The 288358-nt window shown below is 41.1% G+C and overlaps 1 protein-coding gene across 2 annotated transcripts; it reads right to left on the bottom strand.

Annotated features, from left to right (window-relative positions):
* Window positions 1-32148: 32148 nt before the first annotated feature.
* On the bottom strand, window positions 32149-207877 carry LOC134212628 (chorion transcription factor Cf2-like). 2 transcript variants are annotated; one of them, XM_062690642.1, is made up of 2 exons: window positions 206327-207877; window positions 32149-34217 (listed from the first exon to the last, which is right to left on the bottom strand). In XM_062690642.1, exon 2 carries the CDS (start codon window positions 34169-34171, stop codon window positions 32621-32623), a length of 1551 nt encoding a protein of 516 aa, XP_062546626.1. In that variant the 5' UTR covers window positions 34172-34217; window positions 206327-207877; the 3' UTR covers window positions 32149-32620. The 2 variants fall into 2 exon arrangements, with proteins under 2 accessions (XP_062546626.1, XP_062546625.1); XM_062690641.1 differs by lacking the exon at window positions 206327-207877 and adding an exon at window positions 125489-125811.
* Between the last annotated feature and the right edge of the window lie 80481 nt (window positions 207878-288358).

Raw genomic sequence — 288358 nt, forward strand, 5'->3', positions numbered from 1 at the left:
ATCTACGACACTCCAAACTATCCTTGAATACAGATCCTAATATTAAAATCGATCAACACGAAGATCTCCGATGCCCTTACTATTGTTATGAGTTGGAATAGCTCCAAGGTACCTCGTAACACCATTACAGACACACCACAGGTTTCGATTAATATCTACGACACTCCAAAGCATCTTTGAGTACAGATCTCAATGTTCAAATCGATCAACATGAAGATCTTTGATGTCTCAACTATTTTTATGAGTTGGAATAGCTCCAAAGTACCTCATAACACCATTACAGACACACACAGTGGCGTAGCCACGGGGGTGGTTTTGGACATAAAACCCCCCCCAGAGACCAAATTTTCAGAAGAAAAAAAAATTTCGAACCTTCTCGAAATTTAAAAACGTTCAGAAACACCCCCCAGACCAATTTTCTGGCTACGCCACTGGACACACAACAAACTTCGCTCGACATTCACGACACTCCAAACTATCCTTGAGTACAGATCTTAATATTAAAATCGATTTTTATGAGTCGGAATAGCTCCAAGGTACCTCGACACACCACAGAATTCGATCAATACCTACGACACTCCAAACCATCCTTGAGTACAGATCTTAATATTCAAATCGATCAACATGAACATCTTTGATGTCCTTACTAGTTTTATGAGTTGGAATAGCTCCACGGGCTTCATTATACAATTGCAGACAAACTACAGAATTCGTTCGACATCTGCGACACTCCAAACTATCTTTGAGTACAGATCTTAATATTCAAATCGATCAACATGAAGATCTTCGATGTCCTTACTAGTTTTATGTGTATGAATAGCTCCAAGGTACCTCGTAACACCATTACAGTCACACCACAGATTTCGATCAATATCTACGACTCTCCAAACTATCCTTGAGTTTCAAATCGATCAACATGAAGATCTTCGATGTCCTCACTAGTTTCATGAGTTGGAATAGCTCCAAGGTACCTCGTAACATCATTACAGACATGCCACAGAATTCGATCAATATCTACGACACTCCAAACCATCCTTGAGTACAGATCTTAATGTTCAAATCGAGCAACATAAAGATCTCTGATGTCTCAACTTTTTTTATGAGTTGGAATAGCTCCACGGGACTTCGTTACATCATTACAGACAAACTACAGAATTTGTTCGACATCTACGACACTCCAAAGTATCCTTGAATACAGATCCTTATATTAAAATCGATCAACACGAAGATCTCCGATGTCCTTACTATTGTTATGAGTTGGAATAGCTCCAAGGTACCTCGTAACACCATTACAGACACACCACAGGTTTCGATCAATATCTACGACACTCAAAAGCATCTTTGAGTACAGATCCTAATGTCAAAATCGATCAACATGAAGATCTTTGATGTCTTAACTATTTTTATGAGTTGGGATAGCTCCAAAGTACCTCATAACACCATTACAGACACACAACATACTTTGCTCGACATCTACGGCACTCGATCACCATGAAGATCTTCGATGTCCTTACTAGTTTTATGTGTAGGAATAGCTCCAAGGTACCTCGTAACACCATTACAGTCACACCACAGATTTCGATCAATATCTACGACTCTCCAAACTATCCTTGAGTACAGATCTTAATATTAAAATCGATCAACATGAAGATCTTCGATGTCCTCACTAGTTTCATGAGTTGGAATAGCTCCAAGGTACCTTGTAACATCATTACAGACATGCCACAGAATTCGATCAATATCTACGACACTCCAAACCATCCTTGAGTACAGATCCTAATATTCAAATTGATCAACATGAAGATCCTCGATATCCCTACTAGTTTTATGAGTTGGAATAGCTCCACAAGACTTCAAAACACCATTACAGACACATTAGAGAATTTGTTCAATATCTACGAAACTCCAAACTGTCCTTGAGTACAGATACTAATATTCAAAACGATCAACATAAAAATCTTCGATGTCTCAACTATTTTTATGAGTTGGAGTAGCTCATTTATGGTATCGTAGATATTGGGGCGCTCCTTAGCCGTGCGGTAAGCCTTGACTACAAAGCAAGACCATGCTGAGGGTGGCTGAATTCGATTCCCGGTGCCGGTCTAGGCCATTTTCGGATTGGAAATTGTCTCGACTTCCCTGGGCATAAAAGATCGTCGTGTTAGCCTCATAATATACGAATGCAAAATTAGTAACCTGGCTTAGAAACCTCGCAGTTAATATCTGTGAAAGTGCTTAATGAACACTAAGCTGCGAGGCGGCTCTGTCCTAGTGTGGGGATGGAATGCCAATAAGGAGAAGAAGAAGAAGATATTTTGGAAATGTTATGATTTATATATGCTGGTGTAATGATGTCCCGTGGGGCTTCACCAACTAACACACAAGCTCAGAAACCTATGAATAACTCTGTTGGTCTTGTAGACTTCTAATATCTGAGCTCAAGAATGCTTTGTAGTATCGTGGATATTCTGGGTATGTTGTATTAGGTATATACTGGTGTAATGATGTCAAATGGGACTTCATCAACTAACACACAAGCTCGGAAACCTATGAATCACTCTGTTGGTCTTGCAGACCTCCAATATCTGTTATCTGAGAATGTTGTGATTTGTGTATGCTGGTGTAATGATGTCCCGTGGGTTTGCTCCAACTATCACACAAGCTCAGGACCCTATGAATCACTCCGTTGGTGTTGTAGACCTTCAATATCTGAACTCAAGAATAGTTTGGAGTACCGTATCTATCCAGGGAATGTTGAATTTCTAATTATTGATGTAATGATGTCCCGTGGGGCTTCTCCAATTAACACACAAGCTCGAGAATTTATTAATCACTCTTGTAGACCTCCAATATCTAAACTCAAGAATGATTTGGAGTACCGCAGGAACTCTGAGAATATTGTGATTTGTGTATACTGGTGTAATGATGTCCCGTGGGGTTGCTCCAACTATCACACAAGCTCAGAACCCTATGAATCACTCTGTTGGTGTTGTAGACCTCCAATATCTGAACTCAAGAATGGTTTGGAGTACCGTAGCTATTCTGGGAATGTTGAATTTCTTATATACTGATGTAATGATGTCCCGTGGGGCTTCTCCAACTAACACACAAGCTCGGAAACCTATAAATCACTCTGTTGGTCTTGTAGACCTCCAATATCTGAACTCAAGAATGGTTTGGAGTACTATAGCTATTCTAGGAATTACTAAATTAATGATTTCGTGTGTGTTACTTCTACGTGAAGTTAAACGATTTACAATGATATGGAAATGCTAATATCATCTTCCAAACTTGGACGTACATGTTCATGATAGCATTAGAGGCGAAAGTATAGAATTGATAGTTCCGTTAGGATACAGCAGGCATGAAGAATGTTTTTATAGAAGTCGATTTGAAAGCGAGCGGAGGCAATATTTGTGATGGCACATATCACACGACCTTCCTTCTGCCAAGCTCCCGTATGAAGGGGAGGAAGAATATCAGTGTGGATATTCTTCCTTCAAGTTTGAAGATGAAGATATATTCCATATCATTATTCTAGGAATGTTGATTTTTTTAAATACTGGTGTAATGATGTCCCATGGGGTTGCTCCAACTAACACACAAGCTCAGGAACCTATCAATCACTCTGTTGGTCTTGTAGACCTGCGAGATCTAAACTCAAGAAGAGTTTGCAGTACCGTTGATATTCTGGTAACACTGCAATTAGATAAAATAGTTTAATTATGTCTCAAGTACTATTGCCAACTTCATATTAGGATTGAGGCCCCGTAAAACACTTTGTTGTTTATGTAGATCATCAAGTTCTGTACTCAAGAAAATTCCCCCCATATTTCTACTTTTTTATGGTTTGCATCCGTTTTTGAAGCAGTATGTCCAAAATTTTTGTTGAAATACGACGAAAAAAAATCCGTGTTGAATCGGTTAAACAACTGGGCTGCAATATGGTGGGTTGACATCAAGGAAGGAGCGCCCAACAGTCCCACAAGTTCCTATCTCACGCTTCCACAAGTCGTCCGATGACAAAAGACCGCCAGCTAGGGTTGTGTACTTAGTTGGTAGTGCAGCCTGGGCACTGCTGTCCTTCTGACATCAGCGTCTGTTCACCAGGAGGTGCAGCTCAAACGGCGTCTGCCTTGTACCCAGCGGCTGAATAACGAAATGCTGTATCGCGTCAGCTATACCTAAATTGGCAGCCCCACTAGCACGATGTAGGTAACGCGGTCCCGGTAAGGTAGCTTACTGAAGCCTTTCAAATATCACGAAAAATAGCGATAGAAGAAAAAGAGAACGTTATTTTTGACAACCGTCACGGCAACGAAATAAGGACTATTATTGGAAACTCGGTACCTAGAATATCAGGACGCTAAATGAACCTGGACGAGTGAGCCTTCTGGCTCGTGAACTGCAGAAGGCTGGAGTGAACGTGGCTACTATTCAAAAAGTCCGATGGCCTAGATCCGGAGAACGTGAATTCCGAGCCGTGGACCCCACGACCAACACTGCATTCAAGTATAGCATCTATCACAGCGGCGGCGGAAAAGCAGATCATGCAGTTGGTTTCGTAGTGATGGGCAAGCAGATGAAGCGAGTGATGCGGTGGAAACCCATTAGCGAACGAATCTGTGTGTTGAGGATACGGGGCAAATTCTTCAATTACAGCCTAATCAACGTTTACACACCGACAAACGATAAATCCGTCGACGCGAAGGACACGTTTTATGAATATCTTGATAAAGCCTATGTAGAGTGCCCAAAGCATGACGTGAAAATTGTTATCAGAGACGTCGGTAGAGAGGACTTTTTCCGTCCTATAATTGGTAGGGAGAGCCTTCACTCCGCCACCAATGACAACGGCCTACGGCTAATAAATTTCGCTGCTGCCAGAGGGATAGCCATTAGTAGCACCTGCTTTCCACGAAAGAATAGTCGTAAGCACACCTGGAGACACCCAAATGGTTAAACTTGCAACTATATAGAGCATGTTCTGGTCGATGGGCGCCATTTCTGGGATGTTATCGATGTGCGGACATTCAGAGGTCTGAACATTGACTCTGATCACTATCTCGTTGTCAGTAAAATTCGATCACGGTTGTCAACTGTATCGAACGACAGATCACAGCGAACGATGCGTTACAATATCCATCCATCGACGAACGGATAAGTGCAATCAATGTTAGCGACAACATCAACGATCTATGGGAGTCGATCCATGGAGCGGTGAGCACAACAGCACGAGAAGTGGTGGGCACTGCCAGAGGCGACCCAGGACTGGTTGGTTTGATGTGGAGTGTCAGAGAGTGACAAACGAGAAGAACGTTGCCAGAAGCCGCATGTTGGTGTTGGGTACCCGATCAAATAGAGATCGGTACAAGGAAGCAAGAGCAGGCGAAAAACGAACCACCCGCAGGAAGAAGAAAGAGTATGAAGTACAAATCGACATTGTTGTTTCAAAAGGGCGAAAGTCGCAAACGTAAACATTGACTTCTTCTGCTGATTTCAGGAACAATAGAGACTTCTGGCGGTATTTTCCACTTGCGTTCGATAGAAGGCGCGGAGCGCCACCAGTTCCAAATGGTTGATAGCTGGGAGCAGTCCTAGTTGTTGAGGAATTTGCAGGAAAAGGCATTGTTTACGTTTGCGACATGAAACGTTTGCCCTTATGAAACAAACGTGTCGAAGTGTTCGATCAGTTGAAGCCTAACAGTGCAGCGGTTGTGCGCCTCTCGGAGGTAATAAATGATCAGTTAAAGTCACACAGTTGTTCTTATTCGTCGTCTGGAGCCTGAGGAAAAGAAATCACAACGAGGGTCGTCCCACCCTGGACGAAACAACAAGTGATTAGCGAGGCGCAGGAAAAAATGAAGCAGAATGATATGCGGAGGTTTTATGAGACTGTCAATGGCGTGCAGAGAAAGACAGCGCCATCTCCCGTCATGTGCAACGACCAACAAGAGAATTTGCTGACAGATAAAACCGAAGTGGCTACCAGGTGGAAGCAACACTTCGAGACTTTGTTGAATAGTGGAAGTGATGGTGCATCGGTGAACAGAATAAATATTAGCGACGATGGACAAGCTGTGGAGTCGCCTACACTAGATGAGGTTAAAAAAGCTATTAAAGAGCTTAGTGATGAACCTAATATTATAATTAAAAAATCACTCTAATAAAGACTTTTAAAAAATATATTAAAGAGCTGAAAACAATAAGGCTGCGAGGAAGGACCAGCTCCCGGTTAAACTTCTCAAACATGGCAGTGAGCAGTTTTATGAAGTTCTGCACTTTATTATGTCGAAAATATGGGAAGACGAGGAATTGCCTGCTAGCTGGTTGGAAACGGCACAGACAGAGTGTACCATTTACCGTGGAATAACCCTCCTTAATTCGGCTTACAAAATTATGTCCCGTATTCTGTTCAACGGATTGAGGCCGCTTGAAGAGTCCTTCGTCGGGAATTCCAAGCAGGTTTTCGTGAGGGCCGATCAAATGTTTACCCTGAGACAAATCTTTGATAAATTCCGGGTCACAACTTGCAGACACATCATCTGTTTATTGATTTCAACTCGGCGTACGATTCAGTGAAACGGAATGAATTATGGCAAATTATGCTTGAACATGGTTTTCCGGCGAAACTGATACAGCTGATTCGTATAACGTAGGATGAATCGAAATCAAGTGTAAGGGATGCGGATGAAATATCGACATGATTTGTTACCATATATTGATTAAAGCAGAGTAATGCACTATCGAATCTACTGTTCAAGTTATCGAGGGAGCGATTAGGAGAGCTGGTGTGCAAAAAAGCGGCACCATTATCACAAGATCGCATATGCTCCTGGGATTTGCGGACGATATCGATATTATCGGAATTGATTGCCGTGCCGTTGAAGAGGTCTTTGTGCCTTTTAAGGGGGAGACAGTAACGATTGGACTCACGAACAATACCAGAAAAACGAAGTACATGGTCGCTGGCAATTAACGTGGGTTCATTAGTGATGGTGGTAGCGAAATGGTGCTGGATGGTGAAAAATTTGAAGTGGTAGAAGAATTTGTGTATCTTGGAACATAAGTGACGAGCGATAATGATGTTACCTGCAAGGGGAAAAGGCGTATTGAAGCTGCAAATATGGCTTATTACGGACTTCGTAACCAGCTTAAGTCCCGTAGTATGCTAACGAAGACAAAATTCGCGCTGTATACTACTACGGCCATGAAACATGGACATTGAAGGAGTGTTTGAGTGCAAGGTGCTGCGGACAATACTCGGCGGTAAACAGGAGAACGTTTTCTGGCGGCGTCACATGAATCACGAATTGTACCAGGTGTATAAAGGGCTAGATATTATTAAGCTTATACAACACAGCATACTACGGTGGGCTGGACACGTTGTTCGTATGCCAGAAGAACGTCAAGCAAAGATAATATTTAGTAGAGACCGGGAAGAGGCCGCAGGCTTCGTGGAAGGCCGCGTACACCATGGCTTTTTGCAGTTGAAGAGGACCTGAGGGCGCTCAATGTTCAGGGCGACTGAAAGCGATTGGCCCAGGATCGAGTCCAGTTGAGAAGGATACTCCATTCGGCGTAGGTTCATCGAAGACCTTTAGCCCATCAAGTATCAAGTAAGTATATTATACAGCTACTATATTATGAATTCCTTGCGGTTCTCTAATGAGCGTAGTTGACTTGCTATAACAATAGATATTAACTGCTTCGCAAGATAGTGTTGAACAAATAGAAATACGTTGTTGGTGGAGTTGTTTATTTTCCATATTTTTATTTTCCAAAATGTCGAACAATGAAATGATTCTCAGCAAGGCACGCAATTGTGGTTTAATATTAAATCCTGCCATCACTGCTCGTCATTATTCCTTACAATGCCCATGAAGGATACCTGAACCAAGGCTGATTGCACTGGTAAGACGATTGGTATAAATTTAAATTTTAAAACAATTACCTTCGAGCTGCATATTTTTTCATTCACTGAGTAAGATCGTTTTTGGTGGGAGAAGTTCTGTGGGTGATATCGCTCTTGTAAATAACATGATTCCTGCCGGTGAGATGGATGCTGTTTCTTCTTATTTCTTCCAGCTGAAGATGTATGAAATTTCTTGCTTGGAATACTCACAATGAGAAGCAGCAGGAGATGTTATTGGGCACTTGCTTGAGCCGGAAATAAATAGCAAAGGCGATCAAATAATTTGAACACATTCAACTACCGCTATGGATGATTGAACCTAAACCTTCTTCAACTGAAGCTTTCCAAAGCTTTGCCTACATAGCGCTCCACAGGAAACCCCACCATATTCAAAACCGGCCAGCCTAAGGGATACTCAGTCCGGATGCCTGAGATGCGTTGTTTCCGTTTTTCGTTTTTGTTTTCCACCCATGCCATCTCATATTCCATGTTGCATGTAGACAGGTAAGCCCGAGAGTAGCCGCCGCCGCCGGGAGATGAAAATCACGCACTTTAGTTTTTGTGCTCCTCCGCAGCACCAATCGCCGTCGTACGGCGAAGCGACCATGCCACCGACGCGATATTCGATGTACGGTTGCAGGTTGCGCAGTGCAGTGGGCGAGCCTCGGGCGATGTTCGTATTAATATGATATTAAATACAAGCCGAACATTGCAGCAACGGCTACTTTTCTGGATGTCCGTGCAGCTACCACCACAAGGCAAGTACATCAGCCGAATAACATAACTAGGGTTGCCGTTTCAGGACAATCGGTACCAAAAATTCCGGTTTGTTGTTATTCAAAAACTATACAAACGCGAGTTATTTAATTGGGAAATGAATTCGTTTTAATTCTCAATGCAAGGTGCTGAAACTTAAACACATTCGCAACGCAACCATAAAAAATCCATTCAAAAGGTATGAATCTAACTTAAGACCTCTCAAGCTTAAATGAAATTTTATTTGTTAATCCTAAAAACTCAAATTGAACAAATTTAAAAAAAGGAGAAAGGTCATCAAGGCTAAATAAGAAGTAATTGAACACCAAACCACCCTCCTCTAGACGTTATGCTGACCACACCCAAAAAACAAATCTGACAATTATTGAATAAAAGCTTTTTATACAGATATTGTATTTAAATAATTCACATCTGTAAGATTTCAATACAACAATTATTGTATTAAAGTCTTCCGAAATAGTATATGTCAAATTATTATACAGTTTCTGTAAGGTTGTTATGCAGAATTGTATTAAAATCTGCCATCCGCTGGTTGAGTGTATCAATCTAAATTGTACTCTTAATTAACCCAGGCTTTGATATTGTTTAATCTTATTTAATTTTTCGGCTATTTTTATAGTAAATTGTTTTGTTGTTGGAGCTGTGGTTTTCAATACCGCTATTCTGGTTCTTTTCCATTAAGTACGGTACTTGAAACCCTAAACGCAACACCATGTCGGTAGAGAGCATCTTGTAAAATACGTTCATCCTTTTCCGATGTCTCACCCTTATCGAACAGAACTTACATTTAGGTTATACGAATAGGTTTCGTGCTTCATTTTAAGTGTTTCTTTCTCCTATGACGCCTCGGACTGAATAACCACGGTGGTCATTGCAGCATTCTCAACTAATTACTATTTCACTCAAACATCTCAACTCATTTGGGAGTAATGCAAATCGAGATAATATCTAACAAAAATGTGGAAAACTCGACGCTTGTTGCAACTGCTAAAATGCTGTTGCCTCCGAAGTCATTTAATAAATTACCCAACGTAATCATCCGGGAAACCGCACACGGCAGCACATTTCCCTTGGGCTTCCACTACTGAAACGGGGCGGAAAGCAGCGTGTAACGATGGATCATTCGGAGAGATATCTACCACACTTGCTGCTGCAACTGCTGTTGCATTTCATCTGTGCTTCGCAGAAAACATGTAGTGCCATTGCAGTCAATGTGGCGTGGGAGGCAGTTCTGTCCTCCTGTCTGGCCAGAGGTTGCTTCGCTAAAATGTGTGCCTCGGCCTTGCTCACACACTAGACGTTGTTGCAACACCCTCTCAGCATTGGCGATCGTTCGCTTTCGCTATAGGTACACACTGCGTGTGTAAAATTCTCTGGCCAGGAAAGACCGAGGCAGAAGTAAACGCAATCGCCATCGGCTACGAATCAATGTAACGCAACTGATAATAAATGACTCCTAAATCAGTGCTCGAACATGGATTTGTGTGCAAACAGTGCATGCGTCTTGTGGCCGTTTTTAATTCAATGCAACTTGTGGCAAACGTATGACTCGTGGCGATTTCCAGCTCTTTGCATTCGATGTTTGGAAAAGGTATCAAAACGTAACCCTTTATCTGTAGATTTATTGAGTGTACTAACATTTACGTGAATGTGAGTAAAGCGAATGAAGGATAGCACTAAGATTTAAGATCAGGATGTTTTGCGATCAACATGTTTGAAACACATTCAAAACATGCGAAATAAATCTCATTAGATTCTATTGACGTGATTATTTTAGAATGGTGGTAAGAGAGTTTTTAAGTATGACGAAGAGTATAACCGAAATTGAGAGCGGGCTTGGTAGTCATATGGCTACTGCTTCTGCCTCATACGCAGGAGGTCATGGGTTCAATCCCAGGTCCGTTCCATTCTCCTACTTTGTATCTTTCTCTATATTTCTCATGTTCTAGCATTCGCTAGAACTGGAAATGGACTTCCATACCGTTTCCATCTCAATTCCTATACCTTCAACTTGAATATTCTAACAGTAATCTGCTAGAATTGGAAATGAACTATAAAGCGCGTTTCTTTTAGAAATTCCATCAGTTGCTTTCTCCTATCTATCACATTTGCAGCTCGTTAACCAAGACGGACCTCTGCCTCTCGAACCTAACCCAAAAATTCCAACAAATTCCGCATGAACTCGTGGCAAGTGCAGAGGTATATTCGGCTTGCAGTGGGCGAGTGATTGCATAATTATTTCCTCCCCTTCCCTACATTGACTTGCATTCTGAGGTGGCAGGCGCCAGTATGACGTAACAAATGAGATCACCAGTACTTGTACATTGAAGATGCGTGCTAGTCCCAAGCAAACATCTGTTGGTTCCCTGTGCAAGAACAGCTGATCTGGTCCTAATGGAGTAGCAACTACGAGCAGTCAATCAAGCTCAAGCTTAAGCTCACGACGAAGAGTATAACCGAATTTTATCGTAAGCTATCGACAATAATGAAATCGCATAGAAGCTGGAAAAGAAAGCAGAGGGTCACTGCAATTTTACCCAACCACCATGGAATGGCTTTCTTATTAGCTTGGTGTTTACCATACCAAGGCAGATAAAACAGGGAACTGAAGTTTTGCGAATTACCGTGGATAATCAAATTTCGGACACACTCAAACTTCGGACGCTTCAATTCGTATGGGAAATTTTCTGAAATATTTCAACGAAATGTTTTGTCAAGCTAGATCGGAAGGCCTGATAGTTTTAGCTTGTTTTAGTATAATTACATTCTAATAAGTCATGTTAAAACAATGCCACTTAATAATTAAAAGACTGTCTGAGCTGTGCAGTGAGAATTGTTTTCAATTATTTATTCTTCCCGGTACTGTGTAATCATGTGTCCGAAGTTTGAATCTTTTTCTGAGGTTTGAATCAAACAGAAGCCTGACATTTTCATAAATTGCAAACATTTTTCGCAATATCTTGCATATATTAAATACGTATTTCAAAGACAAATATTATACTTAGTGAATGCAATGGTGATTTAAAATGTGAGTAAACAGGATGATTATATATCAGAAAGTGTCCGAAGTTTGAGTTTGCACGGTATCAACAGTTAGCACTGAAGAATTTCGACGTACTGCTTCGATTACCAACGATGACACGTCTTTGACAGTTGATTCAAAAGTATAAGATTGCAAAATGTCGTTCCTTTTCGCGTGAATAGCATCTAGGTTACTTCGACCTGGCAGCCAGAGTACCGGTACTACAAGTGTCAAACCGATGACCAACATGAACCAAACATGCACTAGAACATGATGTATACATTATGGCCAATTGAAGCTTGTTGAAGCATAATTTGGCAAAATAATTTAAATGACTACAGCGCCACTAGTGTTCTAGTACTTATGCTTCTATTTCTTTGAACGATTGTGAAGGTTGACAGCAGCAATATTATATGCAATGTGAAAGCGTATGAAGAGCAACAAAAATAGTGACTTCTATCCTTGCTTCTATCTATATATTTTCTAGAAAATGTACTGAATATCGCATTAGCTGTTGTTTTTTTTAGCTTCCACTCTATTAGCTGTACCCTAGCATCACTCATGTTCCACATATGTTACTGCAACTCATATGTGACCAGATTCAGTTACAGTCAAGTTGCTGCAACCATTTTTACCTGAATTGAGATACTCGGGTAGTAGGGCGCTGTAGTCATTCAATCCCTCTTATTAGTGAATCTTTACTCTATACGAAGAGCACAGAGAAACAGACGTCTCACTCAACACATGTTCCATCGTTCACCTTTTTAACGGTGAATTCATTTTTTTGTAGGTGGTCAATCGGCCACTGATGGCGCTTCCATCAATTTTGCTTGTGTTTGACGTTTACGCACTAGCACCATCTGGTTGCGGCTTGTTCACATACAGCGAGCTTAGAATTGGGGGATACTGACTTTGTGGCGATGATTTTGATTGCATTTTGTTGTAAGTGAGACGTCTGTTTCTCTGTGCGAAGAGGCTCCCAAATACCGTGAGTGATTATTATTTTCATGGGGTATTCGTCTCGAAAAAATGAATTTGATTTTTTTCAATATAAGTGTGGTTCACCCTAATCTGTAACAAACCCTGGATGGAGAAAATTCTTCATATGTCATATGGAATATATTTGTCGCACACATATTTTTTGCAATTTAGCATCCCAAATATATGCAATTTGTATCCACACATATACTCAATAACTGCATATTAGAGACCACACATACATTTTATTTGATTATAGATTCTATTTGTACTTCGCGTGGAGAGTGGTTATGTGTTAAATGTGTTAAATTGGATTTTGGCCAATGAAAATGTCTGGATTTTTTGCATTGTGGGTTTGCGGATATTGCTTTAGCCGGATGGAACTTCAGCCATTTACAGACGAAACATTTTGAACATTTTTCTGAAAAATCCAAAGCTTAACTCCTCTACCACCATCTTGCGAGCATGTTACACGAAACAATGTTTCGCATGACATTGTCACCAGAATTCACTGAAGTGAAATATCATTAGGAAATATCAAGGATTACGACGCTAGCGCCTCTAGTTGTGAAACGCGCAATCAATCGAATTCAAATTTGTCGTTGGAGTCATCGTAGTTTCTCTAGTGTCACGTCTGTTTGTCTGTGGCTCAGCGATATAGGTAAGTTCCAGCAATTCTAGTGCCCACATACGACTGAAGCAACTAGAAGAATTGAAGGCGCTTGATGATCGCCATCTACTGCACAACAAGCCGAACGGGAGGGTGTCTATTTGGCCGAAAATCATCCATTGGAGGCTCAAATTCAGTCGGATAGAGAGCTTAGGGGAAGCATGTTAAGCTTTAGGATCCAGCATAGCGTCAGGAGTCGTAGCAATTATAGAAGTGAGATTCGAAAAAACGATCCAATGAAACCGTTCCAGCATGCTCGTTTACCAGCCCAAGCTGCATCTGAACCCGGTCCTTCTGTGGTAGTTCAGGAAATTGTTAATGCTCCTCCATTAACAGTACACAATACTCTGCCTCAAACGACTGGTGGACCAGCTGGCTCAGTGGTCCCCAGCAAACTATCTCAAGCTGGTGCTGTAGGTTATAGTGCTGCAATCCGTGTATCTGCTCAAATAAATCCAGTTTCGCATCAGTCTACGATCCCCTAAGATCTTCAGGAACAATATCCATCGTATCCGACGGAACGACAGCATTCACCGATATTTCAATCATGTCAGGAGGAGTCAGCTTTACCAAGTGTTCAACAGACGCTCCCGGGTCAAGTGTCGAGCTTGCATCCGGTATACAACATGGAAAGCATCTTGAGTGCGCAGCAGTTGGCTGCACGCTAAGTGGCATTTTCTCGAGTGGCAGATGTTTATAAACGCATACCGGTCCACTACGGATTACTACGGATCTCAGATATTCTAACACTTCCTGCGGCAATTCCGGAGATAATCGAAACACTACGGGATGAATGTGCTCGACCAGAACAGTTAGTTTACTGTCTGCTAGTAAAGATACGACATGCTCCGTCGCCCAATGACTTTCGGCAGAGAAGTGAGGAATTTGATTACCTACATCAAAGAAGCGAACTTGCAAGACCATCTTTCTAATCCCATGTTATTGTCGGAGATAAGTAGTATGAAAGCATCCATCAAGCCTTCGACTAGAATGGGGACATCACACGCAGAAACTTTCCCAGGTATCACTGAAGGCGTTTAGCGAATACATTACCTCCATCAAATCGGCTGGTGGTACTAGGAAAAGGTACTAGCCCTGCAAATGCTAAAAAGGAGTACCCTACCAAAACCGAAATAACCCTCAAACCTTTCCTGGCTTGCAACAAGAATAGTCACAAACTTCGGAACTGTGAGAAATTCGCTGCTTTTAGTGTGCATCAGAAGAGTCGTTTATTCGAGTTGAATATATATCAACATTGCCTGGGTATCCATGGTAAATGAGCCGACGACTGCATACACATAAGTTGCTGTATACACCGAACCCCAAACCAAAGGGTACTATACCTCAACCAGGATCGTCAGGTTTATTTCAACGTATTGTTCTCGTCAAATCGGCGTACTCTCCAAAGTGCTTCCAGTCATTTTCCAATTTATGGAAGGCCTATCTTCACCTTCTACTTCTGGGACGGTGGATCGAATCTAGCGTTGGTGCAGAAAAAGACATCACAGGGGAGCGAGGATTGAACGGGAATGTTAGTTCGCAATGCATTCAATAAACGGGAAGGGTCGACGGCGGCCCAGGTTACACGATTTCGGAGATGCAAATAGTTTTTAATCTGGGCCTAGCACAGCAAAGCTAAGCCCTTAAAGGCGCAAGGCGATTTTTTTAGAAATCGTCGAAAGTATTTTTAGCGTAAACTACCATTAAAATTATTAACTTTAAACGTATTTTCGGTTTGTTGTTTTAAAACAACATTGCGCATTTAAGGGTTAAATTACGAGGAACTCTGCAAGCAATTTCCCTCATTTGAGAACTTCCCATACGAAGCTTTTCCAATGCACTGCCTCGAATACTTCGGAAGTGGAGTAAAAGCAAAGCAGCCTACTGGTCGCGTGATGTTTAGCTGTAATGGGGATGCTGTAATGGGGATGAAACGCTCCACAGTCTTGTAAATGATTATTTTGCTGTGGAATCCTCCGGAGCGAGACTTATTTTGCTTTTGGAGTCACCTGAAGATCAACGTACTAAACAGATGTTAGAACAGTTTTCAAAACGAACCGATTACGGAAGTCAGAAAATCGTTGAGCGATGAATATCTAGAGCGCGGTTATGTGCACGAAGCCACGGAAAGTGAGTGAAAATTGCGATCCATATCGGATCTGGTATCTTTCCTTGGGCATTGTGCAAACCCACACAAACCAGGGAAAGTACGCATTGTTTGGGATGCAACAGCATGGGTAGGTATCTCTCAACTTAAAGCTACTGACGGGATAGTTCTGCTGAATCCACTGCTAAAAGTATTATGTGGACTCCGTGAACGACAGTACGTAGCGGTAATTCTACCAAATTTTGGTAAAGCAAAGTGATCGACAATCTCAAAGATACCTGTTTCGATTGAGTCCGGAACAAAAACCAACTGGTTACGTTATGGACGTAGTTATCTGCGGGGCATCATTCTCTCTATACCTGGCGCAACATATGAAGAACACCAATGCGAAGGAGCAAAGCTCAATCCACTTAGTATTTGGCTGTTTCTTTCCAATTACTGCGACACCACTGGTGGCCGTACCAAGAAGTAAAATACATCACATCGTTGCGGAAGGTTTGTTTAATTTATGGTGAAAGTTTCATCAGTATTGATGTTCACGTTCAAAAGTTATCGAAAATGGAACGCGAGAGATGGGAACAAATTTTGCACACTCACGTTGGAAATCCAACATGGTCAGGAGGAATGATTTCAAAGTACCGTCAACTGGGGGGAAGATGATCATTTTTAAGACAAAACATGCAATAACAATGTGTGTTTACATTTTAAATCGAAACAAATATTTTCCAAACATGTACTGCTATACGTTGCAATAATCAACAACTTTAGTTTTCTGATATGCTTTCGCATGTATTAAAATAAATTAAAATATCACACATTTTTTGAGTAATCTGGTTTTGGGGTGAAGTTGATCAAGACAGCTCTACTAAAATCATTATGACCTAGTAGTCAAAATACACTAGGTTATTTGTATGAATGTTGAATTTACTACGTAAAGAAGTCTACGAAGTCAATATTTGAAACGAAAATAGCGTCATTTATGACTATCTCTCTCTTTCTTCCACAAAATACTTTTTCATGATTATAATCGAAAAACTCGGATTTCTACCTAGCGGTAACATGACTTGAACGGAGAATATTGTTAACTACCGTTTCATAAAAAAAATTGGCACTTTTGACTGACACATCAAATGATCATCTTCACCTCAATGATCATCTTCCCCCCAGTTGACGGTATCTAAAATTACCGAAATTGACTGTAAAAACTGTCAAACGTTATCGGGAAACACTATTGCTGGATCGCGTGAAACAAAACAATCGTAGAAGTGGAACATACGACCAGAAACTACAAGTGAAAGTCTGCAGAGCAGTTCGGAACCATTTTGGGATTTCCTTGCGTGATTTAGCGAAAAGGTTCACTGCGCCGTACAGCACAGTTCAAATAATCTGTCGGCGTGAAGGTTTCAGGTCGTATCATTTCAGTAAGCGTCCCAACAGGACCCTGAAACAGACCCTGGTTGCCAAACATCGCGCAAGAATGCTGGTCGAGTAAGTTCTGACGAAATACAATTGATGTATTTTGATGGGCGATGAAATTAATATTAATTGATTTTTGCCATACATTCAATTACATGGCTGTCCGGTGTTACTTTGGCCTAACTTAACAAGCTGCCATTACAGACGAGATGTAATGGAATGGTATGAACCAGAGGACCGACATCCATTTTTTTTACTATGGATTCTGACAGGTTTGCCTGTTTGTTCTTTTGTGGGGGATAAATTTATCCCCCAGTGTCAAATTACCCCAATACTGATTTATTCTGCAATAATATGTGCGCGAATTCAGAATGTTTATGTTTTTACAGGAGAATATGATGCAAAACGCCCAAACCACTCAATAATGCAACATGATACAATCATAAGAAAATAGAGAAAAAATTTAACAAACTATAAATTAAAACTATTTTACACTCGATTCCATGTTTCAAACTTTAGAATGTTCAACTTATTTGCTCAATAATTCAGAATGCTACTTGCACACGGTACTGTCTATGCCTTTGTTCGTTTTATATCATTTTCACCGTCGGAATTGTTTATGTTGCATTCGCAGTGCACTCGTATTAGTGACTCAGAAAAGATGTGACAAAGATGGCGTAGCTTGTCATCCCCGTGGTATGAACCGAATTATAATGACGATATTGAAAAAACTATCAACCCACCAAAATGCCCAAATTTTCGTCCCAACGAAAAATATTAGGCAATTATCATAGGGAAACTTGAGAAATGGTGCAAAACAATCAGAAAACCATCTTAGGTACATGGAGAAATGGTGTGAAAAAATGGCTGATTAAGATGACCGTTCTACTGTGCAAAAAATAACGAGTGGTATTGAGAGAAAAGTCCGAGAATTCATCCGAAAAGCCAATGAATAATTTTTCGATAGTTTTTCCTTCGAAGTTTACTAAATAAATTCCCTGTATAATAAAACCTGAAGCACTTTTTTATGTGCTTTTTTGGCAAAGAAATATTTAATTTCGTGTGGCCAAATACTAAATGGATCAAGCTTTACGGGGACGTTTATCCAGAAGCAGCATTGGCGATCTCCAAGGAGATTTTTCGATGGGTCGGGGTAAACGTCAACGCTTTTCAGTGGAGAAGTATACTGTTACAGAACGTGTCGTGCGACCCCAAGAACGATTTATTCAAACCACACAGTTTCGTGAAAATCTCAAGTCTTTACTATCCGATCATGTCGTTTCCACCAAAAGGCAAATTTTGAGGGTAGTTATGATTCATTTTGATCCACTGGGGATGGTAGTCATGTACACAGTACATGGGAAAATACTAATCCAGGACTTTTGGAGATCTAGAGTTCTATGGGACGATCCTATTGCGGAAGAAGATTGTGGGGCCTGGCAGCGATGGGTGAAATTGATTCCAAATCTGGCGGAGGTGCGAATGCCGAGGTGTTACTTCCCGAACTATAGCTCACGCAGTCTAGCCACCCTGGAGCTCCATGTTTGCGTACATGCTAATTTGTTGGGCTAGGGGAAGGGGGAGAGGGAATATGCCCTAGCAAAAAACACTGCTTTATTGTCTTATTTGTAACGCTATTCATGGGTATTTTTACATTATGTAGGTTAAGTTAGGGGCCCTCCTTAGCCGTGCGGTAACACGCTCGGCTACAAAGCAAGACCATGCTGAGGGTGGCTGGGCTCGATTCCCGGTGCCGGTCTAGACAATTTTCGGATTGGAAATTATCTCGACTTCCCTGGGCATAAAAGTATGATCGTGTTAGCCTCATGGTATACGAATGCAAAAATGGTAACCCGGCTTAGAAACCTCGCAGTTAATAACTGTGGAAGTGCTTAATGAACACTAAGCTGCGAGGCGGCTCTGTCCCAGTGTGGGGATGTAATGCCAATAAGAAGAAGAAGAAGAAGGTTAAGTTAGTTAAGCCCACAGTTGAGTGGGCTTCGTGGCCGTGCGGTTAGCGACGTCAATCGTCTAGACGCATGTGCTGTGGAATTCGGGTTCGATTCCCACCCCGGTAAGGAGAGAACTTTTCGTAAAGCGTAGAGCGTTTTGGGGCCTCTTCCCCTACATTGTTGTTAGTGATGCAATTATGCTCTACCGCAAAAAAAAATGGCGGCAGAAACTCCGCGTTTGGTGGGTGACGATATGTTTTTGATTTTTGTTGTTTTATTTTCAAAGCCTATGCCTACAAAGGCATACTGTCAAACCTCTGAACAGGATAAGATAAATTATTTCTAAATTAATTACCTTTAAGGTCACTCCTTACGGAATCCAAGTTTGAAAGTGCTTGCGTTTTCGGGAGCACACTATTCGATACGGAAGCAACACACAACTGTCATTTTTATTATTTCACGCATGCTGCGACGCAGCAAAGCTAAATCAATATGGGAGGGTGGTAGCAATGGTAATGGAACAAATACCTTTGGTGAGACTGGGTAGACTTGATCCCCTTTTCTAATTTCCGATGTATCACAGCCAAAAAATAAATAAACATACGCGATTTCCACCCAGACTCTCTAAGAAATATAGTATTCAACTTTACTGATGTATGACAGTCCTTAAATTATTGTTGTTATTGATACACAATCGATTTTTTAGAGTGCTGTCAAAAATCTACTTTTAAAATATTCAGAGGAAATTGATCCCTCTCTAAGAACTTGCTTTGATAAAATTAGAAAGGCGCCCTCAGATTTTTTAAATATTTTTCCTTCAAAATACGCGCAATTTTCGAATTGCTGTGCGTATACATGAACGATTTTTGTTATTGAATTCGACAGCACATGTTATTTTTAAATTTGGGGAGACTTAATCCTCTTTCTATGATATCTACCCAATAAATAATGTTTCCTGTCAACCCTTCATCAAATCTGTCAAATCTACAAAAAATCAGAAGCCTGAGAACAGATTTATATTTTTTTAATTTTTTTCGCCAAATTTTTGTTAGGATGACTAATGGGGGATCAAATGTCCCCATATTGAGGCAATAACTTCAAAACCAAATATCCTAAAGCTTTGATGGAATGTTGACATTTTCATCAGTACAAATCATAAGGCACATTTATGGCTATGTGCTGTGAAAAAACGAAAGCATTTGGTCATTGTTATGAAAAGTTATTCAAATTTTGCGTGATCAATAAAAAAATCTTTAGGAAGGTCAAAACATACAAATCGCCCTGCAGAATAAATAAGATTGTCAATCCAAAAAATAAGTCACGACATAAAGTTCATTTGTCTAGAGGATCTATACTAAAAAATACGCTAGAACAAAACTACTTTAGTTCTCGATAAAACAGGGGGTGATCAAGTCTCCCCGGGGATCAAGTCTACCCACCTTCCACTACATATTGTGATCAGACGACAATAATAATAAGTGACCAAGCGTCTCCATATTTCTGTACATATACCACGTGGTTAGAAACGAGTAACATGTTTCTTATCATGATAACGGTCTGCGACTTGCGACATTCGCTGATGCTAGACGAATGCCAATCAGCTGTACTTATTTCGCAAGACCATACATAAAAGTACCTGGCAATACTCCCAGATAGATCACGTGCTAAACGACGGACGGCATTTCAAACATGTGACGTTCTCAGATGTACATCTGTAACATGAATTTAAACCTTGTAGTTGCGAAAAAAAAAACCGCTCGACTATCCTGCAGATTTACAAAATAGTTCGTTATAATACCTAATGACGGTGAACAGTATCGCTTGAAGAGTAGCTACATGCAATGTTTCATTTATGCTTCCATACTAACGGCGACAGAACCCTAATCGCCAAGATCAGGCGACTTCAACAGTTTAGGAGCCGTTCAGAAACCACGTGGTCACACGTGACCGATTAGACCGATTTCCGACGCTGACAGCATCAAACGGTGCATAAGGTTGATTGCCGATGACCAAAGTCTAAATGAAATTGCCTCCAAGTTGATGGGACGTCCCACTTGTTTTTGATTACTCATTACCATCGCGTTTGAATGTGAATGTGATATTAGCAACTGGAAACCGCAAACTCAACAATTAAGTAAATTCGTAAATATTTATTAGTGTATTATTTCCGCTATTCTGTGTTTTTGTTTTGTCCCGGGGTTTCTCACCCCCATAACGCACAATCCAACGAACATGGTTTCCCATTTCTGTCCTCGGTCATCAAATTAATGTACACCTGTAAAGTGAATATAATAACGTTCCTATTCAGTTAATTCAATGCATTTTGCTGTACTTAATATTTTCCTTCATATCAGAGCTGTAATTGTGTTGATTGTATATAAGAAGAGAGAGAAAAATATCTTCATTCAATATTGTTTACATTTGTTTTTGTATAGCCTACCTATCTGAGAACCGCTATGCCAGTTGTGGTCGCCACCGCAAATAGTTTGCTTCTTGATCGGTTCTTGAATATAGTTATGGTTTCAATAGTTTAACCCCTTTACATAGGGAGTTTTGCATTTTTTTTTTGTAAAACTTGCGTTGAAGAAAATGTTTCCTTTCGTAAAATTGGACTAACGTTTTATTGTAGGTATTTTGTTATTACTTTTTTTTCAATTTAACTATAAAGAGGAAAAGTGAAAAAGTTGAAAAAAGTTGATTGACTTTTTTGGTTTTTAACTTTTAATAAATGCAGCTTTTAAAGTTTATTAAGATATTTTTTGGGTTTTTTGTTGGTATATTTTATCGGAAAGTGTGAATAAGAATTAATGACTTATAGAAAAATATTTATTCCATAATTCATAAGTATTTTGTTATCTAGCTTCAAAAGCGTTCGAATTGGAAATGTTTTATAACCTTTCGTAGAGCTAGCTTTGTAATTATTAATTCATAAAATTTGTTTAACTTTGAATCGATTGCTCTCCGATACGGTCGGTATGTATGGCACATTGGAAGCGTTTATCTGCTTGAAACAAAATTTAATTTAACGAAATAATAACCAAATGCAAACGTCATTGGATCAAAGTTGTTTAATTTTTCTAGCATTTTTAACTACTTACAATAAGGCACTTAATGAAAAATGTAGAAAACATTTTGCAACGGAACGGAACGCGCATTTGCTGCTGCTCGTAGTGATGGTTGATCAACTCTGCTCGACGAATAGAGAAAAACAAAGAGGAAAGCAAACGAATGATACCAAATAGGGGGAAACGGAAAATGTGAAATTATAAGATAAAATGAACAAAAAATAAACGAATTTTTATTTAAAACATTTTTTCTTTATTTGCCAAAATTTCCTTTTGTTTTTGTACTGTAAAAAAACGAAACATTTTTCACATTCGATGTTTAAAAATTATTAAAAAATGGTTTTACAAAAATTAACTTAACAATAAATAAGTAAAAGTAAACTTATAAAATAGCTGAAATACATAATTTTCGCTTGGGTGTCATAATTTAATAAGTGTATGTCTCATTCGAATTGTTTACAACAAGTGTTTATTCCCTCGCTAATTTATTTCTTGCCACTGAAAGAAAACAATTTTACTTGAACTTTTTACAATAAAGTCCAACACTCTAGAACGAAATAGTACAGACATGGGTTGGTGTTTATAAAACTTAGAAATTAATCAATTACACAATAAAATGAGCAAATTCTCGGGATTTTTACGCTAGGCAATAAATAGGACTTTACAGTAACATTAGCGGCTTTCTTTCAATTTTTTTATCAGCTGATAAAATAGGAAACAAATAAATAAAGATAATAGGAAAGATAAAACTTAAAACAAGACGCTTTTTTTTCTTTTTCGACAAGGATGACAAACTTAACGAGCCTCAACAGTTTTAGCTAAAGATGAATCCTATTCAACGATGAAATCATTCGGTTTGAAGCATCCCCGCGAGAACACATATTCAGAATTATTGGTTGCACCGCGTTATCTCTGGAAGAGTCCCTGACCAAAACATGAGTTTGTCTTTCGAAAGATTGCTTAAAATATATTAAAAAAAACTCACACTCGTTCACTCTTCAGATGTCTCTTTCTCTCGTTGCGTTTAAGGTACGTGACAAAATTGTTCGAGAATCGATACAGATTTCTTAAGAACTAAAACTTTTTTTTACACCAGTACCACAGTACGCGGAAATCTTCCTGTTTCAATTTGAAAATTAACCTAACAATGCTTTCCTAACTAATATGTACTCGAGTTTAGAAATACAACCGTAGTGCCGATCACACGCGCTGGCAAGAAGAAAATCATATTACAGTTAGCACTAAAGTAAGATTTTAAAGTGTTTCACCATACTAAACTTATTAAATGCCCTCAGAATCAAAATAGCCGACATCGGTGCGATGACGGTGCGTTCGTGTCCGTTTGAGTTTGTTCCGGTGTGTTTGTGTGAGTGAACGCAAACAATAGAAGAAAAGTCATAGTTTTTTTTGTTTCGCTTCAAAGCTCTTATTTATGAGATCTCATTTATTTATTGATAGTACAAAATGTTTGCTTGCTTCGTGTTTCTGCGTGTTGTTTTACATCCCGCACAGAGATACTTACAAAATGCGACGTTATTGCATCTCTAATGGAGGATTGTTCGAAGGTAGGTCCTTTAAGGTAGATTTAAGCTAACTTCTTGATCGCTCTCTGCAGGCTTGCGGATGATTGCTGTGTCTGTATTTGAGTGTTTGTGTGTGTGCTACTATTTATTGTTTTGAAATGGATTTTAAAAGATTAGCTCTAGATTAATATAAACTCTTTATGCTTCTCATTTGTTCGCTTGACTTTAATTTTCTCTAACGGTAAATTTGGCACATTATTTATTAGAATTGCGTAATCGTTCGCTTGCACGTTTTACTCGCGCTTCTACATGAGGGAGCATGGTCTTACATGTCGCGTTTTTGAGTGTTTTCTTAGTAATAGCTCTCGCTGGCTAGGATTTGTCAATGGATCGAAGGACTGGATGTAGTTTGGGTTGGAAAGTTGATGACAAAAGGTCGACAATCACCTGTAGTTATGCAATTTCTTTTGTGACGTGTTTAAAGCCATAATAAAACCAATTGGCTGATTGTTTCTGTGAATTACAAACCATAGCCTACGATCCATTGCTGTACAACCGAAAGTAGCGATTTGCATGTAAAAAACGTATATGCGACGATTTGCGAAGGTTTGTTTTAAAGATAAAAACACAGAACTTCGACACTTGATTCACAAGTCATCGCATATTATTTGCACCGTATACCAAATGATACCTGCTCGGGAGGTAATAATTAATGAATCGGAAGTAGGAAGTTTCGTTTTTGTTGGAAGCTTCCACGTGGTAGCAGTGGAACGGCCACTTTAAGATGGCTCTTTGCTGTCTTTAAAACTGTTTGCCTCCAACAAGAGCAAAAGACGAGTTGAATCCGAATAGGGCTGAACGCCTTTATACAAAAAGCGTTTTTGAAACGATGCCAATCGGTAGGAGATGAGGACGAAAACGACGACAGCAGCGTTGCAAATGGCAGCCAGTTGGAAGGAAGTCGTGCTAGATTGCATTAGAGTAATGATGTAGCGTTTCCTGACAGGGAAAGAGAGGTATTCTATGCTACGCAATGATTTGATTAAGTGGGGTTTTCGGAGGCGACGGATAATTTTGGAAGTGCAGATTTCGTCAGACCTGAGCCAAGACAATTTAGGGGTAATTGCAGTTGCCTTATTTCTTTCTGCGTCGGCTAAATAACGCTAAGTTCTGCTTATCATGCGATACAGAATCTTTCTAATAATAAGACTTATTCATACAAGATCGATGTTTGATACCTTTCAAAATTGAGCAGTAGAAATACGCGTATTTGTCAAGATGCAAATAAACTGCTGAAACTAAAAGAAAATGGCCTTCATGGTGCTTCATGGGTCAAGATCTCTGGTTTTATATAAAAGTTTTTACATGTTGTTAATATCGATTCATTAGGTCGCGAAAAAAAATTTCTACGGTTGCTGCGATACTTTTAAGCTGCATTGCAACGATGATTCTTTTTCTTTACAAATCACAAACTTCTGCAAAGTCGAATGTGGTAAAAATTCGCCCTTCGTAAATAAATCCCTTAGTTTATCAGAAATATTACTTTAGAATCGATTCTATTTATCTCAGTTCCGAAAGCATCCCATAACTCCATCAATGAAGCAGCAAGCCATCCAGATTGTAATGCATTTCCAGCCCAAAAATCCATCCCATCTTACCAACGCTCTTAGACCCGGCGAAAATAGCATGGTCAGGTTGGTGGCACCAGCCGCAATCTGCATTGCACCCGGGGTTGCAGTATAAAATTTGAGTATGTGTATGCTCTTTAAAATAATATAGTTTACACAGTTCCAGTTTCAGTACCGCCACCATAGCGAGTGCCAAGTCCTGGTCAGGAGTCCCTTACCATACTTGGGGTGGAAAGAGTAAAAGCCACCCCCTCCTGAATGTCCTCTCGGAGCTCGAATCCGGCTAACAGTAGGCACCTCCAAATGCACCCCGCATCGTGCTGAGCGAAGCGAAATCCAAGGGGCCCGTGGTCCATTTCGTGGCGGTGTCCGGAGGGAGTGAAATATGAGCCTAGGCTGCCCTGACTGGTAGAGAGGCAAAAGCTATACCCTTCTGGCAAGGAGCAAGTGCATAAAGCTCGGCTTTCACACTGCACCACTACTGACTGGAAAGCATTACTGAGCTGCACACGGATGGACGTCGTCGTCGTCGTCGGTGTGGCGTCACTGCGTTTCAACGTTTTGGGGTACGGAGCTGTAGGAGGCTGCCGTGCAGGGGCAGTCAGTGGGAGCCAGTTAGTAAAAGTTTTTCCCCCACGTGGAGCCTCCCAGTCCGAACCGAAACTTGAGGGAGCTTGAGGAATGGCTTAGAATAGAGAGGACGGACGGACGGTGGTCGTAATTACTTTTGCCAGTAGAATGGCGCACGCAGTGATGTACGGGTTTTTCGGTAAATTGTAGGATTTTTTGGAGGCCACCAACGTCGGGGAGCAGGTTCCGATGCTTGGTTGGTCGGTATGCAGCGCTGGAGTCTGTTGTCTGCCAAGTTTGGCCAAAACGGCACTGGCGAGCGTGTGTTTGTTTATAGTTTGGGCTTTTTGAAGAGACAGTGTGGCGGATGCATTCGTTAGGCTTGCGATGCAAAGTATGTATTAATTCCCTGGGTTTGTCAGTTGGATAAATTAGAAAAGTATTGAGAAGGAAGGAGAACTGAAATGAGTATGCTGACAATTATCAGTTCCCATTCAATGATTGGTGGCAAAAGTACTCTTTCAGTAGGGTAAAGGAACGTAGATCAGCTTTTGTTTTTCATGCAACGCGTGTTTGATGCCATCAGAATATCGCAAACAAGCATTTTTATTAAATAATTTTGATCGGCTGTGGTTTATTATGAATAATTTATGAGCCCCATGTCAAGTTTATATGGAAAATATTCGGCCTCGCAGTCTTGGAGGGAATTGAAAACAATGTTTTTAATCTTTTTCCGACGTTTCGGTCCATTTTGAGCCATTTTCAAGGGGTCGATTTGCTAAAGTTTCTTTGTCAAATATGTTTCTGTGTAACGTGAATCAACTCACATGACATTGCACGTTACACATAAACATATTTGACGAAGAAACTTTAACAAATCGACTCCTTGAAAAAGGCCCTTAATGGACCGAAACGTCGGGGAAAGATTAAAAACATAGTTTTCAATTCCCTCCAAGGCTGCGAAGCCGAATATTTTTCAAATAAATTTAATACTACAGTCGAGCGAAAAAAAATACCTGTCAAGCATTTTATTATACTTTTCGACAAGAAATTACGGGTTTTATTATCGTATTTACATGATTCATAGCTGTGAAACAAACTAAAAATTTGAAAATAAAAATAAATCACTTACTAATTGATCACCCAAAAATTCACCAGAGGGTGATAAAATCGGGATATTACTGTATCGACCTGAGTACTGCAAACAGTTTTAAATGTATCAAGAACCACATAAAAATAGTAGGGGAAATGACGGCTTTGGCAGGTTTTGTTTTATTATTGGCAAGGGTTTTTTTTATGACTGACTATACTCAAATTTGGCCTAAACATTCTTTGCATATCAAAGAATATTGTGGCCAAATTTCATAAAATTTGGTCTACAAAAACCCCCCTCACAATAATAGAACAAAACCTGCCAAAGCCGTCTTTCCCCCTATCAACTCTTATAAAAATGATTGAAATAAATCTTCACATGAGTTGCATTCGTTTGAAGCAATATATTTATTTTGTTAAATAATCAGTTTTTCCGCCGAAAAATTGAAACATTTTGAAAGGGCATCAGTTGTTGTACAGTTTACAAAACGGTAATCGTCGAAGCCCGATTCGATTTTGGAGTCAAATTTGAAAGAGAGAATCAGAAGAAGCAATTATCACCACTGGGAAATACATTTGGTTTTTCTTTAAAATCAATTTATTTGATCGAAGTGCTGATCATTTAATGATGCAAACTAATCCAATTATCACAAGCGGCGACGTTTGCCCAAATTCCCTAGAATTGATCGGACAAATAGTTTCAAGAAAAACTTTGCATATTTAGTTTCCAATTTATAAATTTCTCTGTAAGCATTCAATCTTGCAAACGATAAAAAAAAGAAGATTGAAACTTCGATTTATCGAATCGGATAGCAGGTGCATACGAATCATAATCTTTGATATGTAGAGGTCGGCTAAGGCAACCTATTAACGTGTTGGATTTGCATTATGGACGAATTCTATGAACTCTACTTTGAACAATACTTTGAATTGAGAGATAATTAGCCGTTTCAAAGTTTAGTGGTATTTACTCCGTTTTGGAACGCGTATCGTGATGAAATGAACTCAAAATAGGCGAAATTATATCCGACCCAAAACTTTGAAACGGTTATTAATCTCTGCATTCAAATTATTGTTTTAATCCCTGCTGTGCGAAGCAGAAACTTTTTAGGCTGAAAACGGCTTGGCAGAAAATTCCATTTGGCCGAAAACGACATATACAGAAAAAATAAAGAACCTAAAAAAAGTTTAAAGAACTCAACTTTGAGTACGAAGTTCAAATGTTTTACTCAAAAGTAAGTAGTTTTCTCACTTCCTCTCATGAATGATATTATAAACAAAGAGAGCTGCATCGACCCAACGTGTGCTCTTCAGTGGAAGAAGCCAAATTTGAGTTATTTTCACCATAGTCTCGGGTTAGTGAAAATAACATAAATTTGAGTTGGTGAAACTTCATAGTGGATGAAAATTCAACACGGGAGTAAAGGCAAAGTACTCACCGGATTTTTTCGCATTTAACTTAATTTTGGCTTCTTCCACGCAAGGGCGGATTTGAGTGGAAGGAACCATAAAGTAAGTTGTTTCGCGGTTCCGTGTACGGCCAAAAGGGACGTACAAACTAACTGGTCGTTTGAGAGAAGGGACATTTGGCCGAAAAAGTGGTTTGGCAGTAAGGGCCATTTGGTGGAAAATGTAACCGTAAATGTGGACATATGGCCAACACTGAGTGACAAATAACGAAAAGTGAGGAATGAGAAGGGCAAAATAAGAGTTGATAATTGAGACATCTTACTTCCCACTTTTCTTATCTCACCACTCATTTCCTCTAATAAAATTTCTTACTTTTCATTTCTTATTTTTTATTTCACACAGTAACCACCTTTCAAGAGGCTAAAAAAACCCTTTTTTAGGTTCGTAAACCCCCTTTCAAGTGGCTCGGAAATTTCATTTTGAGGGCCTCGGAATTATTCATTCGAGAAGCTTAAAAGCCTACTTTCAAAAAGCTCAGAAACGTCATTTCAAGATGCCCAAATCCTCAAGAGGCTTGGAAGCCTCCTTTTAAGAGGCTCAGAAACCTCCGTTCGAGGAGCTCAGAATTCTTTCAGCCTACCCCCACGAGTGGCTCGGAAGCCTCTTTTCAAAAGGGTCGGAAGCCCAGTTTAAGAGACTCGGAAGCGCCCTTTCCAAGAGGGTTGGAATCCGCCTTTCTAGAGCCCATTTTCAAGATGCTCGGAAACTTCCTTTCAAGTGGCTCGGAATTCTTTTTTCAAGAAGCTTGGAAGCTTACTTTAAAAAGGTTCAGAAACGTCATTTCAAGGTGCTCAAAGGTCTCTTTTCAATAGGTTCGAAAGCACTCTTTCAAGATAATCCTATGAGCTACGTTTATTAAAATAGGGGGTACCTCAAATAATACAAAAACAAAAAGGGGTATCTTTTAAGAAAAAGGTTGAGAACCGCTGCTCTAATGGGAAGAAATGAGTTGCGGAATGGAGAAGCCGCCACTGCTTTTGTTTTAATTTGAGTTCTGACATTTGAGCGAGCAAAATGAACTTTTGTTCGAGTGAATACCCCACTCAAATGTCAAAATTCATTAGGCGAGTGATTTGATGAGCCCCTGCCGCTCAAACTTGCTCGGGCTGTTCACAAATTACGTAACACAGAATTGGGCAAGTAAGTAAGTAAGTGCAACACTTTTTGTATGGATGATTTTGTTTGTATGTACCATTTGAACTGGCCTCCTACAGCATTACAACTACAACTTCCATTTTGTTTCAAAACGACTCGAAATAGGTTTATTTTTGCTGAATGGACGGCAATACAAGTAACTATTGAAGTATGTAGCTAAATGAAGACAACCACGAGCGTCTTCATTATTATTTAGTTGAAAAATAACATCCGCAGCTGGCGTTACCAACTGGATTTGCTTCACTTATTAAAGCATAATTACTACGAAATTGCAGGCATGGTTGCAAATCTCTCCGAGGAACTGAATTGGAAAACCGAATCTAACGATAGACGATAGACCTTACGACCCTTGAGAAAGGTCAGAACCAATCGGCCGAAATGTCGCGAATGTATACAAATAATCGTTCATTAGACTGAGAAAGCCAAAATGTTATTTTTTTTTGCCGGGATCTTGGTAACGATAACCAATGAACTTGACCGAAATAAAAGGTAAAACTATTACTGAGATTCGTGGAAGAAATTGTCGACAATGTGGTGTTTTAGGCAGCGTTAAAAGAAAATCATATCTCATGCGCGATTATAATCAAGCGCGAGTAAAATCCCACCAGGCTGATGACCCAGCGAATCGTTTATGATTCAACTTGCGTTTTAGGATGTTTAACGAACAAATGACACAACCGAATGTCAAATCAGGTTTCCCGCTTAAAATTTTGTGTCGGTAATCAATGAGACCGAATAATTTGACTGGAGATTACTAATTATTTAGCTCTTTCACCCTATTTCAACCTTCCATTTTCGTGACGCATCGGAAACATGCAAGCGTGTTCCCACTCAGCTCACGTGACCCTGGTGGCACTTTCCACAGTTTTCCTTCCCACCCACATTGCATTGGCGCACGCAAAAGTACCCCCACGACAGGATTCAACAGGAGGGCAAAACCTCGCTGGAATACCTTCCGTTGGTCCTGCATTAAAAAAAATGAAAACTAGTGCAAATGCGCCATTACAAAAGCTCTGACAGGCTGCCAAATGACGACAAAGCCCGCCGCCACCCTGCCACCTTATTACAGCTTTGTACTGTGGGCGGGGGTGGCCGGAAATGGAGAATTTTTCTACCGCAATGTGAGCACCAGGCTGCGGCAAAGGAACATTGGCCGGAGTTCGTGCTGTTGGATGAGAAGAATGATTAAGCCTGGACGGGGAAAGGATGATCCGAAGAAAGGAAAACTACCACGGATAATAAAACTAAAGCAAGCATAGAGCTCTTACCGGACGGGGGAGAACAACATTACAGTTCATTCAGCAGGGAAGCACAACTATGCTACTGTAAGTACGGCATTACAGTATGCAGTCGCTGATTTTTAATAAATGCCCTGCCGTCTTCAGCAAATTGAAAACAATTTGACACAAGCGCACGATTGCCAGATTGTTTTAAATTAGTTATATGAGTTTGGTTTGCTTGGAATTCTACAACCATTGAGGGATTTGTTTGTAGTTTTCGTACAAATTTTCTGAACATCAGAATTTTTTTCTGAATCTACACAAAATCTTTACAATATATCATCTGTATTAATTAACTTTTGATCATTAGTCTCCCTAATAAAGATACAAAAAAAAACTTTTGATCATGGTCTCGGTTACTTTTGGAATATGCACAGCCGTACTTTTAGTAATCGTATTGTTTATCGGAATTAATTTCAAAGTACCATTTCGTTTCTAAAATACAGAAAATAATTTGCTGAGAATCAGCTGAAAACGTCGGACTTTCCGCAAATCAGTTCTGAATATAACTGGTGGTTGCGAAATTGGTCAAGCTTTAGTTAACAAATTTTACCAATTATCAGATAAACACTGTAGAGCGGTTAGCAAGGAGGCAACAAGTCCCGCCACCCGTTCCTCAATTCCCTGCCGGCTTTAATATTCAATTTGCATGATTGAAAATTTAAATTAAGATCATGCAGCAGTTTTTTGCCCCTTTGTCTTGGCCGGCTGGTCCTTTGGCCGCTTGGCTGGCTGGTCGCGTTCATTTTCCTCATTCCCATATACTGACTTTTATCGCACTGTCTCGCTCTCGCTCTCCCACTACTATGCTGGACGGAGATAATTATCATAAATATATAGCCCCTTTGTGGCAGCGGTTTCACAACTTGACTAGTGTGCTCCTACTTCCTATCGGGTGGCCGGGAGCCGGATCCGATGGAAAGGATCCGAACCCGGTAACTGACGGTGCGGTGCTACTTCGGTTTATACTTGTGATGGTTGAAGCAATTGTAACGAGTATTTAGCACATGGTGTGTAATGACGAAATCAACTGGAAGTGCTGTCGGGAAGGAGGATGTCGGAAGGTTGGGTTTCTCGTTGGAGGAGGATACTCCGTTGCTACGTCGGGTCCATGGGGCTCGGGGAGATAGGGTAGATCGAATGTGCTTGTTGTTGTTCCTTTTTCTTTATCTACGGTAAAATGTGTTCTGCTCTAGTTTTGTGTAGTTGTTCGTACTCACAATAAGGCACACTGTTCAAGGCGTACTTTTGGGTTTTTGTTGTTGTTGTTTCAGTGTTTTGGTTTTGAATGTGTGTTAGACTATTTCTCGGTTCTACCTCTAGAGATGTCACTATTGGAATTTCTACATCGTGTTTTCGTGGAAAGGGGAATGTTCTGGAAACTAGAAATCACTAATTACACGCGTGACAGGCTTTGCTTTGGAAGCGAATCGCATGTCACGCTTGAAATCTGGGGTCTATCTATGAAATCACAAGACTAGAGAGAGGGACATGGGGGGTTTGCAACGGTATTAAATGAGCAAATGAAATATAGAACGCGATCAACGAAAGCACGATCTTGTTTAATTACGGTCTAAAGATGTTCTATTCTAGATTTATGTTTTTCTTAAATTCACAACCTTTGAGATTACTTCTTGTTTTGCTGTTATGTTCCACAACTTCAAACAACAGGGGGAACAGGGAAAAGATTTAATCCTAATTGCTTTTGTTTAAAACTCCTACAATTTTCTGGGAATGAATTCGGGAATAGTTCAAATTTCTTAGAATACACATCATGAATAGATTTCTTTTAAAAAAGGATATTCTAAACCTACTAACACAACAAGAGTTTTGCAAACCGAAACACAACTACTAATGAAGAAGAGTATAAGAAAAAACGGCTAGGAAACTAGGAATGCTAGGGAAAGGGCGAAGTTTAACATCGAAAACTCTTGGTTTTCTCTTTCCCTTGGCCTGTCTGTCCACCGAAGGGTGTTTATGTGTGTGTGTATCGCACGTATCTAGGATTCAGTCTTTGTTTCGATTACGTAGCTACCCGGACTGGTGGCGAAGGCCGACTCCTTTTTGATGGCCCGAGCGCTGGCACCCGAGCTGAGGCTGACCACCGGCAACATCAGCGGTTTGTGGTCCATGGAGGCGGGGCTCCCGGACGGGGACCCACTGGAGCTGCCGCTGCGTTGCGCGTCGTAGCGGGTGTGCGTTCGCATGTGGCGCGTGATCATGTCCCGCCGGCAGGCAGCGTACGGACATTGCGGACATTTGTACGGTTTCTCGCCGGTGTGCGTCCGCTGGTGCGTCGACAGATGATCCGAACGGGAGAAGATCTGTCCACAGACCTTGCAGGAGTAGGGTTTTACCCCGGTGTGCAGACGCATGTGGCGCGTTAGCATGTCCGATCGGGCGAACGATCGCTGGCAGACCTCACAGATGTAGGACTTGGTGATGTCCGTTGAGTTGGAGCGGCTTTTATGCCGGGATGCCATGTGTTTGGCTAAGCGGTCCTGTAGGGAGAACAGCTGACCGCAAACGGGGCACATGTAGGCAACGTCCGAACCAGGAGGCATCTCTTCAACCACAGGAGACACGTTGAGGTTGTAGCAGGCAGCTGCGGACTTTTTGGTGTTGTTGGATGCGACGTCTCCTTTGACGATCGATGGCAGCGGTTGAGGGGGCGGAGTGAAGGTCAACTTCGGTTCCTGCTTGATCACAGAGTCTAGACTAGGCGAGCTGTGTAACATTGTCGGTGACGTTTTCATGGATAGATCTAGCGGAAATTCTTGAGGTTCCTGAGGTTCGGCTGGCGCCGTTGGAGTTTCCGGTAGTTTCTGAGGCAACGGTTGCAGATCAGAGTCGGAGTGACTCCGTTGTCGGGCAATCTCCTGATACAGGAGTTTGGTTTGCGGGAAATAGTTGAAGAATGCCAGCGGGTTCATGTACTGTAGCTGCTTATAGAGGTACTGTGACGGTTCCTGCTTGATTTGAAGCTGATTCATGTTGTTCTCGTCCGATTCGTTCAGACGCAGAGGACTTACGCTAATTCGAGGGCTAGCAGAGTATGGGAACACGTCTTCGACGGAATCTTCGGTACTGGAGCGGGACTCCGAGCGTTTCATTTTAAAGCTATTTTCACCGACATTGTTGTTGTTGTGGTTCACAGCCGAGCCATTGTGGTGCAGCTTGTCCAGCACGGCGGACAGTCGCTTCCGCTTGTGTTTCTTCTGCTCTGAGCGGAACAGATTGTGGTTGGCCGCCGCGGGTAGATTATTGTTGTTCTCCAGGCTCGAAGGCGAAGGCTGCTGGCTCTGGTGTTGATGCTGTTGCTGCTGCAGGTGTTGTTGCTGGTAGCGCTGATGAAGCTGCTGCAGATGTTCCAGCTGTAGGAATGTACTGCTACCGAGGGGAATGCCACCGCCACCTCCGCCGCCGCCACCAACGCCACCACCGGTACTGCCATGGTGGTGGTGATGATGGGCCGGGTGGTGCGAGTGAGGATGCTGACGACCCGTCTGGATGTGCCCCATTGGGTCATAGCTGCCATCCGCCATAGTCATTAGGTCAGTTATTCTGTTACTGGCCGAAGCGACGGAATAGGGAATTCTGAAAAGAAACGAAAAAGAGAAAAATTAGAGGATTTCTGTATTGAATTGAAATTTTAAAAGCATTTTATTAGATTGCGTAGTCGTGGCACACAATCGGCATTTTTTTTTCCAAATTGGAGCAAATGAAACATAATCGATTAGGCTTCAAAAGTTCGCCTCTTTTGATATGCGTGATCGGCTTAGTTTGCCGAGTCGCCACAGAATCAATTATCCGCAATCGAGTCCAAACAATACAGTTAATACCTTGTCTCGCATAAGAATGTCCCGATAAGTGGCGTACACACCGCCGACGCTTGCGACGACATGCAACGTGTTGCCGTTTGTAATCCTATCAGAGTCATATCTTTTCTCACTTAATTAGTGTCCGGGTAAGTCCACGTTTTATGGCCTCCCGCGAGCTCATTTATTTCCAATCAGAGCAAGTCGGCTGGTCGGTCGACCATCTTCCCAATTAAAGCCGCGGTCGCCGAACCGATGCGATGTCGCCGTTCGCTAGTCGCAGCTAGATATCTTAATTATTTAAATTCCCATAATTAAAATATTGCCCTAATTCTCTAATTTATTGATCTCCCGGTTGAAGGAACGCAGTTCGATGAATACGATGTGGTTTCTGAACCTGGAAACACGGGCTTGAACCAATCTCCTGCTTATTCGAAGGTGTCCGTAATGCGCCGGTTCCCGAAAAACGAAGATAATTTTCATACTGATTGGATTTCGATCGTGATCCCATGACCGGGCTGGCCTTTTGACTACAAAAATCCAAATTGATTACCGCCGTGATCGCTTTTATTGCCATTATTGAGTTGCTGCGCCGAGCCAGTGACCACTCGACTCGTGACTTACCCTCATCGGTTAACAGGTGCGTATTGTTGCCACATGGGGACTCAGTTTATTTTATTCGATTTTTAATTCCCTTTTCGGGCGGATTGATTGGTTCCGAAAGGGTCCGTTCAAATAAAGCTGCATCCCGCACCGAAGTGAATTGGACAAAGGCAATAATAATTATTATAATATGAATCAAATGAATTGATTATTATTATCGCTATCAGCGGCCGTCCAGGGGGTGAGCTGTTCCCACCGTCACTCAATTTTCTCTGATGGGTCGGGTGCGGAGAAACCGGTTCAGCAGCGGTGGCGTTGGGTTATTTTTTGGGACGCTGGCTGATTGAGACCCTCTTGTGCGAGGGTCCGTGGATATGAATAGAAGAGCGATTTAATCATGCGAACGTGTGCAGCTAATCCAATCTCGCGAGGATGCTGGAAGGTGCTGACGACACAGGCGTAGCGGTTCTACGGCAGCAGCAGCAGCACCGGCGGTCATTAAATGTGCGTCAGGTGGCTCCAAGCTGTTGGCCCCACGGGAGATGAACGAGGTCTCCTCGCCACCCCTTTCAGCAGTTTTCGCTCACTTGGCTTACAAACCAAGCCGCTTCGTAGCGTTGCGCTTGGATTGAATGACGTTAATTGTTGGTACAGTAAGCGCGTCAATAAAATCCGGTATGATTCCGAAATCGCCCGTCGTCGTCGTCGTCGCTATCGTCATCGCATCGTGGGACCCAGACCCAAAGCACCGAGTGAATGACCACCATCGACCAACATTCGCGGTGTTGCGGTGTGATGATGGCGTCGGTGATGATCGGTGGTGATCATCAGCGAAAGAGGAAAAAAATGAAGTCCGGCCGAGATGAGGATCGACACTTGACTTGAGCTGGAGGAGCGATCAATTGAATGATTTTTGGCCCCTGGTTTACAACAGCGCCATAAGATCTCGCCGGAGTCCGATGGGGGAATTCGAGTTGAACGTGATTGTTTAACAGCCGTCGGAGAAGAAGGGTTCACTCTTGAAGCACAACTGTTATGTAGATCATGATCGCGCGGACGGCTACTGCCTGCAAATTGGTGATATGACTCGAGACTGGGGAATTGGGCACAATTGGCGTGGGAATTGCTTTCTAGCGATGTCGTTTTTTTTTCGGGATGAGAAGAATATGGGATATTTTTGTGGCGTTACGACGGTTTACGATCATTGCAGTAATTACCTCAGACGTTTATATCTGTATAGGGAAACCGTTCCATTTTTCTACTCCCATTATCACCCATCTCCAAACAAATCAATAAAGCAATAATTGGAACCGTTTTTCAACTAACATGCATGCTCACTTCTTTTGTTTTCTATAGGATAAGTATGGAAGCGAAGCAATAAAGATCCGTAACAGTTATCCTAATTAGTATTGGAAAAATCACAATCGAACGTTAATCAGCCCACACGCGAGAAAACTTTGGTGTTATTCATTGTTTTCATATGCAACAATATAAATTGTTCTCTCCGAAAAAACACAATTCATTGTAGTAACAATGGAGAACACAAAAGATCCTGCGATAAATTAATCAGATGAATGAATTCATGATGTTTTAGGAAAAAAATCGGCGTGATCCTAATTTCCTAGGAGATGGCAAGTTAGCCAAACCTGTATTAGATTTCAAACCTTTTTACATGTTCTAGCGATACAATAAGAAGGACAAGTTATTTAACTTCAATCTATAGAAGAACGACAAGTTGATGTTGTTAAAGTAAACACAATAAAATTATTAATACTTTTTTAGGTTAACGTGTTTCTGTTTACGTGAATTTTCATAACTGAAATAATCACCAGTAGATTGAAGGCTTATTTACTAAACTGCATCATAATATTGAGGAATGTGTTTAGCATCAATTGCACTGTCAAGGAAATATAAAACCCTACTCACGCTCGAACCTGTAGCGCCTAAGCGAAATTTGCCCCGCGTCACAAGCAATAAAACTACTATAATTTCGTGATCGTCGGCCCATCGAGTGCATTCTCATTAGTGCTAATCAAATTTTCTGCTTGCTAGACACGAGTATTAATTAAAATATCCTCCACCGAACCGTGGCGGACGGGCCATAAATCAGGTTTCCCCACCCACCCACTCTGGGCAACCGGCCCAGCAACTAGCATCGAAATCCATCGTAGTGCCAAAAACTGCGCGAAAGCAATAAAATTTAAAATATATCGTCCTTAACATTCAACTTTGCCTGTCAACAGAACTTTAGCTCGTTTTTCTCCCCCACCTCACCGCCATCGACGACCACTACGGCAGTGAGATGATCGTCTTCGACTACTTTTCCAGCGGGGACGACAATAAAAATAAAAAGACCTATTTGATGGTACCGACCAACCAACCAACCAATTGATGGTACTGGGTAGGGAAGGAGAACACACTGCCGTTAATTTCCCGCAGTTTTCCCGCCCGCTAAACACTGAGACTGGCCGATGCGTTCCTCCCGATCGTCGCCGCCCACTTATAAGTAGATGCGATGACTAAAGAACTGAAATTAGTTTTCGCAACTTTCACTTCCTTCATTCGTCGGCTGCTGTTCAGTCAGTCGGCGGGATGGATGGGTGCTGGTTGCTCAGAAATAAATCAAAATGCAAATGGTCCCCCAGGAATGATAAATCGCAGTCACGACCTCCCCCCTACACTCTTCAGTAGGATCGCATTGGGCGGGTGGTGGTGCCGACGGTGTCGGTCGAGTGGCCAAAAATTGCTGCTGCTTTCGTACTGAATCGACAAAGCACACACACGCATTGTCCGATGGTGATAAGTTTTTATTTGGTTGGCTTTTCCTGTTCAGCTTTCCAACTGTTCTGGGAATGGGATTGGCTTCTGCGAACTATGGTGAAGTCGTGTACGCTTTTTTTTTATGGTATATGACTTGTTTCGCTTAGAGACTTTTTTTTCCTAACAGCGCGAAATAAAAAGAAACTTGGCTCGGTATCAAATGTGATAGAAAGAAAAAATCCTTTTTTTTTGGGTGGATGCAGAAAGTTCACTGGGGACGATTGTTATAATGCAATAATGACCGAACAAGTGTGCAATTTGGTCGTGGCATGGCAGCAATCTTTTGACTTTTCATCTTTGTCTAAAGTGGGTGGCGACTAAGCTACTATTTGTTTGTTGGCGATAAAAATGTTGAATTATCTTGAATCTAAAACATTATTACAGATGCTTTTTGTTCCTAGCAATTGTTTTGTTTCTGGTAACAGTTTTATTAGCATTTAAAAGACATTTAGCAGCAGCTGATTCGAACTGAAATCTCTGCAAATGACTTTTATGTTTGAGAAAAGGTCACAAGGCGTGTTAAATCCTAGAAGAATATATTTTGACAGGATGAAAATACTTTCAAGTTTCGCAACAATCTTTCAATAGTTGCAATTTTCATAAGCATTTTCAACTTAATAAACAGGAAATCTCATAAATATTGATAATATTTAAATTGTGGATGTGTTGCGTTGCAGTAAATCTAATGAGGTGACAAAATGCCTTTTGACAATCAGCTCTTAGAGAAAAACGCATCAAACGTCCGCGACTTTCTTTCTGGTGCCAGCAATGTGTTTAGCTAGTGGAGACGCATGGTGTGTCAAAGTCTGATGTGTAAAAGTGTGATCCGATACGAGAAACGTTGTCTGCGGCGTTTGTCGTAATGTTCTCAGTTGCCAAGAGGATTCCCTTTATTCGGTGGAAACGAGAGTTGGCGTGGGAATTGTTCAGCCCGTACGGACTTCTATAAAAAAATCTTCAATTTTCTTCCAAAATTATTCAAAATTTCTTCGTTAAATTCTTCCAAACTTCCTTATGAAATTGTTCTGCACTTTCTTGGAAAATTATTCTGAATTTCCTCTGAACTTCTTCAGAAGACTTTTTTTAATTTCCTTGGAAAATTCCTCCGAATTTCCTTGGGAAATTCCTCCGAATTTCCTTGGGAAATTCCTCCAAATTTTCTTGGGAAATTCCTCCGAATTTTCTTGGGAAATTCCTCCGAATTTCCTTGGGAAATTCCTCCGAATTTCCTTGGGAAATTCCTCTGAATTTCCTTGGGAAATTCCTCCGAATTTCCTTGGGAAATTCCTCCGAATTTCCTTGAAAAATTCCACCGAATTTCCTTGGAAAATTCCTCCGAATTTCCTTGGGAAATTCCTCCGAATTTCCTTGGGAAACTCCTCCGAATTTCCTTGGGAAATTCCTCCAAATTTCCTTGGGAAACTCCTCCAAATTTCCTTGGGAAATTCCTCCGAATTTTCTTGGGAAATTCCTCCGAATTTTCTTGGGAAATTCCTCCGAATTTTCTTGGGAAATTCCTCCGAATTTTCTTGGGAAATTCCTCCGAATTTCCTTGGGAAATTCCTCCGAATTTCCTTGGAATTCTCCAATTCCTTGAAAATTCCTTCGAATTTCCTTGGAAATTCCTCCGAATTGCCGTGGGAAATTCCTCCGAATTTCCTTGGGAAATTCCTCCGAATTTCCTGGGAAATTCCTCCGAATTTCCCTGGGAAATTCCTCCGAATTTCCCTTGGAAATTCCTCCGAATTTCCCTTGGAAATTCCTCCGAATTTCCCTTGGAAATTCCTCCGAATTTCCCTTGGAAATTCCTCCGAATTTCCCTTGGAAATTCCTCCGAATTTCCCTTGGAAATTCCTCCGAATTTCCCTGGGAAATTCCTCCAAATTTCCATGGGAAATTCCTCCGAATTTCCCTGGGAAACTCCTCCGAATTTCCTTGGGAAATTCCTCCGAATTTCTTGGGAAAGTCTTCGGAATTTCCTTGGGAAATTCTCTGAATTTCCTTGGGAAATTCCATCGAATTTCCTTGGGAAATTCCTCCGAATTTCCTTGGGAAATTCCCCCGAATTTCCTTGGGAAATTCCCCCGAATTTCCTTGGGAATTCCCCCCGCACTTCCTTGGGAACTCCCCCCCAACTTCCTTGGGAAATGCCCCCGAATTTCCTTGGGAAATTCCCCCGAATTTCCTTGGGAAATTCTCCGAATTTCTTTGGGAAATTCCTCCGAATTTCCTTGGGAATTCCTCCGAATTTCCTTTGGGAAATTCCCACGAATTTCCTGTGGAAATTCTCCCGAGTTTCCTTTGGATATTCCCCCGAATTCCCTCGGGAAATTCCCCCGAATTTCCTTGGGAAATTTCCCAGAATTTCCTGGAAATTCCTTCGAATTTCCTTGGGAAATTCCTTCGAATTTCCTTGGGAAATTCCTTCGAATTTCCTTGGGAAATTCCTTCGAATTTCCTTGGGAAATTCCTTCGAATTTCCTTGGGAAATTCCTTCGAATTTCCTTGGGAAATTCCTCCGAATTTTTTTTGGGAAATTCCTCCGAATTTTTTTTGGGAAATTCCTCCGAATTTTTTTTGGGAAATTCCTCCGAATTTCCTTGGGAAATTCCTCCGAATTTCCTTGGGAAATTCCTCCGAATTTCCTTGGGAAATTCCTTCCGAATTCCTTGGGAAATTCCTTCGAATTTCCTTGGAAAATTCTTCCGATTTCCTTGGGAAATTCCTCCGAATTTCCTTGGAAATTCCTTCGAATTTCTTTGGGAAATTCTTCGAATTTCCTTGGGAAATTCCTCGAATTTCCTTGGGAAATTCTCGAATTTCCTTGGAAATTCCTCCGAATTTCCATGGGAAATCCTTCGAATTTCCATGGGAAATTCCTTCGAATTTCCTTGGGAAATTCCTTCGAATTTCCATGGAAATTCCTTCGAATTTCCATGGAAATTCGAATTTCCTTGGGAAATTCCTGCAATTTCCTTGGGAAATTCCTGAATTTCCATGGAAATTCTTCGAATTTCCTTGGAAAATTCCTTCGAATTTCCTTGGGAAATTCCTCCAATTTATGGAAATTCTCCGAATTTCCTTGGAAATTCCTCCGAATTTCCATGGGAAATTCTTCCGAATTTCCATGGAAATTCTCCGATTTCCTTGGAAATTCCTCCGAATTTCATGGAAATTCTTCGAATTTCATGGAAATTCCTCCGAATTTTCTTGGGAAATTCCTCCGAATTTTCTTGGGAAATTCCTCCGAATTTCCTTGGAAAATTCCTCCGAATTTCCTTGGGAAATTCCTTCGAATTTCCTTGGGAAATTTCTTCGAATTTCTATGGGAAATTCAAATTTCCTTGAGAAATTCCTTCGAATTTTCTTGGGAAACTCCTCAAAATTTCCTTGAAAATTCCTCTGAATTTCCTTGGAGAACTCATAAAAATTTCCTTGGGAAATTTTTCCGAATTTCCTTGTGAAATTCCTCCGAATTTACTTGGGAAATTCCTCCAAATTTCCTTGAAAATTCCTCCGAATTTCCTTGGGAAATTCCTCCGAATTTCCTTGGGAAATTCCTCCGAATTTCCTTGGGAAATTCCTCCGAATTTCCTTGGGAAATTCCTCCAAATTTCCTTGGGAAATTCCTCCGAATTTCCTTGGGAAATTCCTCCGAATTTCCTTGGGAAATTCCTCCGAATTTCCTTGGAAATTCTTCAATTCTTTGGGAAGTTCCCCCGAATTTCTTGGGAAATTCTCCGAATTCCTTGGGAAATTCCTCGAATTTCCTTGGGAAATTCCTTCGAATTTCCTTGGGAAATTCCTCCGAATCTCTTTGGGAAATTCCCCCGAATTCCATGAATCCTTCCGAATTTCCATGGGAAATTCCTCAATTCCTTGGGAAATTCCTCCGAATTTCCATGGGAAATTCCTCCGAATTCCTTGGAAATTCTCGAATTTCCATGGAAATTCCTCCGAATTTCCTTGGAAATTCCTTCGAATTTCCTTGGAAATTCTTCGAATTCCATGGGAAATTCCTCCGAATTTCCGTGGGAAATTCCTGCAAATTTCCTTGGGAAATTCTTCCGAATTTCCTTGGGAAATTCTTCCGAATTTCCTTGGGAAATTCCTCAGTATTTACTTGAGAAATTCCTCCGAATTTCCTTGGGAAATTCCTCCGAATTTCCTTTGGAAATTCCTCCGAATTTCCTTGGGAAATTCCTCAGAATTTTCTTGGGGAATTCTTCTGAATTTTCTTGGGGAATTCTTCTGAATTTCCTTGAGAAATTCTCCCGAATTTGCCCTGTGATATTCTTCCAAATTTCTTTGGGAAATTCTTCCGTATCCCTCCGAATTTCCTTGGGAAGTTCTTCCGAATTTCCTTGGGAAGTTCTTCCGAATTTCCTTGGGAAATTCTTCCGAATTTCCTTGGAAAATTCTTCCGAACTTCCTTGGGAAATTCTTCCGAATTTCCTTGGGAAATTCTTCCGAATTTCCTTGGGAAATTCTTCCGAATTGCCTTGGGAAATTTGAGAAATTCTTCCGAATTCCCTTGGGAAATTCTTCCGAATTTCCTTGGGAAATTCTTCCGAATTTCTTTGGGAAGTTATTTCGAATTTCCTTGGGAAATTCTTCCGAATTTCCGAATTTCTTCCAAATTTCCTTGGGAAATTCTTCCGAATTTCCTTGGGGAATTCTTCCGAATTTCCTTGGGAAATGCTTCCGAATTTCCATGGGAAATTCTTCCGATTTTCCATGGGAAATTTTTCCGAATTTTCTTGGGAAATTCGAAGGAAATACTCCACATTTCTTTGGGAAATTCCTCCGAATTCTCTTGGAAAATTCCTCTGAATCTCCTCGGAAAATTCTTTCAAACTTCCTCCGAAAGTTTTCGCGATTTTTTTTGGAAAATTCTTCCGAATTTCCTTGGGAAATTTCTGCAAATTTCATAAGGAAATCATTCTTTAAAAAATCTGGATTTTCTTCAATTTATTTACTCTTCTTTGTCGAATTTATTGAGTAAAAAGGTAATTCTTCCGAATTGTTTGTGCAATTTGTAGATTCAAATGAAATAAATTTATAAACGATTGACGAGTTGTGAAATTCATCTGAGTGAACGTCGATTGATCGCACGGTCGTAGAATGGATAGTTTCTTCCTAGTTTGTGATGCAATTTTCAAAATAGAATCAAATAAATTTAATAACTAATTGATAATGACGGATTGCGAACTACCTTTGACTGAACATTGTGTGACTGCTCGGCCGTAAAATGGATAGTTTCCAATCTCATGGAAAGCAAACCTTTCCACTCGATTAGTCGCAACGTAATCCTTCCATCAATCAGTCATGCCTTCAACCGTCTGACGACGCCCATCAAAATGGATGCTGCTGCAGGCTGCTGACTTTCAGTTCTTTCACCTGTCAGAGCCAACAGCGCGTTGCTACACCCGCTTCCCAAAAGCTTGCACGCACATTCCCAATCTCATCATCACTGGTCAATTTACCCTCGGGGAGTTTCCACTCTTCCCCGCCGTCCCAAACCCACTCGTCATCGTTAACCATTCGCAACCCGTCATCATCGTGATATGATTATTTACGAATGTTTAAGTCAAATATTATCATAAGAAGCTTTATTATGTTAATATCGCTCTTTCTATCTATCTTGCTGTGTCTGCTCCTTCTTTCGGTCTTCGTACTCCTTGATTTCCCATTATTGCTGCGGTTTCGCGCTCATTACACTTGACTGCGCGGCGGCATTCGCTTCTGTTGGCATTCACCCTCCCCCGAAAATATGACCGACCGACAAGCTTTTGTTTCTCAGCAAACCACCACCGCCGCCGCCGCCGTCCAGCAACCACCGGTTCAAGGAATAATGGAAGAAGCGAAGGAAAAAGTGCTTTAATCTTGCATCTCCGATGTTCCGAATTTAAATAAATTCATCCAAGCCAAGCGGGTGGATCGGGGTGGTTCAAAGGCTTTCGTTCGACCAGGCGGCATCGTCGTCGTAGCGCGATGTTGACTTCGTGGTGTTGCTGTTGCTGTTGTTGTTTGCATGATTGGGCTCGAAACAGGTACGATGCTGGGGTTGAAGTTGAGAGCTGATATAAATTGGGAGTTGTCCAACTTCATCATGGCATCGATATGGACATCGTCAGAGTCATATCGATTAGAACAGTGATAACAAATATTCTAATGCAGAGCAGTTCGCTGAAGTCGATTGAAAAAAATATTCGTCTCTATTCAGAATAAATTGTTATGTTTCACAAACTTATTTCATCTGACAGAGCTTGACAAGATACTAATTTTTCCAACAAGCACATAAACTTGCACCAGCCAGTTCATCAACCCAGTCGATTGATGAAAGATACCACAGGAAAAATTACAATGCGTCGCGACGTCCATGATTTATGTATCGTCGCATCATAATGAACCACTACTGCTGCTAAACTGAAGGACGAGATCCGCAACTAACGCGCAAAAAAAATAAAATAAAAAGACCAGCAGCATCGGACGACCATGAATCATATGCAACCGGGTTACTACTCGATACGACGGCAAACACTGGTAGCGCTTCATCGCCACCCAAACCACTCACTAACTGCAACCGAAGCGACACAGCATAGAACAGAGCGTAACACCCAGCGTCAGTGTGCTCAGTGCCAGTGGTTGGGGATGATGAAGTTACGGTGAGAAAAACCTGCAGCATCATCATGCGACCACCATCGTCCGCCGTCGTCGGTGGCAGTTGTTCCAAACTCCAATGCTCCACCAACTCTAGTGTCTCGATAGGTCTAGATTGGAAATCATAATTAGCTACCACTTTTCACACAGCACACCAGCAGGCAGTCGCCGGTAATCGCTTTCGTCTACCTTAGATCCTAGCCAGATGAGGGCGCGGCGATCCGGCGATGGTGATGACGATAGTGTGGCATACTCCGGTGTGCAATCCTGCTATTTGTCTTACCAAGAGCCTCTCTTGCGCAAAAAGCAGCAGCGGCCGCAGCTATATTGATACCGATATCGATGCAGTTCCTGCGCTAACAGTCGCTGGAAGTCTATCATTATGCTGCACATCGTTTCGTCATTATTCATTCAAGATTCCCGCGTCCGATGATGAGCGCGCGGCGGCTCAGGTACGGGGGGACGGTTGGACGGACGGTGGTCAGAATGAAAACCGGAGTCAATTCCCATCATCATCTGCGCCGTCGACGTCGTGAACGGAAGCAGCCGGGAGCGTTCGCATCCATCACCATCACCATTCGGGCAGGCGCATCCCGGGACCCAAGATGATAACCTGATGAATGACGGCCGAATACACGCACAATTCGTCCCCATCGCATGTGGTCAGAGAAGTCAAGAACCAAGGATTCTCGGATGCGTCGGCGAATCGGGCGGCGGGGGAGAGCACGAGAGCCGTGCTGCCATGTTTATAAATGTGTTATTATAGCTTGACCGGACTGCAACGGCAGAACAGACTTCTGTGCCGAAGGGGGGAATAACAACCGGGCATCGTAAAAGTCAAACACATGCGTGGACGGATGCAAGTAATTATCATCTGCCCGGTCGGACCGGATTGTTTGTGGAAACAACGAGATTTCGGCTGACATCTTCTAGTAGGAGGTTGTTAGAATACGTAAATACACCGAGCCGGTTCGGAAGGACTGCGTTGGACGAGCTCTCGGGCCTTCGATCCATGAGAAACCAAACCACCAGATCTTATTATCTTGCTACGCTCTCTGCGCTCCTTTCATTCGTTCGCAGCCAGAAAACACCCCCAGGCCATCATCTTCATCAGCAGGCAGCGAACGGCAGCCATCCAACATCTGCAGAAGCATTTTATGAAAAAATATCTTTATAGTTAATAACATTCTCAAAGACCGCAGACCGAAGTGAGGGGGAGCCTCCCACTTCCATCATTCCATCTCGCTCGCAGGAGCCCACCCGAAGTGACTGTGCGCGACGAGGGAGGGCACTCGCAAAAAAATCGAAAATTGCTTGGACCAAGGAGGAGGGCTGACTCCTTCGGTGGAGCATCAAGCACCAGACAAAAAGTGGGCAGATAACAACCCAAGAGAACCGCACTCTTGAGAGTCGGCCACCGAAAAAAAATACCATCGCTTCGACAGCGACCGACAACAACGGCAGAAGTGAACCAGCCAAAGGCCTTGGTGGGAACGTGCGAGGTGAGTGGGCGAGAAATCAGCTCCTTTTTATCTGTACACGTCGTAGTCGTCGTCGTCGTCGCAGCAGTGCATGTAAATTGCATACAGGAGGAGGCGGAGATCCTTCGGCTGGATGAATGGATCAATGATTGTAGAATGCGAATGGTGCGGGTACCTTCGCCGGTTGGAAGGAAGGGATGAAGAATTAACTTATGCTGTTTCGGTTTTTTGTTCTCCTGCCCATACTCGGTATGTAAGTAAGTATTCGCCTCCCAGATAATGGAACCTTGTACACTGATAGTGGGGGTATTGAGCCATCGCGATCCGTCAAGCATGCCGGAGACCTGCGAAATGCGCGATTTTGTAAAGAAGCATATTCGGTTTTTCTTGTGAATAAATGTTATGCATTTTTCTAAAAATAGTTTCACGTTGGTAAGGACCTGCACATTTCCAATAATGGCTGCGACAATATTTTTCAATAATGAGGTTTCCAAGCATGGTTTGAACAAGTTTAACAGAAGATAAAATTGATAATCAGCTTTCTATTAAAGCAATGCATTGCCAGAGAGATCAATGTATCAAATGGAAGTCATTCCAGTCAATAATAGAGATGTAAAAATAATAATTCTGTCAGAATTCTATCCTCAAAAATCGCGGTTTGTCAAATCTGATCCGTTTTTAATTCGTGACGGCAAAAGATTCATTGAAAGAGCTGTAATATCATAACTTGTTTTGGCTCTGATAATGTGTGTTGAAGTTATGACTTTCAGTCTGTCCGTATGAAACACGGGGTGTTGTGTTTTCATACGATGTTTTAGACACATCGTTTGACCGAACGCCATTTAGCCAAATGCCGTTTGGCGGACCGGGTCGGTTTGACCGGTTTGGCCGAATAGTTAGAAAAAAAAATAAGATTGCGAGTAGTGAAAAATGAGTAATGAGAGTGAGTAGTGAGAATCACATAAAGAGCACATCGAGAAGTGAAGAATGAGACAATATTAACATCTCATAAGAAGTAGGAAGCGAAGTGAAATAAGAAATAAAAGTGAGAAGTGAAATGTGAGAAATGACTAGAGAGAAATGGTAAGTGAAAAGCGAGAAGTGAGAAGAAATGAAAAGAGTGAAATGCGAAGAGAGAAGTTAGAAATGATTAGTGAGAAGTAAGAAATGAGAAGGGAGGATTGCGAAGTGCGAAGTGAGAAGTGAAAAGTGAATAGTAAGAAGTAAGCAAGTGAGAAGTGACAAAGAAAAAGTGTGAAGTGAAAAAAAGTAGTGAGAAGCTAGAAGTGTGAAGTGAGTAGTAAGTAATGAAAAGTGAGAAGGGACAAGTGAACAGTGCGAAGCGAGAAGTGAATGGTGAGAAATGAAAAGTGAGAAATGAAAAGTAAGAAAATAAAAGCAAGAAAAGAGAAGTGAAAACTGGGAAGAAGGAAGTGCGAAGTGAGAAGTGACAAGTGAGATGTGAGCTTGTTTTTTAATACTGGATTTTTTTTCGAATTTTATCGACATTAGTCGAAGGTCCTATCACTATCGAGTAAGGGAGAGTTCACTGTACTATTGTTCCGAGAAATTCTTTTGAATTACTCGGAGATTTGTGTCCAAAACAAGTGATGAACTTTGTTAAAAACTTAAAAATCACTCTAACAAAGTTAAAAAAAAATTGTGTCCAAAAGACTCTTTGAGAAATTCAATGTAATTTCGGGAACGTATGCGTTTGTTTTGTTCTATTTTCTTGATGGAGTTTTTGTGCATTCCGTGCATTTCTGTAGCTCTGAGTGAAATTTTTGTGAAAGTAATGTTTTTGAAAAAGTAAAGTTAAAAATATGTATTTCTAGGTAAAAAAGATTTGTCTAAAATTTTGCAGCTGTTTTTTTTTAATTTGATGAAAAAGATGATTTCAATTTCTGGAATAAAAGAATCATCTGAATTCCGCATTAAAATTTGTCAGTAGAATTCGTCTGGTTTTCTAAAATGAACTCATTGGAACTTTTGAATTCCTTGAACTTTTGAAAGTAATTCGTATGCTTTTCTTTAAAGAATTTGAATTAATTCTTAAAAAGTAATCATTTGAACTTCTTCATGGCATTCATTTGATTTAACAAATAGGATATGTCCAAGTATCAGCTAATATTTTGTGTCGATTTCATGTCAATTTCATTCCTAAAAGGATTTTGAAGACAGGCCTGAACTTCTAGAAGAAAAAACATCTGAATACTAAAAAAACATGCGATGTCCTAAACTTAAAACAAAATCGAGGTAGGGCCGTTTCGCCATTTGCCAATAGCATCTTTGAGAAATATGTTAGGCCGAAACTCTTCTGTTCGGAAGACATTTGGTCGAAAGCGGCTGAACATTTTGTTCGGCCGATAGGTTCGTTTGACCGAAAAAGTCATTTGGCCAAACAGGTCATACGGCTAAAATGCTACTTGCCGGAAATGGTCATCCGGCAGAATGGGCATTCGGCCGACAATGTCATTTGGGTGAACAGGTCAAATGGCCGAGAATTTTATTTATTGGAACTAATACGACCGTAAATGTCGTTTGCCCTGCAAGACGTCATTTGGCCGAACAATAACCACATTTTTGCATATTCAAATAAATAATTGTGACCGTGAAAAAAATTCGATCAAACATGTTGTTTCACAGAATATGCCATTTTAGATTTCGCCGAACATGTTGTTTGGTCGAAAAAACTATCTAGTCGATTCGATCATATAAAAACAAACACAATACAAAACAAATGATGCAAAAATCATAGAAATTAGATCTTAACTGAAAGTGTTGTATGCATTGTACAGATGGCTTTAAAATATGTTTTTATATCCTCGTGTTGCGATTTCAATGTGCTGAAAATAATGACACACATTTTGTACATTTCATTTTTGGCTTAATCTAATTTCTTAATTATTACTTTTTGACTTTTTGCTTTTCAATCCTCTCTTCTTACTTCTTACTTTCATTTCTTTTTATCATTTCTCATTATCACTTCTCATGTCTTATAGTGAGAAAGTGAGAAATAAATTGAGATGTCTCACATATCACCTCGTACTGTTCACAGAGAGAATGACAAATGAAAATTCTCACACCTCTTACTTCCCATGCTTCATATGTAACTTCTCATTATTCATTGCGTGAGAAATGAAAAGCACTGAGTCTCACTTCGCACTCCTAATGTCTTATTCGACACTTCTCATCATTTACTTTACACTTTTCACTGTGAGGAGATGAAATGAGAAGTGAGAAATGAGGCGTCATACTTACACACCTTATTTCTCACTTATTATTCTAACTTCTCACTGTGAAAAGTGTTAATAAGTTAATAAGAAGTGAGAAATGAGATGTCTCACTTTTAATTGCTCACTTCTAAGTACTGATTTCGCACTTCTCATTCCTTGCATCTTACTTTTCACAGTGAAAATGAGAAGTAAGACGTGTGAAATGGGAAGTGAGAAATGAGAATGAAAAAGTTAGAAGTGAGACGTAAAACCCATGTCACTTCGCTTTATGAGACATAAGAAGTGACAAATGAGAAATGAGTAGTGAGAGTTCACAATTCTCATATTGACTTCTTATTTCTCATTTTTACTTTAGAATGTGAGAAGTAAGCGAGAACAAGCGAGAAAAGAGACGTCTCACTTATTACTTCTCATTTCTCCCAGTGAAAAGTGATAAATTAGAATTGAGAAATACGATATAAGAAGCAGAAAGAAATGAGAAGTGAAAAGTTTAAAATGAGAAATAAGAAGTGAGAAGAAAGGATGGAGAAGTCAGAAGTGAAAAGGGAAAGTGTTCAAAGTGAGTAATAAGAAGAGATGTTGTCAAAGAAAAATAAGTCAAATTTTTATCATCATATTTTATACACTAGAATACACCAGCTAATCGGCTAAATGATATTTTCGATCGAACATACGTTCGGCTTCATCTGAAATGGCAAATCCTGTCAAACGACCTGTCTGGTCAAATGTTTTTCATTGTGCTTTCATTTATTTGGCCTGTTCAGGCAAACGACCTGGTATATCAGCCAAAAAACATTTTATATCATATAGCTCATCAATCAAATTACATTTAAATACAAATGACCTATCTGACGACTTTTTCGACCAAACGACCTTTTTGGCCAGACGACCAGTTTCGGACGAATGACCAAATGATATTTGTAGCCAAGTAACCCTTTCGGCCAGAAAATCACACTGACTTGTTCGGGTGACAGCTTCTTTGTCCAAATCTGTTATTTGGCCCACCGAAATATTCGGGCAACTAGTTTTCGGTTTAAGGTGAGTTACGGCGGCGTCCAAAAATGGCAGGCACAATGGCCGTGCTATCCCTCACCTCGCGTTTTTGCTCGCACAAATGTAAATATTTAGGCGGTTAGCACATCTGTGAACCATTTTTTCGTGTATGCTGCAAGTGAGCAAAGGTGAAAAACTACTTTCCGCTTTTGCCTGTCGTTTACTTTTCGAGTTATGTGCCCTTTAAAGCGCTATGTCGATTTTTAATTGGACTTTAACGCGATTCACCTTAACATTCAATTTAGTCAAATGGAATTCATCTTCATGCCTTTCAGTCAAGCGGCAATCGGCTACATGGCTTCTCCCTGGACAGTTCTAAATAAAAAAAATAGTTGATAAGAATAATTTTTTAATCTTAAAACAAAATAACAATCATTGAAACACGAACTGTAAAAGCAGATGCTATAATAAGGAAAAACAAAAATATCATTTAGGATGTTCCAAAACCTGAATTTATTTTGCGTGGAGTCCTCTTCAAACAATATTTAGATCGGCGCATGGGTCTAATGTTAGTTATAAAATGATGTTGGGTGCCAAATTCAGGTTCTTCGCTGAATTCATTACCAGCCGCTCACCCCGAATGTTGTACATTTCCAAGGGGCCGTACACATATTACGTAAGCACTTATGGGGCGAGGGGCATTTTCTTACACACCATATAAATAAAAAATCTTTTGTATGAAAAAAATCTTACATGGGGAGAGGGGGTGTCGAAAAACCCAGAAAAAATGCTTACGTAATATGTGTACGACCCCCAACGTAACTCAAACTGCTATACACGGTGTGAAACGAGTCGGAAATGAAGAATTGTGAGTACAGTGAGAAGCACAGTTCAAATGGCGATGTCAATGAATCTTCTGTGCAACAACGAAGGCCCGCGAATACCACGTCAGTTCAATTGCGCGGGATCCAACCCGCAACCACGATGAGAAAAACCAAAACATTTAGCCAACAGCATCAAACCGTGACAAAGAAAACCGAGTTCTTCGGAATTCAGAATTCCTTTCTTCCTTTCCTGAAATACAACGGCGCAGCCCAACTTTTTTTTGCCGTTTTTCCCATTTGGATGCTGATGGTGCGTCGAGAAACGCACGCAAAAAGTGAAAGAGGAACTTCAGCATTGCTCGGCTCTGCTGGCGCGACTCCCGCTGAGGAATTTCACTCTGGAAAAACTGTCGTCAGGCGCGACGGCGATTCTCGCGAGAGCTGCTCAAAAACCTGGTCCTGCAAGACAACAACACATCGCCGTCGGAACAAAGAACCCCGTGTTGCCGAAGGTTCAAACTCCCGCAATTTTTAGGAGATTGAACCGTGATTCACACATGTCTTCAGCACTTGTCCCCGCTCGGAAGCGACATTTGGACATTAATCTAAGTCTGCACATCTGATCTCGTCAGGCAGTACATGATGTGTTCGTGTAGCCGCGTTGCGCCCCCTCTCGTCTGCCGGTGGTAGATGGAATCTACTTTTGCAACATGTCTTCTCGCCAGGTCCCACCGACGACGGCAACGATGACGACGACGACGACGACGTAAATTGAATCTAGCATATATACTAATTGCACTTGCCACATTAATAATCTCATCTCGTCATTAATTAATTCCGAAAGCAGAACCAACCCAACCATTCCACGCGCGCGCGGGGAGCCAACCGCCGCCAGAAGGTAACTTGTCCGTGGATACAGGAGCTGCAGCAGCAGCGTGGATCCTTCTGCTCCTTCTGCGGGGCACGCTGCGCTGCTGGTCGGTTCGGCCCGTACCGAGAGAGCCCCCGCCTAATCTAAATTGCCATCAATTGTCAAGATGTTTTAACGCTCGGGCAAATTCTATTATTAACGGATTAATTCCGTCGCAATCCGTAGCAGTCGCGTGCTCGGGGGGCTCGCGGGATGGGAGTTCTGGTCCCCATCGGAATGGGGCGCCCCGAGTTACGGTCGGTGGGGGCGAGTCGAGTATATAGGAGTAGTGCGTGATGTGGCTCTCCTAACTAAGCGCTGATGTTCGATAATACTTTGTTGCGGCCGGTCGTCGTCTGACACGCTGACGTTGGCGTTGGCTGGTGAGCGTTTCGGTTATCAGATTTAATTACCGGATTGTAGGAGCGGACCGTAACGACCTTTTGTGATAGAAACTTAAAATGTGTTGCGCAAGGGGAAAGGGGATGGGTGCGGCAGAAAAAGTGTGGCATGAGTGCGTTGATTTTGTTTTGAATGAGGTGCACCACCAGAGACGTTTTAAGATGATTGAAATCGTAGTCAGAGGTTTAAAATGTTAATACTTAGTTCTTTTAACAGTTGTTCTTGTTTGTCATATTTTTTTTAGTCTATGTTGTTATAGATTAAACAATACCTCGCAACGATAAACGACATGTAATATTTTTTTTAGTCAATGTTGTTATAGATTAAACAATACCTCGCAACGATAAACGACTACGGAGAAGTACTTTCATAGTTATGATGGTAGCACAAACGAAATCTTTCATAGAAAAAGGTTCCTAGAATAAAAAAAAACATCGAGTTGAATCATGCCGTAGTATACAACAATGGATCGTCAGAATAGAATTTCTACGTTTTTGCTTTGTTCGTTGTTTGATTCGCTTGACTTATTTGTTTATTCGGATCATTTGATTTGCTTAACCAGTTGGTTCGTTCAGAGCGTTTGGGACTTGCTTGGTCAGTCAAAATAGAATAGAATTGAAATTTGTTTTTTTGATTGTTTTCTCATGTCTTTGAGTTAAACTATGATCACTTCATTTAGTAGCTTTATTGGCAAACTCGTTGTTCTGCTCGTTCGTTTGGTAGGGCAAGTTGGGTTTGAGTTCATTTAAGTTTTACGGCTCGTTTTCTTTTTGCTTAAATAGCGTAAGCACGTTAAAGGCTCCCCCAAATCTAAGCGATTTCATCGCCGCGACGGCGACAACTAGTCGACGCGATTCTATCGTTAGGTCGCTGCAGGCAACGTTCTATTTACACTTCCAAACCAACGGCGACAGAATCGCTGTCGCCAAGCGATAGAATCGCGTCACGACTGTCGCGTCGCGTGTGTTTGGGGGAACCTTAAACTTGTTAGATGCATTTAATATGTTTATCTTGTTGGACGAGTCAAAACACACATAATTTGTCAAACGTTGAGCGGAATGTATTCACGGGTATATAAAATGAATTCCTTTCCATCTATACAGTAAAAATAACATTAAAATTGTTCGCTATGTAAATATTCGATCACATATTCTTCTATTAAATAACCTTTGCTATCATCAAACTTATTATTGTGTGGAATCTTGTTTCAAGTTCCCCAGTAAATTCCAACCTGAATTTTTTTAACAGGGTGCACCAGTCTACACAAGTTTGAGGAGATACATCTAAACAACCACAGTATCTGCCATACCCTAGTAACATTTTGGTTTTATGCTGGTTTTATAACACTCTTGTAGAGTAAATTATGGTCTTCAAGAGCGTTATAAAACTTAAAATGTTACTTGGGTAATTACATCAAACTATGCTCTGTACGTGTTTAGTTCTAGTTAGGCTCAGTTTAGTTCTAGCTGATTAAAATAAACTAAAACAATCCAAAATAACTGTAACGTGGTCACTAAATCCATTTATCTATTATGTATTTATGTGCCATAAATTAGTTACCTACATACCAAAATCTAAATTCCAAATCTCTGCCGATGTCGAGAATATTCTGAGATTTGCACAGCTGAATGTTCGTCTTCATGTTTAAATGGGACCTCAGCAACCAAATGCCGAATATCAACTGAACAAAATTCAAACATTATCAACCGGGATCGGCGAATGAAAGTGTTTAAATCCGATGCGCACTTATAAGGCATCAACAATTATTGCTAGGTACATAAAGCAGGAATAGATTCTTTCAGTTTTTTTTCTAAAAATAAAACATGTACAAGCACCATTGCAAAATAGCGAAATTTATAAAAACAAAAAAATATGCAAAATCATCCGCACTTGTGCTAATAATTATGCCAAATATCCGATATGTCAAACGGAATTTATGCCAAATGACCGCCAAATGGCGTTAGTCCAAATGACTTTATGCCAAATAACATACTCCCGTGAAAAATATAGGAATGAAAAGACATTACGTTGAAGAAACCGCCAGATTGAAAATGCTCTACATTAGCTAAAAAGGGATTGCATACGAATGAGCATTATGACCGCACATTTCGTAGTTGCTGATTGACTGGAACTTGCGAAATTTTTCAGAGAACTAAATGAATGTGGCTTTGGGTTCTGCGTGCTTTCTAATACGAAAGTGCTTTTTAATATGAAAGTGCTTTCTAATACTAGTCCAATCTAATAGGAAACATGATCGGTCGCGTACTATTTAATTTGTTCATAGCAGAACGAAATCACTCGAGTCTCAAAAATGTTTCGCGTCCTATTCGAAACACGAACAACCGTGTACTCTTATTTGAAGCACGCCCGATCGCGCACTAATTTATTTACTCAACGGTTGCACAATGCAGAATAATAGACCCGGATTTCACATGCGTCACATTTAAAACAAATTCAATCGCGCACTAATTTATTCACTTGCCGACCGTACAAAGCAGAACTAAGATTTCGTGAATGTTTTGCGTCCTGTATGAACCACGTCCCAACCCGCACTAATTTATTTGCTCCCCGACTGCAGAAAGAAGAACCAAGATTTCGCAAATGATCTGCGTCTTATTAGAAACACGTCCGATCTCCATTAATTCGGCAGTCCTTACTTTCTACCGTTAAATATGCAAACGATCCAAAAAAATGAAAAACGATCCTTAAAAAACATATGAATGTTCCAAAAAACGCAATCTGGGGCCCTCCTTAGCCGTGCGGTAAGACGCGCGGCTACAAAGCAAGACCATGCTGAGGGTGGCTGGGTTCGATTCCCAGTGCCGGTCTAGGCAATTTTCGGATTGGAAATTGTCTCGACTTCCCTGGGCATAAAAGTATCATCGTGCTAACCTCATGATATACGAATGCAAAAATGGTAACCTGGCTTAGAAACCTCGCAGTTAATAACTGTGGAAGTGCTTAATGAACACTAAGCTGCGAGGCGGCTCTGTCCCAGTGTGGGATGTAATGCCAAAAAAAAAGAAATTTGCGCATTATTTTTTCGTGATGACGATCAATAACTTCAATAATATGATCCATAACGCTTGGGAAGAAGGCCAATAAAACTATTTTAATTGATGCACAAAACTTTCAAAATCTATGGATCATATGACTAAAATTATGGATCATATTTCTGAAATTATGGATCATATGAACAAAATTATGCTTCAAAGGACAAACATTATGGATCATATGACCAAAATTATGGATCCGACCAAAATCATAGATCATTTTATTGAAATTATGGATAAAAAAAGCGCAAATTTGAAGTTTCATGAATCAAAATATAGTGGTTATGGATTGTGAAATTATTCTATATGGGTGCTCCCGAACTATTCTTTGGATTTTTGGTAAGCATATGCGGTATTTCGAAAAATTTCGTTTCAGGTGGTTCGAAACGAAATTCCGCGGAATTTCGCGGAATTTGAGCATGGCGAAATCTGATTTCTTGATTTCGTTTCGTTTCGTAAAATTACAAAAATTTCGCTAGAAAAAACTAGCTTCTAACGAAATTTAACGGAATTTCGCGGAATTTCGAAACAAATTTAAACTTAAACCATACTTTATATTATAAAAATTTTGGCTGCGCCGCTGAACATAATCATAAAGTTGTTTTCAAAACTTTAGATTATACAATATTCATATTAACGCTTACTACATAACCTCATTCTTAGTCGACAAATTCGTATGTAGTTTTCTTCTATATGAATGCGAAAACGATCATGTGGATGCTGGTCATGCAGCTAGTCCGGTAGAACGCGAAGTGAAAAAAAAATGTACCTCGCGTAGCAGAAATTTGTTTAACCAGTGTGCAATCGATCGTGTTGATGCTGATCACGCCAACTAGTGTGGGAGAACCTGAAGTGATAAAACTTATGTCTGCATGGAAGAGCACAAAATTATTTAGTGCGGGATCGATCGTGTTGTAGAAGATTATTAAACGAAACACATTGATCTTGCGTTTGTCTACTTGTTTTGAAATAACTTCGTTATACATATTTTGTCGCTTACCATAGGGGTTTCACACGAATTACCTTCTCATTTAACCAACGATTCCTGTCCCGTAGCGCTCACGGAGATGCAGAGCATTCCTTGGTCTTGTATAACAATGAGTGTTTAACCTTTTTTTTTCTCCTAATCCTAAATTGACTATAAGCACGTGACCAGCATCATTATTGGTCATGAATTGGAAACACCGAAGCAAGTATACAATAAGAATAACTTTTTTGTATCCCAAGAATATTATTTAATTGGTGAGCTGTGCATGTTTGCTGTTTTTGGCCAATCATGATTAGCTTAACCACGATGTGTACAGTTAATCAAGCTTAATAAGCTGTTCTTTGACTATTTGCACAATATGTAAGCAGAGCCATGTAGCGGACTACTAGCGCCCTTGGCAGAAATCATGATTTGGCGCCCCTCTTTTGATTATAAAAATGGGAAAATTTAACAACAATTTTACAATTTGAAATACATCAACAGTAAAATTAGAAGGTTTAGTGGTTTAAAGATGTTTTAAACGTCATTCAATACTGTGAAGAGAACAAGAACTTTTGTTCCTGAAGTTCATTTGAATTGCAGAATGTCCATCTAAGATTTGTTTCCATTTGGTGATACTTTTTTTTGTTGGATTATTTCACAAGTTATTTAAGCGACCTTCCAGAGCCGTGCTGGAAGTTCATTAAAATGTTAAGGTTTTTTTCAGAGCCTACGCACTGCTGCGTCTAGTTGGGTCAATAAAATACAGCTCTGAAATGCGTCGGTCGATTATCGGAATCGTTATCGGACTATTCGCGTCAAGGAAAATCCAATTTTGGAGTGGGTCTGACGGTGTTTTGAAACCACTTCTGGACCTAACAGAGTTAATAAAATTTCACTCTGGGGTGAGATGGTTGAAGGTCAGAGTTTCTACCGGATCTAGTCGAATCAGGGAAAACCATTTTTTGGAGTGGGTTTGTTGGTGGCCGGGAGTTGCCATTGAACCTATTTGGATCAAGTAAATGTAACTTTGGACCACTGAACCCAGTTAGCAAATTAAATAAAAAATAATTGTACGGTGTAAAATTGGTTGGTGGTCGAAATCGCCAACGGATCTGTTTGGATCAAGCAAATTTAACTCAGGACTGTGTCTGTCGATAGTTTGAAGTCACTTCCTGTACATATTTGTGTTGATAAAAGTCAACTATGCAGTGGGTTGTTCAATGGTCGGAATTGCCGTCCACCTCAGGACCAATATACATTTGATTATAATAAGAAGAAATGGTGAAAAAAATTAAAAACGGGAAATTTACCTGAACTATAAATTACACAAAAATTCAGACCACTACTTCCGGATATAAGAACAAAAGGCACTTCAAAATGTTGTCAATCGGTTTATTATGAATGTAACCTTTTGAAGATATCCACTTAAAAAAGCTAAATAAATTCAAACCAATAAATTTGAGTGTGAATTGTCCTTTTATTAGTTAATTAAGTTATTTATTTATCTCATATATCATTCATTGTATAGTGTCCTACAGGGTTACCCAATAATCGGACCACAATACAATAAAGCTAAGCAAAACTGCTAGTTTCGGATAATCCTTTTGAATTGCGAAAGCTCCATAAAAATGTCCACTTCGTTGTAGCCCTCGTTGTAAGTACTGGCATAAACGAGAAAGAGCAGCTTTTTCCCAGGTTTGTCCTTCACAGAAAAATGCGAAAACTAATTAACGCGTAAAAAATTTAGACGTGGAAAATTATACTATTTTGGGCGGACATGGATCTTTTCTAGCAAGTTCGCCCTAAATGTATGCAATTTCTATAGCGTTATGTAAATTCCTATAGCATAAATCAAAAAAACTGACATAATGGAATGGAAATCGCATACATTCAGGCGATAATATCGTTTAAATTTATGTGCATTACTTTTCGTGTAAATTTCAACAACTTTTTCTATCTGTGTACTAGTACATAATGTAAAAACAATTTGATAAAAATTCCGCGGAAAAAAAAATTTAAATTTCGTTTCGTTTCGAAAAATTTCGAATTAAATGAACCTTGATTTCGTATCGTTTCGAAGTATCGAAAGAAATCTTCTTTTCGTTTCGTTTCGATCCGAATCAACATAGACATTTTAAATTTCGTTTCGTTTCGTTTCGTTAGGAAAAAGTGTGTTATCGCATACCCTTAATTTTTGGTAGCGTTTTACGAAACAATTAGGTGTTATTTACGAATCGTTTTTATTTTTTATGGATCATTCTTTATTATTCATATCTAAAAGTATGTTTTGTCCAATAATTCATTTACTCGTCGATTGCACAAGGTAGAATCAAAATTTTGCGAATGAAACACTATTTGAAACACGTTAAACACGTTCGACCGCGGGAGACGAGCCAGCCTCGGGCTGAAAGTCTCCTTAATAAAGACATAAAAAAACGTTCGACCGCGTACTTCTCTACATGAGCAAAAGGAGGTGGGTTAAAATTTGGCAAGGTCAGTCAAAAAAAAATTAAACTGCATAGACTAAAGCAATGGTGCCGTTAGATGTAAATGTCAAACATTGGTGAAGAATCCCGATGCCAACATATGGCGGCTTATCCGGCTGTCTACGTTCGGTAATGGTGGCCTTTTCTTCTTCGTTTGGCTTTTTGAAAGCCTATTCCGGCACGGAAGCTAGTCCGGGCAGAACACGGAGTGACACAAAAAAAATCTGCTTTTTTGAGAAGATTGATTAGTGCGCGATTGATCGAGTTACTACTTGGTATGGAAGCCAGAAGCCAGGAAGATGGAAGCCAGTCCGAGAAGATCGCGGAGTGAATAAAAGGATTTCTGCTTATTTGAGCCGAATTAATAGTGCGCGATTAATCGTGCTATTACATGATTGATGGTGTTATTGCTTGATACGAAAGCAAGTCCAGGATGAACATGGAACGAAGATTCTACTTCGTTGAGCATCCATCGTGTACGGAAGTCATTTCTGGAAGAACGCAGATCGAAAAAAATATCTGCTCAGTTGAGAAGATTGATTAGTGCGCGATCGATCGTGATATCGTTTGGTACAAAAGCCAGCCCATGAAGAAGCGAAGTAAAAAAAATGTTTAGTGGTTTGATATGTGCATGATGGGTCGTATTATCGCTTTGTATGAATTGATCGTGAAGCAACATTTCTGATTCGTTGAGCATCGATCGTGTACAGAAGTCATTTCGGGAAGAACGCAGATCGAAACAAATATCTGCTTCGTTGTGAAGATTAATTGGTGCGTGATTGATCGTGATATCGTTTGGTACAAAAGCCAGTCCGGAAAGAAGCGAAGTACTAAAAAAATTTAGCAGTTTGATATGTGCGCCATGGGTCGTATTATCGCTTGGTACGAAAGCCAGTCCACGAAGAACGCGGAGTAAGAAAATGACTTTAGGGTCATTTGGCTGAATGCCGTTTGGCCGAATGTCGTTGGCCGAATGCCTTTTGGCCGAAAGGTTCATTTGGCCGCAAGACATTTGGCCGAATGCCGTTTGGCCGAATAGTTGAAATACCTTTCCTTACGAAGTGAGAAGTGGGTAGTGAGAACCAAGAAGGAAGAAAGAAAGAGGAATAATTAAGAAGAAAGAAAACGAAAAACGAAGAAGTAAGAAGGATGGAGGAAGAAAGAAGAAGGAAAAATGAGGAAGGAACAAGGGTGAAGGAAGAGGTAAGAGAGAAGAAGGACGAAGAAAGAAGGAAGAAGGAAAAGGGAGAATGAAGAAGGAAGAAGGGAGAAGGAATAATAGAGAAGGAATAATAGAGAAGAATTAAGGGAGAAGGACGAAGGAAGAAGGAAGAAGGAAAAAGAAGTAAGGGAAAAGGAAGAAGGAAGAATGAAGAAGGAAGAAGGAGGAAGGAAGAAGGAAGACGGAAGAAGGAAGAAGGAAGAAGGAAGAAGGAAGAAGGAAGAAGAAAGAAGGCAGAAAAAAAAGGAAGAAGAAAAAGGAAGAAAGAAGAAGGAAGACGGAAGAATGAAGAAGAAAGAAGGAAGAAGGAAGAAGAAAGAAGAAACAAGAAAGAAGGAAGAGGGAATTAGACAGAAGGAAGAAGGAAGAAGGAAAAAGAAAGAAGGAAAAAGAAAGAAGTAAAAAAAGGAATAAGAAGAAAAGAAGGAAGAAAGAAGAAAAAAAGGAAGAAAGTAAAAAGAAAGAAGGAACAGAAACGAAGGAAAAAGGAATAAGAAAGAAAGAAGAAGGGAGATGGAAGAAGGAAGAAAGAAAAAGGAAGAAGGCAGAAAGAAGAAGGAATAAGGAAATGAAAAGAAGAAGGGATAAAGAAGAAGGGATAAAGAAGAAGGAAGAAGGAAAAAAGAAGGAGGAAGAAGAAGAAAAAAGGAAGAAGGAAGAAGGGAGGAGGAAGAAAGAAGAAGGAAGATAGAGGATGGAAAAAAGAAGGAAAAAGGAATAAGGTGGAAGAAATAAGGAAAAAGAAGAAGAAAGAAGAAGGAAGTAGGAAGAAGCACCATTCGTAAAACTGAGGTCAATTTTTTAACTTTTCGGCCAAACGACCCGTTCGGCCAAATGGCGTTCTGCCAAACGGCATTCAGCCAAATCACCTGACACCGAAAATGATATCTGATTTATGTATGATCGTACTGATTGCGCACTGCAAGCTTGATACCGAAGCCAGTTCAGGAAGAACATGGAGTGAAAGTGAAAAAATCTATTTGTGCTTGGATGAGCAGAATGATTTAAGTGCTATTGCTTGGTATGGCAGCGCGGAGTAAAAAATAATTGTGCAGTCGAAGTGCAAATAGATTAGCGCGAATTTGACTGTTCAGCAGGGATTATGTCCAACTTGGACATATTCTACATTTAAAAAAAATATATATTGAGGCTGTACACTAATTGAACAAGGGTTTTTTTAGGTCTTTGAACCTCCCCCTCCCATGTAAGATTCTTTTTATACACCTTGTTTTTTTATTCATATGGAGTGTTTGGCATTTTCTAATTCTAGAAAAAAGATTGATAAGTGAAAGATGATCCTCAACATAAACAACTTAGAAAGATTTTCCTTTGGCCCGAAAAACGCTTGCTTTGATCTCATTGAAACGGGAAGTCGAGACCCTGGACAACACAGATCGTGTTACCGTTTAGTCCGTTGATTCGAAAAAAATCGAAGTGCTTTAAATTTGTAGTGAAACGAAGTAGTACGCGACAAATCAAATGTTGCTACTTGTCCTGCCCAGAGCTTAAAATATTAAACGTCATGAAGCTATTTCAGTTCGATTTTTGAGAAACATCGACATTGTCAAACTACTACTTCATCGACACATTAATTCGACTGTCACTGAGAGTGCTTACTCTGTGAAGAAAAAAACATAATTAGCCTTAATTATGTTGACGTTTACCGCTGAAAGTGCCTCATGGTTAAAAATTGGACTCAGTTCTGTGTGATACATTATTTTTTTCATTTGAAACGTGTTCGGATGTGAAATAATTTATCAATTTGTTCAAACTATTCAATAATAAATATTCAACTGAATATTGACAGTTCAGATGCAGAGCCGATTATGAAACTGTCTGGAAGTGAGCGGACAAGTAAAGAAATGTTATCTTCACCAAAAATTTCGATTGTTTAATCAACATAAAAGTTCAATTTTTTTCTGCTAATAGTGACATATAGGCTCAGTGACAGTGGAATGAATGATTCGATGTAGTATTTAGTCGTCTGACTATGTCATTCTATGTAGTTGAAGTAGCTTCAAAGATTCGACTTGGTAATACCGTGGCTTTACAAACAAGGCTAGATAGCGGCCTATGGATGTGCCGAAATTTATTTTTCTCTGTATTTTGCGACCCTGCTAGTTAAATACTACAATTATTTGAATGCTATTTACAAAATATTTATAGTCAGCTTTCGAATTATAATAACAACATTGCTGTTAGAGAAAGAGATCGTCATTATGTCTCGGGTTGTTTCCAACAGTTTATCCTTAACATTGATAAATTGAATAAAAACCGCAAAAATCTTTAATTTAGAAAACAATGAGAGTTGCCAAACATCCTAATTAATACTAATTACTAATTTTTTTCCAGTTAAATTTTGTCAAATCATCCTCAAACTATTCGCAGGAACAAAAAGTACCCCACCACGTAGGTATTATCCAATCCAATTATTCCGAATGGTCGATATCAGATTGGTTTTTGAATCGCCCTCCGCTCCGAACGCTCCCCCCTCAGTAGTGCAGCAGGGTTGTGCACCTAACGGGAGTTGGTCGCGCTTGTTTTATGGTGTGCTGCCTCTGCGGCTGCAGTTGAGTAAGTCGTAATCATTGATTGTTCGTATATGATTATTGTCGCCGCGCTCCCATCATCGGCATCCATCTCTATAAAGTGCGACAACAACTCAACGGCTGTGCACACGGCCGCCGTCGTCGGTCAGCTCCAGTCCATCAGCAGCTGCCCCGGGCGCCATCCACCTCGTTACGGCACCGCGCCAGCGACGTCGTTGCGCATCTGGTGTAAATTATTCATCAATTGATTGATATCGATATTCGAATGTGTTGTATGCTAATAATAAAATTTATTGAAAATAAAATCACAAACGACTCTCGCTGCTCGTTTTGTGGCCCGTTGCCGCGATGCCGATGTCGACGATGATGGTTTGTCCGTTTTGCGGCGATATTACTACGGTCGTTCGGTTCGGTATAGACATCATCTGGTGAGCCCCTGGAACGACTGGAGGCGACAACGACGACGACGACGACCGTCAAGAAAGTGAATCGAAATGGCAGAGGAGATGCTTTTGCTGATGCGATGATGGGCAAAGAGGGTTACGATCTATCTTAAAGGAGCGGGAGCGAAAGGCGTAGTGCTGGGAAGTGAGGATTAAATGCGACAATAGCTTGGTCACGCCGGTACTGCTGGTGCTGGATGCAGGGCTGGACTAAGTGACACGTGTTATTTGAACAAAAATGCACAAGAAACCAATAGACTCACGTCAATGAGATTAGATGGTGGCTTGTACAAGGATTGCCAATTTATTCCGATAAGCCAATCCCTAGGGGATCAATAAGTATCGATTGCTTTTGTGAATAACTTTCACTCCAAGCGGCATCGACCTTTGTTAGTAGCATATTTTTAATCATAAAATAACCCAATTTTCGAACACATTAGTAACATATTGCTTCACAAATCAATTGGAACAGCAGCATTTAATTGTTTTCCTGATAATTATCAAAAAGAATCCGCATTCCGAACAGATGCAATTATTTCGGTGGTCTGTTTCGACCCTGGCCCCCTTGGATGCTGTCGTCATTTGGCTCCCTCTCTGCGGTACGTGCTGGAGGCCTTCCCAGGGGGTGCAGAGCAAACCCAGGAGAACAAGTGCGGCGGCGGTAGGAATTCCTCTACTCCCATGCGGCAGGGCAGGCAGCCAGCAGCAGCAGCAGTTGGGCGATTGGGTTTGGTTTTGGTTTTGGTTGGTCTGCTTGTGAGTGAGAGCCGGTACGTGGTGGTGGTGGCGTGCCAAGGAGTAGCCCCAACACCAGCAGCAACAACAACATTACCAACAAAAAGATAAAAGGAAGCGAAGGAAGCTCCGAGTTCACACACAAAAAGCAAGGGGAGACAAAAAGTAAAGCAAGCAGCAGTAACAACCAGCAGCAGCAGCAGTAGCATAAAAATTGCAGCAGCGCATTGCAGACAATATGATGGGTGAGATGATGTAGAATCCTGCTCGGGCCATGCCTGCTCGAGCGAGAGGTGGGGAATCGGGAGGCACCCGAAGTTGGGAGCAAAAATAATATAAAACATAAAATGATAAATAAAAATATTTAAGAAGCCAGCCAGCTCCACAGCAGCAGTAGGTGGAATAACGGAGGCCGAGCTGGGACACTGAGGAAGGGCCCTGGAGCCAAGTAAGTGGCAGAATAGTGGTTGAGTACAACAGGGAGCTGCTGCTGTGATGGCATTGGATAAAAGTTTAGTTGGCTTTTTTCGGGGGGCTTTTCGGTTCCAAGTTGCCGCCGTCGCCGCCTGATACTTGGGACCCGGGGACGCCTTGATTCTTGTGGTGGCCTTTATTATTTGCGCCCGAATCGAGTCGCCTTTCAGCTTCCTCGTTTTTCTTTCACGGTAACCTTCAATTTGCTAATGGTAAATTGAGATCAAAACTTTCCGATCTCGGGTCTTTTGAATTCTTTCCTCAACATGAGAAGGAGCCAAGCAGACGATTAAGTTGGTGATTTGTTTTGGAAGGTTGTGAAACAATTCATTTACACTTGTTTCCCTGGGATTACATGAATATGATACTCCCATTAAGCTAAATGTGCAGAAAAGTCGTTTTTACAATTATGAAAACAAAGTTAAAATGGGGATGTTTGTATAGCTACCCAAATGGTTAGAGCTAAGTTTCATCTGAGAACTGATTTTGATAACTAAATTCATGGCATCTGACGAAATTATCATTGCTATTTCAAATATCTAATGCCAAACAAGATTTTCTCATCTCAATATGACAAACAAACAAGCTCATCGTCATCTTGGACTCTGTATTAAAAGAAGGATGTGAGAAGGCAATTTAATTCTTCCATCTCCTCCGTGCCACCCCCGCTCCAGATTTATTGGATTCTGATCAACCAACTTTAACAACCCAATCGACTTCCATTCGAATAGCTGTAGAGAAGGTGCCAGTTGAAGGCAACCAGCTACACCTGAGCTTAGATTCCGATCACCGAACCGCCGATCAGATGATGTTTTATTGGTGCGGGGACTAGATAATTATAACAATCGTCTCTCTTGGATCTCACTTTCCGCGAGATGCCGTCGCATCCGTTCGTTGGTTGCGTTGTCGTCTTCATTGGCATACCTGCCCGGCTTCAACCCTCTATCGCGAGCAATCATCATCGCTGTCATTACCGCGGGCAAGTGCTTCTTCATAGTGCGAAAGGCGAAGCGGGGGTTCAACTCAACTGCAACGATCCGTGAAGGTGGAGGCGGCAATGTTGTTTTTGTTCGTGTTTATGCTCTGCCATAATCACTATCATCCGATTCCGGGAGGTTGTGTGCGGTTTTGTTCGCCCCGAGAAGGAAGTTTTGATCATCAGCAGCACTCAGCGCTAACCATTTGAGGGGGCAGACTTTCGCAGGAAGGGCATTACCGATGATAGTGGTAGCGACTGAGTGAAAAACGTTAACGAGAAGTACAACCATGTCGTCGCCGCTGCCGTTCGTCTCGGTTTTGGTTTGTTCTATCCGGAGTAAACATCAGCGGAAGAATATCCCGCAGAGTGCGATTTTTGTGCGGAAAGCACCAGCATAAATCTGTAACACCAACAAAACACCTAACGAGTTTTTGGTTAGCGTCAGCCACAAAAAACGGATGGTGGGAGGGACAAACTGAAGACTGGCTAGTTCAAGAAAAGTAACCATCCTGAACTGAATAAATTTGTAGAGATGTCTGAATTAGCTATATAAAGAATATTTGGAAGAATTATCAAAATTAAATCATAAACTCATGTAGGATTAAGAAAATTATTTTGAGCTTTTTAGTGGAATGTTTTCACCTGTCATAAGACGTATCTGTCAAGATACAATTATGTGGTGGAATTCAATGGGATTGTATAAACTCGTCTTATGACAGGTCATGTAGGATTGTTTTACATCTATTGTTGAATATGAAGTAGAGCTAGTTTGAAGTGCAATGTTTACATGTGCATAATTTTGTCACATTCTGTCAAGCGTCAAGAGATGGCTTCCAAGCAACAAGCGGTCCTACACAGGGGACACTATATTTTGGTCGGATCTGTCGACGTGCCATTTCGCAATACCGGTGATGGAGTGATACGAAGTCAATGATATTGTTTTTGTGCCACTTGCCAGAGTTTCCTCTAATAGAAAAATTCTGAATGAATATGAAAAGCAAGCTCCGGAAAACAGAGAAGGTATTCAAAAACGACAAGGATTTGAAGAAAGATAGGATGAAAGTGTATAAAAATGATGGCGCAAGTGTTCCACAGAAAAAATGTGTATAAAAATGATGGCGCAAGTGTTCCACACGTAGTTTTCATTTCTGCAGCTCGGCGAAATTCCGCACAGCCGTGCGCCAGCGAAATAAAAAACTGATATCCTGCCAAAAACGATATTTTTTAGCAGATTTTCAGCAACTTTGACAGAAAAAATGAAAAACCTCAAAGAGTAGTTAACGTAACATTTGAATCGCCCCTAGGTATTTAGATTTTTTTTTAAACATGTCCAAGTTTTTGAGAAAAAAACGTAAAGCGTATAAAATTCACCAAAAAAAACACATCTCCATGGACATTTAGAATTAGTTTCTTCCAAAGAGGTTTTTGCCTTTCTCGTATTTATTTCTGTAATTATCGTAAAACAGATCCAGGGGCGCCGATTAGCCCAGTTTTGAGATACGTCAACAGTAGAAGTAAAAGAAAGTAACAAACGCAGTCCCCATTTTGAAGAAATTACCAGAGGAAGCTATAAAGCATTTTTGCAAAAATGTTATGATTTTTTAAAGGAGTTTGTGGCTTAATGCTCTATATGAGTTTTTACTGCTTCAGAACGTGCGTGGTCCAAGAACGGTTATGCAGGGACGGACGTCCGTGTTGTGTACCAGAAGCAATGTATTAGCCTTTCTCGTACAACAAACTGTAGTGATATACCATTTCGAGTAAAAAATTGTAGGAGGCTCGTACACACTCAGTTTTTATTACTGTAGCTCGGCAAAATCAGCACAGTCATCTACTCAGCAAACTGAAGAACTGATATTTCACAAAAAAAAAAGACTTTTGTCAGCTGATTTTCAGTAAACTATTTGTTTATTGAGTTTATTTTGTTTATTTTTTTTTTGAGTTTCAGTTACATCGAAAAAAATCTAGGCAAAAATATGTTTGATGGAAGCTCGACTGTGCAAATCTCCGAAAGTTCCGAAAATCGATAGAAAATAAGTGCGTTATATATCAATCGACTCAGCTCGACGAACTGAGCAAATGTCCCAAACAAGGTTGGTGTACGAGGAAGCAGAAGAGTCGTTTGGCCGTAAGTCATTCGGCCGAAGGCCATTTGACCGAATAACACGCTAGGTCAAAAGTATTCTGGCTGAATTCCATTTAGCCGAATTGAACGTTTGGTCGAGATGGTTATTGGGCCGATTGGTACAATGAGCCATTGGCCGAAAATTTAATTTGACAGAACAGGTCATATGACCGCAAATGTCGCTTGGCCGAACTAGTTATATGGCCGAATGTGGCTTTTGGCCGAACAATAGTAAATGTGAAGTGTGAAGCGACTTATGAAAACTGAGAAGTGAGAAGAAGAAAAAGTCAAACATTAATAGTGAGAAGGGAGGACTTCTCACTTTATTATTTCTCCCTGTAAAACTTCTAACTTCTCACATCTCATTTTTCTCTTTTTATATCTCCCTTGTGATTTCCTTCTTATCTCTCACTCCTCACATTGAGAAATGAAAATGAGAAAAAGCAAGAGAGAAGTGAGAGCAGAGAATTGAAATGTGAGAAGTAAGAATGGAGACATCTCATTCGTCATTTGAACCGGTGCCAGCGAAAGTGATATATAAACCATTTTTGTCAATTTTGAGTTTTTTACACCAACGGCTTCCATTTACTAAGATCTAGTAAAGGAATGACGAAAAAGTGGTTTTTGACAACTAAATCAAGATCAGCACATTTTAATTTGCCATAAAAAGTGAAGAAAATTCGGCAACATGGATGAATTTTAAGATGGTTTACTGTCGTTTTGAATGATTTCATAAATGTACATGTACCACTCTTAATTAGTGAAACATGTGCATTTTTTTTATTTATCTATTGGAATGTAGGTTTGTCCACCCTTGACCAAGTCTTCCTTAAAAACTATAAAATCAATATAACATGAATCATTGCAATTGACTACTGTAATATAGTCTTAAACTACTCTTTGTCATCTCGGACGCCATATCTGAAGAAATAACGTTTTGTAAACTGTCAAACTCCCTCATAATGCTAATCGCGGGCTCGTGCATCAGGTAGTGATTGAGCAAGCCACAGAGCTCTTGATAGCATAGCATTTCATCTCTTGTCCACGGAAGATTCCGAAAAGCGAACCTTACAAACTTTTTTTTTGACACCTTCCAGTTGCTGAATTTGACCAGCGTATTGTGGTCTCCAGACAACACTGGCATATTTCAGTTTTGACCTCACGAGTCTAACGTACACAGCCAGTATTGCATGCGGATCGTCCAGAACCCTTCCAAACCTTCTCAATAAAGCAAACAGGTGCAGGCCTTTCTGTTCAATCCGGGTCATATGCTCGTTGAACATGGAAGCACGATCAAGAGCCACTTCAAGATCACAAACGATTTCCACTCTTGGCAGAGCTTCTTTCTCATAATGGTATAATGGAAAATTAGCGACTGTTTTTTTTTCTTGTAAAGGTCATCTTTTGGTAGCCTCGACACTAAGCCCATTCTTTCTGCAAAATCTTCCAAAGTGTTGGATATAGGTCTGTAGAAGTACAGAATTTTGTACACATTTGATTGCCATAAATATTTTGACATCGTCGGCGTAGATCAAGACGAAAAAATGTGGCACATAGTTTGGCAAGTCGTTCATCACCGTCACAAACAGAAGTGGCCCTAGATGACATCCCTGTGGGACACCTGAGCTGACATTGAATATCGACGACTCGTTGCCGTTCACTTTTACGTATTGAACTCCTGATTCCAGTTTCCAGCCATTCGAAAACCGACCCTAGCAGCACACGTGTTCCACATAGGTTAGTGCAACTTATATGTGACTGGATTCAGTCATAATTAAGTTGCTGCAACCATTTTTGTCTGACTTGTGCTGCTCGGGGAGCCTCCTATGCCAGCTCTCAGAATGCTTTCAATGTCGACCATGTCAAACACTTTACTCATGTCAGTATAAATGCAATCAACGTGAAATCCTTGCGAAATGTAATCAGTTACGATGGAGCAGAATTCACAGAGGTTCGTTATGACGGACTTTTCTGTCAGGAAACTATGTTGGGTAGTTGATAAGGACTGTATTGAAAATAAGTTATCCACTTTTAAAGTGTTACTACTCAGAAACTTATGAAGGTATTGGTTTGTTTTACCCTGCATTCGATGTATTCATATGTTAAGTTTCAAATCAAAATTTGTTTGTTTGTTGTGAATTTGTTGTTTCCTATGTATCTAAAATTGAAAGCGATATTGAAATTCGAGTTTTGGATACATGGCTCCTAAGAAGGGGAACCAGATGGATAATTTAACCAAGCGTTTCGCTATCCCCCCTCAAAGGTAAAAATTCATATTCAACAAACTTGGGTAATATTACACGCTAACCTGTCGGAAAAAGGAAGAAAATCAAAATAAAAAGACCGGAATTCGGACCAGAAAGTAATCATTTTTTAAAACGAGGAAATTTTATGCCGTTTTGTGACCAGGAAAAAAAAAAACTTAAATAAATGTTGGAATAGTGCAATATTTTTTCAGTATTATATTTTTTCATAAATCTTGACAAACAAAATTAACATATATTGCTAAACCGTCTAAGACGAATTAAGTACTGTCATTTAATTCCACCAGTTAATTTTCGTTATCTTTGCAGATACGTATTTCCACCACAACTGTGTGGTCGTCTTCAGTCTTGTTGACTCGACTAATATTACACGCTAACGAGTCGAGTCAAGTACAAGACACTGAAGACGACCACACAGTTGAGGTCGAAATACGTATCTGCAAAGATAACGAAAATTAACTGGTGGAATTAAATGGACAGTACTTAATTCGTCTTAGACGGTTGAATACATTCCACTAAAAGAGCTAATATATTTTTCTGATATATTGCTAGACAAATTTTATTTTTTTTATTTAAATTCATCCGATTTTATTCTAATAAAGCAATTTGGATAACTTATTTTCGATAAAGTCTTTATGTTTGTTCGAAAAGTTTGGTATACATTAGACTTTGAACCTTTCTTATAGATTGGAGTCACAGATGAAATCTTCCACAGAGCAGGGTAATACCCATTGGAAAGCGAAGAATTGAACAGCATGTGCAATGGATTGATCAGAACATCTTTCAGCGAATTGTTTCAATAAACATACTACCTTTAGGCACATCAGTCATGACATGTTGGTGCAGTTGAGTTGGAGAAAATTGAAAATTTGAATTTATTATTCGAAGATTTTAGGAAAATGCGAATCCTGAAAAATTTACTCAATGTAGCATGTACCACTTTCGCTGGCACCGGTTCATTTCTCACTTTCCACTTTGCATTGCTCATTCTTCACAGTGAGAACTCTGTGAGAGTCTCTCTTATTATGTAGAATGAGAAGTCACAAGTGAGAAGTAAGTAGTGAAATGTGAGCATGCAAATGTAAGACATCTAATTTCTCACTTCTCAGCAAATGACTTTATGTCGGCCAAATGGCCTTTTTTCCAAACAGTATTTCTGGCAAAATGACCTAAACGGCTGTTTAGGCCAAATGACCTGTTCGACCAAACGACGTTATCGGCCAAATGGCTTTCGGCCTAATGGTTTGTTCAGCTAAATATTCTGCCAAACAACTTTCGGCCTAGTTGCCTTCGGCTGAATTATCATTTGTTTCTACGAATATAACTTTCAATTAAAGAGAGTTGAAATTATTTTATTCGAAAACTTTTGTAAATGCATGTCAAGAAGTGAACTCTGTGTTTCGTCTACGGTTTTTTCCGTGACAAACGACTATTTTCTTCATGCCGAAATATATCATGTAGCGAAAATGTTTTGTTATTTTATTTATTTGTTTGAAAAACATGATTTTAGTAAAATTGGTAAAACTTGAGATAAAACGGTATAACATATCCCCAATTTTTGACATAATGAAGAATATTAATTTATCTTTCAAATGCCGTGTAAACATATTTTTGGTCTGCCCTAACTGGAGATATCAACTCATGAAAAAATGTAATTTTGACAGAAAAACGATTATAAAGCTTTTGATCGGAAAAAGATATTGAGCATATTTACCCATCAAACACGTTGCATTTTCGAGCTCTAAAAGTCACCTGAAGACGACTTTTTCGAGAAATCTAAAACAAAAAAATTAGATCAAAAATACTGTTTTTTGAGGTACACTAATCCAATTAGGTAAAATTGTTCTAAATCAGCCAACTTATGAGCTACAGAAAAGTTTTTTTAGCAAAATTGATTAGAAAAAGCTACGCTACAACTTTGTAGAACAAAATATGTCAATATTCCAAGAAATAAAAAAAATATATTTTTTTTTTATATGATGGGCCACCCAATTTTTTGGTAAAACCATAATGATGGCCTTACTATTTCGAACAATTTTGAAGAACAACAGTTTTTTCTAAAAATATAGTTTTGGCGTAAAATTCATCTTTCCGCGTAAATCTGTATCCTGGACCATAGTGCAGTCATCTAAGCTATAGAAGTCAGATACAGTCACGGCTGAATCCTTTTACAAAAGAAAAATACTTCGATTTTTTGACGCAACAATATTAAGAGAAAAGAAATGCAATTTTTAATTTCATTTTTCGACGCGCCTTGTTAGTTGAAAAATATTTGAACGAAGTACTACTCCTAAACTGCTAGTGGAATCATGGCTGGCCTTGTTGCGGCCATGTTTGAATTCCGAAAAGTTGTTTATTAAAACCAATTAACCGGTCAAAGACTGAAATTGTAGAAAAACTTATCGTAATGTACAGATATGTAGTTGAATACCTTGATAAAATGTTTTGTAGACGCGATGCTTACCTGGAAATAGATAAAAGAAATTAATATTAGCATGCTTTATGATACAAACTGTTAGAATCGTAGATATTAATAGTCATGGAAAAGATTCAGGTAATTTCTAAAAGAGATTTTCTAAAAATTCCGACATACCTAATAGAGATTATGTTTTTCAGAATAACTTCAAAACCGTTAATTGAAACGAAGCTTTTAAAAAACCGCTCGTAAAAATGTGTAAATCTGCGCAAATCTGTAATCCGCGTTGAAAGCTCTTTTACTTACACTCCCGGCCAAAAGTTTGGGTTCACCCTCGAAAAATATAGGCAAAAGTTTTTGGCCGTATTTTCGCCGTCTTACATCCGATTTCGGGTATTGTTAGCTCAATACAAAGAATATGAGTAGATCTTGCATCGTAGGTATTTTTAACTAATAATTTTCTTTTGTCTCTTTGTGCTAAAATATGACATTAGGATACACATTTTTCTTATTTTATAGATTTTTGTTTATAGATTTTTTCGTCGAAATTTAATCAATGAATCAATGCAAGATGATTAAAATTGGGTTCCGTTCCACTTTTTATTTCGAAATGTTGTGGGCTCACATAATTTTACAACATAAATATGTTGGAAAATTATGTGGATTTTTCTCAAAATTGAGCCCACAAAATTTCGAAATAAAAAGTGGAACGGAAACCAATTTTAATCATCTTTGAGATGCATTGATGAAATTTCGACGAAAAAATCTTGTTTTATTTTTAAAAATCAAAATGCTTACTCAAGTGCATGGCATGGCCAAAAGTTTGGTTTCATCCACTATATGACAAACCGGTCATTAAAATTGGGTTCCGTTTCACTTTTTCTTTCGAAATTTTGTGGGCTAAATTTTGAGAAAAATCAACATATTTTTACCACATAAATTTCAGAAAAATGTGTATCTTAATATCATATTTTAGCAGATAAAAAAATGAAAATTGTTAGTTCAAAATACCTACGATGCGAGATCTACTCATATTCTTTGTATTGAGCTAACAATACCCGAAATCGGATGTAAGACGGCGAAAATACAGCCAAAAACTTTTTCTCTATATTTTTCGAGGGTGAACCGAAACTTTTGGCCGGGAGTGTACTTGCGATTATGGCGATGTTTCTTCTTATTGTTCCTTCTATTGTTAATTGCTTGTTGCTGGACTCGAGTAAAATGATCGCAACGATTCATTCTACCGATGTAATTAATTCCATTAAGTTCCTATTGATGAAGAGTCCTGAGCTTGTCGAAAAAGTGTCCCTGTCCAAAATATAAATTTCACCCTATGTAGCTAGTAACCACTCAAACAACAACTACAACCGCCCTGTAATGTAACTTCGGTGATGTCGCGCTTGCAATTCCGCCGAACCAACACTCGACACGATGCGGTGCCCCTGCGGCCACACCAGAAAAGAGAGAATTCCATCGCTCGCACGCAGACCACGTCGCCCGCCCGCCCGGCTGGCCGCGCAAGATGCAACCGAAGAAAGAGAATTGAAGAGCTAAAACAGGTGCATCGGTACAAATTATGTTTTATTACGACGGTCGACCGACGATGCTGCTGATGTTGATCTGGCTGCGCACCACACCGGCATCAGAAGCATTGCAGCGGCCGGCGGAGAAACGGAAGGCGACTATCCCCGTGTGGAGACGGAGGACGCGCCACCGCGTCACGTCGCGTCGTTGCCGCTGCGGGTTGTAATATGTTTAAGCACAAAAAGATGAACCCAGTCCCTGGTCGGTCGACGGTGCTGTAGCTTTTTGTATCTATAGTCAGTCAGTTAATCAGTTGTTGTTGTTGCTGCTGCTGCCGTTGTCAACGACGTAGACTGCGAAGGAGGTTCGGGTTGTTGTTTTCTCTCGCGCTGCTCCGCACACTCCGGTTCTGGGTGCGGCGGTAGTCCTCAGTTGTAGTGCACTTCGGTAGAGGGCGTCGTGTCGCGGTGGAAAACATGTAGAATAAATTATGCATAGCCAGGTTTGATATTGAAGTAATTATAGTCGGTTGGGGGTGCGGCGGGTGGATCGTGTTTTGATTGAGCAAACTGCCTGGCGGACCAGGCGCGGGGAGTTAGAAGATTGGACCAGGGGGAGCCTTTAACGAGGACATTGTCCTAAAATTAGCGCGATTTTGGCGCAGCAGACGATTGCGAAGGAACTGTCAACTTGTTTTGAAAAGTGCACATGGGATGAACCGAGGATTATGGTTGCTTGACGGCGGACGGTGTTTGGTGGGACACAATGAGTCATCGGATCAGGCAAATCTGCGCGCAATTGGCGAGGATTATAAATGTCATCTCATCGTAGCGGACGGCATGATTAAGGGTATTCCGAAGGGGGTGGGGTGTTGTCTAGCCTAGGATTTTGAAAAGTGACAAACGGTACTTCAGTTGGAATGGCCCTTGGCTTGGCTGAACGGGTCGTGGATTTCATTATTATTAATAGAACTTAATTAATTTATATCTGCGGATCGGTCGTTTGATCTGCCTGCATGGAACGGATTTGGCGGGATGAGAAGTGTCTAGCCGTCGTGGGTCTAGGGGTCGACCACCGCATGGGGTGACAAGTCCAAATAGAACACTAATCGTGCATTGGAATAATTGGCGAAATTCCGTGCGTTTGTTGCTCTCAAAATAGACCGCCTCCGACTTCGACGAAGTCATTGAACTATTCTTACCAGGGCGAAGCAGTCGGCTGCCTCGTCGCATGCACACTGGATGTAACATGGTTATGTGGAGATATGTGCGCGAATGCCAAACCAGCGGAGGCGAGAAAAACTGTCTAAAATTAACCATTATCGGGAGAGAACGATTAAGGCCAATAAATCTAATAGAGTCTCATTAATCTTTCGAACGGCTGACTCTTTCAGCAGCGTTCAGGACAGTAGCAAAAGATTTATTCCCATTTTGCCACCGAATGTCGTTGTCGTCGGCGGCGGCGTTGTCTAGAATGCTCAATTCCTTATAAGGAATGTGACCATACGAGCGTTAGGGTGACCAGACTTAGATTCGTTTCATAAGTCTCGTGAATCAGATCACTAAAAGCATACAGGTAGAAGATTCTGTAGAAATTGTTGCAACCACTCTGATGTTAAATCGATTACAACTGGTCGCGAATGAACAAACTGGCGACCCTATCATTCCACCGTGACCGTTCAAACGTAAACAAATAGCTGTCATTTCTTTGAGTAGCCTCTTTTTTCCCGCGGCGACGCAACGACGACCCGAAGGAGTCACCCAACATACAGCCTAATCCGAATTCCCATTCATAGAACTCGGCCGCGACAACCTTTGCCAATAGCATAGCCGAATAGCTGCTGCGGGCTGCGGCGGGCAAGCATCTCACATGTTCACCACGCGAAGGAGACCTCTAAACTTCCAATAAATTAACATCGAAAGCAGCAGCTCGGCGAACTTGTGCACTCTCGATTGCATTGTAGCGGCGGCTGCGATTCAGTCGGACCTGCGGGATGACAACTGTCACAGGGAGGATTGGCCGTGCGATGACGACGCGGCGGGGGCACGACTTGGATTGCCTTGTCCCTGCAGCCGCTTTGGGTCCTATGGGGGTTGTGCATGTGCCGCGCACCGGGGAGACAACAAATAAAGTGCACGTTAAGAAGTTTCGTCGACTTCAAGAGTAGGGCATCCGACTGACGCGGGGGTGTGTGGGGCGTCGCTCTGTTCACCGAGAGTGCGGTTCAAGGTTTCACGGCTTCGTCTGCTGTAGGCTTCTTGGTTGCTCCAGGTGGGTATGGCAAAGGGGAAACTAGTGGATGTAGTTGTTTGCAGTTGCTCGCTGCTGCAGTATTGCATGAATGCAAATTTATATTATTGTCTCTAGCTTCTTTGGTTTTACATCGTTCGACCGGGACGGGATGGGATCGTTCGGTGTAATGTATTTGCTCGAGGAGCTGGATAGTGGGTGAGATCGGTTGTGGCACTTGACGAACAGTTATGCCCACCAATGAAGGGGTCGTCTCGAAGGGATGGGTGTTTGAGCGCGCACGAGCGAAACGGGTCGAGCACTTGTTCACTTAAGCATAAGAGATTTAAGTGTTGTGAGCCTGACAGGGTATAAATATTACGATGGGGGAGGAGTACTTTATAAACGAGCAAGAAATTCATATCCAAATCTATAGGAATTTAAGTCAACAATACGAATGATTGTTTAAGAACAGTTGTGAGTTAAATAATTATGCTTATACGTCATCTAGATTCAATTCAGTTGGTATTAATAAATCAAAATTATTTAACTTAATCTCGATTTGTGCCAGTTTTTGTCGTGAAAACTTTTCATATCGCTATTTTTTCCTCGAAACGTCTACAGAGTAAAGGAACCGCTAAGCGCCCTCCATCGAGCTAATCGGCGAAATCATCGTTAACCTTCGCTGGAGATCAGCATCTGCATATAAAATTGTATGCTCACATTTTCGAGTTCCATTGGAACCTCATCATCCAAAATTCCCGACACGGTATTGCTCCTTCAATGTTTTCGGAAGACCATACTACTGCCGCTATCGCCCACGGCAGTGAACCATCAAGCGCCGCGACTGCCTGAGATAATTATCCTACCGTTTTGTTTGATGATGACGGCATAGCAGCGACTCAGCCGCCCGTGCGCAACTTGGAGCTTCTCGAGCACAATAATTAATGCCGCTCGAAAGGTCATCGCAAGTGTGGGTACGAAATATAGGAGCATTAATCTTTCTTCAAAATTTCTCCGCCTCGCCTTAGAAGGAAGGCAAACGCTAGTCCTACTTACCGAGCCCGATAAATTACCCCCGCATGTGGGTACACACTACTGTTCACTTGATTCCTAATTAACTTGTACTCAATGTGCGCCGGCTTTAGCTGATTCTAAGTTGGCCGCACCATCCGTAATCACGCGAAATGCCTAGCGGCGTGACCCAACTGACGAGGCACTCACTCCACCTAGCCTGATGGACAACAGCGCGTAACGCAAACAAACACGGATACTCCTCTAGAAGACCGTCCGCCCGCCCCATCTTCGCGAAACCGAAATAAACAAAGCCCCACGACTGCACGATAACACAGCGCCCAACTTGACTTATTGCTATCAATAATTAATCAAAATGTGAACTTAATTACAAGTGCGGCGCTACCAGCTTGTAATCGCGCACCATTCATTGAGCGCTGTGAGTGATTGAACCTGCTTCAAACGACCTATCAACTACCACCACAACAACCGTCAATTGTTTGCATCTCTCACATCAAATCGCGGCAAACAATCATAATTCATGCATGAGAAGGCGAACACGAACCAATAGCCCAACAACTTCGTATGGAGGAACAAAGCCTCAGGAGAGAGCGCGAGCGAGAACAGGCAACCTTCGCGCGGGTGCTCCTCCCTCGATCTCCAATCAATCACGTTCCGAACTTGACAAATGATCGCAAGTCCGTTCTATTGTGAATGGGTTGCTGCTGCTGGTGAGTGAGTGTCTTCCTGTTGGTTTCGCCGAGTGAAAATAGAAATTATCGACTCAAAAGAGGTGATTAATTTGGCTATCCGTCAGTGTTACATCGCCCATCGTCCGTCAGTCTTGGAGGCCCTCAGGTGAATTGGTAGCAGCCCGCGGATTGCGGAGTGCGCGGACTGGAAGAAAGAGCAGGATTAGCGGGTTTATTACAGCGCTAATTTGAATTAAGCCCCTTCTTTTGAAATTGCTTGCCAGGTGCCGATGGTGATTGACTGCCTTTTGGAAAGGTTTTTAGCCAACAACGTCTGGCTCGGTTTAGTCAGCAGCAGCCAGCAGCAGTAGAAGCGGGTGCATGTATTTCTCACGAATTGTCCGCTTCAAGGGATGATGCTCCAAGTTCCCATAAATCAATCTGTCGAGAGTGGTGGCCGCGCGCGGAATGGCGTTGGTGTCGTAACTGTAAACAGGTCGCACGATGCCGTTTTTCGTCTTGCCCTTCCTTGCCGGTGTGCATTCAGTTTGCACATTTGTATTTAATTAAGGCAATTTTATTGAGCACTTGATTGGGACACAGCACAGGTGTGGAGGCCAGCCAAGCATCGGAATTGATTTTTTTACAGGTACCCATGGTTATGATGATTGCAATTGAATGAAACAGTTGGTGGACCTCCCACCGAATGCAATTGTTAGGATTACAATTGTTCCAGCTCATGTGGGTCTGAATGGATATTATTAGCACATCGTTTGGTGGAGTAGAAGTAACTAGCATTTATTCTAACGAGCACGAAAACGAGCTCTACGGTCACATTGACAGGGAACGCTCCCAACTCTAGCGATGCGCATTAAGTGCCTTTTGCTTGTAGTTCGGGTAATGATCAAAAAGAAGTCGGAACTGGGCTTGTCGAAAGCTGCACCCATCGAAACCACCCTGTTCAAGTCATTCAAGAATATTATTTTCTATATGAATTGTTAATGTTACTTTACCTCAAAATCGAGTTTAGTCGAGCTTTGATTTGAACGCATAAAAATATTTTTCTTCGATTGTCATTGGATATCCGGATCTTAGTACATCGATATATCTGAAGGTTTATCCATGTGATGATCAAAGATTGATTTTTTTAGGGCCTTACTTAAGATTCTAAGTTAATCATTATGAGAGCTTACCGTTGACAAATGTGCGTATTTTCTGATACTCCTTTCCAGCTTTTTGTGATTGTACTGCTGTGAAAACAAAGCTAATAAAACAATATTACCTTCCCTAATGATCTATTCAGTACACCATGACCAACTATTAATGGTCAAGTCCTACAGCGTCTCACCCACTGCAAAATACACTCATAAGGAAGTAAGGTAAACCGGTAATTGATCGAACATGCTGTGAACATACGCAGGTTGCATGGGCAAACAAAACGGTCTCATCACGGCGAGGTGTTGAAAAATTTGTGCTTTGTTGGCAAAACACCCAGCACGCACGCATTTCGCCGCCACCCGCTATGTCCGATGGTAAACTGATCAACACGATGCGGGATGCGATCATGTAAACACGAATTGTCCGTTTCAATTACGTTTAGGTGTGTTATACATAATTAGCGGATGGAATCCACTGTTAACCGAGAGCTTCCTCCCATTTATTTTTACAAATTTGGCGCCCAATTTGAACGCCAAAATGGAACAAACACCCACCCACCACGACCAATGGAAAATTGCTCCAGATAATTTATGAACATTTTATGCACCATGAAATTTTTAATATCCACCCTCCTGGAAGATCGATGTGGGCACATGAGCTACGCAGCCGATGGATGGTTCCCGATAATTCGTTTCGGTCGATTATGTGGAGCAACAAAAAGCCCCCCAAAAAAAACAACCGCCCTCGCCGCCACCGACACCGAACAATAAACTTGCTCGCCAGAGAGATTCGTTTTGGGGCTCGGAATAATTTCGGCCTGCAAAGAAAATCTATCCGAGCTTCGGGCGGCGGCGGCGGCTAGATGAGCCTCGAGCTTCGCTAATAGAGGAAATCATTAAGTTTGGGGAAGAGATAAATAATTCGAAGCCGCACCAGTGCCGAGCCAAATGGGTAAATGAGCCGCTGCGCTGCTGCGAGGGGTGGGCTCAGGTGAGGTGGACATGGCGAGTGTGGAATAGTAGGTGGGCTGTAAAAAAAACGGTCATCGTTTGATGCGCGGAACGTACATATGCTGGGATTGGAGTTGGTCTTCTTGGCGCAAAGTTACCTGGAAAAGGGACACAAAGCGTTGATCTTAATCAGTGAACGGGGAACTGGCGAGATAATTAAGCGTTGGATAGTGGTTTCCAGCATTCTAGGAAGCACCAAGGTTAGTGTGGGAATATCGTCTTTATGTTTCTGTTCCTAACTGGTTGGGTTTTGGAAATCATGAACTTGAATGTTACTGTTTTAAGTCATACGTTAGTCGAACTATTGAAATACTAATTCACCGACACCTTCATCGGTTAAATTTGCAGCACATCATAGAATCACCATTCACCATTGCCTTTTGATTGGTAACGGTTTCACTTCATCAAACGTCGCGAAACGTCAAGGACGGATCGATGTCGTGGATCTAATAAATGCACCTCTTCTAGAGATGATAGAACGGGGTTTAATACATATGTGAAATAGGCACCGCACAATTCGCTGACTACTCAGCACGAGAGAGACCTTCCGGAGGTTAAGTCCATCTGTCGCTTTTGTCCGCACGTAAACGACGACGACGACGGAGTGATTCAAGGATCCATTCCTATTAGTTTTTTTGTTGTTCGCAGCAGCATCCATTGTTGGACACTCTTAGGGTGGAATGGTAAATGCCGGCCCTCTCAGTAGCTGAATTTTATTCTTGCTGTAAATAGTCAAATGAATTCCACATGTATAACCCTGTTTCCCTGCATGCCAATTATTAAATAAAACTTTCGAATTGCAATTTTGTTGAAATGTGACTCAACTTTTTCCGATGGAATTTGAAAAATAGATAAAATGTTTATTCTCTTCAAAATGTGATTAAATCTCGGTAGATAGAGGTCCCACTACAGACCAATGTATCCTTCATACGATGCTTCTGTTGATGATGACGATGGACGGTGTCGGGTTGGGCATCACCGTGCACGACGTGTCATTAATGAACTTACAAATAATTAAAATTTAAGGCCAGTTTGCATCACAGCGCAGCTTAAGGATGCAGCTGAGAGGAGGCGTCGAAAAACAAGATTGCATGGCTGTAACCGGGATTGTTACCATTGAAGGGGCTTTCATAGTGGAATATTTTTCAATTTATTCAAAAAATAAAAAAAAAATATTCACAGTTATTCTAAGAAAATACCAATAAGCCTTACAACAAAGTTCTTCGAATATATAGAGGGTTGATTTCATTTGATGTTAATCGAATAGTTCTATCACGATTTTTTTTTCCGATTGTGGTTCGAAATGTTTCTCCAATAATTGCTTCATGAAAGATATTTCCAGGAATGTTTCGAAAAAAAATTCTTGCTATTTTCTTTTGGCGATAATCTGACGGGTCGTTTGACCGAAAGTCATTGAGAAGTAAGAAGTAAGAATTAGATGTGAGAAATGAGAAGTGTGATGTGAGACGTATCCCTTTTCATGTCTCACTCCTCATTCTTATTGCTGACTTCTCACTGTGAACAATGAGAAGTGACAAATAAGGAGTAAGAAGTGAGGCATCTCTCTTCTCGCATCACACTCCTCATTGATAATTTCACATTCTCACTATGAAAAGTGTGTAGCGCGAAGTGAGAAAAGAGAAATAAGAGAGATCTCGTTTCTAACTTCTCACTCTTCTTTTCTCAGCTCTCACCATGCTGAGTGTGAAGTGAGAAGTGTGAAATGATTTCTCACTTCTCACTTTGTACTCCACAAGCGAAATGTTAAAAAATGTGTAAGTATAAGAACGTGGGACCCTCCTTAGTCGTGCGGTGATATGCGCGGCTACAAAGCAAGACCATTCTGAGGGTGGCTGAGTTCGATTCCCGGTGCGGTCTACTCTGTGTTCCATCTACCATCTCATAGAAAAATTGATCCTGTTATAAATATTGTTTGTGCATATCAATCTTTTGTATTAATGGTCTACAACAAGCACAAAGAATCTTCGAAAATTAGTAATTTGTAAAGAGTTATAAAATCAATTCAATCAAAGTTAATTGCCTATTTCCGGGGATTAAACCACCCGACTTCAACCCGATCGCAGATCGAAACCTGTCTGATATTCGTTTCGAACTAGAGCTCAAACATCTTTAGCCGCTTTAGGGCTTTCCCGTTCGCCTCTTGAATCATTGCTTACAAGACATGGGTTATTGTGAACAATGTATCAAAATTCTGACTTGTGGTTGATCAGCGGCATCATTAAAAGTCTCCGAGAGGCCTACTAAAGTACATATCGGTGAAGATTTGTCGATGCTTTTCTTTTATTTTCTGTTGGCTCTTTTGGAAGTTTATCTCCAAGACTCCGGAAGAAAAAGTTCAGTTTTCTTCACCAGCAAGTCGAATCATCAATTTTTTTCTCAGCCGAAATGGAGGCTTGAAGCACCTGTTGATATTGGCCTTCTGAATCCTGGTGCCTTACGACTCCCGGTCTTCAAACATATCGATCGAGGTGGCCTTTCCCTCGGTGGCGTTGAAATAGTGGCTGGATTCAAATTTGAACTGCTGAAAGAAACAGGACTGAGGACTCTGACATCGATCAGCCACTTCAGGGCGTTATTGCCTGCCCTTGCCCTAATCATCGATTGCAAAAGTAATTTTGAAAACTGTTAACCAGATTCTAGTAATAACTAGTCGACCCGGCAGTCGTTGTCCTGCATAGTAAGTGAAAACGTGCCTTAGTTTTTCACGATTTTCTTAGCTTTACCCTGGTTTTCACATGAGAGAATGACCGTCGGAGATTATAACCAACAGGTTTGCTGAAAAAATGTAGAAAATCCATCCGGCCGTTTTCTGGTTATGCGGATACGAACACAGACCAACTCATTTTTATTATATAGATCAGTGGTTCTCAACCTTTTTGAGAGGTACCCCTTCGAACTTTTGCATTAATTGAGGTACCCCTTCTCGAGAGTAGGCTATTGAAAAAATAATTCCGAGTCCTTTGAAGGGAAGCTCCTTTCAGCTTTCGAATCCCATTAAAGTAGGCTTTCGCGCATCTCGATAAGAGGCTTCTAAGCCTCTTGAAGGCGGTTTTCGAGACACTTAAACGGAGGCTTCCTTTGCATCTTGAAGGGACGCTTCTAAGCCTCTTAAAAGAAGGATTCCGAGCTTCTTGAAGTAAGGTTTCCGAGCCCCTTGAAATGAGGCTTCCGAACCACCTGAAAGTAGACTTACGACCCTCTTGTAAGCAGGATTCCGAGCTTCTTAAAAAGAGGCTTACGAGCCTCTTGAAAGGAGGCTTCCGAGCATCTTGGAAGGAGTCTCCCGAGCCTCTCGAAAGGAGGCTTTTGAGCCTCTTGAAAGGAGGCTTTTGAGCCTCTTGAAAGGAGGCTTTTGAGCCTCTTGGAAGGAGGCTTCCGAGCCTCTTGGAAGGAGGCTTCCGAGCCTCTTGGAAGGAGGCTTCCGAGCCTCTTGGAAGGAGGCTTCCGAGCCTCTTGGAAGGAGGCTTCCGAGCCTCTTGGAATGAGGCTTCCGAGCCTCTTGGAAGGAGGCTTTCGAGCCTCTTGGAAGGAGGCTTTCGAGCCTCTTGGAAGGAGGCTTTCGAGCCTCTTGGAAGGAGGCTTCTGAGCCTCTTGGAAGGAGGCTTCCGAGCCTCTTGGAAGGAGGCTTCCGAGCCTCTTGGAAGGAGGCTTCTAAGCCTCCTGAAGGGAGCCTTCCGAGCCTCTTGGAAAAAGGCTTCAGATCCTCTTGAAAGAAGGCTTCCGAGCACCTTGAAAAGAGGCTTCCGAGCACCTTGAAAGGAGGCTTCCGAGCACCTTGAAAGGAGGCTTCCGAGCCTCTTGGAAGGAGGCTTCCGAGCCTCTTGAAAAAGGGCTTCTGCGCCTCTTGAGAGAAGGCCTCCGAGCCTCTTGAAAGGAGACTTTCGAGTCTCTTGAAAGGAGGCTTCGAGCCTCTTGAAAGGAGGTTTCTGAGCTTCTTGAAAGGAGGCTTCCGAGCCTCTTGGAAGGAGGCTTCCGAGCCTATTGGAAGGAGGCTTCCGAGCCTCTTGGAAGGAGGCTTCCGAATCCCATTATAGGAGGCTTCTGCGCCTCTTGATAAGAGGCTTCTAAGCCTCTTGAAGGCGGTTTTCGACACACTTAAACGGAGGCTTCCTTTGCATCTTGAAGGGATGCTTCTAAACCTCTTAAAAGAAGGATTCCGAACTTCTTGAAGCGAGGTTTCCGAGCCTCTTGAAATGAGGCTTCCGAACCACCTGAAAGTAGACTTACGACCCTGTTGTAAGCAGGATTCCGAGCTTCTTAAAAAGAGGCTTACGAGCCTCTTGAAAGGAGGCTTCCGAGCCTCTTGGAAGGAGGCTTCCGAGCCTCCTGAAAGGAGTCTCCCGAGCCTCTTGAAAGGAGGCTTTTGAGCCTCTTGAAAGGAGGCTTCCGAGCCTCTTGGAAGGAGGCTTCCGAGCCTCTTTAAGGGAGGCTTTCGAGCCTTTTGGAAGGAGGCTTCCGAGCCTCCTGAAGGGAGCCTTCCGAGCCTCTTGGAAAAAGGCATCATATCCTCTTGAAAGGAGGCTTTTGAGCCTCTTAAAAGGAGGCTTCCGAGCACCTTGAAAGGAGGCTTCCGAGCCTCTTGAAAAAAGGCTTCTGCGCCTCTTAAGAGAAGGCCTCCGAGCCTCTTGAAAGGAAGCTTCGAGCCTCTTGAAACGAGGTTTCTGAGCCTCTTGAAAGGAAGCTTACGAGCCTCTTGGAAGGAGGCTTCCGAGCCTCTTGGAAGGAGGCTTCCGAGCCTCTTGGAAGAAGGCTACTGCTACTAAGGATATATATATTCCTTATCTTTCTTCCTTGTTGAAACTAATCGATATTTTTTGGAAAATATGCATTTTTCTGAGTTGGCCATAAAAAGGCACTAAGGTAGCCAAACCCAATACACTTCCCTTACTGGATAAAAGAGTTTAGCTTGGTACAATTGTTTGAAGTGAAGAAACCCGAATACGAAGTAAGTTGAAGTCGTACAAAAAGGTGATAACCTAAAATCGCTATGATAAACAAAACAAATCGACCAAAACATGATCGCGGAAGCTGTACACGATAATGTAGACGAAATTACGCAAAGGCGAACATTGAACATGAAAAGCTTCCTGGGCAGGGATTTTAGGCAGCAACCTAAAGAGGAAAAGAGGCAGACATTTGCAAACCCGTCAAAGTTAATCTGGTGTAGCAGATCATCCGTTCCTGTGCCTAGAACAGCAGCATTTACTTTGTGACCGGAGCCATCAACCAGAAAATCGGTTTGAGTGAGTTGTTCCGTTCTATTTTCACCAGAATTGGCTTCTGTTGTTACGGGAAAGAATCCATGGAGTGGTCCGACGTGAACAACGTGCAGATTAAAGACACTATAAACAAAGACGCAAAATTTGATCCTTAGCATAGCATAGCATAGTTACGGTGTACTTCGTAGATTGGACACTAGTGATACTCATGTTATTTCTTTTGAAATCCTTATTCAGATTGCTATCAGAAATCAAGGTGGGTGTGGTCCTTGATTCCAGTCTTAAACAAAAATAACAAAAGCATGAAGATTACTACTCCTGGCCACGCCCATCTTCACCTTAACTTGGGAGTGGAAGGAAGTGTTGGTGTAGTACTTACTTAACGAGAGGCCCCCGACTCAGCGACATCCTCATAAGTACCACAGAGTTGGATATTGGGAAAGGTATTCGTTGGGTCAGGATTTGCCTGTAGCTGACAATGTGACCGTGGTAGATCTTACACCGTAACACACCACGCAAAGGTGTCTACCCAGCATTACGGGGATAAACAAAGACGCAAAATTTGATCCTTGAACAAAATAATCAACCGACAACTCTAAATGCGCAACACTGGTGATGTAGAATACATTTTTGAAATTGATCTAAATAATTTTCGTGATCTAAAAAAATTGAATTTGGATCGAGTTCATCAAGTTAAATTAGGTTGCTATGTTACTATAAACAAGTAATGTTCATTTTCAATCAATTTGTTGGGAATGATTAGCTTAAATTGATCAAAAAAAGCAAAAAATAATATTTTAAACAGATTTAAAAATAAAATAGCACTTACCAAATGTTACGCGCAATTTTTGACAGGTCCCTTGCTCAATTGGATTGAATTGACATTAAATTTGGAATCCTAAACGGCACATTTCCTGTCTTTGATTACAATATCCTGAGTGCAGATGAAGTTCAAGGATATGGATCCTTCAAACACATTAGAGCGATTTTCAATGAAAAAAAAAAAAACAAAAAATATCAGACCATGGTCAAGCGTAGCCCAAAACAAAACAGTTCAACTCAAACTCTGCGTTCTGCGTTCTACGGTGAGAAATGTTATAGTTATAGTTAAAAAAATTTCGTTCAGCATTTAATAGAATCCTTTAGTGCACTAAAACACCTGGATTTCAAGAAAAATATCGAATCTATAAAGAATTCTGCTGTTTCCACTAAGTAATAAATTTTATTATACTTCGTTTCTGAAACTTCCCACGACACCATGATACGCTCCTGAAACGTAGTAGATACAATGGGTCTACAATGTTACAGAAAATTTGGATTTTTGTTGCATCGCATTATTCTTAGTGCTATAACCATGAAATGCAAAGTTTGTGTGAATTACTTCATAAAGCCCAAATAAATTTCCTTCGTGGTCAACCATAACACAGTGCTTTATAGTTTTTAGCAAAGATTCTTCGAATATTGAAGAAACTAGAGCACTGGTCAGGGATTCCTATACCGAATGAAATGTTACTTATAAGCAGTTTTTGCAGTTTCAGGTGAACATTTTGACAAGTCTTTTAATCTATATTGACTTAATGACGTTTGACCCCCCATGCTTACCGTTTTAGGAACGCCAGTGATAAATGAATGTTCACTGGTCGACCTCAGGACGAGCAGACAATGGAAAGGAACACAGGCAGGCAGGGCGCGCACAGTTGCAACCTCCTTTCCAATGATCGTCAAGGCGAGAGAGGCTGGCTACCATATTTGCACAGTAGCAGTAGTTTCAGCAGCAACAGCAGGAACGGAACGCTTTTCACAAAGCGTACCCACCTGCCGACAGTCAGTGAGATGGCAACTTGTCGCGTGCACTCGGCCGCTGAGGTGAAGAGCTGCCGCGTAACCTAGCTGCATATTGCTGTTTGTTGTCTATCAATGATGTATGTGCATGATCGCTCTTCAGCGAGTGAGTGGGCGCCCCCGGGGTGGAGGATCTGCCCCCGGGGGGAGAGCTGCTCCAAACAGCATTGACAAATCAGTTACTTCTCAAGGAGCCGTGGAGAACGTCGTGTGGCATTGAATAAACCCTGCATCGAATGCATCGAAAGGGGGAGGAGAGAAGCTAATTGTTTGAACAAAAGTCCGTTCCATTATCGGCGAGTGCATTCCTGCGGTTACGACGATCGCGGAAAGATGCTGCACTGTTAAGGAATTCGATTTCCATTAGCTTCACCGTTCAGTGCGTCGTCTTCGTCGTCGATTAGTTTGCTGATGACGTAGCGACTGCTGAAACTGCGCAGCTGCCCTGAGGTAGTCCGTCGACACAAACCGCCTCTACGAATTCAACAACATGGCACCCCGTGTGCTGAGTACGATGCGGCGATGGTAGGCAAATTGCCAGGGGTGTGGCCAAAAACAGCTACATGCATTCACGGCATTGGTTTGAGAAATGATAACGACTTATCAAATTGTAAACATTCCGAACTACGCGATTAACCTCTCTTTCTTGTTGTGCCGGAGAAGTCAAACGCAAGCGAAATGGCGCCCTCGGGAGAAATATGCGCCTGTGGCTTTCCGCGCATCAATGTTGCACCTCATCTAAAGTCTTTGTTCGGGAAATCGCCGACTCGGCGAGGCTCATCCAAACGGCTAATCTATTCCAACTGTAGCGTGGAGGAGAGGTTCTCAGGGTGTAACCCGGCTACTCAATCAATGTAATTACCATATCTTTTATAATCACACCTCGTTCGGTGATTGGCTGCGGTGTGTGGCTGTGACGGTGGTCCAAATTGGCGCGAGATACGAGACCATCTCGCGTACATCCCATCCAAACCACCCACTGCTAAGCGGCGCGGTTTAATCCAAGCGATTCAACACCGTAAGATCATCTCCTGCTTGCTGGTCGATCGGTGCTGGTTGGTCGCTAGCAGATCAGATGCGATGGAAGAGGAAAACGGCCAACAGCCGTGTGCAATTTTCACCAGCTAATCATCGTGTTATTCCGTGCTACCGAAGCGCGGACCTTGGGTAGGAAGGGCGACTCTAATGCTAGGTTTTGAACCTTCCGCATCGTGGCGTGGCTCCGCAGAGTGGATCTTGGCGTTGGCGCTTAGACGAGGGGCAATGAAGCGATATTTATCAATTTTTTTTTCACGCGCCTGCTACCGGGGAATAGAAAAGAGACCTCTCTGTTGTCCGCGGTAGCTGCCTACCGCGGTTTACTTCACGATCAAGTCGCGCATTTGCGGAAGCATCACGTTGGACCTCGCCGCTTTCCGTCCACTAGTCGAGGCGGAGGTGATGGCGGTTGTAAATTAATTCGCATTAAATAACCAATAATTGTTTGCCTTTTTTGAAATGGTGAAGTGGTGGCGTTGTCATTGGCTGCAGTTGTCAGAATCAGGCGTTGTCGCTGGTAGGGAATTTATTATCGATTGCAGTGCAACCATTGTGATGTCAATTCCGAATCGATGAGACAAAAACCGTCGTGAGTGGTTAGTCATGGAAAGCATGATTTTAGGAAAAAATTTAAAGGCCCTAGAAATGAAAAATGAATGCTTTATACTAATAAAATAAAAACCACTGATTGCAAATTTCAGAAAACTTGGTTTGGATTATTAATCGTTTGATTAATCAACAATCATATTCAACAAATGTACTTAATATTTAGAACACATATTCGTCTTCGACGCTTAACAGCAAAAACTAGAACTGCAAATCGTCGCATAACTCGCTCTTGCGTTCTAAAAACGACTCGCGCAAGACAAATGGCTCACCGACGATCTTTAATTGTTTCAAATCGCTCACGTCACCATAATTGCGTCTGACACCTGTGTGACAGATGTGATTACGACCGGCTCGTCGTCCATCCGTTCTGCTGGCCAAACCAATGGATGGGTCTCGAACCAGGTGGCGCTTCCCACAGTTATCCCCGGACCAGACGGACCGAACAACGAGCGGACAACGCGATTCGGTACGGTGGCGGGTTCACATGGTTTAGTTAGACAGTCTTTAGTACTTTTCCAGTGACACCCGACGATTACCGTCGTCGTCGTCATCGTCGTTGTTGTCGCCGTCACCGTCGTCGTGGTTTCTTCCCAGATAAACGGCGAACGTGGTCACATGCACTGCGCTCACAAATTCACCACCAGCGCAATGCAGTATACACAAATAGTAGGGAAGTAGAGGGTGGTCACGCAAGGCAATGATTTATGACTCCATGCTGTCGACCCGCAAGAAAGGGAGGAACTGCAGCAGCGAAAATCTGGACATGCTGGCTGCTGCTCCTGCTGCTGTAAGTTTGTATCGGCCTTAGCGGACAATTATATTTACTACATTCCCCGGATGATTGATTGTTTGCGAAATTGAAGCGAACGATGGAAATGGACGACCACCGAGCATCAGGTACCGTAGTCAATTGCCCGCGGGTAATCATGGCACTTAACACAGAAAATGGTTACCCAAGTCTTTTGTTGGTGCCTAATAGACGATCATCAGTACAGTAAGGACCTTCTTCTGGCGATGGAAGACTTGTGATGCAAGCTCCTTCGAAAAGCATGGGTTTTCAAATTCGTGAGAGAAATCAAGTGTCGTTGCGCAGGATTTTAGGAAAAATTTACCGGAAGATATTGATCAACTGGGTGGTGCTAAGCTGTTCAAACAATGCCCCCTGGTGGAGCGAAATCTTCACACTTCAACTTTACGTCAGCAGCCATGGCATCTGTAGTTTAAAAAGTACTGTTACACAAGTCTGGGGTTCCCTCAAACTCTGGCCGACCGATGAGAGGAGCCAACACCCGGCAAATTGGTGTGAAATTCAAAGTGCTTTCCTCCTGGTGCAAGATTACCTAAGGTCTAATGGTACTCGAAGAGGCACGAAGAGCAGCAGCCAGCGAAGTGGCATGTGGTTCAAATGGCTTTCCCTTTTTTCTCGATCCAATTTTTCAATCTCTCGATCAACTACCGGTGGCGCCCCCCCTCTGGCAAGCGGCGAATGATGCCGAATAAATCTCATCATCTTCGCTCCTCCGGGGCTCCGAAATAGTTTGGATTCGAGACATCAGTCACTTTTGCGGTGATTTCGTTGTGCTCGTTTGCGGGTTATAACGATTACGAAATGGAAGTGCCGCCGCACCGTGCGCGGAAGATCCAAGTGATATGGTCGAAAAAGTAGCAACCACCCGTTAATCGGTGCTGGGGAATTGATGTTGCTATAATTTTTTCCTCAAATAGCCATTGTCAATTATTTCTAGTTGTGTATTTGCTAGTTTCAAACAATCATCTGACAGCTGGCACCCGGCAGGGGGCTCTGTTAATTGAACGTTCAATAACAATTACGGAAACAATTTTTGACGCACTTATTTTTTCTTGAGATGATTCAAATAATTACTGATTTTATAAAAGTGGATGAATGAGCTCTTGTTTCCATAATTAGTTTTAAATATACTTAAAAATTGTAATGCGTGGGAAAAAATCGTGCGGACCGTAATCTAAAATAGATTACTCTTCATTAAATCGAAGTCTATGGTTTGACGAGCTTTAACTTTAACTTTAAAATATTAAAATTGAAAAATTTAAAAATCTAAAAATTTAAAAATTTAAAAATTTAAAAGTTTAAAAATTTAAAAAATTTAAAATCTAAAAATTAAAAAATGTATAAATTTAAAAATTTAAAAATCTAAAATTTTCAAAATTTAAACATTTAAAAATTTAAAAATTTAAAAATTTTAAAACTTAAAAATTTAAAAATTTTAAAATTTTAAAATTTAAAAATTTAAAAATTTAAAAATTTAAAAATTTAAAAATTTAAAAATTTAAAAATTTAAAAATTTAAAAATTTAAAAATTTAAAATTTAAAATTTAAAATTTAAAAATTTAAAATTAAAAAATCGAAAAATTTAAACAATTTAAAGATAAAAAAATAAAATCTTAAATGTTAAGAATTAAAAAATTTAAAAATTTTAAATTTAAAAATTTAAAAATTTTAAAATCTAGAAATTTAAAAATTTAAAAATTTAAAAATTTAAAGATTTAAAAATTTAAAAATTCAAAGATTTAAAAATTTAAAAATTGTAAATTAAAAAATAAAAAATTTAAAAATTTAAAATTTTTAAAATTTTAAAATTTAGAGATTTAAGAATTCAAAACTTTAAAGATTTAAAAATTCAAAACTTTAAAGATTTAAAAATTTAAAAATTTAAGATTAAAAATTTAAAAATTGATTTAAAAATTTTATCAATTTAAAAAATTAAAAATTAAAAATTTAAAATTCAAAATTCGAAATTAAAAATTAAAAAATTAAGAATTAAAAATTTAAAATTGAAAATTATAAATTAAAAATTGAAAATTAAAAATTTAAAAATTTAAAAATTTAAAAATTTAAAAATTTAAAAATTTAAAATTTAAAAATTTTAAAATTTTAAAATTTAAAAATTTAAAATCTAAAAATTTAAAAAAAAAAATGTAAAAATTTAAAAATTTAAAAAGTTTAGAATTTTAAAATTTTTAAACTTAAAAAATTAAAAAAATAAAATAAAAATATAAAAAAAAATATGACCTCAAAATTTAAAAATTTAAAAACCCAAAAATTTAAAAATTTAAAAATTTAAGAATTTAAAAAATTTTAAGTTTAAAAATTTTAATAAAATTTTAAAATTTTTAAGACACAAAAATTTAAAAAAAATTTAAATATAAAAATTTAAAAATTTAAAAATTTAAAAATTTAAAAATTAAAAATTAAAAATTTAAAAATTTTAAAATTTAAAAAATTAAAAATTTTAAAATTTTAAAATCTAAAAATTTAAAAATTTAAAAATTTAAAAATTTAAAAATTTAAAAATTTAAAAATTTAAAAATTTAAAAATTTAAAAATTCAAAAAATTCAAAAATTTAAAAATTTTAAAATTCAAAAATTTATAGATAAATTTTAAAGGTCAGGATTTGAAAATTTATAGATGAAAAAATTTAAAAATTCAAAAAATTAGAAATTTAAAAATTTTAAGTAGGGGGAAAGACGGCTGATCGCATGTTCATGATCGTCCAAGTTTGGAAGATGATATTAGCATTTCCATATCATTGTAAATCGTTTAACCTCACGTAGAAGTAACACACACGAAATCATTAATTTAGTGTACTACCCTTGGTGGGGGCATCCATCAATTCAGCTGTTATTGGTCGACGGTACAGCAGCAGTGCCTTTCTCTGCTTTGTTCTCTCCGAGGCAGCCAAGTTGGTTGCGACGAGACGGACGCAATGAGAAAACAGAACTGTACAATAAAAATCCTATTCGACTAAATGCTGATGTCATATTAGAAATTTGGAGACAGTACTCGTCGATAGCAAATCCTTCCGCACTCGATGGCATATGAGCAAGTCAAACCACCTTCCTTTTGCCAGTGGAGATATATCAGCTTCCACACTGATATTCTTCCCTCCCCCTTCATACGGGAGCTTGGCAGAAGGAAGGTCGTGCGATATGCGCCATCACAAATATTGCCCTCCGCTCGCTTTCAAATCGACTTCTATAAAAACATTCTTCATGCCTGCCGTATCCTAACGGAACTATCAATTCTATACTTTCGCCTCTAATGCTATCATGAACATGTACGTCCAAGTTTGGAAGATGATATTAGCATTTCCATATCATTGTAAATCGTTTAACTTCACGTAGAAGTAACACACACGAAATCATTAATTTAATGCAAAGAATGTTTAGGCCAAATTTGAGCATAATCAGTCATGAAAAATCCCCCTGACAAAATTAGAACAAAACCTGCCAAAGCCGTCATTTCCCCTAATTAAAAATTTAAAAATAAAAATATTAAAAAAATAAAATATTTAAAATCTAATAATTTAAAAAGTTTAAATTTTAGAAATTCAAATTTATAATTTAAAAATTCAAATTTTTATCATTTTTTAAAAATTGATAAATTTGAGTATTGGAAAAATCCCTTATTAACGTGTTAATAGATTAAAACAAATTAAACTTAAATTTAGAGATGGGAAGTGAAAATTGCGAAATTGCTAGAAGGTAAAGTGAAGAAGTGAGAAGTAATAAAAGACGCGGAGCGAAGAGTAAGAAGTGAGAAAAACTAGTTAGTGTCAAAATAAAGGTAAGAAACGAGATATGGTTCTAATGATCAGTTCCCACTTCTCATATATGTTATCAATAGTAGTAGAATAGTAGAATTTATAAGTGATAAGTGAATAGAGAATAGTGAGAAACGAAAACGAGAAGTAAGAATACGTGGAGAAATGAGAAATGAGAAATGAGGTATGAAACCTGAGCAACACACATGTTGTAGAGTAGTTGCAGTAACTCATATTTGAGTTGCTTTACAATCAAAAACTTTTTTCTCGTTTTCCACTAATTCAAGCTACGCCAAATAATTTTTGTTCTAGCATTTTTTTCAAAGATGATTCCTTCCTAGTGAAATCCTTGAGAAAAAGTTGGGGGCGGGAAAGGGTTAATGAATAAAATAGTTACTTTTTTAACGCAAACTCTGAAGGTTCAATATATGCATCCATGACGTCCCTTTTTCCACACACCTTCCGATTTTCTTCCTTTTCGAAATCAAATGACTTGATAAACAGGCCGGTGCGGCACCTGTTTCGTGCAATTGGCGATAATAACGCCGACCAAAACACTGTTAAACGGAGTCGAATGTGTGCCACGGCGCACTTTACAGCGTGGTCCTTATTCCCTTCCTTGCATCCGCACCATTCCGAAGCACAATAGGCACAAGCGAATGCCGCCGCCGCTGCTTGGTTTTAACGACGAGGTTTAACCCGTCGAGGCCCTGTTTCGAACGTAACTAGCCGAGGGTCGTAAAAGATATGCGTGCGAACATCCGTAGGCCCTCCTGTACAAGCGATCCAGCCATTCAGCCAGCGAGCGCACACCCACAAACCTTGAAAGACCGCGCGAGGTGGGGTTCGCTTCGCCCATCCAGCGAAAATATGACCACCGGGGCAATAAATAACGTAGGTGTTTGCGTTTAATAAATTCATACCTCTAATTTAACAAGTAGTTATATATTTTTAATTATATTTAATATCGCATGACCAGGTGCAGTAAACGTGTCATGGGCATAATTCTTCGTACGTTTTTATTTTTTCGCTACCCTCGTTCCCTTTGCGACCCAATGACGACTTCGACGACGACGACGACGCCCAACTAGTGGGACTTATCGCATCTGCTTCCTAGCTGCTGACCACGGCGTGAAGGTGGGGGCACAGCAGCGCAAAATAGCACGCACACACGACAACACGCGGCGGCGGCGGCGACCGGTGGCTGTTGCAAACCGAAGGCCAAAGGAATTCCCGACCCGACCCGACTCTCCTCCATCATCCTGCATACATATTTCACGATTGGCAGTGGCCGCATTGTTGCGTGGTATGTGGCTGCCACTGCGAGCAACTCGTCGCGAATCCTGCCAGCCCAGACCATGGCTTGGCCGCATCTACCCGAGCTTCGTCAGGTGCTCTGAGCCTTGGATTGCTGCCTGAGTAGAAACAAAATTCCACAAGTTAATCAATTCCCCTTCAGATGTAAAGGGACTGTGAAGATGGTTGCGTGCAATTGTTGCTTTGAGCCGGAGGCGACTTCGTCATCCAAAGGGTCTGTCAGAAGTCAGAGGGGCCACACAAATCTATCAAATTGTCGCTACTCCTCTCAGTTCCAGCATCAACCAACGTAAAGTTGCGTGTTGCGTTACCGGGCTTCACCGACTTGATCCATTTTGACGGCTGACCACCGTGCCAACGAAATGCAATTAACTGCTCCGGGGGGAAATTTCCGAGATGAATGAATGAACTCTCCGGTCTCTGGATGATGGTTTGTTGGCCGATCTGTACACACCCGCAGAGCGACGAATGGCCGCGGCGCGGGAAAATTAGCTGCCTCAATCAGAGCAACAGCAGCCACCACATCCCGGGGGCTTTTGTTACCTACGCTCTCTTTTGCACCCGCGCTGGATTCTGTGTTCCGTGACACCCGCACGGTTCCATCCAGCTGTGGCGGTGGCCTGGCCGGTCGGTAATATATGAACTTCTTTAACGCTTTTGACTGGCGAGCAGCGGCAGCACCATCACCAAACAATCAACCACCGGCCGTCCGCCGTTGCGTTGCAGCAAAACGCGAACAAATGATCTGGGCCTGCTGCGGAAGCACCGCCGGTTTCGACAGAAGTCGTGCTGGTAAAAGTGGCCATAAAACCACAAACACACTGACGTCCAACATGCACACACGCGCACCGACACCCGCTACGTATCGGAACAGTAACAACAGCAATAACAATAAAGATAATGATTCGGATCGGGCGGATATGTCTTTTGCGGTTATCCGAAAAATATGGATTCGGCGGAACCGGTGCGGTGTATCCAGTGGAGTTGGGTTACCTTTTTTTTTTGCTTTGCTTGCGGGCGTCATTTATCATAATGCTCTGCCGGCAATTAGGTGGTTGATGATCGAATCGATTCATTGACGGTTGATGGCGTTGTTATGCGAAATCAGGTTAGAGGTTGGTAGCATTGGGCGCCACGCTGCATGTTGGGAATTTAGATTTGACCTTTGTTGTTTCTGTCAAATTAGTCGCTATCAAAATATGATATCAAAATTTAATCGAAGGGGCACCTTTTTTGTTTTGACAATATACGAAAAAGGTCATTCGGGTGGCACAGAGTTAACGAACAGTGCATTTTGTTTCTTGTCCCTCCGTTCGAACCGTATTAAATCTACTCACGGCTGATGCATCTTGACTGAAGGTTTCATTATGGCTGACCTTAACGCCAAAATTATCAATCAATCCACTCAGGGTCGCATCGCCGTGCATCACCGCAGGCATCGCGATCGTTCGTTCGTTCGCCGTAGCGATCAGGATTCGATTCGGCCTACCGGTTCAACAAGGAACTCTTCACCACGCTCTGTTTCGTGAGCAAAGTGGTGGAGACTTGCCACATTGGACCGTTCGTTAAAACCCCATCAAGAAACGATCGATACCGGCAGAGGGGGCGGTTCTTTTGAGTGCACCGTGCCGATTTTGCTGGCGCATTTTACGGATTTCCCCTGCGCATGACGCGCACACAAACGTTTATGCACAGCTCTTGCGTCGGATGTGGTGAAATCAATTCGCAAACAGTTGTTTTTGTTGTTGGATCGATTGAATAATCGATCGCGATCGTCGTCGACGATGATGCAGCATCATCACGGTGATGGCTTGTGAGGCCCACCGACGGCTGTGGCGACTTACCTGTAAAGCAGAGAGAGTTAAAATTTAAAAATTTAGTTAGAAATTTAGTCAAAAAGGAATTGAACCGTGGCGATCGTCTCGATCGAAATGAAAATGATTGAAAGGCAACGCATTACAGTTTTGACAAGTTTAGCAAATCAAATCGCGATGCGGCATTGACGACCGACAGCGGCCGGCTAGTTTCACCACCTTGTTTGTGGTTACCTAAAATGATCTATCTGCCCGGTGTGTATGCGAAGAATGAGCCAACCGACGTCGATGATCGATGGAGAGATGATGGCGTAGTCGGAGCGCCAGAGACGGGCAGAGGAAACAACAGGTTGAATCGGTTGGGGGCCTGATCGGCTTGGCCAAACACTAATGAATTGGGTCAAGATCTTGAATGTGATCCACGGAGATTTCCACATGATCATAGTAGCATAGGGTGCCCCAAAATTGGCAGTGTTTGAACGAAAGTGCTCAACTAAATTCCTTCAGGAGGAACACCAGAATAAAGGCTTATCTTGATCACGGATGTTGTTCCCATTTGTTTTAAGGGGCGATTTGAAAAGGAATGCACGCGAGTAATAAAGTGATTTCACAACTAATTAGTAATAATTGATATTTGAATGTCGTGTCGCTAAATTTAACCATTTTAAATTAAAAAGGGTTTGTAAATGTTGTAAAGTAAATGTTGAGCGAAACTCATTAGTTTGACAGGAAAATTTATTTTCAAGAAAATCACATCCATCAATTATATTTTTTATTCAAGAGCCGATCATCACATTATTTCCAGTATATTATTATTTTCCTCAACACCCTAACGCTGGTTCAAACCTGTGCCTACTGTCGAATAAGATCGAGCAAAAATCTGTGTTTACTAATAGCTCAACGGGGCTGATGCTGGTCGGTTGGTAGCAGCAGGGCAGTCCACAGTCAGGGGGTGGTGACGTGTGGCTTTTTTGCCCCGATTTGGAGATGTAGAAACAAAACGAAACCGGCGAAGAGAATAGTGCTGCGGGGGTTGGTACGGAGTGGTTGTTAATTTGAGGTTAGTGTCGACGTTTGATTGGAATTTGATCGAATGCGAGTGATGGGGCAGCAGGAAAAAAAAAAAAGAATGAGCGAGGCGAAAAAGGTGGCAGTTCGCTACGGTTGTGTTTATCGCTGATTTATCCTCGATAATGATAGTTATTTAGCGGATTTCTGTTGGAACTCTCATGGTGTGCATTTGTGATTCATACAGTGAGGGCTCGTTATTTTTTTGGCTTTCGAAAGTAATTTATAATAAAATTGGATTCGATGATCACAGATTGGTGTAGCAAATATTAATCTAGTTCAATAGGATATTATCTACCAGAATTTTTAGAACGGAGACATGTTTGTTGAGATTCTGTTCAGTACTTGTCATAAGACGAGTTCATACAATCACATTGAATTCCACCACTTAATTGTATCTTGACAGACGTATTTCGACCTCAACAGAAAGGCCGTCTTCAGTGTCTTGTACTTGAATCGACTTAAGTGGTGGAATTCAATGGGATTGTATAAACTCGTCTTATGACAAGTGAAGACATTCCACTAAAAAGCTCAAAATAATTTTATTATCTGTTCAGTAGTTTTCCAATGCATTGCATTGCAATGTATTCATCCTATTTCAGAAAACCGCATTGTGAATGTATTGTTATGTGGAGTTGTTTTCCATTGAACCAAAGCAGGAGAGGCATTAGGAAAAAGGAGGGCGCTTGGAATGACCTCAGGTCCAACCTAGGGACCTTCCATAGACAACATTCTAATTAACTTTCCGGTCCTGGATCAATCATGCGATCCCGCCACTCTTGTGAACGGCAAGCGTGCTTTTTCAAAAGTTTTGTATATTTTACAACGGCGCGAGTCCCGGAAGGTTGGGAAGGATATTCTTCAAGATTAATATTAGGACTAACCTTGATTAAAGGAAACACTTAGAACTAACAGTTCAAAATTGGAATAAAGTTTCCAACGAAAGTTCGTCGATGAAAGGAACACAGATGAGTCGAGCTTTAGTGTAGTCAGTCATTCAGTTGGGATTCGGTTGTTCAGTTGGGATCCGGATGTCAATTGGTGGTTGTAAACGGGAACTGGCGAAAGCATGATGTAAATTTAATACGCTGCCGGAGGTTGATGCCCTCCAAGCTGCCTTCGTTTAAACTTGTGACTAAAGTTTATAAGGGGACTTAGAACCCGGCTTAGGGTTCCTGGACTGTCCTGTCTAGGCAATCGGTTAAGCGCGGGAGGGAGGGGGTAGTTGTGACTTATAACCTTGGAACAATCTAAGGAAGCTCAGTCCGCCACGTATTTTGGCGGAGTTCAGCTTGGAAAGTTCATGAAGAAATTTTGCTTTAATATCCCCCAACCTTTAGGAAGCAAATGGGAGCATTAAAGACTGTATCGTCAGAGACTGCGTCCTCAACGTTAGCGAGAATTTCATAAGCATAACTGGGGCCTGAAATTTGCGGCATAGGCACCAATAATGTTCCACAGAGTTGTGGACACCGCAGATTTGGTGACTTGTATATTCATCAGGTTAACAAGGTCTGTCCCAGCACAATTAGGCCCTTTCTATTTTTCAAAGTTGCGTGGTGGTGGATGTTCTTCAGTTCGATTTCTAATCATCTCGCAATGTTTGAACAATCTATGTTTCGACATCTCCCAGAGGGCCGGAAGACACAAAGCGCTGTCCCCGATGTCCAACGCCAGCAAGGAGGACTGCCAGATATTCCACATTGCCAGGATCCAAGCAAATTACGTGTTTGGGAGCTTGAAAGTAAGGATACTTTGATTCAGGGGTGTTCAAACATCTCGTTTTGAAGTGCAGAAATAACGCTGACAAAAATTGTGAAGGATACCAACTCCACGGCATTGACCCATAAGGACTGTTCATTAAAGTAAGTTGACACCTTTTTATGAATGGTTTAAAGTTAAAACTTAACGAAAAATTCGTAATTTTCGCTCTGTTTGTAAAAAAAATTGTTTACTTTTGCAGCACACCTAAATAATTTGGAAAAACCTTAGAAATTCCGAACGATAAATCGGATCAGTTTATTTTCTCGCAGATTAATTCTGCACAAATGGTACAGTGCATTTTGATGGACGACGAGATATGCGTCAAATTGGACACCAGTACACTTCCAGGGCCACATTTTTTCAACGCTGAACAGAGGACAGATGTGCCTGATGACGTGCGATGTATCCGAACCGAAAAAAACGGGGAAAATGTTGTGGTATGGCTAGCAATTTGCTCCTGTGACTCCGTATTTCATAAACAACGGTGAAAATTGAAGAAAGTAATGTATCAAAAAACGACTTCTAACCATCTACCGAAAGCATACGGATCCTTTATTGTTTTGGCCGAATCTGGCATCGGCTCACTACGTTTCTGCTACGTTGGAGATGCTGAAGAAGGAAAAAGTCGATTTTGTCGAAAAATGCCTAAATCCATCAAACTGCCCTGAACTGCGTCCTATCGAAAAATACTGGGCAATAATTACGCGGCATCTTAAGGTAGATGGGAGTGAAGCAAGCTCTGTTGACTGCTTTAAGAGAATTTGGTCTGCGACACAATTAAAAGTTACGGAAGAAGTTGTGCAGAATCTAATGGGAGCTGTCAAGAGAAAAGTCCGAGCATTCTTCAGAAAAGCGAAGTAAATAATAAAATCACGTGAATTCGTTCATATGCATGTTGATTGTCATTTATATAAAGCAATTTTATGAATTTATTCCAAAATAAACATGTTCCTTTGAAAAACAGGTGTCCACTTTCTTTAATGAACAGTCCTTACGTATACCTGTGTTTGTGGGGTATCGGGCATTAGACCGAATGGCCATTAGACCAAATGCGATGTGAGAAATGAGGAGTGAGAAGTCAGTTCATTCTTTTTCCTCTTACTTCTCTCTTGCTTTTATCTTTCTTCCTTCATCCTTCTTGCTTTTTCATCATTATTTTTCGGTTTTTTATCCTTCTTCTTCATTTTCCATTTGCATGTTTAATTTTCCATTCTATCCTTTTCTTTACTTTTTCTTTCTTTGTTTTTCTTTCATTTTTTTCATTCTCCATTCTTCCTTCTCCCTTCTTCTTTCTTTTTCCTTCTACCTGTCTTCTTCTATCTTCTTTCTCTGGCCTTCTTTCTTCCTTCTGCTTGCTTTATTTTTTCCTTCTTCTTTCTTATCTTTTTATTCTAATTTATTTCTACTACCTTCTTTTTCCCTTTTCTCCTTCTTCCTTTTCCCTTCTTATTTCTTCCTCTTTCTTTCTTCTTTTTTTTCTTCTTCTTTCTTCTAACGGGATTGGTTATCATATGGCTACAGCTTCTGTCTCATACGCAGGATATCGGGGATTCAATCCCAGGCACGTTCCATAAAAAAATGATATTTACTGTCATTGTGAGCTAAGCTTCCTTCTTCCTTTATCCTTCTTCTTTTTTTCCTTCTCCCTTATTACTTCTCCTTTCTTCCTTCTTTTTTCTGAAATTTTCTTCCTACTTGCATCTTCCGTTTTTATTTCCTCTTTTTTCTTACTTACATCTTTTTTCTTCGTATGTCCTTCTTTCTTTTCATTCTTCCTATCTCTTCCTTATTTCTGTCTTTTTCCTCCTACCCTACCTTCTTATTTCTCACTACCCGCTTTCTCATTTTTCACTTCTCGTTTCTCGTTTCTCACTTCTCATTTACCACTTCTACCATCTCACTTCTCATTTTTCACTCCTCATTTCTTACTTCTCATTTCTCACTCCTCATTTCTTACTTCTCATTGCTTACTTCTCAATGTTCACTTCTCACTTGTCATTCGGTCTAACGAACATTCGGCCTAAAGACCGTTCGGCCGAAAGACCGTTTGACCTAAAAACCGTTTGGCCTAAAGACCGTTCGGCCTAGAGACCGTTCGGCCTAGAGACCAATCGGCCTGAATACCGTTCGGCCTAGAGACCGTTCGGCCTAGAGACCGTTCGGCCTAAATACCGTTTGGCCTAAAGACCGTTCTGCCCAAAGACCGTTCGGCCATGAGACCGTTCGGCCTAAAGACCGTTTGGCCTAAAAATCGTTCGGCCTAAAGACCGTTCAGGCTAAAGACCGTTCGGCCTAAAGACCTAAAGACCCCGTTCGTCACACTTTTTGTATTTAAACTCTAAAATTTCCAGTCGTCACGCTACTCGGAACATACTTTATGGATGTGCCCTAAAATCTATATTTAAACTTACACGGAATCGCGAAACAACTCACTTTATGGTTCTTTTCACTCAAATCCGCCCTTGCGTGGAAGAAGCCAAAAATAAGTAAAATGCGAAAAAACCCAGAGAGTACTTTGCCTTTACTCCCGTGTTGAATTTTCACCCACTATGAAGTTTCACCAACTCACCAACTCAAATTTATTCACTCACCCGAGACTATGGGGAAAACAACTCAAATTTGGCTGCTTCCTCGGAACAACACCCGTTAGGTCGATGCAGCTCTCTTTGTTTATAATATCATTCATGAGAGGGTGTGAGAAAACTACCTAATATTGAATTAAAACTTTGAACTTCGTACTCAAAGTTGGGTTCTTTAAACTTTTTTTTTCCGTGTAGGCCACCGACCTTCTAAGACTCACCGTTGTCACAGTGCGGAAGTTGTTGATATTGTCTGTAAAGAAGTGTCAGTTGGTTGCAAGCTCCATGCCAGTGGATCTGTGCTACTAGGAGGAGACCAACGTCGACCATCGACTGCAAAATTCGGTCCCCTTGGATAAGGAAAGGGATTCTGTGCTCTACAAAAGTGGCTTTATTGGGGCGGTTTTGCAGCAGATAACCGTCACCTCACAATAGCAAAAAGGCAAGATGCCTGGCTCAGGACAGGCAGACTCGGCTGGATGGCAGCAACCAGAAGCGTCTCAAACGACACGTCTGAAACGAGATGATTAACTCCACGGAAATGCGGCAGGAATGGGAGGATCCGGACGACGGATACTTCAAGTACCTTGACTGTCTTCTTGTTACGGATGGGATGTTCTCCCAACTTGATACTGGGTTCGGACAGCTGATGTCTCCATTTGATAAAACAGCTATATTTTAATCTGCTTGCCAAAAACGGTTTACTAACCATGACATAATTTACGACACCTAGACCCGTCTAAAGATAGAAGCTAATAAATCTTCGTTCGTTCCGTCAATCCTGCTTCTGAATTTTGATCACTAACTTGTTATGGCTTTGATTTATTCGAAAAATTCCGTCGAAATCTGACATAAACCCAATGACTATATCGTCGAAGATGGTAGCTTTACTTTCACCTATTGAATCCATCATCCGCCCAAAAATCCCACTACAACATCGCAGACATTTGACCCACGATCGTTCATCACACTTTATAACGGGGCAAATAAAAATTCTTCAACCGACATAAAACCCGATGTTTTATTGCATAAGTCTTTAGCAACCTGTCAGATGACTCACTTAAGAGTCCAAATCATAAATATCGATAGATCATAATCCAGTATATGAGCCGGAGCGCAATAATAATGACACCCATAACCTCAAAAAGCTTGAAGTTGGTATGTGGGGGTGGCAAAGCCATACCAAGGGAAGGGACAAGGGTGTCCCTCACCTGGACCATCTTATGTGGAAAAAGACCATAAAAGCATACAAATGAACAGAGTCTCCCACAACCGGTCCACGCCAGATTCCACGTTACGAACAAACACGTCGAGGTTCCGTTTGTCCGATTATCCATCTTCCATTGGTCGCGGTCACCGTCGTCCAAGTGGACGTTCCAAATCGTAAAAATCCAAACATCACAATACGTTGATGCCGTGGGACCCCGGCTGGCCTTCGATGGACTGATATGCGCGATCGCACTCTCTGGGATGACAAATATTCACCTGTTGCTGTCTCTGGCCGCTCTGCTAGGGCTCAGAAGCGAGGGAGATCTAACGGACACAATAGATTAATCAAGCCTACAGCGGACGGCTCTACGACGCGGGTCTTTAGCTAGGCGCATGCCTACAGCCATTAGGCAAAGCGATCGAGCGGTCCACCCGCTTCGTGTAATGGTGACCCAAGAAACGCACATAAATTAAATACCTATGTAATTATCAAGCGGACGGAGACACGCAGATCGACAAAGACAAAGCCAGTGCTGGAAGGAGAACATCGGAGAAGACGAGAGAATCCAGTCAAATCTCCGATGATTATCCGAAACATAAATTTTTATTAAAACGCAATAAATATGCTAATTCAACTATCGAGCCGCGACGTTCCTCTCGACAGGAATGGGAGCGAGAGCGCCTACAAATACATTCATGTGCAGTGAGCGGGAGAGAAAACTTGAAGAGAGCGAGCGTAAAGCAGCACGCGAAACAAAACGAAACAACAATAAACAAGCCGCCCCCGCTACGATGCGCCGACCCTTTTGTTGAAGTGATCGTGTCGAAGATCAGGACCTCTATCTACGAACAATGGGCACTGAAACGACGGGTGGCGACGAAGAGCCACATGTTTTCCCCATTTGAACAAGTACACATTCCGTTCGGTTCAAAGCGCTGCGCAACGCCGGGGTGTGCACCTGCGATAATCATCAGCGTTGCTGCGCGGACGTCTTAAGAAGTCCGACTGAAATCGCATCGTCATGCGTCATGTGCTTGCAGGTTGCGAGCTCACACCCACACACCTTGACCTCTGCGCACAGCGCATCAGCATTTACTCTCGGAATCGATCAATGATCAGTTAAAAAGTCGACTTTTAAATTCCAATCATTGTAATCAGTATTTCGAAAATACCGGTGAGTTAATCAGCAATAAACGAAGTTCCGAGTATTCCTGAATCGAGCCGAAGTGCGATCGCTTTTAAACAAAGCACAAAATACACACATCCACGTCTGCCTTGCTTGGGGTCCAATCATAATCGAAACAGGTTCGCTGCTGCTGCTTGTCCGTTCAGTGCGGGTGGATGACAACGGGAAACCCAACAGAAATCCACCGGTGCTCGTTTACCTGTCGGTCTACCCCACATATCTAGCGAGCATTAATGTATAGAAACTACAAAAACCGCGTGCGAGCGCTGAGTGGGAAAGAAAAACCAAAATCAACAAAACGTCTATCTTCATAATGACTATTTTTTTGGGCTTTGGACACGAAGCCGATCCGATGGAAGTAGGAGGAGGACTCCGATCGAACGAGAAGAAGAATCCTTCGGCGCGGCATCTGAATGTTATCGAATAATAATATATTAATTTTTCGGCGCAGAACTCCGGACCCCACTTGCTGTGATGCCTCCTGACCAGTTGTATCGTAAAACGAAACCGAAGAGAAGGGGTTGCCTCTTTTTTTTCCAACAAGTTCATTTCGTTTCCCATCCCAATTCGTTATGGCCTAGGCCACCTTCACATCACTCGTTGGCGATAGAGCATCGTTCGTTCGGTGCGAAGGAGTAGAACCGTTTGAGGTTGACCAGTTCCCACCATCGGCAGCATCAGCTGTACGTAGTGACATGCCAGTGTCAGTCAGTGGCACGTCGTTTGGAACCTCGTTCAGCTTTGGGATTTCTGGCCATAAAGTTAAATAAACGATTGATAAAGGTTGGTTGACGAGCAAACGAGATATAAACAGCTCACCGCAACACGACGATGATGGTTTTAAAGTTTTTTTTGATGGATAAGGTCATGTTCGATTTGGGGGTTACGCTTCTGTTCTATTTGAACGCCTATCCGTATTCAATCAATCAAGAACTGTTTGGCTACGAACTTTTACCGTTTGTAAAATCCGTTGAGATCCAAACTGACAAAATTCATGTAACTAGATTCTTCATAAATTTCGAACTGTGATGGAAAACCGTCATAAAAAGCTTAGCAAGAACAAAGAAACCGATACGAGTAAAAATATGAAATGCCCTTTAGAAATTTGAGTAGCCCAAAATAAATTACGACCAACAACAACAGTCACACAATGTGGCATCTGACAACTGACGCATATGCAGAAGGCACCAGATGTTAGCTCGTAATTCTCGTAGCTCGCAAAACATAACTGCACGCCGTACTGCTCCATCGCATACCTGCACTGCTGTGATCTCGCTAGGCCGCCCGCCAAGCCGAGCGAGCCGGTCTAGTCAACATGACGACGCACTTGAGGTGCCGTAGGTACTGCTTTAACCTGTACAGGGCACAAGTGCATACACTCGCTCCGTCACGTCACGTCGTTGGACGTCTTCGAGGGTGGCTCGCAGTTTGAATTCCACTATTATTTAGTCCTATGGAGCCCATTTCAATATGCGTGAACACCGTCTCCTCCTTCCATGACCGTGCGTAGTGTTAACCTTTGATCGTTGGAAATCTATACAAGGTCGTTCAAATCGAATGCCGGTCCCCCTCCTCTGCAGTCTTCCACGCACAAACACGGCACTATTCTACTGCCATTACCCCGCGCACCCCTCTAACACGCACACCAAATATGGACCTCAACAAGCAGTGCTGATCCTGAGGAATGCTGATGGTGATACTACTTTTGTATATCTGTGCGTTTTTTCTTGCTCCAGGCTCTTTACAGATTTGGCTACGCGCTACATATCCATTTCCATGCAATAAGCCACAAAGCAAGTATGGGCTCCCCGCCCTGCTGTCGCGCTACTTCTTCTTCTTCTCCTTCGGTGGACGGACGGCTAGGGCCAAGTTAGTCCATATATCATTTTGCCATAAGCCACGCATCATCTCGTAAGAGCGGCAGCAACCACACCGTCTCCGAACCAGTTCTAGTGGGTGGCCCACGTCGTCGAGACGGGCGACTGAGCCGTAACAGTTTGTAATTCTTTTATCACCAGTTATCCGCAGAGACCAGGGATGCCAGATGAGAGGGAATTTGAATTGTTGTAATCGAATTTTTTAAAAGAATAATATTTTGTGTCTTTTGGAATAGGGGAACGGTTCGCCACTTCATCTCATAGCTCCTTTTTCCATCCCATCAAAAACAAAGCAATGGAAAGGAATTTGGTTTGTTTATGATTTTTGTGATTTTTTTCAGCAGTGTACACGCATGTTGACAAAAATAAGCGACGAATTTGGTGACGTATTTCATTGTTTAGCGATGAGATGGATATATATACAGTGAGATGGAGATCGGAACAGTTCCCCTAATTGATTTTTGTTAATCAAAGAAGAAATCAGTTTCCCACCGTTTGCGAAGCTCCCAATCGTGCCTAATGCATCATTTTGTTTTCAAGGTTCATCTTCAAGCTGCATCCAAAAGTTAGAATTTTAATGGTACACTCTTGTACTTTGTTTAGTGCTTGTCTTCCTACTCCAATGCTATTGATAATCATTCATAAGAATTGACAAGAACAGATATCCGTTGACATTGATGAGAAAGTTACACAGAAATTTCTGCAGACCACAAATACAACGATTTAAAAAAAAGTCCCCAATGAAAGTATAACGCAGATGCAAAATACGTAGATTTCTTGAATGTTAAAATGAATTTCATTTTCTACAAAGTACCTAGATTATTTACTTTTACAGCTTCTTGAGAAATTGACGGATCACTGGAGGACATTTCGAATAAGAAGTTAAAATACAATAGCTAAGCATCAACAATTTGTAAGTAAAATAGAATTAGGAAGCTCTATAGAAGCATTTAAAAATGTTTTGGAAGAATTCAGTATTCCAATGAAATTGTTGCGAGAAAAATCCTATCTAAAAAAATATCCATTCAATTTTCAGCATGTGTGTTTTCGCCGCGGATTGAAAACAAAAACTACAAATTACTTTCACAAAATCTCCAGAAGTTCCATATTCTTACGGTATGACAATTACTATTGCTTAGTGTAATACACATTCAAAAAACGAGTTTTATGGTTACGTTCAAGCAGCTTTTCGAAGTTATCAATAAACAATGGGTTGAATATCCCACAACGAATGAGGAGACGGAGCGATAATTCCACGAAACGATAGGCCCGAGGAAGTACTCCCGCAAGTACACCGTCAAGCCGACGGAGGAGCATCTTTTCCAACAGCTTCCGAAGGTACGATAGCATCGCCATTACAATCGGACGCGAGTTTTCGAGGCTTTTGAATGGCTATGGAAAACTAATTTTATATTCGCGGAATAAAATTGGACGGTTTGTACCTTTTTGCAGTATCACTTTTTGCGGAATGTACTCCTCTCCCCTTTCCTTAATACGTGCCGATTTTTCCTCTAAATAATCCTTTCCATTTCCCATCGATTTATTGCAGACAGCTTTCCTTCGCCTTATACCGAGTAGACGCGTTCTTTTGAAGAAGCGTTTTTTTTCCTTTTGCTTTGTATCGGACAAAAAAGCTCATTCAAAGAAGGAATTATCTCCTCCATTCACCAGGCATTAAGAAAAAAGCGCTATCTTTTCTATTTGCTCTTTACCGGGTTTGATCTAAAGGGGATTATCTCCTTTTTGCCGTATACCAGGCAAACGTGCTCATTTGGCGCTGGCATTATTTTCTCTCATCACAACATACCGGACAGGCTTGATCACTTTAAGATGACGTTATCCCCTCCCATCGCTTTATACCAGACAGGCACGATATTTTCCCCTCTTCTTTGTATCAATCAAATGTGCTCATTGAAAGAAGGCGATATTTTCTGCCTTGACTTAGTGATGAACTTAATAAATATTAGGGAAAACAAAACTATCCTTGCTTTCTACCGGGAGGACGCGTTAATTGGAAGAATGGATTATCAACTCTTTTTTTTTCAATACCGGACAAACGAATTGATTCGAAGAAGGCATTATCTCCTTCCTTCTTCTTATAACGGGCAAATATGATTTTAAACGAATGCATTATCTCTTCACTTAGCCGTTTACCGGCCAGATACTTTGATTCAAAGAAGGCATTTATTAGCACCAATAATGTTTAATTAGCTAAAATTCAATAATGATTCCACCAAACGATGCTGTCCGTGAAATGCTTTTAGAAAAAATGTTACATTCCGTGAGATGTTGTACCGCGAAAATAAAAATGTTTTTGACGAAACGATATTAAGCCGCTTGTATGAATGTCGTTTGGTCATGCCATTTTCATTGCTAGTTTAAAGGAATCTCCAGGTGAAGTGATAAAAGGGAAATGACGAATAAAGAGCAAGAAGTGGGAATGTTGAAAAGAAAGGTTAAGAAATATAGAGTTTCAAATTAAAAGTCTCATTATCCATTTTCACAGTGCGAAATAAAAAAGGAGAAGAATTTCTCGCTACAAACTATGATAGTAAAGTCATCCGACAAAGATGGACGAAAGGTAGTTAGAAGGTAGAAAAAAAAACAACTTAATTCATCGAATAGTGATACTGCCTATCTCGCATTTAGTCAAGACACCAGCCTTATATGAAGCTAATATAGTTCGATGAACCATTTTCTTAATAACTTCTAAACGCAACGGTCGATCGTTACCAAATTCAATAGTGATCAACTAGGACTTGCCCTCTGTCGAATGCAATTTGTTGCGAGAAAAACGGTTAAAGATTACTATATGAAAAGTTGTCTAATGCTTTTCTTAGCTTTTGTGCACACACATACACACGGACAGACAGACATGTGCTCAGCTCGTCGAGCTGAGTCGATTGGTATATAACACTATGGGTCTTCGATACTTATATAAAAAGTTCGTATTCGGAGTGAAATGATAGCCTTTCGGTACAACTTTGTTGTACGAGAAAGGCAAAAAATGAACAAAGGAAGTTAGATGATAAAAAGGAAGAAAGAATAAAGATGAAAGAGATATGGAAGACGGAAGCAAAGATGAAGATATAATCGAGAAAATAAAGAGAACGGAGAGGTAAGAAATATGGAAAAAGAAAAGTGTATTCTGCATGGAAAGAACAAGAAACTAAGCGTGAATGAAATCAGATAAAAGCAAATAAATAAAGAAGGAAGAAGAAAGGTTAAAGACATCTTAGCTCGACTATCTCTGGTCACAGTCTGAATGGCTGACTGTGATTGGTAAATCATAATCACTGTGCACTGTGCAAGTTTCAGTAATTCGATGTTAACGAAGATCAATAATTGCGCTGGCGATGTCCTTACAGTCAATTAGGAATTAAGAATGAGCATTAGTGGGCGATTTCTGCTGTTCGGAGATCGTGTTTACCTCTGCGTCTCCACAAAAATAGCAGGGAGTAACATCTACCAAACGGTAAGCATTTGCTAAATTGTTCCATTTTTTGCCTTTCGCGTATACTAAGTATACGTAAAAAATATGAGATCACTTCGAAACCGAACTTTTGATAGAAGGCTCGGACACCCATAGCGTTATATACCAATCGACTCAGCTCGACGAATTGGGGAAATGTCTGTATGTGTGTGTGTGTGTGTGTGTGTGTGTGTGTGTGTGTGTGTGTGTGTGAGTGTTTACAAAAAAATGTGAGACCCACTTTTTCATACTTAGCCTTATCCGATTTGCTTGCAACAGGCATTTGACGCAGAATCCTTCCTTCGCTATTGGAAATTGGTCCAATCGGCCGTTGCGTTCCGGAGTTATTCAAAAACATTGTTTTTTCCCCATTTATCCCAAGGTAGGATCCTTGGAATTTTGTTTATCAAAATCAAAATTTTTTTTTTTAAATATTTTGAAGTGCATTCAAATGAACGCAAATAAATATGAATTGATGGAAATAACTAAATCTATCTCCCTAAAGTCTAATTTTGACCTCTCTTATATGCTGTTTTCGTTACTCTTATGTGTTTTTTTGTTTTATAATACACGCGAAAGGCACTATCACCGCTAGGTGGATTATTCTGTATTTTTTTTTAATTTTAAAGTAGATCGTTTTATTCAAATTTGGAACAGGACTCAATCGAATTGTATAGAAAAAAAGTTCAGGAGCTGTTGAGAAGTTCCTTGTGCAAGTGCTTTCAAGACAGTCCAAAACAGCGATACTCAACCTGGGTCCAGGTATCCCTTGAAGTACCTCCGCTGTCTAAGGGGGAACCTAAGGCAAAAATGCGTGATGGCGAGTGTTGTATTATAACTGTTAACGGGAAAAGCGGAGAATTTTGATGTCTTGGGGGTTTCCTTTGCCAAACCGGGGGCTTTGTGTTATCATCAAAGAGATGTACAAGAAGATTCAAAATAGTATCTTTGTCACCCAAGACACATTTTGGCACATGAATGTAGGTTTCTGGATTATATCCATTGAGAAAAAAATTCCTCCCAATAAGCGTAGTGGATTCTGTCACCTTTAAATCGAGATCATATTGTCAAGGATCGATTTCGATGCCACGAAACATAAAAAAATCCATTCTAATAAACTATCACGAAAAAGTGATAAAACTGACATCAAATACAAGGGGGATGGGGCTGTTATAACGCCAAGCAATGGTTTCCATAAAAATGGTCATGTTTGAAGCTCATTTTTTTAATTTTTAGCTATTCGATTCATTGCTTTCGTTCGAACGTTGCTTTCTAGCTTTAAATTATTTCAATTTTAAAATGAACATTATTTGTTTGCATTTTCAGTGATTATGCACTTTTACGATGTTAATAATTTTAACGCAACCATTTTTATATGACTCCACAGAAATGATGTAGCGTTATAATTGTTTCCATCTGGACAGGGCATGAGTACTAAAAATTGAAACCAATAACCTTCTTAGATTAAACATTCAATCCATTTTCAACAGGAAGTCAATTTTTTTAACAGAATTATTGAACAAGAAGTTTCAAAAACTAAAAGGTTTTCCGAATTTATTAAAACTTTGTGTTCTGTCTTATCTAAAATCAAAATCCAAATTTTAAAAGCTCAGTCGAAATATAGAAATCCAGTCTTGTTGGTTACCCGATAATTAATTTAAGAAACTTATTAGGTTTTCATTAATTATGAATATTTCGAATACCGTTTTAGGTTGAAGCCAAATAATAAGCCAAATACCACTTTTTGCTGTGAAATTTCTGATCCATTATCTCAGTGTGACCAACGTGCTTTTCCAATATTTTTTTCAAGAGCACGAGATGAAAGATCCATAACACGTATGGGGCTGAAATAATGGTAGATCGTTTGCTTAGTTATGCTGAACAATCATAATTTGAGTTTCGGCACAGTACGAAAATTATTACGCCAGATTTGGGCTTTTGGAAATGAATGTAGATAAACGTGTGGTGAATTTGATTTTTTTTTCAAATTCACCATACGTTTATTTATATACATTTCCAAAAGCCCAAATCTGGGCGTAATAGTTTTCGAACAGTGCCGAAACTCAAATTATGATTGTTTAGCATAACTAAGCAAACGATCTACCATTATTTCCGCCCCATTGGCGTTATGGTTCTTTCATCTCGTGCTCTTGAAAAAAAAATATTCGAAAAGCACGTGGTTTACAAAATGGCCGATTTCTGGCTTCATTGTATAATCACCTTAAGTCTTAATAAGTAGCTTGAGGCCGCTGTTTAAAAAAACTGTTTCAACGTAATTCCAATAAAATTATTCATATTTTTTTTAAATTTTTGAAGGTATTTCATTTTTAGAAAAAAAATATCATGAAGTATGTTTGAAGGAAATTTTTGAGAAACTCATGGATTGAAGCTTATCATTTGATTCATGAAGAAACTGTTCCGAAGCATTTCGGAACAATATTTGATAATCAACCATAATTTGTATTTGTTGAGTTGTTCTTGATTCAAATTCTAAATCATTCTATTCGTGCATTTAGAATCCTTGCAGATCATACTCTCAAACGCATATTTTTTATATTTCTGGGACCATAAACCAGTATTTGACGAACAAGAAAAAGACTGGAACAATTTCAATATTTTCAGGAGCTTTTTGCAGACATTTTCTCAATTTATTATGCTTTTCTATGAAATTTTCTGAACAATTTCATATTCTTATTAAACTATATAAAACTTTTGATTCCATGAAATCGAATCGAAGCTTGTTTATTTCTTTTATGGAAATAGATAACACTTTTGTGGAAATTTTATGTTGAGAGAACCTCCACACGAAAAGTGGGACATAGAACAGTGGTCGGTAGTTGAAATTGACATTTTTCTTAAAATAAAAATTGACTTCTATCTAGTTTGTTGTTATTTTAGTCACTTGATCTATTTTGTCATCTTCTTCTTCTTCTTCTTTTTCATTGGCTTTCCATCATTGGGACATTGCCGCCTCGCAACTTATTTTGTCATACTGATTCTAAAACTATAATTTCGGGTATGCCATATTCGAAGCATTTGAGACCTAATTATTCAAGGATTATTGGGTAAAAGGATTTGTAATTCTGGCACCCCTGCGTAGAATTTGCCATACACTACTGACTGGCCAGGATGGAAGGAACACATGAGCGCATAGAAAAAGCTGTCGCTCGCTGTGTCATACGATTATTTCCATTTTTATAATAAGAGTAGAAAAAAAGTTTTCACCCGTCTTGCGACCCAACAATCCGGTCCTCCCCGGGTCCGTACATCATCCGACCAGCCAGTCAGTGTCTCAAATATGGAATTGTAGCTTTTTTTTCGTTCATACCAGATAGAGCCTGCAGCCGCTCGCTCGCTGCCTTGGAGCATAAGACGAGTCAAGTGCGCGCCTCTATATGGCATTAGTTCGCATCGACGTTGCTGCTCTGGTGGTGGTTGCGGCGGCGGCGACTGCGACGACGCACGGGGCATCAAGATTGAGGGGGTGGTGACAGATTAATAGCCGAGAGAGGCCCTCAAGTACCCACATTCCGTGACGGCGCGGCGGCGGCTGTATGGCAGCGGTGGAGGGCGAGCGAGGTACCAGACCCCTGAGACCTAGTCGAGAGACGGCGAGAAGTACACGACCGTCGTTGGACGCAGTTGGTGCGGCGGGTTGGTGCAGATAGAGCGGACAGAGTGCAGAGAAAAAGCTGCTTTTAAGCCCGAAATTACATACACAAACCATAATTTTATGTTTAAATAATTTTTTATCTCTTATTTTAAATGTGTGTATGAATATAAATTTACCATCTGTTGTGCTTTCTTGGCTTGGATCGGTCTGGTGGATGGTGGCAAGCTGTTGTTGTGGCTGATTGCTCGATGGGCCACTTTGTGGGCTACAGCAGCAGCAGCAGCAGCAGCAGCAGCCATGGCCGTTGCCGCCGTGCGTTGTCAGGATGGAACGATTTTTCGGCGATTAGAAGCTTTGTGGGGCTTCTTGTTAAATGCTCGCCTCTTCGCCGCCGAAGGATTACGATTCCGATCTTGCTTTGCGCTCGTTAGGTGTTTGGACCACTTAGGCAAATTAGTGCGGGAGGAATGTTGTGATTTGTGGGAATGGAATGGATTTTTGGGTATGAACGGCTGTTCGAGCGATGCGGTGCTTTTGGCGGTGAGCTTTTAGAGTTGAAAGCGATTTGGATTAGTTTTAATTCGGAACAAAAACAGATATTAGTTGGCATTGTTATGCCAAATCACATGATCATATTGTTTACGATCTGGCACTACACTTTATATTGTTCAACCGAATAATTTAATTCATTTCCATTTTGTACTAAATTATTATGTAAAGCATATAATTGCTCGCATATTCATCCTGTGGAATAGAAATTTATTAAACGCACATGTACTTATTTCTTATTATCTAGATTTTTTCGTTGAATAATTAGCATGTGGACAAAAAACGATATAGGGGAACTGTTCCGTTTTCCATCTCACTAAACATTTCATCTCATCGCAAAACAAAGAAATTGCTTCTTTTTGCTAACATACGTGCTTACTACTGAAAACAATACAAAAATAAACAATAAATCAAATTCCTTTTCATTAAATTGTTTTTGATGGGATGGAAATGGGAGCTATGAGATGCTCCCGTGCCAAACCGTTCCCCTAGTTGATTCTATAACCTTTGTTTCGCAATAGGGTGAATATAGGACCGTCACATAGAAAATGGAGAATTGAATTTATTGAAAATTCCAACAATTTATCGATGCATAAATCAGATAAACGATACAATAGCTTTCTACTAGATTGATTCTAGTTCAATCAGCAAAAAAACTAAAATCTACACTCTTTAGATACAGTGATCCCGCAGTGTTTATTGACACAAAGCTCAATACATCACATTGAACCATGTTCCACGTCCCAGCTTCGGAGAGAACAAATCGCTATAAATAGTGTTAAGCCCCTCATAAATCATAGATTTTTGGCACCATTCACCATCCGGAGATGAGGAGAGCCCAAATGTGACCGTTTTCACACGCCATAAATTCCACCATAAAGTACACCACCACCACCATCAGTCAGTGTGCACTATCCGTACGAGGTTGACTGCCACCAGTGCCGTTGATAGATTCCTCTCAGATTCCGCAATAGATCTACTGGATGACAACGAACGTGCTGCAACCCGCGCCGCGGCCCGCTCCGCACCATTGGCGGGTGATGTATTGGCTTTATATGGAATTAAACATGTTGGAGCGTCCATGCCACTGCAGGCACCGAAGAAAAAAAATCAATCCACTTTAGGCCTGTTCATGGGCCGCAAGTACGCACGCAGCATCATCAAAAGGGTTCATCAACAATGGCCGGACGGCAAACGGTTGTCCTCGTTGTTCCTTTCGCCGCCGAATAGGTTCTGGCTTTGTGTTGATGGACCTCGTCATCGAATGACGGATGGGGCTCCGCATAGACCGGACGCAGTTGGGACTCCCCGGTGGCAACGAAATTGCTCTGCACCACGGATCAATTTCTGTAGCTATACGCTATAATGGCATTCCGGGAGCTACGAGTCGGTAGAAAATATAGGTTGAATAGTCCCCAGGATCCCACCAGCTACACTCAAAAGACAACCCCGATGGGTTAGATCCAATGCGACAAAAAAGCTACGTAGGACACTTCCACTTCTTGAAAATCGAATGGGACACGCACATATCTACTCTACATACCTACATGGTCGCGGTACTGTGGCTGTGGTCACTACACACGCCGACGGCGGCCCCAGAATAGTCGTCTCCGTCTCCCGATGGTGACGATGATGACGGCTATTGACTGGATAATAAATTCAAATTAAGCATCACAAAAGGTTTCGATCCACTCCGCAGCAGTCCCGGCTCCGGGTGTCGACTGACACTACTGATGTGCTGCTGCTGCTGGTGCTACCCAGTTGGACGGACATGGGACAGTGTGATGTGCGTGATTTGTTTTTCGCTCTGCCTCCGGCCCATCACAAGAGTGATTCGCAGTGGCGTGTTTCAGAAGGGTGCTGTTCCCGGGAAGGTGGGAGGACAGGATGCTGATGTTGGTCCACGTTAGAAGTTTTTCAAAAACAAAAACTTTTCAACCTTGCTGTAAAATGTTTTTGCAATTTTAAGAAATTGCTTCAAGGATATTTTATTACTTTATCTAATCGAACAAAAATAGGAATATATTCCCAAAACAATGTATGTATCGGCTTCAATGTGTTTCTTATTACCAAATCAACTGCGCAGGTATCACTTTTAAATTTTCACACCGATACTTTATTAGAAGACAGTAATGTCAAGCCGAAAAATATTAAAGAAACACGAGTTAATAAAAATAAAGAAGTAAAAAATAAAAAAAAGACCTGAAAAGTGTGTTTCCATTTGTTTAAAATATCTTTCTTCAGTTCAATCAAAGTTAATCGCCTATATTCCGGATATTAAACCACCCGACTTGGACATTAATTTACAATGTTTTGAAAACTCATATGAGAATATGTACATTATGTGGAAGATATTGATTTGAAAAATGTATTGGAGGTAACCACTTTCCATTCGATGGGACTCGAACTCACGACTGAGGGTACAACTCCCAAAAAACAATTTTTTGATTTAAAAATTTCTCTAAAAATAACATTTTCTCGAAAATATATCCTGTAAAATAACTTCCCCTAAAAATGGCTTTTCTGAAAACAAAACAAAAAGAAAATTCATGAAACCTATTTAAATAAAAGTGAGTTGAGATTTCCTTCTTGACGATTTAACTCACGAACGGAATGACGGATCTGCAAGATTTTTCTCTTGATCGATTCGTCTTGCAATCTGTAAGGTTTGTATGTACAAAATGCTGTCGACGGGAAAGGTAAAAAATCGGTAGAATTCAATTTTAAGTCTGCTGGTGAGGAAAACAAAACAACCGTAAGAAAATTAATCTGCAAATGCGGTGTTGCAAATTGTTTAGTATGTGACATTTGCAACCCGGGCGAAGCTGGGTATTTTTTGCTAGTATTAGGGGAACTGTATCGGTTTTGGACATGTTCCTAATTTGTCCAATTTTGCGAATAACTCCAAAAATAAAGCAATTTGCAAGGGTCTTATTAGTTCCAACAAGAGATATATCCTTCATGCTTCAATGCTGCTTTCTACTGATCGATTAATTTGGAAAAATATGTATTTTTCAGGGTTGGCCAAATTAGGCACCGAAAAAGTGCTGAACGTGTAAACAGGTCTGAAAAATTCGCTCGATGTTGGTTTGAAATCTAGCGAATGTGAGGCCAATTTAGACAAAGCAGCGTTTTTTCAATTTTATTAAATTTCATCAAATATACAGACCCCATTCGATTTTGGCAACACTTTCGGAACATCTATGTTGCTAAAATCGAATGGTTTTTGTTTTTTCATGGTGCTTCAACATTTCTTCACTTTTTGTGACACTAGACACACTGTGACCTTTTTTACGCGAATTTTCAAATCTAAATGTTTACACTAAAAATTTGTTAAGGTTTTTTTTAATTATTTTTTTTCGTCGGTTTCGGGGCTAACCAATTTCATTTACGAAAATTTCGATATTTAGGCGTTTCGCTTAAAAAAAATTTAACGCGATTTTTTAACATTTTTTTTACGTCGGTTTAGGGGTCTAGCCAATTACCATATTTACGTGGTTTATAAGCAATAATAAAAAAAATTGTGTCGCCAAAATCGAATGGTTGTTGCCAAAACCGAATGTTGTCAAAATCGAATGGGGTCTGTACTTGGAGGCGTAAAAAATATGAAATCTTTGGGAAGTGAGACCTTAAATAAAATAAAGAATCGATTGAGCGAATAAATATTTTTGACGGTAAAGGTCATTTCCTGAAAATATTGTTGGCGTTGCACCACGTTGGAATTCGGAAGTAGGGACCTCCGAACCAAACTTTTGTCCTAGGTGTAATATGCCAAACTAAAGGATGCGTTGTTTAGTGCATCTTTATCCAAATCTAGCGCACTACTTCCGAATTTCGGTAACATGTCTGTATTTTGAATCAATTTTCGGTAGAAAATATTTTGATAAAAAAATATTTTAAGCTTTTAGTGGAATGTATTCGCCTGTCATAAGCAGTGGTGGAAATACTCGCTTCACGAGTAAGAAAAGAGTGTAATTGGGCCTACCAAAAATGCCATACTCGCGCGAACCTACTGCCTGCATTTTTCTGGTGCTTGCTTTGTTCGCGAGTACGGGCAGAGCAAACACAAAAAGCCGGGCTGTATTTTGTTCGGGAGTAAAAACACGGTCGCGAGTTTTTGTGATTACTTTGAATACAATGGATAGATTTGACTTGACATAAACACAATAACAATAAACAATTGGGTTCTTGCTCGAACATCAGTGAGAAATAAGTTCCGAGGTTGTTTTATGACTTTTAGCAAATTAACCCGAATGACTCGCGAAGCTTCACGAACATTTTTCGGGGTTCGTTTTTTTGTTATCTCTGCGAGTAGTAGGTAGGCAAGAAAAAGGCAAAACAAATCAAGACAAAATTTTCAAAACGACTCTTCTGCTTTTGTAAACAAAGATTGAAACGACGATTTGACGAATCTGATAGCACTCCCACGCAAACCCACACCAATAGGTAGGTGAAGGTATCCGCTACCTGTTGATGGCGTTGGTTTGCGTGGGACAGCTATCAGATTCGTCAAATCGTTGTTTGAATCATTGTTTACAAAAGCAGAAAAGTAGTTTTGAAAATTTTGTCTTGAAAGGTTCGCGAGTCTTTTGCATTAGCCTACTTCTTGTTTTGTGAGTAAGATTCGCAGATTTCCACCACTGGTCATAAGACGGATTTGTACTTTAATTCCACTACTTTATTGTACCTTTGACCTCAACAATAAGTCCGTCTTTTTCCTACGCTTCTAAGTATTTTTAAAATTTAACTTTTTCGTTTTTGTTTTTGATTAAAAAAAATATATGAAAGAGAACCGGAAAAGTTGACCTTGAATAAGCCAAAGAATCGATTGAGACAATAAAACGAGATACAATTTTTGACGGGAAAGGTCATCTTTATGCGATATTTTGATCGTTTGATGAAAACGTACATCAATATATTTGAATTCGTTCGTTCATTTGGTTTTGGATATTCTTGGTTGCAGGGTAGAAGGATATCCTATACGATTTGTGCTCCACGAATACTTGGGCGAAACATGGGCAATTTTTCAATGGTGCTTAGTGCAATTTGGCAGAACCTCGACCATTTGGCCGAATAACATGATATTAGATCGAACACGGTTTGGGCAAAAATGTCATTTGGCCAACAATAACATACGACCGAAAACATCGTTCGGCCGAATTGGCCATTTGGTCGAAATGGTCGTTGGCTGAAAAATTCCGTTTGGTCGAAATTGTCACTTGGTAAAAAGTAATAATCGAAAGAGAAAGTAAACGTTCGTGGACGTGGACGATACTTAGTCATAGCAAGTTTCTTGAGCACCACTCAGCAAAGATGTTTAACATTGTTTGTAGATAATAGCAGTCCGAGTTACACTTTACTATTTTGACTATTTTTGTGTTGTCTGCGAATAAATAGCGACATGCAGGTGGCAGCAACATGGAAGCGTCATCTATGAAAATAGAAAATAGAAGTGACTCAAGATTGCTGCCTTGTGGGACTCTAGAATTATTGGAAAACAGTTGGGATTCCGAACAACCTTTTTTGCGCTGACAGAACGGTTTCGCAAGCAGGATCTAAGCCAGACTACGCTCCTTGAGGATGCTCCGAGTCTCTCCAGTATGGCGAGCAGAATTCTGTGATCAACTGAGTCGAACGCCGCCTTCAAAACCATGTATACAGCATCAACCTGCCAATCTAAGTCCATGCTCCGCAAGCATAAGGAAGTGAACTGTATGAAATTCGTGGATATAGAACGCTTCGTGCTGAATCTTTATCGATGTAGTTTTTGTAATACGTAAACAGGCAATCGTTCACTATTATTGCCAATAACTTGGAGCAAGAGCACAAGGAAGTAATGTTCCGATAGTTTGCAATATCACGTTTGCCTCCTTTTTTGTAAATTGGAAACATGAAGGAACTCACTACGCTGAACTGATAAATTAAATAGCATTGGTAATGGGTGGCTTAAAACATCTTTGCATTGGTTTAGCACGGATGCGAGTATTCTGTTGGGACCTGGAGCAAACGGCTTTGGGACAGTTCGTCGAATGACATTTCGTCGAATGACATTTCGTCGAATGACGTTTAGTCGAATGACATTTAGTCGAATGACATTTAGTCGAAAGTACATTTTGTCGAAGGGACATTTAGTCGAATGGATATTTAGTCGAATGGAAATTTAGTCAAATGGACATTTAGTCGAATCGACATTTGGTCGAACGGACATTTAGTCAAAAGGACATGAAGTCGAAAGGACATTTAGTCGCATGTAAATTTAGTCGAATGTTGAAAGTGTTTAGTCGGTAATAGGTAATTAGTTAAATAGATAATTCGTCAATAGATTTTTGGTTAAATTTGAATATATAATCCACAAGATACATTGATGGACTGATTAGAGGAATCCAGTAGACCTGAGGAAGTTCAATCAACAGCGGAAGAAATGAATACGGATGCCAATGAGGATTTTTTACCTAAGCTAACAGAAACTGGAGACTCTGATGGATTATAGGAAAGTTGAAAACCTAGAGAAATAGCAAAATATTAGGTACTGATCTGTTTTTTTGGCACACGGTCAAAAACCAATGATATCAATGTTATTTTGCCAATACTTCATCGTAGTCGGCTTTGGAACATTTAGTCTAATGACATTTGGTCAAAGGACGTATAATCGAATGGAAATGGTTTTCATATTCTTGAAACTCATTCTTTCACTCAATAAAATTTACTTCCGACCAGATGGTGATATGACATAATCTATTCGACGTCAAGTCTATTGACGAAACATCATTCGACTGAATTTCTTTTGACCAGATGGAATAGATTCATCGTAGTCGGTTAGCGGGAGCTCGCCAAAGTCAATATCCAGTCGGGAATATTCATCGTTTTCATATTATTTATTCTTTTTATGAACCTATCATTCTTCGGACAATATTGGAGCAATAATTATGTGACTTTTATAAACACCACAATAAATCATTCATTTTTTTAATTGTTATTGACTAAAGTTCTTTTTTTTTAAATAGCCATTCGACGGAACAAACGTCATTCGACCAAATGTAAAAAGATTTTTCAATCTAAAATCTGATTTCGACTAAATGTCGATTGGACGTAGTGTCCTTTCGATCAAATGTCCTGCGCCTCTAGTGGAATAAAAAATCATTTTCGACTAAATATCCCTTCGACCAAACGTCCATTCGACGTAATGTCCTTTCGACCAAATGTCATTCGACTAAATGTCTTTCGACGAAATGGTATAGATTCGGAGCACACGATAGCTTCAATTTCTGCGTTGCTGCTATCACCATGTCGGCTGTAATGCGGGGAAGTTCGAAGTTGAAGGCATCGCCTGGCATATCAATGATTGCATCGTCCACTTGCACTTCATTTGCGGAAAACTCGTTGAAAACGGGTCGGAAATGAAGTGCAAATAGATTGCATTTCTCGCGTTCATTGTTGACCGTCGTGTCTCCTAGAAACATTGAGCATGGCAGTCCTGATTTTTTTCTCTTGTCGTTGAGAGTAGCACGAAGGCAAGCTTCCGTTCGTTTCACGTGCTGATTGTACAAGCAATGGTTATAGTTGCGCTGTCTCACTCATTTCCCATTTCTCATTGCTCGCTTCTTATTTCGCACTTCTTATTTCCGCAATGAGAAGTGTGAAGTGAGGAGAGAGGAGTGAGAAGTGAGATACCTCCCTCAAAAATTACTTTATCCGATAACGCAATTTTCACGAAAATAAAATTTTGCAACAAAAAGTACATTTCCTCTGCAATATCGCTTCTCCTCGAAAATATCGAGGAAAAGTCGTTTGGCTGAAGTCATTCGAACCTCTAGCCGTACTCCATTTGGTCGAATTGAATCTTTGGTCGAAACGGTTATTAGGCCGAAAGCGGTATGGCCAAAAATGACATACGGCTCATCAGAATTTTTGCTCGAAAATGTCGATGGCCTCAACATGCCACTTGGCCGAAAAAGTCGTTTGCGCCAACAGGTTTATTGGCTGAAAAAGTCGTTTGGCAGAAAGGGCCGTTCTTCGTTTGATTGAATAGGTAAACTGACGAAAAATAGCATTTGGTCGAAATTGTCATTTGGCAGAAAGGGACATTAGACCGAACAGGGCATTCAACCGGCATACAACATATGTACAACTGAAAATGTCGTTTAGTCAAACTGGTCATATGATAGAAAATGTCATTTTGGCGTACGGGTTGTAAATATCGTTTGCTGAACGGATCATAAGGCCGGAAATGTTGTTAGGACGATCAATAGTGAAATGAAAAATTTGAAACGATTTATGCTAATTGGGAAGTGAAAAATAAGTAGTGAGATATCAGAAGCGAGACGTTTTACTTCGAAATATCCCAGCGAATAAATACTGTATCTTATTTTTAATACCAATACAAACAAGCAAGGGAAACTAAATTACCTCTTTCACTTTTCTCGTCTCTTTCATAGGTGACAAGTTGGGAAAAATAAGTTAAGAATAATCGAAAATAACTTTACTTTACCTTTATAATCACCAATTCCAAGGTTCTCGAGTTATTGAAACCAATAATTTGGATACGGCTTCGGTATGCTAAAAAATAGATTGTAGATATGCTCTACATTTTCAAAACATGTTTGACGTTGAATAGTGTGTGAAATCAAGAAACTGACATAGTAGTGCCATTTGAGTCTTATAAATAATGGTCGTTGGTCATATGGGCATTTAAAAAGTAATTTGATAAATCGTACATATAATTTTATGGAAAAAACATACCTTCATTTTTTATTATGGCAAATTGAGGCTAATCCACCTCTTTCCAACGATATAGTGACCTCTAAAATCGGTTGAGAAGTTATGGAAGTTTTGGCGAAGACAAAATTGACAAATGGACAAAAAACGAGGGGCCCATAAAATGATTTCGCGTATATCAAACAAGGGGTTCATTTTCCTGAGGAAATAACTTGGATCCTTCATATACTTGCCAAAAGCTTTCGAATGAAAATAAATTTAGGCATTTTGAGAACCTCGTGCAAATAGTGACCCGGTTTCAGCGAGAATTACTCAATGAAACATTTAAATTTTTTTTATAGAGTTAACTTCGCTTCTTTCGGGAATAATTCTCGCCAAGTTTGGAACGCACATGAATAGTTTCCGAAAAATGCAAACCCCTAGCTTCGCCCATGCTGATCCATCAGCGGATTCTGCAAGGAAGGCGATGACGCTGATGGATGTGACCAGCAGCATTGCGGGACGCAGCCAGGGGGAGGCATTCGTGCACACATAAAACCCTGCTAGAAATTATGTCGCCACACACTGTAAACGACCCCCCGCACGCGTACCATCACCGCTTCCGTCCACACCGTGACATCACCCAATCGGGTTCCCGTTGTTGTCGCTAGATTGGCTGCTGTGCGATGCCGTTTGAATGGCGGAGCGGAATCCGTTTGTCGCATTCGGGGGTGGTGGGTCATTGAAATTTTTGCTTTGATGCCCACACCATCGACAGCAGCTCTCGGGCCGCAGAGCGTCTCGGCGAGTGTGGGAAAGTTGTGCCTTTTCGGCAGATCGCTCCAATGAAGATGGTGACGACGGCGGCACCACCCGTTTAGCGGCCACAGCACCAGCCAGCAGTCGTCTTTGGAGATGAGAAACTGGAAATGATTTGGACGACGGATCCTATATCTAGTTGGGAAGCACGTGCTTGGAATTCGTGAATGGGGCTAACTGCGAGCAGGCGGAGGAGGTGGCAACGTGTTATGATTCTGCGGATAGTTTGGTAGACTCTTACAAAATACTGCAGTAGTTTTGTTGATTCATAATGGATTGCGAATTTCAGTCCAGTTGTTTAGCGTTAAATCTGTTTGGCATTAATTCTAGAGATAAGTGATGGAAAGAGACTATGCTCTAAATAAAATGGAATTCGTTTTAATCTTGCAGTTTTTCAGATTCAAGTATCCATGAAACTAAATAGTTTCTTTCAATAATAATTAAAATCATAAAAAAATATAAATGGATACCAACTGAATGTTTGAAGTGTTTTATTTTCATCTGAAAAAAAAAACATAATTCTATGTTTTTAATGACAAAAAAATGTTTTAGTTTATTTTAAAAAAAATGAATAAATCGTTTGCATTTTTGTACCATTAATTTGATATGGGGGCGTAGAAGTAGATTACTAGAATAGTTTTCCTACATTATTTGATCACGCCAAATTGATTGACACTTTCAACGACCAAAAATGAGCGAATTTGATGAGATCTGCATCAGTTTTTTTTGTATCTATTTTGCAATTAAATAGTTTCCTATCTGCTTTTATGATTTGGAAAAGGTAGGTTTAATTGAACCGACTCTGTCTGATCAGCGATGTAAACGTAAAAGTTCCGATAAATCATTGCACCGTAATAACCCCGATCTGCCAATAATCAGCCCAAATCTTGGTCCGAATCAGATAGCCCGGCGGTTCGATCTGGTACACGTGTGTGACGCTTCGAATCGGCCAGAAAAATCGTGCCACCAAAACGTGACACATCAATTACTGAAGTTGGGCACCAGGTACTGGGTGAACCTGTTTCGGCATCTCCATTCTCACCTTTCCACCCAAGCACAACCGGCAAGCCACGCGACCCAAACAACAACCTGTTGGGTCTATGCGGTTTCGATACGGACCGTGGCTGTCCGTCAGCGTTGGCAGCCAAAATCCTTGGAACCGACAACAAAGCAGAAACCCCAAGCAATTTGACAAGTGGCAGCCTCCTGCATCGCAACCCGCTGCCACTATATTTACAAAAGACATTGCACAAGACGCGCCAATAATAGTGACGTGGAAAACGGCGAACAAAATAAAATAGTCGTCGGTCGTTCCATCAAGTTTTTTGATGAAATTAACCGAATTTGACCGCAGCGATCAAATTGTAGCATTGTGTGAATAGCGAAGTAATGGCAGCACGCGACGAGGTGCTGATCGTCAAATGGGCCCAAACTACAAACCAATTCGGTCGGGTCGATTAGCAGCATGTTTTGCTTTGCACATTTCGATGTTGTTGATCAACATCTAACTAAATGGAGTGATCACCGGGCGTTGTTGCGCGGCTACCGGACAAGGCCGCCATCCTGATGGCAGAGAGTTCAGAGACAAAAAAATCTGCACCGTTTCACATAGAGAAACGGTTTAGGTAATATGCTGCCCGATCAATCAAACACCTGTTGTTTAATGTTTTCAATATGCGATGGTATCGCGCAGGGGCCATCAAAGCATTCGATCCAGTTGTTAAATTTGAAGATTTTTTGGTCAGCTTTCGATCAATTAATTTAAAATTTGGTCTCATTACAATTTGAAAACAGAATAACAACAAAATATTGAGGTACATATTCCAACGACAGTAATTCTAAATTAACGCTGAAGTGATGCATTATTGATAGTTTATTTAAAAGAAATCTATTCGTTTTAGGCTATGTGGAATTTAGACTTAATAAATGAGTAAAACATGGAATAACATTTGTTTGAAAACTTCCGTCACTATTTATCGCTTCGATAAAACCGAAGGTGGGCCAATTTTGCATAAATAAGCTATGGCCGGGCACCCGTTTGATGTTCGAGCGACTGTGCAGCCAGCCAGCGTGGGGAAGGCAAACGGTAGAAATGGATGCTGGTTTGTGTTTTTAGATCCATCGTTGGACAGCAGATATTGGATTCACTGATTACCTAAGTAGAAATTCAACACATTTTTCTTACATTTTTTTTCTAGCCGATTAAACATGTCAAAAACGAGTCCTAGGAGAGTAACGGTCCATTGAAATGCAAGAATGCGGCGCTTACCTGGAATGGAAGAAGAGAAGAATGGAATATTTTAGAAAACTGTGGATCCCGATTTCATCTGAAAGAATTTATATAACACATTTGAAAAATTATATTTAAGGTATATGACGAAAGAACGATCATAAATGTTTCTGTGACTAAAATGAATGTCCTAGCTGTTTCGTGCTTCGAGGTAATACAGAGCAGAAATTACACCCCCGCTTTCTGAATTCTTAGCACCTTAAGCAAACGCACCTTATTTCAAAATCCATGATGGCTTTAAAAGCGTTGGTCACAATATTTCACTACGCACTTTTAATCCACTTGAATCCCATTAAATTTATTCTGAATATTAATTAAAAATTAGGTAAATCGAAAACAAAACAATGACACTTGTAATCGCTACTTGCGCGGGAGTTGATCAACACAGGCACACCATTTCTCGTGTTCGTATTTGTGTGGGCGTTTGTTTGGCGAGTTCTACTCGAAACATGACGCTCATTCTCTTGCACGTTTGCGCGCGCGTCGAATGAGTGTCGTCTTTTAATTGCATTGAAGGGATTTATACCGATTTTTACAGATGTCGTGGGAGGAATTAGGCTGAAATTGATATCCAACGATTGTTGGGCATTGCAAAAGAAGAAACAGAAAGAGTAGATATCGGACATTTTACTCGGGGAAAGGAAAAAAAAAGAAAAAAAGTTTAATGCCTTTTTGAAACTTTTCAAACTAATAGAAGCATGAGTTCGGAATTTTCTTACAATATCACTACACTGCAATTAGTTTAGCCATTAACCCTCTACAACCCAAATTTTTGTTTTCGCTCAAAATCACTAACCGATCTAAACACGTTTTGGCCAATACACATTTTAAAATCGCAATTGAATCAATCCAATAAAATATTCCTTTAATCTGTTCATCTTTTTGATTTGTCAATATATTTAGAGTTTAAATTTTCTCTTTCAAAGCTGACTGTTTGCAATTTTTAAATTTTCAAGGGTAATTTTTTATTTTCTGAGTAAGAAGTTGGATAAATTTTAGAATGTATCATTTACCAGGAGGTTAGTTGTGGAAAAATTCTAAACTACAAATATTTCACTCTTCAAAGGTATACGAACGGAAACATGGAAGAAGAAAAATTTACTTAAGCTTTCAGTACACTGTTTGTCATAATGACAAATACTTATATGTCAAGTCAGTCTGATATCAATGTCGATTTCTAATCAGTCTGATAAACATCCGGATAAACTTGACAAATATTTGACAAATATATTAACAAAAATATTATATATAATTGACAAATATATTAGGACAAACAGTGGACTGCGGGCTTTATTTTTTTATAAATAAAAATAAAATTATGAAAAAATAACTTTAAATCTCATTTAAACATGCATTGAGGTTAATATTATTGATTGACATCTGAAATCTAAACAATTTAAAATTACAAAAAATAATCAAAGTACCCCTTTTAAAGACAGTCTTGGGTGTTAGAGGATTAACATTTTTCAAGTATCCTCATTGGTGTAAGATATTTGACTGTCCTCCCTCACGGTCTAGCGCTCTTAACGAAACCTTTATTGAATTAAATCTTTTGCACTAAGAAAACAATTAAAGTTTTACGTAAAAGAAGTAAGATTAAAACGTTTAGTGGGTTACAGATGCTTCAAATAACAATGAATATCAAGCGTGTATAAAAACACCGTGGTCCCAGAAGAATTTTTGGATATGTGTAATGATTTTTGACTATTTGCAAAACGTGTTATTAACCTTGCAAAGCCTGGTTGGAAGTAGACATGCGGATCGCTCTAATATGAGCCGGCGGCGGCAGAAAAAAATGTTGTTTGTTTTAATTGATATTTTTCTTTAAGGTAATTCAGCTCGAATTGAGGAAACACGTCTTATATTTATTTTATTTGCAATCGCTTGATCGCTTGAAAATTTTGGTTTAAAATGGTTATTTGTATCAGTAAACTTTCCTTGAGATATCTTCAAATTATTCAGTTTTTCTACAATATGAAATTGTAAAATTTCTTCAGTAACAGGCTTGGTGGCTACCGCTTCTGTCACATACGCAAGAGGTCGTGGTTTGAATCCCATGCCCGTTCCATACCTCCTACTTTGTATATTTTCGTATATTTCTCATGTTCTAGCAATCGCTAGAACTGGAAATGGGCCATACCGTTTCCATATTCTATCCCTATACCCTATAACTTGATTAGTTCTAGCAGGTAACTGTTAGAATCCGAAATGAGCAAAAAAAAAGCTCGTTTCGGCATCTAATTAGAATATACCCACCCTTTCATTACTATCACATTGGCAACCCGTTAACCAGGATGAACCTCTGCCTCTGAACTCGTGGCTAGTGCAGAGATGTTCTCGTCTTGCAGTGGGCGAGTGACTACACACTACATCATCAATTCCTTCCCATCTCCGATGACTGTGAGGACTTGGCCAGAGCCGTTATCGACTAGAGCGCTTGGACTGTGCACATTGAGGTTGGAGAGCAAATTCCATGCTGTGCAATAGCGATTGTTCTGGTCGATCACGGAGTAGCAGTTACGAAACGCAAGGTCATCATGCCCAATATGAAATTGTAAAATTTCTTCAAGACTTCTGAAGAATTATTTTCAACAAAACTCCGCCAGAAATTTCTTCGAGAATTCTTCCAGACATTTTTCGAGAATCCTCCAGGAGTTTCTTCAATAATCCTCATTAATTTATCCAGGAATTTCTTCAGTAATACTGTGAAAAGTTTTACCAACGTTCTTTCATGAAATTATTCAGAAAATTATTTACGATTTCCTCCAAAAATTTTCCAAAAAAATCCTCATTGATTTTCTCCATAAGTTCCTTCAAAAATTCGTCAAAAAACCCAGCATTAAGCATTCCCTACCCCGCGTTACTACAAAGCAAGACTATGCTGGAGGAATTTTTGTTTGCACTTGAGCGTCATCGAGTTAGTTTTATGATCAATTCATGTAAAACTGGTGAATAGGCCTACAACTATTTCATTCAAAAGGCCTGGGAAATGACTCATGCATGGCTGGGGACTTCCCCTAAATTCCTAGATAATAAATTACTGTAAGGTGATTTTACGAAAAATGGAGATGAATCTTCCCAGAAATCTTGAATAATAATTCTATTGAAATTCTAAAATTATGAGCCCCCTCAAAATTTCAATAGAAGAAATTCCCTATCGGAGGAATTGCTTAGAACTCTTGGAGAAAGTAATTACCCAACATTCTTGGAAGTGCATTCCTCAACTTTCCTGTAATTCCTGAAGGAGGAATGATCCATTTTGCTAGTCACTTTTTTCACAAGTTATTTTCAATTGTGTTTGTGCCTATCTCGTATACTAAGTATACGTAAAAGGTATATGATAAGGAAGCATCATTTGGCCGAAAGCCATTTGGTCGAATGCCACTAGGCCGAACAGACCATTAGGCCAAAGAGTCGTTTGGCCGAAAGGGTCTTTTGGCCGAATAGGATATTTGGCCGAATAGGTCATTTGGCCGAATATTTCATTTGAAAAGTGAGAAATTATGAATAAAAAGAGAGACGTCTCATTTCTCACTCTTCATATGAGAAGTGAGAAAAGTGAGAAGCGCGAAATGAGTAGTGAGACGTCTCACTACCCACTTCGCACTACTCACTTTCCACAGTGAGAAGTGAGAAATGAGAAGTCTCACTTCTCGCTCCACATTTCTCACTTCTAGCTGTAAAAAGTGAGTAGTGAGATGTCTCACTACCCACTTCACACTACTCACTTTCCTCATTGAGAAGTGAGAAATGAGGAAAGAGAAGTGAGACGTCTCACTTCTCACTCCTCATTTCTCACTTCTCGCTGTCAAAAGTGAGAAGCGCAAAGTTCAATCTCATGACATTTTTCTGACATTTTCCATCACTGCTTGGGGGAGAATTTCCTGAGAATCAAAGGAAAAGAATGCCTTCTGAGGAGGAGGGGGCTGAGTTTTAGTTTCAGTTTTAGTTTTAGTTTTAGTTTTAGTTTTAGTTTCAGTTTTAGTTTAAGTTTTAGTTTTAGTTTTCGTTTTCGTTTTCGTTTTAGTTTTAGTTTTAGTTTTAGTTTTAGTTTTAGTTTTAGTTTTAGTTTTAGTTTTAGTTTTAGTTTTAGTTTTAGTTTTAGTTTTAGTTTTAGTTTTAGTTTTAGTTTTAGTTTTAGTTTTAGTTTTAGTTTTAGTTTTAGTTTTAGTTTTAGTTTTAGTTTTAGTTTTAGTTTTAGTTTTAGTTTTAGTTTTAGTTTTAGTTTTAGTTTTAGTTTTAGTTTTAGTTTTAGTTTTAGTTTTAGTTGGGGGAGCGATTTGTCAGAGTTCATGGAGATGGGAAAACCCAGAAATTTCGGAGTACTGTTTTTTCATCGAGGAATAGAATACCTTGCAAATTTTTCAACAAGCTCAAACAAATGCTCACTCGTCCAACTAAATGGAAATTGGCAGAAGCGCAATCCAAAACATCGTTCTAACACTCTTGCCCACAACCCAAGAAGTATTTCCTTACAGTTGGCACGCACATCATGCATATCTTCTTTTTCTTATAATTGACTTTACATCCCCCACTGGGACATTGCCGCCTCGCTGCTTAGTGTTTATGCATTCGTATATCATAGGGCTAACACGATGATTTTTTTTATACCCAGGGAAGTCGAGACAATTTCCAAACCAAACATATCCTAGACCGGCACCGGGAATCGAACCCAGCCACCCTCAGCTTTGTAGCCGCGCATCTTACCGCTAGGCTAAGAAGGGCCCTACATCATCCATATATTGAGAATATATTTTAGTGTGACAGAATTAGAATTTGGTTGCTTAACAAACGAAAATATAGAGCTCTTCAATCATCGGATGGTTTTCGAAACATTTTTAATTTGTTCGTTTTTTAAATAAATAATAGAATCACAAAAACATTCATAGAATGCCCAAATGCAGCATATGAGAAATGAGACATAAGACAAGAAATAGACAAGACAAGAAATGCCAAACTGATACGGCGATCAGCTTCCTTTATGATGAAATAAAATGTCTAAGTACTTAAGCAAAAAAAAAAATAATGTGGGTGCATATACGGTGATAATTTCTTTGGCGCTCTCCAAAGCCTCGCCTCGGTTGCAGCAGCGAATCTTGAAAATCGTTTGCGGCCGTGGCCGAAGTTTATATAAATTGCTCAAAGATGTTTACAACCGTCCATCAAGTGCACCAAAACGTGACAAATAAAATAAAATTGTCAGTAAAACATTTTGCATGTTTCACTTATGCTAAAATACGACAAATTGTCAAATATCCATCATATTGCAAGAAAAATATTGATTTGATCAAACAGTTTTGAATGTCAATGATCGGAATCGCCATCGGTCCTATTCGGATATCGAGAAAGATTCCACCCAGGGGTTTGTCGGTCGGTAGTTTTGAACCTCCATTTCACATATTTAGTCCGATGAAAACTAACACGAGTGATAAGGTCGATAGTCATTATAGCTATCGGCCCTAGTCGAATCAAGAAAACTCCTATTTAGTAGTGGATTGGCTGACGGATCGCCATCATATCTGTTTGAATCAAGAAGAGATCAACTCTGGAGTCGGTTTGTCGGTTATTTGAAGGCATCACTGACCCTAGTTGGGTAAATGAAATCCAGCTCTAAAGTGAGTTGATGGATATTTGGAATTTCTATCTGACCTAGCCGAATAAAAATAATCCAAATATAGTCGGTAATTGGTATGAACTACTAGACTAAGTTGGGTTAATCAAATCCAACTTTGGAGTGAGATGGTCGATTGTCAGAATCGCTATAAGTCCTAGTTTGATTCAAAAAAATCGGAAGGGCTCCGCACATTAAACACGTTTGCGTACGTCTGTACAATTGGTTCATGGGAAATTTGTCAAAATCTACGGAAACATATCCATTGTGCGGGAACCTTGGTTGCTTGGTGGACAAAATCGTCGTCGGACCTATTTTTTATATGAAGTACTGTGTCATCGTTTAAAATTAATTAAACTTAGTGACCAAACTTGAAAAATTGAAACAAACTGCCAGCTTTGATTGTTTTGAAACTCAATTACATTTCATTATGGTTAATTTCGGCTTTAAAGAACATCAAACATGAATACCGCAACTCATTTCGGTTATCTAAGGATAAGTTCTGTAAAATTTCGTCGACCAGAATACTACAAAAAACAATGTGCTTATTAAAATCAATCATCAGCTGACAGGTGTCTCCTGCCAGATTAGCCTACCTCAAATTCACATACTGCAGTCCATATCGGTGACAGCGATCGTGAATAATTCCCAATTTTCCATCAATCCATGAAAAAGACCGAAAACCATTTTCTGACAAATCTCATTAACGGCCAGTGAGAAGCCGCTTGACTTGCAGATACCGGCGAATCCTTTGGGTTGAGCTTTCGATTGACCGAAGTACGTCCGTGCGAGCGGTAACTTTCGATTCTTCTGCGTCTCAGCCGCTGCCGCAGCTGCCGGCCGCCGCCGGCAATAAGTTAATCTGATTTCAGCTGTCAACATCCGTTAAATTAGCGCGGATTCAATGCGCAGCATCATCCCTGCCAGCGAGTGAGTGGCGGCGCATCACGGTATCACGGCGCGGCGAAGTTCCCGCACCGACACCGAGCTGAACTCATGCGAGCGACAAGTTGTTGGTAGACTAGACAGTTACACCTAGTCATCGTCGTGAGCGGCTTAGTCTCGTGTATCATAACCCAGCAGAAAGCCCGGTCTGGTCGGGTCGGGATGGAGAAAAACTAGCCGCCCCGATCCGACACTTTTATGCAACAACCTGCGCCTCCGTCAACGAGAGCGTAGTTGCCGGTCATTTGGTCGAATGATGTTTGTTCGAAAAGTACTTGAATCAATCTGGAACCCACTCCATTGAGCAATATCTTTTTAACACCGTATTATCTTTTCGGAAAATATCATTCGACCAAACGATCTGACGCCAATCTACAAACGAGCCAACAAAGCGAAGGTGTAACGCCGAGTACAGCTTGTAAACCGATCCGGCTAATAATGTCATTCAATTCAATTCATATTGCGGTCGCGGAGATTTGTGCGTTTAGCGAGTTGATTTGCTATAATTTTGTGCACCACACACTCGATCCAGCCAGCCAGCGAGCATCGGCAGCGACCGCAGCGGGTTGAACGTGCGCGCCCAGCGAGAAATTCTAGGGTGCAATTATCATGACGGTTTGGAAATCGGAATCACTCGAATTCTAGCGCAGCGTGTTGCGGAGACCCAGACGTAGGCGACAAACTGCTCTTTGGTCAAACCAGTCAGTCAGTCAGCCAGTCCGTCACTTGTTGGCCCGGCTGCACATGCACAATGCAGTGCATGCAATTGAATCGGTGTGAACGACTTCTAGCGGAGACGAGTTTCCGTACGTCCCCTGCCCTTCCTCTCCCTCCATTGTCATCGAAGTCGTCGTCATCGGAATCAACCGCCCGCCAGCATCAGCATCATTATCGTCATTGATATTAATAATGCTACTATTTTATCCGAGTCCCTCTACGAGTATACACAACAATTTAATATTAATTTCCACTGTCATGCAGCCGTCACAGCGAGGAGACCCGTTGTCGTCGTCTCCAAGCTAATAAACCTGTTTCCCCGCTGCTGCTGCTGCTGGTGCCGCTGCCGGCTCTGAATGCTCGCTGATACACACGAGATCAAGTGAATCTCTTCCCGCCGGCACAGTGGCGGGCTATCGAACTGATGGCGAACAAAATTTTGGATATTGATAAGAGAATAACTTTTTGTTAAAGCTGAGCTACAAGTTCCCTTTCCTATGCTTTGGGTTTCAATACAAAGAAAATTCCCGTTGAAATGCCGCAAAATTTCCCGAGGGAATTAAAAAAAAATCCCGAGGAATTTCCGAGGAAATTCCAAAGAATTTCCCGAAGAAATTCCAAAGAATTTCCCGAAGAAATTCCAAGGAATTTCCCGAGGAAATTCCAAAGAATTTCCTAAGGGAATTCCAAAGAATTTCCTGAGGAAATCCCAAAGAATTTCGCGAGGAAATTCCAAAGAATTTCCCGAGGCAATTCCAAAGAATTTCGAGGAAATTCAAAGAATTTCCTGAGGAAATTCCAAAGAATTTCCTGAGGAAATTCCAAAGAATTTCTGAGGAAATTCAAAGATTTTCCTGAGAAATTCCAAAGAATTTCCCGAGGAAATTCCAAAGAATTTCCCGAGGAAATTCCAAAGATTTTTTCGAGGGAATTCCAAAGAATTTCCCGAGGGAATTCCAAAGAATTTCTCAAGGAAATTCCAAAGAATTTCCCAAGGAAATTCCGAAGAATTTCCCCAGAAAAATCCAAAATATTCCCGAGAAAATTCCAAAGAATTCCCGAGGAAATTCCAAAGAATTTTCCGAGAAAATTCCGAAGAATTTCCCGAGAAAATCATAACATAAGAAAAACATAAAAAAAACACAGAATTTCCCGAGGAAATTCCAAAGAATTTCCCTAAGAAATTCCAAAGAATTTCCCGAGGAAATTCCAAAGAATTTTCCGAGGAAATTCCAAAGAATTCCCGAGGAAATTCCAAAGAATTTTCCGAGAAAATTCCGAAGAATTTCCCGAGAAAATCCCAAGGGTTTTTCCGAGGAAATACATAAGAATTTCCCGAAGAAATTACAAAGAATTTCCCGAAGAGATTCCCAAGAATTTCCCGAAGATATTCTAAAGAATTTCTTGGAAAATCCAAATAATTTTCCGTGAAAATTTTGAAAGAATTTTCCGTGGAATTTTGGAATATTTTAAGTTTTTATTGTGAATAAAGTGTTATTTGTGTGAAAAAAAACGCATATTTTGCTCACGGTCCGGCCACTGTGCTTCACGCAGCTGGTTCCAACCGGGGAGCCCTACCTTGCCATCGATAGGTCGTACTCTCTGCTCTGCTGCCGCAGCTAAACCTGAAACGGGCAACTTGACACTGGGCCCTGACTTGACTGTGGTGCGGGTGCAGTGACTGTGTCCCTTTGCCAGGGTTGAACCTCGTCGGCGGCGCACAAGCGTGCTGAGCTGGTGGTTATTCTGCCACGATCGTTCGTCAGTACGCTCCTGGATCCTGCACATGCACACAAAAGGGGACACTCCGCGAGACGTCGTCGTTGCCGTCGGCGCAGATAGGGGGTGTAGACTTGGCGCGCAAAAAAGGCTGATCGCTCGGTTAGACCTAGCCTATGCCTCGCATGTACCCTTTTTTGCTGCTTCCACATTTTCTGCCGTATCGCGTGCATTCTTCGGTGGTACTGCTGTTGCTATTGGGGATAGATCGAGTGTTGTGCAACCGCATCACAAACTTGTCGTCGATCGCGGACCCAAGCGAATGTGTTGTACGAGCAGGCATTCGAACATCGGTATAGGGTTTGGCTCGCGCGATCGCGTTTGTCACTCCATTGCTGCTCGGATCGAAGACGACGACGACGACGAATCGTTGTAACTTTTGCTTGCACTCGCTTGCAGATGCAGGCAGATCGAAATGACGACAGGTGGAATTGATTGTAGGATGACATGAATTACGGAGGGGAAATGATGGATGCAGAAAAAGGTGCAACACTGTTGTGATGGGGTATTATCGCTACAAATGAACTGTGATAACACATCATCATATGTAACGGAGAGCTGGTTATGGCATCGTTTGTTCAAGAGGTGGATTTTTGTTCATGTCCAGAAACTTGTTCAATGAGCAATGGAAAATTATTCACATACAATCAATTGAATGATCTTAGTGTTAATCGATCAGTTTCAGTTAGAATTGAAGTGTTATTGAAGTGCGATTTTCTGATCTTTCGAAAACTTTGACAAGCAAAATGTATCACATTCTTTTTGATCTATTTTCAACCTCTCATTACAAATTCTATATTTTTTTCTGAGATATTTACAGTCTACGAAATATCGTTCGTCATATTTACGTGTCTCTTTAAAGGTGTCTTTCTCACTTCGACCAAATGACGAGTTCGTGTTGCAATTGGCCATTCGCAATTACAATAAAATTACCGTTTCTCGCTTTCCTTGGATGGAACCGAGGGCCAAAATCTGCACGACCACCTCTACACTACACGTTTCGAATTCACACGCATCAAAATTCCAGCTTCTGTGTGTCATAGCCTTCGCCACGGCAAAATCCATCAGTCATTACCGATAGGAACATTAAAAAGACCCATCAAGGAGACCCGAAACACTACGACAACAAAACCTCTCACACCACACTGGCTGTTGCCCGCCACTGACCAGCCACTTCACTTTCGCACGAGAAATCGGCAGCCCCCTCTCGAGCGCAGAAAGGAGCCCCATCTTGAGGTCTTGATTGAAGAGACAGACTTTGACCAGCCCGCGGTTCCAACAAGCTGCAGCAGCAGCAGTTTTATTGATGTGTGCCTCTTCGTTTTGGAGCACTTGTTCACACGATTAATGACGCGCTCGAGTACCTGTGAATCGACAGCCGCCGCCGCCACCGATCTCTCAACACACCACCACGCTGAATCCTTGATCGCGTCCCGTTGCCTTCGTCATCGTCATCGGTCGTCCGCCGCGCCGGTCGGTATCTTCCCTTTTGTCACGTTTTGATGGGTTTTTGAATGTTTAATTTCGGGGTCAGAGCTTTTTGTTTGATTGCGTAGCGGAGGTCAATATACACAGACACAATGCTCGTTGATAGGGTCCTTCAACGGAATCACGGTGGTCGTCAGGTGAAATTTCCGAAGTCATTATCACTTACGGCGATGATGATGATGGTGTTGATGAATGATTAGATGACTTGGCGCCAAAGGTCAATCTACCTCCACTGACTGAGCAGAAATTCAAACAAATTGATCAGGTCCAAAAATGGAGTAAAACCCAATTCCATTTCTAGCGTTAATTGAAGCCGGGGAAGGGTTGAGTTCGCGTTCGAGGAAAGGAGAGAGGGAAGGTAAACAAAATCCTCCTCCAATTCCGAAATCAGAAATTAATATTCATTTGGAGAGGGTCCACTTTGCAATACTCTTAGATTCGGATGCGCGAGCTAGGGTGCGAGACGCAAAGTCCAAGGAATGAGGGGGGACGAACCCTAAAAAAGCTTAACAACACGCTGTTGATGTTGTTATAAATGTTCAAGTGTATAAAATTCCACTTATGTACGGTAATATGAGAGCTGCCTTCTTCATCTTCAATCGTCGGACCGTGTGAAGGCAACCTTCTCGACCATCGGTCGACCATCCGACGATGACGACGACGACGACGATGATGAAGGCGAGAAGCGTTGAAGAACGAAATACTTTGGAGAGAGAAATGTGAGGGTGGGAAGCCGATCAGTTTTCGTTTTCCAGAAGTGGCTGCTGCTGTTGTTGCCGGTGCCGGTACGGAGGCCCACTTTGTCGAGATCTTATTCGTGTAAATAGGTGTGCAGGTCGAGGGGGTGCCCAGCAGTTTTGGAGATAGTACTTGGGAAGATGAACAATGAACATTGATGATAATGAAGGCAGAATTTGGTTAAAAACAGTGAACCACTCAGTTATTAAATTTTGTTCAAGAGCATAAATATTTTCAAATATTGGTTTAGGTCGATGCAAATATTTAAAAACAATTATGTCCACCCCTCGTTTTTTGTTTTGCCTAGAAATAATATTTTGAGAAGGCAACAAACACAAATTCGAATAATTTTGAGGATTTTCAAAACATTTTTCGATTTTTTTAAATTTTAATACACCCGATTCTGTTTTTACACGGCCGTGTAAAAAAAGTCCCATACAAAATTTTTGCAAGTTGCTCCATTTTGCCTGATTTGTCGAGAAATCATAAAACTTTTTTCACACGGATTTTCAAATTTAGAACTGATTTTTTTTTACACGGAACGCCTCCCCCGTGTAAAAAAAGAATGTATTGTATTGGTGTATTGTTTTATCTCCCCCTTGACTTTTCGGAGACCAGTAGGACATAATTTAAATTCAATATTTGTAACAGCCTTACTGAAAACTACATAATTGCATTTCTATTTTGTACTAAATTTTAGCGAAATCTACTAAATTTCACGAAGATATTTCAAAACCTCTCCAGTAGTTTAAAAACAATCAGAAAAATATAACTATTCTTTAAATATTTTTATCTTCAATGCAATCGATATAAGAGCAGCGGATGAGTTTCTGATGAACATTCAGTATTTCATATGACCGTCTCATCAACGTAGAATTTGTTTCGTGAGCAAACAATATGTTGCTGTTGCCGTTTCTCAAACGAAATATACAAGTTTCCATTTCGTCCAATCGTATCGAGAGTTGATTGACGAACAAAAGCTGTACTCGTTACCTCGTTAAATGATTCTTATATTGAGCTGTGGAAAATGAAGCCAATTCTTTATTTAGTAGAAGGGTCGCTTGGCCGGAAGTCATTCCGCCGAAAGTCATTTGACAGAATATCACTTGGGCGAATGATAAGCCACAGGCTAAAAGTCGCCTTAGCCGAATTCCATTTGGCAGAATTGAACTTTTGGCGGAGACTGTTATTAGACCGATGATGGTCGTTCGAACTGGTCATTTGGCCGAGAATGCAATTTGTTCGGGATGGTTTTTTTTACAGAAAGGGCCATTTGACCAAAAAGTCGTTTGGGCGAATAGATCCTCTGGTCGATAGAGCCATGAGGTGAGGTGAGGAGTGAAATGAGATGAGACACTACAAAGATACTTCTCCCATCTCACTTCTCATTCTTATTCTAGCTTACTTCTCATTTTTCATTATAATTTCTCACTGTGAGAAGTGGGAAATGGGAAGTCAGAGAAGTAACAAGTGAGCAGTAAGACGTCAGATGAATCTTTTCTCACTTTTTTATTTCTCACTTGTTATTCTGACTTTCCTTTTCTCAGAAGTAAAAGTAAAAATGTATAAGGGAGAAGTAAGGAATGAGACGTCTGACATCTCAGTTCTTACTTATCTCTGTTTACTTTTCATTTCTAACTTCTCATAGTGAGAAGTGAGTAGAAACAACTGAGATGTAGAAAGTGAGAAATGAGATTGTGAAGTGGGAAGTGAGACATCTCATTTCAAATTCCTCACTCTTTATGAGAAGTGAGAAATTAGAAATGGGAGAAAATGGACGTCTCACTTTTCATAACGAGAAATGAGCTGTATGAAGTGAGACAACTCACTTCTTACTACTTATTTCTCACTTTTCCCTTCTTATTTCTTACTTTTCAATTGCCATTAATCACTTCACACTTTTCACATTCACTGCTGTTCAGCCAAACGACATTCTCAGTCGCATGACCGGTTCAGTAACCGACATTTTCAGACGTATGACCCTTTCGGTCAATGGACAATTTCGGTCTTACAACCTGTTATATGACGACACTTTTGGTCGTATGAGCCGTTCGGCTATTGAGGCAAAATGGTTACTTGGGAAAATTCGTTCTGCCGGTTTTTGAAGCTATTGTTAGCGCATTAGCTTTGTTTTTGTGTGCTTAGTAGTTTGGATTTGTTCTTGCGAAGGTTGCCAAAATCGTCAAGGTATTATATAAATAAAGTTATAAATATAACGCAATTTTGATTTCCTGCAAGTTCTCCTACGAAGGACAATGTGTTGAACATCACATTGGACGGAAGTGTGGATGCGGAAGTGTGTATGATGGTGGCAGGTCGTAATGTTCATTATGTCCGAGTGTTTGATTTTTATCCGGAAACCACGAATGAAAATTGTCTTTGACTCTTCAAAAATACGGAAAGGGAGACTAAATCGTATGAACGTTTTGCGTGACAAGAATTCCTGCCGGTATAGTAGGGGACAAAGACCAGCACAAGGAACCGCATCTAATGATTGATATAACTATTGAGTATTTGAAAGAAGGATCATTCGAAGATCAAATTGATCAGGAGCATGAAAAACCGAAAAACCAATATGCAAGTACATATCGATGATGAACAGATCTATCGAATATGTGGTGTCTCATATTCTTCTCTGCTGGTAATGGAGACACGGAAACTAGTGGCGAGCCAGCATTGAGCCTAATTACCACAACCAGAATTGACGGGGTATCGCATGCCAAAGAAAAGTTCTCGTAAGACAGAAAAATAAATTAGTTTTTCTTTTTACGTTTATTTTTTTAACTTTTAATGTTATAATTAAATATTGGCTTCGTAAAGTTTTTTAGGCGCTTGAGCCTTTTTTAAATAAATCCTTTAAAAGTCAAAGCTGTCCACTCGATTCATTAGACGAACTACACGCAGTTAATCACTGCTTCAAATTTGTCTAATTTCTGGAGGATTGTAATTAGTGTACATATGACGAAACATGTTTTGCAAATATCCTTTTCACCCTACAGGTAGTGTAGTTTTTCCAAAATTATACAAATAATGCAGCAAACAATAATCTCAAAGTTAACAGCACTTACGAATAGTTCATCGTCCTAATACAACTTTAATTATTTAATAGATTGTGGATCGGATGGATCAACATTCTTCCTTAAAAGTTTCTTCTTTTACGTAGGTGGGACTCCCACAAGAAGAATGGTGGGACTGTACCGCCCGCAAGAAGAATGGTGTTATTGTAAATCGGATGGATCACAATTCTGCGTGGTGGGACGCTCGTATGTAGAAGTTTTCCATGCGTTAGTGGAACGCCCACAAGAAGAATAATGTCACTGTGGATCGGATAGATCTTAGTTTTGTGTCGTGGGATGCCCGCATACAAAAATTTATTCCTGGTGGAATATCTGCAAGAATAGTGGTGCGATTGTGGATTGAATGGATCACACTTCGGCTTGGTGGAACATTCGTATACAGAAGCTCGCTACTCTGTGTTGATGGGACACCCACAAGAAGAATGATTTGATTTCAAATCAGATTGATCCCATTTCTGCGTTGTGGGACGTCCGCATTCAAGAGTTTATTCCTCTGCGTTGGTGAGTCATCCGCAAGAAGATCAACAATTCTGCCTAGTGAGACGCTCTATATAAAAAATCTTTCCTCTGCGTTAGGTTAGTAGGACGCCCACATACAAGAGTTGATTCTTCTGCATTGGTGGGTGGCCCGTGAAAAGAATGGTGTACTTTTGGATAGGATAGATCATAATTCTACATGGTGGGACACCCGTATATAAGAATTTCTTTCTCTGGGTTAGAGGGATACCCGTAAATAGAACAGTGTTGTTGAGAATAGGATGGATCACAATTCTGCATGGTTGGACAGCCGTATGAAAAACTTTCTTCTTGTACGTTGGTTGGACATATACAAAAATTCCTTCTCTGTGTTGGTAAGACGGCGGCAAGAAGAATGGGGTAATTGTGGATCGATTGAAACCACGATTATGCGTGTCGTGCAACGTACGCACTCTAAAGTTTCTTCCCCTGCATTGCTGGGACGCCCACAAGCACAATGATGTAATTGTGGCTAGAGATGTCGTAAAATCCCGATTAATCGATTAGTTACTAATCGATTACTCTTGATTCTTGTCGATTATTGAATCGATTAATCATTGTACAGTAATCGATTCAAAATTAATCGATTATCACAACGATGAATCGATTAATCGAAATAATCAATTGATTTTCGACATCCTTATGATGTCGTAAAATTCTGATTAATCGATTAGTAACTAATCGATTACTCACGATTCATCTCGATTATTGAATCGATTAATCGTTGGGTAATAATCGATTCAAAATTAATCGATTATCACAACGATGAATCGATTAATCGAAGTAATCGATTAATTTGCGACATCTCTAATTGTGGCTCGGATGGATCGTAATTCTGCGTGGTGGGACGTCCGTAAAAATAATAGTTTCATTGTGGATCCGAAAATTGGCACAGATTGGAGCGAAATATTCCATTTTGCAAATATAATTTATATACGAACATGTTACTGAGAATTGAGAATATCGATCGTTTGAAAACTCTAATGATGGAATCATGGTGAACGAAAGAAAAATTTTAAAAGTTCATATATTTAAAATGCAGTTAAGCCTTCTTCTAAATAGAAGAACTTAAAAGAGAAGAACTTTTATGAGAAGAAACCAGAACTTCTATATGCATTAAAAACTGTACAAAAAATAGTTAATGTTTATTTTTTTTCAAAAATCTTTTTTCGATCCGGAATCCAGAATAATTTCTCGAATTTTACATCGAAATCGTTAAGGGGCTTCTCTGGCCCGTTCTTGTTACCCCAATGTGCATTCAAACCTTTTACCTGTACGAAACCCAAACGGAGACGACGACAAGAGCCCAAAAATTCCCGAACCCTTGGAATGCCAGTCGAACCAGTCTCCTTTCCCCCACTTAAAGCTGGGGAGCTGCGCAAATGGGATGCGGGGCGATTTTTGGAGTGTACCACTGAACGAACGAGCTCTGCCCTGGGGATGAGTGAGTGTATGGGAGAGGCGACTCGTTTAGCAATTATTGTGTGTTGGATGCTGTGTGGTTTGTTTGTTGGGAATAATTCCATCCCGTATCCATGTTATGCATAAACTCGTCTCGTGAGAGTGGTTATTCAATCTAAACGAGTGCGGGTGGAAGCAAGTGAGATGAAAACAAAGCATGAGAATATGGGTTTTGAGTAATTCACATAAATGGTGAATGTCTTTTTACATTATTGTATAAGCATTTAAGTCTAAGTATGCTTGAATTGTTTTGCATAACGTTTGCATTTAAAAACTAAAGTGTCTTAGTCAGTAATACGGTTAAGGAAAATGTTCATGTGTCTGTGATCTAAGATATTTTATATATTCAGTCTCAATAATCAATGCGTTCCGATCCAAAAATTAAATTACGGACAATTAAATTAAAATCAACAAACAACAATGTTTTTATAAGATCGCAAAAGTATGCCACCTTCTGCTCGTTCAGATTCAGCCATACGAAGATACACACATACGCACACCATAAACCATATAAATATTCATGTACCCAAAGAGACGTGGGAATTTTATTCGGGTTTGGTATCGTGTTACGCTATCTCTCCTCCCCCGCGCTCGTTCGTGTTTCGACCCGGTGCGGCAGCAGTGCACTGACTGGACATGCTGAAGATGACAAAAACAACATCAAGTGCGATGATGACGGCCTCAAATTGATGATCATCCGTCGGGGTTGGCGGCAATGTTGTCAACGCACAGTGAGCTGACTGTTCGCGAAGGATCTAAATTGACCCATGATTCACTGATGTATCATCGCTCGAGAATCTCGAGCGAATCTTAGAACATTTCGCCCCGTTTCAGACGTCGTCAGTGGCAAAGTTTTAGTTCGTCCCAGCGCGGCTTCAAATGGAGCAAATCTGCGTGAGATGACACCGAACGAAACCGATCCATTCCCGACCTCGGAAATCAAGCCGGAGTCAAATCACAGCCGCGCCAGTCTCTAAAAGTCAAGTTTAATAACGAACTAATTGAGCGAGACGCGCCACGCAGCGGCAGCATCCGAGTCGATTCGTCTCCGTCTGTCACGGTTCGGTGATCGGTCCGATGCGCGACAACCCGCACCGCACTGGCACTGGCGCGGCGATGGTGGTGGCGACGATCGAGACAAGTGAATAACGCTAATGGCGTATGTGTGCGCCCGCCTTGTGCGGGTGTGTTCTGGTGGTGTGTAAAATGATCCACCAGTCGACAGTGGAACTTTTGGGATCTTGTTCATGCTGCGCGCCGTTATGCGTTCGATGCTATCAACAAAAGCATAAATAAAATAATGTAGTGAAACAAGCTCGGATTCGTGTAATTTGCCCCACGCTGAAGGCCTTCTGGTTCTGGGACGGTTTGATTAATCAAATGAATATAAATCAAACAATAAAATTGACGACGGTTTTTTTTGGGAAGATTGGGCATTCGCGATGCCCGCCTGGTGTGCTATGTCTTAATCTGATAAAATTCATTTCGAAATTTTTTAAAATTTTCATTTTATATCGCTGTATTTGAGAGAATCAATCCGGAGGAGGCTAATTAGCAGTGGTGTTCAATTTATCGTTCAGGACTATCTGGTACCATATCCAGTTCCCCAACATAACCTTCATTGGGCATCGCTTCGATAAATCCTGGCAGAAATCCAGCGTGTTCAAAATTATCATCTCCGAGGACCCACCCACTAAGTAATCCCCTCGGGACGTTTATCCCAAACCCCAATAAACCCTCCATCTTTACGATCGCTCCATTTTGCTAACAATCCAGCCTGGGTCAATAATAATAAAAGTCAATCCAAGCAGCCGGCGGCCGCACCGGCATCCACCTTCCACCGGAGGAGCGGCTTAAGCGAAATTGCAACATAATTTTATTCTTCTCACAGGCGATCAACCGCGACTGAACTTGAACTACTGCATTACCAGGTGCATGCGCGTAGAGAGAACGATCGAGGGTAGAGCATACTCTCACTGCCTTTTGCCATTGGGTGCAAGTCGGACTCGGAACGGCAGCATCCGCCAGACGAACACGGCAAGATTGAGTCGAACAAATAATATGCTAATAAGGCTATCATTAAGCGGTTCATTTTTCCACTACCACTGGGAGTGATTTGAATGAACGTCGTCGCGCTGCTGCTGGCTAGTGGGGTTCCCGCGGGGGAAAACCAGGGCAGATCAGGGCGGCTAGATCCATCCTGTGTCTCACTCGGGACGGTTGGCGTAGGTGAACCCGGCTGCGACGTCTAGCTCTGTGTTTATATCGCATGTAATTTATGTAAATGATGTCTTTCTTATCGCGGCGAGCATGCTCCTGTGTTAGTGCGCAAGGTGCCAGCACGGCAAGTAAAGGTGCTGATTGGTTAATTAATCCTAGAAGCGGCGCACAAAGTTGGTACGGCTCGCTCAACCAACAAACGGCCTAACGGAGACTCGTGCCACTGCGCTCCTGGTCGCACTTTGCTGGCTGTTGTTACCGATCCCAGGTCCGAAGGTGGAAAATCGAAGATTTAATGGTAGATTTCCGATAATTGAATGGTATGTCCACCGTGTTGCAGCAGCAGCCGCCGGAGTAGCAATAGAGGTGGCATCGTACTCGTGCGGGTTGGTGTTGGGTATGGAAATTATGGGCTACCGACATAGGTCTCGCTCGGTAGCTGCCAAATGGAAGAAGCCGTTCTTCGGATTAGCACCATACTTGGCGACTAATGAAGGCATCAGCACCTGCACTTTGGAACGATTCGATGGGTGGCCGTAAATATAAATCTTTTACCGAGCAGTTTGTTGTTACTGGTGCAGGTCATCAAGTTATGGCCTGGGTCTATCATTTTCTTACTAACAGGGATTAAATTAGATTGGTTAAGGTGTGTTTTTGCACCTACGGGTAAGCATTGCTCCAGTTGCAAATAATATGCGTCATATAATTCAGGACGTTTTGCATGTCTCTGCATTGGATATATTCATACAGATCGGTTTAAAAAAAATCGCTTACAGATTTAACTCATACAAGTGTTAGACGGATAACTGCCCATAATGAAGAAAAACATTTCTACTGCTGTGATGCATTGGCGTTTTACCAAACGGGCTTAGCAATCTTGTGTCTATGGAGTCTGCCTAATAAGTAGAAAGCAGTGGGTTCCATCCTAAGCTTACCCTCCTACATACGCAGGCCCCGTTCCATTCTCCTACTTTTTATCTTACTCTATATTCCTCACGTTCTAGCAATCGCTATAACTGGAAATGGATTCCATACCGTTTATATCTATTGGTATTTTATACCTTCAACTTGACTGACGAAATCAATCTGGCTGAAATTAATTTTGCCGAAAATGTCATTTGCCCGAGAATGTCGTTTGGCCGATCTGCTCATTTTACCGGAAAATTCGTTTGACCGCATAGGACATTTCCCGGAAACCCCGTTTTGGCGAAATGGTCGTTTGGCAGAATAAGAGATTTTACCGCAAATGTCATTTGTTTGGCCATACGGTGTCATACGGTCGAAAATGTCGTTTAGTTGATCAGCCTATTTGGTCCAAAAAACTGTTTATCCAAATAGATTATTTGACCAAAAACGACGTTTAGCCGAAATTATCGTTCGACAGAAAGGCTCATTTGGCCGATCGCATAATACAGGTCATCTGATCAAACATTTCGTTTAGCCGAACAGGTAGTTTGGTCGAAAATGGCATCAAGCAAGGCTCGGAAGCCTCCTTTCAGGAGGTCCGGAAGCCTTCTTTCAAGAGGCTCGGAGGCCTCATTTCAAGAGGCTCGGAAGCCTCCTTTCAAGAGGCTCGGAAGCCTCCTTTCAAGAGGCTCGGAAGCCTCCTTTCAAGAGGCTCGGAAGCCTCCTTTCAAGAGGCTCGGAAGCCTCCTTTCAAGAGGCTCGGAAGCCTCCTTTCAAGAGGCTCAGAAGCCTCCTTTCAAGAGGCTCAGAAGCCTCCTTTCAAGAGGCTCAGAAGCCTCCTTTCAAGAGGCTCGGAAGCCTCCTTTCAAGAGGCTCGGAAGCCTCCTTTCAAGAGGCTCGGAAGCCTCCTTTCAAGAGGCTCAGAAGCCTCCTTTCAAGAGGCTCAGAAGCCTCCTTTCAAGAGGCTCAGAAGCCTCCTTTCAAGAGGCTCAGAAGCCTCCTTTCAAGAGGCTCAGAAGCCACCTTTCAAGAGGCTCGGAAGCCTCCTTTCAAGAGGCTCGAAGCCTCCGTTCAAGACACTCAGAAGCCTCCGTTCAAGAGGCTCAGGAAGCCTCCTTTCAAGAGGCTCTGGAAGCCTCCTTTCAAGAGGCTCAGAAGCCTCCTTTCAAGAGGCTCAGAAGCCTCCTTTCAAGAGGCTCAGAAGCCTCCTTTCAAGAGGCTCGGAAGCCTCCTTTCAAGAGGCTCAGGAAGCCTCCTTTCAAGAGGCTCGGAAGCCTCCTTTCAAGAGGCTCAGAAGCCTCCTTTCAAGAGGCTCAAGCCTCCTTTCAAGAGGCTCGGAAGCCTCCTTTCAAGAGGCTCGGAAGCCTCCTTTCAAGAGGCTCGGAAGCCTCCTTTCAAGAGGCTCGGAAGCCTCCTTTCAAGAGGCTCGGAAGCCTCCTTTCAAGAGGCTCGGAAGCCTCCTTTCAAGAGGCTCAGAAGCCTCCTTTCAAGAGGCTCAGAAGCATCCTTTCAAGAGGCTCAGAAGCCTCCTTTCAAGAGGCTCGGAAGCCTCCTTTCAAGAGGCTCGGAAGCCTCCTTTCAAGAGGCTCGGAAGCCTCCTTTCAAGAGGCTCGGAAGCCTCCTTTCAAGAGGCTCGGAAGCCTCCATTTCGGCCGAGCGATATTTTTGACCAAATGTGATCTGTTTGGCCAAACGACTGTTCTGACGTATTTTGATTTTGGCCAAACAACATTTTTGATCAAACCGTTTTCGGCCTTATCACCGTTTTGACCAAACGTCCAATTCGGCAATATGGAATTCGGCTAGATGACTTTCGGTCTAGTTTGTTATTCGGCCAAGTGTTCTTCTTGTTGTTCTTAGAGAACCTGGAGGCGCGATTGATTTATAGAAATTAGAGGTCTCCATAGGGCTTGGTGAGTTGCGTCCTTGAGGGGCCAATAAGCAAGCAGTAATAATCATTAAGCAGTTCTGAATTCAATTTCGTGAAATGCAATGCGGTGTCGATTAAGTCAAGCCGTAGTTCCTAGAATACGTCGCAAAGTCATAGCAAAGACCAATAGTCTGTTTTTCGTAATTTAGTATATTTAGTCTGATAATATAACTGATGATTTCGAACATGGATCTAAATGAAAGCAAAACTTAATTCCGTTATTTACCACACATTTCGCAATTACACCAACCTATCTCAATCAGATAGCACCGCATTACCATTGAACGGTCCTAACTAGCGCACTCACACCAGTCAAATGGCATACGAACGAGTCGGATCGAGCCCAAAAATACGGCGATAATTAAACCTCCTCCGAAAAAAAAACAATTAATTTTATATTCGTTCGTTCTCTACCTGTTTCTCACATATGAACCCTTCCCGACTCGCCAACTCCACCTTCGCCGGCATTTAATTAATTAAGCGTATATGCTTGAATTTCCACCGGAGGTATTTGGCGATCCTCCACCCGCGCTTGGCTTTCAAATGAACCCATCCTTGGGCTGTTGGCTTTTGGCTGTTTGCCGGTCCGTATACCTACTTCTGTTTTCGGTTAATACCCACAAGGTGGTAGCTCGCGCGCGCTAAAGAACAAAGCAACGACCACGAGGAGCTTTGCCAAAAAACTAAAAAGAAAAAAAAACTGGCACGATTCACTCGCGGTTACCGGCGGCATCGAAGCCTCCCGGAACCTCCGTTGCTGAGGCTACACGGCCGATTGAAATCTAAGTGTGTTGCCTTTTTATTAATTGCATCGTGGCGCGAAATGACGGTCTTGCCGTTTTCTGCCGCCGCCATCGCGTAATCGACCATCTTCTTGGTGCACTTTGGCGCGTCCTTCCGAACGATTTGCGCTTAATGCACCTCGCTGCTGATGAGTACATATCCTTCGCGAACACTTTTGGGAAGTCTGACCGACGACGGGGCTGCTGCAGCTGCCGTCCAAGTATTTTGATGGGTTCTTGCGAACAAACCGATCCGGCGATGACTTTCAACAGAGTGTGTGGTGAACCACGCACGCGGCTACTGGAAAGTGTCGAAATCGAGCTTTGACCGATCGATCTCGTGTTTATCACATTCAATCACCGTGAAGAGCATCTACGCGCGCCCCGTGTGGAAGGTCCTCCCCATCCATACTAGGTGGTCGCTAGGCACAACTCATTTTATCGTTGGAGGAGACCTGTTAGAGCCGGGCGGTACGGTGCGGATCGATTTCCACGAAGCGGTGGCTGTCACCTGTTCCAAGCAATCATCATAAAATCAAGAAAATTATTCACATTTCTGGGCACCGCGCGCTGCGTGGTGAATTTGGATTCAGTTTACAGCCGGACGGGTGAGGGGGGTGCTAAATAAGAGCTCAACACGCGATGAGCCGAATCGCTCCGGGTCCTGTGTTTGTGTCGTGGGAGTGAGGATTCAGCGTTGATTCGGCTGTTGAACTGGTTCCGGAAGAATGGGTTTTCGAGCTGTATGTGCGAAGCACGCTGGACAAATAGAGCTATCATATCATATTTGTGACGGAGCTGGACGATTGAGACAGTTAGTCACGACCGTGGTGGTAGGGCCCCATCATCGTTTGGATGGCCTCTGTGGGAGGTCGGACGTGGAAATAGAAGATGAATCTGGGCTCCCGCTTTTAATAATCAATTCGTATACAAAATTGTATGATTTAAAATTTGGCTAGGGAAGCATTGTAAAGTTAAAATATTCAATTTCATGCCGATTAGGAAGCCACGCAACGATTGTAACTCGATAGGCGAATTATAAGATATTATTATTAATTTTTGAAATGATTGACCTGATTTAGATCTCTTTCTTGTATGTAAGTAAAATTAATAATACTGAGCACAATATTATTGCCTGGAAATATTCTCTGTTGGATGGCAGCTGATTGCAGATTGCAGCGCATCAACTAGATGAACTAATCGTAAAACAAAGAAATCCATCACCAATTGCGTCGTTTCTTTTTGCCAACATGCGTGCTTACTGCTGAAAAATCACAATATTGAGTAAACAAATCAATTTTTTCCATTGCTTGGTTTTTCATGGGATGAAAATAGGAGCTATGAGATGAATTTCAGGAGCGACAAACCTGTATGCAAAAACTGATTTCTTTTCGCGAGCGTTTTCTTTTTCCACGATTCTTCTGATCGGACGGAAAAGTGACATCCGATGCGGGCCGATGAATATTTCAGTGAACTCAAGGTCGAGGTTAATTTTTTGTAAACATTACCCGCAGCGGATGTTTTCTTCCTACTGAAAGTCGATGCGTGACGTCATCGTGGTTTAGTTCATGGGGCAGTGCATAGGTGCATTATTTGACGTTTGAGCGGTGCTGAAATTCATTTTGAATAAACTCGATGAATGAAAAAATGTTCATTTTTAGTAAACAGGGCACCGGGCAAACGTCATTGTGTTCATTCGGCGCACGTCCCTATGTCAATTTCATTATTCAGCCAACTTGCATTTTTGTATGGGCCAGCCACCGATTTTGTTTACGTTTTTGAACTGAAAATGAATTTTTCACACCCGCGCTAATCTCTCCCATCGAATGCCGAAGAACCTTGCTTCTAACTAATAATAATGAACTGTTTTGGAGACTAATGGATAAAATGAACTACTCTGTCTGTCTGGATTTCTAATCAAGGGATCTAAATCCGTACAGCTATTTTATGATTCAATACATAAATTAAACTAGATTTGCTGGAACTGAATATTACAACGAGGTAGTTATAAACGAACCTCGAGAAGCTGTCCTTTTAATTTAAACAATTCCAATCACACTTTATGCACTATGTTTGAGATGAGGACGCACTTACTTTTGGTTGGAAAACTTAATAATCTGTACCCGAAATTTAATTTATTAAATTTGAATTTCATGGCCTACTAATTGTGCAAATTGCTAATTATTTCGTCATACACATTTGAGGTCATTTATCAACAAATTAAGAGCTATCAAACGCATCAGATTCAACTAAGTTCATAGAGTGAACGGATTGTTCTGTTTATATAGTAGAAGCATAAGTACTAGAACGCTAGTGGGGCTGTAGTCATTAAAAGCATTTTGCTAAAATATTGGGCGTTTATTATGCATCATGCTGTAGTACATGTTTTGTTTCATCATCAACATTGGCTTGACACTTGTAGTACCGGTACTTTGGCTGCCAGATCAAAGTGACTTAGATGTTAGTCACGCGAACAGGAGCCACATTATAGCAATCTAATACTTATGCATCTACTGTTTATATTCAGCTTGAAAATCGCTGTACGGATTTAGAGCTCAAAATATTAACAAAAGTAATATTTGCTTTCGATTTGCATCTCCTAAAGACTGAATATTTAGGATACTAGAGTGCTTGGGTGTACGGATTTTGTTGCCGCACGGTATCAATTAAAAAGTAGGCCAACTCAACCAATCAAAATCAGCTCGGTAGCACCTCTATTTCATAGGTTCATTATTTGACGTTTGAGCGGTGCCGAAATTAATTTTGAATGAACTCGATGTATGAAAGAGTGTTCATTTTTAGTAAACAGCGCACCGCTCAAACGTCATTGTGTTCATTCGATGCACCTCCCCATAGGTTTGTTTTTCAGCCAACATAGACTAACGCAAAATGAACTCCCCCAAGAAATTATGACGTTTGAGCGGGTCGCATAATGAACGCAAAATGAACTTTTGTTCGAGAAAACGACCCGCTCAAATGTCAAAATCCATCGGGTGAGTGAATTCGATGAACCCCTGCAAAAGTCTATGGTCCAATAAGGGTTGCTGACGTTTGATCATCTTTCTCTTTCAAGCGCGTGGCAAGGATAGGATTTGTTTTCATCGGGAAACGTTTCCCGATGAAAACAAATCTTATCTTTCCTTTGCGCTTGAAAGAGAGGGATGATCAAACGCCAGCAACCTCTAAGCACCGAATGAACACAATGACGTTTGAGACGGGCGCTGTTTACTAAAAATGAACACTTGCATGAACTCGATGAATGAAAAAGTATTCATTCTTAGTAAACAGCGCACCGCTCAAACGTGAATGATGAACTTGGTGCATTGGATCATTGCGCGACCGTATCCTACTGACATTTCTGTATCCGAATGAGAATCAAATGAGATGTTTGTAAACAAAACACATAACAAGTTGTAAGTCCTTAAACAGTTGTCAAAATCCAAAAGTTTAGATTATTAAAATCATTTGCATGTGTTGCAACTTTGGGGCCCTCCTTAGCTGTGCGGTAAGACGCGCGGTTACAAAGCAAGACCATGCTGAGAGTGGCTGGGTTCGATTCCCGGTGCTGGTCTAGGCAATTTTCAGATTGGAAATTGTCTCGACTTCCCTCAACTTCGCTAGTTGCGACGAAAACTGAAACATGCCTCGCTGGAGGGCCTCAAACTCGCCAGTTGCGATCCCGATGAAGTCAGAAAACCGAAACGTTCCTCGCTGGATTGCTTCAGCTTCACCAGTTGTGATTCCGACGACGTTACAAAACCGATACGAGCCTAGCTAGGGGGCCTTAGCTTCACCAGTCGTGATCCCGACGATGCGATGTGCCTGGCTGGATGGTCTCAAACTCGCTAGCTACACGATCCCGACGAAGTCGGCAAACCGAAACTTGCGATTCCGAGAAAGTCAAAAAACCGAGACGTGCTTCGCTGGAGGCCTCAGCCTCATCAGTTTCGATTCCGACGAAATCAGGAAACCGAAACGAGCCTTGCTTGCGATCCCGGCGACGATAGAAAACCAAACCGCGCCTCGCTAGAGTGCTTCAGCTTCGCGAGTTGCGAACCATGCTGCGCTGGAGGGCCTTAACCTCGCCGGATGCGCTTCGTCCGTCGTCAATGCGCCACAGGAATACCAATGATAGACATCGTAGGTCACGAAGCTTTCATGAAGTGCTAATGAACACATTTTTAATGTTTTCACGAAGCATCCTTGAGGCGCAAGTGTACCACGTGTTCGTTTCACACAGTAATTTAAGGTAGAGTCATTTTTTTCAAGAACGCATTCCCTCAATTTTATACATTGCTTTGCTTAATTCGTACCGAACAATAGATTCCTTCTTATTGATACAACATATTCTTTAGTTTGTTCACTTTGCAACAGTGGGTATTCTGTCCGCGAATAAATTGGCAATGATAAAAGGTTTCAATGTTAGAAATTATAATTAGCGACCCAATGATCTACAAAATATCATTTCTCATAGTTGGAAAAATAGTTTATATTTACTAATTTGTCAGTTTTTTTTAATAAGAAAATTATTTTGAGCTTTTCCAGTTTTTTTAAAGTCTTTTTGCGGAAACATACAAAGCTAATCCCAAGGATGTTATCGATCATTTAGTAATCTGCGTTCGTTCATTTAGTAGTTTGTCAATAACTCATTCCAGAGGCTAAATTACAAAATGTGTTGTTTGGTGGTCTTTTAGTGCGAAGGTTTTTCTACAACTCTCCTTAACAGGTAAATGTTCGAATTCCACTGCTGAAGGAGTTACGGTGCTAGTTGCTATACCTATACTAAATTATAACAAAATATGCAATCCTTTAGTTTAAGTTTCTGCTACTAACGCTATAGCTGCATTATTAGTGAAATTCAAACAACGAACTGTTAGGAAGAGTTATAGATAAACCTTTGCACTAGAAGTCCACCATACAATACATTTTGAAATTTAGCCTCTGGAATGAGTTATTGAAAAACTACTAAATGATCGAATGCAGATTACTAAATGATCGATAACATCCTTGGCTAATCCATTTGTATCAACACACGCAGAAAGACCCGTTAAATTTGAAATAATTTCACAAATATAGAAATTGCAACTCTTACCTCTGAAGCAGGGTCCCGGAGGTAACCTGTGATGGATCCAAAGTATTGTTTTCAATCTACTTAGAAACTGGCCTGTGTTTGCTTTTCATCCCAAGCAGTTCCAATTAGTGACGAGGTGTTTGATCAGCCAGTTAGAAAGAATGTGACAGCGTGTTGACAAAGTGTAAACATGTTTCGGTACGGTGATTTAGGCCACTCAGAGCGGCGTTCAGAAAAGTTGCCTTTGTCTATCCAATATGATTAAGCACAGGCAAAGAGTTTGGTCATTTTCTTTTTTTATTGTTGGATTACAGAATTCTGATGGATTTCACCGTTTCAACATCGGATCGTTGTTTCTCCAATCAATGGTTTGTCCGAATGGTTGCACAGGAGTTTGAACATAGTAGTCGGAGGCATTGGATGTGTTTTTTTGCTGTGCTGTCGTTTTTTCATTGAATTATAAAAGAACAAAAGTTTTAACATCCGATGTCAAGTATCGTAGATTTCAGGTGAAATGCAATGAAGCAATGGATTGCTGTGACGTTTATCAAGAGACCCAACGACGATGTGGATCAAGAATGAGATATTCATGCTACATCCTAGATAACGAAAACCTACAAAAACGAAGAATATCGTGAAGGAAAGGATGGGGCATGACAGAGTACGACGGTGGATTTCCATTATAATCAACAACGGATCCATAAGTTCTACCCACTGCTCTCCGAGAACTGGCATTTACCAGCTAAGTGATTTGTTTTATTTGATTTGTTTTTTAGTTGATTTTCTTATAGAATACTGGAAATGGACCATTGTTAAACCCTCTCCATTTCCTCATTTCAACACAATTATTATTGACGGAAGACTGAAAGTGTGCTCTTTCGGTCTGTGCAAAATTTTTACACATTTTTCCCGTTGCCATTCATATAAATTAATCGTTTGAGGAACATAGTTTCACATAATATTTGTACCTCTTTGTGCGTGAAACCGTTATCCCACAAAAGGCCGGATTTTGGAGTCATAATTGAGTAGTTTATAGTCAAAAGAGAATACTTTAGTGTCTTCTGTGTGAAACCTTTTTTATTGCAGTGTAGGGCATCGGAATGAATCACCCTACTTATCTATGTGTAACGATTATGGCTATATAGGAATTTTAGAAAGATCTTGGCTCAAAAAAAAAATTCGTTCTATTTTTCGCTGATGAGTTTTAATGTTGAAGATATTTAAAGACATTTTACTCGACTGTGAAGACATTCGAAAATATCACCTGGCATCCCTAATATTGTACGGTGTTGCAACTGTTTCCGATTGTCTAACGAGGAACGAACGCGAAAATGTTGAGGTCTCTATAATTCATATATATATTTTTTGACGAGTTTGATATTCATATGACTGCCGATTTTGTTTTTTTTTCTGCAGTATCATAAGCCATGAGTACACGTTTTTTACTTTGTTTGGTATTATACATTTAATATCATCAGAATTTTCATGGTAAGTCAATAAATGGATGACAGCAACATTTGCCTTTCATTCTTCGAGATCATCTTGTATATTGGATTTCGTGTATTTTTTTGGTGTATTGTACAAATTATCTAAGTTGTACCGTCATCTGGGGAAAAGATGATCACTGTTAAGACAAAACATGCAATAACAATGTGTGTTTAAATTTTAATTTTAATAAATTAAATTATCACAAATTTTTTGAGTAATCTGGTTTGGGGTAAAGTTGATCACGACAACTCTACTAAAATCATTATGACCTAGCCGTCAAGATACACTAGATTATTTGAATAAATGTTGAAACTAGCGTCATTTATGACTATCTCTGTCTTTCTTTCACGAACTACACTTTTATGATTATAATCGAAAAACTCGGATTTTCTACCTAGCTCTAACATTATTTAAACAGATGATAATTTTTGATCTACTAGACCACCATTTCATGAAAAAATTAGGTCCTTCAATTAAATGATCATCTTCGTCCTAATGATCATCATCCCCCCCTATGACGGTACTGAAATGCAAATGGTTCGTGTTAATATGCAAAAACCGTCCGAGGTCCGAAAGGCAAATTTTTTGACGTTCGAAATAAAAAAAAATGTTCGAGCTTCGTGAAATAATTGTTCTAGTATAGATTTAATTATCGCTAAGATATTGATAATTTTTCCTCGCGTTAGATGAATAAAACAATCACGATAACTGATTATCGCGGACACTTAAGATTAATTAGCAATAGCGCTACCGGAGCGATTGATTGTCTGCCCTTACGTTGGGTGAACAAGAACACAACAAAATACGTTGTAACCGATCTATACTTTGTTCTCGCGTCAACATTAACATGCTAGTTACTTGGATTACATCACTTACCAAGGTGAATCCTGATCTAAGTAATGACACTTCCTTCCCCTACTTACAATACTCCTTCCCGTAACGACCGTAGAGATGCAGACGATTCGTCGGTCTCTAAAACAACGGTTGTTACATTAACATTCCTTCCCTTCCCTAGATGATCGTAAGGACGTGGCCGGCGCCGTTATTGACCCATTAAAAGTTGAGCTTTTGGAACGTGCACATTGAGGATGGAGTTCTAATCCCAAGTTCCATCTGTTGGTTCCCTGTGCAATTCCGCTAGTTCAGGTCAATCACGGAGTAGCAACTACGAATTGTACGGTCATCTCATGCTCATGCTCATGCTCATGCTCAATGGTTTGTCCGAATGGGCACACAATTTTGATTGAAGCAACAAAAAATGCACATTTTCCAATAGATCTTATCCATGGGGGAAGGGTGTTTGGACCGAAAGCCATTCAGTTGAACATCACTTGATCGAACAACTCGTCAGACCGAAACCCATTTAACCGAACTCCATTTGGCCGAATTGGACGTTTGACTGAAACAATTATTTGGCCGAAAGCGACCAAAAGGGACATATGGCTGAACAGGTCATATGGCCGAAAATGTAATTTTCCAAACAAGTTTCCAAGTTGTTTAACTAAAGATAGCGTTTGGCTGAAAATGCTGTTTGGCCGAACCGGTCATTTGGCTTATAAAGTAAATTGGCCGTAAAGGTCATTTGCCTGAAAATGCCGTTTGACTGAATGGGCTGTTTGGCAGAGACGTTTGAAATGAAAAATAAGAAGTGAGAACAGAACGAAATTTTTGGTCATACAGAACGGGTAAACGTTATTTACGGTTGTATGATCCGTTCGTCAAATTACATTTTCAACATTATGACCTATTCGTCTAAACTAAATTTTCTTCCTAATGGCCCTTTCTGCCTAATGATCATTTCGACCAAACGACATTTAAACGACAGTTGCGGCCAAATAACCTGTTCGGCTAAATGAAATTTTCGGCCGTACGACGCTTTTTGAAAAACGACCATTTCAGCCTAACGACATTTTCGGCCAAATGAACTATTCCATCAAACGACATTTTCGGCCATATGACCAGTTCCGCCGTATGTCCATTTTGGGTTTCGGCCTATTGGTTTGTTCAATCAAATGGCATATTCGGCCAAACAACTGTCGGCCTAGTAGCCTTTGGTCAAATGAGTTTCGGCAGAATAACTTTCGGTTGAATGTCTCTCCCCTTTATCAATAAATAGGGAGAATGACCTCTTGGACGTCACCCATTGATTCGCTGGAATTTAAACTAACCGAGAAGTTGGGAGACTACGTAAAATACCGTTGTTGAAAAACGAGTTGTTTATTAAGAGATGCAGGGGAAAAAAATTTAAAAAAAAGTTGATTGTGTGTCCGGATCTTGCTCTGCTCGCTCAAAAATTAAAGATCACCTGTCGAGTGAACTAAGATATTGCCCATAATGCATTTCATCTAGCCCTTCCATGGAAACTACGAAACACGAGCTTTCACACGCAAACCCTAATCGATCCGCGTTTAATCACAAAGCAGAAGAGTTATCGGCAACCTTTTGAGTAATTAGCCAAAATCCATTCGACCCTCACAGACCACCTTCAGTCTGCCAAACCGCCATCTTCGGTCAGGTCGACTTTCGAGCTGAGTGGCTTTCCTAATTTTTATAGCGAATCCAGGGAAAGAGGCTGAGAAAAGGCAACAATCAGACCCATAAACCCTCCTCGATGTCACATATCCACCGGAGGAGTCCCACATCCAACTTGGCTCCGCTTCGGATGGATCCGAGGGTGAGAAAATTCAATTTAATGGACCATTCCCAGTTGGTGCCTCTCAAATAATTAAGTGAAACAATAAAATCGACAAAAGGGTTTTGGGATACTTGGCGCGGCGCAGCCTCAGTAAAGTAACGATTTAATTATCCTTACGTTTGTTCTTCCAGTCAGGGGGCTGAAGACGATGAGGATCGATAAAACTTTCGGACATAAATTTCAATCGACCCAACCTGTGTGTGCCGCCATTTTCTTTGTTTTGTTCTGCGACAACGGCCATCAACAACTGCCCCATGCTGTTCCCACACCGAGCGGGCGCTGCTGCGGAGACCTTGCGTAAGAAACCGCGCTGGGGCCCTACCTTGGCTGTCGCACTCGGAGGGGAAACATTTCGCATTAGTTTTATGTTTATGTGCCAATGCTTTTGATGAGTTGCGCAAAACTGCCGAAGGGAAACCTTCGCCGTCGTCGCTGTTCGAGAAAAAGGCTCCACCGCACACCGTCGTCATCATCATCATCAATATGGGAAAATCGAAAATAATTAACACCCAAAAATCCGGTAAGCTACGGACGCACGCGCACGGCACAACCTCGTACAATCGATGGATGGTAACGGCACAGATAATGAGACACTGCACCGACGTTGCATGAAATAAGTCACTAGGTGTCAAAATCAGAGAACACTGATTTCTTTAGCATTCATCGCTTTGGTGGATTTGGACTAATCTTGGGAAATCTCCAAAAATTTGTAGACTCAACATATCGGCAATTCTCCAGAACTTTCAGTTAAACAACATTTTGGAACTTCATTAAATCTTCATTAAATTACGATACAATTTTCATTTTTTTTAGAAATATATTTAGAGTTTCCTCGTCTGTTTATCTGTGCTAGTGGTTCGGTACGGTGCGCGGTTGTATGGATTACTTAATTGGACAAACAAGCGAAAAATTAAGTTGCGCATCGGGGAACGGTGGCGCAGGCAGGTGCCGGGCTCGGAAGAAATGCTAGACGGGGGCTTTACGTTGATCGCAGATAATCGACCGGGGGGAGATAAACGAAAGTGATATCAGTTCAAATTCGGTGGGAAAGATGGCGGTAAGCCGGTGGGGCAGGTTGGGGAAATTAATTTTCATGGTTTTGGGCTTGCCGATGGTGCCAGGCCAGCCAGAGGCTGTTCCGCTGGATGTGAGTGTAATGCAATAATCGCGCGCGGAGTTGCCCAAACACGCAGTTTTAGGGGTTTGATTTGATGGGACGCCGAAGGTTTACAGCAAGGTTTTTTTTTCGATTACTTTCGATTATTACGAAATGAAAATCACAATTGGGAAATTTAACTTTGGGGAGGTATAAAAATTTAGGGTCTGCAGTTTTGAAATACATTTTTCTAATTATTTTCTCGTAGTAGAGTTCAATCAATAAATTTGGTCAAATAAAACAATTTGATCTGCTGTATTATGAAACATAACTTATATTTATATAACACAAATATGCCCGAAAATTATCATGCGGTAAAGAAGTTGAATAATGGAAAAAAATAAAAACCGTCACCACAGTCATCCCGGAAGATTATTCAAAAATATGTTTCCTTGAGAATTCTCGTGCAACAGACATGACAACCTTATTCATCGCCTCTAAATAGACCGACCAAAACCACCTGCCGTTGAGTTCCTCCGCCCATATCCAACGCCAATCAATTATCGGTTCCGTACCCAACGCAGCACGCAAAGGAAGTTTCATCTACCTATCAATTCCCCACAACAACCTCCCAGTCCGGACCCCACTTGGACCTCGCATCTCGCACACCGGCGGCTGGCGGAATACCAATCATTCATGTTTCCTCCCGATGATAGAGAGCCTTCGCTGCTGCCGCTCCCGCTGCTGCACCGCTCCAAGCTACGGATGCTACACCGTTGCGCGATGGTTGTTTGTACCACCGCACTGCTCCACCACCGGCATTCCCACAACCAACAACCGGCTCATAGACTTGGCGACTCTGCGTTTCCACTGCCGCTGGCAGCGATCACTGCCACCACCACCACCCACCGAACCAACGGTGGTGATCAACGACCAAGACGACAACGGCGACGCCACCTTCTGCGTTGTGGATTGGAGGCTATCGGAGGAGTCACTCGGTGAAGAAATAATGACACCCAGCATCCAGTTCCCTTTCTTCTTGAGGGGTTTGTTCGATCGTTCGTTCGTTCGTTCGTACGGTCAGTCAGTTCCAGGAAACGACGAGGAGACCCGCGTTCACACGAATCTCCGCGTGCAGTAGTGGTCACCGACAGGCACAAATTCTGATGACACACACAGGTTGACGGTGGTTGCCGGACCAACAACCATCAGACCATTAGCAACGGGCGATTGTTGATTTTAATACGCCAGAAGATTTAAATCTCAGTTCGTTGTTTACTATTCTTTCAAAGCATCTAGAAGGAATATATTATTCGCGAAAAAATCTTCTTCTGTTGGACATATAACTAACAGATTACAATTTTGTAAATGACTGTCAGATGCTCAAACAGGTAAAAAACAAACCTAAGAACGATTCACCGCCATCACAAGTGACTTAATTTAGTTTCATTTTCGACGATATGAACAGCTACCATAATCCAAACTCCGATTAGATGTTTGTCTCCTGGCAGTCTCCGTTGTTGTGTGATGATCGTGCGATGATCTCTGCCGATGGGCAATGGACTAGTTCTTTGCCGAGCTCGCTCGCTCGCTCGCCACATGGGGTACACCAATGCCATGGGAACTTTGCGGTTCCACGACTGTTGGAAAGGATGGAAGACATCAGGCGAACGCATTCGAAATTAGTATATCGTGAATTAATTAGTCTTCGACAGGGCAGAAATCCGCGCACACGGTCGGTCGGTTGGTTACCTGCTTGCCGTTGCATTGAATTCATCTGGGTTGGAGGAAACGTGCGGTCGTCGTGCGTTTGGTTTATCGAATTCCGATGTCGTTGGGCTGATAAGAGAAGGACTGATAGTCAAAAGATGCGCTCCGTTTCCGCTTCATTAGTCGGAGATCTATCTTTGAGTTGGGAAATCGAAGGTGACTATGAAGTATTGTACGTATGATTTTTTTTATATTGAATGGTTTATATTACGGACTGATTGTTAAAATAAAGCAAATGTCTTCTGTTTGAAATAATATTTTCATCATTACTATAACGATGTTGAATGATTCCAATCACAGCAATAACTAACAAATATATGTGGAGTGCCATTGAAAATCCAAAACCATTCGGTTTTAGCAATCATGAAAATTTCAAACGTGTCTTATGGGGTCTGTACTGTTATGTCATTAAATCCTTACGCAAACCGAACAAAAAATACAAACGATTCAGGCAAATCGAACGTTAAAAAACTACAAATATGTGAATAAGAGGTGAGAATGTTCGTCAAAATGGTGATGCAAAAATAAGAGAAAATGTTTCAAAATGAAAACCCCTCATAAGATTTAAACAAATAAAGTGATTGAAGAGCAATAAAAATTATTCCAATTTTCAAAACATTTGATTTCTAACATAATTGAGGTCAGAGATTTCTAATGTAATTAAGGTAATAGACTACTTAATGAAATTCACCATTCTCGCTGTGTGTGAATCGATCAAGGATTGGTTTCAAATATTTTAGAAATCTGAATTGTTGATGCCAAGACTTTTGGTATTTTTTTTTATTTTTTCTATAGCAAACACATTTTTAAAAGCATCGGAAATGCATGACTGTACTTTTTTATCCACCCCCATCGATGCGCTTCGAAGAGTGGACGATGGGCTTATGATTTCCACACTTTAAGTCTACGGGTATGAATCTAGCTCATACACGCAAAAAAAGCATTCATGAATTCGTGAACTAACGAGTTCACGGTGTATTTTTTCGGGGACAACAGTCACGGATTCGGGAACGTTCTGAAAAACGTGACTGGTGTTCCCGAATCCATGAACTAAATCACGATGTTTTTTTAATTAATTGAAATTGATTGGCTTTTTTCGGTGACGATGAAATCAAAAAGCATTTTTCACGTTCCGCGTTTCGGCCTACTATTCTTCAGCCATCTTCTTCTTCTTCTTCATTGGCATTACATCCCCCACTGGGACAGAGCTGCCTCGCAGCTTAGTGTTCATTAAGCACTTCCACAGTTATTAACTGCGAGGTTTCTAAGCCAAGTTACCATTTTTGCATTCGTATATCATGAGGCTAACACGATGATACTTTTATGCCCAGGGAAGTCGAGACAATTTCCAATCCAAAAATTGCCTAGACCGGCACCGGGAATCGAACCCAGCCACCCTCAGCATGGTCTTGCTTTGTAGCCGCGCGTCTTACCGCACGGCTAAGGAGGGCCATCATCAGGCGTAATTCGCTAATGCGATCATTTCCCTTTCTAAACTTAGTATGACCCAAGATGAATACACAGCTAGGTGTTGCAGTCTGCCCAATTTATGGACGAGAAGAAGGCGGGGGTGAAAAATTCATTGTCGGTGCAAAACATAAACAAACCGGCTGGCTCTCCCATACTAAAATCCAAGATGGCTGAATCGTGAATTTGGCAGATTGGAACACCTAGTGGTGTATTCATCTTGGTATGACCGAGGAAGGGAAATGGAAATGGTCGCATTAGCGAATTACGCCTGATGATGGCTGAAGAATAGTAGGCCGAAACGCGTAACGTGAAAAATGCTTTTTTGATTTCATCGTCACCGAAAAAAGCCAATCAATTTCAATTAATGAATTCGGCTAAGATTCTTGTTTACTTATCATTTAATATTCCGAAAAAAATGCCTAACAGTTCACCTAATTCATGTCAAACCCTTAAAAATATGTTCAAACATTTCCAGAATTGTTAATTTTTTCTAACAATAATTGCAAAATTTCCATTTTTTAAAAGTTACGGAACATACGAAGGTCGTCTACTAAGTGATTTGTTTTTCAATATCATCATCATCATCATTATGATTTTATTCGAATTTGCAGAGTTCCACCACTGAGCATTTAAAAAATAAAAATTATGTAGGGTATCTGTTCCCATATTAATAACAGCCCGTATATTAATCTCAACCGTCGATAAACCAAATAAAAAATCAATTTAATTACAATTTCTCACATCGTATGTACACAATAATGAATGGAACACATTCCTGAATGTTTGGAATATTATTCAAGATTTTGTTTATGTAATGTTCTAATTCACAAGAATCAAATTATTAAAAGATAAAATTATAAAGCACTTTTTTTTCATTTTCCTACCTCTGAATTGATGGTTTGATGTACTGCTTGATTGCTACTAGCAGATTCATCTGTTTTCACGCCATTGTTTTCCACTCAATTTCAAGCTAACACAAATGTATTCTTTCAAAATTCACTTCACAACATATAAAGCACATCACATTTTCACTATAAATATAATTATACTTGAAAAACCAACGCGATTTCCTACAGTTTGATATAGGTTTATTTCGAACAACGTCTAAATTATCCTTGTCCGTATTCCAAACTGTTTACATGGCTTGCAGTACTCTCAAGGGTTGCCGACCTAGATTTTTATTTCAAAAATGCTTGAATGAACTATCACTGTTAAATTCAACTCTTATGTTTGTAAAATAAGGTATATCGAAAAAATTATCTATTACAAACATAAAATTAAACTGATAAGTTGAAAAACTACAACAAAAACTGCAATTTTGTAATTATATTGCAACTCAAATGCAAAACATTGACGAATTCGGCATCACTGCAATCATATCGTTACGTATACACACAAGTAATTGTGTGCGTATTTTATGTTGGAAACAGTATTATTGATATAGGTACAAGCATAGGATTAATTGTTTTTGAATGTTATTGATATAGGTGCATGGCGGTGATGATGTTTTTTAGCTAAATACTTCTAGAATGTGATAAAAATTTCATTTTTGAAGTTGCCAAATTGTTCTCAATTAAAAATTACCTGAGCTGAGCATAATTATTCTCATGTTTCTTAATTATTGGGTGAGAAATCACTACATTTCATATGCGCATTGCCTTATTGTTATTGATATAGGAACAAATACCCTACTTAAAATATTACGAATTTTCTTTATTTTGGCATCTTACCAAAACGTGCCTCTTCTGTGCCTTGACCTTATTTACCTGCAAAAAAAGAGAAAAGAATCATTTAGTGAAAATTGGTAGAAGATTGTTTACAATTTCATCGATAAAAACGCAGTATTTTGTATTTTGAAAAGGCGTGTACTCCATTGTAAGGCCCAGGAATGCAGTAAACAATCCAACGCATTGTATTATGCGCAAAACTGTTCCCGCTAGGTTTCACATTTTCCACATAAACATACAGACATTACTTAAGTTCACTGATCAAAATCGATTACTATATCAGCAATTCCATGTGAAAATGATATACGGTTTTTCAAATTTGGTTAACATTTAGTAAAATTGTTTCGTTTCTCGCCATTACCCATTTAGAAATCAATTCTAGAGATACTGGACCGAGTTGAAATCTATTTTCATGAAATGGTGAGCAACCATACATCTCCTTTCATGTGTGATGAACATGTTTATTGTGGATAGTTTTTGTATTGCGAACCTTTTTTTTTATAAATTATCTTAGAAACGACTTAGGGGCCGTCCAGAAACCACGTGGTCATATATGGGGGGAGGGGGGGTTTGCAAAATGACCACGATAAGCCACATGGGGGGAGGGGGGTGTTGCTCTCGAACCACGTGGTCTTTTTTATACGAAAAGTTTTTGGTGAATAACAATAGCGGTGTAAAAAATACAAATCATTAAACGCAAAGCGCATCTTAGAACCGATGCCCACGTAGCGTCTTTTCAACTCAGCGTTGAAAAGACGTAGGTGTGCATCGAAAATAACCGGTAACGCAGCGTCGATCGCAACGTCGATGCGTATCTGCGTTATTTGACCATCTTAGCCTTAGCCCATTTCCATAAAAAAATAAACGAAAAAACAGGTTGCGATTCAGTCTCAATTTCCACAAAAAAAATTGGAAAGGAAAAATGGGAAAATATAAAGAAAAAATCCGCCGCGCCACCGCCGCAGATGGTTTTTGGCATCACGCCGCCGACACTTTTGCATTAGCGGACTGCAGCTACAATTTTGAAAAATGTTCATGTTTTTACAATAATCCAAGAAAAAACTTCAAAAGAATTTCTTGTGGATATTCAGGAAAAATCCAGTAAAGAAATTGCCTGTAAAAACTTTGACTTTACTTCATACAATCCTGATAAAGTGCTGGCATTCCGAATGATTTTTGAACAATTCTCTGTGAAAAATTTTGCTTGGAAATTTTGCTACAAATTGTTAATGAAAAAAAAAAACAAAACAACTCCAGCGTGCATTCCGAAAAAATTTTCAACAATGATAAATTAGCACTTGTGAAAGCAAAAACTGCAATTGTGAAATAAGAATTTTTCATAAAGAAATCAAAATGTTCCACGAAAAAAGTTCAAAATTTTCATGAATAAATCAATATTAGCAATAAACAATTACAAAAATTTTCACAAAATAGATATTTTTTTCTACACATAATCTCTATATAATAAAAATGAGATTTCCTTCCTGACGATTTAACTCGCGAACGGGTTGACCGATTTGCAAGATTTTCCCCTAATCGATTCGTTTTGGGATCCGCAAGGTTTGTATATACAAAAAGTTAGTGAATTTAACGGGGAAATGTAAAAAGTCATTAAAGTACAATTTTTGGTCAGCTTTTGAGGAAAAGAAAACAAACGTACGGAAATTGACCTAGAGTGCGGTGCTGCAAATAGTTCATTGTGACATTTGCAACACCTAGGCAATGCTACATCAATAAAGAGCAATAAAAAATAAGAAAATAATAAAGAAAAGCAACCAAATTGATAAAATTTTCCATGAACTTCAAACGGGTTAATAAGGGAAAAATGCTTAATTTAATTGATTTTTTATATTCTTTGATAGAAAATTTCCTTTTTTTTTCAATGCTCTTTATTGATTTTTTTTCGTGAAAAAGTTTTAATTTTTGGTAAAAAAATATTTATTTTGTGGAAAATTTTGTAATTGTTTATTTCTAATATTGATTTAGGTATTTATGGAATGTTTGTATTTATTTCCGTGGAAAATTTTGATTTCTTTATGAAAATTTCTTCTGGATTTAAATTGGATTGGATTGGATTTAAAAGTGTTAATTTATTTTTGTTTTGTGGAAAATTCTTAATTGTTTATGGAAATTTTGCATTATTTGTAGAAAATTTGATATTTTTTTATTGCTAATTCCATGATTTTTTTATTGGAAATTTCCTAATTGTTATGGAAATTTTTTAAAATTTTTTAGGCTGAGTTTTCATTTCAGTCGATATCGTATCTTAGAACATCGACTCATGGAAGGTCTTGAAAGTAATAAATGAAATCGAATCGGCTCAATGGACCTGCTGGACCTGCTTAGCGATGCACGGATATATCGCTCAGGACTTGGTTAATCGGATCGTTTCAAAACTCCGTAATATCATGTCTTGGGACATTTTGTTTCTTGACATGATTTTTGATACTTTGGAGGATATGTACTTCAGAGCAGTTTGGCCTATGACACCCGAAAAAAGTACGACTTTTTAGTTCTTTCTATACTAGTGTTGGCAAGATGTATAATTCAGGCAAAGGACTATTAAGGACATTGTGCTACGGTTCTGATTAGAATCATAGAATCTTGGCATAATGAAGAGAGTTTTGAGATTCTGAATGAAACTTGTATGCCCTTAGAAAAACCTTCAGTTCAGTTCAGATGCTTCGCTGAGGTTAATATATCTTAAGAATTTCCAGTACCTCCAGAGCTACGGAATATCCCAAATACTCTTAGGAATCTATAGGGATATTCAGTGGTAAACTTCATAATTATTTAAAAAAAATCACCAATAAAGAAATTCAAAAAAAAATATATAGGGATATTTTGGAATATTTCTAAACCATTACAAATTTTTCTCAAAATTTTTATAACATATTCGTGAGTCCACATTTTTTTGTTTCCTCCTGATGCATCGAAGGTGTGCGAGTTCTAGATATACTAATACCTGATACACATTACAATATGATAACATAATCAAAATTTTCGAATTCATGAAAATTTATAATTTCCATGCTGGGTTTAGTTTGATTTTGAATCAGTTAAAATTGTCCATCTTCAAAATTGATCGGATTAACCATATGTTTTAGTTATATAAGGTTTTTAAAAAAAAATTACTTGAAAAAGGGGAGGGGGGGTTCTGCCAAATGACCACGATAAGCCACATGGGGGAGGGGGGTTTAAAATCTTCAAAAATATGACCACGTGGTTTCTGGATGGCCCCTTATAAGACATCTTAAACTGTATAATTAATTAGATGAGTGTATCACTTCTGCGTGAAATTAAACGCTTTTTAAATGATGTTGAAATGCTAATATCATCTTCCAAACATAGACATACTTCCTTTCTTCTTCATACGGAAGCTTGGCAGAAGGAAATTCTTTTGGCCGAACAGGTAATTTGACCAAACAAGTCATTCAGCCGAATAAGTCGTTCCGGCGGAATATGTCATTTGGCCAAATAGGTCATTTGACGTCTCATTACTTCTCAATCATCATTTCTCATTATCACTGCGAAGAAACACGTCTCTCTTCTTATTTCGCTTTTCCCACATTTCACATTGATAAGTTATAAGTGAGCAATGGGTAGTGAGAAATGAGAAGTGACACTTCTTACTTCTCACTGTGAAAAGTGAGTAGTGCAAAATGATAAGTGAGATGTCTTACTTCCACTTCGCACTTCTCACCTTTCACAGTGATAAGTGAGAAGTAAGTAGTGATCACTCGTCACTAATTATTTGTCACTTTCCACTTCTCACTGTGAAAAGTGAGAAATGGTTAGTGAGAAATGAGACACCTCTGTTCTCACTTCTCATTACTTATTGCTCACTTATCACTTCTCATTGTGAAACGTGGGAAAATCGAAGTAAGAAGGGAGACGCCTCTCTACCCAATCATTATTTCTATTTCTTTATTTCTCACTTTTGCAGTGAGAAGTGAGAAATGATGCTTGAGAAGCGAGAAGTAGACGTCAAATGGCCTATTTGGCCAAATAACATATTCGGCCGAATGACCTTTTTGACTAAATAACATACAGTCAAACCTCCATGAGTCAATGTTCTATGACTCGATATCCACTCATGAAAGCAAATTATGTCATATTATAAAATATATTCTGGGCTACTGTGATGGTCCCTTCAAACAGCTTTGTCTAAATGACATATTCGGCCAAATAACCTGTTCGGCCAAATAACCTATTCAGTCAAATGACCTATTCGGTCAAATGAACTGTTCGGCCAAATGACCTGTTCGACCATATGACCTTTTCGACCAAATGACCTATTTCTACCGTCACCAAAATTGTCACGCCTAAGTTTGGAAGATAATTTAAGCATTTCTATAGCATCTTTAATTTTATTTATGATATTTGAAATTGAAAAATCATTTAGTTGCAAATTTGCAAATACGAAAACAATTGCGCACAGTGCAAATCAAGAAATAGTAGTATTTGCAACTAGTTGCAAACGATGTTTTTTTCAACACGAGTTGTACGTTCATCTAACGAGGCTTGCCGAGTAAACGTACAACTCGTGCTGAAACAATCATCTTTTTGCAACTTGTTGTACAAACTCCTTAGGGCCCTCCTTAGCCGTGCGGTAAGACGCGCGGCTACAAAGCAAGACCATGCTGAGGGTGGCTGGGTTCGATTCCCGGTGCCGGTCTAGGCAATTTTCAGATTGGAAATTGTCTCGACTTTCCTGGGCATAAAAGTATCATCGTGCTAGCCTCATGATTTACGAATGCAAAAATGGTAACCTGGCTTAGAAACCTCGCAGTTAATAACTGTGGAAGTGCTTAATGAACACTAAGCTGCGAGGCGGCTCTGTCCCAGTGTGGGAATGTAATGCCAAGAAGAAGAAGAAGAAGAAGTACAAACTACTATCATGCAACCCATTTGAGTTGGATAATTTTATTCAACCACTCATTTCAATGGTAAGGAAAAGTGGGACGTTTTATCACTCAAAAAAGATCTGTAAACAAGGTACACTGGATTTTGTTTCTACGCGATTTACATTTTCTCAATTTTCCACTCATCCTAGATGTTTAACGTATATCAATTATCGTGTGATTTTTCTTTGATTTATTCTGGATGTTTTGAAACATGTTGCGAAGAGTTTGGTGGCAAATTGAAGTCACACGATCAAAAATACGAGCGAAAAAAAATCATGTAAAAACAAAATCCTGTGTATTATGATCAGGAATTGCAAAAAAAATCGTTGGGTGTCGTATGGTTTTTAAATATAGTAATCCAATATTCAATGTCTTGCCAATAGTTATGACTTCTGGGAAAACATTTTTTGTAGTACAACCATCGTTTTTCTGACTACTTCTTCTATAATATATGATTAGAGCTAAAACCAGGACTTAAACCTTGTTTCGACGAGTTTTGAGCTCACGATGGCTGGTTCTCATAAAACCAACATCACTAGCAGAAAGATGAAGACTTCCACTATATGATCGTCGTGGTATTTTGGCTAAACAAAATAAATTAAGACCAGAATCAAGGGGAGAAAGATCCACCTTTGGCTTACAAGCCGTAATCACGGTTTACGTGAGACTTTATCTCTAAATTGGTCGCAGTAGTAACGGTACAAAAAACTAATCTAATTATTTTCTAAAAACAAAAACGATTCTACAAATTAATATCAGAGATCGCACACCGGTTTCACATGGAATTGCTGATATACCTACTAAAAGATAGCACCGTCATCGATCATAGTTCGCTAAAGCGGATAGATAACTGATCCGCTTTAGCGAACTATGGTCGATGACGGTGATGCTATCTTTTAGTATATCGTAACGAGGTCCACTCGAAATTATTACAAAGAAAACGTTCTGATTTTTCGAAAACAAAACAATGCAACGTAAATGAAGAAATAGCTATTTTGTACTGAAACAAATAAGATATAGACCGACCATTTATTACGTAAGGGATTTTTCTGGGATCTCCCTTGTAAGGGCCTATATGAAACAATCATAAAGCACCTGGAAAAACGGCTGGCTTCGAAGCGCGAGGTGTTGCATATCGGAGATTTTAAGACATAAACGATAACAAGTCTAGAAAAGATCAACGAGTGTTGCTGGACAAAACGCAGATCATGGTGCGGAAAGAAAGAAATTTTGTAGATGACAATCCATTGCAGATGTATGACAAACTTTTGAGGAAAACTGTTGTGTCATCCACTCCACCTAGTAGTAGTGCCCAAGTTGCACCGTTTGCTCATTTATAAACTATTGCAACAACCGCGAAGCTGATCATTAACTCCGCAACTGGTCCTGATTTCCGTTCAGCAGCAGAGAAGCACCGGCCCGTTCCCGCTGGACAGTGGCCATCTAGCGGCAAAACAGATGATAAAAAACTTTCCAGTTTGGCGGTGACCCGGAAGGTTGATCGCGATTTATTGCAGCATACGAACGCACTACACAAATGTGCGCTTTCCGGAATGATGAACTACTGACGACCGTTTGAAGACTCTCTTCGGTAATCCGGAGTCCATCGTTGAGACCATGATTCAAAGGAATCGCATGATGTCGCCGTCGAAGTCCGAGAAATTGGAGACAATCGTCGACTTTGGCGTTGCGGTAAAGAATCTTTGTACGACCATGCAAGTATGCCAGGAGAGATGACGGAAGCTTTGTGCCAAGGGATTCGGGTCCGACCTCAAATCGGACAAGGAAGGCCGGAAGGATGAAGCGTTTGTTCATACACTTTCAACGTACGTGCCGAAATAGATGGACCACAAATGTTGCTCAACTTGAGAGAATGAGTGCATATTTCTAGAACAGTGTGGCAGTTTCTACGATATGTCACCAAATGCAAAATGGGCCTCAACCTCAATCGTGATGGCGAGAAACCTTCGCTGTGTATCTTATGGACTGGCAGACATGGCCGATGCGAGGAAGGGTCGATTGTGTTTACAGTGATCGCCAGCGCAAAGACTCCAATGCCGGAGATACACACAGTGCGAAGCCTGGATCTTCCCACACAATCAGTGTCAGCTTCGATCTAGAAAAGCATTTTCAGCACTTGTCAGATCTACTGATAGTCATACACTGCAGTACCGTCTCGGATTTTTTTTGGGTATCGACGGTATCATACGGCTACCATATCTGCCATTGCGACGTGCTGCATTCGGCTGTCAAGGACTTCTTTTTCATGGACAGCGTCGAAGTACTGTTTTGACTCAAATTCTGAACATGATTCATATTCCGAACACTCGTTTTTCAATAATCAATTCGACTTTATGCGGGAAATTCGTCACATAAGATCTTGAATAGGTTCGTAATTAACATCAACCGCACGAAAAAGAATCAAGTTTTAGGGCGATAAAACGACGCTGTTCGAAATAAGAGATATGTTTGAGATTTTTTCGAAACAGCACACCTATGGAAGGCCGCTGATGTCCAAGGATGATTAATGAGCGATGAAGTTGCTGCAAGTAATCACTGTTAGCAAAGAGAGAAGGTACGAGACCTGTCTACTGTGGCGATTTGATGTAGTATGGTTACCTGTGAGTAAAGTCATGGCTATGTAGCGACACGATTGTTTATGTGAACGCGTGGGTCGTAATCATAAATCTCCTGAAGATTTGCTGGAGAACATTTACAGGGGCTAGTACACTCTGCAAAGTTAAAAAAAAAATATTTTTTTTTGCTTTCCTTTTTTAAGTGACTACTTTATCGTAAACACCATCCGATTTGTTCATGATACACTCTGTTCCAAAGTTACAGGCCGAAAAACGAAACAGTGCAGTAGTGTTCCGTGCGAAACGCAATTTCCCCTAAACTATGCCTTCAAAGTCAAATTGTTGATTCAGTGTTATCTGTTGAGATGTAAACTAAATAAATGAAATGAATGAATGCCTTCAAAGTTGGCGGACATCAAACTAAAAATCGTCTCGTCCGATTTAAACGCTTCTTGAATTTTTGATTCGACACATTTTGTTTCTGTCATCAAGGCTAGCTTAAGATATCTTCACACCTCAGGAAAGTTCTCCGCCTGATTTTGGACCCCGTGCATTTTTAATGATGCTGGGATTTTTATTTTCCCTGCCTAAATCCCGAAAACATCGCATAAGTAAAAAGACAGGGTGAAAAAATCCGCGGACCAAATTCCCGAGGTGTGAAGCTACCTTTAACGAGGAAACATTTATTGAAAAAGAATAGACTTATATTTTTCGTGTAACCCTTTTCGGAAATCGGCACCACTGACACTGTCGATACTAGTACCTGGCCAGTACCGGTACCATTAAGCCTTGAATGGCAAACAGTAAAAATTACTTTGGACTAATCAGAATAAGTTTTTACTCTTTCTCCCATTCTTGTTAACTCAAAAACAGAACATTAAGGGCCAATTTCTTCACCTCCGCTTAACTCTTAAGCGGTGCTTACCCATACGCCTAAATCTGGTTTAAGTAATACGCGGAGGTGAAGAAATCGGCCCTAAGCCAGATATTTGAGCTAAGTGATACTTTAACCACAGACAAACAGGCGTTAGAACAGTTAGAACGTTTTCCTGAATAATTCAACGCTCAGTTACTCTGTTACCACCTTGTGGTCATGTTGCATAAAATAAAGTTTAGTATGACTATGTCAACAGAAGGCGCTACAGTGAAATGTCAAACAATAAGAAATACGATGCGCGCATCTCTGAATGTAAAACTCGCAATCAGCTTATTTTAAACGGCTCTTGAGTTTAAGGTCGATGCAGATTTCTTCAATGTTACGTCTGATTGTCTGTGGTTAAGTCTACTCTTTGCTTCTATTGTGAATTAAGCACAAATTAAGGTAATTGCGTTTGAAAAAAAATGAAGAATTAAGAAAACAAAACCTAAATGAATCTCCGTTGGAAGCGGTAAAATTGTTTCACAGATTAAATCAAGGGTTTCGCAAATAAAACTGCTAACAGTCGGAGAGACAAAAGTTTGTTTGTTATAAATCTTCTCCGACAACAAATGGAGTTTAGCCATCGAGCAAGTGCTTGTTTCAGTCGTCGGGAAAATAATAAAATATCAATTTCGTTTTCGGTGGCTCATGCGCATGTATTGCGCTTTACTTGGGTCGAAACAAGCGCGATCTCCAATAGTTTGTGGTAGCCATCGAGCAAGTAAGTGCAGTGCGTGTTTTATTCATCGGGAAAATAAAAAATACCAATATCTATTTGGTGCTCGGTAGCTCATGCGCATGTATTGCGCTTTGCTCCGGTCGAGACAAGTGCGATCTTCAATTGTTTGCAGCAGCTATCGGGCAAGTAAGTACAAAGTGCTGAGCGTTTGGTCGTCTAATTCGCGATTTTCCCCAGTTTTCATATGCTGCCGGGAGTGCATGGTTACCTTTTTTCTCGTGGCGAGACAGCGAATAAGTGTTATTTTCCATCCCATAGACCGCATCACTTACCGAAGTGAATCCAGATAAATTATCCCTTGTAACTAAAACGATATTCTATCCCAAGACAATCGTGGAAATGCAGAGGTATACTCGGTCTCTAGTAGCAACGAGAGTCGGACTAACAATCCTTCCCTTCCTTTATGACATTATGCAGTCATAATGCTCAATGCCCAAAAAAAAATCTTATCCGAAAACAAATGTGTTTTTGTATTCAGTTCTGTAAAATATCGTTCAATTCCTTAAAAACTGCGCAGTGAATTGAGTCACTTGTATGTGATATCGCTTTCCAAGTCTATTCAGTAAAGTAGAAACCTTGGGGAATGGAAAACTTTTCAAGGAAATTATGCAGAGCTTTTTAGTGGAATGTCAAAAATCGGTGGGATAATTCAGTATTTATTCGCAAAAAGACTGAAAACATATTGATAATCAATAAGTGATTTTGAAAGAGGCGGCCGGCGTTTGTGTAGGGCCAAGGGCGTCTGGTTCCGGTAGATTCGGTACTGTGTAATTTTGGCGATTTTCTATTATTTTCTCTTCAGACAACTTTTTTTGTTTATTTATTTTAACAGCCACGCTTCTCGCACCCCAAGGTGTCCGAAAGAATTATAAAAAAAATTAGTAATATGACCAGACGTCCGTGTTTCGCGGGACGCTGCATTTTTCAAATTTGTTTTTAAAAGTTATACTAATTTATGCAGCCTTACAAATATGTATTTTAAAATATTGTTTTATGTCAAAATTTATGCGGAAGACACTATTAATATTGGCGTGTTTTTGTTCTGGCCAGTGACGTAAAACCGATAGCGTTTCGCAGGACGCTTGCTGGTAACTTTAAAATAAAGACATATTGAATTGAAATACCAGACTATAATCGAATTGAATGTGCTTTGAAACTCTATGGTTTTATCTTTTTCATAGTAAAAACTTAAAGTTTATCATTTAGTACTCGTTCTGTTACTGATTTTTACATTCAATGATGAATTCTGTTGTTGGTCGATTTTCATAATATTTTGCTGTGTAGTTATTAGTTTCTCGTTAATTAACCACCTCATGTCGCTAAATAGCATTGCAATCATTTCTAAAACCGAACTGATCCAGAAAGTGCCAGAATTTAACACCGGAATCAAAGTCAAACAGTAATCAAACTCAGACTAGAGTCTATCAATCTCTAAGACTCAGTACTGTAAAAATCACAGCTTCCAAACTCATAGCACAGACGGCAGAGGTACAAATATTTATTTTTCGATTAACATAACATTAGAGAAATTATGCTTCTTATGTCCAGCCCTCGGTATATCATACCGGACCCACGGACCGGTCAACACCGAAGGAACGCGATTCGAGTGGTTTGAATCGGAACCATCCAAAAGATGATGATAAGCTGCTTTGTTGCTGGGCTGCGCTGCGTGTTTTGTTTTCAGCTTTCATTCCATTCTAATCGCAAATAGGCTCAGCACGACGATATGATGGGAATTGTTTAGACTGGTCCAACCTTCTGATACCGCCCCGTCTAGCGGGGTGAGAATGGGTCATCGCTCGCATGGGGTAATCGGAAGTCGACGATGGTCGTAAACATGTTTTATAATTCAGTGTTATCGTTCTTGTAGTTATGAAATTCCAAGCATCAAAAATCGTTGAAACTTTGACCAAGTCTCATTAACAGCTCATTTGAAGTACTGGGGTCCTCAAATTTTGGAAGTTCATCTCGAAACTTCACCACTCCATGAATTGGTCTAATGGGAATGATGTGTGAAAATGAGTTCGCTCGCGGAGGTGTAGGAGGTTTTCGAATCACGAGCACCGAATGTTATAATTATATTCCAAATAGAAGATTAACAGTATTTTGCTTCCATTTAGCTGGAGGCGGGATGAGGCGAAGGTTTCGCCCGGAGCGATCCACTCGGGAGGCGTCGTGGGAGCTGTGGAAAGTTTGGCATGAAATTGATAAAATGCCACGCATGGATGAGTTCAGTCAGTCAGTGGCGGTAGCCCGCGCGAGGGAAGCCATTGCGGCACAATTGGATTCGAGACGGACGCGCTCCTATGATCTAGATCAGGGAGAAGTTGGGATGTTGTGTGGCACAGCGCCAGCCGGCTGATCGAGCGGCGATGCTGGATAGGAATTACGTGCGGTAATTTTCCACATTTAGCTGCCAGGGGTTAATTGTTGCCTGGTTTGGTTGTTGGATGTGGGGTTTTCTTTTTTTCGCATACGGGAGATGACGCATTCGTGTAGAAGCGAAACGTACGGGAGGCGCCACTGTTTGAAACAGCAGCTTGCGTTGTTACTGCAGATGCTGTTTCGAATATGGGAGAAATAGTTCGAGGCCAAATAGATTTAGGTTCTGAAGGTCATGTCTGATAGTGATTCAAGAAATTCCTTTCAGATGCAAGAAATTTTAAAATTTTTTATTTTTTCAAAATGGTTGAAGAGGTTTCAGCGAAACCCATACGTAAAATTTGATTTTTAGTATCGACAGAAAAAGTACGAGGGCGTCAAGAATTTGTGATTTCAGTGAAAATTGGACCGGCAGCGATGTTTATGCTTGGATGAGCTCAGAAAATCGGAACGAAAACAATTCGCTCATCCGTTCAACGACTCTAGGAACAAACCCCAATTAGGCCCACCCAAAAACGGGTAACCTGCATAATCTCCGAGCAAGCGTTACCAAACCACCATCGATATCCCGTTTAAGAGGATTGCCCCCGTTCATAATCAGCGCAAGGTTTTGCCCCTGTAGTTATTTTATCGCTTGATCATCGTGTGATTCGTGAACCACTAATTAGCCGTAGCAAATCACTTTTGTCACACACACACATACAGACATACTGGAATGAACTTCCACACGCATGGCATCCGCGTGCAGCAGCTTGCATGCCAAGATTGATTGATTTTGGTGCGGTGCGGAGTCTATTTGGTAAGCCCGCCCGTCGCCATCGGCTTAATATGCCCCCGTTGTTGCGTTGTCTTCTGAGACCGGGTGCGTGCCAAACTGCCAAGTGCCTCAATAGCCTAATTTTGTGCCGTCGTCACAACACGGCAGCAACCACTGGCACTGGATCATTTTTCAAATCCCTTTTGTTTTGCCTCTCGCGTAACTCGTAAATTGAGTCGACCACACGTTGATCTACAGACAAATAGACCCAAACGTTATATGTGATCGAAGTGAATGACATTTTTCCAACAAGCTTCTCATAAAATGCTATTTACTACTCATCAAAAACTCATGCATGATTTTCTCGTTCAAAATCAGAGATTTTTGAAGATTAAAAATAATAATTGTGTCACATTCAAACGATGCTTTGGGTTTGCATAAAATAAATTTTACTTATTGTGATGATAATTGCAAACAAACATAAGAAATATAAGAAATTATAATCCTACGATCAAGTTTTAACTAAAGTATCGTCTGTTTGCCTATGGCCGATCAATCGCAAGATTAGTGTCGGTGTGTGCGCGGTGGTATGATGAATTTGACACGAAACGCATTTGCTGCTGCCGTTGCTGCTACTTCACGTATGTGAGCAGGAGCCTTGCGATCATCAAACAGATGTGACCGAAAACGAAAATCTCGTTTCGACCGAGTGGCTGCGGTTATTATGGGCAACCGCTAGGTAAGTCTAATAACCATCATCTTGCGGCCACCTGACATGGCGACGCGGAATACTTGCTGGGCTGACTGCTGGGAGCCTTGGTCAATTGTCGCGCATTTGTCTGCTCCAGCTGCCGCCGCGCCGTCGTGGTGCTTTTCTCAGCTGCGGGTCCGAGCCAAGTGTCCAAGCGTGAATTAGGTTTTTTTTTTGCTCATTTCGTTTTCGGACTAGCAAAGTGTTGCTATTTTGAAAAATTGCTCCCAATTTGTCAACGTCCGAATGTGTAAGTACGACCACGACGATTTGTGCGAAGATTGCGACTCTGTTGCATCAGAGTAAGAAAACCACCAGGGTTTCCCAATACCAGTTTGTAACTCTTTGTGACTCACATCAGCTGATTCGAATGAGAGTTGCGTGGCGTCCTCGGGAAGCAAGCGGTATTAAACCGCCGCTGGGCGCGCTGAAAACTGTGTCAACTCGATGGCCACACTCGAGATCGATCAATTCAAGCTGGGCATCAACGATACCGACCGAAAACAAACCTAGAGCCATTGCGAGAGGGTGTGATCCGCGCTATTCCAAGAAGCACCTGACCAGCCATAACTCTTGCCTCGCCATGACCTCGGTTAGCTGCACCCTACACCACCGTAGCGAATAGTACATCGCCTCGCCATAGTCGGATTGCCCCTTGCGAGAAGAAAGATTCCGCCGACTCGATTACCATAAATTTCACCGGGCGAAAACAATCGCGCAAATATTTTATCGCAAACGCATCTTCCCTTGTTTGGGAAACTTCACGAGCGCCCGCTTGCTCTGGACGCATGTGAAGATCCCTCTCGTCGTCGTCATCGTTGTCGCAATCGCACGTAACACTTCGTCGAAGACTCTATGGTCTTGACCGGAGGAGCCGCGCCGGGGGTTGGCGAAAGTTCCAAGTCCGAGTCTCACATTTCACCAGCATCGGGCCGGGCAGAAGAAGATTGTGGGTGCGCGATAAGGTCCCAAGATTTGTTGCTGCCCATGATCTTCAGAGCTGAATTTCCGAGACGTTCTCGATCCCCGCTCTGCGGGTGGGTTTATTCGAAGCTCCACCAGCAACGGGAACTGGGCAGCTACGAGCAACCACTAACTTCACTCTTAATTTAAAGTCTAATCAATTTAATTTCTTAATTTCTGACTCGTTTGCTTTTTCGGGTTGAAATTCTTACCTTGCAAGATCCCAATCGGACGCCACGAGTATTTAAATGCATCGTCCCGAACGCATATATGTGTTAAGGCTTCTTGGTTGCTGTCGTTGTCGTCGACGACGACGACGATGACGATGTGAATGTTTCGGAAGAGTCGTCGAGTCAAGTGCCGATTCGAATCAACAGATTTCGAGGAAGCAAATTTTTCTCACGCGAAGCCGAGAACCAACACCAAGGCGAGCCTTGAAGCACCCGCGCTCGATGAACGTTTTCCGACCGAAGAAGAGTGGAAAGAAGTAATGCTTTTTCGTTGATGTTGCTGCTGCTGCTGTTGATGCTCGCGTTTATAGCGTTCTTTGAAGACTGGCACTGCGAGGTCGAGAATAAAAGCGTCAATTAATTAGGCCATGACCAACAAATTTTAATGGAGTTCCATAGTGCGGCGTAGTGTGTGCAGTGCACGCTGGCCATGGTCACCATCGAGGCTTTACCCCGATCCTCGGCAGAATGGTGCAGACAAAAGCAGTAAAAGCTTTCTCGACATCTCGGGCAGCATCATCGGCGTGATTGCATCGCGGTGCTGCTGCAGTAATCGTTCAATTACAACGCCTTTTCGGAAGCAGGGTACGGGTGCATTTCGAATGAATAGGAAATGAGGAGCGAGTAGCTCGATCAGGGCTAATGGTTAGAAGCCGGCTGAGGCGCATTAATTGGGCGCGATTGAGTCAGACAATCTCCAATCTCGGAATCACAGTCCAATTAGGGTGTTTACTCTATTTAGGATGTGAAATTGGTCCAAAAATGCGAAGGCTCAAACATGTTTATGAGAAGGACGATCAGTAAGATCTCAATAAAACGTGATCTTTCTATTTCAATTATATGAATTATATGAACAGACAAATTTGTTAATACGATTTTTAGACTAAGACCCAAAGAAAATAAAGAATCGAATTGATAAAGTGGTGTGCTCTTCACATTCGATTGCTCATGCATTACCCGATTTTTTATATTTTGCGGTTTTATTGTAAATTTTCTACCCTTTATCAAAATAAATTTTGACGACGAACACCCCACGATACTTGTCTAGAAGGAGAATCACAGGCGTGAGTGCATCAATCCGTTCGTGATGGAGGAAAGCTAATTCGACAGCAGAACGAGTTGTGCCGATGCCGGCAGCAGTACAGGAGGAATCAATTGAGACTTCTATTGGTGGCAATTAACCCTCCCCTATTTGTCACTCGCGCGGTGATTGGATGCTGGTGGTCTGGGATGTAGTGGGAGTTGATTACGGTTTGTTGTCTACTTTGAATGTTTGATATTTGATTGAGTTCAAGCAGTATTTAATGGATGACTTGCAACAAGTCTAGTTTTGCAAGCACAGTATTTCTCACTTTTCTGATATAATCTGACTGAATGTTGTTTGGCCGAAAGCATTTTGTTTAATGTAGCACCGTTACGTTCGTATGCCATTTGGCCAAACAGTTGATTTTTTCTTATTCTATGTGAAGTGAGAATTTGGACTAGAGAATTAATTAACAAGAAGCAAAAATTGTGAAACAAGTGGAAGAGAAATGAAAAGTAAAAAGTGAAAAATCAGTCTTTTGTTTTATTTTTTCCCTTGTTGCAATTGGAAGTGAGAAGAAAGATGTGAGAAATGTGATTTCTTACTTATCACAGTGAGAATGGAGAAGTGAGAATTAAAATTTACGAAATAAAATTGATCACTTCTCATTTCACATCTCACTACTGGTTATTAACTTCTTTTTTTTATAGTGAGAAGCTAGAAGTGAGATGTTTGATATGACAAGTTTGAAGTTATCAGGAGAAAGGCAAACAGAAACATTAAGACAGGGGAAGAAGAAAGGAGACTAATGAAGAAAGAAAGGATATGAAATGAGAAATATTAAAATAATAATTGAAAAGATGAAAAAAGAAGAAAGAAATAATAGGAAAAAAGTTTTAAAAAAATCCAATAATGAAGGAGAAAGAAGAAAAGAGGAAGAGCTTAGCTTAACTTAATTGACCGCCCGTAGTTAAGAAAGAAGAAATGAAGATACAAGAATGAAGCAAAATTAAAGAAAATTAAATAAATAAAAACGAATGCTAAAAAAGGGAAATGGAGGTTATAAGAAACCGTGAATATAGAAGAACGTAATTGCGAAAGGGAATAAGGAGCAAACGATAGAGAAAAAGAGAAAGAAGATAAAAGAAAGAATAAAAAATATGAAGAAATAGAAAAAAAAGAAGAATGTAAAAAGAAGTGAGAGAAAAGAAGAAAGAAAGAAAAAAGAAGGAAATAAAAGAAAAAGAAGTAAAAAAAATAATAAAGAGGAAATAAGGAAGAAAAAATGAGCAAAAAAGGGGGAAGAAACTCATGCGTTCAAAAACTATTCGGCTGAATGCCGCTTGGCCGAATAACACGTTAGGCTGAAAGTCGTCTAGCTTAATCGTATTTGGCCGAATTGGACGTTTGGTAGAAAGGGTAACATGACATATGGCCGAAAATTTAGTTCAGCAGAACCAGTCATTTGGCCAAAAAGTCGTTTGGTCGAATAGGTCATTGGGATGAGAATGCCAGAAAAAGGAATGGTAGAAAAAAGCTATTTGGCCGAAAATGTCATTTTCCAGAACGGGTCATACCGAACAGGTCATGTGCCCGAAAAAGTCGTTTGACTGAATAGGTCCTTTTGGCCGAAAAATACGTGTTGTTGATGTGATCATTTCGCTCAAAGGGCCGTTTGGCACAATTGGCTATTTGGCTGAATGGATCGTACGACCGTAAATGTCGTTTGTTGAACGGGTAATTTGGCCAAAAATGACGTTTGACCGAACAATTGTGAATCTGATTAATGATGATTGCGAAGAACTTAAATAAAAACTCCCTCTAAAATTTTTTATTAATTTTATTGTTTTGTTGTTTTTTTTTTAAATTTGCTTTTTATTTGTCGTTCTTTATTAATTGTTTTGTGGATTTTTTTTTAAATTTTATTTGGAGAAAAATATTTATTATATAAAAATTATGTATTTTTTTCGTGGAACATTTCAATTACTTTTTGGAAAAAAATTCTTTTATAATTGCAATTTTTGCTTTTGAAAGTGCTAATTTATTTTTGTTTTGTAGTTAATTCTTCCGTTTACGAAGAAGACGAGCTTAGTACTTTCCATTTGATTCCACTACGTTTTGTTATCTTTGCAGAAGTCGGGTCAAGTACGAGACACTGCACTATGGTCCAGGATACAGATTTACGCGGAAAGGTGCATTTTACGCCAAAACTATATTATTTAGAAAAAACTGTTGTTCTACAAAATTGTTCGAAATAGTAGGGCCATTATTATGGTTCTACCAAAAAATAGGGTGGTCCATCATATAAAAAAAATTAGAAAATATTTTTTTTATTTCTCGGAATATTGACATGTTATGTTCTACAAAGTTGTAGCGTAGCTTATTCCAATCAATTTTGCTAAAAAAAACTTTTTCTGTAGCTCTTAAGTTGGCTGATTTAGAGCAATTTTACCTAATTGGATTAGGGTGTACCTCAAAAAAACAGTATTTTCGATCTACTTTTCTTGTTTTACATTTCTCGAAAAAGTCGTCTTCAGGTGACTTTTAGAGCTCAAAAAAATGCAACTTTTGATGGGTAAATATGCTCAATATCTTTTTCCGATCAAAAGTTATAATCGTTTTTCTGTCAAAATTACATTTTTTTTCATAAGTTGATATCTCCGGTTAGGGCAGACCAAAAAAATATATTCACACGGCATCTGAAAGAAAAATTAATATTCTTTATTATGTCAAAAAATTGGGGATATGTTATTTTTTTATCTCAAGTTTTATCAATTTTACTAAAATCATATTTTTTCAAATAAATTAATATAATTCGACAACGGAAGAAGATACAGACGATATTCTTATAGCAAAACACGCGTTTTGAAAAGCCGCAAAAGTCTTCAGAAGATGACATTCGTGAGAAATGAAAGATAAAAAATCTACAGCTTAAACACTTTTTATAAATTTTATCATTATCGTCGTATTGCAAGATTTACGAGAAAAGATGCATTTTTGGTCTGAAGCATACTTTTAAGAAACAAAATTTGTTCTACAAAGTTTTTCTGGATACTTGGGCCCTTATTAGAGAGTTACTGAAAAATAGAGTGGGCCATTTTATAAAAATGTGAATTTTTATTTTTTTTTATTTTGCGGAAAATTGACATAAAATGTTCCACAAAGTTGTAGCGCAGCTTTTTCCCATCCATTTTGCTATATAAACTTTTTATGTAGCTCTCAAGCTCACTTGTTTAGAGTAATTTTACTTACCAGGATTAGGGTGTCCCTGCTCATTTCATTTTTTATTTTTCACGGATGTCATCTTCTGAAAACTTTTGGGGCTTTTTAAAACGCGTGTTTTGCTATAAGAATATCGTCTGTATCTTCTTCCGTTGTCGAGTTATATCAATTTATTTGAAAAAACATGATTTTAGTAAAATTGATGAAACTTGAGATAAAAAAATAACATATCCCCAATTTTTTGACATAATAAAGAATATTAATTTCTCTTTCAGATGCCGTATGAATATATTTTTTTGGTCTGCCCTAACCGGAGATATCAACTCATGAAAAAAATGTGATTTTGACAGAAAAACGATTATAACTTTTGATCGGAAAAAGATATTGAGCGTATTTACCCATCAAAAGTTGCATTTTTTTGAGCTCTAAAAGTCACCTGAAGACGACTTTTTCGAGAAATGTAAAACAAAAAAAGGAGATAAAAAATACTGTTTTTGTGAGGTACACCCTAATCCAATTAGGTAAAATTGCTCTAAATCAGCCAACTTAAGAGCTACAGAAAAAGTTTTTTAGCAAAATTGATTGGAATAAGCTGCGCTACAACTTTGTAGAACATAACATGTCAATACTCTGAGAAATAAAAAAATATATTCTATTTTTTTTTATATGATGGGCCACCCTATTTTTTGGTAGAACCATAATGATGGCCTTACTATTTCGAACAATTTTGTAGAACAACAGTTTTTTCTAAAAAATATAGTTTTGGCGTAAAATTCATCTTTCCGCGTAAATCTGTATCCTGGACCATAGTGCACTGAAGACGGCCTCACAGTTTGAGGTCGAAATACGTGGGATAAAAAAATAAAAAGTGAGAAATGATAAATAAAATGTGAGAAACTAGAAGTGAGGAGCAATAGGTGTCACTTCTCACTTTTCACTTCATATGTAATATAAATTTTCACTCCTCATTTCTCACTTCTCACTCTGCACTTCTCACTTTTTACAGTAAGAAATGAGAAATAAAAAGCCAGAAATGAGGAATGAGAATTAGACAGTGACAAGTGAAACACGAGAAGTGAGAAGTTAGAAGAAATCTCAATTCTTCATCCAAACGACTTGTTCAGTCAAATGACCTGTTTGGTCGAAGGACTTTTTCGGCAAGATATGTTTCGGCTTATTGGTTTGTTCTGCCGATTGGCATATTCGGTCAAATAATTTTCGGCCAAACGATCCAATCCCACAAGAAAAAAAAGAGAAAAGAAGAAAGAGCAAACAAAAGGAGAGAAGACATAACAAATAGAGAAGAAAGAAAAACAGAAGAGAGAAGAAAGAAAAGAGAGGATAATATCTTATAATATTTATTAAATGAAAGAAGAAAATAGATAACAGATGGAAAATAGTAATGAACAGTAAGGTAAGGTAAAGGCTGAATAAATTAGAAAAAAGGAAGTGGAAGCAGATGCAGACAGACGAGAAAAAATGAAAAAAGAAAAAGGATAGAAGAAAGAGGAAAGATGAAAGAAAAAAGAAAGAAAAAGAAAGGAAGAAGCAGAAATAGAGGGAAAAGGTAAGAATAATAAATTATTCAACAGAGAAGTAAGGAGGGAGTGGATAAAAAATAACTAGAAGAAAAAAATGAGATAGAAGAAAGAAGAGAACGATGGACAGCAGACAGATTAAAGAAGTAAAAATAGGAAGACAGAGGAAAGATGAAGGAAAAACAAGACAGTAAAAGGAAGGAAGCAATGAATATCGTACAGAAGAAGAAAACAAAACATAAAACGTAAAGAAGTTTTGAAAAAAAAAATAAAAAAAAAACATATGAAGAAATAAGATAGAACAAGGAAGAAAGAAAAGAAAGGGGAGTTGATAGTAGAATGACGAAAAGTGGAAGGAGGAATAAAAAGAAAGATAAAGAGGAAATAGAAAATTGTTGGTGTTAAAGTTAAAGTTAAAAAGCAGTATTGAAAGTAAGTAGAGATAAATTGACCTAAGGTAAGACGGATCAGCTCGACAAACGGTAATATTGTTCATTCGGAACAAAGTTAGAACGCTTTTTATACCGAAGTTGGATTTTTCTCTAGAAACAGGCAACTTTCCCAACTTCAGAAATAGTGCGCTGGACTCGCCTAAAGATGCGCTGAACAACGCATCAGTTTGACAAATAAAACTTCGGAAGAAAGTTCGGTTCGGAAGTCCCGACTTCCGAATTTCAAGTTGGTGCTACGCCGACTATACTATGCGGTAAAATGACATCCAGAAAAAAGGTTTCGGACAAATGGTCAGATACTTTTGTAGACCGAAACCGAAAGGTTAGTTGATTATGTTGGTTATTAACAGAAACGCACAAAGAAATTTTGTTCTTTTGCCGAGGCGATTACTATTACTATTAGATCATATCATAAGGTAACTGAAGTTAAGCTTTGCTGTTGTTTTGACCAAACGAAAATGCGTTTAAATCGAGGACAGATTTCAATTTCGATTTAGTTGAAGCAAAAATAAAAAGGTAACAAATACATCATCTTTGTAGCTCAATGCGATCAAAGTATTATATTAAACAATGATACTATTGGAGCATTATAATTAGAGCATAGATAAGCAATATACGACATCGTCTAGTCAGTCGCCCAATTAGGGCGTATGGAATGTATCCTATCCAAATTTTGAAAGAAACAGATCTTAAAGCGCTGCTAGTGACTGTACCTTCTCAAAATCATCAATATTTCCGGCCACAGCAGGTAATTCCGCAGTGAACCAATCGTTCCACCCTCTGGCGCGGAAACATTATACAACAGAAAGCTTCCCGGCCCTATACCCTCGGATCACAATCTTGAACTCTTTCTCCCAAAAATGGGCAGAAAATTACATGAACGTCGTGAACTAACAGCTATCAATTCCGCCATCAAATCGGATTAATTATGTTGCAATGGGGGGAAAGGGAGCCGCTCCGAACCAGTCAAACGACGACGACGACCGACCGGCAGCGGAAATCCATAAAAACATCGAACATCATCTCGGTCGTAATCAAACCTCACCTTCGAGATGTGTCGCTGCCACCAACTCCTCCCCCATACTGATACACATTTGCATCACCCACCGACCCTAACGTAAGCCCCTTAACGGCGGATAACAGCATCCGAAAGATCCGGAGATCATAAAACTGGGCCGTTTTATGTGCTGCCTTCTGCCCAGATCCAGAAACAGACGCCGACGACGACGACCGAAGTGAACCTTAATCTGCCCCGATGGCAATTTATCGAACCCGGGGCGTCAAGAGTCGATCCACCCCGATCGAAGGGGCCCCAGGAAGCTGGCACCCAGACCGGATCGGACCGGATGCTCGCGGTCACCAAAGTGTGGGATAATTTTGCGTTCGAAGCGTCTCCGTCGTTTGATTTACCTCCGCCACAACTGAATGGTAAGGCAGCTTCGAACAAACACGACACGGCAGAGCAGCAAGCAGGTTGGGAAGTTGAGTTTGAGTGTGACTGTCCAGCCGCGCCGGCTTGTGTGGATCGGCTGGGACACTTTCTTGGGGAGGGCCGTAAATGAGCCCGCAGAATAAATTAATGTCTTTCGTTAGTGGCTGCCGCCACCGTCACCGCGCTTGCGCTGCTGTGGTAGTTGTTGGTGTTGCTGCCGGTTTCGCCCAAGCCTCGAGCGTCGCGCCAGACCGGCAAGCAAATGGTTTCGACACAGGAAATGGACGATTGGATTGACCAATGAACGCCGCCGCACGGTCCCCAGCGTGTTCACCGTGTGTGTGCGAGTCCGATTCCGAGGCAATCGAGCTTTCGCGGCTCATTTTGGGTTTGATTATTGTGACTCAATGACCGAGTTTTACAGAACTGTCAACTGTCGGTCGCGGTGCAAAATATTGATGTCGGTTTGCTGGATCGTCCGGTCGGTCGGAAGGTGAGGGAGTGCATTAAACACATGAGGTCAAAAATTTAATCAGTCAGCGGTAATGCTTGTTGACAGATCGATGAAAGTTGAAAGAGCAATCCGCTCGGTCGTGACAGGATGAAATGAATTGTTTCCAAGATCCCTGCTGAAGTTCGGGGATCTCACAACTCAGTGTTGTCCGACGACTTCTTGTCGAACAGATCTTGTTTCAGTCTCATACGGTACAGCTGGATGTTTTCTAAACAACAACCCAAACGGTGCCAAAGCGGTGAATGAAGTTACCGCCGTTAGTTTTGAATGGCGCATCAACGGCGCGCAGTCATATTAAAAAGAAAGGGCAGCACGGTTTGTTTTTGCTTATTCAAGCGTCTTGCATTATAAATACACGCATGAGCACTGTTTTTGGCAAGGCTCCGCGCTCCGCGAGCAACCATTGAGTGTGTGTGGGAAAATGTGTCAAACTGGTACGAGCATTTTTTTTCTAAGGGCTCTGTACTGCAGGTAAACAAAAAATAACTTAACAAGGTGTTGTTGAGTCTTTACCGTGCTAATTTTGTTAAGGTGTTCAAAATATTTCGTGAGGAGCTCAGCTTGTATCATACAGAAATTTAGGCTGTTTGTTCACATGTTCCCGTTGATGTTGATAAGTCGCACATACTTTAGTCTGCATATTTAAAATGCGTACAATGTTTTTCTTCTTTGAGAATAAGATCTGTACCATTTTGCAGTTTCTTCGGTAACTTTGAGACATTTTTGTTTTTTAAACGGTCTTACATGCATTTGACTAAGAGTGATTTAAAATTTAGTTTGTCAGATCTATATACAGACATGAATCTCAAGTGTTGATATCATATGCAGACTGGATCGAGACATCAATCAAAAGTTGCCTTTTACTTCCGATTTACGTCAGTCATACCCGGCAAAAATTTCTACATTTCACGCTCGATTCAACAGTGTTATCCTACATAATCGTCATCAAGAAGGTTAATACGAATAGATTATCGGTTAATGTAATCATCAAAGGCGGAAGTGATCGATCATCGACAGTCGTCGCCCGCTACATGAGTGAGCAGAGCACCTGAAATATTGAAAAAGACAGTACTTGGCCTTCTTCATAAATTCTCGACAGTAAGAGCGTTAGAGGAAGATTGTCAAAAACTGTCAGTGCATCCGATATTTGCTGACAAATACTGTAGCACTTTCATATATATGACAGACGAGGGAAACGACCTCAACCAAGATAAGGTTCCACAAGTGAGATCCAGTCTCGATCGTGCGCCGTTTTAGATATTCATTATTTCGTTCTACGAATTTCTAAGCTTACGTTGAACTGCACTCGGAATGTTGCGATTAACTATTCTGTTATCCGTTCCCGCCGTGCCTGAATTCGTTATAGGTTGTTTTGATGACCTAGTTTCCGTATCTTCCTTGGGCACACAAGAGCACAAGGCATTTGCCATTCGGAAGGGGGCGGTCCGTCATCCGTCCGTCCTGGCGAAGGAAGCTCCTTCGCATAATTTAACATAATTTCGGCAAACGCGTTCGTTAGAATCCTGAATTCCGATCCGGATCTAGCGCATGTCGCAGCGTAGCGCCGCCGCACTCGTGCTCCAATGCCAACAACAAATTCTAAGCCGTGTGCAGTTCACTCGGTGCGCTGCGCACTGATGCGCCGATTTCCATTACATCACACATTAAAAGTGACATGACACTCCACACAACAACTTCGGCGACAACAACGACGGTAGGTAGGTAGGTATACCTGCATAAATCCATATTTAATAAACTTTTTCCATCGCTGATGGTTCGATCCCTCAGCCAGGGGACGACCGACACCCTCACCCTAAGCCATCGCCCCTCGGGGGCGCGCATCGTTGTCCCAGCCCCTCCCTCTTCACAGTACTTCGCACTTGGATAGTGACGCTTTTTAAAAGGTTTTAATTTCATTCGAGTGCAGAATAAATGAATAGCAAAGCGGATTCTCGTGCACCCTCCAGCCACCCACCACCACCGCCTGTGTGTGTGGCTTCGTTGTCGCCGTTTGGCGACGCATGGGTGTAGGAAGACAGATACGACAGGGGGTGCACATCATACGAAATAGATTCTTTGGGTTTTCTTCAACCTGTTGGTTTTATAGCTGCAATAGGGAGCGGAACCATTTGGGCACCACTCCCTATTACCGTCCACAACGTTAATAACTCGACCGCGTTCAAACCAAACGGCTTGATTTTTTGTACATCACTAGATATCGACAGAAACTAATCATGTACTAAAAAACAAGTTATTCGTGTGTAATGCGCTCGAGGAATGAACGTTGCGGACGGGAATAGGAGGTGCTGCCCAAATGGTTCTCTACCCTACTTCTCATGGATGGATTTGTATAGTTGATCAACTTTACCAAGAAATGATTGATGACAGCCATAAGATTTTTTTAAATCATTCTGGATTGGTTGTTCTAGCTTCACGAAAGCGGTTTTAAGGAGTTTTTCAAGAGCTGGCACGAATAGTAAAATAATAAGTAAGTACTGCAAGATCTGGAAAAAATAAAATTGGTAACCGAACGCCTCACTTCGAGATGTGGTTGAAAAGTTGAGTTTGGGCAAGACTTTCGTGCTGAATGCCAAAACTCGAGCAGGACTAAGTACGTTGAAGGTTCAATAGTCAAAAACCGTGACATGAAACAGAATAGTGCTTGAGCTTGAGCTTGAGCTTGATTGACTGCTCGTAGTTGCTACTCCATTATGACCAGATCAGCTGTTCTTGCACAGGGAACCAACAGATGTTTGCTTGGGACTAGCACACATCTTCAATGTACAAGTACTGGTGATCTCATTTGTTAGGTCATACTGGCGCCTGCCACGTCAGAATGCAAGTCAATGTAGGGAAGGGGGAGGAAATGATGATGCAATCACTCGCCCACTGCAAGCCGAATATACCTCTGCACTTGCCACGAGCTCATGCGGAATTTGTTGGAATTTCTGGGTTAGGTTGGAGAGGCAGAGGTCCGTCTTGGTTAACGAGCTGCCAATGTGATAGATAGGAGAAGGTAACTGATGGAATTTCTAATTGGATGTAGGAAACGAGCTCTATAGTTCATTTCCAATTCTAGCAGATTACTGTTAGAATACTCAAGTTGAAGGTATAGGAATAGTAATGGAAACGGTATGGAAGTCCATTTCCAGTTCTAGCGATTGCTAGAACATGAGAAATAAAGAGAAAGATACAAAGTAGGAGAATGGAACGGACCTGGGATTGATCCCACGACCTCCTGCGTATGAGGCAGAAGCAGTAGCCATATGACTACCAAGCCCGCTTCGAAACAAGAGAGATCACGCACTGAACTGATTAATTTTATTACCGGCCGCGCAATGCAGAACACAATAATTCGTCCGACCACGCGATCGTTCTGCTGTCCGAAACAAGAGAGATCACGCACTGAACTGGTTAATTTTATTACCGGCCGCGCAATGCAGAACACAATAATTCGTCCGACCACGCGATCGTTCTGCTGTCCGAAACAAGAGAGATCATGCACTGAACTCGTCAAAAACCGTGACATGAAACAGATTAGTGTTGCAAAAAGCCGTTCACAGAAGTGCGACCAGAAGTTAACGAAAACACACTGCTGCGTAATGGATGACGAGAAATATGTGAAGGCGGACATCCAGCAGGTTGCAGAAAACCTGTATGTGACTGCCAATGATATGTGTGATGGTCCCGAGAACATCTGAAAACAGAAGATGTCGGAGAAGTTCTTGTTTGGCAAGCGATTTGTTCTTGTGGAAGGCGTATTTGGAAGTGTCTCCAGAAGCGTACTTTTCCCTCTCCTAAAGGCTCACGGCGTGACCGTCCGACGAAAATTGTGATTATTAGAACAATGGACGGAGTGTAAATCAATCCTTTGAAAAAGGTACAATAAATGTGATCGAAACAGCATACTGAACCAACGGGTAACCGTCCATGACTCTTCTTAGACTGAAAACTGAAAAGATACTTTTTTACATCGTCAATTAATGAAAAAATGGGAATTAAATTGTGATCATTGTGATTGTTTTTACTGAATTTCGGATCTAGAAAAGCTACCTTCAGGAATGATTGCTTTTCGTGGCTATACCTTCCTAATGAAACTGGGCTGGTCATCCAATTCACTGTTCACATTTGTGAAATGGAAGCTTTCCATGTATTGCCAATGTTTTAACTCGCAAGCCTAAATTTTGGATTTATAATCAATCAGTTTCAAGAATTATTGAATGATATGTTTCTAATATATCAGTTTTAGAATAATTGCCAGGGCAACCTGAACTTCTGACAGTTTAAATATTACAATGGACTGTTGGGCCTTCCTTAGCCAAGCGGTAAAACGCGCGGCTACAAAGCAAGACCATGCTAAGGGTGGCTGGGCTCGATTCCCGGCGCCGGTTTAGGCAATTTTCGATTTGGAAATTGTCTCGACTTCCCAGGGCAATGTCCCACACGCAAAAAAAAGCGTTCATGAATTCGTGAACTAACAAGTTCACGGTGTATTTTTTCGTGAACAAAGGCCACGGATTCAGGAACACAGTCACGTTTTCTGGAACTTTCTGGAAAACGTGACTGGTGCTCCCGAATCCATGAATTAAATCACGGTGTATTTTTGCTGGTTCACGAATTCGGGAACGCTTTTTTTTTTGCGTGCAGTGAGTTTGCGTGCAATAAGAAGACGAGGAAAAAGGATTATGCGTTTTAGGAGGCTTATTTGTCGGCTTATTAGATTTTAGGTAAACTTTTCCAAAGAACCCACATTTTGATGCCTTAAACTACTTAAAAAAAATGCTGCATAATCCTTTTTAGGTGATTTGTCATTGTTGAGTAATTTATCCATTTCAATCAATAAAATTGTTTACAACTGAATTTTCGGAAAAAAAAATTAAATGTTAAAAAATGTAGCGATAGAGATATATTTTTAAATTTTTGAACATTTCATAAATATGAACTACTTCAATATTGGCTTCTTACAAAAGTCACTTTCTCTATAACTGTAAATCGTTTTGGTTACTATTCTCATCATCATAGTTACTAAATCACTATTTTAGGTGACATTGATTGCAAGCAATCCTTCATAACATATACGTGATGAACTTATTGTAACCGTTCGGGGAATGTTCACGAGGATTTGCTAAACGGTGGCTTTAGCGCCACTCTCAAAGAGAGACCACCGGTCGTGTTCGATTTGCCCGACTTTTGGAGACCTTTTCGCTCAGGGAAATTCTCGAACGGTTCGCGGAATACTCGTAATCACCGTTCCGGAATACTCGTACGAATTTTAGGGAAGGCCTAAGGAATGTTCACTCATTCGAGTCAGGAAACGAAACTGAAACTTAATTTGATTAGCGAGTATGCTTTATTTGCCAACTGGCGTTAAACGTAACGTAATTCAACCAATTCAAGAATTCAATCAAAACACTATATTTTAGATCATTCATTCGCATTGGACACGTATTTAACGTACGGAATGGAAAAGAGCAAACATGGCCATGTAATAAAAAGCTCTTCACGTACCTGCGCAGGATTTTGATGACTCGGTGCTGGCGGGAACGATGAGGCTATCGTTGTCTCGATGATGGCGACGATTACTTCGAAGATGGCGGTAACACGATGGCGGTCACCGGCGGGTCCGTACTGCGATTTGGCGCGCAGCGATGGAGATGACCCGTGTGCGATATGGCCGATCTAAAGGTGCGGAGTGAGTGGCGGCTGGAACGGAAGCTTCCGATTTCGATCGGAGAGAGTGTTGTGGCACTTGGCCTGGATTTCCCCGGGACGATCGGCTCCGCCAAATAGAGGCACACGTACCCAAGCGACCCGGCTTCGCGTACCTTTCCGGTTCACCGAGCGGGGAGTGGTGTGTCCTCTATCCTTTGGTTAGGATCGAGGTTCGTGGCGTGCAATTTACGACACGCAGAAAGACGAACCTACACTCTCTAAACACTGGTCCGGAAATGTAACGGAATGGACCTTTCCGTCGGCAATTAACGACCGACGTGGAAATTTCGCTACGATTGACTTAGCGACCTCACTCACCTCCGTTTGGCTACCTACTGGAGGCGGGCCTTCGCTTGGCGCACGGGTCGGACGGTCCTCGGACAGTCAACGGACGAAGTCGTGGTAGAATACCACGAACGGAATCTCGATGAGACGATGAATGCCGCCGATTAGCGACAGAAAATCCAGCCGTACGAAAAAAGCGCAGGGCGCTGCGTGTCCAACACGAAATCACATTAAATTTAAGGAATTGCTCAACATAATTAGATTTAATTACCTTTTTTCGTATTAATTCACTTTAATAAAATTATCTGAGCAGAAAACGCAATCGATTGGACCTCGGTCCACTAAGCTAGGAAGAAAAACACAGAACATTTAACACCACTTATTTTTTAAAACTCACTCACTAGTTTTACCTTCAAATTAAACTAAAATTACTCAAGCAAAAAATTAAACTTTCAAGAACTGAACGTAAGTATTTAATTTGCGCACTTCTGCTCTCCAGCCGATTCGTAGACGAAATGAGCGAGTCTGAGTCGTACTTGCGCCAAGAAATTTTGAATCTTTTGAAATCATTTTACTATTCAACTATTCAAATCTGAGCTATCATTCAATTTGATTGTAAAGCATATTCAAATAAAATTGCGCCAACCGATTGGCATGGCGATCGGAGGCATGGCGCCTGTTTGCCGCCTATTTGCAACTCACATGCGTGCCATAATGAGTTGAGCTTTTATAACAAATACTATAAACTTGAAATTGATACAGGAACGAACAGATTTTACGAACGCAAACGAAACACGACACACGATCATAAATTAAAACAAAATTCAAAATTAATTTTTGATTTATCGGTAAAAATCAAATATTTTTATTTAAATTTATATCCAAATAAACGTAAAACGTTACATTATATTTTATAAAAAATCACGATAATAAAGAAAAAAATCCTGCATAATGCATGTTGATGCAAATTTTCCCACAAAAAAAAATCTTCAGCTATTTTTTTTACTGAGCTTTAGTGGTATGTATAAGCGATTATTGTTGTATGCGAGTATTGGGAAAGGAGAAGAATGTTTAGCTAAACACCTACTTAAGAAAGATGCAGAGAACCTTACGGCCTTTGATAGGAGTTGTTGGTGTAAAAGGTAGAACAGTAGGAATCCTTTTGGTAGAACGTGAAATACAGAAAGAACTAAGATTGAGGTACAAAGTAGAAAAAGGTCGAGCTTGGGATTGAACCCACGTCCACCTGTTCATAAGGTAGAAGCGGTATGGACATGGACTAGACCTCCGAGCTTGTCTTATCTCTTTTTTACTGAGATCTAAGCAAAAAATTTTGATGGTTTGGCTGTGCCAAACTTGAAAAAAGTTTAAAAAAATTACTGATATACCTTTTAATATTTCTTCTTGAAAACTTTTTACAGTAATTCGTGAATCAAAAGGCTCGATTTTTTTTATTACTGTGAAATTTGATATTTGAATCAGTTCTTCACTCGCCGCATGAACCAAGGCCAAGGGCACAAGGGTCCAACCTAAGGACATTTAAAGGTAAAGTTTAATTAAAGAATGAAAATTGAGACTATTGATTACTTAAGACATTGATTACCGTCGTGTGGGGCTTCTTTTGACAAATCAGGGGCTATTTTGGACATTTTAAAACAAGAATTACAATTACTATAAAATTGTTATTATCACCAATCAAGTGTCTTGTTGATAGTTGGATGAAAACTTTCTGTTTCAAATTTCGTATTTTTTCCGTTTATTTTTTTCAAAAGATCAAAATACCAAAGTAGCCCCAGGAGTCAAAAGAAGCCCCGCACGACGGGGCTTGAATTGAATTGAACTTGAATAAATTTTAGTTTGAAGTTAAAAACTAGTCGACGAAAGTAACATAGACAAATTTTAGTGTTGATCTAGCAACCCGGGAACCATTCGTACAGTTGGGATCCAGGTAATCATTGGTGGTCTTGAAACCGGACCTGTTGTCGTTCAATGCACTGATCTCCGGAGATGCAATAGAATAGGCTCAGGGCAAGGACCATATCCCAGACGTCGCCAATCTAGCCCCTTTTACGGAGATACTTCCGAAAACTTATGTTGAATTACCCGACAGTCAACTAGACAAATCAGAACGCCTGCCATCCGACGAATACAATGTAAAATCAGAACGCTGTTATTGTTTTGAGAAGTTTAATATTTACTTCACCGAACCTTTCTCTTGATGGAGCTCATTAACGTCCGCACAGGGAAAATGGACACGGAATCAGCGCTTTTTGCCATTTTTCCAAAATGCCAAATATTTATCGACTGTTCGAAATTACGGACCCTCCAAAAAGCTTGGGGACAAAATAGATCTTGTTGGCAGCATACCATAGCACCAGAATCACAGCTGGTCAAATCTTACCCGATTTGATTTGGGTAAAAAGACGACGTTTCGGTAATTCACGCTTTTTCAGGTATTCTTCAATGTAAATTTGGGATGTCATCGTCGAAGATGTGACAAATGTTTTTGTATGCAGGCCATAATACGGCAAATCGCTTTCCAACGCATGACATTCTTCGCGTACTTTTTGGCAAACTCAAACTTGGATCTTGCCAGTGCATCCCCCCACCTCCAGTCGTGATGTAAAACTTTTGACCAGGAAGCTCCCCAAAATCGGGTTTGCGTTTGACGTATGATCGTCATCGATCATAGAGTAGCTTTTGTGTTTCTTCAAAACACGGTCGTACAAGAGTCTTGCACTGTCCGTTCCGGTCTGGCAGAGATCCACACCGTTTGAATGTTGGCGTTTTACCTTTTGGTCACATCTAAGATCGAAAGACTGGGGCTTGCTTTAACGCACATCAGCACCTCCTTAGTAACATTTTGGTTTTATACTGGTTTTATAACACTTTTGTAGAGTAAATTATAGTCTTCAAGAGCAACCTAAAATGTTACTTGGGCTTGCTGCTCAGCTAACGATCCATGGTCCCAGTTTTGTCGTAAATCCTCTGAATCCTTTCCTGGGTTTCCTGTAGTTTTCGGCATCTTCAGCACTGTAGACAGCTTGGAACTGGACCACTCCGGATTTTCAAGGTGTGCACAATATTTTTTCTTCTTTCGAGTTCCTTCTGACCTAGCTTCTGACTTTATTTCTGAACGCGATCGTCTACTTTGATCAAACTTGCACCAGTTGGGGACCGATTTGCGATGGGCGTAACTTATTTTGCAAACAAAAATTTGTTTTCTTGATTCCATAGAATGCAAACGTTTTTCTCCAAAACTAATTCCCTTATCTGACAGAAGACAGAGGAAAGCCTATTCTATCGGAAACAAACCGTGGTTTTCTTAGAAAATGCTTACTTTAGCAGGAATTCGCCTTCTAAATAAGTTTCGCCCAAATCACAAATCGGTTCCGAGTTGTTCTTTAAAGAAGTGTAAACAAACCACCGTCAAAGATGTTCAATTCCCAACACTAGTTCTGTCTCTTACAAATTACGATCTGCTTGCCTTATTCTAGCTTTTTCAGCATTCATAAAAGTCAAGTGGTGTATGTTATAAGATAAAATTTTTAGACTATGTGTGATCAAGGTAGGATCCTTGTAGCCCAAATGAAAATCAATTTGACCGCGCTGAGCCTTGTTGTGATTCACATGGCAGCTCATATGAGATCCGGAACATATATTCAGTTTCCAATGAAAGGAAAAAAAATAATGCAATCACGGCATAGACGTTTATCTGTTTCGTCCTCAATGTATGTAAAGCTTGTTGAGCGGATCCCGACAGATCAGTTATGCATAAAATAAGATGCGGCTGGTTTGTTCTGTTTTCTACACTTTTCTTCGTGTGATCCTTGTAGAAAAACAGAGATAAACATTATTTTGTCACAGACCACTTACCAACATTATAGTGGTGAGTAATCGATAAAATGTTTGCATAGTGCATCATCAGTTCTGTAGATTCATTATTATACAATTTCACTGGTTCTTATCATTCAAGGAATAACAAATATAGCCACGACCGATCCCAGAATCGACTGTTTTGCATCTCTGTGTACATTCCTCAAGTTCATGATAACACTAGGTGTGGCTATCGATTTCATATCATTTCGATCTCTTTATTATACCCTCAACTCGACTATTTAGGCAGTTGGAGCTGGAAATAAGTGGAAGACACTTGGAAAAGTATGTCAAATTATTTGATATCTAAGATTGTATCTGTACCTGAACTTCATATTATGATGATTTATGATGATATTCTGATATTTACAAGAACTGCATAATGGACTTATGTATGAACCACCTGGTTTCATCAACTCGAACTACTGTTCTAATTTCTTGCTCTCGAAGTTAAATAAATAAAATTTAAATCTATCATTCTGGACAAAACAAATACTGAACTTCCAGGGGTGATCATGCCCTATCCTTAGAAATCCGCTACGCCAACGGAGCTCCTCAGAAGGGAGCCAGAGCACACATTTTAGGCATTCTGGCGCTGCTGCCTGCGTTCGCGCCGCCGACTGTGCCTGTGCCTAGTCGGGTTGTTGTAAACGTGTCGTCGTCGTTTTTGTTTCATTTGTTTTTCAACGTCCCATCAAGCGCGCCCGTTCAGCACTTTTTAACACCTTCTTTTACATATCTACATAAACCGATGGGGGAGAGAGAGAAAGAGCTTGCCCCGACTCGCGATCGCTTGAGGTAATTTTCAATTATAATTTTTCATCGACTGTCTGTTTTTTTTTCTTCAACTTCTGACCCCCCTCTCTCTCTTTCTGCTAGTGTATAGTTGCATGGCTTTTTCGGGGTTAGCTTTCGGGTGGGTAAGCTATTTCGATTGGCTTCTCCCCCGCTGCCGCGGCCGGCCAGCCGGCTGCAACAAAGGGCAGTTGGAGGTGGTGTTGTCCATTGCCGGTGGGTTAAAATTGATGACCTGTGAGCTTTGATTGACCAAAATAGACGTCCGTTGATGTGGTACACGATGCGTACGCTCGCTGCGACTGATGTCGGTAATGGATGGTGAAGGTACAATGAAGTTAAAAAAAAGTAAACGGAGCGATACAAAAGAATATTTTTCAGAAATTTACAAAAGACATTTGCTTTTCGCTTGAGAGTGGCGTGTGGACAAGCGATGTTGGGGGCACAAGGCTTTCACCTGCAGACCTCCGGAACCGCTTTGGTGGTCGTTCGAATCTGGCACGGTGTGGGGGTGAATTAGCATTACACATGGTTGGAATTTGTGAGGTGGGATCTGTTTAGCTTTTATGTATTTTACAAATTTTCTTGGTAAACCAAAAATCTGTTATGAAAAGAAAATCATCGTAATCTTTAATACACGTTATTTGGACTTCAATTTCCGTTGGTGGTTCGATCTCATCTACATGCATTATAATGGAGAACAATTTTATGTTTTAACGCTCAAAATGTCTTAAGCTTACAAGTCAGCTAACTATGTTGTTTCGGAAATACTTATATTGAACCGATTAAATAATATTTATAAAAATTGAAAATAAGACAAACATTTTTTGAAAGTTTTATTCAAACAAATGTTTAGCACCAGCTTAGCATAAATTCTATCTTTATTTTGTTCGCCTCAATAATTGTATGTATAAAAATATCTTAAGCCACTATCACAAAGCTTCGAAGTCAAATCTACCATCGTTACATTATTGTCCTCCTTAAAAAATATCGTTGTACATTATGATTCCAAAATTGTTGAAAGTTTTAATTTCTATGAAATTTGAACTAAAATAGTATGCACAATCGAGCAGTGAAGTCTAAGAATAATTTCTAACAATTAATATTTTTTGGGCAAGGTGCAGCTCTTGTGTCAGCTAGTTTTAGATCTATATGGGTATACCCCGTTAGGCATACAGACGTTAGGCATAAGTACGTTAGGCATAATGGACGTTAGGCATAACGGACGACAGGCATAATGTACGTTAGGCATAATGGACGTTAGGCATAATATGACCCAAAGAACAGCTCATGACATAAAGAAGGCAGAATTATGCCAAACGTCCTAACGTCGCGGACCCATCTATATATGCATATAAAAATACAGCGTTTTTATGAGTTCTGAAGAAAACCATCAAGCTGAAACTGAAATCGATCTAGGCCGAGAGATTGACAGTTTGATAAAAATTAATAATAATAATAACCCTGGTGAGAATGGAAAGGCTGGCAGGTTTATCTAATACATTGAAAATTCCTAAGCTGTTTCGCAAGCATACTGGCTTTGAGGCCTAGTGACTCCCGATTATGATTTATAAACAAAAGCTCGTGGGAAACAAGATCAATTCCATGCTGGCACCCTTTATCCTATCAATTTTCATATCATCTTCTACTGTAATACCATTCCTGCTAAACATTCCAAAACAACCATGACATCTATCTATAAAAAGTAAGCCTATACTAGCTACAACTAAACAGTTTTCCCGTCTTCCGTTCCACATATTTCTTAGCTAATGGAGAATGCCTTGTTTTCGTCTAAGAGGTATTAAATAATGTTTAGTTCCAAATCGTTATCGGTGTCAACAAATTGAAGTAATGCATTGCAATGCTCATACAATAGTCTGGACTTGTGCTACCTACAAAGTTGTGCAAATCGGGTAAATAGTGATGCTTATTCCTACGATGTTTCATTAATATATCATGTTTCGAAAGCATTGTACTTTTCACAGCGGTAAGGGTCTCTGAAGCTATGGTTTTATAGCAAATAGTAGACTCCGGTAGTCACAAAATTAACTTAGTGCATTTAGAGAGAGTAAGCTCTACTTCTGCCCATTACCACGACCAATAAAAATCACTACTAATCGTTAGACAAAGCCAGACATCGTTCAATAAACGAGATTCGTCCTGGGGAAAATAAAGGAACGAAGGAAGATTTGGAATCCCTGTTGATGTCTACTATTTCTTAAATTTGTAATTTGTATATGATTAATACTAAAGAAATCAATTGTGGAGGTTATTTTTTTTTTATTCGGGGCAGGGAGAACCCCTTCTGAGTAGAGCCATGAATCAATTGAGAAAGCATGTCTGGGCCTCTGAAATGGTTTGAACTGAAAGCGTCTTAGAAACGTCGATATGCTTTATCAACAGATCTAAGCCAATAAGTTGGCAATGTGGCTCATAACTTGGTAAATCATTTGGTTTATTCCAAGGAGGACGACGTAGAGCAAAACGGGCAAAATTACGCTGTATTGCTTTGATTAGTAGGTACCGTTTTGACTCAAATCCCGAACATGACTCATATTCCGAACACTCGCTTTTAAATGGCTATTTTAGCTCTATTCGTGCAATTTTCTGCAGATGATCGTCAATTCGTTCGTAATCTTGATGCTCAGTACGGAAAACCGATGAAAAATTAGTTCCAGGGCGCTGAAACGCCAGTGTTTGGTATATGAGTTATGTTCGGAATATGAGTCAAAACGGTATTACGCTGTTTTGGTTGAAGGAAGCCCATGAACCTTATGAATATATTCAAGAAATTACGAGTGTTATGGGCGAGGTAATAATGGCAATGTGATCCTTAGGAGTCAGTTGAGAGTCTAATAATACGCTTAGATCCTTAACAACAGGTAGGTACCTTTCTAATAACTGTAGATCCGATTCTGAAACAAAAACCTTGGCCATTTCACGATAATTGGGATTCAATCTAGAACAGGATCTTGTAATTGATTTCTATCGAATGCAGCCGAAATATCAGTGTAGCTAGAGCCTACTTTATATGTTTTCTGTAAATATTGGGCGATGAACAATGTGTAATGAATCAAATTTGTGTTAGGCGGACGCCTTATCATATGATGCTCGGAGATAAAACTTTGACAGTTGTGGAATAAAACTTGTAGACCACTTGTTTAAACAGCTTCGAGGAGGCACATAATGCAGCTATACTGCGATATTTATGTACTAACTTCATGCTTGTTTCCTTCTTAAAAAGCAGGACAAACGTAAGATTTTTTCCACCGCTCAGGAAAAAACAGAGTTGGAGCGATGCGTTGAAGAGACTAGAAAGGGTTGCGGATAGACTACTAGAACATTTGTTCAAGACGAAAGTTTAGTCTTTTTTGTAATTCTAAAAACTCGACGGTAAACACATTCGAGAACTACCTTTGAAACAAATTAAAGACGTATTTTGTCGATGTACAATGTACATCCAATAGCATCTGCTTAAAAGAGGAACTATAACATCCGTACGATCAGGCGAACCATTGAAACGTCAACTCTCATCCATTTGTCGTTACTCGGGAATGATGAGATTGAACTGAAAGTACGGTTCCTTTTAATGGGTGTTGTTGATAAAGGAGTTGAAAACTTTGGTGAATTCGAACTGAATTCTATCAGGCTCACCATGGAGTTACTGACAAGACAATAATTAGTCGATGGCACGGTAGTTTGAGCGAGAATCGTCGATCTGGGCACAGACTAGTCTGATGGGCCAAGGACAATGGATATGTTTGTGCGTGCGTTTTAACAGTTTTCCCATGAGAAAGCTGTCAAAACGTACGCCAACGTACCCATTCTGCGTGGCTCTTGAGAACAAATGTGATACGTCTGGAACAAGTGCATAGCAGTCTTCGGGACCATCGGAACATGTAGCAGCCGTGATAACACTGTTACCAAACATACCAAACAGGACCAGAGAGCTCCAGGGTAAGCACGTACTGCCTTGCACTGGTTCCCGGTCAAACTGACACACTTCAGGTGGAATTGCTTATGGAATTTTGTAGTCTTTGCCATCTCGAGCAGAAGCACGGGCGGATCACCTTCGCACTGTTTCGTCATCACTGTTGTTTGTAAACAAGCCGCTACTTCGCGGAATAAACGAAAGATGTCGCGATGATTGAAGAAATAAAATGACGAATGACCGATGCGTAAACGAAAACAATCCGAAATTTTGTCGAATGCTTAAACTATGATGCTGAAAAGTAATAGTCATAACTTTGACGATTTTAGTGTTTTATCCTCCTAAGAATTGCAAAAATAGCTTTTGGAAAAACGCGCCGGTTTTGGTAGCACAGCCCAGTTGCGGTAAATAAAGATTTAAAAATCAGAGGGGTTGTATACAAGGCACGACCGCAAGGCAGACGGACATCGTTGCGATATTTTTTTCTACCGTAACTAAGCGACTGTTTTTTTGTACATTGAAGAAATTTCTTTTCGGAACAGCTTTCTTTGGTCTTGAAAAGAACCGATTTTTTTTACTACAAGGCGTCTTCCTAATCACAAACAGCAGCAAAACCAAATGAGAATCTTGAGAGAAAGAAGTTGGTATATCAGAGCTACTTCTAACGGCGCTGCAGTCTTGGATAATCAAAACGAATGTTTTAAATTGTTCCCGACGTTTCGACTCTATTTCGAGTCTTCTTCAAGGGGAGAAGACTCGAAATAGAGTCGAAACGTCGGAAAAAATCTAAAATATTCGTTTTAATTATCCAAGACTGCAACGCCGTTAGAAGTAGCTCCGACTTGAGAGAAAGTTTCACTCGACTGTCACTGATACCATCCATGCGAATACATTTTTGAAGCGTCTCTCTCTCTCTCTGACGCGCGCTCGTGATTCTGCTACCGACGGAAACTTCCCGCCGTCGCTAAGTGATTAATTTGCACTTTGAATAAAACTCGTCCCGGTTCGACCTTCTTTTATATACTCTCAGGACGAAGAGAATAACCGGTTTACTTCAAATTGATTACAAGAAAGCTGCTTTTTGATGCGCTATACCCATTTCCTTTGCAACGTCTGTGGCGGTCATTGCAGTACATTTCTGCGTGCAAATAAATTTTCCAGTCAAGTTTCTGATGTCGCCAAGCGATGATGATTTGCACTTTGATGCAAATTTGGTTCTGCTCAACCTTTTCTTCTGTAAAATTGAGGTTCTGAAAAAAATCGATATATTTTATATAATACTTCTTCCCAGTTAACTGCAACAAAACCAGATCCAGAACCATACGAGAAAATTTCACTTGAGTGCCACTGACGCAGACGAAATCTACTTGGTAGTTTTCCGCTGAACCACTTCAGATGCAGAAACCACCATCAGCGATGTTGGAACCGCTACCAACTCCATAGTTCTGTCCGCTTTTCGTAACAAGTCACCGCGGACCTCGAACAGAAATGACGCGCAAGCGCAAAACATGGGTCTTTTTATACCCAGGAAAAATGAAACGGTGAGTCAAAAGGCCCGTACGAAAGCAGGACACTTGTCATAAACGAGTTACTGTGACCTATGTATGATCAAATCCAGTCATATATGTGTTGCAGCAACCAAATCGATCTAAATTGTGCTACTCGGGTAAGTTATATCATTCTGATGTTCTTGTTGGGAATACATGAACGGGAATGATTGGTTCCGATATTTTTACTGGGTAGGACAAGATTTGACATTTTTAATAGTTTATCGTAAAAATCAAAAGTTTCAATGAAATTGACAAATTGCTGGAAAGTTTCCGAGTCGATTGATATATAAATCTGCAAAATCCATTGAAAGATAAAGGCTCTATTAACGTTCAAAATCTTACATGATTTCGCGACGGTCTCTTATTTCCATTTCATTTATTTAGTTTACATCTAAACAGACTACACTGAATCAACAATTTGACGCCACAATACACGATTCGAGGCCGCATCTCTTCATCCTCGAATGCGCCCCATGCTCGCCAAGTCGTTTTGTACCTGGTCTGCCTTCCTCACTCGCTGCGCTCCACGCCGTCTCGTACCTGCCGGATCGGAAGCGAACACCATCTTTGCAGGGTTGCTGTCCGACATTCTTGCAACATGGCCTGCCCATCGTACCCTTCCGGCTTTAGCTACCTTTTGGATACTGAGTTCGCCGTAGAGCTAGGCGAGGTCGAGGTTCATTCTTCTACACCACACTCCGTCTTCTTGCACACCGCCTAAGATGGTTCTAAGCACCCGTCTCTTGAATACTGGTCCCTAATTTTAGATTATGATTTGACACCCAGTAGCTTCGGGTAAGACGTAGTCCAACGCCAAAGGAGCTTATAAACTCATCAACCTTAGACTGAATTCAAAATCAACGACATTAATACCAAGCTCCCGGCATCTGTCTACATTCAACAACGAAGAAAATTCCTTTTTCCTTGCTTTGACATCTGCATAGTATTATAGAGCTTAGATTTCAAAATACTGTTATTCGACGCTAATAAAAATACATAAAGCAAAATTATGTTTCAAACAGGGCTTGCAGAACTTGTTCTCAATGGTCAACGATGAAGGATTGCGATTGGTATAAATCTTTGCAAGCCATTGGTTTTATAGCTTATCGAAACATGATACAAATGCGAACAAAACAGAATCGAACGAGCTCTTCCATCGAAACGCAATGATGAAACTGCTGCTTATTTACCGATAGGGACTAGAGTTCATTCTGTGCACAACAAGCTAAAATGTATCTTCAGCACCGGGCATCTGAATAAAAGAGAGTTGGAACATATTTCTGTACAAAAAATATGAACATTTACTCAAAGAAGCTTCCGAGGTGAGGTAGAAGTTAGTAGATGAATCTACGAAAGGTTACGGTGATTTGCCAAAGTACTTATCTATCGTAATAATGGTTCGAAGGAGCATACTTTTATAGAGTTTGCTTAACTGTGTTTATCAAAATCTTGAAAAGCAGGATGTAGCAATTGAAAATACAGGCAGTTATCATTAATCAATTCGCTTTGCAATTATTTTCCAGAAGCATGTTTTGCGTTAAAACCTTCGTTGATAAAGCTCCAAAATCGCAAAAGTGTGAATCTTTTTTCTCATTTTAGAGAAATTGAAACAATTTATGAGGTGACAATCTTTGAAATGCTTTACAACCTTGTCTAGGGAGTTAATATATTAATTTGTATGTCTTTAGTTTCAAAATTGGTTGTGTAACCAAAGTAAATTTGCAATCGAAATTATATTTTCACAAACAAACCTTTGCAAGAATCAAACAAAAGTTCGTGTTGTTACTTTCACGTCAGCACAGAGGTAAACAACGCAGGAACGTACTGTTGCATAAAGCTCAAAGCCTCAAAACTCCTGAATGATTCGAATGAAGGTAGAGTTTGGAGCATGATTTGGCTTTTCCGATGATGTCCATAGTTATAAGCAATAAAGTAACGATTTTGGTGCGGAAAAGCAGATAATTTGGAATGAGTAATCAATAAATTTGGCTTCGATTTATATTTGACGCTCGGAATAAAAAAGACATGAAAACCAAACGTCCGAAGTCCTTTCCTTATTTTGATTTTTTTTGTCTAACATAGAACAACTTTCTCCACGTACAAAATGCAATTTGTGATGCTTTGCGGAAATCGGGTAGGAAACGGCATAGGACGCTTCGACATGATTGCTTTTTATGTGCAGTGTTCTGCATAATGTTTCAACCCCTTGTTTACTATTGAAACCCAGTTGTTCTAATAATTTCTATACACGAAAATTCAACTACATGACAGTCAAACCTTCGTGAGTCGATGTTCTATGACTTAATATCGACTCATGGAGGCAAATTATGTCTTATTAAAATATATTTCCTGTGTTACTGTAATGGTCCCTTCAAAGAGCTTCTCATGGATTTCTGTACCACATTTGGATATTTGCATGAGTCGACGATCGCTTCAATATCAAGTCATGAAAGTTTGACAGTAGTAGAAATGAAGCATTCTGCACGGATTTGAAAAATGTTTGCGACATATTCAAGTGTAGGCACTTAAAACTACAAAATTTTTACTTCAAAATGCATGTATTCAACAATTTTAGATAAGTATTTTCAGCAAAGTGGTGTCATATGAACCTAAGAATATTTATGTATATAAAACAAAGGTTAAGGTATCGATAAACTGCTGATTTTTTAAAATGTTCGCGAAATTAGCCCAAAACTGGTTGAAAACTATCAAATAAAGGTTAAATTTACTTGGTAAAGTTTTCTAAGCAAACAAGTTTTTATTTATGGTTGTATGTTTTTATTATTAAAAAAGAAGCTCGTGAAAAAGTTTAAACAATGTTTGCTGAAGAAATCGCATTCAAATGCCTCAGTCAGGAGATTTTGATTTCATTTACCAAAAATCTCCCTTTTGTACAAGTTTTTTGGTACTAACAATTTATTGGTTGATTTGTTGGGTGGTCAGCATCCCAGCATATCACCCCCATGGGCCTGGGATCGATCCCAGTCGGTGTTGTTGTTGTTTTTTAAGACAAAAAATGTCCTAATATGTCATACCTCGGATAGGTAAAGTCGTAGATCCCAGTCTGTGTGTTAATGGGTACGACATGTAGGGTCCCAGATGTGGGAGTCGTTTAGCTGTCAAGGGTGGGTGTTACTCGTTAGGAAATAGGTCGCTGAAAAACAGAGAGCTACAGTTGGATGGCATGGTAGCTGCTAGATAATCAGTACTGTTGGTACTTCGTGTACTTGAAGCAGTAAAACGAGCTCCATTAAGTGGTTCTTAGCATCCTCGATCGGATGATCAACTCCGGTGGGAACTTTGTTCGAATGCTTACTGGGAAGAAGGGGAGAAGTTTTGCTCACAAGGTTCAAACCTTTCACCAAGTTCACCACCAAGACCTGTCCTAGCTTCAACAATATATGCGAAACCGTTTCAAAACTATTTGGGTAGAATATCTAATGCATTATTTCGATTCATTTAATTTAGTATGAATCGCATTGCTTACCGAAATGAATTCTGGTTTATGAAAGTATCTTTCCTTCACTAACAAAAGCTTGCTCCCTTGACAACTGTGGAGATGCAGAGCAATGCGCGGTCTCAGGTAATACGGATAAAATCTTTCCGGGTATGCCCATTAGAACGTAGCCAGTGTCGCTTTTGATCCTATAGGATGTAGGACTCTGAGCTCTGAAGGAAGCTAATGCAAACGAACGGCTGGTAATGTTTGCTGGTAATCTTAATAGTATAAAATAATATAGAATAAATGATTAAATGAATAAATAAATATTTCGAATTAAGGTTTAGATTCGCTGTACAACAATGGATGTCCTTGCATTGTGATGTGCATTGTAAAACTCATGTGATTATGATTACTTTAATCGCTTTGCGGAGTGAGTTTCTGCTTTTCTCTTTTCCAATATATCAACAAAATAATAATTTTACGCATATTTCCCTGGGAAACGTAAAGTTCAAGTTTGAAGGTGTTCAATAGTCTGTGAATTGGTGCTAATTTTGACACCCAAAAGTTATTGTGAAGAACTATTTGAAAAATACTTGGGGAAACTGATGCGATGCCATTGTAAAGTTTTTAATGGAAAAATTAGATTTTTTTGGGACTCGAACCCTTATCCTATTGTTTGCCTGGCTGATGGTGGTTCATACGAGAAAAAACATCCCAATAAAGCTTCTGGAATTCAAGGTAAGGATCGGTGCAAGAATCGATTTTCCGTATTTCCCGTCGGCTTCCTACACATATTATACTGACGTGCAATCGACTTGCAAATTCAAAAGATTTCTTGGACAACGTGGCTTAATTATGGAATGAACTTACTCGTAGGATAAAATATTCTTCTCCAATATGCAGTAAAATCAGTTTTGACTTATAGTTTGTTCCGTCATGGTAAGTTAATCCAATATTTGAATCCATTTGAAGATGAGAAGCACGTGTCTTACAATTTGCTTGTTCGACGAATGGTGTGCTCGCTTCTGAATAACTGCACAAACAATCCATAAAAAGGATATCTTCTGACAGATTAAGAGGCAGTCGAACATATTTTTTTCAATAAGGCAACAAATTTTAAATATCCTTTTGTGTTTCGTTGACTATTTTAAAATACTAATTCTATTTCGGGATGATCGTAAAGTTGGATATCCTGTTTATGTTTTAAAAACAGAATAACCCAACTTCACAAGCTGAAATTTGATAGCGTAAAACATTCCAACGCTAAAAATCATTCACCCAAAATTAGTATTTTTTGTAAATTTGAGAGGAAATCCAATAATCCACCAGAATAACCCCGATGCCAACCGGGACTTTTCATCCAGTTTTTCGCACGACTTGACACAAACCACGTGCTCCTTGCGGGAGTCGCGCACACATGGCGTGTCCGGTCCACACGTCCAGCGCGCTCCGATCCCACGGCCGCATCCCCCAACCTGCTTTGGTCGTTTCCCCATTAATCCTAGCCAGATGGGAGTCGCAAAAAAAAGAAACCCCGCACTGAAAGATGCGATGTCAAGGCACTTACCATAAAAAAATAACAAGAGATGAATTTATATCTTCCGCTGTGATCCGCTACTGGATGGACGACGATTTTTTCCTCCTTCAACGTCCGACACGGGCTTGTCACTTGCAACCGGTCCAATCGGGATCGAATGCTGGTCGCTGGACGAACTTTTTTTCCTTCACTATCTCGTCTCCGAAAACTAAGTTTAGTTAATTGCAAACTAGTGTCGACATAGTTTGTTCATATTTTGATTGCTTCTTCGTGTTTGTCAGAGTTGTGGCACTTTACACGTTTTGCTGAATTCAAATCGCACTTTTTTCCAAACGATTTTCTCGAGACGACTTCCGTTCACACATACGCACTTGTTTCTTCGTTTTTTTTTGTTTCACTCTGTTCTTTTATCACTTATGCTAGAATTTATAAACTCTTCTTATATCTTTAGGTTTTGGACTACTTTTTACTACTTTGTAAATAAGACACTTCTTCGATTCTTATGGTTGTTAAGAGTGTAGAAAAAACTTTTCCGTAGTTTGCTAGCGAACTATTCGAAGCGATTTTGTTTTGTTTGAATAATATTTTTCTTGAAGTAACTACCTTTAAGTTGCTTGTAAAGTGACGGTTAAAAGTTGTAAAAATTGGTATTTTAGAAAAGAAGCACTTGAACAGCAATCGTTGTCTGGTAGGTAATGCGAATTAACGTTTGGCGGCTTGTTAGAACTTGTTAATCGTTGTGTGTAATTGATGAGTAAACTTGCGGAAAACTGGAGTATCAAAAACGGGTAGCAAAGCGAAGTATTGTTATTCGTTGTTGGGGTTGGCAGTCGAGCCAGCGGCACTTTGAAATTGCGCGTATCTGCTGGGTGATGTTTTACCGCCGCTGGTGTTGCTACTGCTGCTGCTGCTGTCTACGTCGAGTTTCACGTGAGCTTTACGACAGTCAACGCTATATGCGGTCGCGGGGACCGAAACGGGGGTTAGTATCTTCCTCAAACGACATATCTGTGCGTCGCCGGACTCATCCGTAAACGGTATCCCGTTTGGTCAATGACATTCGATTATCACAACTGGGGCTTCTTTCTTCGTTTGCATTAATTACAAACCAAACTGATAAAAAATTGAGTTTATGAGAACTCGTTCACTTTATATGCACCATTTCGGGCACTCGTTCCACTGCTACTGCACCGGTTTGAATTCTTATGAATGAGTATTTTATGGGTTATCACTGTTTGGTGTTTTCGATCAGTCACAAATTTAACAAACTATCGAAATATTGCTTCTTTCCGTACGATAACATAACGATGAGAACATATTCAAAGTAATCAGGGCACTATCGTGAATCACTGCTTCCGCTTCGGAAGTCCTTATGCGACGTAACTATGAAAAACGTGCTTCACAGCGATTACTTGTGTAGGTGGACGAACTACGTTCTTATGCTTCACAAACAAATTGTAGATCAACTGGCTATAAGCAGGATTGACGTAACTAACTCCGCCTGCAAGGATTTGCACCAGTTTTATTAAACAGCATTAAAACAAAGAAATAACACCGAAATCTACACCAAAAACCATAAGGAGGATTCTTTGACTAATCAAAAAATGAAGGAGAGTGTGTTCAACATAAAAACTGATATAGCTTCCAGCCGGCTTCGCGTATAAACCGACACTAGCCTGCGTTGGTCGTGCGGCGGTGGCTGAGAGCATACCCATGCAGGCGTCGGCCGTCGTCAACCCGCACAACAACCCGAAATCTCCTTCGCCCACCGACGATCACACACACAGGCATTCATCCCTCTGAAGCGATCTTTCTCGCGCTCTCTTCGAAAGGAAAATCCATTCATAGAAAACCCCTCAACATATATCGCCGTTCGATCCGACCGGTACCGCGAGACTCATGATACCAAGTCTCTCACACACCCGCGGTGCATGCTCTCTCCGATGCTCTCACGCTCTCATTATTGCGGCTTTTCCTATGTTGCGACGCAAAGGTGCCTGTGCGCACCTCCTCCTGCATTCGGCTTCGGGCGCCACTCGGCAAACGCACACCAACGCGACCCGAGGACCATCGGGCTTTTGTTTTTGTTTTGTTTCGGCTTTCCACACTGGTTTCCTTCGCTCCCGCTCTCCGGGAAAATGGTCTACCTACTGATTGTGAAGCGCGCGCGGCATGTTTCGCGTGCGTTGTGCAATCTACGAAGGAGCACCCTAATCCTTGGTGCCTGGGCTTTGAGTGCGGTGTGGGTACGGCCGACCAGCAACGATGACGACGACGACGAAACGGCGATGTCACTATGTTCTGGAATGGAAACAAGTTTCATGCTACGCATTCCCCCACAAGCTGTCGACTGCGGCGACGGCGGCGACTGCTCTCGCACATTTGCTTGGCGGTATCGTGAGTGTAGACATGTATTGAGGACATGGTAAGAGAGAAGCTTCTTGTCAGCAGCTGAAGCTGCTCCTAGTGCTGGTAATGTTACCTTCCCACCACTACTGGATGAAGTGCTGTGTTACGGATAGTTTACCGCTTCTATGAGGCGGGCGTCGCCGCCACCGCGCGCTAGAAGCTCAACGTAGCATAGTTTGAGAGCGCGAGAGATCATAACGTGTGTCGGATAGGCCGGGTGAAATTTGTATGTTAAGACAAAATTATGCTGTGTTCAATGAGCTGGCATTATTGGCACCCACAAGGAACCATAAATGTACTTCGAAATAAATAGTTTGCAGTAATGTGAGCAAATTGTCATGAATTATTGCAATTCAAAAACGGAGTTTTTCGTATACTCATTTCGAAGAGGATAAAGTGTGGAGACGCATGGTACACCGTAAGATGGAAACATGAGTCGTTTTGTCTAGCAAAAAATAACTAATTTGAGTGGCGCATTGGGCTTTCAAGCTCAATTTTGGAGGAAACATAAAGCCTTCAATAATACTTATTTCATGGAAAATGCTTATTTTCGATTTTTAATATTGTCTACACCAGAGGTTCCCAATCTTGTTGGATATGCGACTCATCTGGCAGAATCCCATATTGCTTGCGAACTACCTAGTTATATGCATTTTTGTTTTGCAAAGTGGATAAAGATAGATCAAATCATAAGAATGAATTGATTCATAACTGTATTTGCCAAAATCTCAGCAATATTTTATTATATTCAGAATGGATTTAATTTGGATTGGATTTGGATAAGATTTGGATTGGATTTGGATCGGATTTGGATTGGATTTGCATTGGATTTGGATTGAATTTGGATTAAATTTGGATTGAATTTGAATTGGACTGGGATTGGATTTGGATTGGATTTGGATTGAATTTGAATTGAATTTGGATTGTATTTGGAATGGATTCGGATTGGATTTAGATTGGATTTGGATTGGATTTAGATTGGATTTGGATTGGACTTGAATTGAATTTGAATTGGATTTGGATTGGATTTGAATTGGATTCGATTGGATTTTGATTGGATTTGGATTGGATTTAGATTGGATTTGGATTGGATTTGGATTGGATTTGGATTGGATTTGGATTGGATTTGGATTGGATTTGGATTGGATTTGGATTGGTTTGGTTGGTTTGGATTGGTTGGATTGGTTTGGATTGGTTGGATTGGTTTGGATTGGTTTGGATTGGTTTGGATTGGTTTGGATTGGTTGGATTGGTTTGGATTGGATTTGGTTGGTTTGGATTGGTTTGGATTGGTTTGGATTGGTTTGGTTGGATTTGGTTGGTTTGGATTGGTTTGGATTGGTTTGGATTGGTTTGGATTGGTTTGGATTGGTTTGGGATTGGTTTGGATTGGTTTGGTTGGTTTGGATTGGTTTGGATTGGTTTGGATTTGGATTGGTTTGGGATTGGTTTGGATTGGTTTGGTTGGTTTGGATTGGTTTGGATTGGTTTGGATTGGTTTGGATTGGTTTGGATTGGTTTGGATTGGTTTGGATTGGTTTGGATTTGGTTGGATTGGTTTGGTTGGTTTGGATTGGTTTGGATTGGTTTGGATTGGTTTGGATTGGTTTGGTTTGGTTTGGATTGGTTTGGATTGGTTTGGTTGGTTTGGATTGGTTTGGATTGGTTTGGATTGGTTTGGATTGGTTTGGTTGGTTTGGATTGGTTTGGTTGGTTTGGATTGGTTTGGATTGGTTTGGATTGGTTGGTTTGGATTGGTTTGGATTGGTTTGGATTGGTTTGGATTGGTTTGGTTGGATTTGGATTGGTTTGGATTGGTTTGGATTGGTTTGGTTGGTTGGATTGGTTGGTTTGGATTGGTTTGGATTGGTTTGGATTGGTTTGGTTGGTTTGGATTGGTTTGGATTGGTTTGGATTGGTTTGGATTGGTTTGGATTGGATGTGGATTGGTTTGGATTGGTTTGGATTGGTTTGGATTGGTTTGGATTGGTTTGGATTGGACTTGGATTGGACTTGGATTGGACTTGGATTGGACTTGGATTGGTTTGGATTGGTTTGGATTGGTTTGGATTGAGTTGGATTGGTTTGGATTGGTTGGATTGGTTTGGATTGGTTTGGTTTGGATTGGTTTGGATTGGTTTGGATTGGTTTGGATTGGTTTGGATTGGTTTGGATTGGTTTGGATTGGTTTGGTTGGTTTGGATTGGTTTGGATTGGTTTGGATTGGTTGGATTGGTTTGGATTGGTTTGGTTTGGTTTGGATTGGTTTGGATTGGTTTGGATTGGTTTGGATTGGTTTGGATTGGACTTGGATTGGACTTGGATTGGACTTGGATTGGTTTGGATTGGTTTGGATTGGTTTGGATTGAGTTGGATTGGTTTGGATTGGTTTGGATTGGTTTGGATTGGTTTGGATTGGTTTGGTTTGGATTGGTTTGGATTGGTTTGGTTGGTTTGGATTGGTTTGGATTGGTTTGGGATTGGTTTGGATTGGTTTGGATTGGTTTGGATTGGTTTGGATTGGTTTGGATTGGTTTGGGATTGGACTTGGATTGGACTTGGGATTGGACTTGGATTGGTTGGGATTGGTTTGGATTGGTTTGGATTGGTTTGGATTGGTTGGATTGGTTTGGATTGGTTTGGTTGGTTTGGTTTGGATTGGTTTGGTTGGTTTGGATTGGTTTGGATTGGTTTGGATTGGTTGGATTGGTTTGGATTGGTTTGGATTGGTTTGGTTGGTTTGGATTGGTTTGGATTGGTTTGGTTGGTTTGGATTGGTTTGGATTGGTTTGGATTGGTTTGGATTGGTTTGGTTGGTTTGGTTGGTTTGGATTGGTTTGGATTGGTTTGGATTGGTTTGGATTGGTTTGGATTGGTTTGGTTGGTTTGGTTGGACTTGGATTGGTTTGGATTGGATTGGGATTGGTTTGGATTGGGTTGGTTGGTTTGGTTGGTTTGGTTTGGGATTGGTTTGGATTGGTTTGGATTGGTTTGGATTGGTTTGGATTGGTTTGGATTGGTTTGGATTGGTTTGGATTGGTTTGGATTGGTTTGGATTGGTTTGGATTGGTTTGGTTGGTTTGGATTGGTTTGGATTGGTTTGGTTGGTTTGGATTGGTTTGGATTGGTTTGGATTGGTTTGGATTGGTTTGGATTGGTTTGGATTGGTTTGGATTGGTTTGGATTGGTTTGGATTGGTTTGGTTGGTTGGTTTGGTTGGTTTGGTTGGATTGGTTTGGATTTGGTTGGATTGGTTTGGTTGGTTTGGATTGGTTTGGTTGGTTGGATTGGTTTGGATTGGTTTGGATTGGTTTGGTTGGTTTGGATTGGTTTGGATTGGTTTGGTTGGTTTGGATTGGTTTGGATTGGTTTGGATTGGTTTGGTTGGTTTGGATTGGTTTGGATTGGTTTGGATTGGTTTGGGATTGGTTTGGATTGGTTTGGATTGGTTTGGTTGGTTTGGATTGGTTTGGATTGGTTTGGTTGGTTTGGTTGGTTTGGATTGGTTTGGATTGGTTTGGATTGGTTTGGATTGGTTTGGATTGGTTTGGATTGGTTGGATTGGTTTGGTTGGTTTGGATTGGTTTGGATTGGTTTGGATTGGTTTGGATTGGTTTGGATTGGTTTGGATTGGTTTGGATTGGTTGGATTGGTTGGTTGGTTTGGATTGGTTTGGTTGGTTTGGTTGGTTTGGATTGGTTTGGATTGGTTTGGTTGGTTTGGTTGGTTTGGATTGGTTTGGTTGGTTTGGATTGGTTTGGATTGGTTTGGTTGGTTTGGATTGGTTTGGTTGGTTTGGATTGGTTTGGTTTGGTTGGTTGGATTGGTTTGGTTGGTTTGGATTGGTTTGGATTGGTTTGGATTGGTTTGGATTGGTTTGGATTGGTTTGGATTGGTTTGGATTGGTTTGGATTGGTTTGGATTGGTTTGGGTTGGTTTGGATTGGTTGGTTGGTTGGATTTGGTTGGTTTGGTTGGTTTGGATTGGTTTGGATTGGTTTGGATTGGTTTGGATTGGTTTGGATTGGTTTGGATTGGTTTGGATTGGTTGGATTGGTTTGGATTGGTTTGGATTGGTTTGGTTGGTTTGGATTGGTTTGGATTGGTTTGGTTGGTTGGATTGGGTTTGGTTGGTTTGGATTGGTTTGGATTGGTTTGGATTGGTTTGGATTGGTTTGGATTGGTTTGGTTGGTTTGGATTGGTTTGGTTTGGATTGGTTTGGATTGGTTTGGTTGGTTGGATTGGTTTGGTTGGTTTGGATTGGTTTGGATTGGTTTGGATTGGTTTGGATTGGTTGGATTGGTTTGGATTGGTTTGGATATTGGTTTGGATTGGTTGGTTTGGATTGGTTGGTTTGGTTGGTTTGGTTTGGATTGGTTTGGATTGGTTTGGTTGGTTTGGATTGGTTTGGATTGGTTTGGATTGGTTTGGTTGGTTTGGTTTGGTTTGGATTGGTTTGGTTGGTTTGGTTGGTTTGGATTGGTTTGGATTGGTTTGGTTGGTTTGGATTGGTTTGGTTGGTTTGGATTGGTTTGGTTGGTTTGGATTGGTTTGGATTGGTTGGATTGGTTTGGATTGGTTTGGATTGGTTTGGGATGGTTTGGATTGGATTTGGATTGGTTTGGATTTGGATGGTTGGTTTGGTTGGTTTGGTTTGGTTGGTTTGGATTGGTTTGGATTGGTTTGGATTGGTTTGGATTGGTTTGGATTGGTTTGGTTGGTTTGGTTTGGTTGGTTTGGATTGGTTTGGTTGGTTTGGATTGGTTTGGTTGGTTTGGATTGGTTTGGATTGGTTTGGATTGGTTTGGATTGGTTTGGATTGGTTTGGATTGGTTTGGATTGGTTTGGATTGGTTTGGATTGGTTTGGATTGGTTGGATTGGTTTGGATTGGTTTGGATTGGTTTGGATTGGTTTGGATTGGATTGGTTTGGTTGGTTTGGATTGGTTTGGATTGGTTTGGATTGGTTTGGATTGGTTTGGATTGGTTTGGATTGGTTGGATTGGTTTGGATTGGTTTGGATTGGTTTGGTTGGTTTGGATTGGTTGGATTGGTTTGGATTGGTTTGGTTTGGATTGGTTTGGATTGGTTTGGATTGGTTGTGGTTGGTTTGGATTGGTTTGGATTGGTTTGGATTGGTTTGGATTGGTTTGGATTGGTTTGGATTGGTTTGGATTGGTTTGGTTGGTTTGGATTGGTTGGATTGGTTTGGATTGGTTGGATTGGACTTGGTTGGATTGGACTTGGATTGGTTTGGATTGGTTTGGATTGGGTTGGATTGGTTTGGATTGGTTTGGTTGGTTGGATTGGTTTGGATTGGTTTGGATTGGTTTGGTTGGTTTGGATTGGTTTGGTTGGTTTGGATTGGTTTGGTTGGTTTGGATTGGTTTGGATTGGTTTGGTTGGTTTGGATTGGTTTGGTTGGTTTGGATTGGTTTGGATTGGTTTGGATTGGTTTGGGTTGGTTTGGATTGGTTTGGATTGGTTTGGATTGGTTTGGATTGGTTTGGTTGGTTTGGATTGGTTTGGTTGGTTTGGATTGGTTTGGATTGGTTTGGATTGGTTTGGATTGGTTTGGATTGGTTTGGATTGGTTTGGGATTGGTTTGGATTGGTTTGGGATTGGTTTGGATTGGTTTGGATTTGGATTTGGTTGGATTGGTTTGGATTGGTTTGGATTGGTTTGGATTGGTTTGGATTGGTTTGGTTGGTTTGGATTGGTTTGGATTGGTTTGGTTGGTTTGGATTGGTTTGGATTGGTTGGTTGGTTGGATTGGTTTGGTTGGTTTGGTTGGTTTGGTTGGTTTGGATTGGTTTGGATTGGTTTGGATTGGTTTGGTTGGTTTGGATTGGTTTGGTTGGTTTGGATTGGTTTGGATTGGTTTGGTTGGTTTGGATTGGTTTGGATTGGTTTGGATTGGTTTGGTTGGTTTGGATTGGTTTGGTTGGTTTGGTTGGTTTGGATTGGTTTGGATTGGTTTGGATTGGTTTGGTTGGTTTGGATTGGTTTGGATTGGATTTGGTTTGGTTGGTTTGGATTGGTTTGGATTGGTTTGGATTGGTTTGGGATTGGTTTGGATTGGTTTGGGATTGGTTTGGATTGGTTTGGGATTGGTTTGGGATTGGTTTGGGATTGGATTTGGTTGGATTTGGATTGGTTTGGATTGGTTTGGATTGGTTTGGATTGGTTTGGTTGGTTTGGATTGGTTTGGATTGGTTTGGATTGGTTTGGATTGGTTTGGATTGGTTTGGATTGGTTTGGATTGGTTTGGATTGGTTTGGTTGGTTTGGTTGGTTTGGATTGGTTTGGATTGGTTTGGATTGGTTTGGATTGGTTTGGATTGGTTTGGTTGGTTTGGATTGGTTTGGATTGGTTTGGATTGGTTTGGTTGGTTTGGTTGGTTTGGATTGGTTTGGTTGGTTTGGATTGGTTTGGTTGGTTTGGATTGGTTTGGATTGGTTTGGTTGGTTTGGATTGGTTTGGATTGGTTTGGATTGGTTTGGATTGGTTTGGTTGGATTGGTTGGTTTGGATTGGATTTGGATTGGTTTGGATTGGTTTGGTTGGTTTGGATTGGTTTGGATTGGTTTGGATTGGTTTGGATTGGTTTGGATTGGTTTGGATTGGTTTGGATTGGTTTGGATTGGTTTGGATTGGTTTGGGATTGTGTTTGGATTGGATTTTGGATTGGTTTGGATTGGTTTGGATTGGTTTGGTGGATTTGGTTGGTTGGTTTGGATTGGACTTGTATTGGTTTGGATTGGTTGGATTGGTTTGGATTGGTTGGGATTGTTTGGATTGGTTGGATTGGTTGGATTGGTTTGGATTGTGTTTGGATTGGTTTGGATTGGTTTGGATTGGTTTGGATTGGTTTGGTTTTGTTGGATTGGTTTGGGATTGGTTGGTTTGGATTGGTTTGGATTGGATTGGGATTGGTTAGGGATTGGTTTGGATTGGTTTGTGTTGGTTTGGTTGGTTTGGATTGGTTTGGATTGGATTAGGGGATTGTGTTTGGATTGGAGCGGATTGGATTTGGTTGGTTTGGTTGGTTTGGTTGGTTTGGATTGGTTTGGATTGGTTTGGTTGGTTTGGTTTGGTTTGGATTGGTTTGGATTGGTTTAGAGTTGGTTTGGATTGGTTTGGATTGGTTTGGATTGGTTTGGTTGGTTTGGATTGGTTTGGATTGGTTTGGATTGTATTTGGGTTGGTTTGGGATTGGTTTGGATTGGTTTGGTTGGTTTGGTTGTGTTTGGATTGGTTTGGATTGGTTTGGATTGGTTGGATTTTGTTTGGATTGGTTTGGATTGGTTTGGATTGGTTTGGATTGGATTGGGATTGGATTAGGTTGGTTTGGATTGGTTTGTATTGGTTGTTGGTTGGATTGGTTTGGATTGGATTGGGATTGTGTTGGTTGGATTGGTTGGATTGGATTTGGATTGGTTTGGATTGGTTTGGATTGGTTTGGTTGGTTTGGATTGGTTTGGTTGGTTTGGATTGGTTGGATTGGTTTGGTTGGTTTGGATTGGTTTGGGTTGGTTTGGATTGGTTTGGTTGGTTTGGTTGGTTTGGTTGGTTTGGATTGGTTTGGATTGGTTTGGTTGGTTTGGATTGGTTTGGATTGGTTTGGATTGGTTTGGATTGGTTTGGTTGGTTTGGATTGGTTTGGATTGGTTTGGATTGGTTTGGATTGGTTTGGATTGGTTTGGATTGGTTTGGTTGGATTTGGATTGGTTTGGATTGGTTTGGTTGGTTTGGATTGGTTGGGATTGGTTTGGATTGGTTTGGATTGGTTTGGATTGGTTTGGATTGGTTTGGTTGGTTTGGTTGGTTGGATTGGATTTGGGTTTGGATTGGTTTGGATTGGTTTGGTTGGTTTGGTTGGTTTGGATTGGTTGGATTGGTTTGGTTGGTTTGGTTGGTTTGGATTGGTTTGGATTGGTTTGGTTGGTTGGATTGGTTTGGATTGGTTTGGTTGGTTGGATTGGTTTGGTTGGTTTGGATTGGTTTGGTTGGTTTGGATTGGTTTGGATTGGTTTGGTTGGTTTGGTTGGTTTGGATTGGTTTGGTTGGTTTGGATTGGTTTGGATTGGTTTGGATTGGTTTGGATTGGTTTGGATTGGTTTGGATTGGTTTGGATTGGTTTGGTTGGTTTGGATTGGTTTGGGATTGGTTTGGTTGGTTTGGGATTGGTTTGGTTGGTTTGGTTGGTTTGGATTGGTTTGGTTGGTTTGGTTGGTTTGGATTGGTTTGGATTGGTTTGGATTGGTTGGATTGGTTGGATTGGTTTGGATTTGGTTTGGATTGGTTTGGTTGGTTTGGATTGGTTTGGATTGGTTTGGATTGGTTTGGGATTGGTTTGGATTGGATTTGGATTGGTTTGGATTGGTTTGGATTGGTTTGGATTGGTTTGGATTGGTTTGGTTGGTTTGGATTGGTTTGGTTGGTTGGATTGATTGGTTGGTTTGGTTGGTTTGGATTGGTTTGGATTGGTTGGATTGGTTTGGATTGGTTTGGATTGGTTTGGATTGGTTTGGATTGGTTTGGATTGGTTTGGATTGGTTGGTTGGTTTGGATTGGTTTGGATTGGTTTGGTTGGTTTGGATTGGTTTGGTTGGTTGGATTGGTTGGGTTGGTTTGGATTGGTTTGGATTGGTTGGTTGGTTTGGATTGGTTTGGTTGGTTTGGATTGGTTTGGATTGGTTTGGATTGGTTTGGATTGGTTTGGATTGGTTTGGATTGGTTTGGATTGGTTTGGTGTTGGTTTGGATTGGTTTGGATTGGTTTGGTTGGTTTGGTTGGTTTGGATTGGTTTGGTTGGATTTGGATTGGTTTGGTTGGTTTGGGATTGGTTTGGATTGTTTGGGATTGGTTTGATTGGATTTGGATTGGTTTGGATTGGTTTGGATTGGTTTGGATTGGTTTGGATTGGACTTGGATTGGTTTGGATTGGTTTGGATTGGTTTGGATTGGTTGGATTGTGTTTGGTTGGATTTGGATTGGTTTGGATTGGTTGGATTGGTTTGGTTGGTTTGGATTGGTTTTGGATTGGTTTGGATTGGTTGGTTTGTTTGGATTGGTTTGGATTGGATTGGTTTGGATTGGTTTGGATTGGATTGGGATTGGATTGGGTTGGTTTGGATTGGTTTGTGTTGGTTTGTGTTGGTTTGGATTGGTTTGGTTGGATTGGGATTGTGTTTGGATTGGAAACGGATTGGTTTGGATTGGTTTGGATTGGTTTGGATTGGTTTGGATTGGTTTGGTTGGTTTGGATTGGTTTGGTTGGTTTGGATTGGTTTAAATTGGTTTGGATTGGTTTGGATTGGTTTGGATTGGTTTAAGTTGGTTTGGTTGGTTTGGATTGGTTTGGATTGTGTTTGGGTTGGTTTGGATTGGTTTGGATTGGTTTGGATTGTTGTTTGGATTGGTTTGGGTTGGTTTGGTTGGTTTGGTTTTTGTTTAGTTGGTTTGGATTGGATTGGTTTGGATTGGATTTGGATTGGATTAGGTTGGTTTGGATTGGTTTGGATTGGTTTGTGTTGGTTTGTGTTGGTTTGGATTGGTTTGGATTGGATTAGGTTGTGTTTGGATTGGAGCGGATTGGTTTGGATTGGTTTGGATTGGATTTGGATTGGTTTGGATTGGTTTGGTTGGTTTGGTTGGTTTGGATTGGTTTGGTTGGTTTGGATTGGTTTGGGTTGGTTTGGATTGGTTTGGATTGGTTTGGTTGGTTGGATTGGTTTGGTTTGGTTGGTTTGGATTGGTTTGGTTGGTTTGGATTGGTTTGGATTGGTTTGGATTGGTTTGGTTGGTTTGGATTGGTTTGGTTGGTTTGGGTTGGTTTGGATTGGTTTGGATTGGTTTGGATTGGTTTGGTTGGTTTGGTTGGTTTGGATTGGTTTGGTTGGTTTGGATTGGTTTGGATTGGTTTGGTTGGTTTGGATTGGTTTGGGATTGGTTTGGATTGGTTGGATTGGTTTGGATTGGTTTGGTTGGATTTGGATTGGTTTGGATTGGTTTGGATTGGTTGGATTGGTTTGGTTGGTTTGGTTGGTTTGGATTGGTTTGGATTGGTTTGGATTGGTTTGGATTGGTTTGGATTGGTTTGGATTGGTTTGGGTTGGTTGGATTGGTTTGGATTGGTTTGGATTGGTTTGGATTGGTTGGATTGGTTTGGTTGGTTTGGATTGGTTGGATTGGTTTGGATTGGTTTGGTTGGTTTGGATTGGTTTGGATTGGTTTGGATTGGTTTGGATTGGTTTGGTTGGTTGGATTGGTTTGGTTGTGTTTGGGTTGGTTTGGATTGGATTGGATTTGGTTGGTTTGGGTTGGTTTGGATTGGTTTGGATTGGTTTGGATTGGTTTGGATTGGTTTGGATTGGTTTGGATTGGTTGGATTGGATGTGGATTGGTTTGGATTGGACTTGTTGGATTTGGATTGGATTTGGATTGGATTGGTTTGGGATTGGGATGGGATTTTGTTTGGATTGGTTTAGGTTTGGATTTGGTTTGGATTGGATTTGGATTGGATTTGGATTGGATTTGGATTGGATTAGGATTGGATTTGGATTGGATTTGGATTGGATTTGGATTGGATTTGGATTGGATTTGGATTGGATTTGGATTGTATTTGGATTGTATTTGGATTGTATTTGGATTGGATTTGGATTGGATTTGTATTGGAAGACCAATGGACCGCCATCAAGAATGCCTTCATCGCCACCAACGAGAATAATTTCGGCGAACTGTGCACCCAGAGAAAACAATGGATCAATACCGAAGCTTCCTTAACTGCATGATATTCAAACAGCCATCCAAAGCATGAAATTGAATAAAGCCCCAGGGGTCGATCGCATATCAGCAAAGATGCTCAAAGCTGACCCCATGGCATCCGCTCAACTACTGCATCGTTTCTTCCGTAATATCTGGGACACCGCAACTTTCCCGGTCGACTGTATGCAAGTTCTATGCAAAGTTATCCTAGCCGGATTCAGGAGAAGATCGATGCGACTCTCCGGCGGCAGCAGGCCGGATTCCGTGCCGGAAGATCCTTTGTGGACCATATTGTCACGCTCCGTATAATTCTGGAGCAGGTCAACTAATTCCAAGAATGCCTTTACTTGGTTTTCATTGACTACGAAAAAGCTTTTGACCGTCTCAATTACGAGAATATGTGGGGCGCCCTGCGACGTAAGGGGGTTCCTGAGAAAATCAGCGGCCTCATCGAGGCACAGTACGAGGCCTTTTCGTGTAGAGTGCTGCACGACGGGGTCTTGTCCGGCCCTAACCGGGTCTTAGCTGGTGTGAGGCAAGGATGTATTCTATCACCGTCCATCTTGCAAGTCGGCGCGTGCCTAAGTGCACATCCGGAGCAAATACTGCCAGGAATTACCATTTGGCTGGCCGACGTTTGGTTATTCGTTTCCGGGGTTGACAACTGTTGGCTATCCGGTCGGCAGACGACTTCCAGCGAGCGGTGCGTATTGTACAAGCCGATCGTCCCCGAGCTTAGCAAGACCTGCCAAGTGAGAATCACCGAGCCTGCTAACATCCTGCCCAGAGGTGGTTCTCGTCCGAACCGACGGGCGGTACCACGCCACGAACGCCATTTTGTCATACGGCGTCCTGACAACGACAGCTATTGTTCGTCCCAGCTTCTCTCACGCATCGTGCCAACTAACGCCGTGCTATCGGCTTCCGTCAACGGATGAAAATTCCGTAATTTACCCCGGCCATAAGATCGTCGAGAAGCAACGCCTCGCGGACGCCGCCGGGTCATTCGACGACCATCCGTCTACACGACGCGCCAGTGCCTAACGCCATCTGCGATAGTGCCACCGCTAACCGACCAAGCCATACCGCTGAATAAACCATTAAAGGTAAAGTGTAATGAATAAAGTTCTATTTAGATTCCTCACCATTCGAAATCTCCCCACGTTAGCACGCCCTGGGAGGCCTTTTGCGCCCACCCCGGAAGCTGCCGTTGGTCAGACCCTTTCTGGGACAGCAAGAACTCCCGGGGTCATAACGTTTCAAGGTATTAGAACGTCGGTATGCTCCCCTAATATGGGAATGTCTTTTTCATCATTTACTTGATGGAAAAGAAAGTGGAAGAGGAAATACAAATGCATGAAATAAGCTTCTGGGGAAGGAGCCCTAGATAAGGACTTCAATAAGCCAAAGGCGAAACACAGAGTAGACTAAAAAAAAGCGTAAATCAAATTCATATAGTTTTTGTTCGTGATTAAAAAATCCAAAACGTTATCTAATAATAGTTATACTCATTTTACGCAGACAAACTATGCGATCGCATTTGATCCAGCGCGCAGCGTAATCTTTATAAACTGGTAAAGCAGGGAAGAGTATTTGAAATGATGGTATGTTGAAATTGAAATTTATTGGTTCAACCAAAACAACCAGTGCTACCAAACTACCGTCAGACCCACTCTAAAAATTCATATACCTTGATCTGAATAGGCCCGTTGGTTATTCTGGCCATCAATCAACCTAATTGTTTTGTTCTTGATACTACTTGGACCAATCGCTATTCTCACAATCAACCAATTCACTCCAAAGTGGAAGTTCATTGAAAGATCAGTAGTTTTTGCAAACCAAGCCACTCTGGAGTTGGATTTTTTTGTCATCAAAAGAACTTATGGCGTTTCCGAAGGTCATCCAATCGACTCCATATAAGACTGATGCCTGTATGTGCGTATGTATGTGTGTGTGTATGTGTACAATAAATGTGAAACAAACTTTTTTGTACTTAGCATTATCCGAGTTGCATTCGACGCAGATTGAGGCCTAGTTAGACCCTATTGAAAATCAGACCGATCGAACATTGCGTTCCGGAGTTATTAACAAAACATATTTTTTGCCTTTTTTCTGAAATTGCTGCAATGCATTTAAATGAATGTTAATAAATGAGAAATGACGAAAATCGTTAAACTTCAGGGGATTTCTAGAAATGTTCTGGTCTTTTAATAACCCTTACTTTCTACCTATTGGAACATATGCAGGTTATAGCGGCCTTAGGAATTCATGAAGCAAAAATTCATTAAATCCTCCCCGCAAAAAAAAGTTAATTTTTATTCTCCCTGCTCTTAGCACACTTTTTGTTTCGAACATCTGCAAAAGTGAGGGGCGCCTAATAAAGGTTTCGCCAAGGGCGCTGGGAGTCCACGCTACGGCTCTGCTTCTCGGAGATCGGACTATTTCTCATCGGTAAAAAGGAAATTCCATTCTAGAACTCGAACAATTGGATTCTAGGCGATTTGCTACTTGAAGCTCAGACAAGGGAACTCAGGGAACTCAGACAATTTGCTTCTAGATTTTCTGACAATTTGCTTCTCAGAGTTCGGAGTATCTCTCATCGGTAAAAAGGAAATTCCTTTCCAGAACTCGAACAATTGGTTTCTCGGAATTCAGACTATTTGCTTCTGGAAATTTGGACAATTTGCTTTTTCGAATTCAAACAATTTGCTTCTCGGAATTGTGATGATTCACTACTCGGAATTCGAATAATTTGCTTCTCAGAAAATGGGCAACTTAAACAATTTGCTACTTGGAAAATTTGTGTTAGGAAAATTTGCTCTTCAGAACTCGGATAGTTTACTTCTCAGAATGTAGATAATTTGTTTCAATGCTACTCGGAAAATTTGTCGTCAGAAATCGAACTGTTTGTATCTTCTAATTCAAACAATTTGTTTCTGGAGTTCGGAAGTTCGAGCTCCACTCGACCAATTTGCTTCACGAAGCTTGGAAAAATAACAAAACGTGCAGAATTCCGTATTTTATTTTTATTTTTTGGAATGTTTGGAGGCATCAAAAAGTATGGGTTCATTGGGTAGGTTGACCTTGGGTAATTTAAACAGGTGACTGTAACAATGAAATGAGATTTTTTGACGTTAAGGATAATTCCTACAATATACCTATTTATGCGCTTAATTGATGAAATATATCGTCGATTAATGAGTAGAGGAATGTTCGATACGGTTCGATACTACTAATTCCAACTGTTACACTTATTTTGTCCTTGATTTTTCATTGGCGTTTAGAGCGGAATAGTAGAACCCCGCCAAGATGGAACATTAAGAACTTATTGAAATAATGAAAGATTATATTAAATTATGCTATGGATTTCTAAAGTCTGTTATTGAAAGTCAAACCAATGCCTTCTTTGTTTCTTTATTTTGTTGATGCGACGCATATGTGTATTATGAAGTAGTGAAAATAAGGAATGTTGAAACTCCGGTGTTATCTGAAAATCATCACGCTCTCTTTATCTGTGATAAGACTACCGTCATAGTTATACCTTTCGGGTATAGTTTTCATTTTCCATTTGCTTTACAGAATTTGGTTGAATCTTCGTCAGCTTTACAAACATGCATGATTCCTACAGACATTATATGAAGTTCCATTGCAGAGAGCCACCTCAGTTCAAACATTTCACCCTCCGGTGACTAGGAGCCTCTCGAAATGCGTAGTTCTTAAGCAACCCTCGAAGTCCCTCGTTCTATTCCTTGCACGATCAATATGACACCCCAAGCAGGAAGACTCCAGTGTATCTTCCTAAGGTACCAAGAAGCACACACAATCAAACATTCAATCACAAATAAAATTTCCCAAATATCCGGAGGGGTCCGTTGGAAAATCCGGTTCCGAACATACGATGGTGGCGACGGCGGCGGTGGCCCTGCTATTTGGCAGGTAAGACTCCTAACCAGTTTCTCCGGTTCCAATCGAGTGTCTTTTCATCCGGAACCGGTGTCTCGAAGGGAGGGAAAATTATATTCGCTCACCATTATTCTTCGAGCGCAAAAGAACAATGCGCAAACAACCTCCTTCGTACGGCGTCGTAGGAAATATAGTGAATCCCTAATGGACGCGGGATTATTCGGGGGAAGATTTCGAGGAGGCACCCTTCAACCGGGTCCGCTCGAAGGAAGGAACCGAATCTTGTCAGGAAATTGCGCACTTTTGCCAGGGGACGATGAGGATGCGTGATAAATTTTGGTTGATAGTTTCGCGTTGCGCACATGCAACATTTGGCAAACCCGGGTGCGAGGGGTTGTGCGTTCAAAATTCGGAAGATTTCTTTTGTTGTTTTTCTTTAAGATGGTTCAATGGTCGTACGATAGTCTCTTTTTAGCTAAGGTGATTATTCTAACTATTAATGCGGATTATTTCTGCTCACGATGGGATAGTTAGTTGCTAGGGCTATCATATGTCCGCTGTTGGCGCAGCTGCCGTGTAGTGGATATCCAGCAAGTTTGATTGATTATTCTGCCGTTATTGTACTGCCAGTTTTTTTTTAGTGGAAGACGCGTCACGTGATTTATAAAAGTCCCTTTTTTTCTAAGTTCTATAGTTGAATTGCAAAGAGCTCTAATTTCAATTTAAATTTTTCTTCAAAGTATTCAAAATGTCGTAGCCTCATTTAATAAACAGGAGATCTGATATTTTGTCACGTGCCCTGCCAACAAAATGAATAAAAAGATCCTTACTGTGCAGTAGGCGGTTGGAAAATCAGGATAAACCGCAAACGTGCATGACCTTTCAAGAAAATTAGTTTATGACTCATTTGTGCTCATAATGAACATTTAAAGTTTTGACAAAGAATAAGGCCATTACATATATTTAATTAACATTATATACTATTGGTCTCCGAGAGGTCAAGGGGTGGATAATAAAAAATAAATAATAAAAAAATAAATAGAAAAAAAAAAACAAAAAAACAAAAAACCCGTCGGATTTGTTAAAGAATGTTTTGAAAATTTTCAAAATTTTTCAGAATCAATTTTCAGAATTTTATTTTGTTGCACCCTCAAAATATTATTTTTGGGCAAACAAATCTGAGGGGTGGCGTAGACAGAATAGTTTTTAAATATTTGTATCGGCCTAACAAAGAAAACTTACTTCAATCAGAGAACAAACATCATCGTCTTGAACAGGACTGGGTCTAACAATTAAAATCATACAGGTATTGCACATGTATCTAGGCACGATATAAATGTAGGCATGTATGTAGGCACGATATAAACAGGCGCGGAACAGAAAAAACTTGATTTTCCGGAGGAAAAAGCGTCAGCAGGAAGATCGAGACCGTGAAGAGACGGAGCAACTGTATCGCGCTAATAACACACGAAAGTTCTATGAGAAGTTGAACCGTTCACGTAAGGGCCACGTGCCACAGCCTGATATGTGTAAGGACATAAACGGGAACCATCTTACGAACGAGCATGAGGTGATCCAAAGGTGGCGGAAGCACCACGAAGAGCACCTGAATGGCGATGTGGCAGACGAAGATGGCGGTATGGTGATGGACCTGGGGGAACGCGCGCAGGACATAAATCTACCGGCTCAGGATCTCCCGGAAATCCAGGAGGAGATTGGCCGGCTGAAGAACAACAAAGCCCCTGGGGTTGACCAACTACCAGGAGAGCTATTCAAACACGGCGGTGAGGCACTGGATAGAGCGCTGCACTGGGTCATTACCAAGATTTGAGAGGAGGAAGTTTTGCCGCAGGAGTTGATGGAAGGTGTCGTGTGTCCCATCTACAAAAAGGGCGATAAGCTGGATTGTAGCAACTACCGCGCAATCACATTGCTGAACGCCGCCTACAAGGTACTTTCCCAAATTTTATGCCGTCGACTAGCACCAATTACAAGGGAGTTCGTGGGGCAGGCTTCACCACGGACCAGGTGTTCGCCATTCGCCAAGTACTGCAGAAATGCCGCGAATACAACGTGGCCACACATCATCTATTCATTGACTTCAAAGCCGCATATGATACAATCGATCGGGACCAGCTATGGCAGCTAATGTACGAACACGGATTTCCGGATAAACTGACACGGTTGATCAAAGCGACGATGGATCGGGTGATGTGCGTAGTTCGAATTTCAGGGGCATTCTCGAGTCCCTTCGAAACCCGCAAGGTGATGATGACGGCAAGGTGATGGTCTTTCGTGTTCAAGGTTCAAGAGAAGATAATGTGAGCCACCCACCGCGAGGTGGCATCGGTAGTGACGAAATCGAGGTGGTAGTAGAATTTGTGTACTTGGGCTCACTGGTGACTTGCGAAAATGATACCAGCAGAGAAATTCGGAGACGCATAGTGGCTGGAAATCGTACATACTTTGGACTCCGCAAGACGCTCCGATCGAATAGAGTTCGCCGCCGTACCAAACTGACAATCTACAAAACGCTCATAAGACCGGTAGTTCTCTACGGACACGAGACCTGGACGATGCTCGTGGAGGATCAACGCGCACTCGAAGTTTTCGAAAGGAAAGTACCATCTACATGATAAAAAATAAAAAGTAATATCACATCAGATTTGATGCACATCATCGCCGTCGTAAATATAATGTTATATTACATTATTTTGACGTAACCAAACGTTGACGTAGGGACACGGCAGGTATTTTCGTCTGTTCGTCAAAGTCTCGAAAATCAATAAAAGAGACGCTTTTTTGTAAAACTCATACGTACCAAATCGTAAGCTCAGGAGAAACGTTCTGCTATAGTGGAGTTCTAGCAAATATACGTTGCTTTCGTTGGTTTTAGCCCCTATGACGATGGACGGAAATACCTGCCGTATCCCTACTTGATAATTCTTTTTCAAATTAAAGCCGTGTAATTCATTTGCGACGTAAAACAGGCCAGGATGAATCCCACTTTTGGCAGCAGGGTTTGGGGTATTCGGATATTTTTCTTTCATGTTCAAAAATACATTTTCAGATGCAACAATTTCGAATTTTATTTATTCAAAACGAATTTTATTGTATCCACAAAAACTTGAACTTTTAATTTAAAATTTTCAATATTTTTTTATAAATAAATAAAATAATCATTTTTAATTTATAATTATTAATATTCAATTTTAAAGTTAAATTTTTTTTAAAATATATATATATATTTCATTCAAATAATTTAATTCACTATATATTTTAGTATTATTTAAGTATTATATTTCATCGGCGGTGACGTGGCGGCGTCACGTTGTTGGTTATCGGCAAAGTAGGCGGGGGAATTTACTCTAAAAAATTTTCAGGAAGTCCTCCAGAAATTGCTTAGGAAATTCCTCCAAAATTTCTTTAGAAGATTTTCCAGAAATACTTCAGAAAGTTCCTATAGGAATTCGTCCGAAAGTTTGTCTGGAAATTCGTCCAAATACTTATTTGCAAATACCTCCACGAATTCCATTGGAAACTCTCCCAGGAGTTCCTCTGAAAATTCTTCTAGTAATTCCTCCGAAGTATCCTCCAATTCCTTCACAATATCCTACAGGAATTCCTCGGGAAGCTCCTTCAGGAATTCCTCCAGAAGCTCCTCCAGGAATTCCTCCAGAAGCTCCTCCAGGAATTGCTCCAGAAGCTCCTCCAAGAATTTCTTCGGATGTTCCTCCAGCAATTCCTGCAGTAAATCCTCAGGAAATTCCTCCAGGAATTCCTCAGGAACTTCCTCCAGGAATTCCTCCGGAACTTCCTCCAGGAATTCCTCCGGAAGTTCCTCCAAAAATTCCTCCGGAAGTTCCTCCAGAAGTTCCTCCTGGAATTCCTCCAGAAGTTCCTCCTGGAATTCCTCCGGAAGTTCCTCCAGGAATTCCTCCGGAAGTTCCTCCAGGAATTCCTCCGAAAGTTCCTCCAGGAATTCCTCCGGAAGTTCCTCCAGGAATTCCTCCGGAAGTTCCTCCAGGAATTCCTCCGGAAGTTCCTCCAGGAATTCCTCCGGAAGTTCCTCCAGGAATTCCTCCGGAAGTTCCTCCAGGAATTCCTCCGGAAGTTCCTCCAGGAATTCCTCTGGAAGTTCCTCCAGGAATTCCTCCAAAAGTTCCTCCAGGAATTCCTCCGGAAGCTCCTCCAGGAATTCCTCCGGAAGTTCATCCAGGAATTCCTCCGGAAGTTCATCCAGGAATTCCTCCGGAAGTTCCTCCAGGAATTCCTCCGGAAGTTCCTCCAGGAATTCCTCCGGAAGTTTCTCCAGGAATTCCTCCGGAAGTTCCTCCAGGAATTCCTCCGGAAGTTCCTCAAGGAATTCCTCCGGAAGTTCCTCAAGGAATTCCTCCGGAAGTTCCTCCAGGAATTCCTCCGAAAGTTCCTCCAGGAATTCCTCCGGAAGTTCCTCCAGGAATTCCTCCGGAAGTTCCTCCAGGAATTCCTCCGGAAGTTCCTCCAGGAATTCCTCCGGAAGTTCCTCCAGGAATTCCTCCGGAAGTTCCTCCAGGAATTTCCTCGGAAGATGCTCCAGGAGTTACTCCGGAAGTTCCTCCAGGAATTCCTCCGGAAGTTCCTCCAGGAATTCCTCCGGAAGTTCCTCCAGAAATTCCTCCGGAAGTTCCTCCAGGAATTCCTCCGGAAGTTCCTCCAGGAATTCCTCCAGGAATTCCTCCGGAAGTTCCTCCAGGAATTCCTCCGGAAGTTCCTCCAGGAATTCCTCCGGTAGCTCCTCCAGGGAATCGTTCGGAAGCTCCTCCAGGAATTCCTCCGGAAGCTCCACCAAGAATTCCTCCAGGAATTCCTCTGGAAGTTCCTCCACGAATTCCTCCAGAAGTTCATCAAGGAGTTCCTCCGGAGGTTCCTCCAGTAATTCCTCCGAAAGTTTCTCCAATTATTTATCCGGTAGTTCCTGCAGTAATTCCTCCGGAAGTTCCTCCAGAAATTCCTCCGCAAGTTCCTCCAGTAATTCCTCCGGAAGTTCCTCCGGAAATTCCTACCGGAATTCTTCCGGAAGTTCCTCCAGGAATTCCTGCCAAAGTTCCTCCGGGAAATTTTCCGGAAGTTCTTCAGGATTTATCCAGAATGTACCACCAGGAATTCCTCCGGAAGTTCCTCCAGAAATTCATCCGGAATATCCTCCAGAAATTCCTGGAATTCCAGGTAGACAATTCCAGTTTCCGGAGGAATTCCTGGAGGAACTTCCGGAGGAATTCCTGAAGGGACCTCCGGAGGAATTCTTGGAGAAACTTCCAGAGGAATTCCCGGAGGAACCTCCGGAGGAAATCCTGGAGGAACTTCAAGATGAATTTCTGGAGGAGCTTCCGGAGGTATTCCTGAAGGAACTTCCAGACGAAATCCGGGAGGAGTTTCTGGAGGATCTTCCCAGAGACACTTACGGAGGAATGTTCAAAGGAATTTCTAGACGATCTTTAAAAAAAAGTAATGCAAGTAATCCTCCTTTTCTGAAGAAATCTGCACACAGGTCTACCTGGAAGTACCCGGAAGGTGGCCAATTTGAAGGTGGATTCCAAGAATTGAACGAAAATTGGCCACTTCCCCAAGGGAACCAGGCCCTGGAAGTACCCGGAGGGTGGCCAATTCGATCGAAAACCGCCGAAATGTATTCCAGAGTACTTGATTTGCAAAATTATGAAGTTTGACATGTCGCAAGATGGGCTCCAAGATTGAACGAAAATTGGCCACTTCCCCAAGGGAACCAGGCCCTGAAAGTACCCGGAGCGTAGCCAATTCGATCGAAAGTCGCCAAAATGTACTCCAGTATACTTGTTTTGAAAAATCATGAAGTTTGACATGTCGCCGAAATTTACTCCAGTGTACTTGTTTTGCAAAATCATGAAGTTTGACATGTCGCACGATGGTTTTCGAAGCCGATCTGCCAGTGACCATTTTGTCCGGGAGGAAGGTAACCCCAGTACTCCCTGGAATATATCCGGAACTATGGCCATTGCACAAAAATTCCTAAAACTATAGGAATTTTGTGATCGATTCCAGAAGATTTCTTGAAAATCCGTTAGAAATTGGCTGAGCTGCGTGGTTTTGAATTTTGAGTTTTGTCGTAAAATGGGGATTGGGGACGTACGTGTTAAAAAGCATTGAAATATTGTGTTTGGTAGAGAACACTCGATGTAGTCGAATCTATTACTTTCCAGGATTCTTTCACGAACTGCCTGTGTATGTGTAACTTGACTTGACTTGCACAGGCCACTCCAGCCTTAGTCTGAGCAAATAATAAATAAGTAATACTTCGTGTGAACTTCTGTTTCAAATAAACATTTGCAAAAAATATCTTTGTCTAAACACTTTAGAACATATGACTACAAAAAAACGGCTTTGCTACGTTACCAAATAAAATTTATTTTAGCGACACAAAATTGGACAGCTCTCGTGATAAAGAGTAATGTAATTTCACGGAAATATCGAGAGCCACATTTCAAGGCACCAACGTTTTTGGATATTTGCTCCCACATCTTCTCGATGCTACGACTTTTGACTGGGTAAAGCCCACGCCTTCATCATGCTTTCCCACAAAAAAAAGCCCGGCAAATGCAGTTTTGTGGAGACGTTTCATGTTTGCAAAAAGTGTCTGGTACGACTAAAAAAATCTCAAACCATGTAACGTTGCTTGGTGCTTACATAAAATTATAAGATAAGATTATTGAAGCTGTCGAATTCTGGTTCGAACGTCACGAAACAGTTTCTAGCATTCGTTTGAGACAGAGCACCTCCACAAGGTGCTAGTGACAGAAACTGTTCAGGCGAGGTAAGTATTGAATAAGAACTGGCGAACGAGATTGCACGATCAGCTGTAGATGCAGCTGCGCTCGAGCAAGGCTGCGTAAGACCTTGACAGGAGGGCAATGCTCTAGCGTGCGAATAGGGTGTGGGAGTTCCGATGATTGTGCTGTGGGAAAATTCTATTCGTTTGACGAGCAACAATGGGAGGTAAATTGTGGCATTAGAATTTAACTTCGATTAATGCTATTGAGGTTGACGCTGATTGCTTTTGTGTGAGGATGTTGCTCTTAAACGTGCTGTTACGAGATGAAATTTCTAGGAACTACGTAAAATATTTATTTCATAATTCACCATAGGTTTCCGACATGCGCGAGGCTATTTTGTTTCTGTGTCCAAATGAAGCTTGAGATTTTTTTTTGACAAAACGATTCTTAAGCTTTAACCATCGCATAATTTATTATAATGTTTGGAACCACAACTGAAGAGAGTGGACTCAGAATAGAACTCGATTACTAAATAATGGTAACTCGAAACCCAAATTGTAATCTTGATTTTTATACATCTGTTTGTTCTGTTTATTGCTTTCTCCTTAAAATATCTTATAGAATGAATGCTTGAACATATGTTTTTTTTTTGTTAGAGCAAAAACTGTTATTTTTATCTACTTTGAGGAAGTCATTTCGCTCCTTCGCTCAATCTGCCATAAAATTAGCGCAAACCCACCAAAATATTTTTCAAGGCACGTGCCTTTCTTTCAAATCACATAAGGAAGAATAAAAAGTGTACTGTCGATTTAATATTTCTGCGTAACAAAAGAAACAGACTCCTCAAAGACCATTCTTTAACGCATTGCTGTGTCTCGCCTACGATTTTTATCTTCTTTTCAACCAATCTTCCACGCACAGACATCCTTCGAATCCTCTGAACCATCACGATCAGCTGCTCATCGCGTAGGTAATGCCGATTTCGACCATAACGTTAATCGCAATATTTCACCCTCAACAAGCGCAGCCCGGGCTACCCACCCGAAAGATACAGTTGTTGCATCCTTGCGGCGGTGTATGCATCTTGGGCACCGAAGGAAACAGGACGTCGTCGATTTCCAACGGATTTTTGTTTTGTCGTTGTAAATCTTCTGCCAGCGATCACGATGATCGGTGGACAGGAAGATGGAAGGAAAGCAGAAGCTGACATCAAGCTGGGCCTCCTGGCACGCGGCACAAAAGGAAGACACCCGCGTGACAAAAGGCAAATTGTGTAAACAAAATTGGTGACATGCCCAGCTTGATGCGGGATTTGTTGAAAGAATCGGCTGAATTTGGTGGCCCGCGTTAGGGCAATGACCAGATAGTTCTGAATTCCTTGAGGCACAATCTTCCTTTCAAGGGTTGCAGTTAAAGGTTTGAATTTATGATTGAATAATGAATAGTCACCAAAAATCCGGATACTTTACCAATCAATTTTACTAGATATAATCAAAACCTATTTAGTGAAATATAATTCGATTCAATCAATCTATACATCTGAACTGAATCGTCACTGTACTGATTTAATATTGCGCTACTTTTCTTGCAATTATTATATTCAAGCACATCTTTCTCGCTTGCAATATTGACATTTTCTCTTTGATAATACAGTCATAAAATTCGAAGCAATTGTCATAATACTATCGCGCGTAGGAAGACGACATCAGCAAGAAATGGGGACATAAATTTGGTTTGTTTTACTTTTGATGGAAGATAGCCCGCAAATAGCAAAACCAGACCACTTCACCAAACGACCGCAACTAACAGAGACATTCGATCTTGTGGGCAATAAATCCAAAATTACCATAAAACTCGCTCTGCCATAGGGGCGACACTGACTTCTTTATCGATAGTGTGCTGAATGCACGTCGCCTCCACCGCCGGGACAGCCGAAACAGCCCCCCACACGATCATAAAGCCTAATCACTTGACATCGCATCCATCGGCTTCGTTTTTTTGGACATTAGCATGCGGTCGGCCAAGTGGTGTGGGTTTTTCTATCGTAGATGCAAGCAAGACACGCTATCTCTCCTTTGACAGGTCTGAAGTCTGATATCCAGCTGCCAGCCAACGGCTTCTCCTGGAGCTTTATGGATGTGGTGTTGGGTGACCCAGCTGATCAGTGCCACCGCCGCCCCGCGAATATTCCGCGCTGGGGACCTCGCGGTAGATTAGAACAACCGGAATCCATCGTCTCCGCACAGTCAGCGAAGATGGCTCACGCAAGGAGCTCCGGACGGTGTGAGAGACAATCTGTTTACAAGCACTAATTATAATAAACATCAAAACAGTTTTATTGACTTCTCCGAACGGCCGGAATGATTCCCCGATTCATGAGCTCTCTGTTTTTGCTTCATCTGGTCGTAGAGACCCGAAGCTCTTGCGTCGTAGCGGGTGAACAGAGCAGGTGGAGGAGTGAAAATAAAAAAGGAGCATTTGAATGGTTTAGTGACGAGAAGGAGAAACATGGTCAACATCATAAATCATTCCAATTTACCGGACTGGACGCGGAGCAGGGTTTGAATTTGACGAATCATATGTGAAAGAGATAGACAAGGTTTGTCGTTTAGTCGCTTATTCTGCTTTTTTTGTTTATGTTGTATAGAGTACCCTGTATGTGAACTTAAATTTTAGGGCAAACCGTAACGAAGACGAAAATTACTGCACATCTCATCAAAGAAACTTATCAAGAAAAATGATTTTTTTTTATCGATAATTGAGGTATTCATAATCAATGGATAGATAATATTGGCTATAGATAAACTCTTGGGTATTAGTTAGTGGTTGCATTCTTACGGAGAAAGTTAATTGACACATTTCTTGTAGAAGGTAATGGAATTTTTCTCTTTAAATTATGTTTCTGAATACATAATTCAGATGCAAATTATGAATAATGTCAACACATCAACATATAGGAACATTATCTTTGCTGTAAATCTTCAAAGTGGTGGAAAAGTGCAATGAAGAATAGCATTGAATCACTTGGCATCGTCCGGAAATTAATTTGCTGAAAATATGAAGAAAGACACGCACTGAAAATGTTGTGCGGTTTGCGAAACCGTAGTGCACGCTCAAAAAAAAATATATCTAAAATACCTATATCTATTTCAAACGGCTTCCTTACAAACCAATTTCTTCCTCATTACTTACAATTTTTGTAACAATCGATAACAAGGGTCGCATTATTATTTACGGATGTATGTTTATCGTACATACAATCCGCGAGGAACATATTACTATAGACTTACGTGTAACCCTAGTAGCACACGGTGTCTTTATGGCGAAATATTATTTTTCAAAAATCAGTACCTGAAACACCAAATATAGTATATAGGTAATATACTATATTTGGTGTTTCACGTGCTGAGACACGTGCATCCCCCGAGATCTGGTTCCCGAAATAATCATTCAAAGATGGCACGATATCAAAGACAAGACAAACATAAACCTCGATCTGTTTTTAGAGATAGTGAACTTCTGTCTTGGGTGTAATTACTTTTCATATAAGGGGAAGTATTACAAACAGATTTTTGACACTGCAATGGGCAGTCCTCTCTCCCCCGCGATTGCAGATCTAGTGATGGTTGCACTTTTGGACAATGTAGTTAGCAAAGTTGATTTTCCCATACTAGTGTTGAAGAAGTACGTTGATGATTTAATCCTTGCGTTACCGCCCGACAAAGTGGTAGAAGTCTTGGAAATTTTCAACAGTAACATACAGTTTACGTATGAAATGGAGCAGAATGGAAAAATACCTTTTCTGGATATGGTACTTGTACGACGAACGGACCAAACAATACGAACGGAATGGTACAGCAAACCTATGGCCTCGGGTCGTCTATTAGATTTCTGGTCAGGCCACCCTTTGCACTTGAAGATTAATACTGTTGTGAATTTCATACAGCGCGTTCGAGTTTTCTCCACAAATAACTCTGAGGAATCAATCAACAAAATCATCGATGAAAATCTAAGGATTAACCACTATCCATCATCACTTCGTCATCGTCTGATTCACAGGTACGGTAATCGAAAAACAAACATCAGCATAGAGAATGTAATTTCACCCAGCTACAAACCGATGCTATATGTGGAAGGGCTCACACAACGTTTGAGGAAATCCCTCGGTGATGCTTTACCCAATGTCGTACTTGCTCCACGATACGGAAACACCACCAAAAAGATCTTCTCAAACTTGAAAGACACCATTCCTCCTGATATGCGAAGCAATGTTATCTATCGCATACCATGCAATGACTGCGGAGCAAGCTATGTCGGGTTGACAACAACCTTACTGAAGCAAAGGCTGAACAACCATCGTTCAACAATAAATCAACTTGATAAACTCCGCAACCATGATTCATCGACGACGTACGAGCTCGAAAGATTGAAGGAGAAGACGGCCCTTTTGAAGCACAGCATAGAAGAAGATCACCATTTCGACCTGGAAAAAACAACAATTTTAGATCATCACAGAAGGCAATCTGCCTTACCCGTTCTGGAAGTTTGTAGCATTATTAACACTCCGAATACAGTGAATAAGAGATCTGATGTTGACAATCTCAGTTCTATGTATGTAGGCATATTACACACTCTTAAAAACAAAAATCAAAACCCGACAAACACACATGTTAACCAATAACCATAGAACCAATAATCAACACACATATAAACAAATAGCCATAAAAAAAGCAACCATTGTACCTACAACGATCCACACCTCATCCACAATATTTCCACCACAGCTAGTGATACAAACTGACCGTTGACCGAAAAGTGAGAGATAATAACCGAGTTCAGATAATAGCCTTGATTAATGTTTTATGTTCAGAAGTAATCCTATTTGATACTTGCTTAATATGAACTGCTTATTGAAATTAGTTTATACTTTTGTAGGAGTTTGCACCAACTTTTTCAGAAGTTTAGACGGATTATGTTCATACAGAGCTTTCCAAACGATAACAGCTATACTTTTCTGTAAGACTATACTTAAGGATTTGTATGTTAAATTTATTATGTCTCGTTTTTTGTAGAAATCCCTGAAGAAGATGTAATATAACATCGAAACGTCGGTAAATAGATAACAAGTAGTTGTTTAACTGCATAGAGACTGCGAAGCCAAAAAAAAAAATCCCTATGATTCAGTAACTCAGTCGATAGCTACTCCGTGATAGGTAATAGAGTATATTTGGAAACACGCACCACGCGAAAGTAAATTATCTCCTCTTTTATATCGTGGGTAAACTAAAATGTTCTATCGGGGGATCTAGAATAATTTATATTTTTTTCACTATCTGCCTTTCTCGTACACTACGTACGAGTAAAGGCCATATATTCGCTCAAAAAACAAAACAATGTTATTTGATTCAGCTCATTCAGCTCGACAAATTGAGGTGATATCTGTGTGTATGTGTGTGTATGTGCGCAAAAAATCCCGCCATTTTTTGGTTACTAACCGTTAATCGATTTGCTCGCAACATTCGTTGCATTCGACGGGGAATCTTGTCCCATTGTTTCCTATTGAAAATCAGGCTGATCGGACCATGAGATCAGAAGTTATGGCCAAAATATATTTCTTTTTCGCCAAAAATTGTTAAAAATTCTCGCCAAATTTTGAGTCACTTACACTAAACCGATTCGCTCACCAAAAGTTGCATACGACGGAGAATACTGTTTCATTGTTTCCTATTGGGCTGATCGGATAAGAGGTTATGGCCAAAATACATTTTTTTACGCAAAAAGGTGAAAAAAGTCTCGCCAATTTTCAAATAATTTACCCCAAACTCGCCCGAAGTTGCAGACGACAGGAAATCTTGTCCTATTATTTGCTTTTAAAAATCGGACAATGGGATCAGAAGTTATAGCCAAAACACTATTTTTTTATGCGCAAAACACGCTTAAAACACTTATTCATATTTTTTGTATTTTTTGCCCGAGAAAGGCACCAAAGCCGCTAGGTGGAATAATCAGGGTTTTTGATACAAACTCCATAGAAATCTCAAATGATAGCCGATTAACCCCCCCCCTAAAATGTATGGAAAAATGACACCCGAAAGAAAATATTAAAAATACACCTACGTAAAAGAGGAAAGTCTATACTTTCGTGTAGTGGGTGTTTTAGAGAAACTGATTTTTTTTAAATAAGCTATTTCGAACAAAGATAACTGATGATCGTACACTGCGGAGCACAGCCGAGTGTAATGTCTTGTTCCAGGTCGCTCGTGCTTGAGCCGCAAGTCGCCAGTCTCCCTGCACGCTGGCCGTACGCGTATCTTTCTCGATTGCACACAGCTAGCGAGTGCGGGGTCTACCGCACTCAACTTGCCGATGTCTGCATTTTTGTACACTTGGTACAATTCGTGATTCATGCGAGTATTGTCGTAGTATATTCCGCTCAAACACTCCGAAAATTCTATAGTCAGCATCGGCGACTGGACGAATCAACGATGTGGCGCTGGCTACGCAAACCGTAGAAAGTCATACTTGCAGCCGCAACACGTCTTTTCAAGTACATAACTTTGACAGAGTTTATGATCAGTACCATTCTTTCAGTATCCCGTTAAAAAGGCACGAAATCCTCTTTCACTGCTTTGCGATCTACACCAATGATGTCGATGTCATCCGTAAAACCAAGGAGACTTGTTGATGGTTCCGTTTCTTTGCAAACCAGATCTTCGAATTGCACCTTCCAGAGCTATGTTTCATTCATTTATTTAGTCTACATCTAAACAGATAATACTGAATCAACAATTTGACGCCACAATACACGGTTCGAGGCCGCATCTCTCCATCCTCGAAAACGCCTCACGCTCGCCAAGTCGTTCTGCACCTGGTCTGCCCATCTCGCTCGCTGCGCTCCACGTCGTCTCGTACCAGCCGGATCGGAAGCGAACACCATCTTTGCAGGGTTGCTGTCCGGCATTCTTGCAACATGTCCTGGCCATCGTACCCTTCCGGCTTTAGCTACCTTCTGGATACTGGGTTCGCCGTAGAGCTGGGCAGGCTTGACAAAACTCCTCACCCTCGCTAGAGTCAAATAAAATCATCATCAGCAAAATGCTGCTTTCGCATCCTCACAATTGAGTGGAAGCGTAAAAAAGCAGAGGTACAAAAACGCAGAGTGAGGAAAAGCAAAATAAAAACACATGTGAGTGAGGCGTCGGGCGAAAGAGCATTCATTGAGCCTCCGGAGCGACGCTTTGTATGTGGAAAAATCTTGGAGGCTGTTTTGAGTGTGAGTGTAAGTGAGTGACGCACCACAAGAAAAAGATGAATGATAGACTCGCTCTTGTTTTGCGACGCACAAGCTCGGGTTTAATGATGCACAATGTTGTGAGTTTTGATGCTTATTTCTGCTCCTCAAAAAACTCTTGCTCTTGCTCATTTTCTACTCGGCGAGGAGTTTTTGGCAAGCCTGGAGCTGGGCGAGCTCATGGTTCATTCTTCACCGCCACACACCGTCTTCTTGCACACCGCCAAAGATGGTCCTAAGCACCCGTCTCTCGAATACTCCGAGTGCTTGCAAGTCCTCCTCGAGCATTGTCCATGTTTCATGTCCGTAGAGGACAACCGGTCTTATTAGCGTCTTGTACATGACACATTTGGTGCGGTGGCGAATCTTTTTTGGCCGCTTTTTCTTCTGGAGCCCGTAGTAGGCCCGTAGTAGGCCCGTAGTCGTTGCATTGGAGGTCAATAATCTCCATTCGAAACATTACAGGTACATGTTTCATATCAGTAAACGATGTTGAGAAAATGGAAATTTCGTTGCTGTACTCGAAAACCAGCGAATAGGTTCGAAAATTCACGTTGACAGATTTATCAAGTATTTATACAAGTATCAGTTTCCGGCAATCAACTGTGCCACATTGTTGATTTTATTTTAAAAGCTTCAATGTTGGATAGCAAAAGTTCAACGTATTTTCATTGGCATGTAGCTTAATCATAGATATATTTATCTGTGTTGGCTTTATGATCAAGTCATTGAGATGTTTGATGATATCATTTTGGAAGACCATGTCACTCACCCATTCAGGATCAGGATTTTCCTTTATCTTGTAAAAGTAAAGCGATTTTTTTCCGAAAAGTATATAATCTACTAGCTTTATGTACCCGGCCTTGCTCGGAATTGCCAGTTTGGTTTGCAGTTTTCTTTTACAATAGGAAAATGATAAAACCAATTGGTCAACAGGGTAATTGTCTTTACTTATTCATACTTTATCATTTGATTAAAAGAAGGATTTTGGAAACATTGACTGATTTTAAAGAAGGGATCGTGGGTTTGAAAAGCCTTATTCCGGGCAAACGTCTTTTTTTAAGAAGGAAGAACATCCATTGATGCCATATTTCGGGCAAACGTATATTTTTAAAGAAGGGATCACACCCACCATTGCCTTATTCCGGGCAAATGCCTACTTTAAAAGAAGCAATCACATCCACCATTCAGAAGGAAACACATTAATCATTGCTTTTCACTGGGCATACCATTATTCCGATGAAGGGTAACAATTATTATTGTTTTATACCCAGCAAATGCTTGCTTTCTATGCAAGATTTTTCTGATGCTGTTCTTAATTATCACAAATGTCCTTCATTTCGAATGACCTTAGGCCAAATAGTATTATGTTAATGGCCTGCTTCAGGGATATGACATTTTCGGAAGTATCATTTTTGGGGAAATGTTATTGTGAAGGATTTGCTATTTTTAAGGAATTCGGGCAATTTGTTTTCGGAACATTGTGCAATGTCAAAGACTCGGATGTACTAAATAAGAGGGATTTTAAATTAACAATAACAAACCCAAATAACTATCGGTCATGAGGCTCAAGATTTACATTTACAGATCGATTGCTAAACAATATCCCTCCCCTCATATCCTCCATCCTTTGTAAAGAGCATCCCTAACCTCCTATCGTCGTCTCCTTATGATAACGAATTTGTGTTCCAAATTTGGTTGAAATCAGCCAAGGGGTGCAGAAGTTACACTGAGTTGATCAATAAGTAAGCAATACCCCTCCCTTCTCACCCTCCCCCTTTTCCAAAGAGCATGCTCAACCCCCCTATCGTCCCCTCTGTAAGATAAAGAATTTGCGTTCCGAATTTGGTTGGAATAGGCTAAGGGGTTCAGAATTTACACTGTGTTGATCGATAACTAAGCAATACCCCTCCTTCCACACCCTTCCCCTTTTCCAAAGAGCATGCTTAACCCCCAAAGAGCATGCTTAACATCCCTTCTGTAAGATAAAAAATTTGTTTTCCAAATTTGGTTGAAATCGGCCAAGGGGTTCAGAATTTACAGTGAGTTGATCAATAACTAAGCAATACCCCTCCCTCACACCCTCCCTCTTTTCCAAAAAGCATCCCTAACCCCCTATCGTCATCTCCTTAAGATAAAGAATGTGTGTTCCAAATTTGGTTGAAATCGGCCAAGGGGTTCAAAAGGTACACTGAGTTGATCGATAACTAAGCAATCCCCCTCCCTCTCAACCCTCCCCCTTTACCAAAGAGCATGCTTAACCCCCCTATCGTCGTCTCCTTAAGAGCAAGAATTTGTGTTTCAAATTTGGTTGAAATCGGTCAATGGGTTCAGAAGTTATGCTGGAACATACATACAAACATACATACAAACATACAAACATTGTGTTTTATATATATATATATATATATATATATATATATATATATATATATATATAGAATAGATATAGATATAGATATAGATATAGATATAGATAGATATAGATATAGATAGATAGATAGATAGAAGATAGATAGATAGATAGATAACCTCTGAAGTGTTACAATACATGTACTCTTCCGATAATTGCCGGTGCTTCATGAGTTTTAAGGTTTTTGAATGGCAAACTATTGCTACTGATAAAGGCATTTTGTTTAGGGCACACGATGCAAACTAAAACCAATATGCATTCCTTAACTAGTTCTCCGTTCTGGAAAGATTTCATCCGTCGTTTTGTCAAAATCTCACTACCAAAAAAGTAACCCGTATTGCGCTTTCCGACTTCATGATTTAATTGATTTAAATGAGCGCCTTACCTTTGAAAATCTTTCATATGATTGTTTTCTTCCGAATCCAGTGTGAATATCATATTTTGTAGAATTCTTGGTATCCCAATTACGGTCAACGTTAAAAAAATTCTCTCATTTATCGCCACTGTTCCGCATCATCCTTTTGCTTCTTGAGGTCACCCTATGCAGCCGTTTTAAATTATGTAGGGTATCTGTTCCCATATTAATAACAGCCCGTATATTAATCCCAACCGTCGATAAACCAAATAAAAAATCAATTTAATTAAAATTTCTCGCATCGTATGTACACAATAATGGATGGAACACATTCTTGAATGTTTGGAATATTATTTAAGATTTGGTTTAAGTAATGTTTTGATTCACAAGAATCAAATTATGAAAAGATAAAATTATAAAGCACTGATGGTTTGATGCACTGCTCGATTGCTACTAGCAGATTCATCTGTTTTCACGCCGTTGTTTTCCACTCAATATCAAGCTAAAACAATTCTATTTCTTTAAAATTCACTTCACAGCACATAAAGCACACCACTTTTTCACTTTGAATATAATTATATTTAAAAAACCAACGCGATTTCCTATAGTTTGATATAGGTTTATTTCGAACAACGTGTAAATTATCCTTGCCCGTATTCCAAACTGTTTACATGGCTTGCCGACCTAGATTTTTATTTCAAAGCGCTTGAATGAACTTTCACTGTGAAATTCAACTCTTATGTTTGTAAAATAAATTATATCGAAAAGATAGATTATGACAAACACAAAATTGAACTGATAAGATGGAAAACTGCAACAAAAACAGCAATTTTGTAATTATATTTCAACTCAAATACAAAACATTGTAGAATTCGGCATCACTGCAATCATATCGTTATGTATACATACAAGTAATAGTGTGCGTATTTTATGTTGGAAACAGTATTATTGATATAGGTACAGGCATAGGATTAACTGTTATTGAATGTTAGGGGAAGAGGCCCCAAAACGCCCCCCCGATGCAAAACGCCTTTTGTGGTTTCCGTCATATTTACCGTCATTAAGATGGCCGTAACAAAACTAGATCTAAAATTATGTAGGTTAGGCGAAAAAAGTTGCAAAATAGTGTATGGGAAGGTCGGAAAAACCGAAAATTTCCACATTTTAAAGAAACATCTAACATTTTGGCGAGGCAAAACGCCCTAGTGGCGCTAACCTACAATGTACTTGCGTCTCCACGCACTATCCATACCAGAATGCTGATTCGCCGACGCATGGTACTTTGTTCCCTAGTAGTTGCCAGCTAAAAGGCGTTTTGCCTCATGAATTTTCCGGCAACAGAATATCACCACTTTTTTGAAATGTGAATAATATCAATATGATTGAGATTTTTGACAATTTTTGAATGGCATCAACTAGCTATCTTGTTTAACTGTTGCATAATGTAAAAAATACCCATGAATAGCGTTACAAATGAGACAATAAAGCAGTGTTTGCTTAGCTAGGGCATTTTGCCCCCCCCCCTTCCCCTATTGAAATTGGTGCATGGCGGTGATGATGTTTTTTAGCTAAATACTTCTATAATGTGATGAAAATTTCATTTTTGAAGTTACCAAATTGTTTTCAATTAAAAATTACATGAGCCGAGCATAATTATTCTCATGTTTCTTGATTATTGGGCGAGAAATTAATACATTTCATATGCGCATTTCCTTATTGTTATTGATATAGGAACAGATACCCTAAAATATTTTTTTTCATTTTAATTTTTTTCAAACCAGTGGTAATCTATGGTATTTAACAATAAATAGTAAAAAGGACTTTCTTGAGCTAGATGGAAACAAGCATGCGGGCCGGTTGTAAAGTATTTTTTTCTTACATGCCGCGGGCCACAAAAAATAAAGCCGAGGGCCGCATCCGGCCCGCGGGCCGTACGTTGGGCAGCCCTGTTCTAACTTCATTCCGCCAAATGGCATTCTGCGGAATGACTTTCGGTGAAAAGGTACATTCCGCGAAGTGTCTTTCGGAAAAAAAGTGCATTCCGCGAATTGTGTTTCGAAGATTTGGTATATTCCGCGGAATGTCGCACGGCCAAAAAATCCCGCGAAATGTTTTCGGCAAAATAGTATACAACCATACATAACATTTGCAAAACATTCAATTTAGGCTTAATTTGTGTAGCGTTTTGTTGTTATCTGGCGTGCTCACCGCTGAAAAAAAATTACAAATAATGTGAAATAAAACAATTGGCGCACCAATTCCATGTTTTCGAATGGTATTGATTTGGGTACATGGTATGAATTTAAGGAGTGGTAACCCTATCATTTGAAATATAGTGGTTACTAAGAACAAATTTTATCAAAGTAACTTATTATTATCACAATTTGTTGTTGAACACAAATTGTGTTCAGCTGTTGTTTTGTGCTTAGAATCGGGTTGTCATTGGTAATTGCGTGGAGGCTCTCCTTTCCAATGACTGGGCTCCAATGACTGAACTCTTCCTTTCCGGCCTGTGCGTTTGCGTCACTGATGATGAATTTCAATTCGTGTTTTGGACATTCTCCGTAGGTCTTGTCAAGATGCACATAGAACCCCTCCTTCACATCATCGGGTTTGCCGTTGGTTGGTGCTTATGCGTCAAGCTGTAGTTGAAGAACTTGACCTTAACTTGCCCTCAAGACTAACATATTACTAACTCAATATGCTACTGACGATTGAAATTGGCTTTTTGATACCTCGTGCATGTTTAGCTCAAGATTGGGAATAGAATAGACTTTGGAGGATGTCCGGATATATGCTTCACGAACTCTCCAATCTTGATCAGGTATTGCTCTGTCTATGAGTTCTCTAATTCTTCGCCGTCGACATTTTTTGGCATCAGTGAGCCGCCGTTTCAAATTTGTCACGCCGCTGAACTATAATTTTCGCCAACGCCAATTCAAATTTGTAGAAATCTGCAAAATTTTCCATGCCAATTCCGAAGAACCAGCGGAGTTTCCGATTAATTTCCTGATTGAAATTCCCAAAACATCATGTTGGAACTCGAGAGTATTTTTTCGTGGAAATAAAATAGATTTCCATGAAAACTCCATGCGATCTTCCGTAAAAGTTTCGGAAAGCTTTCCGAAAGAAATTCCGAAAAATCCCGGGTAAACTTTCTTGAAAACTTGGAAGAACTTTCTGTGGGAATGCTGGAAATGGTCGTTTGGCAATAAGGTCCATTTGGCCGAAAGGGACATACGATCGAATGTGTCGTTTTGTCGAACTTGTAACTTTGCTGAAAAAGTCGTTTGGTCGAAATGGTCGTTTGGCAGAATGAGCCATTTCGCCGAACGGGTTGGGATTTTTGGCTACATGACCCGTTAATAAAACGTCATTTTTGAACCGTTAAGGCAAACGACCATTTTTGACCTTATGACCGTTTCGTCCAGATGGAATTCGTCTAGATGACTTTCAGCTTAACGTGTTATTCGGCCAAGTGGCAATCGAAAAAAGTTTTATTTTAGCAGAATAATTTTTGGTCAAACGACAAGGACGTGTAACTTTTCCAAAAGTTTTCGGCCGAAAACTATTTGCCAGAAAGTTGTGGCCGAAACCCATCTAGCAGAAAATCTCGCTTAACTTTTCAAAAGGACCTAAGCAACATTTTGTTCATGAATTTATGTTAGTACTGCAATCAAAAGCTTTCATGTTGGTCTATTGATTGCAATATTCAAATTAATTCATGAAAAAATGTTTTGTTTATTACCAGACTAAGGCCGTAGTGGCCTGTGCAATACATAAAAGACTTCTCCATTCGGCTCGGTCCATGGCTGCACTTCGCCAACCACGCAGTCTGCGGAGGGTCCGCAAAGCGTCCTACAATGAAAAAATGTTACTTGAGTCCTTTTGAAAAGTTAAGCGAGAAATGTCATTTGACTGAAATGGACAACTGATTTTTTGGCATAAAAAAGTCACCTGTAGCTGGCAATCTGACTATGGTAGAACTTGCCCCGTAGCACACCACGTAAAGGTGTCTACCCAGCGTTACGGGTGTTTGCCCGAAATGGACATACGAACAAAAAGCTCATTCGGCCCATCTGGTCCCAAAACGTCGACCTGTTTCGTTAAATAGCATTCCAAAGAATTTCTTGCGAAGCTTCCGAAAAAAATTCTTTTCCGTTGAAATATAAAATCTTTTTGTTGGGATCCACATTTTTAATAATTTCCCCCCAGACAGTCTGAAGAATTTCATTTGCAAATTAAGCAAAATGATTGGATTAAGGGCATAGCACGATGTATTGAATCTGGTTTTCTGGATTAGTAGGCATAACATCCGGATATCGCAGCCTCGCAGCTTAGTTTTCATTTAGCATTTTCACAGATATGTACTGCGAGTTTTTACGTTAGTATTTAGTGATCACCTTTTACTTCTCGTATTTACAAATACATCAATGTTTGCAAAAGAATGATTGTGGGTCGAAGAACAGTAATTAAAATTTTGGATTTTTAGTCCATCTATCCTTAACAATAACATTTGCATTTGAAAAAAAAATCATCCAATATTTTGAAAATTCATTCTGAAATGTGATCGTGTATACGATTTTTAATTGACGAAAACGAACGCTCTATTTTAAACTCGTTTTCCAGACTTATTTAGACATTTCACTAAAGAAGCTTTTTGGTAGTTGCAGCTGAGCAGCATATTGAGAAATGTGTTTATGGGATCTGGATTTGACAGTTGTCAGCAAAGTGACAATGGCAAATTTTACCCTAGTGTTGTTCTCTATTTATTTTATAAAATAAATCTATTCTTTGATTTTTCATCACTTACAATTATATAATCTTTATCTAGTAAGTGAAACTGACAGCAGGATATTTGAATTTCCTAAACATCATTTCAATCTGCCAAAGTAGTGCACGTCAGAGTCACATGAACAGCAGTGTGTCAAAAATTACTTGAATAAGATTGTATAATCTTGTGAGTAGCGAAAAATGAAAAAGTTTTATTTGCGAAAGTGTACGATAGCATTGCATGCCACATAACGGTGTCTTCTTTGCGTTAGGGGTATATTATTTCTAGAGTCTCATTTATATATCTTAACGTATAATATAAATCGTATTTGAATATACGCATTATTCTGCATCAAATGCATAACGTTAACGCTTTTACCAAAGATAAATATAGCACTATCAGTTGCACAAATGGAAGCATTAGAAATGATAAATGATTTCCAATAGTAGTATCATCGATTCGAATAACTTTCCCACGAGGAACCACTTAAGGCTAATGTCTTAATACCCGTTTATCGATTATGTCACTAATGAAACGCAATAAATAAGCAATATGCGGCATTTTATAGAAATGTTCATCCTTCTCCGCTCATTGTCTTATCGTCAATATCCAAAACCGATCAATGTGCTGTTTGTTCATTTTTATTATTGCCGCGAATATTTCAGCTGGGGCGTGTTTGTTTGCCCAAAACAAAGCAAAGCTCGTAAGCATTATGCAAATAAAAATCATCAGCTTGAACAAATCATCAAACCAGGTAACCAGATGTGAGCAAACACCACCGGAGACGATCGACAAACTCTGGTATTTTGGCTTCTGCACGACGAAAAGAAACGGAATCGTCATCCCTCTAATCTCTTCCATTGTGAACCACTCACGCGTTTTGTCCTGTTCCTAAGGGTAGGAACTCTCCTGCATCAGAGCTTCGAGAGTTCAACCCTGGTGCATTGCGTCGGGACCACAAAATCAAGCGGGAAAACGTTGCACCGTCACCACACCGCCGCCATCAGGTCTATGCCCTCAAGGATAAATGCAACATTACGATGACGTCTGCAGCATACTACCTTTCAGGGGGGTAATGGGGAAATATGTCACCTTGAAGTAAATTTTTAAGCTTAATATTGGTTTGTATTCAAATATTATTTTCTTATTTGAATCACATATTTAATCTATACATTAGATCTAGTATAAAACGAAGCATTGAAGTGTAGGTAAGTTGAGGTTCCTAAAAGTACATGAGCATGTTCAAAAGAAACATTCCAAACTATCTAAAAATGTGCACTCTCTCTATGAAGACTAACTAATACGTATAATAGTAGTGGCTTCTACGGTATAATTGTGATTTTTAACAATATTACTATCTTTTTTTCAAATGTGCTTGTAAAACATGCCAATTTCGATTTTTTGGATTGGACCTTCCGGCAGGATGAAATTGCCAGCAAATACAACGCTGAGTCGTTTGTAACCATTTCCCCTGTCGACAATGACTGGCAGGCGCACATCGTCGTTACCGATGCCTCTTTGTCAGGATTTCTTTTCGTCATGCATTTCTCCTTGCAGCTACGATTTTTTTCGTCCTTCTAATGATCTCGATCAGCTGTGCCATATTGAGAATTGAGGTACACACACATCAAGTAAGCTCGGATTTATTCTTTCCTACCTTCCTGCTTCATCTGTGGCGCTGCCAATGCATGATGAGCGAAGGTGAGCTGTGTTTCCCTTTAAATTTTTAATCAAAAATATTGTATACGAGTAGGAAGAACGATCCGGCGAGGAATGCTTCGGGACGATTGTTCGATGTCTTGAGACGCAAGGAATCGTATCAATTTGTTTTGTTTGGCCTTTGCTCAGGTACGGCTTGGAAATGGGTCGCATGCGGTGGATTAACGTGGTGGCAGCTGATCCATTTAGCTATTGCGAGTACAATTTTGGAATCACCTTGACATAATCTAGTAATTAACGATCTACTGTACTGTTAAAATGCATATTATTCGGTAATGCACAGCACATGTTTTCCAAACGAACAAATTGCTTCTAAATTTGCGAAACAGAATCCACGTGTCTTGGAGAGACTCGAACCCTTAATCTCCTACTCCTTTGATAAGCGTGGTAGTCCCTACACATCAAGACCCCTTATAGGTCACGTTTGCGGACAAGCCATCAAGATCAAAATCCGAGAACCATCCGCGGTTAAGCCCTTTTTTTGTTTTTGCAAATGTTTTTGTTAATTGCAATAACGCCCAAAATGCGCAGTAAAGATAGTTATCGGAGACGCTATCGCGTAGATTGTTAGTATTTCGTCCTGTCATTGGTATTACTAACGAAAGGTAATAGTTCACGTCTTATATTCGCAGCCGTTATTTACTGGACGTCAGAATACCCACGAATGCACTTTACAACAGCCAGGTGGTTCTCCCCGATAGATCACGCACTGATCAATAGACGGCATTTTCTTAGACCTTATAGGTTTCTGAATGGTTCAAACATTAACTCGGATCGTATCCTTTTAGTTGGAAAAATTCGGGCGCATCCAACCAGCATCACATATTTAAGACACTACAGAAACAACTGGGTGTGCTGAACAAACTCTTTAGCTAGAAATGGTTTTGTAGACAAAGCTTAATCCCGGTTTTGTGGCTATACTTATATTCTAGAAGCAAGATAAAGGTGTGGCAAGGGCTGTGATGCATGGCCAAATAACATTATTACTGTTCTGTTTATGAAGAAATGATTGGATTCAATGGGATTTCTCTCTATGAAGGGCCTAAATAGCGGAATCTTGTCATGATGCTCTTGAGAAAAATAAAACAAGACTGTATCGAAACCTATACTGCATTACTTCTCGATAGTAATGGAGTAATTCGATGTCCACTTTAGCACCCAAAATATTTCTATTGGGTGAAGTTCTGGCGAGTTTGGAGGATTTGCCTTCTCCAGAACACAATATCAACATCGTTGGCTCCATCACCCGTTTCGAGTAAACGCACGATGCCAGGTCCGGCCAAAACAGAGTGTCAACTTCGTGGGACCGAGGGAAGGGCAGCAGAGATTTCCGGAAGCAATCGTCTTCATATATTTGGCCGTTTCTGGTGCCGGTCGTTATGTGCGGCTTGCTAAATTTGCCGCACCCATAGATCGCCTGCCAAACCATGTACTTTTTGGCTAATTTGTTAAACTTTTGCTTCCGACAAGACAGGCCGACGAAAAACTCCAGGCTGGGGATCTTCTGTACGCTTTCATGTACGGCTCGTCGCACCAGTCACTCGCGGTACAGCTTCATGGCGTGTGATATGGTCATCTTATCCTGTTTATCGTTTCGTTAAGGTACTTTACCTTGACGACTTGGAATCCGACCTGCTTCCCTATCTGCGGGACAAACTAGATGCTTAAGGATTGCGCCACCAGAAGTACTCGACAGTGCTGTCATGGTGGTTACTCCAAGTTACTCACTGAGTAACCAGCTCTCGGGACCAAAAAAAAAAATGTTTTTGCTTACTTTTCACCGAAACGAAAAATAATTTTCTTCTGAAAAATTTTCCGCTCTCTAAGATCGCTTTTACTGCTCCTACCATTCTGAAATCGTTCCCCCTTATATTCTCCATGTATCCTATTCGGGATTCCCGCTCCCCTAGAACGTATTATTCGAACATTTTGCACCCCCGTAGATTTTGAAATATGTCCTCTGCAGGATCTCCGCCCTCCTATACGAATCCCTCTAACTGATTTGCGCCTCCTTAGATTAAAAAAAAGTCCTCTACGGGATCTAGAACGTATTATTTGAACTTTTTTGCGCCCCCGTAGAATTTATTTATTTAAATATCTCCGCCCTCCTATACGTATTCCTCTAACTTTTTTTGCGCCCCCGTAGATTTCAAAATATGTCCTCTACGGGATTTCCGCTCCCCAAAAACGTATTACTCGAACTGTTAGCGCTCCTGTAGATTTAGAAATATGTCCTAGGCAGGATCTCCGCCCTCCCATACGTGATCCTCTAACTTTTTTTTTGCGCCCCTGCAGATTTAAAAAAATTTCCTCCACGGGATTTCCGCTCTCCTAGAACGTATTATTCGAACTTTTTTCGCCCCGTGGATTTAGAAATATGTCCTCTGTAGGATCTCCACCCCTATATGTATTCCTCTAACTTTTTTGCGCCCCCTTAGATTTCAAAATATGTCCTCTATGGGATTTCTGCTCCCTTAAAAGTATTATTCGAACTGTTTGCGCCCCCGTAGATTTAGGAAAATTGCTGCTCTCTTAAAACGTATTTTTCGAACTGTTTGCGCCCCCGTAGATTTAGAAATATGTCCTCTGCAGAGTCTCCGCTCTCCTATATGTATTCCTCTAACTTTTTTGCGCCCCTGTAGATTTGAAAAAAAAATGTCCGCTTCGAGATTTCCGCCCCCCTAGAAACTTCAAACTTTTTTAGCGCCCCCGTATTCCTTTAACTGTTTGGAGCCTCCTTAAATTTAAAAAAAGTACTCTATGGGATTCCCGCCCCAAGAACGTATTATTTAAACTTTTTTGCGCCCCCGCAGAATTTATTTATTTATTTTATTTATTTATCTCCGCCCTACTATACGCCGTATTCCTTTAATTGTTTTGGGCACCCTTAGATTTCAAAATATGTCCCCTGTTGTATCTCCGCCCTCATATACTCATTCCTCTTGCGCCCTCTTAGATTTCAAAATATGTCCTCTACGGGATTTCCGCTCCCCTAAAACGTATTACTCGAACTGTTTGCGCCCCTGTAGTTTTAGGAATATGTCCTCTGCAGGATCTCCGCCCTCCTATACGTATTTCTCTAATTGTTTTGCGCCCCCTTAGATTTCAAAATATGTCCTCTACGGGATTTCTGCTCCCTTAAACGTATTATTCGAACTGTTTGCGCCCCCGTAGATTTAGGAAAATTGTCCGCTTCGAGATTTTTACCCCCTAGAACGTATTATTCGAACTTTTCTACGCCCCCGTGCATTTAGAAATATGTACTCTGCAGGATCTCCGCCCTCCTATACGAATCATTCTATTTTGCGCACCCGTACATTTTGAAATATTTCCTCTACAGGATCTCCGCCCTCCTATACGTATTTCTCTATTTTGTGCCCCTGTAGATTTTGAAATATGTCCTCTGTAGGATCTCCGCCCTCCTATATGTATTCCTCTAACTGATTTGCGCCTCCTTAGATTAAAAAAAGTCCTCTACGGGATTCCCATTCCCTAGAACGTATTATTCTATTTTTTTTTTTGCTCCCAAGTAGATTTTGGAATTTTATACGTATTCCTCTAACTTTTTTGCGCCCCTGTAGATTGAAAACAAATCCTCTTCAGGGTTTCCGCCTTCATAGAAGGTATCATTCAAACTTTTTGCGCCCCCGTGGATTTAGAAATATGTCCTCTGCAGGATCTCCGCCCTCCTATACGTATTCCTCTAATTTATTTGCGCCCCCTAAGATTTCAAAATATGTCGTCTACGGGATTTCCGCTCCTCTAGAACGTAATTTTCGAACTTTTCAAGCCCCATAGAATTAGAAATATGTCCTCCAAACTCCTATACGCATTCCTCTAACTTTTTTTTTGCGCAACTGTTGATTTAAAAAAAAATCCGCTTCCGATTTCCATATTGTTCGAACTTTTTTGCGCCCCCGAGGATTTAGAAATATGTCCCCTGCAGGATCTCCACCCTCCTATAAGTGTTCCTCTAACTTTTTTGCGCCCCTAAGATTTCAAAATATGTCCTCCACGGGATTTCCGCTCCCCTAAAACGTATTATTCGAACTGTTTGCACCCCCGTAGATTTAGAAATATGTCCTCTGCAGGATCTCCACCCTCCTATAAATGTTCCTCTAACTTTTTTTTGAGCCCCGGTAGAAATAAAAAAAAATGTCCGCTTCGGGATTTCCGCCCCCGAGAACATATTATTCAAACTTTTTTGCGCCCCCGTAGAATTAGAAATATGTCCTCTACATGATCTCTGCCCTCCTATATGTATTCCTCTTACTTTTTTGCGCCCTGTAGATTTTAAAAAAATTGTCAGCTTCCCCTAGAACGTATTATTCGAACTTTTTTGCGCCCCCATAGATTTCAAAATATGTCCTCTACGGGATTTCCGCTCCCCTAAAACGCATTATTCGAACTGTTTGCGCCCCCGTAGATTTAGAAATATGTCCTCTGAAAGATCTCCGCCCTCCTATACGTGTTCCTTTAACTTTTTTGCGCCCCTGTAGATTTAAAAAAAATGTCCGCTTCGGAATTTCCGCTCCATAAAATATATTATTCGAACATCATTGCGCCCTCATTAATTTAGAAATATGCCCTCTGCTGGATCTCCGCCCTCCTATATGTATTCCTTTTACTTTTCTGCGCCCTATAGATTTTAAGAAATTTTTCCGCTTCGGTATGTCCGAACGAATTATTCGAACTTTTTTTGCGCCCCCGTGGATATGAAAATATGTCTCCTCCTATACGAATTTCTTCAACTCTTTTGCGCCCCCGTAGATTTCAAAATATGTCCTCTACGGGATTTCCGCTACCCTAGAACGTATTTTTCCTACTTTTTTGCGCCCCCGTGGATTTAGAAATATGTCCTCTGTATGATTTCCGCCCTCCTATATGTATTCATCTATTTTTTTTTGCGCCCTGTAGATTTTAAAAAAAATGTCCTCTGCGGGATTTCCGCTCCCCTAAAACGTATTATCCAAACTTTTTTGCGCCCCCGTGGATTTAGAAATATGTCCTCTGCAGGATCTCCGCCCTCCTATACGTATTCCTCTAATTTATTTGCGCCCCCCTAAGATTTCAAAATATGTCCTCCACGGGATTTCCGCTCCCCTAAAACGTATTATTCGAACTGTTTGTGCCCCCGTAGATTTAGAAATATGTCCTCTGCAGGATCTTCACCCTCCTATAGGTGTTCCTCTAATTTATTTGCGCCCCCCTAAGATTTCTAAACATGTCCTCTACGGGATTTCCGCCCCCGGAACGTATTATTCTAACTTTTTTGCGCTCCCGTAGAATTAGAAATATGTCCTCTGCATGATCTCTGCCCGCCTATATGCATTCCTCTTACTTTTTTGCCCCCTGTAGATTTCAAGAAAATTGTCAGCTTCGGGATATCCGCCCCCTAGAACGTATTATTCGAACTTTTTCGCGCCCCCGTGGATTTAGAAATATGTCCTCTGCAGGATCTCCGCCCTCCTATACGTATTCCTCTAATTTATTTGCGCCCCCCTAAGATTTCATGTTTATCCTCTACGGGATTTCCGCTCCCCTAAAACGTATTATTCGAACTGTTTGCGCCCCCGTAGATTTAGAAATATGTTTTTTGAAGGATCTCCGCCCTCCTATACGTGTTCCTTTAATTTTTTTTTGCACCCCTGAAGATTAAAAAAAAATTGTCCGCTTCGGGATTTTCGCCCCATAAAATGTTTTATTCGAACAGTATTGTGCCCTCATTAATTTAGAAATATGCCCTCTGCTGGATCTCCGCCCTCCTATATGTATTCCTCTTACTTTTTTGCGCCCTGTAGATTTTAAGAAAATTTTCCGCTTCGGGATTTCCGCCCCCTAGAACGTATTATTCGAACTTTTTGCGCCCCCGTGTATATGAAAATATGTCCTCTGCAGGAACTCCGCCCTCCTATACGAATTTCCTCACCTTTTTTGCGCCCCGTAGATTTCAAAATATGTCCTCTACGGGATTTCCGCTCCCCTAGAACGTATAATTAAAAAAAAAAAAAATCAGCGCCCCATGGATTTAGAAATATGTCCTCTGCAGGATCTCCGCCCTCCTATATGAATTCCTCTAACTTTTTTGCGTCCCTGTAGATTGAAAAAAATGGTTCTCTGGAGGATTTCCGCTCCCCTAAAACATATTATTCTCCTCCTATATGTATTCCTCTTACTTTTTTGCGCCCCGTAGATTTTAAAAAATTGTCAGCTTCGGGATATCCCGTAGATTTCAAAACATGTCCTCTACGGGATTTCCGCTACCATAAAACGTATTATTTGAACTGTTTGCGCCCCCGTAGATTTAGAAATATGTCCTTTGAAGGATCTCCGCCCTCCTATACGTGTTCCTTCAACTTTTTTTGCGCCCCTGTAGATTAAAAAAAAATTGTCGCTTCGGGATTTCCGCCCCATAAAATGTATTATTCGAACATTATTGCGCCCTCATTAGTTTAGAAATATGCCCTCTGCTGGATCTCCGCCCTCCTATATGTAATCCTCTTACTTTTTTGCGCCCTGTAAATTTTAAGAAAATTTTCCGCTTCGGGATTTCCGCCCCCTAGAACGTATTATTCGAACTTTTTTTGCGCCCCCGTGGATAAGAAAATATGTCCTCTGCAGGAACTCCGCCCTCCTATACGAATTTCTTCAACTTTTTTGCACCCCCGTAGATTTCAAAATATGTCCTCTACGGGATTTCCACTCCCCTAAAACGTATTATTCAAACTTTTTTGCGCCCCCTTGGATTTAGAAATATGTCCTCTGTAAGATCTCCGCCTATACGAATTCCTCTATTTTGCGCCCCCATAGATTTTGAAAAATGTCCTCTGCAGGATCTCCGCCTTCCTATACGTTAGATCTGTTTACCATTTTCAAAAGTATTTTAGATTCAAAGTGCCACCGCTCTATTTCAATGAGTATCTTAAATGGAGTCTCCTGACCAATTTTCAGCCAAATCCATGGACATTTAGAGATGCATCAAACGAGATTTGTGATTTTTCAGACTTTTTCGTAAAAATATCATCTGAACGCATCAATTTAACTCCGAGTTTAACTCCACCTAATAAAAGGATTAGTCGTTGATAGCTTTTTAGACTATTATTGCTTTTTGCATTGAAACTTTTTGTTTCGTCACTGAAACCATTGACACTTGTCTTCAGCGACTGCTTCCGCGATAGAGCATTTGCACATTTTATTCACGCATACATCTATATTGCTGTCAAAATGTGCATTTGACAATTAAATTTTCAGCTAAAAGCTCTATTTTTTGACACCGGTGCACTCACACAACCAATCGAAATCAGTTGTCAAAAAATCAGGAGTACCAACTTGACCACTATCTCCTTGTCGCCGAGTCTGGCGCTGAGTGCTCGGCGCGGAAACCCAAAGGTGGGAATAAAATTTTGGGGCTTATGCGCAATATCTACCACTTCCACTTCCACTACCACTCCCCTAGAACGTATTATTCAAACTTTTTTGCGCCCTCGTTGATTTAGAAATATGTCCTCTGCTGGATCTCCGCCCTCCTATACGAATTCCTCCATTTTGCGCCCCCCCGAGGCGCCCCGTAGATTTTATATGTATTCCTCTAACTAACTTGCGCCTCCTTAGATTTAAAAATATGTCCTCTATGGGATTCCCCCCCCCCCCCCCCCACAGAACGTATTAAGGTTCCCCCAAACACACGCGACGCGATTCTATCGCTTGGCGACTGCGATTCTGTCGTCGTTGGTATGGAAGGATAAATGGAACATTGCCTGCAGCGACCCAGCGATAGAATCGCGGCGACTAGTTGTCGCCGTCGCGGCGATGAAATCGCTTAGGTCTGGAGGAGCCTTTATTCTAACTTTTTGCGTCCAATTAGATTTTGGAATGGGAAAATGTACTTTTACTGCCCTCCTATATGAATTCCTCTAACTTTTGCTACGCCCCAGTACAGTGAACGTTCGCTAATTGGGTTTTTTTCTAATTGGGGCGTTTTTTAGTTGGGGGTTCGCTAACTGGGGCGAAACCCAATTAAAAAGCAGCTGAACGTCAGAATGTGATGTCAAAAACGCGTTGACGTTTTGTTTTCGTGTTTGGCGGGATCGATATTTTCTGGCGCGTAAAATTTTCCTTTGTTCAATGCAAAAAGTAAACAACTTTGATGCTTGTCAAAACGCCCCAATTAGCGAACGGCATTCGTTAGTTGGGGTGAGGTCGTGCCCCAATTAGCGAACGATCACTGTATAGATTTTAAAAAAATGTCCGCTACAGGATTACCCTTTGCAGGATCTCCTATACGTATGTTCTGGGCTACGAGAATCAGCGAAAAATGTATACGGAAGATTTTGTTTACAAATTACGGGGGAAACATCCGGAAAGCAGCGGGAATGGCCAGACGCGTTCGTTTCATAATGGTACGCTTCGAATCAATAATCCCCATCATTCAGAGGCTGTTCCAATGCGGGAACCATGCGATCTGTATGTTCCGGGCTGCGAGAATCAGCGAAAAATGCATCCGGAAGATTTTGTTTACAAATTACGGGGGAAACATCCGGAAAGCAGCGGGAATGCTTCCGGACGCGTTCGTTTCATAATGGTACGCTTCGAATCAACAATCCCCAGCATTAAGAGGCTGTTCCAATACGGGAACTAAGCGAAATGTTTGTTCCAGGATGCGAGATTCAGCAAAAAATGCATCCGGAAGATTTTGTTTACAAATTACGGGGGAAACATCCGGAAAGCTGCGGGAATGCTTCCGGACGCGTTCGTTTCATGATGGTATGCTTCGAATCAACAATCCCCAGCATTCAGAGGCTGTTCCAATACGGGAACTAAGCGAAATGTTTGTTCCGGGATGCGAGAATCAGCGAAAAATGCATCCAGAAGATTTTGTTTACAAATCACAGGGGGAAACATCCGGAAAGCAGCGGGAATGCTTCCGGACGCGTTCGTTTCATGATGGTACGCTTCGAATCAACAATCCCCAGCATTCAGAGGCCATTCCAATGCGGGAACCATGCGATCTGTATGTTCTGGGCTGCGAGAATCAGCGAAAAATGCATCCGGAAGATTTTGTTTACAAATTACGGGGGAAACATCCGGAAAGCAGCGGGAATGCTTCCGGACGCGTTCGTTTCATGATGGTACGCTTCGAATCAACAATCTTCAGCATTCAGAGGCCATTCCAATGCGGGAACCATGCGATCTGTATGTTCCGGGATGCGAGAATCAGCGAAAAATGCATCCGGAAGATTTTGTTTACAAATTACGGGGGAAACATCCGGAAAGCAGCAGGAATGCTCCCGGACACGTTCGTTTCATAATGGTACGCTTCAAATCAACAATCCCCATCATTCAGAGGCTTTTCCAATGCGGGAACCATGCGATCTGTATGTTCCGGGCTGCGAGAATCAGCGAAAATGCATCCGGAAGATTTTGTTTACAAATTACGGAAGAAACATCCGGAAAGCAGCAGGAATGCTCCCGGACGCGTTCGTTTCATAATGGTACGCTTCGAATCAACAATCCCCATCATTCAGAGGCTGTTCCAATGCGGGAACCATGCGATCTGTATGTTCCGGGCTGCGAGAATCAGCGAAAAATGCATCCGGAAGATTTTGTTTACAAATCCCAGGGGGAAACATCCGGAAAGCAGCGGGAATGCTTCCAGACGCGTTCGTTTCATGATGGTATGCTTCGAATCAACAATCCCCAGCATTCAGAGGCCATTCCAATGCGGGAACCATGCGATCTGTATGTTCCGGGCTGCGAGATTCAGCGAAAAATGCATCCGGAAGATTTTGTTTACAAATTACGGGGGAAGCATCCGGAAAGCAGCGGGAATGCTTCCGGACGCGTTCGTTTCATGATGGTACGCTTCGAATCAACAATCTTCAGCATTCAGAGGCCATTCCAATGCGGGAACCATGCGATCTGTATGTTCCGGGCTGCGAGAATCAGCGAAGAATGCATCCGGAAGATTTTGTTTACAAATTACGGGAAAACATCCGGAAAGCAGCGGGAATGCTTCCAGACGCGTTCGTTTCATAATGGTACGCTTCGAATCAATAATCCCCATCATTCAGAGGCTGTTCCAATGCGGGAACCATGCGATCTGTATGTTCCGGGCTGCGAGAATCAGCGAAAAATGCATCCGGAAGATTTTGTTTACAAATTACGGAAGAAACATCCGGAAAGCAGCGGGAATGCTCCCAGACGCGTTCGTTTCATAATGGTACGCTTCGAATCAATAATCCCCATCATTCAGAGGCTGTTCCAATGCGGGAACCATGCGATCTGTATGTTCCGGGCTGCGAGAATCAGCGAAAAATGCATCCGGAAGATTGTGTTTACAAATCACAGGGGAAAACATCCGGAAAGCAGCGGGAATGCTTCCGGACGCGTTCATTTAATGATGGTATGCTTCGAATCAACAATCCCCAGCATTCAGAGGCCATTCCAATGCGGGAACCATGCGATCTGTTTGTTCTGGGCTGCGAGATTCAGCGAAAAATGTATGAGGATGATTTTGTTTACAAATTACGGGGGAAACATCCGGAAAGCAGCGGGAATGCTTCCGGACGCGTTCGTTTCATGATGGTACGCTTCGAATCAACAATCTTCAGCATTCAGAGGCCGTTCCAATGCGGGAACCATGCGATCTGTGTGTTCCGGGCTGCGAGAATCAGCGAAAAATGCATCCGGAAGATTTTGTTTACAAATCCCAGGGGGAAACATCCGGAAAGCAGCGGGAATGCTTCCGGACGCGTTCATTTCATGATGGTATGCTTCGAATCAACAATCCCCAGCATTCAGAGGCCATTCCAATGCGGGAACCATGCGATCTGTATGTTCCGGGCTGCGAGATTCAGCGAAAAATGCATCCGGAAGATTTTGTTTACAAATTACGGGGGAAGCATCCGGAAAGCAGCGGGAATGCTTCCGGACGCGTTCGTTTCATGATAGTACGCTTCGAATCAACAATCTTCAGCATTCAGAGGCCATTCCAATGCGGGAACCATGCGATCTGTATGTTCCGGGCTGCGAGAATCAGCGAAAAATGCATCCGGAAGATTTTGTTTACAAATTACGGGGGAAACATCCGGAAAGCAGCGGGAATGCTTCCAGACGCGTTCGTTTCATAATGGTACGCTTCGAATCAATAATCCCCATCATTCAGAGGCTGTTCCAATGCGGGAACCATGCGATCTGTATGTTCCGGGCTGCGAGAATCAGCGAAAAATGCATCCGGAAGATTTTGTTTACAAATTACGGAGGAAACATCCGGAAAGCAGCGGGAATGCTTCCAGACGCGTTCGTTTCATAATGGTACGCTTCGAATCAATAATCCCCATCATTCAGAGGCTGTTCCAATGCGGGAACCATGCGATCTGTATGTTCCGGGCTGCGAGAATCAGCGAAAAATGCATCCGGAAGATTTTGTTTACAAATCACAGGGGGAAACATCCGGAAAGCAGCGGGAATGCTTCCGGACGCGTTCGTTTCATAATGGTACGCTTCGAATCAACAATCTTCAGCATTCAGAGGCTGTTCCAATGCGAGAACCATGCGATCTGTATGTTTCGAACTGCGAGAATCAGCAAAAAATGCATCCGGAAGATTTTGTTTACAAATTACGGGGGAAACATCCGGAAAGCAGCGGGAATGCTCCCGGACGCGTTCGTTTCATAATGGTACGCTTCGAATCAACAATACCCAGCATTCAGAGGCCATTCCAATGGGGGAACCATGCGATCTGTATGTTCCGGGCTGCGAGATTCAGCGAAAAATGCATCCGGAAGATTTTGTTTACAAATTACGGGGGAAACATCCGGAAAGCAGCGGGAATGCTTCCGGACGCGTTTGGTTCATGATGGTACGCTTTGACGAGGCCATTCCAATGCGGGAACCATGCGATCTGTATGTTCCGGGCTGCAAGATTCAGCGAAAAATGCATCCGGAAGATTTTGTTTACAAATTACGGGGGAAACATCCAGAAAGCAGCGGGAATGCTTCCGGATGCATTCGTTTAATTATTTTTGGATTGAGCGCTCGTCGGATTCCATCGGTCGGTCGCAGTATCATTTTGAGTTCAATTCGGTTGCTTCAACGCGAAAGTCGAATGAGCGCTCGTCTGAGTCCATGAGGACGAGCGCAGTGTCGATATGAGTTCAATATGGTAGCACTTATGTGATGATAGTGGATTGAGCGCTCGTCTGAGTCCATGAGGGTGGGCGCAGTAGCATTCTGAGCTCAATTTGATTGCTCTAACGAGATAGTAGAATAAGCGCTCGTCTGAGGACGGGCGCAGTGTCGATATAAGTTCAATATGGTTGAACTCAAGTGATGATAGTGAATTGAGCGCTCGTCTGAGTCCATGAGGGTGGGCGCAGTAGCATTCTGAATTCAATTAGGTTTCTCTAATGAGGTTATAGAATGAGCGCTTGTTTTAATCCTTGGGGGCGGTCACAGTGTCGATATGAGTTCAATTTGGTTGCACTTATGTGATGATAGTGAATTGAGCGCTCGTCTGAGTCAATGAGGGCGGGCGCAGTATCGAAATGACTTCAATTTGGTTGCACTTATGTGATGATAGTGGATTGAGCGCTCGTCTGAGTCAATGAGGGTGGGCGCAGTATCGATATGAGTTCAATTTGGTTGCACTTATATGTTGATAGTGGATTGAGCGCTCGTCTGAGTCAATGAGGGTGGGCGCAGTATCGATATGAGTTCAATGTGGTTGCACTTATGTGATGATAGTGGATTGAGCGCTCGTCTGAGTCTATGAGGGCGGGCGCTGTGTCGACATGAGTTCAATTTGGTTGCAGTTATGTGATGATAGTGGATTGAGTGCTCGTCTGAGTCAATGAAGGCGGGCGCAGTATCGATATGAGTTCAATTCGGTTGCACTAATGTGATGATAGCGGATTGAGCGCTTGTCTGAGTCAATGAGGGCGGGCGCAGTATCGAAATGACTTCAATTTGGTTGCACTTATGTGATGATAGTTGATTGAGCGCTCGTCTGAGTCAATGAGGGTGGGCGCAGTATCGATATGAGTTCAATTTGGTTGCACTTATATGTTGATAGTGGATTGAGCGCTCGTCTGAGTCCATGAGGGTGAGCGCTGTGTCATTATGACTTCAATTTGGTTGCACTTATGTGATGATAGTGGATTGAGCGCTCGTCTGAGTCAATGAGGGCGGGCGCAGTATCGATATGAGTTCAATTTGGTTGCACTTATGTGATGATAGTGGATTGAGCGCTCGTCTGAGTCAATGAGGGCGGGCGCAGTATCGATATGAGTTCAATTTGGTTGCACTTATATGTTGATAGTGGATTGAGCGCTCGTCTGAGTCAATGAGGGTGGGCGCAGTATCGATATGAGTTCAATGTGGTTGCACTTATGTGATGATAGTGGATTGAGCGCTCGTCTGAGTCTATGAGGGCGGGCGCTGTGTCGACATGAGTTCAATTTGGTTGCAGTTATGTGATGATAGTGGATTGAGTGCTCGTCTGAGTCAATGAAGGCGGGCGCAGTATCGATATGAGTTCAATTTGGTTGCACTAATGTGATGATAGCGGATTGAGCGCGCGTCTGAGTCAATGAGGGTGGGCGCAGTATCGATATGAGTTCAATTTGGTTGCACTAATGTGATGATAGCGGATTGAGCGCTCGTCTGAGTCAAAGAGGGCGGGCGCAGCATCGATATGAGTTCAATTTGGTTGCACTTATGTGATGATAGTGGATTGAGCGCTCGTCTGAGTCAATGAGGGCGGGCGCAGTGTCATTATGACTTCAATTTGGTTGCACTTATGTGATGATAGTGGATTGAGCGCTCGTCTGAGTCTATGAGGGCGGGCGCAGTGTCGAAATGACTTCAATTTGGTTGCACTTATGTGATGATAGTGGATTGAGCGCTCGTCTGAGTCAATGAGGGCGGGCGCAGCATCGATATGAGTTCAATTTGGTTGCACTTATGTGATGATAGTGGATTGAGCGCTCGTCTGAGTCAATGAGGGCGGGCGCAGTGTCGATATGAGTTCAATTTGGTTGCACTTATGTGATGATAGTGGATTGAGCGCTCGTTTGAGTCAATGAGGGCGGGCGCAGTGTCGATATGAGTTCAACTTGGTTGCAATTATGTGATGATAGTGGATTGAGTGCTCGTCTGAGTCTATGAGGGCGGGCGCTGTGTCGACATGAGCTCAATTTGGTTGCAGTTATGTGATGATAGTGGATTGGGTGCTCGTCTGAGTCAAGGAGGGTGGGCGCTGTGTCGATATGAGTTCAATTTGGTTGCACTAATGTGATGATAGCGGATTGAGCGCGCGTCTGAGTCAATGAGGGCGGGCGCAGTATCGATATGAGTTCAATTTGGTTGCACTAATGTGATGATAGCGGATTGAGCGCTCGTCTGAGTCAATGAGGGTGGGCGCAGTATCGATATGAGTTCAATTTGGTTGCACTTATGTGTTGATAGTGGATTGAGTTTTCGTCTGAGTCAATGAGGGCGGGCGCAGTGTCGATATGAGTTCAATTTGGTTGCACTTATGTGATGATAGTGGATTATGTGCTCGTCTGAGTCAATGAGGGTGGGCGCAGTGTCGATATGAGTTCAATTTGGTTGCACTTATGTGTAGATAGTGGATTGAGTGCTCGTCTGAGTCAATGAGGGCGGGCGCAGTATCGATATGAGTTCAATTTGGTTGCACTTATGTGTTGATAGTGGATTGAGCGCTCGTCTGAGTCCATGAGGGTGGGCGCAGTGTTGATATGAGTTCAATTTGGTTGCACTTATGTGTTGATAGTGGATTGAGTGCTCGTCTGAGTCAATGAGGGCGGGCGCAGTATCGATATGAGTTCAATTTGGTTGCACTTATGTGATGATAGTGGATTATGTGCTCGTCTGAGTCAATGAGGGTGGGCGCAGTGTCGATATGAGTTCAATTTGGTTGCACTTATGTGTTGATAGTGGATTGAGCGCGCGTCTGAGTCAATGAGGGCGGGCGCAGTATCGATATGAGTTCAATTTGGTTGCACTAATGTGATGATAGCGGATTGAGCGCTCGTCTGAGTCAATGAGGGTGGGCGCAGTATCGATATGAGTTCAATTTGGTTGCACTTATGTGTTTGAGTTTTCGTCTGAGTCAATGAGGGCAGGCGCAGTGTCGATATGAGTTCAATTTGGTTGCACTTATGTGATGATAGTGGATTATGTGCTCGTCTGAGTCAATGAGGGCGGGCGCAGTGTCGATATGAGTTCAATTTGGTTGCACTTATGTGTTGATAGTGGATTGAGCGCTCGTCTGAGTCAATGAGGGCGGGCGCAGTATCGATATGAGTTCAATTTGGTTGCACTTATGTGTTGATAGTGGATTGAGCGCTCGTTTGAGTCCATAAGGGCGGGCGGAGAGTCGATATGAGTTCAATTTGATTGCACTTATGTGATGATAGTGGATTGGGCGCTCGTCTGAGTCCATGAGGGTGGGCGCTGTGTCGATATGACTTCAATTTTGTTGCACTTATGTGATGATAGTGGATTGAGTGCTCGTCTGAGTCAATGAGGGCGGGCGCAGTGTCGATATGAGTTCAATTTGGTTGCACTTATGTGTTGATAGTGGATTGAGCGCTCGTCTGAGTCAATGAGGGCGGGCGCAGTATCGATATGAGTTCAATTTGGTTGCACTTATATGTTGATAGTGGATTGAGCGCTCGTCTGAGTCAATGAGGGTGGGCGCAGTATCGATATGAGTTCAATGTGGTTGCACTTATGTGATGATAGTGGATTGAGCGCTCGTCTGAGTCTATGAGGGCGGGCGCTGTGTCGACATGAGTTCAATTTGGTTGCAGTTATGTGATGATAGTGGATTGAGTGCTCGTCTGAGTCAATGAGGGCGGGCGCAGTATCGATATGAGTTCAATTTGGTTGCACTAATGTGATGATAGCGGATTGAGCGCGCGTCTGAGTCAATGAGGGCGGGCGCAGTATCGATATGAGTTCAATTTGGTTGCACTAATGTGATGATAGCGGATTGAGCGCTCGTCTGAGTCAATGAGGGTGGGCGCAGTATCGATATGAGTTCAATTTGGTTGCACTTATATGTTGATAGTGGATTGAGTTTTCGTCTGAGTCAATGAGGGTGGGCGCAGTAGCATTCTGAATTCAATTAGGTTTCTCTAATGAGGTTATAGAATGAGCGCTTGTTTTAATCCTTGGGGGCGGTCACAGTGTCGATATGAGTTCAATTTGGTTGCACTAATGTGATGATAGCGGATTGAGCGCGCGTCTGAGTCAATGAGGGCGGGCGCAGTATCGATATGAGTTCAATTTGGTTGCACTAATGTGATGATAGCGGATTGAGCGCTCGTCTGAGTCAATGAGGGTGGGCGCAGTATCGATACGAGTTCAATTTGGTTGCACTTATGTGTTGATAGTGGATTGAGTTTTCGTCTGAGTTAGTGAGGGTTGGCGCAGTGTCGAAATGAGTTCAATTGGGTTGCACTTATGTGATGATAGTGGATTATGTGCTCGTCTGAGTCAATGAGGGTGAGCGCAGTGTCGATATGAGTTCAATTTGGTTGCACTTATGTGTTGATAGTGGATTGAGTGCTCGTCTGAGTCAATGAGGGCGGGCGCAGTATCGATATGAGTTCAATTTGGTTGCACTTATGTGTTGATAGTGGATTGAGCGCTCGTCTGAGTCCATGAGGGTGGGCGCAGTGTTAATATGAGTTCAATTTGGTTGCACTTATGTGTTGATAGTGGATTGAGCGCTCGTTTGAGTCTATAAGGGCGGGCGGAGTGTCGATATGAGTTCAATTTGATTGCAGTTATGTGATGATAGTGGATTGAGCGCTCGTCTGAGTCCATGAGGGTGGGCGCTGTGTCGATATGACTTCAATTTTGTTGCACTTATGTAATGATAGTGGATTGAGTGCTCGTTTGAGTCCATGAGGGCGGGCGCAGTATCGATATGAGTTCAATTTGGTTGCACTTATATGTTGATAGTGGATTGAGCGCTCGTCTGAGTCAATGAGGGTGGGCGCAGTATCGATATGAGTTCAATGTGGTTGCACTTATGTGATGATAGTGGATTGAGCGCTCGTCTGAGTCTATGAGGGCGGGCGCTGTGTCGACATGAGTTCAATTTGGTTGCAGTTATGTGATGATAGTGGATTGAGTGCTCGTCTGAGTCAATGAAGGCGGGCGCAGTATCGATATGAGTTCAATTTGGTTGCACTAATGTGATGATAGCGGATTGAGCGCGCGTCTGAGTCAATGAGGGCGGGCGCAGTATCGACATGAGTTCAATTTGGTTGCACTAATGTGATGATAGCGGATTGAGCGCTCGTTTGAGTCAATGAGGGAGGGCGCAGTGTCGATATGAGTTCAATTTGGTTGCACTTATGTGATGATAGTGGATTGAGCGCTCGTCTGAGTCTATGAGGGCGGGCGCTGTGTTGACATGAGTTCAATTTGGTTGCAGTTATGTGATGATAGTGGATTGAGTGCTCGTCTGAGTCAATGAAGGCGGGCGCAGTATCGATATGAGTTCAATTTGGTTGCACTAATGTGATGATAGCGGATTGAGCGCTCGTCTGAGTCAATGAGGGCGGGCGCAGTATCGATATGAGTTCAATTTGGTTGCACTAGTGTGATGATAGCTGGGGCAGCAGGGACTTTGTCCAAGGGCTTGACGACCCCTCCCCATGGCCACTGCGAGTTAGACCGGGACCATCGTCCCTAACCCCTAATCCCAAGGCGTCAAGCGACCCGTGCCGAGGGGATGCATGGCCAGGGGGGTGAAATAATAAGCTAGGCCTTTAACGGAGCCTGTGGGGTACCTGGGCACCCTCCACAGTAATTGTCCCTTACCGCGTTATGCTGGGCTCTGGCGTGGTGGACCTCTTTTCCCGAGCATCTCGTGGGACCAAAATGGAAAACCAAGTCAATTCTTCAATTAGTGGTAGTAGTGTAGGCGACAACCCCTTCGCAAGAGGTGGGTTGTTCAGGTCTCCGCCTAGGAGGCCAGAGGCAATAGTCGGCAGCTCAGTGCGCAGCGCCAGCGTGGGTCACTCAACCTTCCTCTCGGCTATAAAAACGCCGGAAGGGGTTATTGACGGCCCATGGCTTGTGAAGGCGATGAACCGCAAACGCGATGGGCTTTCGGCCTTCGAGGTGGCGACGGAACAGCTGGACGCCATCATCGACTTTGCGTCATCGAAGCATAATATCAGCAAGGACCTCAAGAGGAGCTTGCAGAAACTTCGAAAGTCGATGCTGGACGCTAAGCTGGAGAGGGCGGTCGGGACGGCCAAGTGTAAACCCGTGAAATCGGTGGAGTCGAGGTCTACCCAGACTGAGGCCCAAGGATTCGCGGACTCGGGCAAGGTCGAGTCGACCGAAGGCGTGCCAGCTAAGACGGTGGTGCCAAAGTCTACCCAGACTGAGGCTCAAGTATTTGCGGGTACGTCGGGGGTGACTACTCCAATGGAGCAGACACAAAAACGGGGGAGACAGTCTCCAGGGGATGAGCTCCCTGGGGGCCGCTCCAAAACGCGGAGGGTTACTACCCGAACAAGGGTAGTGGGGCTGGGAAGCTGAACCCCGGACAGGTACCTAAAAAACAGGGGAGGAAGGACCTGGAAAGGTCCGTCCACCCAGGCAAGACGGTGGTAGGGGTTACGGCAGGCTGAAAGTTCTCAGCCGCACCAGACCAGGGAAATAGAGGGAATGACGCCTCCTGGACCCTGGTCAAGAACAAGAGGAAACCGAAGACGTCAAGGGCCGAAAAGAAGGCCCAGGCGAATGAGGGTAGCAAGAAGTCTAGGGTAGGCGCCAATCGCTCCAGGGGCGATGCCCTAGTCATCACGGCGGACGAGGCTAAGTACTCGGATGTTTTGAAGGCGATGAGGAGTGACGTCAAGCTCGGTGAACTCGGCGCCGACGTACGTCGAATAAGACGTACCCGGATGGGCGAGATGATACTCGAGCTGAAGCGGGGCGTCTCGCAAAGGGCGCCGCCTACAAGAAGTTGGCGGAGGAGGTCCTAGGCGAGACGGTCAAGGTGAGGGCACTCACGACGGAGGTGAATCTAAGGGTTAAAGACCTGGACGAGATCACTGAAGTCGAAGAGCTCGTCACGGCACTGCGGCGACAGTGTGAAGTGGAGACGCCCACCGCAGCCGTTCGGCTACGGAAAGGTCCGGCAGGGACGCAGGTAGCATTGGTTCGGCTATCGGCAGCGGACGCCTCCAAGGTAGTCAAGTTAGGGAGCGTCAAGGTGGGATGGTCGGTATGCCCTGTGCGCATATACGAGCAACCCGAAGTTTGCTTCAAGTGCCTGGAACCGGGGCACAAGCAATGGGACTGCAAAGGCCCTGACAGAAGCAATCTCTGCCGACGCTGCGGATTGGAGGGACATAAGGCACAATGCTGCACGAACCCTCCCAATTGTTTGATTTGTTCCAGCAAAGCTGTGAACAGCAAGCACCCCATGGGGGGCTCGATGTGCCCGGCGTTTAAGCGTGCTGCAAAATCAAAGTGCAGGTAAAGCAGCTGGCTTGCTCGGCTTCGCCCGAGTGTTTGGTGTGCGCAGGTTTAGAGGAAACGGCGGAACACGTGTTGTTCGTGTGCTCACGTTTTCGCGCAATGCGTGACCACATGCTTGCCACATGTGGTCTGGACACTACCCCGGACAACCTAGTTCGGAGGAGGTGTAAAGACGAAGTTGGCTGGAACGCCGTTTTATCGGCTATCGCCCAAATCGTCTCGGAGCTACACAGAAGGTGGCGCGTGGACTCAAGGATGGCTAGTTCAGGCGCAAATAAGAGGTGGTCCAAGGGATCGGAGTCGGCTTCATGGGTCATACCGGTGGTCATGCTCTGTGGTCGAACTCGATCCTTTTATCGAACAAGTGGCCGCGCGAAGAACAACATGGTATCGTCGCTTTCGCGGCGTCGGTCAACCGGGCGGGTTCCGAGCCCGAGGACGGAAAGGGTCCTCGTCAAGGCTGGGGCAGGCGTAGGCCTCGCGTCGGCAAGTCCCTCTGTGTGCTGGCGAATAGGCCCTATCGCAGAAAGGTCAATTTGGGGTGCACGCGGCATCATCATTCTTGATACCAGTCGTGCAGAGGGAAGCAGGCGCGAAGTCGACCCTGCCCACCTTCCGAGGACATAGGGCGTGGTAAGGCCACCTGGAAAGCCGGCAATGCGCTGGCACGATACCATGGTGTTCTTCTAAAAAGCGAGTCACGATGTTCGATGCTGCAAGGACACGCAGCTAACCTCGAGGGTGCGTCATGCACTGGCCCCCTTTGAAGCATTACTTTCTGGTTGTACCGAAGGGACGATGGGCTTGGCGGCAATGGAAACGGTTTAGCTGGTCGGGGATGCAGCCCTGCCTCCCTCATTGGAGGTGGCCCCTAACCCAGCACTTCCTGGTCAACCCAGGATGTCTGTTGAGCAGATTCCCCCTCCATTGTTTAGGAAGAAAAAAAAAAAAAAAAAAAGTGTGATGATAGCGGATTGAGTGCTCGTCTGAGTCAATGAGGGCGGGCGCAGTATCGATATGAGTTCAATTTGATTGCACTTATGTGATGATAGTGGATTATGCGCTCGTCTGAGTCCATGAGGGTGAGCGCAGTGTTGATATGAGTTCAATTTGGTTGCACTTATGTGATGATAGCGGATTGAGTGCTCGTCTGAGTCAATGAGGGCGGGCGCAGTATCGATATGAGTTCAATTTGGTTGCTTTTATGTGATGATAGTGGAATGAGCGCTCGTCTGAGTCCATGAGGGTGGGCGCTGTGTCGATATGACTTCAATTTGGTTTCACTAATGTGATGATAGCGGATTGAGCGCTCGTCTGAGTCAATGAGGGCGGGCGCAGTATCGATATGAGTTCAATTTGGTTGCCCTTATGTGTTTGAGTTTTCGTCTGAGTCAATGAGGGCGGGCGCAGTATCGATATGAGTTCAATTTGGTTGCACTTATGTGATGATAGTGGATTATGTGCTCGTCTGAGTCAATGAGGGCGGGCGCAGTGTCGATATGAGTTCAATTTGGTTGCACTTATATGTTGATAGTGGATTGAGCGCTCGTCTGAGTCAATGAGGGCGGGCGCAGTGTCGATATGAGTTCAATTTGGTTGCACTTATATGTTGATAGTGGATTGAGCGCTCGTCTGAGTCAATGAGGGCGGGCGCAGTATCGATATGCGTTCAAATTGGTTGCACTTATGTGTTGATAGTGGATTGAGCGCTCGTCTGAGTCCATGAGGGTGGGCGCAGTGTTGATATGAGTTCAATTTGGTTGCACTTATGTGATGATAGTGGATTGAGTGCTCGTCTGAGTCCATGAGGGTGGGCGCTGTGTCGATATGACTTCAATTTTGTTGCACTTATGTAATGATAGTGGATTGAGTGCTCGTCTGAGTCAATGAGGGTGGGCGCAGTATCGATATGAGTTCAATTTGGTTGCACTTATGTGTTGATAGTGGATTGAGTGCTCGTCTGAGTCAATGAGGGTGGGCGCAGTGTCGATATGAGTTCAATATGGTTGCAGTTATGTGATGATAGTGGATTGAGTGCTCGTCTGAGTCAATGAGGGCGGGCGCCGTATCGATATGAGTTCAATTTGGTTGCACTAATGTTATGATAGTGGATTCAGCACTCGTCTGAGTCCATGAGGGTGGGCGCTGTTTCGATATGAGTTCAATTTGGTTACTTTTATGTGATGATAGCAGATTGAGCGCTCGTCTGAGTCCATGAGGGTGGGCGCTGTGTCGATATGACTTCAATTTGGTTGCACTTATGTGATGATAGTGGATTGAGCGCTCGTCTGAGTCAATGAGGGTGGGCGCAGTGTCGATATGAGTTCAATTTGGTTGCACTTATATGTTGATAGTGGATTGAGCGCTCGTTTGAGTCAATGAGGACGGTCGCAGTGTCGATATGAGTTCAATTTGGTTGCACTTATGTGATGATGATGGATTGAGTGCTCGTCTGAGTCAATGAGGGCAGGCGCAGTATCGATATGAGTTCAATTTGGTTGCACTTATGTGATAATAGTGGATTGAGCGCGTCTGAGTCAGTGAGGAGTGGGCGCAGTGTCGAAATGAGTTCAATTTGGTTTGCAGTTATGTGACGATAGTGGATTGAGCGCTCGTCTGAGTCAATGAGGGTGGGCGCAGTGTCGATATGAGTTCAATTTGGTTGCACTTATGTGATGATAGTGGATTGAGCGCTCGTCTGTGTCCATGAGAGCGGGCACAGTAGTATTTTGAGTTCAATTTGGTTTCTCTAAGGAGATAGCAGATTGAGCGCTCGTTTGAATTCTTGGGGCGGTCGCAGTGTCGATATAAGATCAATTTGGTTGTACTGCTCGTCTGAGTCCATGAGGGCGGGCACAGTAGCATTTTGAGTTCATTCAGGTTTCTCTAAGGAGATAGTAGAATGAGCGCTCGTTTGAATCCTTTGGGGCGGTCGCAGTGTCAATATGAGATCAATTTGGGTGTACTCATGTGATGATAGTAGATTGAGCGTACGTCTAAGTCCATGAGGGCGGGCACAGTAGCATTTTGAGTTCAATATGGTTTCTCTAAGAAGATAGTAGAATGAGTGCTCGTTTGAATCCTTGGGGGCAGTCACAGTGTCGATATGCGATCAATTTGGTTGCACTTATGTGATGATAGTGGATTGAGCGCTCGTCTAAGTCCATGAGGGCGGGCACAGTAGCATTTTGAGTTCAATTAAGTTTCTCTAAGGCGATTGTAGAATGAGCGCTCGTTTGAATCCTTTGGGGCGGTCGCAGTGTCGATATGAGATCAATTTGGTTGCACTTATGTGGTGATAGTGGATTGAGCGCACGTCTGAGTCCATGAGGACGGATGCATTGTCGATATGAGTTCAATTTGGTTGCACTCATGTGATGATGGTGGATTGAGCGCTCGTCTGAGTCCACGAGGGCGGGCACAGTAGCATTTTGAGTTCAATTAGGTTTCTCTAAGAAGATAGTAGAATGAGCGCTCGTTTGAATCCTTGGGGGCGGTCGCAGTGTCGATATGAGATCCTGAGTCCATGAGGGCGGGCACAGTAGCATTTTGAGTTCATTTAGGTTTCATTTAGGATTCTATCTTTTTTCATTTAGGAGATAGTAGAATGAGCGCTCGTTTGAATCCTTGGGGGCGGGCACAGTGTCGATATGAGATCAATTTGGTTGCACTATTGTGATGATAGTGGATTGAGGGCTCGTCTGAGTTCATGGAGGCGGGCACAGTAGCATTTTGAGTTCAATATGGTTTCTCTTAGAAGATAGTAGAATGAGCGCTCGTTTGAATCCTTGGGGGCGGTCGCAGTGTCTATATGTGTTCAATTTGTTTACACTTATGTGATAATAGTGGATTGAGCGCTCGTCTGAGTCAATGAGGGCGAGCGCAGTGTTGATATGAGTTCAACTTGGTTGCTCTTATGTGATGATAGTGGATTGAGCGCTCGTCTGAGTCCATAAAGGCGGGCACAGTAGTATTTTGAGTTCAATTTAGTTTCTCTAAGGAGATAGCAGATTGAGCACTCGTTTGAATCCTTGGGGCGGTCGCAGTGTCGATATGAGATCAATTTCGTTGTACTGCTCGTCTGAGCCCATGAGGGCGGACACAGTAGCATTTTGAGTTCAATTTGGTTTCTCTCTCTTTGAGTTCAATTTGGTTTCTCTTTGAATCCTTGGGGGCGGTCGCAGTGTCGATATGTGTTCAATTTGTTTACACTTATGTGATAATAGTGGATTGAGCGCTCATTTGAGTCAATGAGGGTGGGCGCAGTGTCGATATGAGTTCAATTTGGTTGCACTTATGTGTTGATAGTGGATTGAGTGCTCGTCTGAGTCAAAGAGGGTGTGCGCAGTGTCGATATGAGTTCAATATGGTTGCAGTTATGTGATGATAGTGGATTGAGTGCTCGTCTGAGTCAATGAGGGCGGGCGCAGTATCGATATGAGTTCAATTTGGTTGCACTAATGTTATGATAGTGGATTGAGCACTCGTCTGAGTCCATGAGGGTGGGCGCTGTTTCGATATGAGTTCAATTTGGTTACTTTTATGTGATGATAGCGGATTGAGCGCTCGTCTGAGTCCATGAGGGTGGGCGCTGTGTCGATATGACTTCAATTTGGTTGCACTTATGTGATGATAGTGGATTGAGCGCTCGTCTGAGTCAATGAGGGTGGGCGCAGTGTCGATATGAGTTCAATTTGGTTGCACTTATATGTTGATAGTGGATTGAGCGCTCGTTTGAGTCAATGAGGACGGTCGCAGTGTCGATATGAGTTCAATTTGGTTGCACTTATGTGATGATGATGGATTGAGTGCTCGTCTGAGTCAATGAGGGCAGGCGCAGTATCGATATGAGTTCAATTTGGTTGCACTTATGTGATAATAGTGGATTGAGCGCGCGTCTGAGTCAGTGAGAGTGGGCGCTGTGTCGAAATGAGTTCAATTTGGTTGCAGTTATGTGATGATAGTGGATTGAGTGCTCGTCTGAGTCAATGAGGGCGGGCGCAGTGTCGATATGACTTCAATTTGGTTGCTTTTATGTGATGATAGTGGATTGAGCGCTCGTCTGTGTCCATGAGAGCGGGCACAGTAGTATTTTGAGTTCAATTTGTTTTCTCTAAGGAGATAGCAGATTGAGCGCTCGTTTGAATTCTTGGGGCGGTCGCAGTGTCGATATAAGATCAATTTGGTTGTACTGCTCGTCTGAGTCCATGAGGGCGGGCACAGTAGCATTTTGAGTTCATTCAGGTTTCTCTAAGGAGATAGTAGAATGAGCGCTCGTTTGAATCCTTTGGGGCGGTTGCAGTGTCAATATGAGATCAATTTGGGTGTACTCATGTGATGATAGTAGATTGAGCGTACGTCTAAGTCCATGAGGGCGGGCACAGTAGCATTTTGAGTTCAATATGGTTTCTCTAAGAAGATAGTAGAATGAGTGCTCGTTTGAATCCTTGGAGGCAGTCACAGTGTCGATATGCGATCAATTTGGATGCACTTATGTGATGATAGTGGATTGAGCGCTCGTCTAAGTCCATGAAGCGGGCACAGTAGCATTTTGAGTTCAATTAGGTTTCTCTAAGGCGATTGTAGAATGAGCGCTCGTTTGAATCCTTTGGGGCGGTCGCAGTGTCGATATGAGATCAATTTGGTTGTACTTATGTGATGATAGTAGATTGAGCGCTCGTCTGAGCCCATGAGGACGGATGCATTGTCGATATGAGTTCAATTTGGTTGCACTCATGTGATGATGGTGGATTGAGCGCTCGTCTGAGTCCACGAGGGCGGGCACAGTAGCATTTTGAGTTCATTTAGGTTTCTCTAAGGCGATAGTAGAATGAGCGCTCGTTTGAATCCTTGGGGGCGGTCGCAGTGTCGATATGAAATCCTGAGTCCATGAGGGCGGGCACAGTAGCATTTTGAGTTCATTTAGGTTTCATTCAGGATTCTATCTTTTTTCATTTAGGAGATAGTAGAATGAGCGCTCGTTTGAATCCTTGGGGGTGGTCGCAGTGTCGATATGTGTTCAATTTGTTTACACTTATGTGATAATAGTGGATTGAGCGCTCGTCTGAGTCAATGAGGGCGAGCGCAGTGTCGATATGAGTTCAACTTGGTTGCTCTTATGTGATGATAGTGGATTGAGCGCTCGTCTGAGTCCATAAAGGCGGGCACAGTAGTATTTTGAGTTCAATTTAGTTTCTCTAAGGAGATAGCAGATTGAGCACTCGTTTGAATCCTTGGGGCGGTCGCAGTGTCGATATGAGATCAATTTCGTTGTACTGCTCGTCTGAGCCCATAAGGGCGGACACAGTAGCATTTTGAGTTCAATATGGTTTCTCTCTCTTTGAGTTCAATTTGGTTTCTCTTTGAATCCTTGGGGGCAGTCGCAGTGTCGATATGTGTTCAATTTGTTTACACTTATGTGATAATAGTGGATTGAGCGCTCATTTGAGTCAATGAGGGTGGGCGCAGTAGCATTTTGAGTTCAATTAGGTCTCTCTAAGGCGATAGTAGAATGAGCGTTCGTTTGAATCCTTGGGGGTGGTCGTAGTGGGATCAATTCAATTATTTTAATAAACCTAAAATTTATTTCTTATTTCAGCAATCGTACACTACTTTTTAATTACATTTACTAACCCTCTCATAGTTTCAATCCACAATAAATAGAAGTAGATTGTTAGAAAGCCGGATAAACTTTAGAAAAATAAGTGATATTGTAAAGACTTCAGCTACTAGGAGCAGGACTTTGCGATTTCGTAGAAACTTCTTATAGTTGGGAAAATCATATTTGAGAAGAATTTATACCTCTAATTGAATATTAAAAGGTTTTCTGGACTTGAAGATACAAAAGTTGAAAGTTTAATCATACATTGTGGAACCAATGCTAACAGAATCCTGAATTGGCATCAAAACATTTTCACTTGGTTGAAAACTACCAAAAATATGTGAAGTGTGATAGTACGGTTTTTTTGTTCAAGAAAAAACACGTTGGGAACATAGGAGGAGGGGGTCAAAATCTACAAAAAATATGTGGATTGCTCTAGTAATGAGTAGAGACATAAGCCATTGAACTAATTCTTCCATAGAAGTTGTGAAAATTTTCAATGAAATTGTTATGCGGATACATTCAGTACAAGCAAGCATGTATATATTTTCTACATTTCTTCCGAAAAAAGGCACAATTTGCATCGTGGTATACATGGCCAGACCCCCCTAAGATCTTAAATTCAATTACATGTAAAATGTGAACAGTACCGCCCATGATATCATGATTGACGTAATAACCTTTCAAAATTTCAGCTAATTTAACTTACTTTCGCATTTACTACGGTAATTCAATCGTTGTAACATCGATAAGTTGCATGTCTCAAACCTCATTTAAGTTTTTACGGGTAAATTGTTTAAGATTTGCGATATTTGTCTTCAAGTAATTCCAAATATCAACTATAAAATCATGGGCAGATTAAGTACCCAACATTTTATATTAAATATTCAAAAATAGCAAAGTTCATTTAATCATCGTGCTACAAGCGATTGAGCTGAAATTTTGAGGGGTTGATATTCTCACCATAAGACACAACCCAAGGGGGGGGGGCGTGGAATTCGACAACTTTTTGTTTCCTGGGCGAGTCTACTGGATACTTTGCGTGGGCGCGGCGTTCATAGTGACTTGAGCGCTTGCCAGAGCCCTATGATGGCAAACACAGCACGAGTTTGAGTCTAAATATATTGCACTGAGACGTTCATAGTGACTTGAGCGCTCGCCAGAGTCCCATGAGAGCGGACACAGCATGAATTTGAGGCCAAAATTGTTACTCTGAGACGTTCATAGTGTCTTGAGCGCTCGCCAGAGTTCCATGAGAGCGAACACATCATGAATTTAAGTACACAATTGTTACTCTGAGACGTTCATATTGAATTCAATACCTAATTTCCATAACGACTTATCTGCTTTTGTAAATAAAGATCCAAACGTCGATTTGACGAATCTGATGGCACTCCCACGCTAACCATCACCATCTACACGTAAGTGAAGGCTTCGGCTACCTGTTATAGTGTTGGTTTGCGTGGGAGTGCCATTAAATTCGTCAAATCGGCGTTTGAATCTTTGTTTACAAGCTCGTCGATAAGTCGTTTTGAATTTTTTTCATTGAATTGAGTGCCCCCCAGAGTCCCATAAGGGCGGACACAGCATTGTTACTCTGATTCGTTCATAGTGACTTAAGCGCTTATCAGAGTCCCATGAGGGCGAACACAGCACAAGTTTGAGTCTAAATCTGTTGCACTGAGTCGTTCATAGTGAATTGAGCGCTCGCCAGAGTCCCATAAGGGGGAAAACAACATGAATTTGAGTACAAGATTGGTACTCTGAGACGATTATAGTGAATTGAGCGCTCGCCAGAGCCCCATGAGGGCGGATACATGAGTTTGAGTTCAAAGTTGTTGCCTTGAGACGTTCATAGTGTCTTGAGCCCTCGCTAGAGTCCCATGAGGGCATGACTCAGATTCGATTTGATTACAATTTGGTTACTCGTAGATGCTCATAGTTAAATGAGTGATCGTCTAAGTCCCATGTGGGTGGACATGAATTTGATTTGAGTACAATTCGGTTACTCTAAGGCTTTAATAGTGAATCGAGCGATCATCGGAGTCCCATGAAGGCGGACACAGATTCGATTTGGGTACAATTTGATTACTCTGAGCCTGAGGTATTCATTGTGAAATGAGTGATCATCTCAGTCCCTTGAGTGGGCGGACATAGATTTGATTTACTCTGAGGCCTTCATAGTAAGTTGATAGATCCTTTGAGTTTTGTAGTGCAGACATAGAATCAATTTTAGTACAATATGTTTGATTCGAGGCATCCATAATGAGCTCAGCGAACGTCTGAAACCCATGAAGTTAGACACAGATTCGACTTGAGTACATTATGGTTACTCTGAGACCTTCATTGTGAGTTGGGCGGTCTTGTGAGTCATGTGAGGGCGGCCTTAGTAGCAATTGGAGTACAATTTAATTGCTCTAAGGCATGCATAGTGAATAGTTTGTTTTGGTCGATTGATGAACATTTAAAATTAAAATTTAAGCCGGTACACCTTATTAGTTTTCATTTTACCGTGACACACCACGATAACAAATTTGTCTTGGCTTAGACAACGGACAGCACTCTCATGCAACACTTTTGTTGATTAGTGATAAATTTTCCAATGCCGAAAAAAAATCTTTTTACTAGGGTAGGAATCAAACCGACATTTCTCAGCACATGCCACTAGACGATTGAAATTACCCAGAAGCATTTTAAACGTCCAAAACACATGGGCGTAAAACTGTTAATGAAGTAAAGCTTAGGAGTGTGAAAACAAGAATTTTTATGGAATGTTTGTTCAATGAAGATACCTAAATTTGTGGAGACGAAACTTTAAAAAAAAGAAAAAAATGTCGGGTGCAGGCGAAATTTAACGGACGTGGACGTAAGGACATTTGTTTAGTTTGTTGAGCTGAGTCGATTGGTATACAATACTATGGGTCTAAGAGCCTTTTATAAAAAGTTCGTTGTCGGAGTGAAATCATAGCCTTTCTTTACAGCAAATGATCAGAGTGCAAAATTTTCCTAAAAGCATTGCAAATTAGTGAAAATATCTTCAGAAGTTTCGAGACTGGTTTGAAGCTATTTCAAAGAAGCATTCTAAGTTGGTGGTATTTCCTTTAGAAAATGTATCAATGATATGAGGTAATTAGAAAGGCTAGCTTGTCAAAGTTAGGCATTTCGTATGAAAAACAACCTTTGTTGAGGCAGTCATCAATTCGAGGCGCGTAGGACCTCTAAATTAAGTAAGAGTTTTCTATAAATTCTTTTAGATAAAAATGCATTGGTATTAAATGGAGGCGATTTAAATAGTCAATAAAAACTTGACTTGGACAGAGGGCGGAGTAATCAAGAAAAAAATAATCAAATATTCAATACAAAGTACAGTTGAAATTTCGATCAATGTTTTACTCATCAACATAATTGTTTTTGAAAGAAGTCGGCACATAAACCTCTAAAAATCATAATACGATGCATTACATTCAATGAGTTTAGAAAGCGAAATTTCATTGGTATTTTGAAAACTATAGGAGTTCCGTTCCATCACAGTGTATATTTTGGAGATCCTATTTCATTAGAATTTCACTTTCATTCTAACATGCCAATTTAACTCGAGCAAACACGATGCACGCGCCACGAGTGATCGATTGGCCAACTAATGATTATTTGAATTGACCAGTAAATCAGTAAACGATGGGAATTTGAGGAGTGTTATGTCTGTTTGTCTGTGCTTTACATATGAATTCTTGTTTATGCAGATGTATATGACGCATCAAACTAATATCTGGTGTTACTCTGGCGGTATTACGTGTTTTGTTGGATCTAGAATAAGTATTAAATTGAATTTATTCACATTTTGGCGTAAGGCGCAATTTTCAAATCAATAAAGTTTGATGGGCGGATTTTCCAAGGGGCGCAAAATTTTAAATGTATGAGTAACCAGCTCATGATTTGCCATGACAGCACTGGTACTCGAGTAGCATAGTATATGTTGGTTAACTAATCTCAAAATCAATTTAGCGTTCTAAAATTGCTTTTTGGTGAACAATTCGTGCAACATATTAGGTTTTGTCCGGCATTTGTATGGAGACCCGCCAATGTGCACTGAGGTATAAATCTATGAACATGAGCATGAGCATGAGCATGATAACCGTGCATTTCGTAGTTGCTACTCCGTGATCGACCAGAACAATCGCAATTGCACAGGGAACCAATGGATGGAAGCATGGGATTTGCTCTCCAACCTCAATGTGCACAGTCCGAGAGCTCTAGTATTTTGGATGGTCGATAAAAGCGCTGGCCACATCCTCAAGGTCATTAGGGATGGGAAGGAATTGATGCTGCAGTCACTCGCTCAATGCAAGCCGAGAACACCTCTGCGCACTCGCAAGGAGTTCCTATGGAATTTTATTGGAATCTGGGGTTTGGTTTTATGGCAGAGGTTCGTCTTGATTAACGGGTTATCAATGTGATAGTAATGAAAGGGTGGTGTATATTATAATGGGATGTCGAAACGAGCTTTTTGGCTCATTTCTAATTCTAACAGTTACCTGCTAGATCCAATCAAGTTGCAGTTATAGGGATAGAAGATGGATACGGTATGAAAGCCCATTTCAAGTTCTAGCGATTGCTAGAACATGAGAAATATATGAAAAGATACAAAGTAGGAGGAATGGAACGGGCTTGGGGTTGAACCCACGACCTCCTGCGTATAAGGCAGAAGCGGTAGCCATATGACGACCAAGCCCGTTTGGCTGAGGTATGAATCTATCAACACGCGCTAAAGATATTTTACTCAAACCCTACACTAACTCTTCATGAGCTGGTAACAATCCAATGGCAGTATTAACGATTACTGATGATATCATAGCAGCAAGACAAGAATATAGCTAGGGCTCCGATGCATGGCCAAACAACAGTATTAATGATTTGATTTTCTCATAAAATAAGTAATTTATGTTTGATGGCGCTGCACTGGGTCATTACCAAGATTTGGGATGAGGAAGTTTTGCTGCAGGAGTGGATGGAAGGTGTGCAGAAATGCCGCGAATACAACGTGCCCACACATCATCTATTCATCGACTTCAAAGCCGCATATGATACAATCGATTGGGACCAGCTATGGCAGCTAATGCACGAACACGGTTTTCCGGATAAACTGATACGGTTGATCAAAGCGACAATGGATCGGGTGAAGTGCGTAGTTCGAGTTTCAGGGGCATTCTCGAGTCCCTTCGAAACCCGCAGAGCGTTACGGCAAGGTGATGGTCTTTCGTGTCTGCTATTCAACATCGCATTGGAAGGGGTAATACGAAGAGCAGGGATTAACACGAGTGGTACGATTTTCAATAAGTCCGTCCAGCTATTTGGCTTCGCCGACGACATAGATATTATGGCACGTAACTTTGAGAAGATGGAGGAAGCTTACATCAGACTGAAGAGGGATCGGACTAGTCATCAACACGTCGAAGACGAAGTACATGATAGGAAGAGGTTCAAGAGAAGACAATGTGAGCCACCCACCGCGAGTTTGTATCGGTGGTGACGAAATCGAGGTGGTAGAAGAATTTGTGTACTTGGGCTCACTGGTGACTGCCGAAGAAATTCGGAGATGCATAGTGGCTGGAAATCGTACGTACTTTGGACTCCGCAAGGCGCTCCGATCGAATAGAGTTCGCCGCCGTACCAAACTGACAATCTACAAAAAGCTCATTAGACCGGTAGTCCTCTACGGACACGAGACCTGGACGATGCTCGTGGAGGACCAACGCGCACTTGAAGTTTTCGAAAGGAAAGTGCTGCGTACCATCTATGGTGGGGTGCAGATGCATCAGCTGTTGGGAGACCCATCCATCGTTCACACCGCGAAAATCGGACGACTGCGGTGGGCCGGGCACGTAGCCAGAATGTCGGACAATAACCCGGTGAAAATGGTTCTCGACAACGATCCGAATGGAGAAGACTCTTATATATCGCACAGGCCACTTCGGCCTTAGTATGAATAAATAATAATAATATTAATTAATTGCATATTATTCGGCAACTCGGCCGTACGAAAACCATTTTTTTGTTAAATATCTTGGCTGTGCATATGCACAGCATATGTTTCGAAATGGACAAATTGATATGAAATTTGCGAAAAGAATCCACGTGTCTTGGAGGGACTCAGAACCCTCAACCTCCTACTCTCTAGATAGGCGTGATAACCCCTACACAACAAGACCACTTAAAGGTCACGTTTGCGGAAAAGCCATCAGAATCCGAGTACCAACCTCCACCGCGGTTAGCTCTCTTTTTTGCAAATTGAATATCTTTCGGATGCTTGATTTGTCCAATCTCCACATGTGCTTTACTATTGTATACCCACAGCCAAGCGAGTGCACATTGTTTATTAAACGAGAGGATCGCACTCCATGCCCCCCAGGAACTGTCTGGGCGGGACGGTATAGAATGCGAATTCAATCGCACTCTGCTGTGCCAAAGGCTTGCTTGGCTAAAGCATTTGATGAGTTTGATTGCCTTTACGTAAACGGTCGCGTGTACTCAGACGACTAATGACGGTGAAAGACCGACACTTGATTACAATTAATTGCATATTATTCGGCAACTCGGCCGTACGAAAACCATTTTTTTTTGTTAAATATCTTGGCTGTGCATATGCACAGCATATGTTTCGAAATGGACAAATTGATATGAAATTTGCGAAAAAGAATCCACGTGTCTTGGAGGGACTCGAACCCTCAACCTCCTACTCTCTAGATAGGCGTGATAACCCCTACACAACAAGACCACTTAAAGGTCACGTTTGCGGAAAAGCCATCAGAATCTGAGTACCAACCTCCATCGCGGTTAGCTCTTTTTTGCAAATTGAATATCTTTCGGATGATTGATTTGTCCAATCTCCACATGTGCTTTACTATTGTATACCCACAGCCAAGCGAGTGCACATTGTTTATTAAACGAGAGGATCGCACTCCATGCCCCCCAGGAACTGTCTGGGCGGGACGGTATAGAATGCGAATTCAATCGCACTCTGCTGTGCCAAAGGCTTGCTTGGCTAAAGCATTTGATGAGTTTGATTGCCTTTACGTAAACGGTCGCGTGTACTCAGACGACTAATGACGGTGAAAGACCGACACTTGATTACAATTAATTGCATATTATTCGGCAACTCGGCCGTACGAAAACCATTTTTTTGTTAAATATCTTGGCTGTGCATATGCACAGCATATGTTTCGAAATGGACAAATTGATATGAAATTTGCGAAAAAGAATCCACGTGTCTTGGAGGGACTCGAACCCTCAACCTCCTACTCTCTAGATAGGCGTGATAACCCCTACACAACAAGACAAGTTCCTGGGGGGCATGGAGTGCGATCCTCTCGTTTAATAAACAATGTGCACTCGCTTGGCTGTGGGTATACAATAGTAAAGCACATGTGGAGATTGGACAAATCAAGCATCCGAAAGATATTCAATTTGCAAAAAAGAGAGCTAACCGCGGTGGAGGTTGGTACTCGGATTCTGATGGCTTTTCCGCAAACGTGACCTTTAAGTGGTCTTGTTGTGTAGGGGTTATCACGCCTATCTAGAGAGTAGGAGGTTGAGGGTTCGAGTCCCTCCAAGACACGTGGATTCTTTTTCGCAAATTTCATATCAATTTGTCCATTTCGAAACATATGCTGTGCATATGCACAGCCAAGATATTTAACAAAAAAATAATAATATGTTTTAGCGACCCTTGAAAAATGCCACAACCCATCGGCCGAAACGTCGGGCAAGTAAATAAACCATCGTTTTGACACTGCAGACTGAGAAAGCCAACTTCCAAACATTTCAAACATGTTTTATTTCTTCTGAAGCTCATGAGGAAAACAAAACAAAACTATGTCGAAACCGATACTACTTTGCTTTTTGGTAGCACTGGACCAAGTAACACGGTATGAGAGTAAAAATACTTCTTTCTAGCGTATAGGTTTGCTATGTTTCGCTATAAAACACTATTTCAGCTTTTTCTTATAACAGCGCAAAACATATAAGGTAACAATAATGTCCGTGTGTTCCTCTCACTACCATTGTTAACAGTTCATGAAGAGTTAGTACGTATTTAAACACCTAACACCAGGGTTTGTAGAAATCGCTCTTAATAGATAATGAACAACGATAAAAGAAAGGCAAAAACTGTTCCGAATCATAACAAGTCATGATAACAAATTTATCAAACTTGTGCGAAAAAAGAGAATCGGATGGGCAGCTTCCACAGAGAAGTGATTATTCTCGATTTGTTCTCGCTCATTTTGTGTTGGGGATCCGAACCAGTGTCCCCGCGTTTGCAGCTTTTAAAAAAATTATATGAGGTAATCCCTCCCTTTATCATAAAATGATGCTCCACTCTAATATGTATACATAGATGATAAGTGAGGGACTATTTCATTCACTTTTGGTTTCAATCCCTGCCCCTGACTCGATTTTTTCCGCGATCAGTTCAGCCTAGGTTTTTTCAACCAATTGCTGAAAAGATGCTTGCGCTGCTAAAGGGTAAGATTAATTGTGTTTTATTTCAGAAAACTGCTGTTGGTAGCGAGGACTAAATACGACGAATCCTTGTTTACCAAAAGTTATTGTTCTAGCTCGAAAAATTGATCCAGCCAGTATTCGGTTTGGTACATCTTCAACGCCTCTACGTCAGTACGTTAAAGTATTACGAGTAATATCCGTCCTAAATTAATTTTGTATGTTGCATTTTTTTCAGTACATTTTTTCCGCAATATCAATGAAACGCATCATTTTTTTTTCGAATACCATTTGGCCGAAGGCCACTAAACCGAAAGTTGTTTGGCCGAATAAACCATTTGGCCTAACAGACCATTAGGCCGAAAGTCATTTGGCGAATAAGACATTTGGCCGAAAAGGATATTTGAAAAGTGAGAAATTAAGTGTGAAAAGTGAGGCATCTCTCTTCTCACCTCTCACTGTGAAAAGTGAGAAGTGAGTAGTGAGACGTCTCACTTCTCACTCCTCATTTTTTATTTCTCACTATAGAAAGTGAGGAGCGCGAAGTGAGTAGTGAGACGTCTCATAATGTAATTTCTCACTTTTTCAATTGACCTATGCGACCAAATGTCCTATTCGACCAAATGTCTTATTCAGCCAAATGTCCTATAGAGCACTGCATGGACGAATCTCTTTCTTTTTCGTGAAATTTGACATTTACTGTCCTTGTTGTTTTCTAATTTCTTTGCAGTGAGAAAGAGAAAAAGCAGTCCGTGCAGTGCCCAATTCGGCCAAACATCCTGTACGACAAAATGTCCTTTTCGGCCAAATGCCCTATTCGGTTAAATGTCCTATTCGGCCAAAGGACCTTTTCGGCCAAATGACCTATTTGGTCATATCGTTACTGGGCGCAACTTATTTTGTAAACAAACATTATTGGAAGGCGAATTCTTGCTAAAGCAGGCATCTTCTGAGGAACCACGGGATGTATCCGTCAGCATAAGCTTTCCTCTATCAGATAAGATCGCAAATCGCAAATCAGTCCCGATATGACTTTCGGCCAGATGGGTTTCGGCCTAATGGTTTGTTCGGCCGAGTGGCATTCAGCCAAAAGGGTTTCGGCCAAACGACCCTTTCCCATTTTTTTTCAGTGGAAGTTAAAACCATATAGGAAGAATGTCGCTACTCTTCTCTGTGTTCTTTTTCCCAAACATTTTGGGTCAGTAGCGTAGCCAGAAAATTGGTCTGGGGGGGGTTTTCCGAACATTTTTTTTTAGGAAAAAAAAATTTCTTCCAAAAATTTTGTCTCTGGGGGGGCGTTTTAGGCCCAAAACCACCCCCGTGGCTACGCCACTGTGTTGGGTACATAACTGTTAAAACATACATTAGAGTTTGGCCGCGGATGTATGCTATTATCAAATAACCAATATGGCATCATGTTATGGGAAATTTTTGTAAATAAAATGCAAAAAGCGGAAAACAATGGAGATATATCGAGCAGCATTCCACGATTTTCACTTTTGTTGGAAAAGATGGCGAACATGAATTACGCAAAAGTGTAAAACCATCGTGGCCAGGGTACGAGCATCCTGCAAAATAACAGTTAGTTTTGTTCCGAATTATACCGACTTTGTACTAAAACCATTCTCTGTAAATAAGTAGCATAGTAAACTTAAGCTCACACCGCCACCACCTACTTCAAATAGTCTAACACGTCGTCGCTCATAATATTTGAATAGATTCTAGAGAAGTTCAAATTTTCGAACAATACGTAATTAAAATTGCTTAAATCCAATAAATGCGTGTGCTTTCCTACAATTCCATTTCAACCGTTGGAAGAATGCACCACAATATTACCTACGCCAGCGCAGAAATGCATAGCCCACCTCCGGTTTTCGCTCTTTCAAATCATCTCCCGCTTCCGTCGACGTCCTTCACCGTGCCGTCGAAGCCGTGCATAAAGTCAAGACATAAATATTAATTACAACCATTTCATTGATGCACCACACCGTTGCTGCGCTGTTGCTTCCTTAGTTGCGCACCGATTCGAGTGCTTACATCATCAGCCAGGTCCTTGTTGTATACGAAATCCTGCGCACGGTAATCACAATAAATCGAAGGAAAAAAGTGCTCATACTGTGTGTGTCCTATTGTGTGTCGTCTCCCTCCTCGTAAGCTGAACGCGGTGATGGCGTCGTCGTCGTCGTTCTCGTCATCGTCTTCCCTGCAGTCAAGCGCACCTTGTGGGAAAATCTCTTCAAACGGTTTATTTTCGGGGGGAGTCCGTGCTGCGCAGAACGGACGACGACGCTGCATGCGTCGATCGGAAACGGGCCGAGGGTTAACCGGTCTGTAGGAGCATGAATACCTTTGCGCAGACCTTCCTCCTTCTTCATGCAAAAAGCTGTTCAGCTGGGTCGAATCGAAATCGTCTTCCGTGGCATCGTCGTCAAATTTAGGGTGGAAGGAAAGAAGGTGGCTTAGACTGTGCCACGGTAATTTGATGGATGTGCAAGCGTCGTCATAGTCGTCGTCGGTTGAAGGGGAGGATCGACAGCCGTGGGTTGACTAGCGCCTCGCAAGAAGCCTGGGAAAGTGGGCAGATGTGGGAAAGCGCGTAAGGATTTTCTCTCTATTGCCGTTTTGCTTTTGCAGTCGCATTGCGCATCCAGGTGTTCAAAGCGGCTCGCCTTTGCGTCGACTCGGTGGGGCTTAGACTATCGTTGGCATAATTGATACACAACTTCGCGACTGGAAGGAAATAGATTTGAATGCTCCGATAATGGTTTTGTCTGCTCGTTGGTGGTCAGAGTGATGAAAGATTCCATAGCTTTTTTGATGGAAATTGCTAAATAATTGAATCTACACTGAAACTAACACTGCATAGACGACAGTCATATTCGGAGTCATCGTGTTCACTTGTTGTTTTCCTCTCATAGAACACGAAAACAGAGTGCACTTCGAAAATTGCTCGTGTCTTTTTGTTTGCCGCACCAACTGGCATCAAGTGCACGTCGATGATGCCTTGATTAATTACCCATATTGGAGGTTGGAGGTGGATTGTTGATCGAACGGAGCAGAATCGCGCAAAAAATTCCTCGCGTCGTCATTTCACGTCGCAAATGAGGCGAGGCTCGGTCGATTGTATTACACACATCGGCCGGTGCTGGTGCTGATTATCGGCCGGCCCAGTTGGCCGCCGCCGGTCCCGAGAGGTCCCCGGGGTCAACGTAATGACGTCAATTGTGCTTCCCTCCTTTTGCGCTCGGCTCTGGCTGACAGATCAGTAGCTGCGCTTTCGTACAGTAAACTGCTTAGCGTGTGGTGTGATTGTGATGTTATTATTTTGTAGCCATTATAACCAGCTTGTACGACCGAACAACACTCTCCCTGCGCTGGCGCTGGAAAAAAGCCAGAGCCCAGAGGAGCCAATCTGGGTGGCGCGCAACGATGGGAGAGCGCTGTGTTGTTTGCTACCCTACTAACTGGAAGGCTTATCTTCCCTCTCGGTGCACTTGGGTGCAATCTTAATGACAGAGCATTGATGTGGGTGTGTTTTCTTCTTCAGTCGAGCGTCAACTATTAGTTTGATTTGCTTATCATCTTTTGACGCTGATTGAGGCGAAACAAGTTTATTTTTTGTGAGATGGCGTCGGTGTCGCTCATTCATAATAAACTACGTTTGATGCAACTTTAGGGTTAATGTTATCTCTTCGAATATAGTGTAGTGTTTTATTTCCTACCAGCTAAACAGATTTCGTTATCACTCAGCACCACCAATCTCGAAAGGATGTATTTTTGGAACGGTTCCTTGCGTGATTTAGCCGAAGGCACCTCTAAAAGTATTTTGTGATTTATAAACGATTGAAAAAAAAAATTGTTTTGCTTTCAATCTAATTGGCAAAATTTTGCTTAGGATTGACATTTGCGTTTCCCTTCCTTCTTTAAAACCGAGTATCATATGGGCTAAAACTCTAGATCCTCTGATTTTGTTTGATTTTGATTTCTTGAGCCCATTGTCTAACCCTACCCCTGGGGACTGGGGATGGATCGTGAAGCCCTTGGACATAGTCCTTGCTGCTGTATATATAATTCATGCTTTATAAATTTTCCAAGGCTTTCTCCATGATTGTCAACATTTGTTTATTCTACAACTTCTCGAGGTACAAAGAAAGGCCTCCCGCAGTTTTTTAAGGTAAAAATAAATCCCCATTTTTAAATTGTTGAAACAATAAGACCTTAAATTTAAATTCCCCAAGTATAGTCCGTCTTATTTCTCGAAAACGCTTGATTATCCCAACGACGACAGCACGGATGTGATTTTATTTATGATAGGAAATAAAGTGTCACCCTGCCATAAAACGGCATTATCATCGAGTGGTTTCGGCTTAATCGCAGTGATTTCCGAAGTGGATTTGGCGGCAGATTACTTTGCACGCTCGCGTAGTTGTTATCCACTATCCATACGCACTTTGATCCTCCATACTATCGCTACCGCAATCGCTGCTGCTGCTGCCGCTGTCGTCGGAACGGATCGAACAAAGACAAAGGCGGTATCGCGGCGGGGTCGGCTCTAATCAGACGCGTATTTTGAGAACGATGAGCCGCCACCACCCAAAGCCCCGATAAGAGAAATAACCGGTGAAAGCCTTGTTTTGTTTTCGATTGATCGGGGGGCGCTGTGATTCATGGAAGCGCCACCGCCGTCGAAGGTTTGGCAGGATTTTTTTCCATGTGAAATTTTTTTTAAAACTTTATTAAAGTGTTTTTTTAATCTACAGATTAAGTTCAACACCAACCATATGAAAGGTGAATTAAATCGCAATAGTAAGAGTCCATTATGCTGCTCATGAGAAAAGGATGTGTTTATCGATTTATAAATTCATTAAAACGAAGTTTCTAAGACTCCAATTGTTAACCCGGAGATGGCGTATTTCAATTCTTGATCCATTCTAAGATGTTTTCTTAGAAAACATTCTTGACTTTTTTGGCATACTGTATCCATTGTGCAACACAAGATTCATATGTACACCCCACAAGCGGCTGGCAGATTTTAAAACAGTTCTGTATGAAAAACCTTGCAAAATCTGCATAACTTTTTGGCTCATATGAATTCGGAAGTTTTTACAGTCAAACCTCCATGAGTCGATATTGAAGGGACCATCGACTCATGGAAATATCGACATGTGGAATAGGAAATGTTTGGAAATCTGTTTGAAGGGACCATCACAGTAACCCAGAAAATATTTTTTAATATGGGATAATTTGCTTCCATGAGTCGATATCGAGTCATAGAACATCGACTCATGGAGGTTTGACTGTAATACAATCTTTGTATTGAAATCTTACAGTTTTGTAAAAAAAAATACATTTTCTGTATTAAATCCTTGCAGAACTGTATATTTAAAGATTTCATACATTTTTGTGAGATTTGTTTTTTGTGTGTATACATGCATATCATTTGAAGAAATAGAAGTTAGTAATGGTATTGATTGAAAGGCATACATTAAGGGTTGCTGTAATGTGTCAAACAGGTGGATTTTATATCTGTATATTGACATAAGAAAGTTCAACGAAAAAGCCGAAGGTTGAATTCTTGTACAAAGTAGAAATTGCTTACAGATCAGTGTGAGATATTCAAGACTACGTAGCAAACAAATAGGGTGGAATGGTAATGATCCAGCATGTGCGCAGGAAATTAAATTCTCAGCTTCGGTCCAGTTTTTCAGAAAATCCAGGAAATGGTTGATTGGCGAAAAACTGCCACTTGGAACAGCAGGCAAGTTACTAACATAAAATGGATTTCTGCTTTCTTCGGGGGCTCGTACTTGACTCGACTTCAAGTCTTCTGTACTGTTGAAATCGAAATACGTCCACTCAATCAGCAGATGGCAGATAATTAATGAAAGTTCCTTGAGTTTAACATACTACGTTACCTCCGTAAGTCGATACCTCCCTTACTCAATATTCTCTAAGTCGAAGTAATTTTCCAAAGCATTTTCACCTCGCTAACTCGATGATGTCAGAATCAGTTCACATGCACAACAACGTATAGTTGTGCTGTTTGGTAGTCGAATGCCGTTTGACCGCGAAAGTTAAAAAAGCTATTGTGAGTAGTAAAAAGTGAGTAATGAGAAGTGAGTAGTAAAAATTGCATGAAATATGCAGCGAGAAGTTAGGAATGAGACATTTCGCACATCTCATAAGAAATAAGACGTGAGTCCTGAGTGAGTGAATAGAAAATTAAAAGTTAGAAGTGATAAGTAAGACATGAAAAGTGAAAAGTGAATAGTGAAAAGTAAGAAGTGAGAAGTGAGATGTGAGCATGAGCATGAGCATGAGCATGATTGACCGCCCACGGTTGCTACTCCATTATTGCCAGGCCAGCTGTAATTACACAGAGAACCAACAGATGATGTTTGGGACTAACACCATCCTCAATGTGTAAAAACTGGTGACCCAATATAAAGCAATACCAGCGCCGGCCGTGTCCGAATGCAGGTCAATTAAGGAATGGGTAGGAAAATGTTGACGTGATACTCGCTTTGATGGAAGCCGACGAGTCATCTGCACTTCCACGAGAAATCACTGGGATGTTGGAAAATATGGGGTAGGGCATGTAGCGGGGTTCGTCTTGGTAAACGGCATGCTGTGTATAACGTGTAGTTTGACTATCGCGCACTAATTAGTTCAATTACTGACCGCACTAAGTAGAACAAAAATTCCGTGATCTCGAGACCGTTCTGTTTTAAACAAACACGTCCGATCGCGCACTTAATTATTTGAATAACTTACCGCACAAAGCAGAACAAAAATCTGTGGCCTCGAGACCGTTCTACTTTTTAAGTGAACACTACTTTGAAAACCCTTTTACTTTCATGGTATCGCGACAAAGAAAAACTAATACAATGCAGGCCCAGTGGCTTCTGCATACTGAGGATCGTGCTTCTACGACCGACGCACACTCAAGAACTGTATCAACTTTCATTCATTACAATGTAAGCTTGGAAAGTTTTGCCTACCGAGA

The sequence above is a fragment of the Armigeres subalbatus genome, chromosome 2, assembly GCF_024139115.2.
Source record: "Armigeres subalbatus isolate Guangzhou_Male chromosome 2, GZ_Asu_2, whole genome shotgun sequence".
In the NCBI taxonomy this organism is placed as follows: domain Eukaryota; kingdom Metazoa; phylum Arthropoda; class Insecta; order Diptera; family Culicidae; genus Armigeres; species Armigeres subalbatus.